This window comes from Cnephaeus nilssonii (genome assembly GCF_951640355.1).
Source record: "Cnephaeus nilssonii genome assembly, chromosome: 16".
In the NCBI taxonomy this organism is placed as follows: domain Eukaryota; kingdom Metazoa; phylum Chordata; class Mammalia; order Chiroptera; family Vespertilionidae; genus Cnephaeus; species Cnephaeus nilssonii.
In genome coordinates, this window is record NC_137087.1 from 53,021,824 (window position 1) to 53,255,533 (window position 233,710).

Here is a 233,710-nt window from a genome sequence, read left to right on the forward strand (position 1 = left end):
ATGTCCAATGATGGATTTTAGTGACAAACTAACGTGGTAGCTTGGCCAAAAAGAGAAGTTTAGTCTTTAAATTGTTCCTACGCTGAAATGGATGTTACATAACAGACATTTTAATGTACCAAAATGATCAACTGAGCAGCTTCAATGTATTTTTATTGTCAGTGGTTCTTCTGGAATAAGACTCTTTTCATTTGAAGAAAACACGTAAGAGAATTTAGGAAGTCAATTTTTAAAAAAAAATATATGTTTATTGATTTGAGAGGAAGGTAGAGGGAGAGATAGAAACATCAATGATGAGAGAGAATCACTGATTGACTGCCTCTGGCATGCTCCACACTGGGGATCAAGCCTGCAACCCGGGCATGTGCCCTGACTGGGAACTGAACTGGTGACCTCTTGGTTCCTGGGTTGACACTCAACCACTGAGCAACACTGGCTGGGCTCAAATAACTTCTTCATTAGAAATTTTCTAAGATCAATTGAATGAACATAAGTCCACCAGAAAAGACACAAAAGTTACACTATCAATACTCTTTTAAGACAAGAGTATTTTGGGGATTAGTACTTGAAGATGATTCTCCTCTTAGTTTCTTAGTCTAGTTATTGATCGTTATTTGGGACCAAATAAGGAAATTCTGCATGTATCTGGTTCACAGGAATATAACTCAATCACTGAATAAAACATTTAAATTAGTTATTCTGAAAACCAGAACATCAATAAATATATTTAAAAGACATTGACATCAAGTGGAAAATATTTTCCTATTACATCAAAGTAATGAGAACTTGAAATCTGCCTGTTGTCCCTGCATCTGGTAATTCAACGTTCAATGTCAGATAAAATAGTAAAAAAGCTTTTTGAGAAGTTCCAAATATATATATGGTAAAACATTTTCCCCTATGTTGGCTTAATTCTCCTTCTCCTTCTCTATACATGTTTAGGATGCTCAGGAGCTATCATCCATTTATTCTGGATTAATTAAAGTAGATTTCTTCTTCTTCCATTTCACTTTAAAATTGAAACTTTTTATCTACCAAAGTGTTAGGTACTGGAACTAAAAATTTCATATACAGCACTCAACAGAGCTTCAAAAAATTTGGTTGTGATTGTGACTTACTTATAAAACTATTTGGGATGGTCCCTTAATGAGGTTTTGTACATTCTTCAGCCAATAGCAGCAAAACAAAATCATTCCAAGCCACCATAAATGGTGCTGTTTGTGTAGAAAGATGTTTTTGTAAAGGCTGTGGCTGCTCTTAAATAACATGCCTGGATTATCAAAGTAAAACATTCAAAATCATTAAAAACCTTTTAACCAAAGAAAAATGATAATTCAAGAAAACAAAAACCCTATTCCTCAAATAATAAATAAAAAGTGACCCCACATGATCTGACCATCTATTTCCTGTTAAAAATGTCAAATTTGTAAAATCTTTAGTTTTTTTCTAATTATGACTCTTAATTACTTATAAAGAGTTTATAGTGCCAAGGCCAAACAAGTTATTTTAAATATTTAATTGAAATAAAATGAGAACATAATTAAACTGGACTGATTACTACTGTGTCCCTAAAAGCTTTTCCTCCCCTAAATGTGATCCCTATAACCCTTGCCTCTATAACAAAGTCCAAGCTTATGAAAATAAAGTTCATGGAGAATACTATCCCTCTGGTAACTGAAATCAATACTGAAAATACTTTTCCATGAAAACATTTAGTAAGAACTCCCAAAACTAATTTCACTGCTAGGGATGATGTAAGAATACACATATGCATATATTCATTATGCTGACCATTTTCATATTTAAACCCCATAAATTCATTTTTCACATGCGTTGGTCTAAAATTTCCATTTTGGATCAGTTATTGAATCTGTGTTGGAGAGATCAAGATTCATAAATAAATGATATAACCTTACTTAAAAATACACTGCAATCTAAACTTTCAATTATCTACTATCTTGAGATAAACATCATTCATGCAAACTTTCCTCCATCCTTTATTGGGTGATTATCTAGGCTCTTTGAAACATCTTCTTCAGAGTAAAATGCTGAATTTTTTAATTGAAATTTTATAAAACTGCATGAAAGGCACAGTTATAAATCCTAAAAACCAAGACACTATATAGAAAATTTAAGATTAATTTTTTATTTAAGTATACATATGATATAAAAGTTTTATCTCATAAAATATGCCCCATATTAAATAAATTTAAAGACAAATAATTACTTATAGATAATGTTTTCAATCTAATTGTTCATTATAATGAATCCTTCTGGTCCCAGACTCTCCTTTTATTTTCTCTGTGAAGGCTGGATGGAGAGCATAATTGCCCCACCAGGAGGGGCAAGGATCCAGGGTTTCAGGGAGACCAGCCTTAGTGATCACTGAGGATGCTGAGGCACTCAGTACCAGGTTATTCCAATGTAAATAAGAAAATAAGCCATATGAGTGACCTTTGCGAGGTTTTTCCACATAAAGTGTATTTCATATCACTAAAGATTTAACTACCCACAAGCTACACCTAAGTTACTTAACTAATTCGGAGTCCTTCGAGGTAACATCAATATCCAGCTTCCAATTTCCATTCTTTAAAATATTCCTCCATTGTGTGCCTAGATTTCCAGGTGCCAACATTCACAGTAGGTATGATTTTCTGGGGCTTGAGCCACTGAACAAAACGTTTCATTTCTAGGTAGCTGCTGTGTTCACTATAAGGAATTCCTAGAACACAAAAGAAAAGATTGCCTACTAAAAATCAAATTAATTAAAAAAAGAAAATCCAAGCCCAAAATAGTAAAAGGAAAGTAATCCAGAGTGTTTTTGTCAAAAACTCCTTGGTGCTTTATTTCTGATAATAAAATGTACCTTTTAGGAAAAATAAAGATGAAAACATTAAAATGATACAAAAACTTTGAACATTAAAAAATTCTATGACTTTCCTTTGTAGGTAATAATATGCATTTTCATAGATTCTTATTTATAATTATGGTTTCTTTTTAAATAATTCTTCTCCTTAAGCACTCTGCTCAGCTATGAATTTCAAGAGAAATCCTAGAAGAATGAGTAAAATTTGAAGAACAAGCAGGAGACATTTGGTTTCCAGAGTAAGAAAGCAGATTCCAGTCCCCAAGCTTTGCACACACAAAAAATAAGCAAAAAGAAAACAAATTAAATTTTAAAAATCCCCTTCATCTCCTTCCCTGAAGATCAAGTCCCATAGAAACAGGGAGGAAGGGTTCTGTTCTGCGTAAAGTAAGGTCGTTAAAGCTGAAAGTCAGTCACTGGATTAGCGACATGTCAATAATGTTTCCATTGGCCATTACTGTAATTAGTCCATTTCTGAGGACAACGGTAAACCTCCTCCAAGAGATGAAAAAATTCAAGTCCACTCTGGGACTCTGGCTGCCACCACATGTACCCACTGTCTTCCCGTTCTCAGCGTCACGGCACCATCTAAACTTGCAGCACACATCCGCGCCCCCTCCCCATTTCAAGTAGTTCCAAACTTTCCCCTACATATCACTGATCTGGCAAACAACATGACCTGTGTCAGACAATGTCTACCTACGATGGTCATACTCCTTTATATCAGCTTATAATGTATTAGAGATACAGGTTAGAGTTCACAGAGCAATTTGAAACTCTTGAATCGTTAAAGATTGTCATGCCTGTTTTTCTTACACCTTTAATTCTAAAACATGTAATTGCAAAATATTAAAAGTGAGAACATTTAATAAGTATACCATATATTGAAATGTTTCCTTTGGTCTGGGGCATGACATCTGTTATACGCGTTAACTTATTAGAATGTGTCCATCCTGTAGGTCGGAAAGCCAAAATCTGTTCATATCTCCCATCATACTTCTTCAAATGACTCTGTAAACCCTGTTAAATAAAAATAGGATATGGATCTAACGGTCCAGGAGTATGAGTTATGTGCACTGAAACCATGATTAAAGGTGTTACGTGGGCACAGTCACGGGAAGTTTTCGCTTGGTAAATTTTAGCTTACAACAACCCATTGCAGCGATTCTCAACTGGTGTGCCACAAGAATGTTTAAAACATGCAATACCTGAACTATTTAGTCAGGGACACTGACCTCTTTCTCCTGAGACTGTCAAATAAAAAATGACAACAGCCAACACCCTAGCCATCCGGTGTGAATGAATCAAAATTATACCTATGTTTTGTCAGATCGGCAAAAAACATTTTTTTTGTATGCTGCAGAACTTTAGTAATTAATGTGTGCCATTAGAAAAGGTTGAAAATCGCTGATCTAGTCCGAAAAAAGTTAAGATGGGACAATTTTAAACGTAAGTAATTATATTTAAACATATAATTACTTATGTTTAAATATTAAACATAATAGTTTTAATATAATTAAACATAAGTAATTATATTAAAAACAACAATTCAGATAGCTACCCCAAAAAATCACCTCTCTAAATCCTACTACAGTTCAGTGGTTTTTAGCATATTCAAAAAGTTGTATGACCATGTCCACTATCTAAATCTAGAACAACTGCATCATCCCAAAAAGAAACATTCATTCCTCATTCCCTCTCCCTCAAGCCCTGACAACTACTAATCTACCTGCTATCTCTACAGATTTACCTATGCTGGACATTTCATATAAATGGAGTCACCACAAAATATAGCCTTTTGGCCCTAGCTGGTTTGGCTCAGTGGATAGATCATCGCCTATGGACCAAAGGGTCCTGGGTTCGATTCTGGTCAAGGGATCATACCTTGGTTGCAGGCTCCTCCTTGACCTGGGGCCCTGGTTGGGGCTTGTGCAGGAGACAACCAATCGATATGTTTCTCTCACATCAATGTTTCTCTCTGTCTTTCCCTCTCTCTTCCACTCTCCCTAAAAATCAATGGAAAAACATCCTCAGGTGAGGATTTAAAAAAAAAGTAGCCTTTTGTGTCTGCTTCTTTCATGTAGCATAATATTCACAAGGCTAAGTCATACTGTAGCATATTTAGTACTTCATTACTTTTTAAAAATATATATTTTTATTGGTATCAGAGAGGAAGGGAGAGGGAGAGAGAGAGAAACATCAATGATGAGAGAGAATAATTGATTGGCTGCCTCCTGCACGCCTCCTACTGGGGATCAAGCTCGAAACCCAGGCATGTGTCGTTGACCGGAATCGAACCTAGGACTCTTAGGTCCGCAGGCTGATGCTCTATCCCCTGAGCCTGTAGCTAGGGCTATAGCCCAATAATAGTCCTATTTTGTGGATATACATTTTGTTTATTCATTCGTCTTTGTTGGACATTTGAGTTGTTTATATTTTTTGGCTATTATGAATAATGCCATTAAGAATACTCATATACTTATAAGTTTTTGTGTGTAGACAAGTTTTCAATTTTCTAAGACTGGAATTGCTTGGTGATATGTTTAACTTTTTAAGAAATTGCATTTCTTACGTTTAACTTTTTAAGAAATTATCAAACTGTTTCCCATAGCAGCTGCACCATTTAAAAATCTCACCAGTAATGAATGCGATTTCTAATTTCTCTAAATCCTCATCAACAATTAGCATTGCCTGTCTTTTTTGTTAGAGCCGTCCTAGTGAATGTGAAGTGGTATCTACTGTGGTTTTGATTTGCAGCTCCCTGATGGCTAACGATGCTGAGTCTCTTTTCATGTGCTTATTGGCCATATGTGTATCTTCTCATTCATTTGGTCATTTGTATACTTTCTCATTCATTCCTTGGCCCTTAGCCATCTGGCTTCCTCCAATATCAATTCACTACAACAGTTCTTATACAGGTCACCAAAAGTGTTCTAATTGCCATTCTTCCTTATAAGACCTCTCTGCAGCATATGGTACTTTTAAACACTCTAGTCCTTTCTTTTTCATAATACTCCAACTCCTCCACCACCACCCCCACCGTCCTCCTAAATGGATAATTTGTTCAAATGGAATAAGGTTAGTAGAAAATAAAGTTGTAAAATTATTTTAAATACTATACCCTCTTCAAGATATCTGTTCATTTTATAATCAATCACCATCTCATTAGCCTCCACACAAATTGGATGCCTCCAAAATTTAAAATGTTTCCAATGGACAAAACTCTGACATCGTTACCCCTAACATTTCTTATTAATTATATACTCATGAAAACAGGCCATAAACATTTTACCTTAATCTTATAAACAGAGTAGTAGTTATACCAGTTAGAATTTTCTTACTCAAGGGATAGACCTAAAGTGTTCATTTTCTTTACAAAATACAAGTGTTACTATTTATAAGACAGATACAGTAATCACAAGTTAGTTCAAAAAGCTCCATAAGAGTTATTTCATGAACATAATAGAGAAAAAGGAAAATACATCTTTTTGTGTATATTATGTTCTGAATCATTTTTAATACATAGCTTTGATGTATTCCATTGCTAGGTGTCAACATGTTACCAAATGGAAAAAAAATCTTAGTATATGAATAAATCTGATAAGCCCCCCAAGTCACAGTGAGGTCATATCTTATGTATCTTAACTTATAGCTCAGACTTCTTCTTATGTTACACTTCCACTATTTTATTTAATCCTTACACGTAAACTTTCAACATATATCAATGTTATAAGGGCCTGGAAAAAAAAGTAAGACCTCCTTAGAATTCTCCATTCATTTCACCACTCACCGAGGAAGAACTGGAAAATGTTCTTATGAACAGAAGGTCTGAATGACCAGATAGCTGTATCCTTTTCTGCATATGTTTCTTCCCTTATGCCAGTTCTCTAGTCCCTAACTCCTGGTGGGTATGCGAATCACAGAATAGAGCTACACACACACAAAATGAAAAACATCTTCTTAAGTTCCCCTTAAAAGATTTTCTGGGCAAATTTACTATAGGTGATGACTTCATTGTAATTGAATCCCACTACATTAAATGCAGGTAAATGGAATTCTAGTTTATAGTTATCAGATTATCTTTTCTAATTCATCCTAAAAAACTTATCTCTTGGATACTTACCTTAAAATTAATTTGCATCATTGGGAGAAGGTGAACTAGTGCATCGCTCATGTCTGTAGTGATGAGGGAATTAATTTCTGGTATATTGAGGCACTGTAGGGTTTTATATTTCTCTCGGGACATGCCCACTTTTGAACCTATAACATCAGCAATGGCTATAGGCAAAGAAAAAGATTAAAGATAGTAAAATTACAGCTTATGAAAAAATATTACAACTTAACCGAATTTTAAAATAAGAATTTACCAAATAAAAAAAAATTCAAAACATTCACGTTTTTGCCATAATAACTCAAAAAGGCTGAATAATTTTGTTGGTTAACTGTGTGGAATAAATTGTGAGAAAAAACAAAGAATTTACTTTTTAAAATCTAGTATTTAAAAACTGCAAAATATGTATAGAAAGGGGGTAGAAGAAGGGAAGAAACCAAGTTTGGAAGAATTAAAACCTTGGCTTCATCACTTCATATCTTAATGCTTGACCTTATGTGATGATTGGTAAGAAGAAATGGAAAGTACTTCAAAAAACAATTCAGTACTATTTAGATGAACTACAATGACATATCCAGAAATCATTTAGGAACAAAAATTACAACTACCGGTATTCCCTAAGGCCGTGGTCGGCAAACTGCGGCTCGCGAGCCACATGCGGTTCTTTGGCCCCTTGAGTGTGGCTCTTCCATAAAATACCACGGCCTGGGCAAGTCTATTTTGAAGAAGTGGCGTTAGAAGAAGTTTAAGTTTAAAAAATTTGGCTCTCAAAAGAAATTTCAATCATTGTACTGTTGATATTTGGCTCTGTTGACTAATGAGTTTGCCTACCACTGCCCTAAGGTAATTAATTGATGGTCAGCATCAAAGGCATGCAGGGACACAACGATATACTAGACATCTTTAAAGTGTATTAAAATACCATTGGAGCATGGGCATTTGCTCTGTAAACACTTTGTAGCTATAAAGGCTACCATAACCACACATCAAATGTTTCCGTTAAGTTAAGCCTTTCAAAGTTTAAATGAACCAGACTCTGTCAAATTTTCCTTCAACTTCAAAGGTAATATTGAACCATTTCAGGAAATAAATTTCAAGCACTAGCAGAGACTGAAAGGGCTTTATGCAAAAAGAAGCTGGTCTTTATAATATATTAATGTAAATTAGATACAGCTAACACCCACCTAGGAAGACTTTCTCTTTTCCAATAGAATAAGTGCCACAGACAACAAGAGTACGTGGGTTTAGAGTTACAGCCTCAAAGGCAGTGTTGATGGCAAACTGGATAACCTCCTGCTGAGACGGAAAGCAGTATTCTGGGCTGCAATATCTGTAATATGGAAATATGGTACTTATTAAAAGAGCAACAAGAAAGCCCATGGCATTAAATTGGATGCTTTTTTTAAAGAAAAGAAGTTGCAGCAAAATTACATACAACAGCAGTATCATATATTAACACCACTGCAGGTTATCTCACTGCCTGTGGGTACAATATTTGTTACCAGCTATTGATAATTTATGATGGGATTATGCATTTTCAGTATACTTTTTTCATTATGTTTCTTTTATCACCTTCAAATAAAAAAAATTGCCTTTTTCCTTCAAGATTATTTCTAGCCAGCCAGCTTTTTTAGCTCTAAAATTAAACCTCAATATCTTTTTTTAACCCCATCACTAGCAAAGAAAATCTACTGATAGGGATTATCTTTGGACTAAAGAATTCTGCTACAGTAAAAAATAATTATTATTAAAATAATGAAATCAAACACAAACTTAATGAAGTAGTTTTAAATCAAACAATTAATATTCACATGGTTGTCTTCTCTTCTTAGGGATACAGAAATATATACAGCATTATAGGAATATAACAAACCTGGTTGGGTCTACCTCAAAATAATAATGTCCAGTGAAAAACTAAACCCTAAGACTACTACCTATATATATTTGAGATGAAAGCTAAGTGCTTTTTCCTTTAAAAAGTCATTAAGTACCAACACCAAAGGAACATACTTTTCCCAATTTTCAAAACTGTTTTTCCTGGTCAGCCATCAGAATAGAGAAAAATCTTAATCCTTTCTCCTATAAAGACCTATAAATAAATTCAGAATTGTATGTAGAACAGTACTAAGTAACAAGAAAAGGTTTTTTTTTTAAATCTTATTATTCTCTTAATTTATCTAGTGTTTAAAGTATGTATAAAGGAATGGAAAAATAGCTAGTGTTCGAAAACAGGATGTAGAAAGACATCTTTTACTAAAATATGCCATCCAAACTCATTTCTCCATGAAACAGTCTGAAATAAATAAATTTCTAACAAATTCATGAGGTATTTTAATATGTAATAAAAAGATAATGGCTTATATATACCATTATGTTTACAGCACCTAGTGATTAAAAGTTGTCACTTATGAATTACCTTTTTGAGGTGAAAAAAACAACAAAAACCCACAAATTCTGAATACTCAGAAACAGAATCATACTTTGGTCTCAATTTTCTCTTCACAATTATACTTTGTAGTTACAGATACTTTGAAAGGATAACCTAAAATGGTGTTTTCCTAACGTTTGCCCCTAATTATTCTTCCTTGTTTCAGTAGTAGGATTCTCACATACACCATGTTTTTAAAAGGAAATGATAAAAAATAATTGAGCTGTAGTCAGTTATGACATGTAATCCCCAATTTGTCCTTAAACAGCATCCCTCTGATAAATAGTCCTAAAAGGATCATTGACAAAAATACCATAGTTTTGATTACCTAAGCAAATGCTCAAATTATTCACAATCTACATGGCAAATGCTGTCTGTGGGAAAAGAAAGCACACAAGCAAAGCTTCGCTTACGTGGTATCTAAGTAGAGCGTGTGGACTTTCAGGCCCACAAGAAGAGAACGTTCCATGGTGGGATCCGCTCGGAAGTCTCCGGTGTGTAACACGACGTTACCATTCGGAAGGTAAAAAAGGATCATGACAGCACCTGGGCAGCTGAACACAAACATTTCAAAGACATCGTCTTAACACAGACAGCAAACACTTAAAATAGATCCGTTTCATTTATGTAAGTTACCCCTCAATAAGTTTGATTAAAAAAAATTAGAACTTGAGTTGTTATAAGTAGTGATTAAAGAATCAGCAGCAGAGTAAGCAGACAAAAACTTAAAGACAACCTGAAGAAAGGGCATTGGCCCTGATTTTAGGAGACCTAGATTTAGTCTTAATTTTAATCCTCTAAGCATCTGTGATCGCTAAGGTACATGAGGCTAACACTCTATGAAAAGTAGAAAGAAGACAAGTCAATAGTTGCATTTTTCCAATGTAAATAGTGATTTTAAAAAGAGAGGGAAACCATTCCCCCCCCTCCCAAATCTTCATTCTTTAGTATCAAAAGCCTGAAAAATTACTTAAAGGGGGGTGGGGGGTGGGAAACCTTCTAGTAGCTGAAGGGAGTACAAGCTGTTAATTTATATGTGGTATTTTTTTTTAAATGGCCAAAGGTTATTTCTTTTTTTTTAATTTAAGTTTTTATTTATTTCAGAGAAAGGAAGGGAGAGGGAAGAGAGAGAGAGAGAGAGAGAGAGAGAAACATCGAAGATGAGAAAAAATCGTCAATCGACTGCCTCCTACATGCACCCTACTGTGGATCGAGCCCAAAACCCGAGTATGTGCCCTGACTGGTTCAAACCCTGACTTCCTGGTTCATGGGTTGATACTCAACCACTGAGGCACACTGGCCAGGCCAAAAGATTCTCTCTTAAAGAACAGCAGCAACATGTTAACATATGTGAAAATAATAATGAGTTTCATATGTCGAGCATGGTAATTTAAACTGGATAAAAAATGGGTTAGATAACATTTAGAGGATCTCTACATTTGCTCTCTGATTCTGTAATTGGGTACATCATTTGTTTCAAAAGGAGAAATATGTTTAACTTAATTTTTAAGAAATATCAAGCCTTTTAGTTCCAATAAAAAAGTTCTTTAGTAACCATGCCAATGCGTCTTCCTTTTGAGTTTTTTTTTTTTAAATAGGCTATTATTAGGGTAACTGTAATACTTACTGATTGGCATCAAGCAAAACAACTTTGATGCCATTCACTATACATTCGGTGTCCATTGGTAATGGATGGATATACTGTTCTTCCACATGAAGTTTGTTCTTCAACAAATTGGCAGTTATCTGCAAAACAGAATGTGCTTACTGTGCTCCAGTAAAACACTAAATAAGTATTTTATTTCATATCTAGTGCAGAACCCAAGCATCTTAATAATCTCCTGTTCTCCCACTTACATCCAATGTAAACCCCCCAGAATGCCAGGAACATGGCTGTGTCACAGCTCTGCTTAAGTACGGTCACCTAAGAACTTCCTAAGATGAATGTGTCACAGTCTGCTGACATAGTGTCACTGGCTCTGTCTCACCTGTGAAAAGCCCATCCCTGGCATGACAGACAAAGCCCTTCATGATCTGGCCCCTGCCCCTTTCTGCGGTTTTATCTCCTATTATTCCCTATCTTGTGTTTAGCCATTCTGAAATACCTGAAGTGCCCGGAATGGGTCTATTTCTCAGGTGTCTCTGCCTTTTTATAACAAACTCCACTCTCTACCTGGAATCCTCTCTTCTGACTGGTTCTGGAATTGAACAGACCTGCCTTCAAATTCTGGCTCTGCTATTACTAGTTCTGTGACGTGGGGCATGTCACTCTACCTCTGCAAGCCTCAGTTATTTCACTGATAAAAAGAGGATAACTCAAGAATGTTGTGAGGATTAAATTAAATTCTAGCCAAAGCCCGTAGTAGTAGGCGATGAAATGTTCACCTTTCAATAATTCATTCAAGCTAGCTCTTTCATCATGGAACATTTCCTAACCGTAGCCTGGGACAGAGTGAATAAAGCACTCCTTTCTCCTTACTTCTGGGCACTCAGTTCACTTTTCTATTACAATACTGATCCCATCCTGGTATTATTTGTGAAAGTGTCCCTTAAGGCTGTGAGTACGTTGAAGTTAGGTCCTTGGCCTTAAATTATCTTTTACTCTCTCAATAAATGTTTACTAAATGAAACCTAGATTTTTTTTTAGTACACTGTGAAGTAGCTTATCTATTGTGTCCAAATAAAAAACATTTATAACTATTGACAGCGCATTGGATTTTAGAATCACAATGTGGAGTCTGCTTTCTCACATGTTGTCTAGTAGAATGATAGCTCTTACAATTTTAATTATTCCCCTTTAACCAAATTGTTTAGAAATTCACTGCATTCTACAAATTCACAATTTAGAACACTAAAACTTACCTCACTACAATAAACTGGGGATGTGAAGTTTTTAGACAATCCAGCATAATGATCAGAATGAAAGTGGGTGAGAAAGTAGGCTGTGCAGCCTTCCACCACTCCGTACTGAAAGGCATCAACTGTAAAGCCAGTTCCTGCAATGAAAATACCAGCACAGCTGCCTGAGCGACGCCAACAGAGGAAAAGATACCTGGTTTGGTTACAAATACCGAACCCTTGAACATCTGCACATCTCACTGCTAACCCAACTTTGGAACTGAATTTAAAACTTATTCCAAATTAATTCAGCAAAAGGTGATACCAGAGATGAAAATGAGTCTTGTAACTTTCCACTAAATATTCCAGTATAGGCTTTTTTTAAAAATGAGTAATTATACCAAAAAATAAAAATAAAAATACTAAACTACAAATCAATTACTTCTTTGTTTTATTTTGAGTATTACTTCTTTGGATATTTTCCCAATTCTTACTGGGACACCTAAATTCCTTTATTTCTGCAAAACAGCCAAAGGAGAATGTTAACTTCCTTCTTAAAAAAAAAGAAAAATGGAAAAAAAAAAAGAATGCTCAATAGGGGCGCTAGTGATATGCTTGTAAGGGGGCAAAAATGACTGAAGGACCAAATAATCCTAGTTATTATAATGGCTTTTGGCCCTCCCAAGGGCTACTACAGTACAGTAACAGATAAACAATATATCAGTAGAATTTGAATTTCATTGTGAGGGGGTGAGAGAGAGAGAGGGAGGGAAACAAGAAAAAAAAAAGTGTCTCCCTAGAGGAGCAATAAAATAAAATAAAAAAGTTGAGCTGTTCTAAAATGTTCATGAAAGAAATACCCAAGTGGGTTCATGAAATACCCAATTATATGCAAATGAACAAGCAAATGATTCTATTGAGACATATTAACACATTGCATAATTGACATTTAAAATACAGAAGATCAATAAAAATAAGCATTAAAAACAATACTAATGCTATTGGTAAAAAAATGCTGTTTTTCACATAAATATTTTGAACAAATTATAGCTCTAAATCATCAATAAAGCACTTCAAAAAATCTTTCTGAAACCAAGTGTATTTTGGCAGGTTTTTTTTGTATTCTTTCCACAATAAGAGTTATTAGTTCCTTCAATAACAAAATTCATTTTAACACACATTTTTCTACTAACTCTTCTATGAAGACATGAGAAATGACAGTTATGAAAAAGCTGAGAAACTAAGTTATGATATGGTTTAAAAATGTTTGGCATTTACAATGACCTATATAACCTGTGACATTTTCCTTCTTTGAAGTTATTTAGTACTTTTCATTTCTCTTAAATGCTTAGAGACAGTGTTTTATTATAGTTATTTTATAAGGAGCTTTTCCTCCTCCTGTATTAAGCTGAGCTTTACTAGTCTTTGTCAAATCTATAATACCTACCTATCTATGTACAGTATCTTGTGTACAGAATATGTTGAATAAAAGTTTACTGAATGGAGCAATAAAGGTTAAATACACACACACACACACACAAATCTATGTTACAAGTCAGTGAAGTGATATAAAAAATAAAAGAAACACATACAAAAAAACTGTTTCATGCAAACAAACACAACTGGAAAATGAACATGAAATTCAAAAAGGTGCCTCTTTGTAGCTACAAGAAGCATTGATATTTCAACTTACCAGGGATTTTCTTATAGAATGGACACGTCCTTTTTCTCAATTCTCCTGCAGGTGAGGAGTGTGGGCTTTTCGCGTTGCCTCTCTGCAGCCTGCCACAAGGTGACGTTATGAAAACTTTGTCCTTACTTAAATTGACTCCAGCTTTGGTCTTATTAATCAGGTAATCTGACCTCGTCTGAGGCGTCCCTTCCTGTAGCGAGTCTGACTTTTTAAGTCTCTTTCTTTGATGCCGTGCCCTCTTACTAGAAGGTTCCACAGATTGCCAATTCTCACTTAAATTCTGTGCATCAAATTCTGGATCACTTAAAGAATTTTCTGCTTTCCTCTTGCACTGCCTGGGCCTCTTTTTATTAGGACTTACCCCTGGATTTGAGTTCATGCCTTCTAATGCACTGTCCCCTGTCGGTTTCTCTTCTTTTCTTTTAGGTGGTAGACCAAAATACACCCCTATATCCATTTGCTTCATTACCTTCGTAGAAGTCTGTGTTGCATTACACTGAGAACCAGATGGCAACATTTTCAAAGACTGAGCCGAAGTAGCTGTCCTCGAAAATGTCTCTGTATTTAGCACTGCAACTTGACTGTCTCGCTTACCACCTAATGCTTTTCTGCAGGAACATGCTGAGTCAGCATTATTCTTAGTACTGAAGTTCTTACTTGGTAATTCTCTAATTTTACTTTGGGTTGGATGGAAAGAAAGACACCCTCCTCGGGCCTGGCTTTCAAAAGCTTTCGGCATTTGACTCTTAAGTAATGGAAGAGAAATGTGATTGTGAACAGCTGATTCTTCAATGATCTGTTTTTGTTTATTTGATGGAGAGGAGAGAACTTTTGGCTCATCAGGCTTTGCTGCAGTGGCTTGACAACTAAAAGAAGCAAGTCCCCCGGCCAATGCAGGTGGAAACAACAAGAAACCATCATCAGTATATGCTGGATCATGACATAAAATAATCCCCTCATTTGGGAAAAGAGGTTGAGATGAGTCATTCAGAGTGCTGTATGTATACAATTCTTCATTGTATCTCTCTTGAGTTAAGAAGCTATTCATTCCGGAGCCACTCTCCTGCTGATTCCTCAGTAAGGGACAGTGGACATTTTTAAACAAAGTACAGCCATTGTCATCTTCTTCTGGGCTGCCACCTTGAGAGCTTTCTGTAAAAAACAGCTCCTGTTGTGAATCATCCAGCTTTTCATCTATATCATAAGTTTCTTCATCACTTTGAAGAGGAGAATAGGAGATTTCACAGTCGCTCAAGTCATTTTCTGGCCATGGCAAATTGGCGTGTTCTGAGTTGTTTTGGCTGTCTAGTCTTCCGGCAAGAAGCAAACCAGCTCCTACCAGTTTGTCATCATTAACACATTGTGCTACTTGTGGAGCTTGTTGGGACGTTGGGATATTTGTTGAAGAGGAAATCTTTTTCTTGGTTTCAGCTGGAGACTGAGATTTTTTTAGACACCGTGTCACAAACAAGGGATCAACTGAAACATTTTTAAAGTTCTCAGTTTGTTTTTGATCCGGAGACCATCTTTCCTCAAGGCTACAAAGAAAGCCTGAGTTAGTCTCACTGAAACTACCCCCTACCCCATGGGATGGACTGCTAAGAGGACTATTACTAGCCCTGCTTTGAGCTAGCAGGAGGTGAGTGTATCTCTTGTAATGAGAAGGAATTGTCGAGGTACACAGAAGACCATCAGGACACTCTGCAAATTGTAATAAAGAAAAAAAGTATTACAGTGTCATAGCACAGACTATATTTTGACAGTATCAACGTATAAATCAACACACAGTGTAGTCATCAGCCCTATATTGAGGCCTTAGGACAATAGCTCTTAACACAAATCGAAAGATCAGCATAAAATAACAGTAATCCAGTATGTTTTGCAAAGTGCTAGTTATTATTTTTTAATCAAACAAATATGAGCTCCTTTAAAATCCATATCATACTTACATTACATATTTCTTAAACAGGTGCTACAAACTGACACCATCACTTTCACTAGTTCACTATTGCTCAGGTAATAAAGAATAAAAAAGACCGATATCTCTCTCAGAACGAGAGTTCTACTCCAATTTTTCTTATGGAACACAGATGTATGGCAATTGTAGTAACGAATTAGCTTCCATTATTTAGTAATAACAATCTTAATTAGTTATAGCTGTTTTTACCCTGGGCAATTTAGATTCTGTTCTACGATTAGAAATTCAATTTGATACACTGGTTAATGAAGATCTGGAAACCGTTCCCCACCATACCATTATGATTGGGCAGTGGTCGGCAAACTCATTAGTCAACAGAGCCAAATATCAACGGTACAACGATTGAAATTTCTTCTGAGAGCCAAATTTTTTAAACTTAAACTTCTTCTAACACCAGTTCTTCAAAATAGACTCACCCAGGCCGTGGTATTTTGTGGAAGAGCCACACTCAAGGAGCCAAAGAGCCACATGTGGCTCGCGAGCCGCAGTTTGCCGACCACGGTCTTAGTTTATTGCTTTTGCAAGTCCATTTAAAGACCACTATCTTTTATTGTAATCTTACCTGTTTCAGAGAGTGGCAGAGAATCCAAACACTCAAAGACATGCCATCGAGGTGTTTGACCTAGTAACGCGGAAAAAGGCATCTGGCAGTTTGGGCAGTATCCATCATACACCGGACGGATCTTTGGAGACACCTGTTTGGTTTTGTGAGTCCTACAGTGCTTTCCTGCTGTGGTCTTGCCTTGGGATTGCTGGGTACCATCTCCACAACTGGAATCCTGACTAGAAACTATAGAAGTCTGGCTACCTGTTACTCCGATGCACACTTCAGGGGACTCTGCCTTCTCTTTAGCTTCCACAGTTCTTCTTTTATTTCTGTTACGCTTTGACTGGCATTTTCCATCTGTTGCTTTTTCTACAGATTTTGGAATATTCTCAGGGCAGTTATTTGCATGTACTGGTTTTGGTTTCCTTCTGGATTTGTATTCCCAGATGTCTTCTTCCGAAAAAGTGTCTTCTAACATGGCAAGATAATTTTTACCATTAAAGAAGCGCTAATCTTAAGTACACGGAGAGTCTATTTCTTGTCACAAAATTTTTCAATGAAATTATTTTGCTGGGGAAAATAAAAACAACCTAAAATACTAACTTGATGGGAATCTAAAGGTCTGGTAATGAATATATTGGCAAACTACAAAACTTATACCTAAGACGACCTACTACAATAAAATTGAGAGAAACTACCTCAGGGGTACCATCTGAGAAGTTTTCTTTTCTTTTCTTTCTTTTTATTTTTTTTTTGTGGCTACTATTTCATTCAGACACTGGGCCTTTTCCAGGGCTTGGTTCATAAAAATAAGAATCAGTAATACTTTGAAAATTCAGCATTAGTGGGAGTCTTCGAACGAGCTTTGTAAACGTGGTATAAAGCTGCTATCAGTTCTCTTTCCACTGGACAACTGTCCAAATAATTCCCAAATCCACCCACAGTCCCTGGGCAATTGGCTCAGCAGGTGTTCCCAACACTCAATTGGCTACCCTGGTTTGCTCATTAAGACGAGTCACCCCATAATCAAAACAGTGTGTGATTCCCAGTAAACGTAACTGCCCTCCTCCATGACTCCTGGATATTCAACAACTCCAGTTTCCTGGGTCAGTCCACCGTCTTCCTCCAGCGGCCATGAACAAACTCTGCACAGTAAACAAACATTCAAACCCGTGAAGTCGTGCCGGCACCCAGGCCACCCTCCTAACTCCAGGCCACAGCGGTGGTCCGCCCTGGGGGCAGCCAGCCCTCTCGGCACCAGCCTCGAAACCAAGGCTCACCTGCCCCTGGCCTGCCACGGGCTCTACCTTCCCTTGGCACGCGGGAGGCTGCAAGGCCAGAGAGTGGGGCCTGACCCACTCCGGGGCCGGGAGCGAATGAGCTGCCAGCACAGCCCACCCCATAAAAGCAATCACAGCCTTCCCCCGCCGAAGACGGAAGTCGGGTCCTCGGGGATCCTCGCCGCAGCCCACCTGCCACCCCTGGGAACAGCTGCGTCCGCTCCCTCCGCGCCCCCCTCCCCCTGCTCTGCTGGCAATCCATTCGCGCCCGCACTTTCAGCACTGCAGGGCGACAAATGACTATATATTTGTGTACAAGCCAAAGCCATGAGCAGTCACCCCCCAACTTTCAAAAGCCTGAGGATATATACCCCTTCTCCTTTACCTTTCCAGTCTTGGCGGGACTGCTTCCCGCGGTCAGGGCCGTGACGAATCGGCTGGTTCCGGTCTAAGAGCCGGACTTCAAAAAGAATGAAAAAAAATGGGAAAAAAAAATATGCCCTTGTGTAGTCCTGCGGATTCACTGAATTTTATTTTCTGTCCTAAAGGCGAAAGGTGGGGGGAATGGTTCTCTTCCAGCTTCTAGAACGCTACCCGAGGTCTTTTCCTGTCGAATCGGGCGTTCCGAACGTCCAGCCTCGGTTGTGTCCGGAGGGCTCGAAGGGGCGGGGCAGCTTAGGGCGGTAGTTTAATTGCGCGCCGGGAATTGGCTGCGTTTTGTAGGGACTTGAGCGTCTGAATGCCTGTTTACAACAGAAAAAAAGTGCCCTGAGTGTGGACTGGGGCTGGGGGAGAGCAAGGTGAATGTGCCGCTTTGAAACCGAAGGACGGGAAACGCTGCCTCGCTGTCCCCAGAGGAACGCGGCCCGCGGCCCGCGGCGCGGCCGCCCCAGGACGGTCCGGAGGGAACATGGCGGCGCCCGGCGTCCGGAGCCGCAGCCTCGCGGGCCTGCTCCCGGCTCAGACCTCGCTGGAGTACGCCCTGCTCGACGCCGTCACCCAGGAGGAGAAGAACAGCCTGGTCTACCAGTACCTGCAGAAGGTGGACGGCTGGGAGCAGGACCTGTCAGTGCCCGAGTTTCCGGAAGGTGAGGGGCTGGCTTCGGGGTGGGGACCCCCTCCGGAACCTCCCCTTTCTCGGGACGCGCCCTCCCCCGAGGCGGGGTGGTGCCCGGCGGGTGGTGCCGGGCGCCTGGCCCGCCGCCGGAGCCGAGGTTCGCGGGCGCTGCCTGGCCCAGGTGCCCCGAAGCGGCGGCGCCCGGTGGGTGTCTGCAGGGCGGGGCCTGCCTGTCGGTCCTGGTTCCTGAGCCCGGTCCGGACCTTCGGTTAACCAACTGGACCTGCCGTGAACGTTTAGTGGCCCCGGTGGGCCGTGATCAACATGCCCGTGCCCCCCTGCCCTATCCGTCTGGGTGCCCAGCATCTTCATCGCCGTTTTCTGCACCAACCCAGCTAGCATTTTAATCAGTCTCTTCTTCTGTGATGCACAGTTCCGAACCCTTCGGGGGGATTATCTCCATTATCTTCTTTATGCCTTCCCTACCACCCGTGGAGGTGCTCTCACGAGTCCTGTTTTACTGTGGAGGAAACTGAGGCAGGGGAAAGCTAAGGTCATTTGCCCAGGGCCTCACAGCTGGTACTATCTGCCGGGGTCGGATGATGAAGACCCCGGATCGGCTGGGTTCTTAGCTCCGCCACACGTCTCCGTGCCAAGTTGTGAAACTTAATCATTGTCAAAATCGGAATCCGTTGTGGCCCACCTCCAAGGTCCGACTCCCCCCCGGCGGGCGCGGTGAGTGTTGGGAGCGCGAGGGGGCTGGACCTCCAGGCAGTGCTGTTTGCGAGGCACCTCTTGCTCGGATAAATGAAACCCCGCTTCCCCTTCTTCGGGCCGCACGGTCATTGTTTTTGCCTGGTGGTGTTGGCACGTCTCCTGGCAGGACACGGAAACCACATGTATAGTTAATGCGGTGGATGGGGCAGGGTTCGGTATCTCCCGGGAGGTGTATCGGAACCTTACCGCCGGCCACAGTCTGGTGTGTCTTCCCAGGCCTTTTGCTCCCACCTTGAAAAGTGCTTTAATTTTCTGTTATTAATCCTATCCTGGACTTGAAATACTGCGGAATTCTTACCAAAAAAGTTGGGAACATGAGTGCTTATCCCATCAGAGAAACTTTGAAAGACGATATATATCTGCATATTTTTTAAAAACTTTGTGAGGCCGAAACCGGTTTGGCTCAGTGGATAGAGCGTTGGCCTGCGGACTGAAGGGTCCCAGGTTCGATTCCGGTCAAGGGCATGTACCTTGGTTGCGGGCACATCCCCAGTAGGGGGTGTGCAAGAGGCAGCTGATCGATGTTTCTCTCTCATCGATGTTTCTAACTCTCTATCCCTCTCTCTTCCTCTCTGTAAAAAATCAATAAAATATATTTTAAAAAAAACACGTTGTGAGAAGTTAGTTATGTAGTGCAGTTATAAGAGCAGGCCATCAGCTAAGATATAGGCTAGTGTTTTTATTTTCTGGACTTTGTATTTATAATGAGTGTATTTTATTGCCATCAGATTTGACCTCTGACTGGTAAATAATGGAACAAAATATTCAAGCTTCGTATTTGACATAGTCAGATTTTCTTCTGGATCTAATTACTGAGGACAGAATGCTAGAGATGACTTTTTCTTGGTTTCTTTATCAGTACACTGGTATCAAGAAGTCATAAACATAACTCTGTCTCAAAAATAGTATGTTTTTGTTCATTTCTTAAAAGAAACACATGTTTATGGGAACTGGTGTGATATAATGGATGGTCAGACAGACCTGTGACTAAATCCCAGTTATTCCATTTGTTAGCTGCAGACGTTGAGCAAGTTACTTGACTTCTCCAAGCCTATGTCGCACTTGCAAAATAGAATGAGTATTTACCTTTCCTGTTTATTATGTAGACTGGAGGTAATATATCTCAAGTTCTTAGTTCACAGGAGAGTTCAGTAAACGTTAGAAGCTCTTAAAATTATATTTATTGTCATTATTGTTTTTATAAAATGTATATTATTAAGCCTGAGAGGCGCTTAGCACAATAACTGACGTGTAATAATACTTTCTCTGCCCTCAATGTAAGTCACTCTTGACTGTTTACAGAAAAAAAATTTAAAAGTCAGGTTCATAAATATTTTGCAACTAGGATATAAAATATACACTAATTAACTTGAAATTGTATATAATAACTTGATCTGGCATATAATTAGCACTTTATTAAAATGGATAATGAAGCATTCACCCTAAACCTTAGTAAGTTGGATTAATTGGCAGAAGTGGTAATTTGATTAGCAGTTTTTTGGTGTGTTTTTTTAAAAATTAAATTTAATTTTTTTAATTTAAATTCTTTATTGTTTAAAGTACATATTACATATGTCTCCTTTTCCCCCATTGACCTCTCCCTGGCTGCTCCCACTTCCCAGCACATGCCCTCACCCCTCTACTGTCTGTTGATTTTTTTGTTGGTTTGTTTTTAGAATTTTGTTATAATTGAGTAACTCCAGTTACTGTTATTAGTCACTAGATCTTATTATGCACTGGCTCCACCCAACTCTAGCTTTCAGTTTCTGTAAAATATTTCCAAATGCCTGTTTTAAGGTATAATTAAGTATTGTATGTCAATTACACTTTAAAAGTATAATTAATAGTTTTAGTAGCTGCATTTATCTATAATAATAAAAGCATAATATGCTAATTAGACCGGATGTCCTTCCAGACATCCTTCCTTCTGGACAAAGCTGCAGCAGGCGGGGGCCACAGCAAAGGTGGCCGCTGTGGCAGGAGGCGGGGGCCAAGGTCCTTGCACGAATTTCGTGCATTGGGCCTCTAGTTTACTTATAAGCAACAAACTCATTATCTTTGTCTTAAGTTGGTTAAATGAAGACGCTTTACTTTTTTTTCATTGTTGATTTTTCAAAAGAAAGGAAGGTAGAGAGAGAAAGATTGATCAGTTGCCTCTTGCATGCAACCAGGGATTGAACCCACAATCTAGGTATGTGCCCTGACCAGGAATCCAACCCACAACTTTCAGTGCACAGGATGATACTCCAAACAACTGAGCCACACTGGCCAGGGCAAAAAGCAGTACTTTTAATGTTAGGTTAACAAAATCTATCTTCATAGTGCATAGTTAAAATTGTAAATGATGGTCAAGTAATTATAAATTCTGAATTGCAAAAGTGCAGATTAATGAGATTTTCTTTTTCTTTGGAGGGGAGGGAACTAACGTTGCTTACATGAAATCTGTAACAGTGTATTTTTCATAACTTTGCATTTAAAATATTTTGCATTTATGGTCTCCTTCAAATCAAGCATTTCTGCTCTTTTATGAAATTGGTTTAGGCATTTTGTATGTTTAACCTTTGGTTTGAACACTTTGCTCCTTTTTGATATTTAGTCATGTCTTGCTATTTTTAAGGTTGACTCATTTTCAGTAGCCCTTTTGTACCTTATTGTGTACTTAGGCCCTCTTAATAATATTTGATATTTCCTCTTGTTTTTTACCTAAATGTGTTGATCTTACTTCCTTTCTTACACAGACTGCTATACTGTTTTTGAAAGAATTTGGTAGCTTTTTCTTGCTATATTTGCAGGGCTGCCCCATTACAGCCTCTTTACCATTTTGTCTCCCCTGTCTTCTCCTCACACCCATCTTCTCCTAAGAAATAAGTGGTTCACATTTTAGTGGAAGTTTTAGATAAATTGTCCTTCTAGTCATGATAATTTATTTCGTGTAAATTTCAGGGTTAGAATGGCTGAACACAGAGGGGCCTATTTCTGTTTACAAGGATCTGGGTGGAAAAGTGGTCATCCTTGATTTCTTCACCTACTGCTGCATAAACTGCATTCACCTGCTGCCTGATCTCCACGCCTTAGAACACACCTACTCGGATAAAGGTAATTGCCCTTTCATTGGTTCCTAGCAGACAGACACTGGAAGAGTAGCTGACTCATTTCCTCATAGGTGAATGAATGTTTGGCAGGACTTCAGTAATTCTAAAAGTAATTTCTAATCTATGAATTAAGGACTCCATGTACCTTTTCAGAAGAGTTAAGTTTAGTGATACTGGAACTAGCATTTAGTAGATTTTTCTCTAAAAATAGAACATAATGTACTTTTCTCAGGATCAAGTATTTTAAAAGTTAATTTTATATATCTAGATTTACCTGAATTTATTCTATAAAAAAATTAAATGTGTGACTCTGATTTTATACTCTTCTCAAGAATTGTGATATAAAGGTTTAAAGTTCTTAATAGGAAATGTGATTATTCTTCCTTTCATTTTGAATGACATGGACATGAACAACAGTGGAATACAGAATACTATAATAGATGCTCTTTCTTTGACCTGCTTTATGAAAAAATATCTTCCAAAACACACTAGGAAATCCTCTTTTATGGTGTTGCAAATTCTGAAGATGTAAGAGATTAATCTTAATATTTACTTTAGAAGTTTAGATTTTTTCAGAAAATTTTTTTCCTGTTTACTTTTCCCTAATAGAGAGCATGGGGGTAAATGAAACTAAAGGTTCCATTTAATTAGGTTGAAATTAACTGAAGCTCTTCTCTTGGATAAAAAGGAGAAAGAGTCAATGATCTTGTGAGTAAAGATGAGAAGAGAGTATACATGTGCAAGGTGAAGGACCTCTTGAAACTTAAAAAACAGGAGTGAAAGATAAAATCTTCAGTGCTAATGAAGCTTCAGTTGCTTTTAAATTGTAATAGGTTATATCTTGAAATTGCCAAACAACGAGATTAAGAACTCAAAAGTCCCAGTAGCTAAATCATGTTTTCAGAGATTCATCTATATTGATTTAAGAACTGTGAGTATCTCATCTCCTAGGTTTTGAATGCTGTGTGTCCTCTTCAAGCCGCTGTAAATAAATACATTTATTGAACATGTGTTATGTGTAAGGTACTCTGCTAACTGCTGGGGAAATATGTATCAATGTATCAGAGTTGAATGAAAAGCATTATGGAACCCAGGAAAGGACTAACTTTGCCTACAAGCATTGGGAAAGATTTCTCAGAGAAGGAGACAATTTAGATGGAACTGGGAAAAAGAGCAGCAATGCAGCTGAAAATGAGAATGGGACAGGTGGAGGAAGCAACAGGTAAACAAGCAGGAAAGCATGGAAGTGTGGGTTTCTTGGGGAGTGGTAAAAGCTTAGTTTGGCAAGATTGTAGGAGCTCCTGGGAAAAGCGAAAGGAGAGGAAAGTAGGTTGGGTTTGGACCATGTACCGAAGGGCTTTGTATAACATTCTTAATAGTTAGGCTTTTCCTTCCATTGAAGATACAGAGACAGTAAAGGTTGTTTGTTTAATAGAATGATCACATCATAACAACATTGAGTTTTAGAAAGGCACTACAGACTGGGTTAAGAATCCCAGAGTTGTTAACCTTTTCCACACTTAAGATTACCCCTAAAAGACTGTATTTGGTTAACTTTCTTGGTTAACCCTATACCTGGAACACATTCTTAGAATGGATCCTTGTAATTTATCATTTTATTGAAAACCTTCTTTTTATAGCACATTGTAATTAACACCTTATTTTTACATATAAATCCACTTCTGAAAAGTAAAATACTTTTTAAATGATCTCAACATTATAATTTCAAAGAAACTTTATTTCAGTAATATGCTACATATGAAAAAATTTTTTTTAATTTTAATTTTTTAATTTTAGAAGATAGTTTTTCAATTCATAGTCACAAAAGCAGGCATACCCAGAAATTACATCAAAGTTCAGTGAACTGTTGCTAACTTAATTGGCTTTCTTGCGGCTGTCTTGTCTCACTACTATCTGATACGTTTCTGAACATACTTGCAGCAATGCTAATAGTTCTTAAAAGTGACATTCAGCCACCTATTTTAAATTCCATGAAATATTTAGTTCATTTTATCAGTAAGCCACAATTGCTTAGCTTTGTGAGGGAGTGCTTATTAATTCAAAACACCGTGAAAGAAGTCCAATTTAATACCCAGTCTCCTTCCTCTGTAAAATAGCTTTTAAAGTCAGGTTCATAATGGTGATCAATGTCATGTTTACAGTAGCACATGAGAAATCATAATGCCAAAGTCTAAAGTAAAAAGATACTGTACTTAATAGTAGTGAGTGGTCTGGTCTTCAAACATTGTTTAAGAATATAGTTATACCCTAAGGTTGTTATTAATTCTTAACAGTTCAGTTCACATTTATATTACTCTAACAGGTGCCTTGGTGGTTTTCTTTCCTTTTCTACTTGAGAGTTTCAAAATTTTTCTTTTTCTTTTCATACTGGATACATTAATGGTATGTTATTATATAATACCTAATTTTAGCAGAATGGCTTTTATCTAAGGAAAAGTATTCTTGTTTTGTAAGAAAACAATTAGGAAAACTTGGCATATTTTAAAATGTGATTACTCGGTATATGTTAATATATCATTAAATTAGATTTCTAAAAACCTAAATGCCACAGTACAACTGAATAAATGCTGGAATTCTCATCATGTAGCATATACTATTTTTTGTTTTATACTTTATTAAAAATTAGAAAATGCATTATTTATTTTATAGTGAAACTAAACTTTTTAATGAGTCTATATAATTTCATTTTGTGTCAGGATTCCTAAAACCACCACCAGGTTTAGGAGGACTCATAGAATTCAGCAAAGGGAAAAGACACTTGGGGCTAAGCTCTTCCTATTTTTGTTCTGTATGATTAACTGCACAGAAAAAGGGAACTGTCAGAAGAGGGCGCTCTCAAACAGAGCCCTGTCCACAACATGAAATGAATATTAAAAACATCATATCCATATAAAACTGTAAAAAGTTGAAAATGTCACTCAGAGTTGAAATGCTGATGAAAATTCTCACTTAAAAAATTCTCACAATATTGGCAAAAACTGTAACAATTTTTCAATTGAATTACATATTTTCAAACAGATTTTAGGAATAATGAAAAAGCAACCTGAATCAAAATTCAAAACCTAAACAGAAATGGACCAAAAAGAAAAAGAAAAAAAAAAAGGAAGAAGAAATGTCCTGATTGAACTCAGAAAAGAAATAGAAGGAAAAGGTCGGAATTATATTAGAAATGAATACCAAATTATGCCAAAGGGACAATAAATTCATGTAAAAATGGAGTAAGGGGCATTGAAGTAAAGCAGGGGGTAAAACTTAGGGAATAAAAATGAGCTAAAGAAAAGAAACAAGAGTTAAAAAATGATTGAATTGGAAGCCAGCAGAAGAGGTCCAACATAAGACTACTTGGAGACTCTGAAGAATAAAATCAAAACAACTGACCGGAGCTAATAATCTAAAGTTAGAATCCAAGAAAATGTTCTAGAAATAAAAGAAACCTTGAATGTTAATTTTTTAGACCTGTGTTTAAATGCAGTCAAATACACACACTAATTTAGTTCTGCCTTTTTTATTGTTTTTTCCCTCTGGACTATTTATATTTACTAATGAGCCAGCACCTAATTTGTGGATGATGCTATTCAGGCTTTAATATTTCATAATATTTAACTTCTTTCATTTAGATGGTCTTCTGATTGTTGGTGTTCACTCGGCTAAGTTTCCAAATGAGAAAGTCCTGGATAACATTAAGAGTGCTGTTCTTCGATATGACATCACCCACCCTGTGGTTAATGATGCAGATGCCAGCCTTTGGCAAGAACTGGAGGTTTCCTGCTGGCCAACTGTGGTCATACTTGGACCCCGTGGAAACATGTTGTTTTCGTTGATTGGAGAGGGACACAAAGAGAAGTTGTTTTTGTATACTTCAATAGCTTTAAAGTATTACAAAGACAGGGGACAGATCAGAGCTAATAAAATTGGAATAAAACTCTATAAAGATTCTTTGCCACCTTCACCATTGCTATTTCCTGGCAAAGTAACAGTAGACCCTCTTTCTAAGAGATTGGTAATAGCAGACACTGGACATCATAGAATTTTGGTCGTCTGGAAGAATGGACAAATTCAGTACAGCATTGGAGGTAAAGTTTATTTCTAATTATGATATGTAATGTATTTTTAGTGAAAAAAAGTTCAAGGAAATATATTGAAATTTATAAATAAGAGCTAATTATAGCACTATACATTAACTTTAACTTTATGAAATTTGTTAATTAATGTATGGTACCTGAAGTAATCTCTTCTCACTCAAAAACAAAAACAAACAAACAAAAAAAATACCCTACAAAACCCCATTCAAATCAAAAGGAGGAAATCTTTAAGCTAGTAATTTTTAAAGTATATTTGTATATGTTGTTTTTTCAAAAAAACTACCACACTCTTATTGTATCTTATGAAAGTATTACAATAAATCCTCACTTAACATCGTCAATAGGTTCTGCACCTTCAAATGAAAAAACATATAACAAAACAAATTTTACCATAGGCTAATTGATATAAAGAAGAGTTCAGTACCTGTGGCATATTATCAACATTATAAGAAAACGATGCTGAATGTATTTGAGGACCTGTATACTCTGTATACATTTTGGATTTGGGGCATTTTAAATGGAAGTATTTCACTTTCCATCAAAATATAGCCTTATCTTTTTTTTTCCCCCCATATCTTTTTTTTTTTTAAGACCAAGACAATTCCCTAGGAACTTGAGACTTAGATTATAAAATCAATAACCTAGGATTTGTATATAATTTTCTTTTCCTTTCCTTCCATAAGAACTTACTCATATGTCTAGATCATTTCCCTTTGGATTTAGCAAAATATAAGTATCGTTCAAGCATGGATCATTTTGTTCCATATCTCTCTGATCTTAAATCTAAAAAGGACTCTTATTTACATCTACATAATTAATAAAGTTGTATTAATTTAAAAATAATTTATTATTATTAACAACATATTAATCAAAGAGAAAAGTAATTCATCTCTGCAGTCCTGCTTGAGTAACACATACTGCATAAAATAGAGATACTTGCACTCCTAGTGCAAATAAACTAATCATGTTCCTAAACCCTGGTGCTAATCTTCATATGCCAAGATATTATTCCTTCAGCTCTTGAATTTGTTTCTTGTTGTTTTTGTTAGAGTATGCGTGTGTTTTATGTTGTTTATTTTGTTTTAGTAACTTAGTATTTTGGTTTATGGCATGCAGTTATGAGAATTGTTACTCAAAATATTGTAGCAGGTTGAATTTAAATGGTTAAAAGAGTTTATAATAGATTCTATAACTTTCAAAATAGTATAGATAAATATTCTTTTTTGGTTAAATAGAGAAAACTAGCAGCAAGCTAGCTTTCCCAAACATGTTTTTAGGAATACTGTTATCTTGTAATAAATACTGTTATCTTGTAATAAATTAATAGTTATTCTGGAATTTTTAAAAAAGAATTGTGTTCTGCTACACCAGGAAAAACTAGTTAGATGTGGTTTAACAGATTTTTTTGTTGGTGATGGTTGTACTGTACTTCTCATATCTTTTACTCTGCTAATGTACCTCATGAATATCCAAGAGACTTTATAGTACACAGTATCTTTTAATTTGAAGTGACCACAATTCTCTTCCTTTTTTCCCTTCAGGGAACTCTCACCACTAATAATAATAGTACTAATAATAGTAATAACAGTAAAACTGTCAATAATAGTAATAATAATAGTATAATAGTAATACATTTACTTCTGGCATTTTTAATTTTTTTAAATATATTTTTATTTCTTTCAGAGAGGAAGGGAGAGGGAGAGAGAGACAGAAACATCAATAAGAGAGAATCATTGATCGGCTGCCTCCTGTACACCCCACACTGGGCATATGCCCTGACCGGAATTGAACCATTACCTCCTGGTTCATAGGTCGACATTCAACCACTGAGCCACGCTGGCCAGGCAACTTCTGGCATTATTCTAAGTACTTTACCTGATTAATTTATTTAGTTCTTACAGTGCTGTGAGTTAGGTATATTATTAGTTCCATTATACAGAAGATAAACTGAGACACAGAGAATAGTCATCAGCTAGAGAGAGAGAGAGCTGGGATTTAAATCAAGTCTGTTGGGCTCTTGAGTTTATGTTTCTATCCACCTGTCTTACTAACTTCTTATGGACAGTGGAGTTTTGCAAAGCATAGTTTGGAAATGCTGCCTTAGAGGCTTTGAATGGCTTGTCCTCTGGTCAAAGAAATAACAATTATATTTTGATTACTCTCCACCTTAAAACACCACATGTATTACAAAAGCTGAGAAGTAGGTCACTAGACCAGAATCACTCTCTTTATTTTTCAATGTCTATAAGGTATAGAACTTTGTGGCAAAGTGAAATAGTAAAAGAAGGATTCTTAACCTAGGGTTCATGGCTTCTTTAAGAAATTCTTGAATGGACTTGAGGATCTAGGAACCTCTTGAAATTATTTGTGACATTTTATGGGTATGTGTATTTTTCCATAAGGAAAGGGTTCATGATTTTCATTGTACAATTGACCAACAATTTGGGGTTTAGGGGTACCATCCCCCTGTGCAGCTGAAAATTCGCGTGCAACTTTTGACTTCCTAAAAACTTAACTAATAGCCTAAACTACTAATAGCCTATTGTTGACCATAATCTTTACTGATAACATAAACAGTCAATTAACACATATTGTATACTAGAGGCCCGGTGCACAAAATTCGTGCACCGGGGGTGTGTGTCCCTCAGCCAGCCTGCACCCTCTCCAATCTGGGACCCCTCGAGGGATGTCCGACCGCCTGTTTAGGCCCGATCCCGGTGGGCCTGATGCCGGTGGGCCCGATCCCGGTGGGATCAGGCCTAAACGGGCAGTCGGACATCCCTCTCACAATCCAGGACTGCTGGCTTCCAACTGCTCGCCTGCCTGAATTGCCGCTAACCGCTTCTGCCTGCCATCCTGGTCACCCCCTAACCACTCCCCTGCCAGCCTGGTTGACTCCTAACTGCTCCCCTGCCGGCCCGATTGCCCCTAACTGCCCTCCTCTGCTGGCCCAGGCACCAACAACTGCCCTCCCTTGCCAGCCTGGTTGCCCCTAACTGCTTTCCCCTGCCAACCTGGGTCCCCCCAACTGTCCTCCCCTGCAGGCCTGGTCGCCTCCAACTGCCCTCCTCTGCTGGCCCGGTCCCTCCCAACTGCCCTCCCCTGCCAGCCATCTTGTGTCCACATGGGGACGGCCATCTTGTGTGTTGGAGTGATGGTCAATTTGCATATTACCTCTTTATCATATAGGATATGTGTTATATACTATATTCTTACAAAAAAGTAAGCTAGAGAAAAGAAATGCTACTAAGAAAATCATAGGGAGAATTCATTTACAGTATTTATTGAAAAAACCCCACATAAGAGAGCTTCTTCCTATTTATTAGCTGAAATGCTGCCTGATTCATGAATCATTCAGTAAAACCAAGTAGATCTTTAAATTTAAAATAAATGAAAAAAATCCTCATAATAAGTGGACCCATGAAATTCAAACCTATGTTGTTCACCAGTCAATAGTATTATCAAATGAACATATCTTCCCAAATTGTTCAATATCACTCATCTAGATGCTTAAAAATTAAAATTATACTTAGTTCTTCCTAACAGGTACTTAAGATGCTTTTAAAAGTATTTTCTTCTGAAATATGTTACTGTAGTTAAGTATACTAGTAGCCATTATCCAATACACCCTGTTATTAGCAACACTTGTTACTCTTGAGAAAAACAGATATATTAGGAAACATTTTAGTGTTCAGATAGAAACATCATGTTATTTATATTAAAATCCAGGCTTTAAGTACAGATTTTCTTTTGGAGGTTTTGCTAAATGGAAAAATTTTGTCTTATGGCTATCTTGTCTTTTAGGACCCAATCCTGGAAGAAAAGATGGAATATTTTCAGAGTCAACTTTTAATTCACCACAGGGTGTAGCCATAATGAACAATATCATATATGTGGCAGATACTGAAAACCACCTTATAAGAAAGGTAATTTTCCATTTTAAATAGTTTTATACTTCCAATCAGAAAAACAGATATTTACTTGCTACATTAAATATTTAGAGTGAGAGGGTGATGCTTAAATACCTCAAATAGTTCATATTCAGCTATTTTAAGAGGTGCTAGCTTTAGTTTTATTCTTAGGTATCTTGTTTTTCTGGGTGTCAGCCTATAGTTGTATCAGAAGATAAACCCTCAGTCAAGTCCCCTTTTTTTGCCCTTTGTTTCAAAGTCTCATGCCTACTCACCCAAAAGCTCCTCATTTTGAGATATTTTCCTAACCACTATATACAAAGTGGTGCTTTGTCCTTTTAAAAGTTAAATTTTCTGAAACCTAAAAAAAAAAAAATCATACCACTTCCTGCCTTCATCTTTTTTACTTTGCCTACAAATACTTATCAGTCAATAAGTCTTAAAAGTTGTTTTATATCTGAATAAAAGTAATGAATCTTGTTTTTAAAAATGAGTTAATCATAAAGATAAAAAATAGTTCTCTGATCTTTTATTCCATCTCCCTAGAGGTAACCAACCATAATTAAAATTTGTGTCTTTTCAGAAATTTTCTCAAATAAATTTATAATAAAAGGACTGACTCTAGACTAGCGGTCGCCAACCTTTCGGACCTCACAAACCACCAGTGGTCTGCAGACCACTGGTTGGTGACTGCTGCTCTAGACAATTTTTTTTTAAACAAATGGTGGTAGAATCCTACCGTACTTACATATCTTCTGCAGTCTTTTTAACTTATTTGTCTATATTAGTCACATGAATGATATGACTGCATCATATCCATTGTAGAAGTCATTTTAAACATTCCTTATTGATGAAGATTTTGGCTATAAATCAGTGGTCTTTAAGTTGCTGTCTTTTTCTAAAATTTAACTAAGTTGATCTAATCCATCATGCCTAAACATACTGTTTCAGATACATTCTTGATTTTCTTGCTGTTTCTTTGTCTATCGATATCTATGCCCATTTGACAATATTATCACCTATTATACATATAATTGAAAAAACATGTGTAGGACATATAATATCCACTGTAATGAAAATCTCCATGAGGTCATGAAATTTGGTTTCCTTATCTCTGAAATCCTAAGCACCTGGAACAGGGCCTGGCCCACAGCAGGTGTTCAATAGATATTTGTTGAATGAATTTCTGAGCAAAGAACATCTGATGCATTTTCTAAAGTGTATATTTCTCTTAATATGAAAAGGTGTTCCATGAAAAAAGAATTTTATAGATTTATAAAATAAAACAGACTTAGTTTTCTTTTCCAAGTCTTGGAGACTGTCTTTTTAGACACTTTAATATGCTAGTGTATTGTGAATACATTGCTGGGGGTATATGTGTGTAGTATTTCCAAACTTACTTGATCAAGGATTACTTTTTAGGCAGAACTTTTCATAGGACTAACTAATGATTTCATGGTATATACTTTGGAAAAAAAGTGCTTTTCTATTGTTACTAAGTCCTTAAAGTCCTTAGCAATATCTTTTGGGGTTGTATGCTTCTTTAATTTATCATATCCTAGATACCTAACAGGGTATTAAAGTAGTAAAATATTTACCTGCAATATTCAGTGAGTACTTGTCCTTTTTTAATTGTCCATTATATCTCTTGCTTTAGAACCCACAGATTTTGAAGTATTGACTATATTTCAAATACTTTTTAAGTAGCATAATCACATATTTAGGTTACCCAAAGTTATTTTTATACTATATGGCTTAGTTTAGTGTCTGCAAATAATAGGACATAAAGTGGAATTATTTCTTCCTCTCTTTTAAAAAATATTTATTGTATTTTACTTTTGTTTAAACCTCATTAACAGAGGATTGGTCATAATCTTACATTTACAGCTCACATTTTTCAATGCAGACCTATCTTTTGTTCAGAATATTATTTATTAATTTATAAATTCCTCTTTATTCCCATTCCCATTTCCTCTGCATAAACACACCTGCAGGCAGTCATTCTATGTTCAACTCATATATTTTTATTTGTATCTGACCTTCCAAAACATGTAGTGTTTTGTGTGCTTGTTTTTTAATAACTTTATTATGATACTAGAGGCCCAGTGCACGAAATTCGTGCATGGCAGGGGGGGGGTCCCCCTCAGCCCAGACTGCACCCTCTCCAATCTGGCACATCCCTCTCACAATCCTGGACCGTTGGCTCCTAATCACTCACCTGCCTGCCTGCCTGGTTGCCCCCAACTGCCCCCTCCCTGCCAGCCTGGTCACTCCTAATTGCCCCCCCTGCCGGCCTAGTCACCCCTTACTGCCCCCCCCCCCCCCCCCGCTGGCCCGGTCGCCCCCAATTGCCCCCCTCTGCTGGCCTGGTCGCCCCCAGCTGCCTCCCCTGCCGGCCTGGTCGTCCAACGCAGCTGTAATGTTCAGTCGTTTGGTTGTCCCTCACTAGCCCCCCTGCTGGCTTGGTTGCCCCACGCAGCCTGCTTGTTCAGTTGTTTGGTCATCCCTCATAACCCCATGCCAGCATGGTTGTAGGGAGCCATCTTGTGATGGTGTGAGGGTCAATTTGCATATCACCTCTTTATTATATAGGACTAGAGGCCTGGTGCTAGCCTACCCCAATTGGGGACGATCGGGCCCAGACCGGCTGGAGGGAGGGATCGCGAGAGGTTGGCCAGCTGGCCCCATCCCCGATCGGGGTAGGGGGGCCGATTGGGGGTGGCGCCGGCCAGGGGGAGGGGCTGTAAAGTTGTGCAGCCATAACCATAAATTAGTTTTAGAATATTTTCATCCTCTCAGTAAGAATGTTCGTGCCTTTTACAATTAATTCCTACTCCCACCACAGCACTAATCTTTATAGATGTAGAAAGTCTCTTGAACATTTCATATAAATAGAGTCATACAATAAATGGTCTTTGTGCCTGGCTTCTTTCATTCCATGTAATGTTTTTGAGGTTCATCTGTAGTTGATTCCTTTGTATTGCTGAATAGCATTCCATTGTATGGATATTCCACATTATGTCTGTCTATTCATCAGTTGGTTGACATTCAGGGTATTTCCAGTTTTTTGCTATTATGGGTAAATAATTCATGTGTAAGTTTTGTGTAGACATACATTTTTATTTTCCTGGGATCAATATTTAAGTACTCAAATTGTTGAGTCATGTAATTATTCATACATGCATAGTTTTATTTCTGGACATCCAGATCTATTCCATTGATCTACACCACACTGTTTTGATTGCTGTAACTTTTAATAAATTTTGAAATCAGTTAAATACAGATCTTCTCACAGTCTTCTTTTTCAACATTGTTTTGGCTGTTCTGGGTACCTTACAATTTCCTATGAATTTTAGAATCAGCATATCCATTTCTGCAAAAACTTTTGTTCTTATATAAATAACTAGATGTCCTGTGCATGAAAGTCACGCACTGTGGGGGAGGATTCCTCAGCCTGGCCTGCACCCTCTCGCAGTCCGGGACCCCTCACTCTTTACCACCCACCTGCTCACTGCTCCTTAGCACTGCCACGGAGGTGGGAGAGGCTCCCGCCACCACTGCTGCGCTCGCCAGCCGTGAGCCCAGCTTCCTGTGGGAGCACACTGACCACCAGGGAGCAGCTCCTGCATTGAGCGTCTGCCCCCTGGTGGTCAGTGTGCATCATAGTGACCGGTCATTCTGGTCGTTCCACCATAAAGGTTGCTTAGGCTTTTATTATATAGACTAGAGGCCCGTTGCAGGAAGATTCCTGCAATAGGGCTTCCTGCTGCGGTCTCCGCCGCCCCGCCTGCTTCCCTCCCTTCTCCGCTATCCCACCTGCTTCCCTCCCTTCTCCGCCGCCCCGCCTGCTTCCCTCCCTTCTCCGCCGCCCCACCTGCTTCCCTCCCTTCCCCACCGCTTGCTTCTCCGCAGCTTCACTCCCTTCTGCAGTGCTTGTCTTCCTTCTACGCTGTCTTCAGGCTTCGCTCTGCGCCTGGATATGCAAATTAACCACCATCTTGGTTGGGTTAATTTGAATACTCATTCCTGATTGGCTTGTGGGCATGGCTTTTGGGCGTAGCAGAGGTATGGTCAATTTGCATGTTTCTCTCTTATATAAATTATGATGTCGGCAAAAAACAAATGGCAGGTTTATAGTTTCCTTTCTTATTTATACACATCTTTTTTTATTATATTGCTGGATAGAACCTCAGTTACTGTTAAGCATTAGCAGTGAGTGTGTATTTTGTCATGCTCATATTCTTAAAGAGAATGCATGTCAATTTTCTCCAAAGTTTAGTGTCTTCTATAGCTTTGGGGAAAAAATATTTATGAAGAAACTTTATTTATATTCTTAGTTACTTAGAATTATTTTATTATATAATTTTATGAAGTGTATGTTCTATATTTATTGAAATAATTAGGTAATATTTTGCCCTCAGTGTGTTGATGTAATGAATTATATTACTATTTTTTTAATGTTAAACCATCTTTGTATTCCTGGGATAAACCTTACTTAATGATAAATTTTTTAAAAGTCTAGTTGGATTTGATTATCCAAAATTATATTTAATATTTAAAAATTTATGTTCATAAATTAAATGATTCTGTTTTCTTGTACTGTTGTAACCTGGTTTTGGAATCAAGGTCACACTAACCTCATTAAATGAGCTAGTTAGTTTTTTTGTGTGTGTTTTTTTTTTTTACTTTTGGAATAATTTGTCTAATGTAAATATTAATGGTTTTGAACATTCATTAAAAAACCTCAGTAACATCACCTGGACCAGGGGCTTTTTGCAAGAGGAATTCTTTGATTGTTATGTCAATTTCTAAGATACATTTTTTTAGATTAAATATTATTTCAAGGACCTATCCCTAGCTGCCTATTGCATTTTTGCAGATTTAGTTAAGTAAAAAATATAGATAGGGTTACATTAATAATATTCTTTACAATTTTGAGAGATTATAAAAATTATGCAAGAGGATATTGCTAAAATAAATCAATGTATTTCATCGTAGTAAAGGAATAAAAGACAATCATTACTATATTTAGAAAAACATTTAAAAATATTTAATACCTATTTTTAAAATATATTTTTTAATTGAATTTTAATTGATTTCAGAGAGAAGGGGGGGGACAGAAACATCAGTGATGAGAGAGAATCATTGATCGGCTGTCTCCTGCATGCCCCCCACTGGGGATCAAGCCCACAACCCGGGCATGTGCCCTGATCAGGAATCAAACAGTGACCTCTTGGTTCACACGGGCTGGGCAGTTTAATACCTATTAATGATAAAATTAGTAAACTTGAAAAGGAAATAACCATTGTGAATATGAGCAAAGGGCATTTACAAAATGGCTATATAGCTACAATTAATGCAAAATATTGAATGCTTTCCTTCCATGATTGGGAACAAGGCAAGGATTCCCACTCTCGCCACACCTATTGTATGTAGTAAGGCAACAAAGAGAAACAAAAAAGGCATATAGGAAGAACTGTCTTTATTTGCCAATGGCATGTCATCCATAATAATAAAAGTGTAGCTGGGGCTGCTAGGGAAGCCTGCGTTCCAAGTGCCTACAGGCCGCCTGAGGGAAGCCCGGATCCTGGGTGCCTGCTGGTGACCGGAGGGAAGCCCCGGTCCGGGTGCCTGAGGGAAGCCGGTGCCGGCAGCCAGGGGAAGAAAGGCCTACTCTTGCATGAATTTTTTTTTCTTTATTGATTTAGGTATTACATATGTGTCCTTATCCCCCATTACCTCCCGCACCCTCGCCATCCCCCTACTCATGCCCTCACCCCCCTGGTATCTGTGTCCATTGGTTAGGCTTATATGCATGCATACAAGTCCTTTGGTTGACCTCTCCCCCTTACCCTCATCCTCCCCTACCTTCCCTTTGAAGTTTGATGGTCTGATCCATGCTTCTCTGTCTCTGGATCTGTTTTTGTTGATCAGTTTATGTTGTTCATTATATTCCACAAATGAGTGAAATCCTCGAGTGAGATCTTACATGAATTTCGTGCATCGGGCCTCTAGTATACATAGAAAATTCAAAGAAATCTATGAAAAAGCTACTTGCACTAATAAGAGAATTTAGGAAGGTTGCAGAATACAAAGTCAATAAAAAAGATCCACTGTGTGTTTATATAGTACTAACAGTTAATTGGAAGTTAAATTTTTTCTAGTAAAATTCTATTTACGGTAGCAATAAAAACATAAAGTACTTAGAATAAATTTAACAAAATACACACAAGACTTGTGTACTTCAAATTATAAAACAGTATTGGATTGGAAGTTTCAATATTAAGATGTCAGTTCTCTCCAAATTGACCTTTAAACTCAGTGCAATCCCATTCAAAACTCTATCAGGCTTTTTTGAAGGTATTAAGTGGATCCCAAAATTTACATGAAAATGCAAAGTAAAGAATTTATTATATCTAAAATCTTGAAAATGAACAAAGTTAAAAGACTTATAGTACCTGATTTCAAGACTTACTTAATGTTACGCTAATCAAGACTGTGATACTTTGTTTAATATATAGATCAATAAAAAGAATAAAGCACCTAGAAGAAACGTCATATCAAATACATTTATGACTTGCCAGAAAGCATCAAAGCAGTCAAGGGAGAAAGGAAAGTCATTTTAGCAAATTGTGCTTAAACAACTAGATACCCATGTGGGGGATAAAAAGAAACACATTACCTCGCATACTGTATACAAATAAACTCGAGATGCATCACAGACCTAAATGTAAATGCTAAAAATTTAAAGCTTTTAGACGAAAACAATATCTTCATGACTTAAAGGTGGGCAAAGGTTTCCAAAGACAGGACACAAACATAATCATAAAAGAAAAAATGATAAATTCAAATTTATCAAAAGTTAAAATTTCTGCTCATTAAAATTTACTATTAAAAGACAAGCTACAGGCTGTCAAAAAAATAACCTTAAAAATTTACAAAACATATTTATGAAGGGATTAGTATCCATGAAATATATAAAGGTTCCTACAACTAAAAAATGAGAAGATAACTCAATAAAAAATGGGTCAAAGATTTGATCAGACATTTTTTCAAAACAAGGTATAAGAATGACCTTGTCCTTTACATTTCCTTTTCAACTCAGGATGTTGATCACTTTTTATCCACTTTATGTCCACTATAATGATTTAAATTTAAAAGACTGACAACATTTTATATTGGCAAGAATGTGGAGCAATTGGAACTCCCATACATTGTTGGTGGGTAGATTGATAGCTGAGTAAAATATGTAATAAAGCAAGTAAGTGAAATGGTGATAAGTGGTGTGTGTATGGATCTTTGCTGCAAGATTCTTTTAACTTTTTTCTAGTTTGAAAATGTTCATGGTAAAGTGTTGGTGGAAGGGTCTCAGGAGATGAAACCATAGCTTTTTTTCCCCAGTAGAATGCATTAGTTTTCCATTTTATACAGTAGAGGCAATATAATGTAGTAGAGCTAGCACTGCCTGTATTCAAATCCCAGATCCTGGACTTACTAGCTATAGGATCCTGAGAAAGTTATATAATGATCTGTGCAATAATGATAATCGAAGTCATTATGAGGATGAATGGATGGATGACACCTGGATCAGCAGCTGGCACATATTAAGCTATATATGTGTCATTTAGTAGCCAAGCACAATTGAAATACATTGAATTTTAAGAAATGTGAATTTTTTAGATTTTGCTTTAAAATTTCACTTTCTTTTAAAATATTTTATAGTTAAGAGAAGATCAACACCATTTCTGGTAGAGGCATGATGAGATGAGGGGAGCAGGAGGGAAGTGGGGGCATGAACAGGTGAGGAAATGAAAAGGACTGAGTTTTGTGCTTTTGAATAACAAGATCACCCTATGCTTGATTGAACCTTTTTTAAGCTTTTAAATTTTTTTAAGATAATAGACTTTATTTTTTAGAGCAGTTTTAGATTCATAGCAAAATTGAACATAAAGCACAGTTTCTTTCCCCCCATCCCTGCAACACTCCCTCATCATCAATCATTCCACACCAGTGTGATACCATTTGTTACACTTATAGAACCTGCACATCATTATCATGCAGAGATCATCGTTTATGTTAGGGTCCACTCTGGTTGGCACATTTTGTAGGTTTGGACAAATGCACCATGACATGTATCCATTGACCATTATAGCATCAGATAGAATAGTTTCACTGCCCTAAAAATCCTGTGTTCCACTTATTCATCCTTCTTTCCCCCTAATTCCCAGGGATTTATACTTCTTTGTTTTTAAAGAAAGGATTTGTATTGCAAATACCTTCTAAATGTTTTTATTGAAAATCTTCATGTACAAAAGAAAATAAAAGGTAACATGCATTGCATAAAACATATTTATTTCTGTAGATTGACCTAGAAGCTGAGATGGTGAGCACCGTAGCTGGCATTGGGATTCAAGGTACAGATAAAGAAGGTGGAGCTAAAGGAGAGCAACAGCCCATTAGTTCCCCGTGGGATGTAATTTTGGGATCATCAGGTATGTAAACTTTTAATACTTAATATAAGTCAACATTGTTTCATAAATCTAAGATTTTAAAAAGATGCTGGGGACATTCATTTGGATTAATTCTATTGCTAGTAATCTTATACTTTTATGCCTGTGGCTTGAGATTTATTGTCTAAAAGCAAAGCCAGCAGTAATGTATATAAGATGGAGTATATTATTATATAAAACATGTAACATTACACATTATGTTTTATACACAAGATAGTGTATATATTATTCTGAATTAATGTTAAAGAATCTCAGTTTAGCTGCAGCTTCCAATTAATGTATCTCTGAATATTCTTAAATTAGGATTATAGTTCAGAACTTCAAAAGATTATTCATGAACTATACCATTTAACAATGTCCTTTTTTTTCTAGTTTGAAAAAGCAATTAAAAAGTGACAGTTGCTTTTTTCAGATTATTAAAATTTGTATTGAACCATGATAGCTTCTTTTGAGCAATTAAAAAAAAACACTCTGCCCTTCTGTATTATATAGGTATTGATAATGAATAAGATTGACATTATCTTTACAATCTTTGTTACCTACATTAATTGACTATAAGATGACCCAGGAGCATAAGTCCTCTTTATTTCTCATTGGCCCTCAGTGATACAGGGATGGTTATCTACATATAAACAACCAGAGTAATGAATAAAGTAAGTTAGTAGAATACACTGAAAATGGAATTTGGGACTAAATGGTTTGGATGGTCTTAATATATTTATAGAGTGAACTAGAGGCCTGGTGCATGAAATTTGAGCACTCGGGGGAGAGGGGGCGGTCCCTCAACCCGGCCTGCGCCCTCTTGCAGTTCAGGAGCCCTTGGGGGATGTCCAACTGGCAGCTTAGGCCCGCTCCTTGCCAGCTGTGAGCCCGGCTCAGAGCTTCTGGCTGAGAGCTCCTGTGTTGAGCCTCTGCCCCCTGGTGGTCAGTGTGCGTCATAGTGATTGGTTATTCCACCATTTGGTATATTTGCATATTAGCCCTTTATTATATAGGATAAACATCAGTTTAGTTGAGTGGCTTTACATCTGAGATAATTTTTTATCATGATGCCAATTTGTTTATAATTCAAAGACCTTGATTTTTTTCATTTGATTAACTTTCTATAGAGTTTTTAATATTCATAAAATAAGTGAATGAATTTTTGGTACTACCTGTACTTAATATGTATAACTTGGGGATTTTGCACAAGTTCTTTTTGAGATTTTCCTTTTTGGAATTCTGTGTCACAATAATCATAGTAGGGAAGAGGATGGGGTGGTAGAGGGAGCAGTACATCCCAGGTACAATCAGTAAGAACATAGATTATCTATATATATAAAGAGCCAGGGTCCGTAATGTCCAAAACGACCTAAGGGACGATCGAACGCCAGGCGCGCGCAGCAGACTTGGGTGGGCGGGGACTGGTGAGCGGGCTGAACTGATGACCTCTCAGAGAGAGAAAGAGAGGCGGGGCTGGTCAGCAGCTGCCCTAGGCTGCTGGCGAGGCTCTCTCTGTCTCCAAGAGGTCAGCAGTTCAGCTCGCTCTCCAGCAGCCTGGGGTGGCTGCTGATCAGCCCTGCCTCTCTGATCAGGCCCAGAGATAGGCCTGGAGACACTGACTGGCATAGAAACCAACCAGTCAGAACCAAATCTGGGTGAACTGTGAGGAGCCAATGGCTGCCTAGGAGGCGGAGCTTTTGATGCTAACTGGCATAGAAACTGACCAGTCAGAACCTAATCTGGGTGAACTGTGAAGGCAGAACCTAAGGTGGGGGCTGAGGAGGGGTTTTAAGGGCAACAGCTGTTTGGTGTAAGGTGTAAGAAAGCGGTTCAATTTTTTAATGACTGGTTTAGCAGTATAGTGCATATGGCTGGCTATCAGTCCAGATATAGGGATTATGTATTTTTGTCTGCCAAGAGCATCTCCTCCTGCTGATGCTGAAAAAGGCTTTTCCCCCCATTTAAGCAATCCTATCCTATATAATCTATCTATACTAATAAAAGGGTAATATGCTAATTAGACAGGGCCAACTGGCCATCTTCCAGACGTCCGACTTCCTTCCGGACAAAGCCATGGTGGTGGGGGCTGAGGCAGAGGTAGTTAGTGGCGATCAGGCCAGCAGGGGAGGGCAGTTGGGAGCGAGATCAGGCTGGCAGGGGGTTAGGGACAATCAGGCCGTCAGGGGAGGGCAGTTTAGGGTGAGATTAGGCCTGCTGGGGAGGACAGTTGGGGGCAAGATCAGGCCGGCAGGGGAGGGCATTTAGGGGCGATCAGGAAGGCAGAGGCAGTTAGGGGTGATCAGGCATGCAGGCAGGTGAGCGGTTAGGAGCCAGTAGTCCCAGATTGCGAGAGGGATGTACCCCAAGGGGTCCCCGATTGGAGAGGGTGCAGGCTGGGCTGAGGGACACCCCCCTTTCCCCGTGCATGAATATTATGCACCTGGCCACTGTCTATATATATAAAAGCCTAAGCAACTGAACAACTGGTCGACTGGTTGCTGTGATGCACACTGACCACCAGGGGGCAAATGCTCAATGTAGGCGCTTCCTCCCAGTGGTCAGTGCACTCCCACAGCCAACCTCCCACAGCCAGCCCATCTCCCACGGCTGGCCAAACTCCCGATGTCCCTCCACCAGCCAACCTTCCGTGGTCCCTCCCCCTGGCCATCTGCTCCCCCCACATCAGCCCCGATCACCGGCCAGGCCGAGGGACCCCACCTGTGCATGAATTCGTGCACTGGGCCTCTAGTATATATAGAATTTGAAAACTGATAAAACTAACTACAACTCAGTCTTTTTATCACCATGCACCAACAATTCTAAATAATTTCAGGATTAAAAATACTCATTTCCACTAGGATTTACCACTCCCGTCTCCCTGCCACTGAGCTATTTCAACATAAGCCTTACAGAAGAAAAATAGTCTGAAACATACCTGTCAGTAAAATAGTCAAAGTGGATGAGAATTGTTACTTTGTGTGCTGTTACTCTCCCCAAGGAAGAAAAGTGTCTGCCCTTAGTGTATGAGCCCCCAGTGATTTATAGCTACTAGTCCATATAGAAATCAGTAATTTTTACATTTTGCAACTTACAGCCTATAGTTACTGTATCTGTCAGTAATTGTCACAATAATGCTTCATAAGAAATCATCCCAAAACTTATACAAATCTAAACCTTATTTCTCACTCACATATGGGATCAAGGCAGAGTCTGGGCTTGGTTCCAAAGTGTTTCTTTGGGTGCACATGTGCTCCATTTGTTTCTCCTCCTCCTTGGACCAGTAGCTTCCTGAGAATATTATTTTGGCAAAAGGCAGGAGCACAAGAGAATTAAGCCCAGTTACACATATTGAGCCTTAGCTATGTCATATCTGCTTACCTACTGTTATTAAAGCAAGTCACATAACTAAGCTCAAAGTTATGGGGCAGGGATAGACAACTTACCTACAATGAGGCCATGTCAAGGGTGTGGGTATATAATATTATTACAGAGGAGTGAAGAATTGAGACCAGTAATTTAATCTGTCACATATATCAGACTTTACAGGGCTTATTAACAGGATGTACTTTACTGGATGCTTTACTAAGTTAGAATTATTTAATGGCCAAGGAGTGCTTAAATATTTTTCTAGGCTAAAAGTTTTTCAGTCATACTTTATAGCATGGAATTTCTGTACCATCCTTGCATCCCCAGGATAAATCCTACATGGTCATGGTGTATGATCTTTCTGATGTAATGCTGAATCTGCTTTGCTAGAATTTTGTTGAGGATTTTGGCATCTATGTTCATGAGGGATATTGGCCTATAATTCTCTTTCATTGTGTTGTCTTTATCTGGTTTTGCTATTAGGGTAATGCTGGCTTCATAGAATGAGCTTGGAAGTGTTCCTTCCACTTGAATTTTTTGGAATAGTCTGAAAAGGATAGGTTTTAGTTCTTCCTTGAATGTTTGGTAAAACTCCTCTGTGAAGCCCTCTGGCCCTGGGCTTTTGTTTGCTGGAAGCTTTTTGATGACTGCTTCAATTTCCTCCATAGTTATCGGCCTATTGAGATTTTTAGATTCTTCCTGATTGAGTTTTGGAAGGTTGTATTTTTCTAGGAATATGTCCATTTACTCCAGGTTGTCTAGTTTGTTGGAATAGAGTTGTTCATAGTATTTTTTAACAAAACTTGTATTTCTGTGGGGTCTGTTATTTCATCTCTTTCATTTCTGATTTTGTTTATTTGGTCTCTCTCTTTGCTTCTTGGTGAGCCTGGCTAGAGGTTCATCAATCTTGTTTATCCTATCAAAGAACCAGCTCTTGGTTTCATTGATCTTTTGTATTTTTTTTGTCTCTATGTCATTTATTTCTGCTCTGATCTTTATCATCTCCTTCCTTCTGCTCATTCTGGGCTTTTCTTGTTGCTCTCTAATTCTTTAAGTTGTAGAATTAGATGATTTACTACCATTTTTTCTTGTTTTTTGAGGTAGGCCTGTAGAGCTATAAACTTCCCTCTCAGGACTGCTTTCATTGTGTCCCATAGATTTTGGGTTGTGTTTTTATTGTCATTTGTTTCCAGGATATTTTTAATTTCTTCTTTGATCTCTTTGGTAACCCAATAATTGTTTAATAGCATGCTATTCAGCTTCCAAGTGTTGGAATTTTTTTGATTGTTTTTATTGTTGTTTATTTCTAATACTAGAGGCCCGGTGCACGAAATTCGTGCACGGAGGGGGGTTGTCCCTCAGCCCAGCCTGTACCCTCTCCAATCTGGGACCCCAATCGTGGATCGGGCCTAAACGGGCAATCGGACATCCCTCTCACAATCCAGGACTGCTGGCTCCCAACTGCTTGCCTGCCTGCCTTCCTGATTGCCCCTAACTGTTTCTACCTGCCAGCCTGATCACCCCCTAACCACTCCGCTGCCATCCTGTTTGCCCCCAACTTCCCTCCTCTGCTGGCCTGGTCACCCCTAACTGCCCTCTCCTGCAGGGTTGATCACCTCCAACTGCCCTCCCTTGCAGGTCTGGTCCCTCTCAACTGCCCTCCCTTGCAGTCCGGGTGCCTCCCAACTGCCCTCCCCTGCTGGCCATCTTGTGGTGGCCATCTTGTGTCCACATGGGGGCAGGATCTTTGACCACATGGGGGCAGCTATATTGTGTGTTGCAGTGATGATCAATCTGCATAGTACTCTTTTATTAGATAGGATAGAGGCCTGGTACAGGGGTGGGGGGCAGCTGGTTTGCCCTGAAGGGTGTCCCTGATCAGGGTGTGGTTCCCTTGGGGCGTGGGATGGCCTGAGCGAGGGGCCTGTGGTTGTTTGCAGGCTGGCCACGCCCCCTGGCAACCCAAGTGGAGGCCCTGGTATCTGGAATTTATTTTCCTTCTACAATTGAAACTTTGTAGCCTGGAGTGGAGCCAAGCCTGGGGCTCCCTCCGGGCCGGCAGCCATTTCTGTTGGGGTTATAATTGAAACTTTGTTGCCTTAACCAGGTGGGCCCGGCCAGGGTGTGCGGAAAGCTTTGCTTCCCCTGTTGCTGGGGGCAACCCTGGCCTGCTCTCTCAAGCTCCATTCTGCAGCCATTTCTGTTTGAATTTCTTTACCTTCTATAATTGAAACTTTGTAGCTTGAGTGGAGGCTTAGGCCTGGCAAGGGCAGGCGGAAAGCTTGGCTTCTTCTGTTACCTAGGAAACCTTGCTCTCTGTGGCTGTAGCCATCTTGGTTGGGTTAATTTGCATACTTGCTCTGATTGGATGGTGGGCGTGGCTTGTGGGTGTGTTGGAGGTATGGTCAATTTGCATATTTGTCTTCTATTAGGTAGGATTATACCATTGTGGTCTGAGAAGATGCTTGATATGATTTCAATCTTCTTGAATTTGAAGAGACTTTGCTTGTGACCCAATATGTGGTCTATTCTTGAAAATGTCCCATGTGCGCTTGAGAAGAACATAACATATATTCCATGGCTTTGGGGTGAAATGTTCTGAAGATGTCAATTAAGTCCATCTGATCTAGTGAGTCATTTAGGATTACGGTTTCTTTGCTGATTTTTTGTCTAGAAGATTTATCCAGTGATGTCACTAGTATATTCAAGTCCCCTACTATGGTTGTATTGTTGTCGATCTCTCCCTTGATATCTTCCAGGAGTTTTTTTATGTATTTGGGTGCTCCTGCATTGGTGCATATATGTTTATCAGGGTTATATCCTCTTGTATCGATCCCTTTAATATTATGAAGTGGCCTTCCTTATCTCTTGTTATGGCCTTCACTTTGAGGTCTATTTTGTCAGATATAAGTAAAATTTACAAAATGATGCAAAGCAAGGGACTGAATCCTTCAGAATTGAAGGGGAAGTAAGGAGCTTCACAGACAAAAAAAAAGGCTAAGGGAGTTTATCACGACCAAGCCAGCAATGCAAGAAATGCTAAAGGGACTGGTATAAAAAGAAGAAATTAAAAAGGGAAGAAGGAACACAGGCACAAAAAATAAAAATGGCCACAAACAAGTACCTATCAATAATAACTTTAAACGTAAACGAACTAAATGCTCCAATCAAAAGACATCGAGTGGCTGAATGGATTAAAAAACATGACCCATATATATGCTGTCTACAAGAGACCCACCTCAAAACAAGGGACTCACACAGACTGAAAGTGAAGGGATGGAAAAATATCTTTCAGGCAAATGGAAATGAAAAAAAAAAAAAAAAAGCTGGGGTAGCAATACTTATATCTGACGGAATTTCTGATTGTTTATCTTATATTGAGAATGCACCCAAAATGCTTTCCAAGGAATATCTTGGCTCTATTGACAAGTACTCTCTCAGCTTCCAGCTGGAGTGACATGCTATCTGAGGCTTGTGTCATTACTAAGCTCAGTTTTCAGTAAAGGAAGTGAGTCCTACCTTACTTAGCTCAACAGGTTATTATAAGCATGTGGTTCTTCGTTTAACTTACAGCTTAAAATAGTTTCACTCAGGTACTTGGCAAGAGGCGTATTCTTGAATACACTTAAGTTTAACACCTTCCAAATTCCTGGCCAAGAGAAAAAGGTTTCCAAGCACTGTCTGAAGGACCTGTAATCACAATGACTACTCTAGCTTGAGAGCTTTTGACCTTGAGTCATATACCCAAGGCATTCATGGTTAGGTTTTGTAAGGTACTTAAACTTCCCAGAAATTCTTTTTAAGATTTGGGGGAATTGGTCGGATTCTCATCAGAGTTTCAAAGTGGTATGTTACCCAAAAACATTTTAAGAGCCACTAATTTAAATTACTTTAAAATCTAATCCTGGATTAATGTATTGTCAGAGTATGGGAAATTAGATCATAGAATATTTGTTCTTACATTTGTTTTTACTAAACTACTTTTGGCAACATGTCATTCATTAAAAAATATATCAACATAAAATCACATTCATTTATATTTATATGTTTGTATATCTGTTTCATATATGTATTTCATCAAAACACAATCCTATAAGATTTGTTCCTGTTTTTACTGTAGGAATTGCTGGTGAATTAAATAAATACAGTAGAATCCCTTATTGAAGTGATTGGCTGTGATAATTAAACTGTTAGAGGAGGCGGAATCTGTTAAACCAGAATCATAAAACTAAAAATGCTTTATTTTAATTTAAGAACTATAAATGTACAATTTTTAGCCCATCTTTGATGTAGGACTACCCCTAATTGAAGAACAATTTGACTTAGCTACATTTCTTTTTTTTTTTTAATTTTTCTTTTTTTATTGATTTTAGAGAGGAAGGGAGAGGGACAGAGAGATAGAAACATCAATGATGAGAGAGAATCATTGATCCGCTACCTCCTGCGTGCCCCCTACTGGGGATCGAACCCACAACCCAGGCATGTGACCTTGGCCAGAATCCAACCTGGGACCCTTTAGTCCGCAGGCTGACGCTCTATCCACTGAGCCAAACCAGATAGGGCTACATTTCTTTATTGAGTCTTTCCAAAATATCCAACTTTATTTTTATAGAAATAACTTGCTTTTAGCATTCAGATTGAATTGGTTCATATAAATTTAAATCACATAATTGTACAGCTAGTTAAACAGATTTTGAATTAAAATTTGAAGGGGATTGTGGCTGACAAAAATTGTTCTTTGTAAATACTTGAGTTTTAAAAATATTTTAATAATTTTATAAAATGTTTCGGAAATGCTACCATAGTTAGGAATTTGAGAGTGGAATTATCAGGAGTCAACATGAAAAATAGGTTAGATATTGTGATAATGAATCATAGATACACCTAGCAGCATGGACAAGTATCAGAAGGAATCTGTTGAGTGAAAAAAGCAAGTTACAAAAGAGACCTACAGTATAGTATTTTTGACAGAAGATTTAGTAGTAAGCAAGACTAATTATCTTGAGGGATAAATCCAGACTTGGTAAACTGAAAAATAAGAAAGTGAAAAAAATTTTTTTACATTGGTGGTTCCTTCCGGAAAGAGGAGGGGTTATAGTCATAAAAGGATGCACGAATGTTCTTTCTTGAGCTAGGTGGTATGCATATGGATGCTTAATTATTTAACTTTATTACACATCCATTCATACACATATTCAATTAAAAGTTAAACCTTACAAAGGAGCAAAATAGATTAGGTAAATAGAGTGAAAAATAACAAGGACCAATACATAGTTAAATATATACCCTATCAAGAGACCCAGTTAATAAATAATGGGACTTGAAATACCCATTGTAATATGTAAATGTGTTTGTGTATGTATTTTAATTCTGAATATTTAACCTAATTATGCCATTACAGTGATAAAAGCATTATCACTCTAAATACAGTCAGAACTACACAATGTAAGAAAAATAATTACTAAGTACAATAAATTCATTTTTCAGCAGAAATTCTGCCATGTTTCTAAAATGCACTCTTGCCAGACAATAATAACCTGAGAGATTTTTCATCCTAAAGTTCAAAACCCCACTAGTCACTAAGTAGACTTTACCTGATTTAGAATCATTTATAGAAAGGATAATGTGCCTGAATCCCATTAACCTTCCTTGGCCTTTTAATCAGTATTTTCCCTAGATAGAAGTTTAGCTGTTCTTATATAACCTTTTATGATCAACATTTAACTATTTAGTATGTTAGTCTTATAATCTACAGTGTTGGTACTTAAGTGCTTAGATAATATGGTTCTTGGAGTTCCATTAATATGTGATAAAATACTATACAATACATATATTCTCTAAAAATAAGCAGATGATACAGAATTTTTGAGGAATAAATTTTATACAATGTAACTGGTGAGTGAAAAAAGCAAGTTACAAAAACTTAAACTAAAAGCAGCTGTATTTATAGGCCTAAAATTTGAGAGATGATTCTTGTACTATCTTATCACATTGAATTGTGTTTGCAAGGTTTTTTAAGTCCAATTAATGAGGTATAATTTACAGAAAGTAATATTCACCCTTGTTAGGTATGAGTTATATGACTTTTGACAAACATATTCAGTCTTATTATTGCAGTCAAGATACAGAATATTTCCATCACCCCAGAAAGTTGTCTCATGACCCTTTGTTCAGTCTTCCCCGTATCACCTCCAACACCCTCTCCAACTATTGGCAACAGTGCATTTCTTAGGCCTGGTTATTTCCTTTTGCATAATGCTTTTGAGATTCATCTCTGTTGTTGCTGGTATCAATAGTTGGTTCTTCTTTATTGTTGAGTAGTATTTCATTGTTTGGCTGTGCCACATGGTTTATTCATCAGTCCATAAACATTTCAGATACCTCTAGTCTATAGCAGTTATTAAAGCCTATATAAACACATGTGTATAGGTTTTTATGTGGACATAAGAATTTCTCTTTGGAAAATGTTTAAGAATGAAATTGCTGGGTCGTATGATAAATGTGTAATTTTATAAGAAACTGCCAAAGTGCTTTCCAAAGTGGCTCTTTTTTTAACAGTCCCAAGTGTCCTGGATTAATATTGCTTCTGCCTAAAGAACTTCCTTTAACATTTCTTGTAGCAGATGGCTGCTGCCAATGATTTCTCTTGGCCTTTTTTGGGGGAGGGGGGTGTCTGGAAAAGTATTCAACCTTCATTTTTGGAAGATATTTTGACTCCATATATGTCTGGGTTGACTTTTTTCCTTTGATACTTTAAAGATGTCATTTGATTGTCTTTTAGCTTACATAGTATTAAATAAGAGATCTGATTTATTTCTTTTCCTAGATCCTTTGTATATAAAGTGTGTGCTTTTGCCCGGCCCACATGGCTCAGTGGTTGAGCATCAACCTATGAACCAGGCGGTCATGGTTGGATTCCCAGTGAGGGCACATGCCCAGGTTGCGGGCTTGACCTCCCAGTGTGTGTGTGTGTGTGTGTGGGGGGGGGGGGGGGGGGGGCGGAGAGTGGGAGGTGCAGGAGGCAGCTGTTCAAAGATTCTCTTTCATCATTAATGTTTCTATTGCCCTCTCCTTCTCTCTCTGAAATCAATAAAAAATATATTAAAAATAAATATAAAAAAATAAAAGTGTGTGCTTTTTTCTGGCCACCTTCAAGATTTTCTTGTTGGTTTTCAGCAGTTTGACTGCTATGTCTAAGAGTTATCCTGTTAGAATTCTTGAGTCTATGGTGTGGTATGATGTCCTTCATTATCTGTGAAAAAATTCTCACCCATTATGTCTTTAAATTTTTTTTCTGCTCCTTTCTCCTCTTTCTGGGATTTCAGTTACTCATATGTTAAACTCTTGATATTATACCCAGCACTTTTTACATACTGTACTCTTTTTTATTTTACCCTTTTTTTTCTCTTTGTGTTTTAGTGTGAATAATTTTTATTGATTTATTGTTAGGGTCATTGTTTCCTCAACTGTGTCTAGTCTGTTGATGAGACTGTTGAAGGAATTTTTCATCTTATATTTTTATAGCATTTCCATATGACTATTTCTTAGATTCCATCTATCTGCTGAAATTCCTTATACATATTTAGGTATGCCACCTTTTTCTCTAGATTCTTTAACATAGTAGCATAGTAATTTCAAAGTCCATGTTATATAGTTCCAGATTTCAGGTAATCTTTGAGTCTGTTTCTGTTGATTGCTTTGTTTCTTGAAAATGTGTGTGGGGTTTTTTGGGTTTTTTTTGGTTTTGATGAGGGGTGGGTATGTGTTTCTTTATTTGGGTGAGGGTTTGTTTTTCTTTGCGGGGGTGGGGAGGCAGGGATAGGGAGGAGGGGTGCTGCTTACTTGTGTTTGTCTTTTCAATTTTAACTAAATTTTAGTCATCTTGTGTGGAATTATAGAGGCTGAGATCAAAGTATTTATCCAACTATTATGGGAGGTTGAGTCAATGTCAGAAGCTGGGATGGGTCTGGGTGTTATTATTGCTGTGAGTTCTGTCAATACCCCATAGCTTTTGAATTCCTTTAGCTGCGGGCTGGTGTTGCCTAAGCATGGGGACCTAGAGGCTGGGAATAGGGGAGTGGGGGGTTCCTCAGTGTTAGAACTCCACCTCGGCTTTAGAACTCATCCTGTACAGCTGAACCACAGTGGTTCTCTTCACTCTTGCAGCTGCATGACAGGTGACCTGTTGCTGTTTGTCATTCTCTAAGGGAGTGTTCTCTGTTCTGATCAGCCTCAGTCTTAGGACCCCTGTGTGCCTGTGGTCCATGAAAGGAAATGAGAGCTTTATTTTCCCCCCCATTGTTTCTGTTCCGTTTCTCTCTGGCAGCCAAACTCTGCCTCCTTTAATCTGTGAGTGGTTTTGAAGAGTTTCCTCCTTTTCCCCTAGCTGTGGGGAACCCCTGCTTGGTGTCAGTATGGAGTCTTTGGCCAAAGACAGTTCCCTGCCCCTCTCCTAGAGGTGAAGAGATGTTTTTCTTCTTCCAGTCCTCAAATTAGTCTTTTCCTGTGCCCTGGGCGTTGTCGCTTTTTCCTAGTGGCTTAAGACTTTGCTTCATAGGAGGTTTAGAGACTATGGAGAAAAACTATTTTCACTAATGGACGATTTCACAGATGCTATTAAGAGGGTTCTAGTCAGTGGACTTTATTTTGATCATAGTTACTTAAAATAACACAGAATATTTAAAAGCTGGATTGAAGGTATTTTTTCATTTCTATATTTCATTTGCTGATTTTATTTCTGCTTTCTGAAACGATTTCAGTAATCCTTATTGATAATTATGAGGGGTTTTGACTTTCCCAAACCTTTTTAGCTTTTGGCATTATCCTTTTTTATTTTTAATTTGTGACTGTTGAAAGTCAGTGGTACTAAGTGTGCTCTTAAATTAAAATGGAAATGTTCGTAATTGTTAGAAGGAACAAAAGTAATACCCTACTCAGTGATACAACTATGTGCTTTAGATTTTAAAAACCAGGATGAACAGTATAATTTTTTTTAAATGTATCTTTATTGTTGAAAGTATTACAGATGTTCCTTTTTTTTCCCTATTGACCTCCTCCACCCCACACCCGCCCCCCACCCCAGGCCTTTGCCACATTATTGTCTGTGTCCATGGGTTATGCATATATGCATATAACTCAGTGATACAGTTATGTGCTTTAGATTTTAAAATTCAGGATAAACAGTATAAATTGTTAATGTGACTCTCGTTAGTTTGATAGACGTTATAAATGCCAGACGACCTTTTTTAAAAAAAAAAAATCTCATTTTATTTGTAAAAACTCTTCAGTCCTCAGAGAAATGATCAGTCAGAGTAAAAACTTATTGAAAGACAGTGTAGCATGCTGGTTATGAGTATGGACCCAGGAGCCAGTTTTACATCTTAGTGTGGTCGTGTGACTTTGACAAGCTACCAGACTCTTTATGCCTCAATTCCCTCATCTAAATTGAAGATGCTAATAGTATCTATCTCAAAGGCTTATTGTGAGAATTATGAGAATATATGGAAAGTACTTAGAACAGTGCTGTATAAAGAAATGATTAATATATCAATGTTATTTTCATTGTTTGCTATAAGAATGGAGTCACTTCATAAAAGTCACAAAGAGATGTTACCAAGCTGAACCAAATCAAAGATGGGAAGTCAAGGGACTGGAAAAATATACTTGTAAAAGATTACTTAGCCAGAGGCCATAGGGAGGGGAGGGCATCAGGAGTGAACCTGAAGTAGAAAGCCATGGTTACGTTTGATCAGATGGCTATTTGTGATCACACATGATCCTGCACTTGGGTACTTAAAGCCAGAGCTAAATCCATGGGGCAGAGGCAAAAGGGAGGGAGAAAGAACGGGCCACACAAGAACTGGCCAGAGAGCAGAGGCTGCCTTCTGTATCCCTTCATTCTGATCAGAACACTGCTGAGGTGTAAGCAACTTCCTAATGGATTATCCCAGGTTTAGCTGTGTAAATTTCCACGAATTATTTAACCCCTGTGAATTTCACTTTCTTTATAGAGATGATACTAGACTTCTTAAGGTTGGAAGGCATTATTAAGTTATTAAAGGGAATAACTCATATAAAATGTTTATCATCTCAGCACCTTAAACATAGGAAGTGTTCTGGATGGTAATCATTTTCATCACCATCCCCACCATCATCATCAAGTGATAGATAGAATCCCAACAACTGAATCATGACCTGACACAGCCTGGTCACTGCTTCTCATTTCTTAGGAGTTTAAAGGAAATAAGTACACAGAAACCAGGACGAAACTAATACTTACTACTATGAAGTGTTTGTCCTCAAATAGTAGACCCTCGTTGGACTAGACTGGCTGTTTGGAGAACCAGATAATGGAGACCTGATGTGGTCTCGCACATGTATACCAACACAGCTCTTCTTTGGCAAGGTCGAGGCTCTGAAAACCTGTTATCTAATAATTACAGTTTTATTTACAATCTTCATACTTTATGCTACTTTTTCTTGTTGTGCTAAATAAGTGTTTATAGCAGATATCCTTGTCTAATTTCTATTCTTAGGGGACTGTCTTTATCAGCTCAGGCTGCCATAACAAAATACCACAGATTGTGGTTGCTTAAACAACAGAAACTTAGTTTCTGACAGTTCTGAAGGCTAGAAGTTCAAGGTCAAGGTGCCAGCATGACTAGGTTCTGGGGAGAGCTCTCTCTTGGCTTATAGTCACCTTCCTGTTTTATCCTCACGTGGAAGGGACAAAATAAAATAATTATGAAAAGCCTTTGATCTAGTTTTAAAACATTAAACAGAGACTGAGACCTCAGAATATATGGAATGCCATTGTCACTTTTAATACAATGTATGTTTATAACAATATTTGACTATGAAAAAATTAAGTTGAAATAAACTGCTTTCCTTTATATTTTATAGGATAGTAATTAAGAATGCAGAGAAAAGGCAACCTGTAAAATAGATTTTTCTGTTGGATTGCCTGTTCCGATTCCTTCCTTCATTTACTAGCTCTGTGATCCTAGCAAGTTACCTACCCTCTTTCATCTTCAGTTTCTTCATCTGTGAAAAGGACTTCACAGCACTACCTGTCTTCCAGGGCTTTGAGAAAAGTTCAGTGATAATTTCTGTAAAATGCTTGGCACATAGCAACCACATTCATTGAGAACCCTCGGCATCATTTTTGTTGTTAAATTGAAAGGCACTTGAAAATAATACAAGTTAAGGAAGAAAAATTTCTTTTAGATACAAACTACTTGAAGTTAAAGAAAATATAAATAGCCTTACTAAGATAATTTCTTAGAGCATGTGTCTGACCAAATGATTTTAGTTAAAATATCTCAATTACATCTAAAAGTAACCTTAGAATACATCTAAAATTAAAATATTTAAGTATTTTAACAAAATAATTTGAGAAATAGAGCCTTGTCACATTGTAATAAGTTGTAAATTAATTTTTACAACTATTTATTCATTTTAATTATTTAATTTTAGTAAACAGCTATATTATACTCGAGCTTTTTTGTATGTCAGCTATATATTTCTGAAAAAGTTTTCTAACCAATTAAACAGTTGATTTTTAAATAGCAGTTGTCATGTGTATCTAAGTCTAAAAGCTGATATTGTGGCAGATATAAACATTTCTTAAACTATTAAAATAGACAGTGTTTTCATGAGAAACTGTTACGAAAGTATATAATTTAGGTGGTTAGTGCTGGTTATTTGACTACCAGTTTCTTGGAAAGTATGTGCCAACCCATTTCTTTTATCAGATAAAATAAAAAATCAGATGTTTGAAAACATTGTGCCCAGGATGCGGGGACATATTACTATTAAGAATACATTGTTTTCTGTGAATTTACCAGTACATTTATAAGTCTAAAGAAGAATGTCTTTTACAAGGAAAATAGAAATTTTTCAATAACAACTTAAAACATTGCAATATTTTTATTTTCTATCAGATGATTTATAAACACATTACTGTCTTCCCTTAAATTTCTCAAAAAATGGTGTTTTTCTATTAACCAAAATATGTACATATTATTTACTATTTACTTTTATAAAGGTTCAGAGGTCCAAAGCGATGACATTCTGTGGATAGCCATGGCAGGGACTCATCAGATATGGGCACTCCTATTGGACTGTGGCCGACTACCAAAGAAAAAGTAAGTGGCAACATCTCTTTTGGGGTAAACTGCACAACTTGGAGTTCACAGAATTCCCTTTCGCAAGTCTCCATCCTCTCGACACTTACTGTACTGTCAGGAGGAACTGGGATATACTACCATAGCAGAGAGCCCAGATTCTCCGTGGCTTAAGACAAGGCTTGGTCCTTTGCTCACTCACTGAGGTGCACCGGGAGCACTGCTCTGCCACACAGGCTGATGTGGCAGCCACCATCTAGAGCTCTGCCAGTCATCCTGGCAAAGGGAGAGGGGCGGTGAGTCGCTTAATGCCTCTTAAAGCTTCTATTCAGAAGTGACACATCACTTCTACTTACATTTCATCAGCCAAAGTAAGTCTCACGACCACACCTCATCTAATCTCAGGGACCCTGGATGAGCAATCCCACTGAGCGTCCAGAAAGAAGACGGGAGGCATTTGGTGAGCACTTTCTCTTGACACGCAGTGCAGGTATCCCCACTCGTTAGTCCAGGTATTTGAGTGCTATAAAGCATTGTGGTTGATAGCTCAGTGTTGTAGTCATGCCTGAGATTGAATCCTGGTGTGCATTTACTATCTATGCGAGCTTAGGGGAGCCATTTTAACTCTGTGTTCTTATTTATACTTCCCTCGAGAATCAATAATGTGTGTTAAGAGCTCAGCCTAATGCCTGGCATATTCTGCAAATGGTTGTAGCTTTGTTGCCACTGGTGGGGATATGAAGGTGAAAAAGTGGTGTCTCTACAAAGTTTCTTAGATCTTTTTCGATAGAGCCTTTTCTCTTCTTCCTAACACCCCAGGTAGAACTGATCATAGTCTTCCCTGTGATTTCCCTGCACTGCTTACGTAGTTATATCACTGCCCTGGTAAGTTCGTCTTCTCTTCCCCTCCCCACCTCTCTCTTTTCCTCTGTCTCTCCTTGTCTGTTTTTGGTTGGACTTACTTGTTAACATAACTATTTTCTCACTAGACTACCTCTGAAAGGAAAGAACCCTTTCTCATTCATTTTTGTGTCCCCCGTAAGGAGCCAGTAAGGGTTTGCAGAATAAATAAATGAATGAAAGTATTAGCCAGAAAGACTGTCAAGTCACCATAGAAAGTGCCTGTCATCTCGATTACCTTTATCAATAGAAAGGAGCAGTTGTATGCATAATCCAAAATATCAGATATATTTCAAATAGTGTGTATGTGTGTGCTGCTTTGTATAATGTTTGCAACAGTTAATTCAACAACTATTTATTAAACATACTGTATGGTAGGCACTATGCTAGGCAATAGGAATGAAATATGTTCACTAATTAAGAATAAAATGAAAAGATGTGGTTGCTGTCCTCAGTGGGCTTCCTGAGTAAGAACCAGATTAGCAAACAAGACAGTTGGGAAGGTGCTGTTTATAAAAAAAAATTACTGCAGCCATCCTTCAATTTGAAATAGTCCCTTGTGTAAATAAGAGGAACACCCGATATCCATCAAAGAAGCCTTCCGGGAAGAAACTACTAGACTAAAACCTGACAGAGGAGTAGGACATAGACCGGGAGAGGGGAGGTTTTTCAGGCAAGAAATTACTCTGGTCATGTCAGTAGAAGCCAGATCACAAAGTGCCTTGTGAGCCCTTTTAAGAGATTTGAACATTATTCTACATGCCTTTCTAGAAAATTTTAAGCTGGGAAGTGACATAATAAGAATTGTTTTTTGAAAAACACTTGGAACATTTGGAGAGGGACAAGACTAGAGACATAGATAGCAGTGAGGAGGCTATTGCTGTTACCCAGGCAGGAGATGATAGTAGCCTAAATAGTGAAGTGACCAAACATTTTACATGAGACATAATTTTAAACAGCAGAAAGAAATAACAGAGATGGCCAGAATGTTCTAAGTGATGGCTGGGTTGGACCTAAATGGTCAAGAGTGGACTAAATACCAAATAAGTAGAGTGTTTACTCTCATTCTTATTAGGCAAGTGTCCACGCAGATCACATTGACCTGTACCATAATTTTAAGGATGTTTTATCTTTGTTACTGATCTTCGAGTGGGAATGACTCCTAACATTTTAGAAGTTACTGTTTCCAACTCTTTCTACCTCTCAAGGGAACTCCTTTTTAGATTAAGACTCCTTGGAGTAATTACCTTTAATTTATTTGTTTGACATGTTAGTTATTACCTGTATTTCTCTGACTAGATTTTTTTTTTCCAGTTCCTTGAGTAAGTGGCCATATTTTATACGTTCTGTATCCCTTTGCCTCCATCCTCTGCTCCCTGCCTAACTGAGCTTTGGGAACATATCAACCAAAGAGTGACTGATGGTCATTTTAGACTTTTGTATATTGTGCCATATTTGATGTGATATGCATGGAATCTCTCATTATTTTGCTTCAAAGTCAGCTTCTTCTCTTTCCTTACAATCCCTCCAGCATAAAATCAGAAACCATGATGTAAAACTTTCTCTGCATTACATAAGGAATTCTGCAGTAATCCTTTAAGTAGAAACTTCCCTAGTGTTTAATAAATCAATAAGAAATTGATTTGTTAGAGCAGCATAATCATCCTGTATTCGTTTCTTAAAGTGAGTAATGCTTGAACTGGTTGTCTGTTGAAGTAATCTTTCAGTCTATATATAAGAAAACAAAACTTTTTAAAATGGAAATTCAAGCTTTAAACTATCAAGAGCTGGATAATCTTTTTAATTCCCTTTCAGGACCTAATGTTGTATGAATCTAAGAAGAAGTTGAAGTGGGATCCAGCTGTACCTATCCCTGACCATTTGGAGGGGAAAAAATCTATCCCATCAATGATACAATCACTATTCTTATAATTCTAACCTTGTTAGGAATTTTCTGTCTGACCACTGAGAATAGTTTCAGTTTTATGTATGTCAAAAATGTACAAAGGTCCCTACAACAGTGGATAAATAAGTTAGTTAACAATTAGTAAAACTACAGTAAAAACTGACTTGCACAATTTAACTGAGCCAAGATCACTAGATTTTTTTTTTTTTTTACAATGCTTACCACCATTGATTTCATCATTAACACTCATTTGTTTAATAACAAAATTGGATACATATAACAATGTTGATTTCACCTATGAACTGTCTTTTCCAGTGACTTAAAAAAAGGAACCTGCCTTCGGTTTGCTGGAAGTGGAAATGAAGAAAATCGAAATAATGCATATCCTCACAAGGCAGGTTTTGCCCAACCTTCAGGTCTCTCTCTGGCCTCAGAAGATCCCTGGAGCTGTCTGTTTGTAGCCGATAGTGAGAGCAGCACTGTGAGAACCGTTTCACTGAAAGACGGAGCAGTGAAGCACCTTGTAGGAGGAGAAAGAGATCCCATGGTAATGAAATCCCTCCTGCACAGTGTGCCCAGACATTTACAAACATGCACTTTTCTGAACTGTGAATAATTCGTAAAATTTGGGAGAGAGAGCGTTCTTGGCCTATCTATAGGTTAAAGTGTAAGTCAAGTCAAAAGAAAGGTGAATATAAAGAAACACAAAACCAAGTAAGAAAAGCAAACTCACTCTAGTTTATTATGTATAAACTAGAGTCCCGGTGCATGAAACTCATGCACAGGTAGGGTCCCTAGGCCTGGCCGGTGATCAGGGCTGATCAGGTTCCCCGCCTCCTTCCCTCGCTGCCCACATGCTGCCAGCGCATTGTCTCCCTCCTCACCCCTCGCCCCCCCGGCTCCTCCTTCCCCCTCGCCACCCGCACCCTGCCACTGGTCACCCACCATGTTCTGCGCCACCCCCTGGTGGTAAGCACATATCATAGCGAGTAGTTGAACTCCCATTCTCCCGGTCGAACTCTCGAGAGGACACTTTGCATATTAACCTTTCATATATATAGATGTCTAGGCTTCAGAGAGAAAGGAAGGATAAAGTATCTATAATAATAAAAGCATAATATGCTAATTAGACTGGACAGCCAAGCAACCTTCTGGACATCCTTCTGGATGAAGCTGGGGCTGCGAGGGCTGAGGCAAGCTGCTGCGGCTGCAAGGACCAAGCCCCTTGCACGAATTTCGTGCATTGGGCCTCTAGTTTATTAATCAGAGAAGAGGAAAGTGTAAATTAGGTATTTGGCAGGATGGTGGAAAGAGTACCAAATTGGTCAGCTTTGCCTGTTCCTGACCAGGTGTGTGATTATTGTCAATAAAACTATAAAGTACCACACATTAATACAAACTCAAAATTCTATAATTTTTATTCTAGTCTGAATCAAATGTCCAGCCCTGTTTATATGAAATCAGATCTTTTCCCCTTTAACTTAAGCAGCATATATAGCCATCTTAATTTTCACTTTATATGCTAACACAACACTGTAGAAATTTTAATATGTGCTGTGTTTTTTTTTTTTTCTTTTTTCTTTTTTAAAAAAGAACTTATTTGCTTTTGGTGATGTTGATGGAGTAGGAATCAGTGCAAAGCTTCAACACCCCCTTGGAGTAACGTGGGACAAGAAAAGAAATTTACTTTATGTGGCAGACTCATATAATCACAAGGTGAGTCTTGACAGAATTATGTAACACCTTGTTTTTCATCTGTGGTATTTAAAATGCTGAAAAACCTGTGAGCCTCCTACAGTTGCCACTCTAAAACATAAAGAGGAGTAATAGTCTTTGACAACTCTATATAAGACCTCTTTTCTTTTCTTGGTCCTTTCTTTGCAAAGAGGGCATGATGGTACTCTGAGCTGGGGAAAGGACTAATTAATAAATAAACACACTTCCAATGGATATAGCCAAAATTGGGAATTGCAGCCCATCAAAGCTGCTTAGTAACAAATTCAGTAAATAAGGAGAAGGTAAGTAGCACAGAAATTCATATGTCATTTAACAAATGAACATTTTTAGTTGCATAGTTGTAGCACCTACTAGCAAATAATTCTGTTAAAACAGAATTAAAAGCACTTTATTTATCCAACTATTTCTATTTTTATTTTTTCTAAAGTTCGTGGAAGATTAATATTGATATTTTGTGATGAAAGACTAAATTTAATACAGTTGAGACAAAGGAAATCATTAAGTTTAACATAAGTAGCTAATCCTCAGCCAATGTTAGATGCTCATGAGAAGAAAGTCAGTCCAACCATATCCCATTGTGAGAAAAAAGAATAACATTTGAAACGTAAAAAAATTTCATCCAAGTTTTCTTCCAGAGGGTAAGATGTAACTAGGGATTTTACATAGTTTTCAGCTCTCCCCTTAGACTATAATTTGAATGTTTGGCTTTTTCAAGAAAATGTGGAAATGCCTATTTTTTCTATGATTTTTTTTTTAACGAATACTAATAAGCAGAAATTCTCTGGCTTGCATATACTATACTTTTCCATACTACAAACATGAGCTTGAGTTTTAGATATATGATTTTTTTCTTTCTAGATTAAAGTTGTGGATCCAAAAACAAAACAGTGTTCAACATTAGCAGGAACTGGAGATGCAAGTAATGTCAGTTCCAGTTTTACTGAGTCAACCTTTAATGAACCAGGAGGCTTGTGTATTGGAGAGAATGGCCAGTTACTATATGTAGCAGACACGAATAATCATCAGATTAAAGTGATGGATTTAGAAACAAAAACGATTTCTGTGGTAAGTAATCTTAAAGTATACCTTAATGGTACCATTTTATGAGTAACTAAGATCTTCAGCACTGACTGCACTTTCGGATAGTCTGCCTGAAGTGGTGAAAGTGAAGCATGTAGGTAGAGGAGTACGTGAATGTCTATCTGAAGGATATCATATTATTTTTTAAGTGAAAATTCCATTGGGTCAGAGTGTTTGAGAAAGATACTGGGAGTTGGAAAGAATTTGAACTTTCAGAAAAGGAGAAAAAAAAATGGCTCCTCTGTTTTTAAATATGTGGACACACTGATACAATTACCCTCACATACTGTGTGGGTTGGGTTGTTTAGTCTTATTTTTAATGATTCTTAAATTAGCATGTAATCTTTGTTTCCTATGGTGAATCCATTACGAAATAGTCTTCCAAAGGAAGCTCTAGAAGCCATGTTTCTCAAGACATTGAAAATAAGATAAAGAAGTTCTCATCAATTTTTAAAGGTATACACATGGTCTCCAATAAAATTTTTAAGTTCCCCCATAAAATTTTTAAGTTCCCCCTGAGTGTATCACATTTGCCTGAAAAAAATGCAAGTTTGTTTTTCCTAAAATTCTAGGAATTTCCAAGGTATGTTATGATGACAATTTGTTTTTATTTTAAAGCATGTAATTTCAAAGCATGTAATTCTTGTGACACAGATCTGATATATGAATGGCATCATACAGTTGGCAATGAAAATTATAAGAGGACTAGGGGCCCAGTGCACGAATTCGTGCACCTTGCAAGGAACTGTGGGCCACGAGGCTACGGTAGGCACAGGGGTGGGTCTTGGACCATTCTCCGCACCCCCACCCAGCCCCTCCTGCCGTGGCCCCCAGTCCGCTGTCTGCAGGCAGCCCCACTCTGCTCCCATTGCCACTGCTCCCACACACTGATAGCACCAGCTCCACTCACACCCACTGATGGCACAGAGCGATTAGGGCCGGTGCCAGCAGCGGGTGTGAGCGGGGCCAGCACTGTCAGTGGGTGTGAGTGGTGGCTGCTGCTCTGATCACCCCTCAGGAGCAGGGGGAGGTGGAGAAGCGCTCAGGGGTGATCAGGGCTGGTAGCCACTGCTAGCTCCTGCTGATGGTGCCCGGCGCCAGGCACTGGCAGCAGGTGCAAGCACTGGGCGGGACCGCAGCTCACGGGAGCAAAGAATTTTTAGTAACCACCAGAGGCTCACCCCGATGACAGCGACCAGCGCCCCACCTTGGTCTGGCACCCCCGCTCACCTGTTCCACCATCCCACTGCAGCCAACACTCACCATGTTCCGCACACACCCCCTGGTGGTCAGCACACGTCATAGCAACCAGTTCCACCGTTCGGTCTATTTGCATATTAGCCTTTTATTGTATAGGATGTATATTATACCCACTACATTTAAATTGATATAATTTTATTTTAAACATATTGAACAATTAGTTTAATTCTGTTTCATTCATAAGTGTTGGTAATTTTTTTGTCAAAACAGAATATATTTCTGAACCTCATTTCAGCCTGAAGTCTAAAAATAAACTCTCCCTCTACAATTATTTTAAACTCTCCCTCTACAATTATTTTAAAGTACCTTTGCTTGAATAAACAGATTTTCTTATTTCCTAGCTCCCGGTCTTCAGCTCTGGAAATGCTGTGGTAGATGGCCCGTTCATGGTAGAAAAAGTAGAAAAACAGACAGTACCCAAACTACCGAAATCAGCTCCAGCCGTTCAACTTTCCCCTGTGGCTGCATCTCCGGGACAGACTCTGCAGTTCCAGCTGAGATTAAACCTCCCGTCAGGAACAAAGCTCACTGAAGGGGCACCCAGTTGCTGGTTTCTAACAGCTGAAGGTATGTGAATAATCTTGCAAGTGCAACTATTCCTTAAATTCTTGATGCTTAATCTTTCTCATTTGTATATGATATTTTTACTCTCTAGTTGGGCAACATTTGAGGGAAGTCTTGTGACAAAATAGATCTAGACCTAACCCCACTTTAGCAGTTGAAATTCTTTTATCTCTTTTATTAAGGAACAGTGTAAATCATCCAAAATTACTCAGTCATAATTGCCTGCATTTGCTAGTAGGCAAGCAAGTCCATCACCTGAGGCTGACCTCTGTGGTCTCAGAACGATAGGTCATCCAATGTTAGAGCTGTGAAAGGCACCTTCTATTATGAAGAGACTGATGGCTCAAAGAGATAAAGTGATTATAATAACTGCTGATGCTAATTATGGTAAATGCTCAAGGACATATATGGAATTAGGTCATAAATGGAATTTGAACCCAGTTCTGCTTATAATTGGTTTTGTCTTTTCCATTGTGCTACTCCCTCTCAAACTAGCTGTTGGGTTATTAGCCCTAAAAATTAATTTCATTTTTTAAAAGGAAAGTTTAAAGCCCCACCGATTACCCATTTGGATGTTATGAAAGTTTCTAAACCTTACTCTCAGTGTCTGTACTTACCTCATGGTCTGTGGATGAGTAACAGATAAGGACTAAGAATTGATCATTGATTTAATGTTAGAGAGTTAGCTGATGTCCTCTGAGAGCCTTTCAGAATGCCGGAGGTGAAAACAGAATAGAAGAACTGGAGAGAGCAAATCCAAATAACTCAGGAGTTTAGCTGCAAAGATAAGAGGAAATAGAGCAGTTGCTAGAAGAGGGAATGGAGTTAGAGAACAGCATATTTATTAGTGACAAAGATCCAATAGAGAAAGAGTTAATGAGATGTGGTGGGTATCCTTTAGGATTTGAGAGGGGATGGGACCAGGTGCACAAGTAGATTGTGGACATTTGCACAGTTAGGAGAGAAGGCCCATGTGTGACCCAGAGCTGTGGAGGGTAGGTGCTTGTGGAGGCTCTTTTCTGATGCTTCTGTTTTCTTGGGAAGTACGGGCCATCAACTGAGAGGGAGCGAGAGGGGAGAAGGTTTGGGCGGTTTGAAGAGAGAAGAGGGTCATCCAGGAGGATGGGAGGGTGAGTACATGAAGGAAATGCAGTGTGATTGCTGAATAGCTGGAGGCTACCCGTCATGGATGGAAAGCCAGACCAGTCCACATGGAGGCTGTTTCTCTCCAGCCAAGTGTAGCCACAGGGTGCAGGCAGTGCAGGTGAGTGTTGAATGCCGTTAAAGCAGGTCTGCTACAGTGGCAGGTCATGTGCCATCCACGTGGGTCTCCGGAGTCCTTACCCAGTATTAATTGTGTTTGCCACTATGCCTTTCAGTAATAGAATCTCACAGATTCTGTTCTAAAGAATTAAGTTGATTTTCCCCTTGAGTATATATTTTTAAAAACATATGCTTACTTTTCACTGAAGTAACATGACATGAGCTCTTTCCAATTCAGTTCTTTGGTTGTTTTATCTTTTGCTTTTCAAGATAGCATCTATCAAATGTTTTAGAGCTTTCAAATTGCTGTTTATTTTATTTCAATATAATAGTATCATTAAGACTTGACTTACCAGTTACTAAGCCTGAAGCCACATTTTCTTTTTTAGAGATGCCAGACAGAATTTATGCTCCATTACTCGCTTCCTACGAGAAAACAGGTTCCAAAGCCATATTTTAAAAGTATGCCATTCAAGTAGAAAAATACAGCATTTTTGGAGGATGTGTAATTGAAAACAAATGAATTACTATGAGCAGGATCCAAGCTAAAATTTGTATCCTTTTAATCTAAGAATACTTCTTGTTTGAGCCTATTTTCAAAGTATTCAGTTACTATAAATTAATTAGGTGAAGATTTTAATATGTATTTCACTCAGTGTGAACTTACCAATTTATAGTAAGGAATCAGTGACCTGCCTGCCTTACAGCCGTGCTCTCTAGCATCTCTAACAGACACTGGGCCCTAATTTTAAAGTAAAATATTAGTTGTCCAGAACTAAATGCTGACTTCTTGTCTCTCATGATCTTCCTCTGTCCTAGTCTCCCACGCTCTTTCACACGTTCTCACTCAATCTTCCATTTCCTCCCTGACTCTCCTCCTTCGTGCCCTCTCACACACTTTTCTTTTGTGCGTTACCCAGATCCAGGCTCTGTGCCTTCTTACCTTGGTACATTCTCAGGCGGCAGCTACTGTCCGGCAACAACCCACTTGGTGTCCACGCCAAGAGAACAGAGAGATCTTGGTAGGCTAGCCAGGAGGAGCTGCTGGGTTTGAGCTTGAGAATCTGGCTCTGGGGTGTCTGAGCCTGTGGGGAAGCCATCTCCCTACTGCCCACACCAGAGAGGGCTGAGTCCTGCAGTACTAGGAGGGTGTTTGGAGCTGGCTTTGCAGACAGAAGAGTACTCAGACTTTACTACTACCCATGCCTCCATAGTTCAGACAAGTTCTCAACGGCCAGTTTAGCTGCTCTGCCTGTGTCCACTGGTTTGAAAGCACTGCATCATTTGGAGATCACTGTTAGTTTAACTTCTCTGTGTGAAATATAGATCAGTGTATTGATTTTTAAAAGAGGATATTGACATGTTTAACTCTACTTTGTCAAACACACAAATTAATGTTGATTCATTGGAATATAGATAGGGATAGTATTAAAGGAAAGTGAAGTAGTTTATAGAGCAAATTCTTAGCTATTTTATCACTTCTCTAAAATATTGGTTCCATTTTTATTGTATAGGAGCAAAGAAGATTTTTGGAAATTATTTTATAGGGTACATTTGTACACCTATGATTAAAGGACATTTTTTCTTCTTGGCCAGTTATTTAGAGACAGTCACTTATTTTTAACTAAATTTTGGTCTGTATAATCTTAGTTTTCAGCATATGTGAAGGTTTTAAGCAAAAAACCCCACATAAAAACAAAGCACCACTAGCATATTATAACTTCACAAATCGCACATGTGAAGTATCTGAGAAATATCTAAAGAAACATTTTGTGTTTTATTTCAAGAATTAGGTATTAAGCCCTCACCAGTTTGGCTCAGTGGATAGAGCGTCGGCCTGCAGACTGAAGGGTCCCAGGTTCGATTCCAGTCAAGGGCATGTACCTTGGTTGCGGGCACATCCCCAGTGGAGAGTGTGCAGGAGGCAGCTGAATCGATGTTTCTAACTCTCTATTCCTCTTTCTCTCCCTTTCTCTCTGTAAAAAATCAATAAAATATATTTTTTAAAAAAAGAATTAGGTATTAAAAAGGCCCAGTTTACTTTGCTGTTTGATTTAAACTATAAGAATTGTCCCACCAGCCTGCTGTTTAGCAAAATCAAACATTCAATAAAATAAAACATACTCTTCAGTTCAGAAATAAAGAAGGCCAAAGAATTTTAAACAGTTATTTAAAAATGATCTTTAAAAGTTCCTGCATAAAAACTCTGGATTTAACTCTTTAGATTCTCACCTTTCCCTTTCTCCTTACTCTGATTTGGCATGTTCCTCTCAAGTTTGATATTTTAGTCAACAGAATAATAGATGCAGTAAACTAAAGAAGAGATGGAGAGGACCAATAAAGACAGGTGCTCTGAGTGTTGGCTCATCCTGAGGTCAAAAGAAAGAGACAGGAAAGCTAAAGAGTAGGCCCAGAACCTCATCACTACTCAATAGGTGGCTGCATTTTTGCAGGAGCCATCGGTCAGTCATTAGATTATGCTCAGTGAATTCTACTTAAGATGTCAGGGAAGCGTGCCCTACACTTCCCAGCTGCTGGCTCTTGATCTCTAACCCCCTCTAAAGCTGGATGTCTATAAGCACGTGCTTCCTCAGGGTGATGCATGTGTTCCTTCTGACAGAAGGCACTAGATGAATAAAGACATTTAAAGCTTTTAAATACTAGAAGATTAAAGTTTTTAGTGGTTTATTAGATTTCTGTTATGTAGATGATCTATGTATTTAAGTCTTGGAAGAGTTTTATGTAATAAGGAGGTAGACATAATCTCTTAGCTTTTACTTTAGAATAATATATGCAGTATTACTTATTTCTAAAAAATCAGTGTTATTTTTTATTATTACCTTTTGATAGTCAATAATGTATCATAATCTTAATTTGCAAGTCACTGCAGAGTTTAACATACATTTGTATTCCCTAGATCAGTGGTCGGCAAACTCATTAGTCAAGAGAGCCAAATATCAACAGTACAACGATTGAAATTTCTTTTGAGAGCCAAATTTTTTAAACTTAAACTTCTTCTAACGTCACTTCTTCAAAATAGACTCGCCCAGGCCATGGTATTTTGTGGAAGAGCCACACTCAAGGGGCCAAAGAGCCGCAGTTTGCCGACCACAGCCCTAGATTTTTTTTGTAGTTTTCATATTTTTATCTTTCTTATAGTCTTAATAATTTACCTTTTTACCTCTTAGGCAATGAATGGCTTCTTCAAGGACAGGTGCCATCTGGCGAAATAGAGAGCATCGCCAATCAACCAACCATCTCACTGCAGATTCCTGGGGATTGCTTGTCACCTGAAGCCGTTATATCTGTCAGCGTGTTTCTTTATTACTGCAGCGCCGACAGCAGTGCCTGTATGATGAAGGGAGTTTTGTTCAGTCAGCCTTTACAGATAACCGATGCCCGGCAAGGCTGCACAGCTCCAGTAGAGCTCAAGTACGCATTTTAGCAAGCTAGCTAGCAACCGGTCTCCACAGCCGTCTGTTCTTCATCCTCACTGTCACTGTAACTTATGACAAGAAACTTCACTCCTGCCTCTGGATACCAAGAAACCCACTGCTCAGTTCTAACCGCTGATAGTAAAGTACAGCTATGCTCCTTATTTAACTATTTATTATAAGCGAATTCCTTCATTCTGGCTGTACCAACTAAGTCACTGACCATCATCTGAACCATGTTGTTATCTATGCTGCTACTTGGCACACGACTTAAGTCCACACTTATAGAATATTATCATGAGATAATTTGCAATGCTTGCTGATAACAATAATGATATTAAATATTTTAACTTTTTCTACCTTTATTAATAGCAAGCAGCACATTTAAATGTGTAATTTCACAATAACTTTAAAGAATACCCGAGATCCAGTCCACATGTTTGTATAAGGACACCTGACATTCAGGGCATAAGGTCTGTTCTAAGCCTCTCCCTCCCCAAAAAATCTTTCCTCAGAGTAGAAGCTTAGAGGACCTGGATGGTAAATGTGTTCTTTGTTCTCTTCTGCGGTTTTCTCATTTGAAATACGTTGAAAAGAGAATTTCTATTTTTATTATGTTACTTGCTCTTCTAACTTGCCATTATTAATGCCTTACAACTCTATACAGAAAAGTCTCTAAGGACATGCAGACTCACTCTCTTAACTGTTTTCTGAATGAACAGCCTTACCAGGCAATGAACGAGTCCTCAGAAATAGGACTTTCAAGGAAAAAGGACTTAGGGTCACATTCCTGTGATATTTTTTAATGATAAAGAATTGTGACAGCTGAATCTGGTGTACATGGTTTGTGTGTTTTAGAAATTCACATAATGTAGGCATTAAACGCGGGTTTGTTGGGTGCCAGTATTTTCAGGTCCCATATTCAGAATTTAAGTTAACGATCATTTATTGTGATGTTTTTAAAAATTACTTCTAAGCCTTCAAAGTGAATTTTCATGTAATGCACTTTCATGCTATTAATATGTATAGTATATCCTAATACGTTACTATTTAAAACAGGCGTCCTCAAACTACGGCCCACGGGCCACATGCGGGTATTTTTGCCATTTTGTTTTTTTTACTTCAAAATAAGATATGTGCAGTGTGCATAGGAATTTGTTCATAGTTTTTTTTAAACTATAGTCCAGCCCTCCAACGGTCTGAGGGACAGTGAACTGGCCCCCTATTTAAAAAGTTTGAGGACCCCTGCTTTAAAATATTAAGGTTGAAACATACAGGGATTTGATAACACTTGGGTTTTTTAACCCCAAAAGATGTTGAAAGTTTTTTTTATCGTAATTTCTCTTTATAACTATTTAAAAGCCTATTCTTATTTTTACTAAAAACTGATTCAACATGTTTGTGGTTTAATCAGCTTACAAGTTTTTTTTAAAAATCAGATGAACCACATTCAATAAATATTTATAAACAGTATGCCTTTCCTCCCTTCAAAAACAGTGCTAAATTTGAAATATAATCTTTTAAGCATCACCATCTACCTATTTTCTTACATTTTTTGAAATATAATTGAACATCCTACCCCTTCTTTATTCAGGTTACCTAAATCTCTGCAGTAAGGAAATGCACAGATCAGGACTTTGTAACCTGCTAATGCTATTTAAAGAGAGGTAGAAGCGTAAAGAATTCTGTTTGTAATTACCTCATAAACCTTTCCTCAAAATAAAAAAACAAAAAAACATTCTATAATAACAGGCAAATAGGCCATGGCCATTTTTTAATATTTGATTATGATACTCATTGCCAGTTGGATAGGATGAGAATATTTTGACTTTATCTTTTCCTATTTAAGGTTATAAACAGTTTCACTCTCTAAAATAAGTTTATACAATTTTAACTTGATAATTCAGAGATGTCTGCTAATAATTTTTTAATATTGTACACACACATATCGTATGCATTTTCATCTACATTAAAAACCCAAAAATATTTTGAGACTATCAAATATTTGTCTAGACAGTGTTTTAGGTTAGTATTTCTTGACTTTCAAAGTACAGTTTTAATGAACATTCTTATTCTTACCCAGCTACCAGCCTGCATTGTTTTTTCACATTCCAATTATTTATATGATTAGTAGGATTTTTTGCAAATCATACTAAAGCAATATAAATAGCTTCCTAGAATTTGTGATTAACATAAACCTCTTACATAAAAGGAAGTATGAGAAGGTTTAATTTTAAAAATTTCTTGATCCTTGTCTGCCTTCTGTTTACTATAGGAATGTGTATATTTTTAACTTTTGCTTTTCTCCTGCATAAACGATATCCAGTGATGGTGGTGTAAGTCACCTTAATCACAGTGCCAGGGGAGTGGCATTACAAACACTTTGACATAATACCTGGAATCTTTGCCCTAAATTATTCTATTGGTTTGCCACTATTTATAGCATTTCACAAATGGTAGCATTTTTTTTTCTGCATTTATACTTTGGATTGATATCCCTGAAAAGAGTTTTGCTAATCTTGAGTATGCTGTCTCAAGCAAATATTTAACAACTATTCACAAGGGAAAAGTTGATAGTTTAATCACCCATTAGTATAACTTTGGCAAAGTTCAGTGGTAAAAAATAAAATTTCTCCTTAACTATTATAATAATATATTTAGTTATAGTATTGCCAGGCTGGAGAAAACTATAAATCTTAAAGCTACAAAAAGGGTTTAATGTGTGTGGATGAGTGTGTGTATACATACACACACAGATATAAAGATCAACTCAGGAATTTCTCACATAAGTTTCTCTTATGGCCAATATAGTTTTGAGCTCTAATACTGAAATAAGATATTTTCTGCTTGTTTCTCCATAGTTAAAAAGTTGGGAAAGATATTGATAATACTATTGCTATAATATAATAATTGTCTGCTTATATAAAAGTTACCCTGCTTATTATAAAAGTTACCCTTAGTTTATATCTGCCAATTAAAAAATGTTCAATCTAACCACTATATTGGCATCATATTTAAGAATCATCATAAAAAAAAATCAACTAAATTCTGCCCTAGCTGGTTTGGTTCAGTGGATAGAGCGTCGGCCTGTGGACTGAAGGTCCCCCAGGTTTGATTCCAGTCAAGGGCACCGTACCTCAATTGCAGACTCCATCCCCAGCCCTGGTTGGGACGAGTGCAGGAGGCAACCAATCGGCGTGCATCTCAAATTGCTGTTTCTCTCTCTCTCTCTCTCTCTCTCTCTCTCTCTCTCTCTCTCTCTCTCTCTTCCTCCACTTCTCTGTCTGTTTCTCCCCTTCCACTCTCTTTAAAAATCAACAAAAAAATATTCTCAGGTGAGGATTAACAACAATAACAAATCACCTAAATTCCATAGTTCACAATTGCATAAAAATATATGCAGAGGGACTATGTCAACTTAGTTTTCCTGAATGGTGGAATTATTGATGGCGTTCTTTTTTTCAGTGAACAATGTGTTATTTAAAAAACAACTGGAAATGTTTTTGAAAGATTTTAAATGAGCTAAATAGTAAGCACTTATTATATAATAACTTTTCTTACCAAAGATCAAAACATAGTTTAGTGCTCTTGGATTTACCAATTCTAAGTATGTGATTCAGTGAAGACAGAAGTGATTGTGGCTTTTTTGCTGGTGTTTTGTTGTGTAGTGGAATGTAGTGGTTAAGAGCAGGGACTTTGCAGTTACTGGATTTAACCCTATAAAATGGGGCTACTACCCCTGCCTCCTGGGGCTGCTCTAAGGATTAAATGAAATAGTGTTTGTAAAGCATTTAGTAATTAATAAAGCTGTTAATTATTTAGCTAGTAATAATAATTTATGGCCATAAACAAATGACTTGACATTGTCTCTGCAACCACAATTTCTAAAGGAAACTATTTCTCTACCAACTATTTGATATGTTAATATTCACCAGAGTTAGGATTCAAGATGAGAAATCCAGTTTTATAATAAAGCATATTACTATTTTATACTCTATATTATAATTATAAAGAAACATATCTGCAGTTTAATTTTTATTTTAAAGACCTTCTAGAACTAAGAGTCATAAACTTTCTTTGAGAGGGTCTAGACATACTCACCCAAAACCACATCCTTGTAACATACTGTGGATGGTGCTTTACAAAATCTTCACAATCTTCATGCATTTCACCTCATGTGAGCTTCCAGGTAGCCTAAGGAATCAGACAAGTAGATGTTTTGTCCATTTTGCAGCATAGGAAACAGCTTTAGAATGTCGGTGACATAGCAAGGTCAGATCCCCCACAACATGCCTGATGCTGCAGCGGTGCCTGGTGCCAATGACTGAACGGGGGTGATTGGTGGGTTTTTTATTTGGATGCAGATCTCCTCATTCCTAGCGCTACTCCTCGATGTAGAGTGAGAACATACTGAGCAATTAGGAGTACTTGTTTCCTTCTGTGAATGCTTTCTTAAGCCTTTGCAGTATTTAAATAAGGATAACAGCTAAATTTCCTGAGTGCTTACTTTGTGCCTGGCACTTTTCTAAGTGCTTTACATGTATTAACTCATTTAATTTTCACAACCACTTATGAGGGAGGTACTATTTTTTCTTATTTCCTTGATGAGGAAACAGACCCAATGAAGTTATAAGTCATTATACAAACATAATAGATCCCCCATTTAGGAAGAGGCTGTATTGCCTCTCAAAGTTGTCTTAAATACAAATCTTTCATAGTTATATCTAGTAACTAATCAATCCAAAGAGCCAAAAAAATCCTAGTGATAATTGGTTTTAAAATTTAAATTCGCCCTAACGGGTTTGGCTCAGTGGATAGAGTGGCGGCCTGCGGACTGAAGGGTCCCAGGTTTGATTCTGGTCAAGTGCACATGCCTGGATTGCAGGCTCGATCCCCACTGGGGGCGTGCAGGAGGCAGCTGATCAATGATTCTCTTTCATCATTGATGTCTCTATCTCCCCCTTTCCCTTCTCTGAAATTAATAAATATATATATTTAAATTAAATTATTTTAGCTTTTTGGATTTTTCATTATCACTCATCCTTCAGAGTTTGGAACAATCTGTGTAATTATTGTTCCCCAAAAGACTTTCTCTTATCATTCTTTCTTAAATCCAGATTTTTCTTGGCAGTTGGGTGTATTAAAGGATTAAATAGCTTTTCAGTATTCCAACAATATCATTCTAATTGGTCTTCAAAAGGTAATTATAAGACCTTATCATAAAGTTTAACAATTTATAGCACAGAACTGCCTTAAGCCCAAAATACTCATTTATATTTAAAGAAATTTTGTTGTAATCAGAGTGAGCTCTAGAAACATAATATTTGGCCAATCTGTTAACACACACAGAGGTCTCTGCTTACTTCATAAATAACACTGGTATGTAGACCCCCTCCTCCAACAGTGACTCAGATAGATGCGATTCCATTGCAGTGAAGTTCTCCCCAGACAGCCAATTATTCCAGCTTAAAGGAATGGAACAAATGATTCATTGTCATGCAGGTACAAAAAACAGAAACGTCTTTTCATAGTTAGTTAATTTAAATTAAGTAATATTAGAATTTGTTAATTTTGCTGAGTCTTATTTCTAAAATCCACAAGGAACTGTACATCAACTTAAAAGGGTAATGTTGTCATCCTTTAGAAGTAGAATTTCCCTTCTCACTGTTAGTCACCAAGATTCCTCCTCCTCTTCCTGCCTGCGGCACATAAATAAGGAATTTAAATAAAGAATTCACACTTACCATAAGTCACTCTTGTCCTAAATAAAAGTTCTTTTCCCCGTTTCTTTGCAATAGGGTACTGTACCCAATGGTGTTAAAAGCTAGGGGCTCAGCTAAACTGCCGCACGTGTGTTACATGCCCAGCCAGCCTTGGCCCTGTCCGTGCTAGACTGGGTGGGCCTGGCTGCTTGGGGCTTTGCGTAGTCTGACCACAGAGCCTCGGAGCCGGGGCAGGAGGCAGCCTCTGCCGGCACCCCTTCCGTTGCTGATTCAGTTTAATTATCTTCAGGGCTGGAGTTGGAAAGCGAAAGCCCTAGACACTTGTTGAGGAATGTTTGCCTAGTTACAGGTATTCACTGTTTGGTGTGTCCCTCCTCTTTGCTGGCATGTCCCTCTCAAGTCTACGTACCAAAGGACATTCCATTCTGTTGAAGGCTCCACAACCCAGAAAAAAGAGGAATCATAAGTTTTTCTAATACCCTCCCAGCCTGTACCCGCACCCACACGGTGGAAAGCACCACGCCAGCAGCTAAACCCGTGCTCGGGGCCCTTCTGTAACTGCCCGGGTGTGGCACGACTTCTTCCCCGAAGCAGCAGCTTTCAGACCAGTTGTACAGTAACACGGAGCTCAGCAAAATTGTCAGATTTTTTTAACGTGCAAAATTTGAAACTGAGTCAGATGGGCAAACGATCAACCACCTTTTGCTTTTAATATACTTTGTCATGTATTTACATTTGAAATAAAGCAAGATGAGACCTTAATACTGACATGGAGAGAAAAACTAGCTCTCAGATTTAAATAGGCTCGATTTAAACGTTGTTTTTATGATTCTTTAGCATGCTCTGCTCATGAAAAATGTTAAGGTATGTAGGAGAAAACATGAGTTGATAAATTGTGGTAATGAAGAATAAAAATAGAATGTTCCTTTCTGAAGATGTAGGGCTCTGTCATGTAACAGTCTTCTATTTTTAGAACCTGTAGTCGCTCTGAGTCCCACCAGAAACCGATTGGTTCTGTAAACCTGTACATGGTGTTCATTACTGTGCTCATTACAGTGTTCAAAACGCTAACAGGTTTTTGTGTGTGTAGAGTTGAAATGTTTTGTTCACGCATGCGTCTGATATTCAGCATCCAGATTTACCTGTAAAGAAATACCCTACCACTTCCTCTCCACACCTAAGGCTTCCTCTCTTTAAAACCAACAGTAGTTTCTATGGAAGTTTCGCTGAGGAACTGTGGTTACAGAAATAACAGATATAGCAAGATTTTGCTGTGGTCAGTTTTTTTCCTAGAATTCCTAATATCTCAGTTTTCAAAGGAAAAATATCCTATGTGACTTTGAGATTAATTTCTCTCTATTTTGAGGTATACCTTCCTAATTATATTTTAGGTAGGTTAATAAAAAAAGGTTAAATTCTTACTGTTAGGGCCCATTAAGAGACAGTTTAGAAATGTTTTAATTGCTGTCATTATTTGACATGTGGATTATGGACAAATCCAAACTTTCTGTGTGACATATAATTACTTTCAAATTGTAACAACTCATAAATTTGTCAAATTTTAAAGACAAATGCTTCTCCTCTTGTGTTGATAACGTTGTGGTTTTATTTCTGAGAATAGAGTTGGTTTGCTGTGCTGACTTCATGCCTGTCATTCCAAAGGTTTGATTGTATTTATTCTTTTTTCCAAAGATGAAAAAATGCAATGAAGATCCAATTTACTAGGACATATATTGATATTTCTAGACATGGTCTAGTTCTAAAAGAATTTACTTGGGTTTGCATTTTTTAAGCGTTTCGTGTAGCCAGATTAATATATTTTTATACAACACTGTATTTCTACATTTATTTCAAGACTATTTTCAGTGACTTTTTCAAGTACCTGTGTTATTAGATTGTTTGGAACGAGTGCGCGGTGGCCTCTGTCACGGAGTCAGAGTGTAAAACGTGACTGTGGAAACGAGAATGTGCTTATGCTGTACACTGAGGCCTAGTAGCTCTTTTCTAAAGCTTTGTACATTTTTTCCATGAAACATTAAATATTTTCTCTCTAAAGCCATGTTTGTTTTTCAGTATGCTTTTTAAGTAAATTATGAGATAATTTTACTGCTTAGAAACCTGGAAGTGGTTATTTCTTGTTTGAACTTTTGTGGAAATGAGCATTAATACTTAGTTTTTTTAAAAAAAGCTCTGCAACTCTGCAAGCAAATAACTCAAAATAAAATCAATCATAGTTACCATAGATTTTTCTGAAAGCGTTTGGAAAAGGTGCTCTTTTCAGAAAATGGTATTGGGAACATTTGAAAAAACACAAAGTAGAGCTCCATTTAACAGGACCCAGAATTTGAAAGGAACTAAAGACAACATAAAAACAATACAGAAATGCCAGAAGAAATAAAGGAGCACAGCGATGGGGATCTGAAACACTCGGAGCTCATAGATTCACGGAATAGACTGGCAGTTGCCAGAGCCGGGAGGCGGGGGGGCCACACAAAATGGGTGAAGGTGAAGAGGGTCAAAAGGTACAACTTCCAGTAAAAAACAACAGCCCTATCCATGTGCATATTTGTTTATACAAATACCTACATAGATGGTCCTTGCTTTGCCCAGAAAAGACCATAGAATGACAGTGCAGCTGAAACTGCAAAGCCATCTTGATCAATGGGGATGACAGGATAATGATTATTCCAGGACCTTTAAAAATGTTTGTGGCCGAAACCGGTTTGGCTCAGTGGATAGAGCGTCGGCCTGCGGACTCAAGGGTCCCAGGTTCGATTCTGGTCAAGGGCATGTACCTTGGTTGCGGGCACATCCCTAGTAGGGGGTGTGCAAGAGGCAGCTGATCGATGTTTCTCTCTCATTGATGTTTCTAACTCTCTATCCCTCTCCCTTCCTCTCTGTAAAAAATCAATAAAATATATTTTTTTAAAAAATGTTTGTGAAAATATTAAAAACTGTCCATTATAAATGTATGGAAAATGAAATCAAAATGAAGCTACTACTTAGTACACTCTAATTTAAAATAGTACAGATATTGAGAACTGAAGTTTTTACTTTGAAAGAAAACTTGCCAAGGGTATTGGAGCAATGCTTGCTTTCCTCATAAAATGTATGAGACAGAGCAAGGGATCTCTCCTCTGCCCTGGCAAATTGTCATACTCCTTTCCAAGTTTGCCGCAGCTAACATTTAACCTTTGTGCTTTCAACGCTGCGCTCTATTTCCAAGAGTCCTTTCATGTTAGATGTTTTGCCAGAGCCACTTCCTCTGACACATCGTCCTTTTCATCGCAGCCATGTCACTGATTTATGTTGATATGTTCGCCCTCACTACGCTTCGGACCTAGAGTCTAACAAGCATCCCCATGGGCCACTGTTGTCTATAAGGCTTTGCATTCAATTCAGATTCCCCTTCCAGTGTTTTCGCTTTTCATTTCTTCGCTCTACTTTTTGCCTTGTGGGCCAGTTTCCTCTTTTGAGTATCTGTTGTAGTAAAATTGCTACGTGGCTCTGTTACTAGGACACAAGAAGGCCACAACTCCACAGTTTGCACCAGCAACATGCCCAGTGACCAGTCACCAACAGACTTGGAAAGAAGTGACTTTACTGGTCACTGATCATGGGACACGCCTGTGATTACATAGCAATTTGTGGACCGAAGAGCTAACAGTGAAGTGTGTAACAGTGGAGGATGATTGCCTCTTAAGTTAATATCCTGTGGCAACTGAACTTGGGATTGGGTTGATCTAAACTGTAGTAAATGAAATTGTGCATGAAACAGAAAAACAAAGACACGACAGACACCTAATGACTACATAGAGTTGAATACAGGGGATAGGGAGGAGCTAATATTTATGTAGCATATATATTTGTATTGTTTGACTTTTTACAAATGCATATTATGATTTTTTTTTTTTAGAGCCAACTACAATGGGAAAAAGATTCCTGTTTCCCACAGTGGCAGTGCTTGCTTTGTGTGCATCCCAAAACAGATAACCAGAGGAGTAACGAGAAGCGGTGAATAAATAAGTGCTCGTTCAGGGAGCCTGTGGTGCTTTCTTAGACCAGTGAAGAGACATCATGTCAGATGGGAGTACCCTTGCCACACAGCATAATATCATACCCAAAGCACCAATTCTGTGCCAGCTGACCTGGCACCCTCACTTACCAACAGAATGGCCTTGAGCAAGTTACTTCACCTCCATCAACATTCGGTTTCCTCGTCTGTAAAACTGGATATAAATACCTCGTGAATTGTTTTATGATAATGTTAGGAAAGTGCTTCGCCCAGTGACTAACAACCAGCAAATGCTCCAGCACTGAGTCATTGGTGCTGTGAAGAGCCCTGAGCCCTCACCCCCATGCAGGTCTTCAAACAGAGGCCGGGAGGTAGTTGATCCAAGTATTTGTCACAGTGGGTGGGAAATGGAACCTGATGACCTGAGTTCTGAGCCATTCTGCGATTCTGAGATTCGGATTATATATGGAAAAGTCAGTTTGTTTAGTTTCACCTCAAAATAATTTGTTTTTTATTCATTTGTTTTTATAAGATATTCTTTAGAATGCAACACACACTACAAACCAACTCAAGTATTGATGCATTCACAGATTTTTAGTAAGGCTCAGAAAATGATCTAACACTTTTAGCTAACCAAATGCAACATTGTTAGTGTAAAGAATTTTGTGTTAACTCCAATCTCTCGTTAATTCAATTGCATTTTTAAACTCCAAACTAGGCAAGAAACTTCTAAGAAAAGGATTTTGAGGGGGTGGGGGGTTGAATATTCATCCTGCTCCCTTCTTTCTTTATGAAAATGCCACAAAAAGGTTTGACATATCCTTTATATATACAAAACTTTACTCAGACTATTTTGAACTCCATTAAAATGAAGGCTTATTAAAAAATCATGGGCTACCCAGCTCGTAGTGATTGTGCTATTTTACAGATTTGTGACCTTGATCTTAAAGCTTTCAAAAAAATACATTATTATGTGATTTTTTTTCCCATTACACATTGATGATATTTTGGGCACAATTCTTATCTTGTCAGCTATTGAGGAACAGATATAATCAAGGAACTTGGATAAATGAAATGACAGGCAAATGAATTTCCAAGCTCCCACAATCTAAAATTTACCTTCCAGTTCGTGAAGCAGCCCAGTGCTGGCTAATCATTTTCCAAGGGGGCATAAATCCTCCAAACAGGACTGCTCCAAATTAGCCATGACTATATATTTATCCATTTCTCTACATAAAATAGATCAACATTTTTAACCCTTTGCACTCGCTTTTTTCTCGATTCCTTTATTCTAATGCTAACCGTGTCGAGTCACACTCGACATCCGAGTGCAAAAGGTTAAACTTGTGGCATACATATATAATTCAGTATGCACAAGTTGTGTGTGTGTGTGTGTGTGCGTGCATGTGTGTGTGTGTGCGTGTATGTGTGTGTGTGTATTTGACCTGTTGCAGTCTCTAATTTCTCCTTTTGGACCCTAAATTCAAATTCTAGTCAATCTTAGATCACAACTTTCATAAGCAGTAACTTAGATCATACTTTGCAAATCACAATTTAAATCTAGATACAGCCTATTTTAATTTTGTGGCTAAGAGAAGCCGACAGATAGTGGCACTGTATCCGTTGCTCCTTCTTACTCTTATTGAGGCAATCACTGAACTACCATGAGAAGAGTGGGAGGATCCCTAAGAAAGGCCAGCTTGGGTAATCCTGCCAACAAGAAGAGCATTCAGGTCCCTTAATGTTGTTAAGATTTTAATGTGAAAGGAGTCAGCTCTCTACATTAATAGCTCTTTCTTTAAATTGAAATTGTTCTGGATTTGGCATTTCACTTGAAATGACACCACCACCTTATTACATAGAGTAAGCAAGATAAGGAGGATAAATATTTGAAGTCTAGTTTATCTCCATATCCTGGAAAGGGAAAAACAATAGCTTGCCCATGTTCCGGAAACTGACATGCCCTAGGAATCCAAGCATTGCAAGGGCTCTGATGAGGCTGTTTACCCTGTGCCCAGTCTTTGGGCAGCAAGGCACCCAGACAGCCTTGCAGAAGGTCAAGTAGAAAAGACAGCTGCTTTTATTTGTTTACCTTTCTAAAGGAAGAGCAAGGCAATCAGCCGAGTGGCCCAGAGTCTTATTTGGTTTACTTGCACCTGCTGTTACAAACTTTAAAATATTCTTGGGTGTTTTGCCATGGTTCAGTGTTGTAGGTGAAAGGTACAAACCTGAAGTTATTGTCATAATTTGTGTTGATAAAGTGCCTCTGCCGAATTCTGGAATGGATTAGGTGATAGAGAAGCTGCCCATGAGAGCAGCCACCTAAGGGATGTAGCCTGTCTTAAAATGCGATTCTGCAACCTTGATGAGCAGTGCATCCTAGTACTTGACAACCTTGCCAAGAGATGACTCCTTGTGTCTGATCTCATACCTTGCGCTGCATGTAAGCTTTTCACTTGTTGGTTGCTCAGTGGACACACTTCTTCCCTAGCTCTTCATAACCTTAACCTTCTCTAATCAAAGTTAATCTCATATTTTAACATTTTCTTCAACATTAATTCCCCACATATTGCCTCCTAAGTCTCTTTTCTGTTTTCTGTCAGCCCGCCCTGAACTGTCTGTCCATGGCCACCTAAATTTATAAAGCCAAGCATTAAGCTATGCATTCCGTGGAAAGACAAATCAATGCCAGGGACGAAGCATACTTCCTGAATGTCACATGAGGCGCTCTGGGGACCCTCTTTCCAGTGAACGACCATAACTGATGGCAGTTATTTATAAACTAGAGGCCTGGCACACAAAATTCATGCGCGGGTACGATCCCTAGGCCTGGCCTGTGATCAGGGCCATCTTCCTCAGCTGCTGGCAGCTGGCCCCGCCCCCTGCCACCACCCACCCTGGTTCCCCGTTTGAGCCTGCCGGGCCGGGGGGGGGGAGGGGGGGAGTGAAGGAGAACCGAGAGGTTGGCCATTCCCGCCTGCTTGCCGGCCCTGCCCCACCATGGGTCACCCTCTGTGTGTGGGGTGACTGACATGGCGGGGGCCTTGGCCTGGTGCAGCCCATGTGCCCCACCACCCACCCCCGGTCCCCATTCACTGTCGGGCAATGGGAGCCTGCAGGCCAGGGGAAGGGACCGAGAGGTGGTCAGTGCGCCTCATAGTGACTGGTCAAGCGGTCATTCTGGTCATTCCACCGTTAGGGTCAATTTGCATATCACCCTTTTACTATATAGGATTGTTCATTGTCCCAAGGGCATATAGCAAATGAAGAAACATTTATTCAGGATAATCTACTAAAATCTTGAAAGTCTGTGGCACTTGAGCCATGACCCAATCCTTTCCCTACACCAGATCAGAATTAACAAGCCTCACTCTAGGTGGGTGTGGCTGAGAACACTAGATTTCCTTTCCCATCCTTCCCAGTAAAGGGTACAGGAGTTCCCCAGGGGAGCAAGCTGCCAGCATTCTCATTCCACACACCCCTGTTGTGTTGAAAAGGCTAAATTTCAGGTGCCCACAGCCAAGAGGTCAGGGGCTCCCTTCCTTCACCCAGCCACACTCAGACAGTGGAGGCTCTACCCCAGGTATAGCAGGCCAAGAATACTGGGGCCACAGACACCATCACCTCACGTCACTCATAGGGCAGAGGTTCCATAACAGAAGACACAAGCAAAAAGACCAGAGGCTATCGTCCCCACCCACTGCCATGCTCACAAGGTATGAGTACCTGTCCAAAGAAAGCAGGGCACTATCCTCACTCCCATCTTCAGAAGAGTAATTCAGAGAAGCAGAAATGAAAGAGGAGACATTACTACTGACCCTACAGAAATAAAAAGGATCGTGAATGAATAATATAACTTCGATGAAATTGAAAAATTCCTACAAAGACAAAAATGATTGAACCTGACTCAGTAAGAAATAGAAAATTTTAAATGATTTATAAAAATAAGTAGACTGTATTAGTAACTTAAAAACGTCCCACAAAAAAATATTCCCAAGAACAGGTGGTTTCACTAGTAAATTCTACCAAATGTTTAAAGAGGAATTAATAGCAATTCTTCACAAAATTCTTCCAAAAAGTGAAACACTGCCCAACTCATCCTATGAGCCTGATACCAAAACAAGACAAAGACATCATAAGAAAACTATAATCCAATGTCTCTTATGCATATAGATGCAAAAATTCTCAATATTAGCAAACTCAATCTAGCAACATAAAAAGAATGACATGCCATGACTCTTATATAATAATACATTTACCCAAAGTTCCTGGCATGGAGCTTCTAAAACCCTTGGTATATACAAATGCATAATGATATGTATCCACCATTATAGTATCATACAGAATAGTGTCACTGCCCTAAAACCCTTTCTAATCTGCCTATTTATTCTTCTCTCCTGCCTAACCCATGACAATGGCTGATGTTTTTACTGTCTCCATGGTTTCCCCTTTTCCAGAATGTCATATGGTTGGAATCACACAGTACATAGCCTCTTCAGATTGGTTTACTTCACTTAGTAGTATGCATTTAAGATTCTTCCATATCTTTTCATGGCTTGATACCCCATTTTTATTAGTGCCAAATAATATTCTACTACCTGGATTATTCACAGTTTATTTATTCATTCACCTACTGAAGGACATCTTGTTTTCTTCCAAGCTTTGGCAATTGTGAATAAACCTGCTCATTGTGAAAAACATCCACATGCAGGTTTTTATGTGGACATAAGTTTTCAACACATTTGGAAATACCAAGGAGTGCAATCGCTGGATCATATGGTAAGAGCACGTTTAGTTTTGTAAGGAACTGCCAGACTGTCTTCCAAAGTGGCTGTACCATTTTGCATTCCCACCAGCAATGAATGAGAGTTCCCGATGCTCCACATCTTCACCAGCATTTGTTGGTGCTGGTGTTCTAGATTTTGGCCATTCTAATAGTTATGTAGTAGCATCTGGTTGTTTTAATTTGCATTTCCCTGGTGACAAATGATAAGCATCTTCTTAGATGCTTATTTACCATCTGTATCTTTCCTTTGGCGAAGTGTCTGTTGATGTCTTCCCTTTTAAAACCAGGGTGCTCATTTTCTTATACTTGAGTTCTTAGATAACAGTCCTTTATCGGAGATGTCTTTTGCAAATATTTGCTCCCAGTCGGTGGTTTGTCTTCTCCTTCTCTTGATCTAGAACATATTTTATTTCAATTACTGTATTCTTAAACTCCAGAACTTCAATTTGCCTTTTTTTTTTTACAGTTTTTATTTCTTCATTGATATGTTCTATTTAATGCAACATTGTCATCATACCCACCTTCCTTTAGTGCTTTAATCACACTTTAGTTTTGTGAACATATTTATAGTGGCTATTTTGAAGTCATTTTTTGTTAAATCTAACATCTGGTTGCTCTCACAGACAGTTTCTGTTGCCTACTTATTCCCTGGTGTATGGGTCATGCTCTCCTTTTTCATTGCATGCCTCATAATCATTATTTTTTTTGAAAATGATCATTTTCGATAACATATTGTAGCAACTCTGGATACAGGCTCACTGCTTATTATTTGCTTAATTTTAGTGACTGGCTGTATTATTTCATTAAAGTCACACACACCTTGTGAAGCCGCTGATGTTGCTCCCCAGGGAGGCACAGCTTTTTCTTGGCCTACAGTCACCCTGGGATGACTCTGGTATTGGTAGGGTTCCTTCCTCTTTCGCTGATGACATCCAGCTGGAAAACTCATACTAACTTCCAGCTAATTGCTCTATTGTTGTCAACAGTACCCTGGGGCATAAATCTGCAGATGAACCCAATCAAATGGAGGCTCCTTTGAAGGACTAGTTTGTTAGGTCAGTATTTGATATTTGCTCTGACCTCAGGAGGGCTTCTTCCAGATGTCTGACTCCTCAGTTCTCTCCTACAGACTAGCCAGCCTATAGTGTAGGCCAGGCGTCCTCAAACTACGGCCCGCGGGCCACATGCGGGTGTTTTGCCGTTTTGTGTTTTTACTTCAAAATAAGATATGTGCAGTGTGCATAGGAATTTGTTCATAGTTTTTTTTTAAACTAGAGTCCGGCCCTCCAACGGTCTGAGGGACAGTGAACTGGCCCCCTGTTTAAAAAGTTTGAGGACCCCTAGCTCTAGGCTGTGAGTCCAGGCTTACCCATTAAACCCATGAATCCCCTCTCAGTGGCCTTTAATCACAACCTCCACTATCATTGGGGGTGTCTTTACATTTGTGCTTTCTCACCCTCTGTTGTAAATGAATTCAGTTCTTCTGGGAAGAGGTTAGGAGCTAGCTGTTTCCACACCCTGCTTCTCCCCCTCTCCTCCAGTCACAGTCTCCAATGGGGCTCTGGAACTGGATGGCACAGGCAAGCTTCTCTCTGAGTGACGCTCCTGCTCTAGGAGCTGAGTGCTCAGGGCCAAGTGCGGAGGCAGCAGCCTGAGGTCCTCTTGGCTTGCCTCTCCTGGCAAGGAACCACCGCCTAATCAGCCAGGGCAGGGGCAGTCGGGGGGGGGGGGGGGGGCGGGAAGGGGGGGGAGGGAGGAGGGGGGCAGTGTTCTCAGTGCACTTTACCCAAGGAGAGCCTTCATCCCAGGAGCTCGAGCGGGGCAGAAGGGAGCCCCCACCTCTCAACCACACTTGCCCAAGACGAAGTCTCAGCAACAGGTCACTGGGGGTCGGAAACACAGGTCCTGCTCCTCCCAGGAAGGAAGCCCCCCATCTGGGAGCTGAGGGGTGAGGGGTCCTTTGTTCTTGACTGTCGGTCCGAGTGGAGTCCTCCCCTTGCTGAGGTGGAGGGACGAGGGAGAGCGCCATCTTGTTCCAAATGCCACAGGCTCTCAACTTTTTAAGCAGATTTTTGTAGACTTTCTTGAATAGTTTCTTCCTTTCCTGCTTGGCCTTAGGACCGTTCCCAGTGACTTTAAATGGTTGCCTTTTAAAATTTTTGCGAGTTTCACTTGGGAGCTGATCAGCAGGGTTCACACAGTCCTCCTGAAAGTCAACCCCCCTCTTCTGATACAGTGATTCCAGTGTCATGGATACTTGTGTTGAACTCTAGGCGAGGACCTCACACTCATGAGCTACTTCTTTCCTTTATGATTGTCCATTTTAGCCATCTCTGGAGTCTTCCTGGGTCTCTTAATGTTGTCAAAGAAAGAAGGTGTTTACCCAATCACTGATGAACAGTCAAGTGGCCCTTGTAGAAATTCCAAAACAGCCCTCCTGAGGCCAAAAACTCATGTGGCTGACCATGGTTCAAACTGTGTGTGTGTGTGTGTGTGTGTGTGTGTGTGTGTGTGTGTGTGTGTCTCACAAAGACTTGACAAGAATTCTACTTATTTTGCTTTAGTCTGTTCAGGCTGCAATAAGAAAATATCGCCGACTGGGTAGCTTGTAGGCTACAGAAGTTTGCTTTTCACAGTTCTGGAGGCTGAAAGTCCAAGCTCAAGGTGCCAGCAGGATCAGGTTCTGGCGAAAACCCTCTCTGCAGGGTTGCAGTCAGCCCGTTTCTCTCTGTACCCTCAATGGTGGGAAGGGGAGAGCTAACTCTCCGGGGTGTCTTTTATAAGAGCATTAATCCCACTCCCAAGGGCACTACCATCATGACCTCAGCACCTCTCCAAGGCCTCACCTCCTAAGACCATCACATTGGGGGGTAGGGTTTCAACAGATGAATTTGCGGGGTGGGCAGGACACAAACATTCAGACCACAGCACTTACATCTCTAGTTGTTAATTCCACTTGACACATAGCCCAAATTATTAAATTGATGTTTCCCAACGTATGTTCCAGGAAATGCTAGTCTAAAGAGATTACATGGAAAAAGAGATTCCTTGCTTAATAATTTTCAGGTTGCATAAAAATAATTACAGAGGAAGCTTAGCTTCCATTCTTACTAGATGTCAGGAGTAAAACTCTAAGAATGAGCCTTCCTGAAGAATGATTAATAACTTATCCATTACACTAAAGCCAAGCATGAGCAAGCCATATGATTCCATCCTTTTTGAGGATGGAGAAGCTGAGCCAGTGAAATGGAAACTGTACCAGGTTGGATAGTGTCCCCTCCTCCCCCGTAATTCATGTCCACCTGGAGCTTCAGATATGACCTTATTTGGAAATAGGGTCTTTGCCTATGAAATTTATTAAGATGAGGTCATAATGTATTAGAGTGGTGTATCCAATGACCAGCGTCCTTACAAAAAGAGGGAAACTTGGACACAGACACACTGGTGAGAAGGCCATGTGAAGACACAGAGACACACAGGGAGAAGGCTGTACAAAGACAGAGGCAAAGATTGAGAGATGCATCAAGAGCTAAAGAATACCAAGAATTTCCAGAAGCCACCAGAAGCTGGGGGGAAAGAAATGGAACAATGCTGGAACCTCAGGCGCAGCCTGGCCCTATCAAAACCTAAGTTCATTCTTACAGCCTCCAGAACAGAGATAAAACACTGCTGTTGTTTTAAGGTTGCTCCAGAAACCTTAGGTAAGAACTACAGTCATTATTTACATTAACTCTTTGCAAATATTTACCGTTGTTTTAAGACAACAACAACAACAACAACAACGCAATATTGTTTTCTAACTGAGTGGCACTTGCCTAAATTTTACCTAAGAAATACAGTTGATTTAGGGATGTCCCAATCCCACAGGCACTGGTTTTATTCTTGCCAATGGATAATTATGTTCTCTGACAAAATGGTGGGTATTCATCTCTCGTGGGTCAGATGCTCATGAATTCAGAGTAAATTCTGTATACTCTTTCCAGCACAGATTAATTTTTAAAAATTTATTTATAAAAAAATTATATAAACATTATTAAGCATTTCTTCAGACTTCTGCAGTTAACAAGTTTGTTTATTTTGTTCTCATTTTCTGGAAGATTGCCAAATGCGAGCCCAGCCTGCTCTGAAAATAAGGCCCTTTAATTAACTAATCCTTTGGAGACAACATATGGTAACCAGATTAAAGATTAAAACAAGGACACAGAATAGCTGTCAAAGGACTGTTAGCTCCCCTCTTCCCGGCCTCAGACCAGCACAGCCGAACATGACCTCACTCACGGCTGGCTGCCGGCCCCCAGGCAAGTGAGAAAGGCCTCCAGGAAGGTTCATGAGTACTTATCCCACCCACCTCCTTCTTTTAGAATATTCCTTTGGAGGTTGTGATTCTGATTGGGGGCGGGGTTGAAAAGGGATCTTTTGAAGATAACTTGAGTTTCCCCAAAAAATATTTCCTTTACATTTAGCCATCGGAATAAGCTAGAACCTCTGTAAATATTTCCTTTACATTTAGCCATCAGAATAAGCTAGAACTCAACGGGCGTGGCTCAGCGGTTGAGTGTCGACTTATGAACTAGGACAATGGTCGGCAAACTCATTAGTCAACAGAGCCAAATATCAACAGTACAACGATTGAAATTTCTTCTGAGAGCCAAAAACTGACTTCTGCGCATGGGCCACGAAGTTTCAATCGCATTGTACGTGAGCGCCCGCACATGGTATTTTGTGGAAGAGCCACACTCAAGGGGCCAAAGAGCCGCATGTGGCTCGCAAGCCATGGTTTGCCGACCACTGAACTAGGAGGTCACGGTTCAGTTCCCGGTCAGGGCACGTGCCTGGGTTGCGGGTTGCTCCCCAGTGGGGGGAAAGAGGAGCGTGCATCTCTCTCATCCTTGATGGTGTCTATCTCTCTCTCCCTCTTCCTTTCTCTCTGAAATCAATAAAAATATATTAAAAATAAATAACAAAATGAAATAAAAATGTAGATGGTCCCAAAGGCATAGAATAGTGTTCTTGTTCTTGGGTTGGGGAGCAGCAGTGGCCCCCTGTCCCATGGAGGGAAGGCCAGCAAGGTCTCTGGTTAAGGAAACATCTAACGTTATTTGCTGTCAGGTAAGGACTAGGTGCAGACGATGCAAACCAGGGCGGGGCCAAGGGAAACGCAGCTGCTTGGAAAGCACGTGGGGCTTGTCCATCTCTCCTCCTAGAGTCTACACACACCCGCTTCCTAAACCCTCCCCTGGAAGGCTCGCCTCGCTGGGAAGGTCAGAGATACATTCGGCAGCAAATCTCTTCCTTTTGTCTCCTGGGTGCCTTCCCATTTGTAAAAGATGCTGGGTAATCTTTTTACACACTGACATACCCTTGCCTCTGTCACGTCCATCGAGTTCATGTTCTGATAGAAATGCACAGTGAGCTGTGTGATTTTTGCAAGAAAGAAGCCAGAGTGATGGGTTTGGTCCGAATCCATTCCAGAGGTTCTAGCTTATTCTGACGGCTAAAGAAGCGTGACATGAATCTCAGTGCCTCATGCAATCACTGTCCTGTCCCCACCCCCTTCTCCCCACTCCACTCCCAGCAGCACTCAGTGGTCCTGACTATGTGGGAGGCAGAATAACGCCCCTCAGAGATGCCCATATCCCAATCCTGGAACCGTGAATGTGGCACCAAGATACTTCCTTGGTGGCTTCGAGGACCCGGAAAAGGCGGAACATTCTTTCCTAGCGGCTCCCCAAGGAAGGCAGCCCACCATGTCACCAGGCTCCCCACTCGGCGGGTGGACTTCTGACCTCCAGGTCTGCGAGACAGTAAATGTGTGTTGTTTGAAGCCACCGAGATGGTGGTAATTTATTACAACAGCATAGAAAACGAATACAGGTAGGAAGTTCTAGTTTAAAAAAAGAGAGAGAGAGAGAGAAAAGAGCGGGGAGGAAGGAAAGAAAAGGAGTCCCTTCTGCGATAGCCCAACCTACTTTTCAGAGCCCTCTCCTGGCAGAGACTGGTCAGTGAGTGAAGGCCGGGCCGTGTGCGCCCTGGACCCCATCAGCCGGGCGGAAGGCACTCGCTGATTCCCGAGGGTTGTCATGGTTTCCAGAGTTCGCGTTTTCTTTCTTACCATCATCCTGCATTCACCCTCGCCCCGTACAGATGCTCCTCGACTTACAATGGGGTTAAGCCCGCATCAACCCAGTTGAAAAGAATACACCTTACCTACCAAACACCACAGCTTAGCCTCGTCTACCTTAAACGCATGCAGGACACTCGCAGGAGCCTTCAGGCAAAGTCATCTAACGCAAGGCATGCACTGGAGAGGGGTGGTTTATCCTTGTGATCACCTGACTGGCAGCCGCAGCGGGCTGACCAGCATCCGGGAGAGTATCGTCCTGCAATTGGCTAGGCCAGGAAAAGGTCAGAATCCAAAGTACAGTTTTTACTGCGTGTTTTTCATGCTCACACCATCGTAAAGTCAAAAACTGTAAGTCAACTCATGGTAAGTTGGAACCCGTCTATATGCAAGTGTGCCACTTATAACCACACATCCAGCATTAGGTCTCAATCTAGCTGTACCCACAGAGCCAGCTCAGAATGGCCCCATCCTGTTAAATGAGATGCTGAATTGCTTTTCAGAGACCACAGACCAGTAGTGCAGCTGAAGCATGCGCAGAAGGGAACTTTGACCTCCGGCTCCACCTGGAACCAAAGTCTCACTCGCACCCCTCCCCCAACAACCCCCTCACCCCTCACACACACACACACAAATGGAACCAAAGGACCAGGACAAAACCAGAATTGAACCCTGAACCCTTTCAGAAGCAAAGGGTCCATTGTCCAGGAAGATCCAGGAAGACACCCTTTTACCATAAATGGCCAAGTTCCTCCAATTAAAACTTGTCCCACCAGCACTTTGCATGCCTGCTCCCTCTAACCCCCTAAAAACCCAAACCTAGTCCACTGAGCAAGACGGATTTGAGGCACCATTAGGTCTTCTGTCTTCTTGATCAATAAACCTTACTCCAAACTCTGATGTTTTGAGTTTCAACCTTTTTTTTTAAAATTGTCACCTGAAGATATGTTTAGGGAGAGGAAGGAGGGGGAGGAGGAGGGGGAGGAGGGGGGAAAGAAGAAAGGAGGGAGGGAGGGAGACAGGGAGAGAAACTATGCACCCCGACCGGGGATCGAACCATCGAACCTGCAGCCTTTTAGTGTACAGGATGATGCTCCAACCAATGAGCCACCCGGCCAGGGCGATTTGGGGCCATTTGAAGCATTAGGCACTCAAACTTGGGTTCAGCAACACAGCCTGGGCTTTAAAAAGTGGTGGATGAAAAAAGGTCTTCTCCTTTAAACTCCATTCTGTTACGTAGAGTAAAAAGGATTACTGAGAGAACACGAGAGAATCACCCATTTTGTGGGAGGCAAGCCCGTCACGGCCATGAAGCCCAAACTTGTCATGGCATCCCGACTACGGAGGTCACGGTGGCTGGCCAGCCAACGGAAGGGCAGCAGCATGCTTGGGGGGCACGTGCAGGGGGGAAGGCATTCTTTGTGTTGATTCTCATAGTGTGTTCCCAAGCTCTTATTCTGCCTCTCGAGCCCTTTGCAGTGACACGCACACCTTCACGAATCAGCAGTGAAACCAGACGCACCACTGCATCGGGGCCCGTCTCCCCGCAAAAGGCGGCGTCCCATCTAAGCGCGGCCCAGACCTGCATGCGATTTGCACGTTCGGGCGAGCGGGGCGTTTTCAAATGCAGCACGCACGACAGTGTCAAGTGAACCCACGTCAGGAAGAAACACACACTCCCACTGGGAGACAGCTGGGCCGCTTGCAAAATGCAACTAAATATGGAAAGTTCTAAATCTCCCTGTAAAGACCACCCGTCTCTGAAGGAGCCCTGGGTACATCCTGCTGGCCATCTGGATAAATCACTTCACATCTTCTTCTCCAAGCAGAGGACCCTCTCCCTCACCTCCATTTGGTTCCCATCACCCTGCTATTGGGTGGTACCCTGCAGGGAACACCCCAGAGGAGCTGGCTGGCCCACCTTATGCCACCTCAGAGCACAGCCAGGTCGGGGGGAGACTCCCCCTCACCCCGGACTTAGGAAAAGCACATGTTGCCTTGGGCCTTTGGAAGGTCGGGTGTATTAGCTGGGCCCCCAAAGTGGGAAAGGACAGCCTGGGGGAGCTGGTCGGAGGACTCAGGAGATCACAGGACTGTGGGGACTTAGTAACTGATCCATCGTGTTCTCAGGGGGATCCGGCCCATGGAGCCTGCGACTGACCCACAGTCCCATGGCTAATGGCAGAACTGGCTTAGAACCCAGGCGATCAGAAAGGCCGTCCAGGGCTCTTCGTCCCAGGGAACCCATCATGGTGGTCTTGATTGTACCACGGGTCCCCTAGCGCTGCCGAGAAACTCACCCTGCCGTGTTCTGGGCCTACGTGTTAGAAAAAATGGGAAAAATGACGTCCTTTCATCTATTGTTTACTTTGCCTCCACACTGATAAAATGTTTGTGTGCCCATAACAAAATGCGCTCGCTTCCCACGAGATTAAATCTGGTATTTACTCAGGGCTTCAACCTGGGCACACAGGAGGCGTCCTTGCCGCCTGGTTTCCTCCTAGGAAGGGTGGTGGAGGGCAGAGAGCTCGCAGATGGAGGCATTTGCGCTGTCACTTTGCTCAGAAATCCCTGGACGCCAGCCGAGGCTTTTCTATTGGTGCCCGGCCCTGGTGTAAGTGGTGATGCTACCTCTGCCCTCTTATCTTCACAACACCACCAGGAAGTGAGCACTGTCGTTATCCCATTGACCGAGGAGGGAACGGAACCAAGGAGCCGTTAAGTGACGCACCCGGAGGTACCCAGACAGAGCTGCGGAGCCAAGACTCAAACCCAGGCCCCTGCGACTCCTGGGCCAGCAACACTGCCTCATCGTGGGCAACAAAACCCATTTCATTAAAAGGTCCATTTAGAATCGGACGCATTTCAGACAGACATAAACCACAGTATAAAAAGGTCTTGGGAGGCAGTGTTAAAATTATAGATGAGAGCCCTAGCCAGTTTGGCTCGGTGGTTAGAGCATCGGCCCACGGAATGAAGGGTCCTGGGTTCGATTCCAATCCGGGGCACGTACCTCAGTTGCAGCTCAACCCCCACCCATGTTGGGGTACATGTGGGAGGCAACCAGTTGATGTGTTTCTCTCACATCGATGTTTCTCTCTCTCTGTCTCTCCCCCTCCCTTCCACTCTGTCTAAAAAAAATCAATGGGAACAATATCCTCAGGTGAGGATTAACAAAAAGAAAAATGATATATAGAGTACAAATACTTATCATTTTTCCATTTGAGCAAACTGCCAAAAGACCTCCTTTGCCCAAGCAAATTTCTATTTCTCTCAATTGAAAGTAAAGGAACTACATTTCCTATATAATACATAGCCTACCCCTGACCTCATGGGCACTCAGTTCGTCCTTGACTTCTTATCTGAAAGATGACCCATCTTCATTAAAATACAAGAAAGAAGTTTTAAAGAGCAACAAATTGGACAATCAATGCATCTTTCCTGCCTGAAAATAAAGTTTCAGTAACAGACTCCCAGTCCAGTTAGAGGGCATCACAAAGCCACACCCAGCACCCATTCAAGTCCCTCACTGTCCTCACCTAAGAAACAAACATCTGGCTGCCGAAAAGCCAGGTGTCGTCAATGTTGGTGCCTGGCATTTATTTCTGTTTGCCATCCAGACGGATTTTCTCTTTGATGTCCCTTTCTTTTGCATGAGCGGGTACATTGTAATTTAATTGGAGGCATCATCGACCTGGCTTTTAAAACCAACTTCAACCAAACAGCTGTAGTCTCCAAGCAGGGCAGGGCTGTGGGAAAAGTAGCTCCTTCTCAGCTGAAAACAGGTCTCTGCAGTGCTTGCTCATCACCCTCTGGACAATCACTGAGTTTTGGAGGGTGGGGTTGCTTTGTCATCGGAGGAAAGGGTAGGCTCCTTTCATGAGCTGTCTTTCCAGGCAGGGCCGGTCAGCTGGGTGTGAATGCAGTGCTCCTGTTTAGCCGGGGCGTGTGCAGAAGAAAGGGGAAGGAGACGCTCCCTGCAGAGCTAGGGGACAGAGATGTGCCACAGGGACCGTTGAGGGCCTGGGACCCTGCCTGCTGATGTACCTCTGATTCGGGGCAAGGCCGGGTGAGAAAGTATAAAGAAAGCATAGTTTAGCCCTAGCCAGCTTGGTTCAGTGGATAGAGCGTTGGCCTGAGGACCAAAAGGTCCCGGGTCCGATTCGTGTCAAGGGCACGCACCTCGATTGCAGACTTCTCCTTGGCCCAGGCCCTGGTCGGGGCTTGTGCAGGAGGCAACCAATCCATTGGTATTTCTCTCTGTTTTTCCCTCTCTCTTCCACTTTCTCTAAAAATCAATGGAAAAATACCCTCAGGTAAGGATTTAAAAAAAAATCTACATATATATAAAAGCCAAGTGACCAGAACGACCGGTCGCTATGAAGCACACTGTGATGACCAACCATCCCGATTGGGCCCCTGATTGGCAGCCCCCAATCTCCCGTGGCCCCACCCCTGATCACATCTCCCCCTGATTGAAGGCAGGGCCAGCCAGCCAACCTCCCCCATCTCCTTCCCCCTGCCGGTCTGGCCCCAATGGGCCCCCAATGGGGCAGGCCTGCTGGACCCCACCCATGCACAAATTCGTGCACCGGGCCTCTAGTAAATAAATAAAAGCACAGTTTACATGGGGAAGAGTTCTGAAGCCTTGTTTATGCCGAGGAATGGCAGAAGGTTCTGAAATCACCGGAGTGCTTGGGAGAGTCAACCGCCCAGGGTGAGGAGGGAGTGATGTGATAAGACCCCTCTGAGAAGTCTGACAGCCACAGCGGAACCACAGCACCAGGTCTAATCTTTGCATGTCCTTCTGAAATTGCTCCCCCAAATGCCACATGACCTGGGGCATGTTGATGCTGACCCCTGAAGCAACCAGAGGCATGGGCCAGGGAGGAACCCGCCCACGATTTGGAGGTCAGGCAGATGTCCACAAGACCTCAAAGAGGCTGCCTGAGAAACGAATAAAATTCACACAGCCTCCATGGTCCCACCTACAGAGCCCAGAGGATCTGAATTCTCCTCCTTCGTGTTGATGTGCAAATCCAAGTGGATTAAGAAAATAATTTTAAAGTCTTTTTAAAGAAATACTTGAGTCCATAAACCCCACTGAGTCACGGTGTGGAATGCATCCTAGTAACTGGAATCATTTGAGCAGGACATGGCTTAAGGCAGTGGTCGGCAAACTCATTAGTCAACAGAGCCAAATATCAACAGTACAACGATTGAAATTTCTTTTGAGAGCCAAATTTTTTAAACTTAAACTTCTTCTAATGCCACTTCTTCAAAATAGACTCGCCCAGGCCGTGGTATTTTGTGGAAGAGCCACACTCAAGGGGCCAAAGAGCCGCATGTGGCTCTCGAGCCGCAGTTTGCCAACCACGGGCTTAAGGAAACCCAGGTGTGTATTAAGGGGCTGCGCTTTGGTCTTCTCCCCATCAGAACCACAGGCTGGAATCTGATTGAAAATGATTGACGGAAACACTTTCACTAGGTTAAGCAACAAGAACTTCTTCTGCTTCCTCACTAGATTAAGAGAATAAACACCCCATAGACGGAAATGTCAAAACCAATTACACAGACCGCTCAGAACTCCTTTTCCCTTTTTCAGGAGCCGTCAGCATTATCATTATCATGAATCAAGGCAAAGCTTGCAACGTTGCAGCTATGCAAAACGTTCATGGAATCGGTTAATCCTGATGTTGTCCTCTTTGTTCCTTTTCAGTTCCCTTTAAAAAATGTTTTTCCCCCCAACATCTCCCACTTCAGGAAAGACTTTGACAACCCCTCATAAGCCTGCAAAATTTGTGACAGATCTATGATTATATTTAAGCAGCCTTGTCAGGGGAAGCACACTCATGCTTTCTCTGTTGCCCTGATTTAAAAGGGTGCAGTGAACTCACTGATGTTCTAATGAGAGCTTTCTGCACCTGGGAAAAAAGGGGGGAGGCCCAGCTGGTTTGGCTCAGTGGATAGAGCATCGGCCTGTGGACTGAAGGGCAGGTAACCTCAGTTACAGGCTTGATCCCCGGTCCTGGTTGGGGCATGTGCCGGAGGCAAGCAATCGACGTGTCTCTCTCACATCGCTGTTTCTCAGACTCCTGGTTACAGGGAAGAGCTGGACAACCATTAGACTTGTCCGTAAATGGAGTGGACAGAAAAAAAATATCATGCACTCCCCATCACCGGAAGTTTTCAAGCACAGGCTCGGTGATCAATTGGCAAAGAGTGTGTGGAAAGTGTCGTTCCTTCGGGTTAGAGATGAAACTAGATAGCTAAAGGCTAAAGGTGCCTTCCCACTTTAAGGATCTAGGATTCCATGGCCCTGGATGATCAATAACCCCCTCCAGGTCTCACCTTTCTTCTCTGAAAATGAGGACCTTGACACAAAGTAGGTATCTAAGGTCTTTTCCAGCCTGAGATGGTATAAACTGGTGCATGTTGAGGGCCATGCTCAGGTTTTGAACTCACTGTCCAACCTGGAGGAAGCCACTGAACTTCTCCGGGCCTTGCTCTGAGGTCTTTCCTAGAATCCACAGATAAGATTGGGCCCTTGGAGAGCATGAGCCCGTCAAGTGCTTAAAGCACCACTGCAGAAGGCAGTAGGTCACACGCCTGAAGTCAAAACATTGATCAAACAGAAGTTTTCTAATCTCATTTCAGACAGTATCAGTCAATGAGAGCATTGGGACAATGCCTTAGCGTTCCTTGTCATAGACTTTAAGGGCACTTGCTGTGAAGCTCATGTTGAACTTGGTTAGAGGGGATGTCTCAGGTCTAAACAGGAAACTCCCTGAGAAGGGAGGAGGCACAGTGCCTGCTTCATGCCTAGAAGGCTGATATGCCCTGCCTCATCTCAGGGACTGGGCTTCCCAGCCCCATTAGTGTTTAGTATACAGTTGGTGCTCAAAAACATTTGGATGAACAAAATTAAGTTTTATTGAGAAAAGATGGCTTTTTTAACAAGTCTGTTCTATATTTATATGGCCACTTCAAATGTGCACATTATATATAACATCTCTTTAAATTACCTTGACAATTGGAGCTGAAACACCAGTAAGGCAAAGTCTTTGGGGGTGGGAGGAGAGGGGGGAGAACAGCTGTGACAGCAGAGGGACATATGTCAGGCTACCAGCTGGAAAAGCCCTGGATGCCTTGAGGCCATTCCCTGACATGCTCTCTAATTTCTGATTAAATCTGTCCCTAACAGAGTGAACATTTGCCTCTTGTCCCCACGCAAGAGAAAAGGTGTTCGCACTAATCTGAAAAGCAATGTTGACCTATTTTCCTCTCTAAGTTTTGGGGAATGAGAGAGCATGGCTCCTTTTACTTATAAAACTAAAATGCAAAGACTTTAAAGGTTTGGGTCTCCGGCCCCCCACTAGCCAGAGCTCCTGCCTAGCAGGGCTGACACTGGGTATAGTGGTGAAATGGCTGAGAGGATCTCTCTGATTCTGTCCCACTCCCCAGGGCCTTCTCCTAGTATCTTCCCACTCATCCCCAATACTTGTTCCAAGTCCCAGTGATATCATCCCCTAAGCATTCTATTGGTGTCCATTTCATGAGATTCAGTCTCCCATTCAGCTCCACAGCCCAGTGCTCCTGGACACGCTTAAACATCTTGGTACACCATCTGAAGTGGGGCTTCAAGTGATTGATGAAGATGTAGCTGATATATGGCCTGTGTTCCCCTTCCAAGGACAGATACTTTGTCATAAGACTCAAGTCCAAAGAATGACCCTGTCTGAGGCAGAGAAGGAAGGAGGCAGAGCAATGGATTGGGTGCAGAAAACCCTGCATGACATTCAGCTTTTCCTGACCAGTAGTCAGGACACATCGACTCAACAGAGAATGGAATATATTAAATCAGAGATACTTTGAAAAACACAGGCTATATGATTGACAAATATATGTTTCACTAACTTTTACTTGTAATACTAATCATGTCCTCTACTAACAATTGTTTCTCCAATTCTTCAAAGGATTTGCTAGATGGGGAGCTGGTCTGTACTCCATTGAAGGAATCTAGTTGGAGCTCTAGTTATTTGCATATAAGGTTTATCTCTGATTAGACTGTACATTCATTGATAGCAAGGATCTTGTTGCCCTAATAATCTCAACATCCATAGTTCATAGTGGCAGACCCATAGCAGTTTGCTTGATAAATATGGGATGGGTGGGTGGGTAGATGGATGGATGGATACAACCTACTGACACCCACAACTTAAACTATAGGTACTGTAGGAACAGAGATTGCACAGGCCAATGTAGACTTAAGAAGAAGACAGTAGAGAGGCAAGTAGGGAGAGAAATGGAGAGCAGAGAGTCCTTGGGCCACCTGGTTTAAAAGGAGAATCAAGAAGGCTCTGGGTAGACAGGAGAGAGTCTCTGTGCGTTTGCTTCTCTGTCTGCCAAAGGAGTGAGTTTAGGTCATCTATAAGGATCTTTCCAGCTTGAAAGCCTATTGAACCACAAATTGTTAGTGTCTGGTTATTAGGCTCTGGTCAACACAAGTGGTAGGCTACCTTCACCAGGAGATCAGCTGGAGTGGCAGGCATTTTTAAGTACTATTTTGAGGATAATCCTTAAATTTTCATCATAATTCACATGAGGAGCTATTTGTCCTCCTCCATGAGGAAATGCTTGTATTTCAAAAACTCTGCAAACACGAGCATGAGCCCCGTGCCATAGCATTGAATCTGAACGGCATTCTTTTAGCCTCCCTCTCCTTTCAAACAATGCTGCTGATTCCTCTGCGTGAACCTGCCAACTTGGGTGCAAAGAACAATGTGTCCCACAGCCGTCCCACCACACCCACCTCCTTTCCATCTGAAACCTGACCTCTGCTCCTTATTATAAGCCATTACAATTACCAGGCAGCAGAGACTACCAAAAAGTCTACACCCACACACAGAGTTGCTGTGAGCAAATTGCTCCGAGTGCGTTCAAGTTCAAGAGCATGAGGAGAAAGGCAGAGGGATTCTAATCTTTGGCCCATCACATGGAAGAAGAAAGAAAATCCTCATGTACCATGCTTGTGTCCTATAACGTTTATCATCTGAGATCACAGCCGATGAGTCTTTTCTCTGTGTCCCTTTTCCTCCCCCAGTCCTGGGTTAGGGCAACTGGCTTGGAATGAGAGCAGAAGCACTGTGCTGACCAGGAGGGGAAACAGCAGACTGAATTCTAGACGGAACCTCGAGGGCTGATAAATGGGGCCTAAGCTGGGGTAGCTGTGCATCTTGACCCACTCTCAGCAGCCCTTCAACACATGGTAGACATTGGGGAAGTTTGTGGCTGGAATCTTCTTCCAGGGAGAGAAAATATGTGTAAGTTTCCTAGGGCTGCCATAACAAATGACCACAAACTGAGTGGCTCCAAACAACAGATTTATTTTCTCACAGTTCTGGCAGCCAGAAATCTGCAGCCAAGGTATGGGCAGGACCTCACTCCCTCTGAAGGCTCTAAGACAGGATTCTTCATTGCCTTTTCCTATCTTCTGTTGGTACGAGCAATTCTTGGCATTCGTTGGTCTGTGGCCGCATCACTCCAATTTCTGCCCCTGTCATCACATGACCATAGTTCCTATGGGTGTCTCTGTGTCTTCACGTGGCCTTCTTACAAAGACCCAAGTCCATGGTTTTAAGGCCCACCCCAATCCAGTGCGACCGCATCTTAATTAAATATACCTGCAAAGACCCTAGCTGCAAATAAGGCCACATTCTGAAGTTCTGAGTTGACATGAATTTTGCGGGGACACCAGTCAACCCAGCACAATAAAGGGCAAAGGCCACAGCCTAGAAGTCAGGAGACCTGGGTTCAAGGTCGGACTCTTTCACTTGTTAGTTATGTGGACTTAGACAAGTCATTAGCCTGTCAATGCCTTTACTATAAAATGGGAATAACAACAACAATAACTACATCTCGAGGTTGCTGTGAGACTAGAGTGACAGTGACTGTGCACATTGTGATGTGGCAGTGACCTCGATGCTATGGCAGCCTCCAAGTTTACTTCCAGGCTGGCTAAACAGGAAGTCACAGAACGCTAGGTGGTAGGCAGCTTCTAAGACAGCCCCCAGTGCTCCCTGCCTCCTGCTACTCACGCCCTTGTATATCCCTCCCTGGAGTATCGAGTGGACCTAGTGACTTACTTCTAGTGAATCTGGCAGAAGCGATGAGCTGTCACTCCTGAGATTAGGGTATAAAATGACTCTGGCTTCCTTCTCGCTCATCTCTCTTTTGCTTTCTCACTCCCTCGCTGGGATGGAAGACAGCTGCCATGTTGTAAGCTGCCTTATGGCGAGGCCCACATGGCCAAGAACTGAGAGGGGAACTCTGGTCAACAGCCCATGAGAAACAGGAGGACCCTGCCAATACCACCCAAGTGAGCAGAGCAGCTGATCCTCCCCCAGCTAGCCCTGATCACAGCCTGGGACAGACCCTGAGCAGAGGACTCTGTCCAGATTCCTGACCCACAGAAATTATAAGATAATAAACGTTTGTTATTTTAAGCCACTGGATTGGGAGTGATTTTTTTATTTTATTTTATTTTTTACACAGCCATAGATAGCTAATTGCTATAGACTCAGTGTTTCTGCCCCTTCTCCCCCAAATTCTTAAGTTGAAACCTAATCCCTAGTGTGATAGTGTTAGGAGGTGGGACTTTTGGGGATGATTCATCTCATGAATGGGATTAATGCCTTTATAAAAGAGACCCCAGAGAGCTCCCTTGCTCCTTCCACCATGTGAAACAGGAAGTGGGACTTCATCTGACATCTGGCAGCACCTTGATATTGGACTAACCAGCCTCCAGAACTGTGAGAAATAAGTTTCTGTTGTTTATAAGCCACCCAGACTAAGGTATTCTGTTATACCAGCCCAAACAGACCAAGACATTAATTTGGTTTTTAAAGTCAATTTAAAAATTGAGAAACAAGAGGAAAGAGATGTGCGGGTGGATGAAGGACCACACTTCCTGAGCCCTGGATTATGTAATATTCACAAGTCCAGTCTCGCTCTCAGCCACACCTGTCTTCACAACTGATGGTTTGATTACAGGACCAGAGTTGAGGTTTGAGCAAAGGGGCTCACGGGCAGAAGGCACACAGCTGTGCCAATAACACACACACTTGCTCCATGAGGGAGATGCAGGGACAAGGGCTCATGGCTACAGCTAAGGCTTGTCAATTAGTTTGTTGAGCAGTATGATTTTTTTTTTTCTAGCAGGGGACACATGGGACCAGAATGGGTAATATCAATGTGTGACCATTTTAAGACCTTAGTGCCTCATTTAACTTATGCATATGTAATATATCATGAATATTTGGTGCCTTGTATACATTATGTGTGTTATAACTATTTAATGCCTACTTGGTCTTTTCATCCTCTTTTATTTTATTTTTTTGTTTTAAAAAAGTAATTGCTTACCCTTACTATTGTTACTCATGCCATCTGCTTTACTGGCCACATCTTCACCACATTTTTACCTTGCTTAGAATGCCTTCTGTCAAGCCTATCAAACTCCTACCCATCCTCCAAAGCCCATCTTTAGTGCCGCCTTCTTCAGAAAGCCTGCCCTGACACTCCAGCCCATGGGGTGCACATACTAGGTCACAAAAGCTAATTGGTAATTTTTCAGGAATTTTGAGAGCTGGTTATTGAACTCGGGCATTATTAAAAATTAAATTATATAAACTTACAATGAAATAAATTATGTTAAAGACAAGGGTAGTAAATGCTCAGAACTCATTCCTTCTCAAGTATTATAATACACTTGACTATACTCTATGCTTGCGTTTATTAATTATCTGTTGCACCATTGCGGTGGAACTACGTTGAGTGCTCTCGTGCACCTCTTCCCAACTCCACTTTTCATGAAGTCAACCTGGTGACTTGAAATTGATCATGGTGGAAATATGGTGTTTACACCATGGAAAGTGGCACATGCTACAAAATAGAGCTTTTATTTTCTTCCCAGGGAGCTAGTTGTTAAACATTTACCAACACCACCACTGACTCCAGCCAAAGTAATCTCCCTGAATTCTAAACTCTCATAGCACTTCCTGTCTTTTCTGCTCAATAAATGGGCATTTTAGCATTTGCTGCCTTAGTTACCAGCTAATTTCCTGAGTGTGTATGTGTGTACACGTGACCGTGCACATTTTCTCCCCCTAACTGGGTTGTTGCCACCTTTAGGGGCAGGGACAGTGTCCCTTTTGGCCTTCCTGAGCCCCCTTTTCCTTAAATAACTGAACAAAGTTCATTCCCCTCCCCAGCGTGAGAGCCAACACCCTCTCCAGGCTTCCTGGCACTCCTGGGGGCTCGTACTTCCACCATCTCCAGCACTGTTGTTCTGGCTCCTTGGCCTCTCCCTGCCTCTGCTCTCCTGTTTGTGCCCCACATTAGCCCCTACTGCTCCCTTTTGTCCCCACAGCACTATGGACACAGCATATACCTTTACCAAGGGCTTGAAGCGCATGGACTGAAGAACAGCACAGAATCGGCAATAATTCAACATGAGGCATCACTTCCTGATACAGCCATTCCCATCACCAAAACTCTCTCCATGTTCTTTTTCCTTGGTCCTCCCCACCAGGACTCTTATCTCTATGTTTGGGGGTTCCCAAAGCTCCAGTTTCCTTATCCACCAAGGGAAAACCACAAGTCATCTAACTTTATGATGTCAACAGATTTTCTCTGAATCCCTCCCCAACTAAGGATCCATCTTTGTATATTAAGAAAAAAAAAAGATTATGAGAAAAACTTTCAACCAATTGAATATAGAATAAATATACCTCAACATAAAGGCTGTATATAACAACCCCATAGCTAACATTATATTCAACAATGAGAAGCTGAAAGTTTTTCTTCTAAGATCAGGAAAAAGACAAGAGTGCCCACTCTTACCACTTTTGTTCAACACTAGAGGCCCGATGCACGAAATTCGTGCAAGAGTAGGCCTTCGCAGTTGCGGCTGTCTGGATCCCTCCCTCACAGCTACAGCAGCTGCAGCCATGGCTTCATCCCAGAAGGACGTCCGGAAATACACCCAGTCTAATTAGCATATTATGCTGTTATTATTATAGATAATATTGGTAGTCCCAGCCAGAGCAATTAGACAAGAAAAGGAAATAAAAGGCATCCAAATAAAAAGGGGATACGTCTTTAAAAGCTGTCTCTATTTGCAGATGACATAATATTATATATAGAAAATACTAAAGACTCCATAAAAAAATTTGTTGTAACTAATAAATTCAGTGAAGTTGCAGGATACAAAATCAATATACAAAAGTCAGTAGTGTTTCTATATACTCATAATGAACTATCAGAAAGAGAAATTAAGAAAGCAATCCCATTTACAATTACCTTAAAAAGAATAAAATGTCTGAGAATCAATTTAACCAAGGAGATAAATTTAACTACCAAAAACTATGACACTGATCAAAGAAAGTGAAGAAGACACAAAGAAATGGAAAGACATTCCACACTCATGGATTGGAACAATGTATATTGTTTAAATGCCCATACTAATCTATAGATTCAATGCAATTCCAATGGCATTTTTCACAGATATAGAACAAAAAAAATCCTATAATTTGTATAAAACTACAAAACCTCTTGAATAGCCAAAGCAATCTTGATGAAGAAAAACAAAGCTGAAGGCATCACACTTCCTGATTTCCCACTATATTATAAAGCTCTAGTAATCCAAACAGTATCGTACTGTCAGAAAAACAGACACATAAATGGTGTTGGAAAACTGGGCAGCCACATGCAAAAGCATATAACCAGACCACTATTTTACACCATACACAAAAATTGACACAAATTAAGACTGGGACATAATACCCAAAGCCATAAAACTCCTAGAAGAAAATGTAGGTAGTAAACTCCTTGGCATGAGTCTTGGTGATGACTTTTGGATTTGATAACAAAAGCAAAGGCAACAAATGCAAAAATAAGTAAGTGGGACTACGTCAAATGAAAAAATTTTTGTACAGCAAAAAAAAAAAGTCAACCAAATTAAAAGGCAACCTACACAATGGGAGAAAATATTTGCAAATCATATCTTTGATAAAATATATAACAAACTCATACAACTCAATAGCAAAGAAACAATCTGATTTTAAAATGGGCAATGGATCTGAATAGACTTTTTTTCCCAAAGATGATATACAAATGGCCAACAGGTACCTGAAAAAGTGTTAAACATCACCAAGCATGAGAAAAATGCAAATCAGGACCACCATGAGACATCACCTCACACCTGCTAGAATCACTATTATCATAAAGACTCGAAATAAGTGTTGGCGAGAATCTAGAGAAAAGGGAACCCTTGTGCACTGTTAGTGGGAATGCAAATTGGTAGGGCCACTATGGAAAACAGTATGGAGGTTCCTCAGAAAATGAAGAATAGAACTACCACATGACCCAGCAATTCTACTCCTGAGCAATTATCCAAAAGAATGGAGAACAGGATCTTGAAGAACTATTTGCACACCCATGTTCACCACAGCATTATTTACAATAGTGAGGAGGTGGAAGCAACCTAAATGTTCATCAACAGGTGAATGGATAAACAAAATGTGGTATGTACACACAATGGAATATTACTTGGCCTTAAAAACTCTTAAGATGGCAAATTTATGTATTTTCATCACAATTTTTTTTTAAAGGGAAGGAAACAGACTAATCTTCCCATTCTAAAACTACGTGATTCTCTAACAGGACTCTAGACACATTACAAGACAATCATGTGTGAGCCTGATATAAATGAAATCCTGGGGTCACCCTTCAGCATCGCTGTGGATAAGAGGTGTGTTTAATGAGGTGTCCAAACATTGCAGGGAGCCCACTTTTAGCTCTGGGACAGTCTGGACACTGTGTAACCTTTTTACAACTGGGATAAAGTCTTCTACCGGGGCACAAGGCACATGCCTGTCACCTCCAACCACCACGCGCCACACCCAGGCAAATGGGCTTCCTTTCTGCCTGCAAGCAGCCTGCTGGGAAACCTCGCCGACTTAAATGAACTTAGAAGCGAGAAAATACCCCTTTTACTCTTTGTTTTGTGAATAGTGTTTGCGTACAGCACCGTTCCCTCTACAGCCACACTAGTCGGCTTATCAAGGGCTCATGCAAAAGGGTGGCCGCTCACTGTCATGGCTGCTTTGACACTCGCCTCCTCAAAAATCATTTTATCACTTTACCCCTTTAAAAAAAGGAGGGGGGGGGAAGCAGCAGATGTTTGAGATGAGGGTCAGATGTTGCTAGAGACCAGGTTTTTTGTTTGTTTGTTTGTTTTTAAACATACTTTATTGATTTTTTACAGAAAGGAAAGGAGAGGAATAGAGAGTTAGAAACATCGATCAGCTGCCTCCTGCACACTCCCTACTGGGGATGTGCCCTCAACCACAGTACATGCCCTTGACCGGGATCGAACCTGGGACCCTTGAGTCCACAGGCCGACGCTCTACCCACTGAGCCAGACCGGTCAGGGCTGGAGACCTGTTTTTCTGCAAGACAGTTCCCACGTGTGCTTTGCTCTGCTTCTCCCCAGTGTTTCCAAGCAGCGTCTCAGGACAGAGTTTGGACTCGGGCCTGTACCAGAGTGGTTTGAGGTCTGGAGCACCCCTTAAAGGAGTTGTAATGTTTTATCTTTAAAAATATATTTTTATTGATTTCAGAGAGGAAGGGAGCGGGAGAGAGAGAGAGATAGAAACATCAATGATGAGAGAAAATCATTGATCGGCTGCCTCCTGCACGCCCCCCACTGGGGATCAAGCCTGCAACCCGGGCATGTGCACCTGACTAGAATCAAACCTGGGGCCCTTCAGTCCACAGGCTGACGCTCTATCCACTGAGCCAAACCTGTTAGGGCGGGAGTTGTAATGTTCTTGACAGACTATCAAAATACTTGTGTCCTCATCTGGAGTTTCCAGTCTGTGTTTGCACTGAGCCCCATCCAGCTCCAAAGGGAAATAAAACACCAGATGTGTTCTTTGCGGCAGGTTATAGCCAGATATGGACCAACCTTTATTGTCAGTGGCACCAAATTCGGCACCATCTGCCCAGCCCGGAGACTCCAAATAGCTCCCCATGGCCGAGAGTCTTATGTGGACAGGGGGGTTGGAAGAGGTCGAGTTGCATCGGGCAAGTGCAACTCTGGCCACCTCCCAAGACTGAAAACATTTATCAGAATGATTTTCAGTCCAAATTAACATCAGATGATTTTATCCACGGTGCCTCCCTTTATGTCACAAAATCAAGCATTTTTAGAGCTAAAAAAACGATCTTGGAGATCTTCTAGGTCAATACCCTCAACCTACCAAGAAGGAAACTGGCGGGGGGGAGGGCAGCGAGTTGAAGAGGGTCGGCAAAGGACGCCTGCTGCTGGTAGCAGAGCCTGGGCCACAACCAGTGGGGCCCCCTGACTCCCTAGGTTGGCGGCTTCCCACTCCTGCCCGTCAGAGTTACCAAAACATTGACAGCCCACCAACATCAGTCAATATTTGCTACGACCAAATGCCAGCAGAACCTGGAGATCCTGAAATTTGCACTCATGTGGTTTGACGTGTTGGGCTGGAAAAAGGTTTTTGACTTCTCCATAAGGGATCTGTTTGTTTAGCTCGCCCTGGTGGAGTGTTTTGTACCCCCTACACCAGATTCACACTCAGTCAAATGCTCCACAAACACCCAGCCCATGTCTCCTGTTCCTGCACCCCCGCAAAGGACCCAAGTGACAAACACCTTCTGGTCCCCAGACAGGCTGACTGGGTAGCAGATTAGAACTAGTGCTCTCTGGTATTTGGTCCCGGGGACCTCACTTGATGGAGCCACTGAACCAAAGTCAGGGGGCCTGGGTTGGGACCACTAACCGTAATAGCTCTCTGGCTTTCCTCCCAGTCTCGGTGAATTCTGCCCTCTGCTCTCCCACCTGTCATCCCCCATTCCTCTTTTAAGCCTTGGGTGAGTCCATTCCAGAGGAAGCCTATCCTACCTTTTGAAAGTCAAGGGGGCCAGGCTGGGCACACGTGGTTTAAAGCAGTGTTCTGCACAACTCTCAAGCACACGCGTTATTTCTCTGCCTGGAGGCATGAGAGGTCTACAGGAGAGGGTGCGAAGGACCTGGACATCAGACAACAAGGCAGCTGGGTCTCAGAAGGTCAGTTTGATTATAAATGCCTTAGAGCCGTGGGCGGCAAACTCATTAGTCAACAGAGCCAAATATCAACAGTACAATGATTGAAATTTCTTTTGGGAGCCAAATTTTTTAAACTTAAACTTCTTCTAACGCCACTTCTTCAAAATAGACTCGCCCAGGCCGTGGTGTTTTGTGGAAGAGTCACACTCAAGGGGCCAAAGAGCCGCATGTGGCTCGCGAGCCGCAGTTTGCCAACCACGGCCTTAGAGGGATCTGGCTTTGAAAGGGAGTTGAAATGTTCCCACTAATTGAGGAAGATGAGAGGATCTTGATGTGGCGACGGGTGCATCCTGTCCCCAGGCCCCCAGGAAGGTCACTGAAACATGGAAACTCATCAGCCGTAGGAGAGATCGCTAAACAAGACTTTGAATTTGAGGGCCTATTTTTAAAGAGTGCGTGTTTCTCATTAAAAGTCCTAAATCCGGCGATAGAATGAATGGCCTTAGTTTCTATTTCAGTTTTGTTGATCAAAAACCTGGGTTCAGGATGTGCCCCTTTGACAATTTCCCAAAGCACGTGCCTTCCTCCTACAGCTCTCAGAACTCGTCTCGCCAGGGCCCACGTCCTGCCCTCGGGGCTTCGGCTTTCTCTTGAAGCCCTGAGAAAGGTCACGCAGGGAGTGTCCCGGGAATAAGCCGAAGACCCCTGCGTGGAAAACAGTGCAGCCTTAGACCACAGAGCAGTTGTGGGGGCCCCCAGAGGCCAGGAAGATGAAGGCTTCCAGATGAGCCGGTGATGGGGAGGCTCACACACAGTCAGGAGTATGCTGGTCATGGAGGCTCATCCTGCTAAGTTAGGGGGCAACTAGCTTCAGCTCTCCTTTGGACCTCTTGCTCTCTCCCGACCCCAGTGATTCAGAGATGGAAGATTTGGCGCTGGCCGGCTTTTCTCAGTAGTTAGAGTGTTGGCCCACAGACCGAAGGGTCTCTGGTTCGATTCTCGGTCAAGGGCGCATACCTCGGTTGCAGGTTCCCCAGCCCTGGCAGGGAGGCAATTAATCCATGTGTCTCTCTCGCGTGGACACCTTTCTCTCTCTCTCTCTCTCTCTCTCTCTCTCTCTCTCTCTCTTTCCTTCCTCCTTCCCTCCCTCCCACTTGTTCTTCAGAAATCAATGGGGAAAATATTCTCAGGTGAGGAGTAAAAGGAAAAAAAAAAAGATTTGTACAGTCAATCCTCCAGTGACTTCAACAGTAATTCCTTACAAGTCTGTTTCACTTGCAAACTTTCCCAGTGCTTTCGTAAACTGTTTCCAGTTGGGTTCCTCAGAGTGGATTCCTGTGCAAGAGATTTACGATGGGGGTGCCTCCCTATGAGAAGAAGTGGGTGGGGGAAGCAGCTCCAGCAGCCCAAACGCCATCCCCAAAGGAGGTCTCGGGTGGGAGTCCCCGGAAGCAAAGCACTCAGACACGGGACAGGCGCACAGAACCAGTAAGGGGGCCCCAGGAGGTCTGGGTGCAGCAGCGACAGCGTCTGCTCCACTCGGGCTAGCTCAGCTGGGCCCTAAACAACTCAAGGAGGCAGGAGGGATTCCGCCCTCCATTCACAGAACAGAGAAGCTAAGATTTTTTTAAAAAGCTGCAGCTAAAGATAGCCACGGGGATGTAAGTTTCGCACAGGGCAGATAGTCATTAGTATCATAGTTAACAAAATTATACAGGTTTCAGATGCACAATTCCACAACACATCACCTGTACACAGTATCATGTGTTCACCATCCCAAGTCAAGTCTCTATCACCACTTACCCGCCCCCCCCCCCCCCCCCGGCCCCGTACCCTCCTCCACCTCCCTCTACCCCTCCTCCTCTCAGGAATCACCATACTGCACTCTACAACTTAACTACCCCTTTGAGAAATCTTACTGAGGCAATTAACAATGAATAAAGATAATCTAATACACTGGTTCTCAAACTTGACTAACCATTGAAATCAGTGTTACAAAATATTAATGACTCGGGGCGGGGGGGGGGGGCAATCTAGGTTCGGTGCCAGGTGGGTACTGGAAACATCGGGGGACACTTTGTAAAAAATGTGGTTGTCTAACCGCCGTACACCTGACACCAAGACAAAATACTGAAAGTAAACGGTAATTGAAAAATAAAACACAACACCCAAGGAAAGCCACAGGCAAGGTCACACATTCGGTGTACATAACAAAGCGTGCCGAGCTCACCTGCTGTGCTCCGACCCCCCGGCTCTTCCCTCTCCCACAGAAAGGATGCTTCTCGCTGCCCACGAAGGAGTCCCACCTGGCCAAGGCGATGCGCGTCCACGCAGGCAACGTAACTGGGAAGTCAAGTCAGCTGCGTCCCACACCAGCTGCAATTACTTTGGGTCTTATTGATGTTATTGATGCTGCAGCTTCTTCGCCCCTAAATCAGAACAGCTAATGAGGATTTGGGAGCAGTTTCGTACTTCCTAACCCCCTCGCCTCTAGGAAACAGACTTCAGAATAGGGTTGTCTGATGAACAAACTCACCTTGCATGGTGCCCCCCCAGTACCTGTGCTGTTCCCATCTGTGTGATACCCTCCCCTCTACGCACATCCCCCTCACCCCACAACCTTAAGCCTCTGAGTAAGCCTTGCCGGATGCCCCCACCGTCCCACGGCATCTGACCTCCTCGGACATGGGCTGTACAGCCTTTCGGTGGTATGTGCTCCTGCCTTACCTTCTTAACGGGCTGGCTTCTTCCTGCCCAACCCGGACCTCATTTTCTTAGGCCTAGCTTGTTAGGAGCGCTGATGCCACATCGGTGTGTCCTCTGCAAAGTCCCGCAGAGCACTTCAGAAGCAGGAGATGTTTGGGCAGCATCCGGTCACTCGATTTTGGAGACAGAAAAATGGAATCACCGAGAGCAATCTGCCCAGGCAAATCCTGAGCCACGGGCAACACTCAGCTTGGAAACGCCTCCTCTCTCTCCGCTTTCCTTGTTGACGCTGGGAAGGGCCTGAGAGGTCCTGGTGGAAGATCACCCCCGTGAGCACTGGCGGAGGAAGGGGCGGGCTCTGGAGGCAACACGCCCACCTGAGCTAATAGCTGTGTGGTCTCAGGCAAACTCGCTTCACTTGTTTCTGCCTCTGGTTTCCACTCTGTAAAATGGGTTTAATAATAGCACCTGTTTCATGGGGTGATGGGGACCGAGTTTCGTGCATCTAAAGAACTTTGAGGGGCTCAGAGCAAGCATTCTGAATAGATGTATCTATTATTATTATTATTATTATTATTATTATTATTACTCTTGTTGTTGTAAGAGTCCAGGAGAGGAAGGAGTTTGCCTAAGCGTTCTGTACCTAGGAAGACTGTGCCCACGTGTCTCGGTGAGGCCTCCCCTGACCACCCTGTTTAAGTGGCAACCTTCCCCTTGCCTGTCCTCCTTATCCCCCACCCCGGCTTGTCACCTCCTAACCTACTGTGTCATTTACTTGTTTGGTTTGTTACTTGTTCACTAGGGCAAAGCGAGGGCGGGGGCCCTGCCCATTTTGTTCACTGCCCTATGCCCAGTGCCCGGAACAGCGCCTGGCCCACCGGGCACTGTGTATTTATTTACTGACGGATGAAGTGGCATGTCTGGGATCCAGTGTTGCCTCGGTGGCTGTGAGCAGCCCCACATGCTGGCCCGGTGATGACGTGGGGTGGGGCTCCCCGTGAACGGCCCTCCCTCTATAAGCCCCTATTCCCACACCTACACAGCCACAGTGACACTTCCGCAGCAAACTGCAGAGAAGGTTCCAACCCCACGTGCGGGCACTGCCTGGATTGGAAGGAAAGACACCTGGGCTGCAGGCAGGGCCACGTCTGGTTCCCAGGGTGGCTGTTACCCAGCTGAGTGGTGGGCAAGGCCTTCTGCCTCTTCGGACCCTTCTCTTGGGCATGGGGGTCTCCAGGCCTCTCCCAGCTTCCTCGGTCCCAGCTGCAAGGCTTCCTTACTTGCAGAACCCAAGAACGTGGAGCCCCCCCTGGCCTTCCTGGTTGCCCCTGATCCAACCCAGCAAGGGCGGCGCTGCTCTCGAGGGAGAGGAAGTGCAGGGAACAGCCACGGCCCGGCCGGCGCCCCTGGGACCGGCCCTTGTGCAGCAGGGCTGGACCCTGGCTGGCCGCTTTGAAGCCGAGCTCCTTGCTTGGGTGGGGCCTGTGTCTGCATGGGCACTTTTTTTCCCTCCTATTGCCAAGCATTTCCGCTGCCAGTGGCATTCATCTTTCCCAGGAACTCCCTTCAGCTAAAAGAGAAAGGAAAAGCAAATAAAAGACACCCTCCCTGAACTGGGAGACTTTCCTTTTCTGCCGGAGTCCTTGATTAGAACAGCATTCTGCCAAGTGTGGCATCCTGTTCTGGCCCTGCCCTGCTACTCCTCTCCCTGGCGGAGCCCGCAGGGCTGCTCGGGAGGGAGTCAAGGCGGCGGGCGCTGGGTGGCCTTGGGTGGTTGCTGCAAGGTCAGCAGTGGATGAACTTTTGGGACTCGGGGACATGAATTCAAGCTGTCAGCCAAGTGTGCGAAGTTGCCCAGCTGAAACTGATTAACTTCTCTCTCCCAAGCGCCTGCGCTCGCGCTCGCTCGCTCTCTCTCTCTCTCTCTCTCTCTCTCTCTCTCTCTCCCCCTTAATAGCAATTTATGCACATTGCCTGCTGGACGATTTAAAAAGATAAAAACGTCCAACCGGCATGGCTCAGTGGTTGAGTGTTGACCTATGAACCAGGAGGTCATGGTTCGATTCCCAGTCAGGGCACATGCCCAGGTTTCCGGCTTGATCCCCAGTGGTGGGCTTGTGCAGCTGATCAGTGATTCTCTCTTATCATTGATGCTTCTATCTCTCTCTCCCTTCCTCTCTGAAATTAATTTAAAAATATTTTTTAAAAGGTAAAAACAACCATATCATCTTTCTGTTCTAATATACCTCTTCCACTTGGGTGACAACACTTACAGGCATGGAACCCCCCCGCCCCCCAGGGACTGAATTCTGTGCAGAAGGCTCTGCCGACAGCATGGAAGCCACTTGCCACATGTGGCTGCTGAGTGTTAGAAATGTGGTGAGTTCAAACTGCGGTGGGTTATACGTGTAAATACACACTGGATTTCAAAGGCTGCATATGACAAAAAATACAAACTGGCTCAATCATAATATTTATATTGTTTACAGACTGAAATGATCATGTTTGGGATATATTGGGTTAAATAAAATATATTACTAAAATATTTTTTTTAATGACAACTAGGAAATTTGAAATTACATGTATGGCTCATATTACATCCCATTGGATTATCTATATAGATTAAAGCCTAAGCAACTGAACAACCGAACGACCAGTCGACTGGTTGCTATGATGTGCACTGACCATCAGGGGGCAGACGCTCAATGCAGGAGCTGCCCCCTGGTGACACAGCCAACCTCCTGCGGCCGCTCCCCTCAATCACTGGCCAGGCCGAGGGACCCCACCCATGCATGAATTCATGCACTGGGCCTCTAGTGCTGATATAAAACTTAGTTTTCTGCCCTGACTGTTGTGGAACAGTTTGTTGAGCATCAACCTATAAACCAGGAGGTCACAGGTTTGATTCTCAGTCAGGGCACATGCCCAGGTTCCAGGCTCAAACCCCAGTGTGTGTGTGTGTGTGGGGGGGGGGGGAATTGCAGGAGGCAACTGATTGATGTTCTGCTCTCACATCCATGTTTCTCTCTCTCCCTTCCTTTCTCTCTCTAAAAATCAATAAAAATATTTTAAAACACACTCACACACAAACCCCCTTAGTTTTCTTAGAATTATTTATCTGAATTCAAACAAGACCAACATTTTGCCCACCTTCCTTGGATAGTCAATCCATTTTCCCAGGTTGCAAGATAAGCAAGAGCAATCATTTACTTCTCAGTAGTTAGTCCTCCCAGAAGCTCTGAGAATGGGGGGGAGCACAGGGCTGCCATCCGTCTGTCAGGAGCTCCGGAAGGAATTACATTTTCATTTTTCTCTGCAGGCAAGCCACGGTAATTTCTGCAATGGATGGTTTTCATTTCCAGCTGTACCTCTAACTCATTATCCCAGAATCCTCTTTGTAAAACCACTGCTCTCCTAATTCACCAATTAACAGAAGGTCCATGGAAAGCAGCTGTTAGGGATAGCTCTGGTAGGAAGTGTTTAGGAATAAGTCATATCCTTATTGCTACTATGTGCTGCCCTAACTTGAATATCCTAAGAGAAATTTCTGTGGTCCTCGGGAAGCACGAATGCCAATACCAGCTCTCTGACTAGTAACTGCAGGACCTGAGAAATCCACTTCCCTGGCCTGCAATTTTGTCATCTACAAAGTTGACAGGGGGGGTTCCAAAATTCCTTTACCCTTTGTCCTAGAGTTAAAATTCCTAACTTAATAAAACACTAGATCTTTCAGTATTGCATCTTAATTATGACAAGCTTAATGATGTGTCATGATTAAGGTGCAATAATTTTAAAAATGGGACTTTTTTGTTAGTCAACTTTCTGATATTCTGTAGGAGTTTTCTGACTACCTTATAAAGATTTTCCCTCTTTTCGGTTTGGGGTTATCAAATCAAAGCAGTGAAGCAGGTACCTGATGGTTTATAATGAAAACCATATCTGGTTGTGCAATCACCCCAGGGTAGCAGTTTGGTCCTGTCTATCGAGAGCTGCAAAGTTCATCTCCCATCGGCCTTCTTGGAATCCATCAGAAGGAAATTAGCAGAAAGTTGAACAAAGATTTACATGCAGAGTTCATAAGCCAAACTACTTAAAATTAATAGTAATAGTAATTAATAATCGTAATTGGAGTCAGATGTCCAGTAATAGCTGACTAGTAAGATTGATAAATAGAGTAAATCCATACAATGGAATATTGTTACGGCATTAAAAATTGCTTTAAAGAACTACTTCACAAAAAAAAAAAAATAAATAAAAAATAAAAAAGAACTACTTCACAATAAGGGAAAATGTTCTCAGTATCTGTTTTCTAAAATGGGAGAAAATTCTTCAAAATCTTAACAGTCATTTTCCCCAAGTAGTGGCATTTATGAGTGATTTTCATTTTCATAGTCCTACTTTTTCTACGTGTCTTCCAAATTCTTTAATAATCCCAATTACTTTAATAATCAGAAAAACGATAACTTCCAAAAAGAAACTCATTGCACTTTTCTCAGCCCTGTGGCTGAGAAATTGAACTTGACCCTGTAGATAATGGAAAATCATTAGACAACATTGGTATAATACTAGTGTGACTTCCTTGTTTCTTATTTGCTTTGTTTTTTATCATTCTGGAGACTAAAAATGACGTTTCTACGTGAGACTACAGAGGTGTTGCTTATTAATACAGAGCATTCAAATAAAGATAACCTTGGCAAACAAGTCTTGAGGTTGAAAAAATAAAAGATAGCCTTTGTTCCATCAAATAAAAATATCACAGAATTGAATAAACACTCCTGGGCTTCCCACACAGCCAGAGCAAAAAGGCAAGTCAATTACCCAGCTAATCCCGCCTTATTCATGGCGCTTCCAGCTCTCCTGGAGGTGGCCCACCTAGTCCTAGTTCCTTTCAGAAAATAATTAAATCCCGAGCCATCCAAATGCTAGAGGTAACATGGATGTTCCTTCCAGAATTCTCTTTTCTGAATTCCTGTATTGTACAGGCCTTCCGATCCTTTCTCAACCTTTGACTTCCTCTGCTACCCTCGAGAGTTGCCAAGTTCCCCACCGAAAGATCCCTAGAGGAAGGCAGTTACAAGAACACTGTCAGCTCCCTGTGACGGAGCCCCGTTTTCTCATTGAAATGGAGATTTAAGGTCAGGGAACCGCACCAAACGAAAACAGAACAAGCTCATCAAAATGCAGGTCCCTAAATTGAGACAAACACTGCTTACTCTTAATTTCTAAGAGAGATGGAACAGAATGCCACTGGGTTCCCAGAACACGTGGCCCTTTTCCCTGCCGAAGCAAAATAGATTTCATTTCCCTTCTATTTTAAGGCTTGGCCCCGTGTTTTTGTGCCTATTCTCGTCGTGCTTTTTACCTCATCTCTCTTACTGACTTCTAACGTTTTTATCTCTGTGAGCCACCTTAAATGCTCTTTGGAACCGGACACACGCATCCCAACAAATAATTTTTGAAGGCCCTCATCGATCATGCCACTGATCATGCCACTTCCCCTCCCCACCCCCACACACACTTTGTTTTCTGAAAGCCTGGTGTGTGCGAAAGGAGACAGCTGTCTTAACCTCTTCACCATCTATATTCTCAGCCGGTGCTGGCAAAAAGGGAGTATGGAGAACATCCGCCAGAAGGTCCGTTATCTGTGCCCCAGGAAAGATACCATGTGCTATGGACTGAATGTTCCCCCCGACTCTACACACACACACACACACACACACACACACACACACACACACAAATTCTTACATTGAAGCCCTGGCACCCGATATGATGGTATTCAGAGGTAGGGCCTTTGGGAGGAAATCAGACTTAGGTGAGGTCATAAGAGTGGGCCCCCATGGTGGGATCAGTGCTCTTACCAGAAGAGGAAAAGACACCAGAGCTTCCTCTCTCCACCATGTGCGGACACAGCGAGAAGCTGGACCCGAATCCGACTTGGTCTTGGACTTCCCAGCCTCCAGAACTGAGAGAAATAAATGCATGTTGCCAAAGCCACCCAGTCTGTGGCATTGCGTTATAGCTGCCTGTGCTAAGAAGCCATAATTGCACTGGCCAGGCTTGAAGGTCTAACCTCTCAGGGGGTCTGGCCTCTAAGCCCCCTGGCAAGTCACGCTCACGGACCCCAGACAGCGCTGATGGGGTTGCATTAGCTCCTTGCTGAGTGCCCGTGACTGGTGTAGCCCTTCTCAGCCCTGTGCACCCCAGAGCCTTCACCGTGTCGTTTCTCTCTCCCTTAGACAAACTAGAACCACCGTCCTTACCCGTCTGAAGCTCACAGCAGCATTTCTCACACTCCCGGGTTCTTGGGGGAGCGTCCCAGGAAGTAAATCCCCTCCCCCCAACCCCGCCTGTGTGTTTCTGGAAGCTAGCCTTTCCTCTGACAGCCAATGGCGCAGTTTCCATCAAGCCTCGCCATGTGCCATCTCTCTAAATGCATGGCTAATTTACTTCTTTTCTATTTGCTTCTATGAAAACCAGTCACCATAAATTACATATTGCGTTTTTCCAGCTTGGGCAGACATTCCGGTTGATGACAATATGTTAATTATAGAAGCTGGCACTGAATGGGGGGGCAATGAGGAGGGTGTGATTCTAAAACCTGTGCCATTGCCAAAATCTCTGCTGCCTACTATGCAAGCTGGTCCTGTTTCCATGAAGGGTACAGTGGGGCGGAGTTAGAATCAGTATCCTGAAATTAATCTATATGAAACCTATGTAAAGTCGTGACCTTGGGCTGTGATCAGAAGGCAACTTACACTTTTCATCTCTGAATTTTAGCTGGTGAAGGTGACCTTCCCCTTGGAATGCCAGGCTCTCGGGGCCGCAGATGTAGAGACCTAGTGCCTAGTTCCAAAGGCAGAGCCTGAGAAGGAGCCTGAGGCATGTGGTTTATGGAAGGAGTGCCTCTCGGGAAAACCCCTGTGGGGGTGAGAGAAGGAAGGCAGAGCCAGGGGGGCTGTCAGGTGAAGGTGAGCTGGGACCTGAAACACCAGGGCCACTGGGCCGTGTCCATAGGGCTGCCAGGCAGGCCCTTGAGGTAAGGAAAGCCTGGGTGAGCCCTGCGGTGGCACAGAGCTTGGAGGTGAAGGCCCTGACCTGGTAAGAGGATGCAGCTGGTTCTTTAGGCGAAACATCTGCGTGACTCATGTATGCAAACCTCCCACATGCTAGCAATCTGAAGTGGTTGCCCCTGGAAACAGAAATAAACTACGGCCTAATTATGAAGACATTTCCCTAGCAAAGAGCCAGCTGCAGCAAACGTTCCAATGTGAGAATGCAGGCTGAGGTTGGAGGTAATAACGATTTACATAAGGGAACGTAGCTATTAACCTGGTCCAATGTAAAATATGGAAATGGCACTTCTTAAGAGAGAGGGGGAAACTAACTCAGGACACAAGTTTACTGCCTGTAAAACCCGATATCAAAAAATTCCCTCTCGCCCTGACCGGTTTGGCTCAGTGGATAGAGCATCAGCCTGCGGACTCAAGGGTCCCAGGTTCGATTCCGGTCAGGGGCATGTACCTTGGTTGTGGGCACATCCCCAGTAGGAGGTGTGCAGGAGGCAGCTGATCGATGTTTCTCTCTCATTGATGTTTCTAACTCTCTATCCCTCTCCCTTCCTCTCTGTAAAAAAATCAATAAAACATATTTTTAAAAAAATTCCCTCTCGTAAGAATCGGCACCAGGCAGGCATTTAAATATTTAGCATCTTCTTCTGAGATGTAATTACCGCTCTGCTTTGGCATCTGTGTCGGCTGTAGCCTCCGCATGGACGGGCTGCCATGTCACTGACTTGGCAGGTTTACCCATCTGGCCTTTGAGCAGTTGGTCATTTTTCAGTCTGGTGGCGAATGCTTCCCTCCCCACCACTCCATCCCGCAAACAGGTAGGTCCCCCCATAGCTCCCAAGTCCAACAAAAATCTCAAAGAGCCCGGCTGGCTGGCGTGGCTCAGTGGTTGAGCGTCGACCTGAAGGTCATGGTTCAATTCCCGATCAGGGCACATGTTCGGGTTGCAGGCTCCATCCCCAGTGAGGGACATGCAGGAGGCAGCTGATCAATGATTCTCTCTCATCATTGATGTTTCTATCTCTCTCTCCCTCTCCTTTCCTCTCTGAAATCAATAAAAAAATATATTAAAAATAAATAAATAGATAGAATAAATAAGTAGAAAAGCTCAAAGAGAACCAACAGGGGAGGGTTGGTTTTCCCATCAGTGGCCTGCCTTCTGATCCTTCCAGAACATGCAGCTGCCAATCCAGTTGTGACATTGGGTGGGCAGCTCAGGAGCCCAGAAATGACATATGCCGAAATGACATACCCTGAGGGCTAACATCTGCTTGTTGACAAAGTGGGTGGGTCACCGTGAGGTGACCGTGGAAGGACAGAGCTGGGCTGGACCAAGCTGGGAGGCCTTGGCACACAAACCAGAGTCAGCTGGCAGGAAGGCATAGCCGCTGCCATCTGATGGAGCGTGAACCTGACCTTCTAACCCGATGAGTCATCTCGTCTGGGTTTCCCCTTGGTTTTCTGCAGGATTTACAGTCATCAAGGTAGCACTGATGTCAAGGAAATCACTTCTCGGTTTCTTTAAGGCCATATACTGTGTCAACTAGTGGTCTGCCCAGCCCAGAAATTCCAAAGTGAGCAGACTGCGCCTTTCAGTGAGGAGCATTGGACCTCCTCCAGCTGTTGTACAGATGTGCCTTCGTCCCAAGGAATCAGTTTCTGTGGGTGAGTTTCCAGCACTGGGGACCAGCCAAGAAGCATCTAGACCCCCTAATCACGCGAATAAATGAGTCTTCTCCCCTGTCAAAGTGCACTGCCAACTCTGTCCCAGGGTCCCCAAAGTGCCACCCACCCCCTGCTCTAGCCCCTGCAGTAGGAAGGTGAGTCATGTGCTGGGACTGGCAGGGATGCTGACCTCATCCAGCTGGGGCTGGGGAGACGGGCCTCACACCTGCTTTTGCTTTGCAGTCTTCAAAGTCAAGTGTAAGCGTGCAGCCCCTTAGGTCAGTGCAGAGGACAGACCTGACACCCTGCTCACTCGCCCACCACCATCCACAGGCCCTGAGGGAGCTCCGTGGAACCCCCTGGGATCCCCAGGGACGTTTGGAAACCACTGATCCAGGGCAACTCCATCTACGCATGAGAAATACCCAGGCCTGATGGGGAAGCCGCATTTCCAACTCTCACATGATCTGTGGGCATGCTGGGCCCGGTCCCGCCTGCGTCCTCAAGCAGATGGCCTGTCCCACAGGCTTGAGAAGGCCACATCCCTTTCCAGGTCAACTCCTCTCCCCACTTCACAGCTCAGCACCAAGTGCCAGACTTGGCTTTTATTGTTCTGGGACCGAGGTCCCTGTTGCATCAGCTGCACCCAAGGCCCCAGCAAACTCCTCTGGCCCCGGCCTCACCTGTGTGTGTCCTGGGAGGAAGGCAGCCAGGCTGGGCAGCCGCTGTTTGCCTGGTTGAGGCAGAGGATAGCGTGACTTCCTTTGTTTGATGTTACTACCTTGTGAGAAAAAATAAAGCCACAGGCTCCACACCGAGGCTGTAGGTGTGACTGGTCAGTACCGTCTGCCTCAGGGGTGGAGCCGGGCTGAGGCTGGGGGATGAGAACCACCAGCTACACTGGACAAGGAGACAGACAAACGGCAGGGAACATCCTCACTCTTCTGAGTGCTGGAGTCTGCCTGCCTCCCCGAAGGGGCATTTCCTAACCCAGGAAATGACGCAGGCCTAGCACCTCTAGTCCCTTCTCTTCTGTCTTGTTCTCTGCCTCTGCCCATCACTTTCCCCCCGTGCTTCTCTCACTCATTCTCTAGACTGTCCCTATAAGTTTCTACTTCTCTGCCTTTTTCTGCTGGCTCTTTCCTTCTGTGTTTCCATCTCTCCTGCTCTCTCTGTTTGCCCTTCGGCTGCATGCATGAACACACACATGCATGCCCACATGCACATGCCATACACACATGCATGCCTACATACACATACCATACACACATGCACAGCCCCACAGCTCTGTGAAGGTTGCATTCACAGAGCCACACACAACCACACACAGAGAAACATGCACACACTAGCATGCACATGCCATACATACATGCACACACATACAAAACCCCACATAGCTTACACTCACACTGAGTAACACATTCACACATACACAGAATCATGCACACACGTTTTCACACACGTACATATGTGTGCACACACATGCACCCCCACACTCACCCTGCCCTCTGCAGGCCAGGCTAAATTAACCTCAGAAGACTAGATTGGTACCCACAGCTTGTTGACACCTCTTTGTATTCAAAGTGATTGGTAACCATAGGGTGTCTCAGTTAATCCAATAGGTCCAAGGCTCAAGGCCAAGAAACTGGGGGCGGGGGGCCCTGAAGCAAAACGGGCTCCAGCCACACCCCCCAGGAGAGGAGCCTCCTGTATCAGCCACTTGAGCAGGTGGTGACTTTAGGAGCCAGAGCGCTAAGAAATGGGACGCCTCATATCTCTGATGCTTGTGTTGGAGTTTGGAGCCTGTGTTGGTTTAGATTTTCTGAGACTGGGTTTAGAAAGGAAGCGTTATTTTGAGGAGGGAGATCCTAAGCACACTGGTTTGGGTGGCGGGTGGTTCTAGTCTCATGTGAAGAACTTTTTAGGAGAGATGCAGGGTTTGCTACTAAAGTCAAAGGCAAGATGGCAGATTCACCAGCTCAAGGAACGGAGAGACCTGAGGGATTCTGAGTGTTCTCCAGGGCCCTGCTACAGATCCACTGCTGACATCACTGCCGTTAGCTTCCCGCGGCCCGGTGACCTCTGCTCGCCATGCCAGCGGCCCCATGTGGAGGACACCACCAACTGAAATATTTGTGCAGAAAATTATTTATCAGGTTGAAAGGTAATAAGCAGGAAATGCAAAATACTTTTTTAAATCTATTTAAGGCAAATGCATGGTTTAGGATTCCCTGTTGGATAGTGGCTGGCGCCCTTTATTGCAAAATCAAGTACCCTTACAGCCATAATGATGGTGGTAACAGCTGAGAACCAGCAAAGGTAATCTGACAAGGAAAAGAAGGGTAAAACAGAATATTTAAAATTAGGGTCATTCCAGAAAATCTGAAGCATATGGAACTTTTCCAATACTTAGTCATCACCAAGGGCAATGCTATAGAACTGGGTAATAATTAAGGCTTAAAATTAATAAATCCCCCTATGCATCATGAAAATGTTAAATGAAGTTTAATGTATTCCATTTAAGTAGAAAGGAATATATGTGTATGTGCACATCTCCATATATATATATGAAGAAATATATATATGGAGATATATATGTATAGGATTAAAAAAAGAGTTAACCTTTCTAAAGGTTAAAATGTTAAACTTGAATGTTTAATTTAAAATGTTAAAATTTAAACACTCTAAAAGTTAAAAATGTTCATCTTACCAAATGTTTAAAATAAAAAATGTGTCACGTCCTAAATGAATAAATCTTCAGCTATTTGCAAGAACTCATTTATCACCAGGGCATATTTTGTAAGAGTCCACGGTGATCGAGATGTCCCCGGGGGTGATTTATAAGCAATTCGCTAATACCTCGCAGTTATGAAGAATTGGTTACTTTCATATATTTTGAGGGCATGCCAATCCGGACTAGGGCAGTGGACTAGCTGTCTAACGCTGCTAAAACAAATTGTGACAAACTAAGTCATTAAATAACACTCACTTATCTTAGAGTTCTGTAGGCCAGAAGTCCCAAACAGGTCCCACTGAATTCAAGGTGTTGGCAAGGCTGTGCTCTTTTCTGCAGACTCTAGGGGAGAAACCATCTCCATTCCTTTTCCAACTTCTAGAAGCCGCCCACATTCCTTGGCACGTGGCCTCCCCCTTCCATCTTGGAAGCCGGCAAAGGCTGGCCGAGTCCTTCACACATTGCATCAATCTGAGCCCTTCCTTCCGAAGTCTCATTCGCTCCCCATTATTAAGGGTTCCTGTGATTAAATTGGACTTACCTAGACAATCCAGAAAAATCTCCCCACGTCAAAGGTTTCGAACGTTAATCGTTTTTGCAGGTCCCTAATGCCTTGTACGCTAACATATTCACAGCTCCGGGGGATTTGAAGGTGGCTATCACTGGGGGGAAGATAGAGGCCAGGACTCTAGACTTGGAATTGACCATGGTCAATGCACCCTTCAGAATGTAGCAAACTCGCATGACTAGAGTAAGGCACGGAATTGCTCCGAACTTTTGCTTTCTCCTTGGGTCAAATAAGAAACATAGGAGGGGTTCTCTATTTCACTCGCCATGTCAGACAGCAGTCTGAGGCCGTCGCATTGCGTGAAGCATTAAAGGCAGTCCAGGGGCGGGGCTGCTTGCAGTGTCCTGGGGGAAGCAGGGCACTGGGAGCCCAGCCATGTCAGGACACATCAGAAACAACCGCCTCTGATCAAATAGCTACTGAGCCCATATGTCGGGTTTGACATCGTCAAGCAAGGGTGTAGAGGGAGCTTGGCTGCATTTCAGGAGACTTGGGCTCTAGCGGTGATAGCAAGACAAGGATGATTGGGAGGGAGAGACAGAGATCATTGAAACCCTTGAATCCCTGGACTCAAGCTGTATATAATGTAGGGACTGCATCAGCACACGTATGACTCGAACTCCTGGCAGGATGAAATAGGGCTGCAGTGTCAGGAGGAACCTGCTACCCGGTTCATGCCTCTAATCCACCCAATTCTGTGTCTCTGATACAGACACACAAAAAGCCAGGTTGGGGGATGGCTCATACAAATTGAGGCCATCCCTCCACTATGCCTAATTCCCCTCCAATAGTCCATCGTGGTTCTACCTTTCTTTCATGTATTTAATCTCCTTTTAAAAACTCGAATGCAGTGACATAGACCTTTCAGAACCCTGAAAGGATGGGGAGTCGATGTTTAAATAGCACAGAAAGGAGTTTGTGAAATGCCATCTGTGTTCCCACTCGAGATCATGATGGACTTGCTATCTGCCTCCCGGGGGTAAGGAGCCCATGGGGAGGCCCCTGTTTTGTAAGCTTAGTGTTGGCAAACATGACAAATACCCAACTGTCCGGGTGTTTATAAAGTACCTACTATATGCTTAGCAATGTGCGTGTTCACCATGTTGGAATGGAATTTTCCACAGGGAGTTGTGGGGGTTTTGTTCTTGTTTTGACACATTCAAACTGATGTCATGCTATAAAAGTACAAGCATGGTGAACAATCTGAGGCGTGGAAGGTGCGTGGGAGGAGAAGGATGGGAGAGAATGGTAATATAAAAATTCCACCTTACAGACACTCAAGAGATGATAGGGATGGTTAATGGCACAAAAAAAACAAAGGCCTAGGTATACATTTGGAGTTGGGGAGCTAACTGGTGGAGAGCCTGAGGGTAGTGTATTTGTTTGTTTGTTTTTAAATATATTTCTTATTGTTGATAGTATTACGATATCTCCCATTCCTCCCCCCTTTACCCCTTTCCTCCCAGCCCCTGCCCCCTACCGCATGTCTTTAGAGGGTAGTGTATTTGGCAGGGAAGGAAGGAGAGGGGGAGGGTAGTGATGCAGGGGGTGGAGTGGATGGGGGGTGGAGTGGGGGGGGATCATATATGAGAGCCAAATTCACATCTCTCAGGGCAGGAAGTCAATAGACAATGTCTAAAGTTGACAAAATAAAAAATAGCGGTATCAGCATTTTAGTTAAAGATAGGGAAACAACCATGAGAAACAACAACAACAACAAAAAAAAAAAACAGAAGTGGGAAAATGCAGTTAGCTCTGGGAGCAGGACTGGGGTTGCAGAGCGGTGGGCAAAAGTCGGTTTATATTCACTCTAGAGGCCTTGTAATTGATTTTCTAAAAACCAATGTGTATGTTATCTGATGAAAAAAAAGTTAAGCAGATGTATGTCATGAAGAGTCCCTCTTTTATGTTTATAATATTCTACTCTTCCAGAGAGGTTTAATTATTTTAAAGAAAAATGTGCCATTGCCCAGCTGGTGTGGCTCAGTGGTTGAGCGTCAACCCAGGAACCAGGAGGTCACAATTCGATTCCCCGTCAGGCACATGCCTGGGTTATGGGCTCAATCCCCCATAGGGGGTATGCAGGAGCCAACAGACAGATGGTGTTTCTCTCTCATAGATGTTTACATCTCTCTACCTCTCTCTCTAAAAATCAATAAAAACATATTTAAAAAAAGAAAAATGTGTCACAATTAAAGATATTAGCTACATATATATAGTGTATGTATCACATGTAGAATGCATGTATATAAATTCTAATTACTACATTGATTTTTTTTCATTGTTTGCCAACATTTCATTATAAAAAATTTCAAACAGACAAAAAGTTGAAGGAGTTTTACAGAAAATACCTATATACCCACCACCTAGATCCTAAAATTAACATCCTATCTAATAAAAGAGTAATATGCAAATTGACCATCACTCCAAGACACAAGATGGCCACCCACAGTGGTCAAAGATGACTGCCCTCATGTGGACACAAGATGGCCACCACAAGATGGCCAGCAGGGGAGAGCAGTTGGGAGGGACAAGGCCTGCAAGGGAGGGCAGTTGTGGGCAGTTAGGGGTGACCAGGCCAGCAGAGGAGGGCAGTTGGAGGTGACCAGCCTGTAGCTGCTGCACCAACTGCCCTTGGGGGAGACCAGGCCAGCAAGGGAGGGCAGTTGGGGGGGGACCCAGACCTGCAGGGGAGGGGATTTTGGGGGGACCAGGCCTGCAGGGGAGGGCAGTTGGGGGGAACCAGGCCTGCAGGGGAGGGCAGTTGGGGGAGACCAGGCCTGCAGTGGGGGAATTAGGGTGGGACCAGGCCTGCAGTGGAGGACAGTTGGGGGGACCCAGGCCTGCAGGGGAAGGCAGTTGGGGGAGATCAGGCCTGCAGGGTAGGGAAATTTGGGGGGAATAAGCCTGCAGGGGAGGGCAGTTGTAAGCGATCAGGCCAGCAGGGAAGGCAGTTGGGGGAGATCAGGCCAGCAGGGAGGGAAGTTAGGGGTGACCAGGCCAGCAGAGGAGGGCATTTAGGGGTGACCAGGCCAGCAGGGGAGGGCAGTTAGGGGCAATCGGGCCGGCCAGGGAGCAGTTAGGCGTCGACCAGGCTGGCAGGGGAGTGGTTAGGGGGTGATCAGGCTGGCAGGCAGAAGCCTCAAGGGGTCCCAGTTTTGAGAGGGTGCACACTGGGCTGAGGGACACCCCCCACCCCTGTGCACGAATTTCGTGCACCGGGCCTCTAGTTTATTATAGTTGCTTTGTCACCTATCTGGCCATTTCTCCATCTGTCCATTTATCTTAGCTTTTGGAGGCATTTATTACATTTTGATATTTCTTGTTGTGTTAAAAAGCACAATAAAAAACCTATTATCTTAACCATTTTTAAGTGGACAGTTGGGTAGTGTTGAGTATAGTCACATGGTTGTGAAATCGATCTCCAGAGCCTTTTCATCTTGCAAAACTGAAGCTCTCTACCCACTGAACAATACCTGTTCTTCTTCCCCTCCCCCTCCCCTGCTCCCAGCCCTGGCAACTACCGCCCTACTTTTTATCTTTTGACTACTCTAGGTACTTCATATCAGTAGAATCATACAGCATTTGTCTTTTTGTGACTGGTTTATCTCACTTAGCATAATGTCCTCAAGGTTCATCCATGTTGTAGCATGTGACAGGAATTATTTTTTCTTTATAAAACTAAATAATATTCTATCGCATGGATATACCATATGTTGTTTATCCATTCAGCCACTGGTGGACATATGGGTTGCTTCTTCATTTAGGCTATTATAAATGGTGCTACTACAAACATGGGCATGTAAATATCTCTTTAAGACCCAGTTTTCAATTTTTTTGAGGACCCTCCATAGCTGCTGCACCATTTTACAGCCTCACCAAAGACTCCAGTATCCCCCAGTCCTCACAGACATTCGCTATTTTCTGTTTTTTATAGTATCCATCCCAATGGATGTGAACTGGTTATTACATCAATTTCTTTTTTTAAGTTAACCTTGTTCCAGGTAACTGAGAAAATGGGACTCCTGGGAGAAATTGCAATGCTAATGACCAGAATAAGCTAAACCATTCTAAGTAAAAACTTCCTAAAAGTGGATGGTAAGTCTGGAAGCTCTCAGGACAAATCCAGGAGTGGAATTTGTCTCCACAGTAAATTTCATTCTTATTTTATTGTTAAATCAGTGTCAATTCATAGGTAGGTTTAAAAGGCCACAGATTGCCCTAGCTGGTTTGGCTCAGTGGGTAGAGCACTGGCCCGCAGACTGAAGGGTCCCAGGTTTGATTCCGGTGGGAGACAACCAATGGATGTGTCTCTCTAACATCAATGTTTCTCTCTGTCTCTACCCACCCCCACCCCCCAAAAAAAATCAATGGGAAAATGTCCTCAGGTGAGGATAAACAAAACAAACAAAAAAACACAAATAAAATAAAAGGCCACAGATTTGTCACCATACAGGTGCTAAGAGAACTATACATGCCTTCTCTGTATTCATAGTGAGTCTATGGACCTAACTAAACTAAAGTTCAATGGTTTCATATTCTGAATTTATAACTGATTGTGAACCAGGGGGTTCCTTGTAGGGTTTACACCAGGTTAAGGCTTTGTTCTCTGGGGAAAACATCTTTTTGTTACAGTCACGCTAGCTTTGGAGTCAGTTCCCTTTTCAGGCTCCTGGAACTCTGGATTCTATATGTTCCTGATGTAGAAATGTGGGTCCCTCGGCTGGACAGACAAGCGTTCTCTTTCTGGTTTCCTCTACAGGTGTCCTGGTGATCGTCTTTTTTAATCAACTCATGAAGAACTCAGGGACAGGAATGCATGCCGGCCTCCTGATGTTACTGCCCCGGAGTTGTATTACAATAGACTGGTCTAGAACTAAATGTGACCTTGGGGTATTTGTGAAGCTGGTAAAGAGATTAGCAAACAGAAGCCTTAAGAACAATTAATCCATTGCTACACAGCTGCATGGCAGTTGCTCCATAGACAACTCTGAACACGGATTTCTTGGCCATTTCCAGCTCTGGGCTTGCATGTGTGGCTGATGGAAAGGCTGACGATGAAAGGTGTACAAAAGCAGGTGATTACTGCCCCCCAAACACCACGTGGCACTCAGTCAACCCTGACAAACAGCGGCCAAGTAATCCCACCAGAATTGGCTGACCCTTGGCTAATCCTGTTTCTAGATTATGTTTACTTGGCCAGTCATTTAATTAGCATTCTTCAAGGTTATTCCACACACACACACACACACACACACACACACACACACACACACACACACACCGGTCCCTTTGGAATACTATATGCCCTGGGACATTTGATCAAGGTATATGCTTATGGTGCCCCTCCCTCTCTTCTTTGATTACTAAATAAATTAAGGAAATGATATTTATTAGCCAAGAGAGCCTTTACCATGTTGTCCAGCTCTACACAAAGCATGTTAGCAGGCAAGGTCTTATTTAGTTTTCACTGTAGTAGGACAGAGGCATTTATACTTTTCATGTAGATAGGCAGAATGAGGCTTAGGAAGGTTAGGTGGCTTGGCTAAAGGGTGCTAGGATTTGAGCCAGGCCTGTCTGAGTCTGGAGTGGACATTTTAACCTCCATTTGAATGACCATTCTTTGTGCTCCTGAGTTCCAGAGCCATTCCACTCCAGTGAGCTAGTTCATTGCTATTTCCCATGGTAGCTATAGCCCCCAATCAGACAATGAGCTCTCCAGGGGAGGGACACTGTCTTTTCTTATTTCTCTGTCCCATACAACATTGTCCTGGATACCTAGTAACTGCTGAACGAATGCCTGGCGATTGATCAATGGACCTCTATACCATCCCTGCACCTGAACTTCCTTATACCAGCTTCCCTAAACAGTCAGCTTAATTCCACATAGAACACTAGATCTGGGGGGAACCTTGGGTTCCCTTTAGGTCTCTGTCCACCAAATAAGAGTGGCCTTGGACAAGTGGCTCAGCCTCTGTGGGCCTCCTTTTCCTCTCCCGCAATTTGAGGATGTTATCCATATGACCTCTCGGGAGGTTTTCTGAAATGAAATGCCGCATTTGTAATATAGCTTGTAGCGATGTGTTGACATGACTTGGAGCCCCAAATGGACAATGAGGGCCGAGGGATGAATACAGAGTTGCCATGGACATCATCCTCTGAAGAGAGCCATCAGATATGGGACTAGGCTCTCCCCTCCAGCATTTACTAAGAAATGGCAAACACTTCCTCTCTTCTACACTCAGCCCACAAAGGGCATGGGAAGTGAAATGCCACTGTGGTCTTTGGCCTTTGGCAAGGCCCAGTGTCTGGGAAAGGTGATTTTCTTTCCTCCCTCTGGGGAAGAAAGACGATTACTTCTCTTGTTCATGGCCGGATCTAAGCCAGCTTGATGGTTCACAACTACTGAGCTGATTTTTCAGGTATTGGTAGTTTTTAAAAGTTTGAGATAGGGGAGGGCTAACAGTCTCTCAACCCCACAATCCAGAAGTCCTAGCCAAATTCTGACACACATACTAATTTTTATAAGCAAGTAGACACAGCAAAACAAACCAAACACAGTCATCCAACTGGCTGGTAAGCTTGATAGCGCCCCTGCACTCTGTCCTTGGGTTCCCTTGAGGCACATGCAGAAGTATTCTCCTGGCAAGTTTTAGCGACCTGTCTAGGCATCTTCAAGATTCCTACGTTAAGAGGCCAAACAGTGAAGTGGACCTTAGGCCCAAAGCAATTCAAAAGGACTAGTTCAATAAGAACTTTCTGGGTTCTTATTTTATTTATGCAAGGACAGAGGTGCCTGTACACCATTTCTAGCCAATTAGTGCACATAGCTTGAACATTGCTCATTTTACTAATATAAGAATTATTTCTAAAAATCCCTATACTAGCCAGGCTGATATGGTTGAGCATCAACCCATGAATCAGGAGGTCATGGTTCGATTCCCAGTTGGGGCACATGCCCAGGTTGTGGGCTTGATCCCCAGTGTGTGGGGCATGCAGGAGGTGACCGATCAATGATTCTCTCTCATCGATGTTTCTATCCATCTCTCCCTCTTCCTTCCTCTCTCTAAAATCAATAAAACATATCAAAAAATAAAAATCCCTATGTTAATTAATAAGCTCTTTGGTATTGATTGGAGATAAAAGAACATCTATCTGTCATAGGCCTGGCAGAAAACAGACAGCCTGCTCAAAGGGGCACTGGAAGAAAGTTGAATGAAGGGTTAAGAGAAACTAATAAAGGATAAAGAAGCACGTCAGGGCTAGCCACTATGAGAGCCTTCTCCTAGGCCTGGAGGGACATAGGAAGGAGAGATACTGGGAACATGGAGAAGCTGGAGCTGAAGCAGAGAGTTCCCCAACAGCAGCTGCAGCCTTAGATAGAAGAGTTCGGCCACTGCCCATCTGTAGCCCAAAAGGGCTTGCTTGGACTGTGCATGGGGAGGAGGGATAAATACCCCAGCTTCTCTCTTTTTCCAGCCTCCAGTCTTGCTATGCCTCCCACTAGCTGAATCCTTCAGGAAGCCAGGAGCAAGGGGACTGTGTTGATGCAGGTCATAAAAGTCAGCTGTTAGGGCCCACATACAGCAATGTGAAGGATGGAAAATAGTTGAAGGCTGTGGTAATCTTTAGAGGTTTCACATGCAAATTAACCATCTCTAGAGAGTGGGCTCCTAATTAGTGTATTCTGAATGTTGACTAGCTTCTCAGAGTTTAACACTAATGCTCTCATATGTAACATACTGTGCAGGATAGAGTAATTTAAGGTAAGTTACAGATCATATAACACCTTCCCTGAAGTCAACCAAATCAATCTTGAAAACTGGGGGTACCTGCATTACAGAGAGACAGGCATGTCATTCTCCAATTGAGTATCTGCTTGGGCAGCTGGCCTGGTGATGTGTCCTGGAATAGGCTGCCTCTCAGAACGCTGGAATGGCCTTCGAAAAGTGTTGCTGAAGCACCAGCTCAGAGGAAATGCTCAGGAAGGATAGGGCACATTTTTCAGAATGCAGTGAGTTTATTAAGTCAGAGACTCCTCTGTGGCACTTTGTCTCTAGTAGGAAGGATGCATGAGTTTGGAAACCAAGGGGTAGAAACCAACAGTGGCCGCACTTACCATCATCACTCCCCTGACCCTCTGGGGATCTTGTGATTCCTGTCCCTGCAACTCTGGATTCTGCCTGGTGGAAGGTCCTGATCTCCCAAAGGGACTCATTGGGCAGGGGACACAGCAAGCGTCCCATTGGCCTATAATTTATGGCTGCCACCAGTGTACTTTGAATTCCTTGTGCCCAAGGGTTAGCAGGCAGGGAGAAGAATCATTAAACTGGCAGGGGCTTTTGAGCTTGGCAATTCAGAGAACAGAAGGCTGTTTTTACATGATAAAGGCATCGAGGAATTATGTATGAATCCAGGTGATCCACTTGGATGCCACCTGGTTTGCCCTTGCCTCCCTGTAACTATGAGCAGCAACCCCAGCCTGAAAAAGGCATGTTATCAAGCATTCAGATCCCCCCTGGGATGAAGGGGTGGGTCATACCAACAAGTAAGCCATCAATACCTGCCAAGGTGAAGCTGAGGGTGAGAGAAATTTAGAATGGATAGTGGAGGAGGAAGAAGATGCCACCAGTTGTGACTCCAAGATCATCTGCATTGAACTGGCTGCGAGAATGTGTCAGTAAATCTCCAACTACAGGGAGAGTAATGAACCAAGGGCCCCTGACATCCATTGCTGGCTTTACATGGAAGCCAAACATCCCATGGATCCCATGGGTTGCTCCTGGCCAGTGAATGGCATGGCAGGGATTCTAAGGTAGTCCCCTTCCTGGGAGACACAAGACCCCGGTCTCAGCTGACTTTGGCTGGAGGACCCTTACTCCCACCCCATGCACTGCCTTGCCAAACTTTCCTTGGAGTGCACTGCCTTGCCAAACTTTTCCATGCTTACCCTTGACCCAATCACCAATCTACTTTCTACTCAGATCAGACTCACATGGTGGCCTTCTCCAGTTCCCTCCTCATCCTCCCACACGCAGGTGTTTTCTCTAATAGAATCCCTACATGTTGAATGCTATCTTGGAGTCTGCTTATTGGAGAACTGGATTAACACAGTGACCACAAAGCCATGGGTAAAACACTTCTCCTGCCCGGCCAGTGTGGCTCAGTGGTTGAGTGTTGACCTTTGAATCAGGAGGTCATGGTTCGATTCCCAGTCAGGGCACATGCCAGGGTTGCGGGCTCAATCCCCAGTGTGGGGCTTGTAGGAGACAGCCGAACAATGATTCTCTCTCATCATTGATGTTTCTCTCTCTCTCCCTCTCCCTCTCCCTCTCCCTCTTTGAAATCAATAAAAATATATATATTTAAAAACCACAACAACACTGCTCCTTCTCAGGTCTCACTGTCTCCTATTGTGAAATAACGATGGTGTCTCAGATGCTCTGTAAAGTTCCATTCAGCTCTAGACTGACTTTCCGGTTGGGGCTGGGGCCTGCCCTCAGGGCTGTCCCACTCTCTCAGGCCTCATTCTGAAGGCTCCAGACCTGATCTGGAGCAGAGTAATCACTGGGATCCCCTTTGTCTTATCAAAGGACCAGTGCAGAGACAGTGGCTGGGCTCGTTGCTATATTGCCTGCTTCATTCTTTTGCCCATTCACAATGCCACGGGACCACAAGTTAACCCACAGCCATCAAGGGCCGTTGTGCATTTCTAGAAAATTCTAGACTAAGTACTTTTAGTACCATCCCTGGAGGCACCTTCACCCTTACAAGTGTGCCTTCCATCTAAAGGTCTAATGTCCTCCATGTCCTCCCTGCCCCAAGATAAAGCACCAAAATAAGCCTTGGGAAAACTATGAATTTTGCTTAATGGGAGCCTTACATTTGTTTTCATTCTGGGAAATGTGGACTATTCCTTTCTGCTTCCAGAACAAAGGGTAACTGGTTCTTTGGAAGAGAAAAGACTTATGTTCAGCTCTATATCAAAATGTCTCCTAATCTTGAGATTCTATCTAGGACAGTGTATATTTTCAAACTTTAGTTCAAGTTCATGTCCTTTGGTTGCCTTAAATTTGGTGTTTGCCTTGGTTGCTGACGCAGGGGAAAACATGTGCTTTGCTCTCAAAAATAAAAAGGGAAAGAAGAAGAAGAAAAAGTTCACATCTCAAGGGTTGGGTTTGTTTTGAGTTGGGTACTGAATTCAGAAATGTTTGACCTCAATTAACAAAGACGATTTGGATTTTTAAATTTTTATTTTTTTTTTTACTTTGCTCTCTCTATCTCTTCCCTAGGAATTTATATAACTTTCCGAGTTTTGCTCATTAAACAAATGTTTATTTAGTTTAAACAACCAAATTTAGCATTTGTTGTAATTCAGAACTAACTACCTTGCTGCAAAAGAGAAAAACTTCACTTAATTAGCTTAAGCAAAGAGAGAAAGGAGGAAGAAGGAGGGGGAGCAGTTATTGGACCTCTAAACTAAACAATGGGAACAACAACAATAAGAACAAGGGTGGGATTCACCTTAAGGCTGTTAGGAGTGAGGGCTTTCAAGACTCTCTCTCTCTCTCTCTCTCTCTCTCTCTCTCTCTCTCTCTTTCTCTCTGCATCTTGTCCTCACTTCTGACTTTTATTTTTCCCTCCACATGATGGAGAACACAGCTACTGTCAGTTCAGCCTCATAACCCAGCAGCTCCATGATCAGAGAGACCAAAAGGAATGTTCTCTTCCAGATTCGTTGTTAAAAATTTTAAGACATAACTCATTGATTTGGTTGTGTCCCATGCTCACCCTTGACCCAATCACTGCAGCTAGGGAGTTGACATTCAGTAACTCGCCTATCTGAAGTTACCTGAACTCTGCTGTGGCCAGAGAAGATGGCTCTTACAGCAAGGGAGAAAGGGTTGCTAGATAAGCAACAAGAACAGATTTTACACTGATTTATATTGATCAGCCTTGAAGTCATCTCTCTATCTAAAATAAGCTCTCTAGAGAGTTTGTTTTATTTTACAAGAGAGGTCAAAAATTGCCTTCCACACGCATACTCCATTCTCTGAGACACTGCCTTGTCCACAGACCCTGCTGACTAAGAACCTATGTTTTGAACTAGTTAACACTGACCTTTGCTCCACCTCAGCTGATGACCAGAGTGAACATCAGACCCAAGGACAGTCAATCTTCTGGTTGACTCATGACTTGGTACAAATAGATGACCTGGATAATTGCTTGTTCTCTCTCTCTTTTTCTCACCCTCCCTCCCTCCCAAGAATTTGAACTAATAAATTAGGATAGAATTGGTCAGTTAGTGGTAGAAGCTAAAACCAAAAGGTCATGATGGAGAAGAGGTTGAAAAGATCATGAATGGGTCAGGTGCAATCGGGAGTTACGGGAAAAGAACTTGGGTCAGCAGAGGAACTGGAGAAATCAACTGAGATCAGACCTGCTAGAAGCAGGCGCAGAGTGAGCTGTCATTTAAATGGTGGAGCATAAGGTGACGATCATGAGCTCACTGAACAAAAACACACAAGGACCACTTCTTTTTGTGGCACACTCTGGGCTGCGTGTTTGGGACACAGCTGTGAAAGAGATAAACACCTTTCTTGTAGCCTCACAGGAGGGTAGAGCTAAATAAACACATGTGTACACACACATACACACACAAACACACACACACACATTTCCAGTGAGTGCTATAAAGAGGAAGAAGCCTACTATTGAGATGCCTATGATACTCAATGCTCATGTAGCCCTATTCTTGGACCTCCATGAACTTGTACCATGGGAATCATGATCTGAGCTCACCTGAGTAGGTTTCTGTTCCATGCAATCAGGAATCAAACAAAAACACTTCGTCTCGTCTTCTATTGCTCACCTCGACCAGCACGGGAAGAAGTCAATAATTATTGGGTGTGGGATGACTGGAAGCTATGCAAACTGACTATAGTCAAAAGCCCACTTCCTGAGAATGGATACAGGCAATTTTACTGAGATCGAGAGGGAAGAACTTTTGGTTGCACTGCTTGCTGCACCACCTTCAGCTCTGATGTAAGATTCTAATACTGCAGCATCCTATCCATTCAGTACTCTTGGATCAATACAAGTCCAGAACTATTTTAAGGGCCTTGGTTTTTCTAGAATATGCATTATAAAGACCAGCTTTTTCACTGGGATGTATGCCAAATGCTCGAAGGAGGAAAAGAGGAGCTGAGATCAAAGAAGAGCTCCTGAGTGGGAAATGGCCCAGTGACAACAGCTAAGCAGTAGCACCTCGGGTTGGGAGAACGGAGGAGGCTGACGCTACTGCCCCCTTTGGTGCTCAGGTTGTGGTGAATGACTGGTATTTCTGCCCACTTTGTTCCTCTTCCCCTTTCTTCTGGAAACAAAAGTTGGGCCTGGGGGAAGGAATTGCATCTTCCCAGCTACATGCCCTACAAGCCCTCCCTCCACCTCTTCCCATCCTTTTCTCATGTATATAAAGTAGATTCAATTTGGTTTCTGTCAATTGCTATCAAAAGAGTTGGGAAGGCTCTCCTAGGTTCTGTCTCTACCTTTCGGAACCACACATTTAACCAAAGGAAGCCCAGGAGCCCTGTAAGGGGAGGGTTCCATGGGATTCAGAGAGATTGATTTCCCTCGTTTGGAGAGATTCCCGCCCGACATCTATGCCCTGGGTGTGAATGTGGGGCCTGGGCAGCCTCTTTGGATTCCATGTTGACAGAAGAGATTAAGTTGCTCTGGGATACCCTAAGAGCTGTTTTGATTGAAAGAACAAACTAAATAATAATAATCTTAGCTCATTTGTTTCCTGAAGGCGACTGGAAAACAAGAACCTCCCCTTTGTGTGCGAGGGGAAAGGAGATAGGAGAGATGAGTGTGCACTACGGGTCACGGCTTCTGGCATTTCCCTGTTCGCTGCCTTTATTGCTCGAAAAAGAACAGGGTGCTTACATTTCTCTTTGTTTATGTCATAATTCCTTTATCAGTGCTCTGCTCTTTTTTTTTTTTAAGTCTTTTAGTTTCCTTTATTGTTCAAGAGACCAGTACATCTTTTAGTTTCCTTTATTGTTCAAGAGAACAGTTACAAAACCAGCTTGCAACTCAGCCTACCACTGAACTCCTGCTCTTGCCAGCCTGGCCCACCCTCACACTGGCTCCCCAGCATCTTTTTCTCTCTTGTTGCACCCAGCACTTTGACACTGACAGAGTGTGAAGGGCCAGGCCTGCAGGAAGCCACACACTGTCTTGCAAAACCCCTCAGTGACCCATATGGAGGGAAAGGTCAACCTTCCTTCCAGCCCACGGTAAGGAACAGTGACCTGCCATGCCCTGGACAGCCGATCCTGTGACCAATAAAGGTCCCCTTCTGTAAGAACAGCAGGAGCGACTGGGGGAAATGCTCGTCTGGCCGCCTGGGTAACTCACAGCCTGTGGCCCCTGCCTGCTGCTGGACTGGGCCGGAAGTCCAGCTCCCGAGCTAGGTCACATGGGGCCTGAGTGATTAGAATGCTCCATGAAAGAGCATAGAGCAGCCATTGTCATGTAAAATTAGCCTGGGCAGAGCCCCAGAGAACATACTGTTGGAATCCATCCTGCTCCCCCTGCGCAAGGGCGTGTGAGAGATAAAAATGGCTCCAACTCCTGCTTTTGCTCATCAGCATTCTCCCAGTTCCACACTATCCCTCTCCTACTTCTAATCCCCCTCTTGCCCTGGATTCACTGACAATCACATTTCCTCCCAGTGGCTGCCCGGAGAGGGAAGGTTCTCGTGGCCATGGAGGGCTGGGAGAATCCAAGGAATGAATTGAGTGACCTCATATTTGCCAAGCTCCACCGAAACCACATGTATGTTCCAGGTCAGCAAAAGGATTTGGCTCCCCTTCCAAGCTCGCCTCTCTCCACTGAATGTCTCCTCTGCCCAAGTTCACCCTTCAGCCTGATAACACAGAATAAGGCCACTGTCTGGTTGTCCCCCGAGGCCTTTCATTCAAAGCCAAGACTGCTAACAGTCTGCACAATACCGTTCCCAAAGAAGGCTGCGGCTTTCTCCCCAGGCCTATGCAGAACCCAGAGCTTGCCAATAGCCAATTTTTCTGCCCCACGAGAGCCAGCTAGAGCCAGGACAACTTTTTTGGAGACTTCCCATCAATTACTTTTTCTTTTCCAAGCTGGACACTCCCCATGGAGCAAGGCTGGGAGCTGAACTGTGCTCTGAGAGTATCCTGGCAGGAAGAACACGAGAGGGCTACATAGAAACCTTATGCTCTACCAACCGACTTCTCCAACAAGTGGCCCTCACAAGCCACAGCAAGGATGAACGTGAACACTGTCATTTCTTGGCATCTCTGGCTGAATTTTTCAGGAAACAAAGGCATGAGCTATTTCACCATCTTGCCATCTTGACAGTTGGTGAAAAGGTAAAAGGGAATAAGTAATGGGATGCACCAAGCGATGGAACAAACAAAACCGTAAAACGCTCATGACTACATCCTCGATTACAGTGACGGCTCTTAGATAGGCAAGAGATTTGGCCCGCCTCAAAATAAGAAATGTGGATGGAGCCTCCAGCAAGAGGTCTCAGAGTGAGTTTTCCATGGGCTTGAAGAAGCACACGGTGTTTCCTATTAACCATCCCACACTCAAGAAAAAGGATTATTTATCTGAAACTAATAGAATGTTGCATGTCAACAATCATTTTTAAGTAAATAAAATATTCACATCAAGTAAAAGAAAAATTGTCACCGAAGAAATTGACTTTGGGTTATAAACTGAGGGAAATATTGGAAAGGAAATAAATAAAATATGCGTACGGATTGTGCTATGATAATAAGATTGATTATTATCTTTTTCTCTATTTTTCTAACATCCTATATTCCATCCTATCTAATAAAAGAGTAATATGCAAATTGACCAACCTACGCTACATCCACAAGCCACACCCACCAGCCAAATCAGGAGCAAGTATGCAAATTAACCCAACCAAGATGGCTGTGGCCACGGAGTGAGCAGGAGGCTTGGGTTTCCCCGGCAATGGAGGAAGCCAAGCTACCTGTACACCCTGGCCTGCCTAGCCTCCGCTCAAGGCTACGAAGTTTCAATTATAAAAGATAAATAAATCCCAGATACCAGGGCCTCTGCTTGGGTCGCCGGGGGGTGTGGCTGGCCTGCAAACCACCATAGGCCCCTCGTCCAGGCCATCCCACACCCCAAGGGAACCCCCACCCTGATCCAGGACACCCTTCAGGGCAAACCAGCCGGCCCCCACCCGTGTATGCGGCCTCTATCCTCCTATCTAATAAAAGAGTAATATGCAAATTGACCATCACTCCATCACAAAAGATGGCTGCCCCTATGTGGTCAAAGATCCTGCCCCTATGTGGACACAAGATGGCCACCACAAGATGGCCAGCAGGGGAGGGACCAGGCCTGCAAGGGAGGACAGTTGGGGGCAATCAGGCTGGCAGGGGAGCAGTTAGGCATCAATCAGGCTGGCAGGGGAGTGGTTAGGGGGTGATCAGGCTGGCAGGCAGAAGCAGTTAGGGGCAATCAGGAAGGCAGGCAGGCAAGCAGTTGGGAGCCAGCAGTCCTGGATTGTGAGAGGGATGTCCAATTGCCCATTTATTAGGCCTAAATGGGCAGTCGGACATCCCTCGAGGGGTCCCAGATTGGAGAGCTTGCAGGCTGGGCTGAGGGACACACACCCAGTTGAAAATTTTAGTACTCATTCTTGATTCCTTTATTTCTTCTGCTTAAATATCTCAATGCATGCATCCTCTCATCTCTATCTCCACCGGGGCCTTCTGTAGACACTTGGTGCTGTTTTGACCCTCTTTTGATCATTGACACCCTCCCCTAAATGACTCTGGTGGCTGGCCTCACTAATCATCCCACCCATCCTCCAACAGTGGCCAGAGTGACTTTCTAAAATAGAAACCCTGGCATGTCACATTCCAGCTTAACCTCTTCAATAGCTTTTCCTTGCCTCCAGGAGACAATTTAAATTCCTTTCCATAATACACAGGGCTCTTCAAAACCAAACCTGCCCTCCCAACACACACTACCCTCCCCCCTCACACATACAAACACCCGCCACCACTTGCAGTCCCCAGGTCACTTATTCCAGCAATAGCCTTATTCAGGCCATTACCTTTGCCCCCGCCTGTGCAGCCTTCCAGGCCTCCATCAAACTCAAGCATCTCACATGTCCCCACCCAAGGAAACACTGACGGCCACCCACTTTGTCCTGACACTGACCCTGTCCACGTGGCTGTACTGTATATGCACTTCTGGCCTGCGCACCCCGGATTTGTTTTTCTATAGACTGTGAACTCTGGGAGGGCAGGGACCCAGTTTCATTCATTTCTGGATCCTCAGCGCCCAGCACAGAGGAGTTTGGTTGCCAGTTCAGTCCCTAATAGGGGACATACAGGAGGCAGCTGATTATTTTATTCTCATGTCAATGTTCCTCTCTCTCTCTCTCCCCTCCCTCTTCTTCTTCTCCCTCTCCCTTCCTCTCTCTATAAAAATCAATTTTAAAATATTTTACAGAACACATAATAAACTCACAACTGGAAACCTACTTTTGCCCACCCCTGTATTTGTTGCTTTCAGAAAAAAAGAGGAGTGAATCAAGGAATTAAAATGTGGCTTCCTGCCATACTTGTCACATTATTTTGAACTGTACCATCTACTTCACCACAGTTAAAAATAAAATTCAGGGGAAAGAAGCTCATCACCTAAAATACTCCCCCCCCCAAATTACCAAGTCACATCAAATACCTGTCTGTTTCCACATTCTAGACTTTTCCTCTCGCCTACTGCTTACTCTCCTGGTTCCCCTCCCACCTTCCAACACGTGCTTATAAGGAAACTACAAAGAGGTGTCGCTACACTCGGGGCCTCAGAGGCAAAAGATCACGGCTGCCCACCCTGTGTGACAGGCAAGCGCAGTGGCCGTGACAGTAGCCCCGACCCAGTCTCCTCTCTGTGCAGCCGCAGACCAGCCCCTGGACAGAGGCCACGGCGAGCCGGGAGAGAAACCGGGAGTCACTGCGGGGGGAGCCGCTGCCCCGTGACGATGAGCTAGAAATAGAGATGAAATATTCCTCAAATGATCATGTGAGTCAGAAAACAAGAATTTGCTTACACACAGCCGGAGAGCTCAGCATCTGGGTTCTAGCCCATCCAGCCCTTAGCTGTGTGACCTTGGGTGAGTCACCCACCCCTTTAGAACCTCGCTTTCCTCGGCACAACGTGAAGAGGGGAAGCAGGGGTCCTACGAAAGCTTGTGAGATTGTCGTAGAGAACTACATACAAGTCTGCGTGTGGTCTAAAGCGAAGACCCCGGCCCCGGGAAGGAAGCTGGGTTCCGTCCTACACCGCTAAGCATGACTGTGGTGCCCTTGGGCAGATTTCTTCAGCTCTTGGAACTTCAGTTTCCCCATCTGAAAAAAATGGGGCTCATTAAATGGAACTTCCAGAGCTGTAGGAAGGAATAGAGAGGAGCACTGACTATTGTTGGATTTTAAAAATCCTCATCTGTGGATCTAACCGGAAACCTAGGTATGTGCCCTGACTGGGAATCAAACCCACAGGCTTCTGGGGTGATGCTCCAATCAGCTGAGCCACAGACAGGAGATTATTGCTGGATTTTTTTTTTTTTTAATCCTCACCTGAGGATATGTTTTTATTGATTTTTTAGAGAGAAAGGAAGGAAGAGAGAAAGAGAGAGAGAAGAAATGATGTGAGAGAGAAACATTGACTGCTTCCCTCCCTCAAGCCTCCCAACTAGGGATCAAACCTGTAACCTTTTGTTGTACTGGACGACACTCCAACCAATGAGCCCCCCAGCCCAGCCCAGCCCACCCCCCACCCTGGCCAGGGGACTATCCTTGGATTTTGAGGCCACAGCAAAGCCATCAGGAATGCAGACCCACCCGATTTCAAATCCCCATTCTGCTGTGTCACCTTGGGTCCTCGGACAAGCTGCTCACTTCCTCTGAGCCTCTGCCTCCTCCTGTGACAAACAGAGATAACAGCTACTACTTCTGAGGGCTGGGGGCCGGCTAAGTAATGTCAGTGTAAATACACACACGTAAGGGGAAGCACTCAGGCTCTGGCAGACAGCATGTTGCCCATCTCACTCGTCACACTGAGCTGCCTGGACCAAGTGCCCCCACCGCCGCCCCCACTCCTGCTCCTTCTCCACTCACTTCCCCTGAAGTCCCATCCTTCCAGGGAGAGGAGGGAAGAGGGAAGCAAGGTCACAGGTGACAGGGGACGGGCCCAAGGTGACCTTGGAGGCACAGAGAAAGCTGGCCTGGAACTCATCTGCCCTCAGAGCCCTCAGGTTCACCCCGCCTTCCCTCCCTTGGTTTCCGAAGCTTAAAATAGCCTGAACCGGTGTGGCCACATTTCAGTGTGCCACTCGGAGAGAACCCCTGGGGTGCTTTCAAAGCCGGCTCTGAGCTCCTCACTAGGCAGGCTCCGGTTATGAGTTATTCATACACACCCAGGCTCCACCGCGTCTGCCGGAAAATGTGTTCTGAGTGCTTTTCTGCTAAGGCCCCTCTGCAGGCAGCTCGGCTGGCTTGCTCGGAGGGGTCAGACCACTCTGTTCCTTTAATGAACAGTGGTTGGGAACCCCTGCTAGTGCTGGTAGGAGTGCTGCTGCGGGGAGGGAGGGATACAGGTTCCAAGGGGAGGCCAAGGCCAAGGACCACATGATGGGAAAAGCCTGCACTGGGTGTCAGGAGGCTGGTATTCGAGATCCAACTGTACCCTTCACTGTTATGTAACCTTGAATAGGTCACCTTCCCTCGCCGGGTCTTCAAATAGCATCATCCAGACCAAGCTTTTGCGGGAGGTAGGAGAGGGGAAATGGGGGGAAATGATGATGGAAAGAGACTCGACTTGGGGTGGTGAATACACAATACAACATACAGGTGATGTATTATAGAATTGTACCCCTGACACCTATATAATTTTATTAACCAATGTCACCCCAATAAATTAAAAAAAAAAAAAAAGACCAGGTCTTTTTAGACCTCTCAACTTGGCTGTGTTCTGCACTATGAACTGGCTTCATTCTCAGACCTCATATGATGTCAAGATGGCCTCCAACAGCTGCACACCTACCTCTCTTCTCCTGCTCCCATCCAGCAGGAAACAGCTTCTCTCCCCCTCATGGCTGAGCTGGGTTCTGTGTCCTCAGAGCCCATTCTGAGCCTTCTCGGCTTCCTCCCTGTGCTGCAATGGCTGCAACATGAACATCTGCATCTGCAGCCTCCCATGCAGCCAGGGTTCTGGATGCGAGGTAGGTGCCACCATCAGATGCTGTGGTGAGAGGTGCCATGTTCTTGCCTCACCTGCTGTGGCTCCAGGCCAATGTACATTCTGTAGATTCAGAGGTGGTAGGAAGCCTCTGAGGCCTTGGTGCAGTGACTGGGTACATTCCTCAATGCAATGGTTTGGGGGGCGGGAGTGGGGAGCTACCCCTCCAGCTTCTTGCTTGATCCGTGGTGAGCAAAAGACACCTTTCCCGGAGACCCAGCCGGAGCCTTGGGCACATGCCCAGTGCAGGGGCTGGGTTAGTCATCTCTGCCCAAAGATATGGACTAAGAAGAATGATTTCCTGAAATTACTATTACTTTAGTAAGGCCAAGTTACTTTACCAATAATTCAATTGCAATTATCAAAGGAAAGGGGAAATGGGGATTGGGCCACCAACAAAACAACCCATGTCCACTATACATCCCAATGCAGACGTCAGGGTAAGGCACCCCGAGGATGTGAATGGATAGCAAAAGATGTCAAGATTCTGTCCAGGCAACATTGTGGGGGAGCAGACTCAGAGATCCCCTCCGTCCCCCTTCCCGTCTTGTGTGTCCATCCCCTGGCCCTACGTGCTCCTTCTGGCCTGTGAGTCACTCAGAAAGACAGCGCTGGGTGAGTGTACTCCCAGAGTTCACCTGGGTCGGTTGGCCCTTGACCAGACTGACTGGGGCAGGGGGATGGAAGGCCAACTCTTGACCTCAGGGCCCGGCTCACTCTGAGCTTCACTGACAGTGGAGGGCTCTCCTGTGGGATCAGGCTGAAGCTGGGACTTGACCAGAGAGCACACCTATACTTGACTTCTCCCCCTCCTTGTCCTTCTCCCCCAGGCCCTGGGAAACTTCTTTAATGAGTCATTTGCACGTGACTCCCCATCTTGGGGTCTGCTTCCCAGGAACCCGGACACACTGAAATGGCCAGAGGTGTTCACAGCCAGTGACAACCTCGTCTCCATTTCGGCTCACTTGGAACATGGCATTGTCAATAGAGAGGTGAGTCCCACTTCAGGGCTAGGATTCTGGATGTCAAATGGTTTCCTCCTTTTTGGAATAGAGATCGTTTCATGGGGACCTTCTATAATTTCTCCTTTGCCCTTTAAGCAAGATTAAAGCCTTGCAAAGCGCAGACAGCTTCAATTAGTCGTGGTTTTATTTTCCTTGCTCCTTGATTAGAAAATACTAATGGTTACCAGAGGTGTCCCCTTAAACCCCCAAAAAATCACTGTGGTGGAGATAGTTGCCCTGAGTCATAGGATCACATCTTGGCTTCTTCTTCTTTCTTCTTTCTTCTTTCTTCTTTCTTCTTCTTTCTTCTTCTTCTTCTTCTTCTTCTTCTTCTTCTTCTTCTTCTTCTTCTTCTTCTTCTTCTTCTTCTTCCTTCTTCTTCCTTCTTCTTCTTCTTCTTCTTCTTCTTCTTCTTCTTCTTCTTCTTCTTCTTCTTCTTCATATATCTTTATTGATTTCAGAGAGGAAGGGAGAGGGAAAGAGAGATAGAATCATCAATGATGAGAATCATTGATCCGCTGCCTCCTGCACGCCTCCTACTGGGGATGGAGCCTACAACCCATGCATGTGTCCTTGATTGGAATCAAACCTGGGACCCTTCAGTCCGCAGGACGGTGCTCTATCCACTGAGCCAAACCAGCTAGGGCACATCTTGGCTTCTTGGCAGCTCTGGTGTCAACAAAGCTTCCTGGGGAAGGAGAGGTAGAGGACACAGAACGAAGGGGCAAGCCCTGGGGGGGTCGGCGGCAGGATGCTTAGGAGAGCTCCTTTGGGCTCTGCTGCTGACGGGCAAGGTGAGCCGTCCTGGGACCACGGGACACTTCTTCACATATTGGAATGATTGCCTCGTGGGTCCTTTCCAACTCCACAGTTCTCTACTCCTGCAGGAAGGCTGTCCACACGGCCACAGAGAACGGAATTTTAATACTGAATTTTATTTTTTCATAGACACCAGAGGGAATAGAAGCCACTCATTTTATTGTCTTTCTATTTTTCTAAGAAGTAAGCAAATTCATTGCACTACAAGCAAATATATGAAGACGGAAGGCTGACCTTACAGCATCCAAGAACAATTCCAGACCCCAGCCAAGATGAACATTGGGAATTTCCTCCTTAAGCAGTGGGTCAAATGTCCAAATCAGTAACGTCTTTGTCTTGGACCCACAATCCCACTACCTCCTACTGAGAGGGACAATTTTGGGGAGATGGTTATATTGTAAGAAAACTTCTGTTTGCCAACTTGGAGGGCTGGGTAATTACAATTCCAGGCCTTCACATAGGTGGTTTCTTCAAATGCCTTCATTTATTTGCTGCTTAGGGTAGAAGAAACCCCATTTATATGCCATTTCTTTTTCTCCCAGGGAGGCTAAGAGCTTAGTACAGCTAATGGACTCTGTATCACTGACCTTAATGTAGGTCTAGGAACCTGAAGGCTATAGCAATGTGGTGGTTTGATATTATAAAAAGCATCTATTTTTATTGAGAATGGAAGATCAACTACTAAGATGTCCATTCAGAAAACAATGTAGCTGCTAAAAGGCGACATTATTTTGGTAGTTTCTATATACGGTAGTTGAGGGGGGAGGGAGGGAGGGAGGGAGGGAGGGAGGGAGGGAGGGAGGGAGGGAGAGGGAGAGAGAGAGAAGAAGAAGAAAAAGAAGAAGGAGGAGGAGGAGGAAGAGGAGGAGAAAGAAGAAGGAGGAGGAGGTGGTGGAGGAGAAGAAGGAAAAGGAGGAGGAAGGGGAGAGGGAGGAGGAGGAGAAGGAGAAAGAAAGAAAGAAAGAAAGAAAGAAAGAAAGAAAGAAAGAAAGAAAGAAAGAAAGAAAGAAAGAAAAGAAGGAAGGAAGGAAGAAAAGAAGGAAGGAAGGAAGGAAGGAAGGAAGGAAGGAAGGAAGGAAGGAAGGAAGGAAGGAAGGGAAGAAAGAACGGAAGGGAAGGAAGGAAGGAAGGAAGGAAGGAAGGAAGGAAGGAAGGAAGGAAGGAAGGAAGGAAGGAAGAGGAAGGAAGGAAGGAAGGAAGGAAGGAAGGAAGGAAGGAAGGAAGGAAGGAAGGAAGCTTTAGACATGATGCTGAATTTTAACCCCAGCAGATTGGCCCAGCTGTGTCCAATAGAAATATGGTGTGAGCCACATGTGTAACTTGAAAATATCTAGTAATCATCTTAAAAAAGTAAAAAGAAGGCAAAAAAACAAAATATAGTTGAAACCACTTTTTTCAGACAGGGCATGTAGATACAACTATTATCAGAAAGTGGTCTAGAATACCTGATAATTTTTTGTGTGAACATTAACTTGGCTCAATGTAGAATTATTGGTTAATAAAAATTTCTTCTAAAAATGATGTTGATGTTGTCCAATTACTTCTTTTGTTTCATGTAACAGAGGAGAAATCTAAAGGCACATTGAGATGTATTTATTTGTAGTAATTCCCCTGGATGCTTATATGTTTGGTTTGTTTTTTTCTTTACCCTTACAATTTTTAAAAATTTTCTCATTATTGGTCTATGTAATAAATTGTGCCTGGTACTTCATGACTCTTCCCCATCTCTTGTCTATATACATTTAAGGTCCCCCTGTTAGATAACAAGGTCAGAAATAATAAAATTTGGATCTGAAAGCCCTGAGCCTTTTGAGTAACTACATGATTGAAAGACAGTGAGACGTGGTAGAAGGAACTCAGCCTATGGTGTCAGCTCTGCAAAGGATGCCACATGACCTTGGGCGCATTGCCTGACTTCTCCTCAAACCTTGGTTTCCTCATCTGTAAATGGGGATAGGAACAACGCCTTGCAGACTTGTGAGGAATAAACAAGGCACTAAGCAGGCCCTCCATAAATCCTACCTACTTTCTGCAATATGTGAAGAGTAATCCTTCCCCAAGGCCAAGACCGTAAAACTTTGGTTCAAGAAAAAGTCAGATTCTATCTCGGGACTCAGAGTTGCTTTTATTGCTAAGTGGAAAGATTCTTGGAGAGGTGGCTCCTTCTTTGAATGATGAAAATATTCTAGAGGAGCAGGGCATGCATTCATATCAGCAGCTCAAATCCAGTGACAGGAGCATGAGCTCTAGGCTTGGGAAGAGGAGAGGAAAGAGAAAGGCTGTTTTTCCCTGAGTCTCTGACACAGGCCACTTGGCCTTGTCTCGGGTGGTCCTGTTGTCTCTGTCCCTTTCATTGTGACTTAGAACTGTGACTTAGGACATGGTGTTCGTGGGGCCCATTAGTTCATTCATCGAGCCTCTCACATAAAGAGTGGTCCACAGGCCAGCAGCTTCAGCATCACCCAGGAGCTTGTCAAAAATGCAGAATCAGCCCGGCCAGCATGGCTCAGTGGTTGAGCATTAACCTATGAACCAGGAGGTCAGGGATGCGGGCTGGATCCCCAGTGTGGGGCATGCAGGAGGCAGCTGATCAATGTTTCTCTCTTATCATTGATGTTTCTATCTCTCACTCCCTCTCCCTTCTTCACTGGACCCAATAAAAATATTTTTTTAAGTGCAGAATCTCAGGTCCCATTAAGGAGGCACTGAATCAGAATTTGCATTGTAACCAGATTCCCAAGGAAAACATGCGCATGTCCAAGTTTGAGAAGTTCTAGTATGGACCACATATGGGTCAGAAGTGAAGTTGTAGGTGGCTTCTTTGACACCAACCAATGATTTCATTTTCATGCTGTTTAAAAACAGAAATGAAAAGCACAGCAGAGGATTATAAGAGAAAGTAAAGCAGAGAGAATTTTTAAATGTAGATTGAAGTCCAGTGGTTTCCCACGCAGTCAATTCTACGGGAGCCGGGAGGGGCTGGCTTTCCTCCCTGCTTCTCTGCCCTTGGCACTTAGCTGGCAAGGACCATTTTTTCAGAACGTGTTCTCAGCCTCTCTGCCGGACCACAGACATGAGAACACAACTGCTGGGAGCCACGATCATGCCATCCATGGCTTTATGGCTGCCCCCCGCCCAACTAATCCTGGGGAATTACACTGGCACCTGCCACTTCTATAGGTGTTCTGTGGCTGCAGCCTTGACCTCCATCTGGGCCCCAGGTCCTCCTTCACCTCTTCGCCAGACATACTCTCTGAATGTACATTCCCAGCTCTGGTCACCAGCCCCTAGCCTGAGCCAGAGACAGAGCTGACATAGATGCCAAAACTTCACCTTGGCTTCTAGCACTCGAATCTTCAAGGACGTCTGAACTCTGTGGCCTCCAAACTTGTGAGGTGCAAGCTCTTCCCTAGGCCTAACCTGTCTGTCCAACTTGAGTTCCCAGAGGTCAAATAGAATGTGGCCTGAGGGAGGGGCCTACGCCCATCCTGGGTTTTGCTCAGTCCTCACATGGCTTCCTTCATCCGCTGCATGCACTCAGGGAACCTGAGTGTCTCGCCCACTCTTGTATCTGGAGTGCCCACTAGAATGTCTGGCACATAACGGGCACTTGATATGTATTTGAACTTAAATCACAGTGCAACAAGAGCCTGCATGATTTTAGACTGGAATAGCGAGGAATAAATCGAATATCCAAATCATTGGTTGTGGCCTTACAGGAGCGGAGCATAATTCCTCTCTGCTGTGGACTATTGCTTCCTTCTTTCAACCATAAGGATGAACACATCCCCATGGGTTTAATGGGCCATTTGGTGGGGGGAGGCAAGGCCCCCTGGGGACAGTCTGCCTGGGCAGGGTGAGCTTAGAAAGCACTGGAGAATCAAATGAAGTGGGTGGGATGTGAAGTGGGTGGGATGGGTAGTCTAGGGAGAGGGGTAGGATGGTCTGGAGACTGGAGACATGGGAGAGAAGCTGGGAGAGACCAGACCACCTCTGGGGAACAAAGGAGGGTCCAGGAGACGCAGGTGAAAGTGGTATTTTATTGGAGCTCCACCTATCACTTCCCAGCCACAACCTTGTGATGGGGGGTCTTACGAAAAGGGAGCCGCGTCCCACATTTAAGTGGATGAGAGAGGGGGGCAAAGAGAAGAGAAGGGTCCAAGCTGCTGAGCAAGGAACGTCTGAATAAGACCCAGAGGCATGGCCTGGTGAGCAGAAGGCAAGGCTGTGCCAGGAACCCACCAGGAACCTTGGCGTGGATGTGAGGTGGTTCCTGCGTGTGGGAGGGGCCACGGGCCAGTGAGCATTGTACTGAAAGGAAGGAGGGATCCCAAAAGCCAGAGGGTTTAGAGACACTGGGCTGCTGTCACATGCCTTATATAAGATTTTGCTCCGTTGATGGAGCCACTCCGGCTTTTGGGAGAGTAAATCTTTAGTCCGTGGAAGCTGTGAGCACATGACTGAGTTTTAGTCCCAATGTTGTAAAAGCCTCCCTGGAGATTCCTGGACGAAAGTGAAAACTGTCACCACAAAATGACAAATGAACCGGAATAACCAGGGTTGGATGACCTCCACGAATCGCCTGGGCTGCTTCCCATGATAACAAAGCCCTCCCCTCCCCATAAGAGACAGATGTTCCGATTACCCCACAGGCCTGTGGTCCTGAAGCCCACCTACCCTAGGGCTGAGAGGCGTTTTCAGAGAAACCCACCTGAGTTAGGCTCTGTGGCTCTATGAAAAAATAGGAGTATTCAACATGGTGCAGTGAGGAAAAAAATAAATGGTTTTAGCACTGGGAGAGGACAATTTCTGAGAAAAATTATACATAAAAAACCAGATGGTTCTTTTGTTTCCAATAGCTGCCTATAAATTCTCTATTTTTCTGTTCTGTTCTGTGGAATTGAAACTGACATTTTTTATTGTGAGTCAGTTAACAAGAAAATTGTGAAAACAAAACAATGGATGCCAGTTTTTCCCTCTTTATTTCTTTCCAAACAAATAAGTCTAGAGGTTCAGATAAACTTTAGAAAAAAAATAAAGAGAGAGAGAATAAAATCAAAGGTCTGTTTTTAGAATGGAGATGGTAGGAGACTTGACTTGGGTGGTGAACATACAATACAATATACAGATGAGATATAAAATACTATAAAATCAAATGAAGTGGGCAGGATGTGAAGATTTCTGAAACATATATAATTTTATTAACCAATGTCACCCCAATAAAGTCAGTTTAAAAAAGGAAACTGGATGATGCAACTAAAAATAAAATGCCAATATAAAAAATAATAATATACTTCAAAAAGAAGAAGAAGAAGAAGAAGAAGAAGAAGAAGAAGAAGAAGAAGAAGAAGAAGAAGAAGAAGAAGAAGAAGAAGAAGAAGGCTTCAGCAGTTGCCTTTCTTAAGCTGCAGTGCAGATTTGTGGACACCCTTTATCCAGCTGCTGCACATCTGGAATGTTGGAGTTGTCCTCGAAGTGCTCCTCGCAAAATAGCAAAAAACACCTTTGGCTTTTCTGACCCGTGTGGTTGCCTCGTCTTTTCCAGACTTGGGCTGTGGAAAAACGCTGCTCTTGGCTGGACAGTCGCAGTTTAGCAAGTTCCAGGGGAACTGGTGGGCCTGAAGAGCCATTTGTATTTGTTGCCTCCTGGGGCTCCCAATCAGCCACTTGGCTCCCAGACCCACCGGGCTGAGTGTTGCAATGCACACCAGGAGGGGAGAAGAATGCAGCACAAATGTCGCCAGTGAGAAGGGACTCTGTCTGCCTGTCATCTGGTTTTTGCACTCATCCTCACCCCCACCCAAATCACCATCACATACACAGGAAGGATGATGGGGGACATTCCTGTCTTCCACTGACCACAAAATGCCTCCTGTCCTGGAGACCTGGGCGGGGGGGTGGGGGGGTGGTGGTGGTGGTGGTGGCCCTTTGGTGTGGCTGTGTCTTGCTACTTCTCCCAGCCGCATGACCCATCTGAGATGCTTCATGCCAGGTCCTCTGGTGAGCATTGAAAGAGAGGTTGCACTGACCAGTAGGGAACCCGCTGAGCGACTAATTGAGCTTGACGCCTGTCTCCAAACACAATAAACATCTGAGAGAAAGGTCACTGGGCTCTAAGTGTAGTAAATCAGCTTAGCAAAGAGTCTCTTTCCTACCCCTAAGTACTAGTTACAATGAGTCCCATAGGATGCATGACTTTTAGAAATGGGGTGGAATTTGGGGTAGGGGTGGGGAGAGTAATGCATAGATTTAAATAAGTAAATATATACTGTCTTTGTCCCAAGGTAAATACAGCATTTTGCTGATCATTAAAGTACTTCAGGGAATGGTGTATTCTTTGATGAAGGTGGTAAATGAAAATGAGAAAAGCCAATGGAATCCCAGGCCCCAGCTTTGCACGTGCTCAGTTTCTGCATTGGTACAGATTCCTGTCCCACATCCCCAGTGAAAGCTTGCCTGCGTCTCCCTTCTGTGAACTCCATCTGTGTCTCTCATTTTGCATGGAATGTTTGCAGATTCAAAAAGTAACAACAACAACAACAACAACAACAGCCACTACCTTCCTGGGTATTCTTTCAATTTTTCTCAATTCTCCTATAAGGCCTTAAGGGTAGAACTGTGCCTTTTGGATCGCCATCGTCAAGTTCAGGGCCCTCCTCATAGAAGGTCTTAAAATAATTAAATAATGTGGAAACAGTATTACCTGAGATATATGGCAGACCCCAAGCAAGGACAAGTCTCCTGCAGTAGGAAAAGACAAGAAGAGCAGCTCAATTCAGAAAACACATACTGATGTCTACCAGTGACTGTAACAGAGAAAGAATTCCTTCCAGAGGTAAATGGAATTGTGCTGGGCACCCAGCCACCTTCAATTGAACTGTAGGCATGGATACAGGAAGTGGAGAAAATTCTGAGAAGCCACAGGAATTGGGACTTTAAAAGTATAACCTAGTTATAGGTTAGGAAGGGGGAAGGGTTCGTATGCTGTTACATATTCAGGAAAATTGCAGGAATTTTGTGAACCAGTTAAATCATTGGTAACGTGAAATTGGCTTGTTGAGAGTGTTTATACCATAGAAATTGGCACACATTACAAATCAACCTCGTCCCACCCCATTCCATCCTGGAGAGCTGGTTTACCAGAATACTACTGCTAGCATCTGACCATCTGTGGACAGGCAAGAATAATTGTTGACCAAAAGCTTCAAGCCCACTGTGACCTTAACTGGCCTTATTGCACAAAGCACCAGCCTCTGCCACAGCAGCCTAGGTGTGGTCCCAGGAACAAAGGTTGGACATTACCTATAGCTGAGAACATTTGGTCACTCAGGTCCTGTCATCGACATCGTCTCACCTGATACCACTTATAGTCACAGCTTTTCTTACAAAGAACTACAATATGCACACATATCTAAGACACATTTTGAATTTGTAAATGGCTTTTATTATGGGCTCTCAGAGAACTGCATATGAATTAGATCAACCATTGCTCCCAATAGTGGCCCCCAGTGTGAACGAAGCAGAACAAGGAATTCCTGCAGAGGGCTCGTGTCTCTGAGCAGGACACTTGCGTCTTGGATCTCTGCTGCCTCTTATGGCTCTTCTCTATCTATAACGTGTCCCCGGTTGACCTTATCTAGCCCCATGACATTAACTACTGTTGTACCCCGAAAGCACCCAAACGCAGCTATGATTTTTCTCCTGAGCTCCAGACTCATGCCCAGCTTCCTCCTCGACACCTCCACTAGGATGTCCAATGGGTGTCTCAAACCTCTCACAGGTGACATTGGCTCATGTCCCTCCTTGGCTTCCAATGGCTTCTCATCTCATGCCAAACACAAATCTGTAAAACGGTCTGATTTACATCCCCAACTCATCACTTCCCTGTCCTCCTCCCTCACGGCTCTCCCTCCTGCCGTGCTGAGCTCTTTGCTGTTTTTCAAAGGCAGACAGGCTCCACTCTGAGAGAACGTGCCAGTCTATCATGCCAGTCCAACTGTCCTCATGGCTTCCTCCCTCACCTCCTCCAGGTCTTTATCAAAGGCCCCTTTTACAGAGGCCTTCCTTGGCCATTTATTTTCCATGACGACCCCCTTTCACACCCCATACTCCCTTCCTTATCCCCTATCTCCTATCACCTCTGAATATTCATACCTTACTGACTTTCCTGTTTATCGTTTTTTCCTCCCACTGGAATGTAAGCTCCCTGAGAGCAAGGGTTTTAGCCCAGTTTGCTCACTGTTGTATCCCTAAGACTTGACATAGTAAGCAGCACATAGTCAGGACTCAGTAAATACCTGTTGAATAAATAAATGAAAATCTTGGTTTCTGTCCTCAAACCTGTTCCTCTCCTAGTCTGCATCTCTGCTAATGGGCCCTCCTCCCCCACCCCACCCCTTGTCACTCAGCAGCTCAGGATGAATCCCTGAGCTACCCTCACCTTCTACATCCAACCCATTGGCAAGTGCTGACAGCTCCGCCATCAAAATATATCTCGAATCTGACCCCTTGCCTCCACTTCTCTGCAGCCACCATATTCCAAGCCATTCTCACCCCAACTGGACAACTACAATCTCTTCCTGCCTGGACTTCCTGCTGCCAGGCTCACCCTCCTGCCACAGCCCTCATGCCCACCCCGGCTCACACACATTGCCAAAGTGATCTCTTAAAAATACCAGAAGAAATGCATGACTCCTCTGATGAACACCGCCAAGGCATCTCACCACACATAAGATACAATCCACGCTACCTGACCTGGCCACTGCTGACTTTCCAGACTCTCTCTGACCCCCAGTTCTCTTTCCTTCAACAGCATGTGCCAGGTGCCCTCGCTGTGACTGGGCCGTTCAAGGTGCTTGGGACACAGGAGGGAACAACATGGAAAAATATTTATGTTCTTGTGGATCTTCAGTTCTACTGATAGGAAACAAACAGCAAGCAATAAACATAATCATTAATAATATACCGGGTAAGAAGGTGATGAGGGCTATGGGAAATAAAGAGAAATTAGAGAGGAACTGGAAATGTTGCGTTTGGGCCAGTGAGAGTAGGCTACAGTATTAAATAAGTCTGCAGGTGGCAAGGCATGAGCCAAGATGAGGGAGGTGAGCCACCCCGGTCATCTCGCTGTTCCTGGAACCAGCTGGGGGTGGGCTTGTATTGTGTCAACCCAGCTAAGCCGGAACTCTATTTCTCAGAATTTCCCTCCATGCGCAGTTCCAGGTTAGCATGACCCATCATTGTACACAAGATCTGGAAGCAGAAATGAAGCTGCAGCATTATTCTTTCCCACCCCACCCCCCCTTTTTATTTTTGTAGGAAGGTCGATGCAGGGCACCAGGTGCTACTGCAGCTCGCTCGCATTGACGCTTATCTGCTGGCTCATTTTGTTGACCAGCAGAGCAGCTGAGCCATAGCAACTTCAGTTCCCCTGGGATGTCTCCCTTCAGCAACTCCAGCTCCCGACCAGGTGCACACTTAGCCCCGTGACAGAAGGCACCAAGGCCGGAGGCCTGAAGAAGTCAGAGGTCCATCAGGTGCCAGCTCCTCCTTGCAGCTCCCAACGTGTCCTCCCTCCCTCACTTCACGTTCATCTCGACTTCTAAAGTGCCTGCCTGCTGACTTCAGGATGGAGATGAGATGCAGAAACAACATCCTTACGCCACCAGTTAACTAATTTTTATGGAACCTATTACTCTCTGAAGTTACTTTTTAAACCTTGTCTATTATTTGCTTACCAGGGCTTATCCTATTCATTGCTCTATCTCCATTACTCAGAAAAGGAACTGTGCATGGTAGGAATTCAGAAAGCGATGATTGAACAAATGTATTTGAGCATTTTTTTTTTTTTAGTCTATCAACAGATTTCTGAATACCAAATTAAGCAAAAATGGTTTCAACTCCAGGTGCGTTAAATGCAAATCTCACAAGCGCTTAATGGAAAATGCCAGCATTTATTTATAATAAATAAATAAAATAAGTAAATAAAACAAAGCATTTTATTGATTACCTTAGTCAAAATCACTTTCAGCAACAACTTGTAAAAGTACAACCAGACCAAAAACAAACCTTTTATTGTATTCACTTCACCAGGAACTACTCCCCTGTTTTTCTTAGACTTGAAATTGAAACGGTTATAAAGACAATGTCCTTTGTTAGTAACTACACTCAAAGCTAAAGGATCTGAGTAAAAATTAACATTTGGTACTACCTCTCTAGCAAGAAATTGAGGTAATGGGGTTTGTTTTCCTAGCAAGAAAACATAGAATTAGATTTTTTAAATTATACTAAAACAAGACGACCCTTTACAACAAATGCCTTTGTTTTACATTTTAACCACTTCAAACCCAAATACTTCTGAATCACAACTTCTTTTGCCAATTATGTAATGTATAGTAATCCTAATTTTTGCCAAATAACCCATTTTAATTATCACGAATTATTCCTTCTAGACATTATACTGATGTATGCTCAGTATATATGCCCCCCTTTCCCCTTTATAGTCTCTGCTCTTAGCATCCTACCTGGCTGTAGATCTTCTGCACCAGTAGTGCTTTTTTTACCGTGGCCAATCGGGCGTAACTTCATTTCCCTCCTAAACATATTTGCTTGTTCCGTCATACACTAAGCCAATATGTATTGACCATCTCCTGTGTTCCAGAAGCTGCTTTCGTTTCAAGGTCATTGTCTTGGAAGAGTGTCTTCCTTTTTCTGATCCATAAATGCACCATTGACCTGAAGCAGCAGGTATAGCCCTTCCTTGTTTCCAGAACATTCTCCCAGAGACCAGTTAGGGTGTAACGCTTCCTGCTGCTATTCCTACAATTCTCTGCCACCCATTTCCATTTGTCCTTGGTTAAGTGCTCTTCCTTCCCATTTTTGTTCCTGCCCTTTTAAAGTCTGAGAACACCAGAGGATTTCCTGCACGGCCTCTGGTTTTACTGGCTCCCTTTCCTTTTCTTCTGCGGAGGATCACTTGCGATTGCAGATTTACAGAGACATTTCTGAGCATCCCCACTCTCTTGAGACAACATTCATTTGAAAGTCTCTGACTATGACATCTGGCCTATCTCTCCTCTGATCTTCAGGAAATCTGCTTTCCTAAAGTGGACATTGTATTGCTTTTATTTAAAAAAATGTATTGTTGAAAGTATTACAGATGCCCTCCCCCCCTTTTTCCCCTTGCCCTCCCCACCTGGTTCCCACCCCACCCCAAGCTTTCACCATCCTACTGTCTGTGTCCTTTGGTTAATCTCTTTCTATACCCTTTCCCCCTGGTATTGTATATCTTAACTGCAAAACTTTCCCCAACCTTGGCTATCATGAACTCAAAAATGGATTTTGGATTCAGACAGCCATGGGTTTGAATCCTGGCTCTCTCATTTATTGGCAGTATCACCTCACCAAGTCATTGAATGTGCTTGTATCTAAGTTTCCTAATCTGTACAAAAGAGAGCTACTCTAAATAGATTTTCCTTCCCAAAGATGTCCACACCAGAACTATTTACGTGTGCTCCATCCCATGTGTTTTCTTACAATGTCATGTTGACAGCCCCTATCTGGGCACACAGAAGAATGCTATGCAACTTCTGAGACTAAGCCATTCACGGCAAAATCCTAACTGCCTGGCGCTCTCTCAGGACATGCACTTTTGAAATAGGGTTGCCAGATTTAGCAAGTAAAACACAGGAAGTCCAGTTAAATTTGAATTTCAGAAAAATACATAATTTGGTGCATCCCAAATATTGCATGGGATATACCAATACTAAAAAGCTATTGGTTGCTTCTCTGAAATTTAAATTTTAACCAAGTGTCCTATATTTTATATGGGAACTCCACTTTGGAGCCCAGAGCCACCATGTAAGAAGTTTGGCTTTCGGGAGTTACTATCTTTTTCAGTTTCTTGATGTTTGAGTCTTCCCAAGTATCAGACATGTGTGTGAAGAAGCCTTCAGGATAATTTCTGCCCCAGCAAGTCTTCTAACCCCTACATAAACCCAGTCAACCCTCAGAACCACAATGATCATTATTGTTTTAAGCCATTAACTAACTTTGGGGGTAATTTGTTACACAGCAATAGGTAACTAATACATTTACTGACTTCATAGAAGTTTTGCATTGTTTAAAGGTAATAGCGTTGTAAGGCACCTAGCATAACACCTGGAACAAGTGTAATTGTTCCCTCTCTCTCTGGCCCCCATGCAAAATCATCTGGATACATGCATGACACCCTCCATGGTCTCTTTCCCCCAAGATTACTTTCATTTCCACAGAACGAATTTCTCTCTATTGGCCAGAACTGGATTCTGATGGTGTCCTAAAATGCTTTATGGAACCTCTGGGAGATTAAACTGGGAGCAAAGTAAGAATTGCTCTGTTTCAGCCCCAAGATGCCCTTGCATCATGTGAAGAGTTGAAGACCCTCCCTGTTCATTCTCATGGCCCTGTGATCAGCTTTGAGAATCTTTTTAAATCTATCACTAATACAGTTCCACAAAAACAACTTCTGTTTTTCTCTCCTTTTATCTTTACACAAAGACTCTCTGATGTGCTTCCTCCCACATAGTCATGAATTTCCATGAAGATAGTCGTGGAGTATTATTTGTGTGTTTTGTTTTCATGTTTCCTCTCCCATTGTGTGTTGATGCCATTATTTAATGGTTGTTATAATTCCTGATAATTTGGTTCCTCCAGTGCCTCACAGATTGCTCCCTACCCCATCCCACTTCAGTCAGGTCCGTGATAAAATCATACTTCTTCCTCCTCTTCATGTATGTTGAGACTTGCTGATTATCACTCAAAGTAGAGACATAGGATCTTATGGTAGGCTGAAGCTTAGCTCCCCACTACATCCTCACCCTTGCAACCTTTGAATGTATTACCTTACAGGTTACCTTACATAGGGACTTCACTGGTAGAACTAAGTTAAGGAACTTGAGATGGAGAGATTATACAAAATTATCCAAGGGAGCCCAAAGTAATTACAAGGGTCCTTATCATAGGGAGACAGGAGAGTCAGAGAGAGATGGAGATGTGTTGATGGAAGCAGAGGTAGTAGGGTGTGAGGCCACAAGCCAAGGAATGCTGGCAGCCTCAAGACACTGGGGAAGTCAGGGAAATGGATTCTTTGCTAGAGCTTCCTTGAGGAACACAGCTCTACTGACACCTTGAGACTGATTTTGGACTTCTGACCTCCAGAACCCTATGATAATAAATGTGTGTTGTTTTAAGCCACTAAATTTGTGGTAATATATTGCAGTAATAAGACACTAATGCAGACCTCCACAAGTCTTATGAAGTTAGCCTTAGGAGTAGGGGAACTTTCCAGCCCTATTCAAGCCAAGAGATCATTCACATGTGATAAGTGTATTTGTTTACAATTATGACCTCACCTCCTTTCCTAAAGAGTTTGAGGTGGCACATTAAGAAACCAACTCTATTTTTATTTGACCCAAATGAACTACAGCTGTAAAGAAGAAAAAAAAAATGTGTGACAACTCAAGTGTGAAGATGGAGTATGTTTAGAGAGAGGAAGAGAAACAGAATTCAACCTCACTGTGTCTGCCCTCCCAGGTTTCTTGCATTTAAGATTAAATCTGTCCCTGGTTTATGGTGAGAAAGACACAAGACACTGGTCTGTGACAGAGGCTGCTAGCTTTCACCAAACCCATTCCCTCTTCTTCCTGGTCACTAGCTAGACAGCATTTCCCAGACTATCTTGCAGTTGGGTGTGGCCTGTGACTGAGGTCTAGTCAATGGAATGTAAATAGATAATATAGGTCACATCCAAGCTCGCCATCCCCCAAATATCCCATGTTCTATGTTATTCTATGTTCTTTATCCTTCCATTGGCTTGATACAAATAATCATGACAACCTTAGAAGCCATATGCTGGATAAACCACAAAATGGATAAACCACTGCTTGGATAATTAACAACCAATCGGGAACATCTGTTTTTGGACTTTATGTTAGTGAGGAATTAACTTCTATTGTGTTGAGCAATTCATTTTGGAGTTGTTTATCAAAGCAGCTAGCATTACTTTAAGGTAACACACAATGCAAATCCCAAATATTTTGGGTAAACACAGTCTGTTGTGCAGACAGGTGCACCATGGAATCAATGCCACCTGTATGAAGCCGATTGGGGTTTATGCTTCACTATGAGCATAGCAGGTTTTATAAACACGCCTTGAAGAATGGTTCTTTGCAGGTCTTCCTAGCTCAGCCCAATGAAAGCAACTGCTGATGCAACAAACCCTTCTTTTAATGCATTACATAACTTGTATTAACAAAAACAGCAGGGTTTTAATATTTTCACTGTGGTCTAAATGGGAATGAGGAAATCATTTAATTCCCTTTGACTTTGTCAAAACACAGGTCTCTGGACACAACCATTCAAACATTATTTAGTGTCCAAGAGAAACACCACCGCCGAGTGTGTGCTTTGTCTCTGGACCTAAGATCAGGGTGACCAACCGTCCTGTTTTGCCTGCGACTGAGGGAATTCCTAGGATTTCCCCGGAACTTTCCATTTGAAAACCAGAACAGTCCCAGGCAAATCGGAAGAGTTGGTCACCCTACAGGAAACTATTCTGCTAGAAGCAAGTCTATATATATATGGCTGGAAAGCCAGAAGAGAACAAGGAAAAGAGACTTTTTCCTCCTCCTACCAGGAAAGGCATACTTTCAATGTAAGAAATGACATGTTGCCCGGCCGGTGTGGCTCAGTGGTTGAGCATCAACCATGAACCAGAAAATCACCAGTTCCATTCCCGGTTAGGGCACATGTCCAGGTTGCAGGCTCAATCCCCAATAGGAGGTGTGCAGGCGGGCAGCCAATCAGTGATTCTCATCATGATGTTCCTATCCCTATCCCTCCCCCTTCCTCTCCCAGAAATCAATAAAAACATTTTTTTTTTTTTAATTACAGACAAGGGTAGCAAAGCAGTGCTATGCAGCTCCCGCCTGCTGAGGTTGCAGATGGAGCGCTCCAGGTCTGAGGCCTGCTCCATGATGGGGCCCGGACGGCAGGTGCGGACCTGCAGCAGATGTGTTCGCAGCACAGGGAGGCTTTCTCCTCAGTGAACCGAAGGAGAATTGGAAAAGATTCACTGTTACCTAAATCCTGTGTTTTGCTTCCCCGAAAATTACCTCACAGTCATTGGATAATTTGATTTCACTTAAAATGAATTATTTCACTGGTCCTTAACACAGCCTGACAGTCCAGTTCCTTCTCTCCCTAGTACGTAAGCATATTTTCCCACTGAACAGGATACTAGTCCCAAACATTTTCTTCTCTACTCTCTCCACACCCCAGCTCTCAACTGTTAATCTTGCCTCATATGTATTTTAAAGTATAAAGTGATTCGCCAGAACTCTCCCTCTCGTCCTCGCCCTTCTCTCTCCCCCTCGTCTCATTCATCCTCATTAGTGAACACGTATGCTTGTATCTCTAACCTTAAAAGAAACCTCCCTTTTCATCCATCTCCCCACTTCTCTGCTCTTTCTTATCCAAACTTCTCAAAGGAATTGTCTACACACACCCCTGGATCCACCTCCTTTTCACTCCTTAACCCACCACAATCCAACTTTTAACCTTATCTCCCTGTCATTCCATTTAAGTTGCCCTGGTCAAGACCTCCAGGTTCTTATTGCCTCCCTCTCAAAGCATTCCTCTCTCTTGGCTTCTGTGGCAGCTGCATTCGTGGCTTCCCTTCCACTCTATGTCTGTCTCTTCTGGGTCTCCTTTGCAAGCGCTTCTTCATTTGTCCAACCTGTCAATGCCCGCTAGGGCTTTTGGTCGGGAGCCCGCTCCTCTCCACCCCCCAGCCTCTCTCCCAAGGGGACCTTAGTAATCCCACAGCTGTATCACCCATTGCCTATAGATGCCTGAACTTACCTCTCCAGTCTGAGTCCCACCTTTGAGCTCTCCTCAGCATTCATGGATGCTCATTTACCCCTTCCATTCAGATGTCTTACAAGCATCCTAGACTTCATGACACCACCACCCACCCAGTAGAACCTAAAACCTGGTAATAATGCTTGAATTTTTCATTCTCATTCTCTTTTCCCCCCATTATCCCCCCGCTCATTTCTCTCCTATGGCTACCTCCAAAATATATCCCCAATTCATCCCCTTCTTCCCATCTGCACTGTCACCTCTCTAATCCAACCCACCATTATCTCTTTCCTGGACTGGCCCTATACATATTTCCAAAACTCCAGAGGTACCTTCTTTAGACATATCACATCACTTCCTTCCCGAAACTCATCTGTGCCTTCCCACTGATCATAGAATGTAACCCAAAACCCTTACTCTCAAGCCTACAGAGCCCTATGAGAGCGACCTCTGCCCACCTCTCCAATCCCATCTCCATCTCTCTCCTACCCCCTTAAAATCCCCATTGACTTTCAATAAATGAATGGCTTTGAACAAATGAATGAAATCAATAAATGAGTGAATAAAATGCCAAGACTTACAGGAAAGTAAACCTAGACACAAGGTTTTCAAATAAAAATGTTAAAGAATTAAAGGCTTGCACAGGGAAAATACACCCTATCTAATAAAGAGGGAATATGCTAATTGACCCTCACACTGTCACAAATATGGTGGCTCCACAGCCAATAAGGAGGAAATAAGCTAATTGACTGTCACACCCTAAAAGATGGCTGCGCCCACAGCCAATAGGAGGGAATATGCTAATTAACTGTCACGCCCTCAAAGATGGTGGTGCCCACAGCCAATAAGGAGGGAATATGCTAATTGACTATCACACCCTCAAAGATGGCGGCAACCACAGCCACAAGATGGCGGCGCCCAGTCTCCTCAGCCCCGCTGGGGCGGCAGGCGTGCAGCAAGGCTGGGCCTGCCCCCAGGCAGGCCCGGCCACTCCACGCGCCTGCCTCCAGAGTCCCCCAGTCCCCTCAGCCCCACAGCTGCCCAGGGCCGGCCCAAGGAGCAGGCAAGACTCGGATGGTGGCTGCCCAGATGCCCAGGGCCACCCGAGGCTCAGGTAACCAGGGCTGGCCAAGGCTTGTGCTGCCGGCAGTGGCAGCAGCAGAGGTGTAATGAGGACATTACCTTCCCCTGATCGCTGGGTTGCCTCCCACTCCTGAGGGCTCCCAGACTGTGAGAGGGGGCAGACCAGGCTGAGGGACACCCCCTCCAGTGCATGAATTTTCATGCACTGGGCCTCTAGTATAAAAATAATAATGTAATTCTAGAACTAATGATAAGTATTTGCTTAAAATTTCCCCAGAAGTACTGGAGTAACTCACACACCCATTTCTGAAAACTGAAGAACTCCTTGTTTGAAAAAGTGTGCATGTTGACTTACCTAAGGAGAGAATTCACACCTATTTTCAAGTTAATTAGTTTACACACACACATACAACTGAAAACACTGTCAATATTGCTAGGAAGGAAAAATGAGAGGAACCTATGCCCATAAAGAGAAAGTTCTGCCCTGGCCAGATGGTTCAGATGGTTGGAGCATCGTCCCGTGCACCAAAATGTTGTGGGTTCAATACCTGGTTGGGGTGAGAACAGGAGGCAACTGATCAATGCTTCTCTCTCTCTCAAATCAATAAACATATCCTCAGTGAGGATATACAGTATGTCATTATAATGGGATATTATTTTGCATAAAAAGAAATGAAGTACTGATACATGCTACAACATGAATAAACCTTGAAAACATGCCAACTGCAAAGAAGCCAGACACAAAGGACCACATATTGTATTATTTCCATATATATGAAATGCCCAGAATAGGCAAATCTATAGAAAAGCAGATTTGTGGTTGCTTAGGGCTGGAGGTGATGGGAGACAGGAGGTAGGGAGTGACAACTAAGAGATATAGGATTTCTTTTTGGGATAATGAAAATGTTCTAATTGATCAGCTTTGATGTGGTGATGGTTGCACAATTCTGTGAATATACTAAAAGCCACTGAATTGTACATTTTAAGTGGGTGAATTGTATGATATGTGAATTATCTCTCACTACAGTAAAAGCAATAATCATGTGCTACTTTCCCTACATGCTTTCTTCTTCCCATGTTTAGAGGGGGGATTCAGCATGTTAAAATCAATAAATCAATACTGTCTTGTTAAAAGCCAACATAAGTATTAACATTTTTAACAACATCAAAATCAATGAACAAAAGTTGATGATATAATTGGTGTTTATAACATAGTAGATGACATTCCTAAGACTTTTAAGCATGTGTTCCCTTGGTTCCTAGGGCAGCCTTTAGGATGGACTTTTAACATTAGTCAAGGAGTTTGACTATTTTTTTTAACAAGAGAAAATGACCAAATTTAATATGAACATATGTCTGGGAACCCCACATACATGAGAGAGTCAGAGACCACACATGTGGGAGAGGTTCAGAGATAGAAAAGGAACTTGGGTATGTAAGACATTTCTGAGCTATGAGTGAGATAAGGTGTCTTGGGGGCCTCAAAGTGTCATTGAAGAGTGATAAGAGGATTTGTTTAGTGAATGGAAGTTTGTCCTGCCCTATAAATAGGTCAAAAGCAGTCATCTCTGATAATTGCTGATTATGGGCAAGGCCCCTAATTCAAGTTCTTCTAGGTAGTTAGGGAGGAGCAAGAAGAGTTCTCTGTGCCTTTGGGGGTTCCCCTGGCTCTTCCCTCCAGAAGATGGGCACCACTTATTAGAGGAATTTCACAGCCTCTCCCTATTAAGTATCCTTTTCTTTTAAGTTTTTAAATATTTGAATTTATTCCCCACTTATGGATAAAGTGTCACCGTGATTAAAAATTGTGTTCTTACAATGGAGGTGTTCCATCACCATAGCAAATGGATATGATCTTGTACTTGCTTCCGGTCACCCACTCAGCTAAGCTCTCTGGTATGGTCTGAGCTTGACCTTGAGACAGCGACAGCCGAGCATGTTGTTAGTTTAACGTCATGCCAGAGCTGTGACCAACAATAGCCATAATTGTGTCCAAACAGCCTTAATATTCACCAGTGTCAAGCCAGACTCTCAAGGGTGCATTGTGCTGGTGAAGCTGAATTTGATGACATTGGCCACTCTTCCTAGCAAGCGTTCTAGGTTCGTTTTCATTTTGAGATTTTGCTCTTCCAAGCGGCTCTGTAGGCACATTCTCCATTTCAACCTCATAGAGTTTTCATTTCAAAGTACATAATTATTTTAATGGCCTGGTTGTTTCCATTTTGGCTAAAGAAAGTGGTTTGTTTCCAAAGTCTTCAAAGAATTTGCTGCTTTTGCCTAGACCTGGTGGCTTTTTGAAAGAGTGCAAAGAAAAAATCAAAAGAAAAACAAAAAAACAAAACAAACAAAAAACTGCCATTATTATTTTTAAAATAAGATTAAAAAAAACACACACACACAATATTCCCCAGGGTCATTTTAAGCATGTCTTCCTCTTCGTGGTTATAGATTTTGACAATTTTGAGTTAAAATATTGTTGCGTAATCCCACATTGCTCCATGTAGTGCAGAAGACACACAAATCATACTAGATATTTTAAATATTCCAAAAGAGAAGCTGCCGAGGCCAATAACATGGCTCATGTTTATGAAATGCACATGTAACAATCCCCACAGCATCTGAAGTACTGTGCTCATCAAGAAAATGGCAAATGACAATAATAAGTGGTACGAAATACCACTTGTAGTGAACTTCTGACTTAATTTTCCTTTTGTAATAATGCCCGTGATGCTAACACCAGGAAGTATGTCACTGGCTTCTATTTTGTTTGCTGTTTAACTATTCCATACAATAGCAAGCTGGCCACGTATTTTATTGGGGAAGAAGGGTAATTTGTTCCTTTCCGCAAAACTCAAACCAAGATAGAGTCGAAGTTCCCCCAAGTAACTGTCATACAGATGATAAACAAGCCCTGGAATGCCAGGCATGAATCACTCTTCTTTTTGAGTAAACAATCAGGAATCCTGAAGCATTGGGGAGCGGGGGCTGCTGGGGTGTAGACGGTGGGTCTGTGCCCCTTGGGAGGTGGTGCAGGGGACAGGCAGTGAGGCCTTCAGAAGGACAAGGAAGTGTAAATACGACAGCGACCCGACTAAACCCAGACACAAACTCCAGCAAAAGGATCAGGCGGCTGTGATTCCACCTCCAATCTGCGGCAAACAAAACAAACGAAGCACCAAGCTGAGGTGTCCAAGAGGAATAGTGGGCTGGATACTGCCGCTCGGAGATGCTCTTAACACATGTGACAGGTGCAGATCCAGGCCAAGGTCAAGGGCCAAGGTCAAGGGCCTCTCAGCTTTTAAAACATTGACCCAGGAGTGCTGTGCTAGACGTCTTCTTTACACCAAAACTACCTCACTTCACCTTCTTTAACAAAAAATGAATACCATTTGCCCTAACTGGTTTGGCTCAGGGGATAGAGCGTTGGCCTGCGGACTGAAAGGTCCCAGGTTCGATTCCGGTCAAGGGCATGTACCTTGGTTGTGGGTACATCCCCAGTAGGAGGTGTGCAGGAGGCAGCTGATCGATGTTTCTCTCTCATCGATGTTTCTAACTCTCTATCCCTCTCCCTTCCTCTCTGTTAAAAAAAAAAAAAAAAAAAAAAATCAATAAAATATATATTTTTAAAAATGAATAACATTTTATTTTCCTGAATATAAAAATAACATATTACACCTTATAGGTAAAAAATGAAAAGTATAAAGAAACAAATAAAATGACCTATCACTTTTCTGCTCTGGAATAATCGCTGTAACATTTCAGTGTTTTTCCTTACAGAAGTTTTCTATGCAGATATGGCCGTAACAATACTGGAACCATGGTGGCTATCCAGCTCTTTGCCCTGCTTTTTCACATGAATTATATTATGAGCACTTCTCCACATCATTACATATCCTTAGAAATGGGACTTTTAATGGCTGCATAATATTCTATCATATGGATATACCATAATTAATTTAACTATATCTCTACCTTAGACATTTACCTGGTTTTCAACTTTTCATTACTAGAAATCTGTAATGAAGATTCTTCCTAGCTTATCTTTAATAATCTGGGGGAGATCTCAGGGTTCAGTGTGGGTAGAATGACTATTATGGTAAGAACAAATACAGCAGCACATACTTAGGAAGACATTTCAAAAGAGTGAGATCCAGGCCCCTGCGCTCCGGGAGGGCAGTTCCACTGAATAAGCACAAAATCAGCCTTCATGTGCTAAGCATCTTAGGACTGGACTCCCAATTGGTCTTGAAAAACACTTTGGTTGCAACACGGGCCAGTCAGCAATTAGCTCCCTCTTATCAGGTTGCCAAGTCTCAGCTTCGAGCAGTAACACTGACCCTCCTCGCGAGAAAGCATCAGGTGGCCTTGGCCAGATGCTCAAAGACCACGGCAAAATGGAGGAAGGAAAGCAATCTGTTCTCCACTGCCACTTTGTTTTTATTGTGGTAAAACGTAAGTAACATAAAATGCAGCATTTTAGTCAGATTTAAGTGTAGAGTTCAGTGACATTAAGTACATTCACAATGTTGAACAACCATTGCCACTATTCCTTTCCAGAATGTTCTTTTCACCCCCAAAAGAAACTCTGTCTCTGTGCCCATTAAACAGTAACTCCCATTTTTCCCCCGCCCCCCCACCCCTACCCCAGTTCCTGGGAACCACCATTCTACTTTCTTTCTCTGTGAACTTGCCTTATTCTAGGTGCCTCATAAGAGTGGAATCAGACCCTATCTGTCCTTTGGTGTTTACCTTCTCTACCTAGGCACAGTGCCTTCAAGGTTCACCCATGTTGTAGCATGTATCAGAATTGTTTTTCTTTTTTAAGGCTGCAAAATATTCCATTGTCAGGGAGACCTTAGTTTGTTCAACCGTTCATGTGTTGACGGACATGTGAGTTGTTTCCACCTTTTGGCTATTGCGAATAATGCTTCTATGAACATTCATGGGCAAGTATCTGCTTGAGACCCTGCCTTCAATTCTTTCAGGTACTCCCAGGAGTAAAATTGCTGGGTCATATGGAAATTCTATGTTTAGTTACTTAGGAACTGCCAAACTATTTCCATAGCACTGAATCCTTTTACATTCCCACCAGCAACACATGAGGGTCCCCATTTCTCTGCTTCATCAGCACTTTTTATTTTCCTTTTTAAAAAAGAATAGCCATCCTCCCTTTGAGATAGCATGGAGGGGCCTGGAGAGTATTATGCTAAGCGAAATAAGCCAGTCAGAGAAAGATAAGTATCACATGATCTCACTCATATGTGGAATCTAATGAACAAAATATACTGATGAACAAAATAGATACAGAGACATGGAAGCATGGAACAGACTGTCAAATCTCAGAGGGAAGAGGTGGAAAAGAGATCAACCAAAGAACTTGTATGCATATATGCATAACCCATGGACACAGACAATAGGGTGGTGAAGGGCTGGGTGTGGGGGCCGGACATGGGTTAGAAGGGGTCAACTGGGGGGGAAAGGGACATATGTAATACTTTCAAGATAAATATTTTTAAATGTATTTAAACTAATAATACTAGCCATCCTAGTGGGTGTGAAGTGGTATCTCATTGTGGTTTCCATTTGCATTTCCCTAATGACTATTGACCTTGAGCATCTTTTCATGTGCTCATGAATATCTTCTTTGAAGACATGTCTATGAAAATCCTTTGCCCGTTTTTCAGTTGGGTGATTGGAGGAGTTTGCTTTTGATGGGACAGACAGACAGACACCCAGCCTCGGAGTGCTTTCCACACAGAGCATTTGGTGGTAAGGAACTGAAAGTGATTCCCAAAAAAGCACAACTCAGAAGGGAATTATGATGAAGCAAAGAGGGACTCTCCCGGGATCCTGGGACAGGAAGTTCAAGAGGCCTCCAGGGACCCGGAAAGGCATCAGGACGCTGCCCTGTCCCTGTCCCTCTCTCTAGGGCAGTGTGGTCCTGTCTCTGCCTCTCTGTGCACGTATGCTCCTGCTCCCCACCCCCGACCTAAGCGCCTGGCTTCCCATGATACATGCCCAAGCCTCATCTTCACATGACCTTTGGGCTCCAGGGGCCCTCAGTGGACTCCAGCCTCTCTGTCCCCTCATTCAGCATTTGTTCTCTGAGGTCAGGAGCCCCTGTGGCCCAATCAGCTGTGGCCAGAGGGCTGGTCACATAAGGCTAACGCTGTCAAATCAACCCCCGCCTTCAGCAAGGGCTGTGGATGGCGAGCAATTCTAAAGAAGGGTACATGATGCCCTAGTCTGTTTTGCTCAGTGGTTAGAGCATTGGCCTGCGAACTGGAGGGTCGAGGGTTTGATTCCAATCAAGGGCAAGTACCTCGGTTGCAGGCTCAGTCGGGGTGTGTACGGGAAGCAACCAATCGATGTGTCTCTCTCACATCAATGTTTTTCTCTCTGTCTCTTCCACTCTCTCTAAAAAATCAATGGAAAAAATATCCCCGGGTGAGGATTAACCAAAAAGAAGGCCACATGGGGGTGAACAGTGATGGCTATGCTGAGCACCCAGAGGAGAATTGCCAAGCTTTCCAGCCATCTAACGTCACATTATTTATCACACCCAACTCTCAAACCCCCAGATGTATTCTACATTTGATGTTATTTGCCTTCAACTTGATGTCATTTGGGTGGCGCGGCTATAAGATACAAAGGCCCCATTCAGTGTTGATGTGACAGTGGCCTGTTCAATGCTGAGAGCAATGGATATGCCTGTGACTGCCCTTCAGTCCCAAAGGCTGAAGATCGATCTAAGCGAGGCACACTCGCTTCATCCAAATAGTTTTATAGGAATGTGCTGTCAGCTGGTTTCCCTGGGGTTACATCCTATATAATAAAACCCTAATATGCAAATCGACCAAAGGGCGGAACGACCAGCTGCTATGACACACACTGACCACCAGGAGGCAGAGGCTCAACATAGGGGCTGCCCCCTGGTGGTCAGTGTGCTCCCACAGGGGGATCGCTGCTCAGCCAGAAGCCTGGCTCACAGCTAGAGAGTGCAGCAGCGGTGGCAGGAGCCTCTCCCACCTCCGTTGCAGGTGGGTGGTAAGGAGTGACGGGTCCTGGACTGTGAGAGCCCCGGCCTGCAAGAGGGATGTCTGACTGCCGGCACAGACTGAGACGCCCCCCGCACCCCCCTCCCCAGTGCATGAATTTCGTGCACCGGGCCTCTAGTATAACTATATTCTCCCCCCATCTTTTCATGCAGTTCAAAAGGAAAAATGGCAATCATATTACTGTGAGAATAGTCAGAATGTGAAGTTGACAGCACAGGGTGTAAGAACAATCTCAAGAGTCAGCCTGGGTGGGGCCCAAATACCTTTGTGAAACATGGGCTTTGAACAGTTATTTATATGTTACTGCTGACCGTTAATGCGACTATTAAGAGATGATGTCACGTAACTAGGGGAGGAACTTGTTACAGATGAATCTGTGTGACTGAAATGTAAACCAAGGGTAAGTCATGAATGTCCATCTCAGCACCTTTATCTTCGGATGGAGTATCTGGTTAAAGGCTGTTCACATTAGTCCCTATGAGAGGAGAGGTGGGAAAGTGCCCGGGTATCGGCGTCCACTCCCAAAGGAGAGGGAGACGGGAACAGAGAGTCGTTTAATGGGTACAGAGTTTTCGTTTTGCAGGATGAACAAGTTCTGGAGATGGTGGTGGTGATGGTTGCACAACAATGTGAATGTACTTAATGCCATTAAAATGTACTCTTAAACATGCCTAAAATGGCACATTTGATGTCACATATATTTTACCAGAATTTTTTAGAAAAAGAAAAGAAAGCTACCTAACTTTTTCCTCTAAGGGAGCTAGCCTGCTCAGAAAGCTTAATGCCCTAGGGAACATGTCCAGGAGAAGAGTAGCTGAAGCTGGAGATGACTGCCCTTTGGGATCCTCAGAAGCCACGCAGAACCTAAGGCTGACCTCAAATTCCAAGCTGTGTTGGCTCTTTTAACAGAGAGAAGGAGGACAGAAGGTGAGCAAAGACCTGCTTCCTAGACCAACAGGTGGCTCCTAAGATGCTTGAGATTCAAGGAGTTCTAAAGATCAGCTAGCTCACTTAATGCTCACAACAGCCCCATTTTATCTATGGGTAGACTGAGGCAAAAGCATTTTGAAGTCAACTTGTCCCATATCACACATACCTAGTAAGCAGGCCCAGGTTCCAAATCTTTTTTGGTTGTTTGTTTTTGTTTTTGTTAATCCTCACCCGAGGGTATTTTTCCATTGACTTTTAGAGATAGTGGAAGGGAAGGGGAGAGACAGAGAGAGAAAAAAACATCGATGTGAGAGAGACATATCAATTGGTTGCCTCCCTCATGCACCGCAACCAGGGCCAGCGATGGAGCTTGCAACTGAGGTATGTGCCCTTGACCAGAATCGAATCTGGGACCTTCAGTCTGCAGGCCGATGCTCTATCCACTGAGCCAAACCAGCTAGGGCCTAGAGGCCACATTCTTAACCACTGTGCTATTCTGCCTGAGCAGAAGTAAGGGACCAACATGCCAAAACCATGAGTGCAAAAAGGAACAAGATGGTAAGGATATGGCCAGCCCACATCAGCTGCAAAAGTCAGCTATGGCACCCACTCTAAGAGGCAGCTGCGTTTCTGAACCCATTTTACAGATGAGGAACCTGAGGTCCAGAGATCATAAATTCAGCTTCCCCAGGTGCAATAGGCGGTGAACTCCATTTCAACTCGCCAATCTTGGCTTTTCCCAGTCTTTTGTCTTAGTTTGAAAATGATTGGAAAATAAAGGATTCTCTGCTTTATGCCATTTCTCAAAGGAAGAACTGGCCTGGATTACTCGAGCTGTTTTTTACATTTTTAATGTTAAAATCCCAACGCTTCCTCATCATGGGTTGCTATGACTATTTCACCTCATTCAAGAGGCCAGAGGCCAGTCAGTAACCCTGTTTGGAAGGGCTGAGCAGCCAAACACAGAGAGGGACGGAAAGGACCAAGGTCAAAGTGATGGGTAGTCCCAGTCTGAGCCCTTGTGTTTTTGAAACACAAAATTCCGTCTTGGGTGGAAGAAATTATGAAGATAGAAGAAAGTGTTGCAAATGGGGAGCCACAGCATGGAAGGCTTTACTCGTGATTTTTTTTTTTTTAAGTTAGCCACTGTGGGAAACAGGGCAGGTGGGGGAACGCATTGCAGGAATGGGACCACCCAACTGCTCACACCATGGAACAAGGTGTGAGCAGTTGTGTGGTCCCATTGACCAAGCAAGGACAATCACAGGCTCCCAACTCTCTTGAATGCAACTGGGGAATATCCTATCTAATAAAGAGGGAATATGCTAATTGACCCACACGCCATCACAAGGATGGTGGCGCCCACAGCCAATAAGGAGGGAATATACTAATTGACTGCCCTGCCCTCAAAGATGGCAGCGCCCACAGCCAATAAGGAGGGAATATGCTAATTGAATGCCCCGCCCTCAAAGATGGTGGCGCCCACAGCCACAAGATGGTGGCGCCCAGTCCCCTCAGCCCTGCTGGGGCGGCAGACACACTGCAAGGCCGGGTCTGCCCCCAGGCAGGCCTGGCCGCTCCATGTGCCTGCCTCCAGAGTCCCCCAGTTCCCTCAGCCCCCCAGCTGCCCAGGGCCAGCCCAAGGCACAGGCAAGCCTCGGATGGTGGCTGCCCAGCCGCTCAGGGCCACCCAAGGCTCAGGTAACCAGGGTCGGCCGAGGCTTGCGCTGCCGGCAGTGGCAGCAGCAGAGGTGTGATGGGGGTGTCGCCTTCCCCTGATCGCCGGGTCACCTCCCACCCCTGAGGGCTCCTGGACTGTGAGAGGGGGCAGGCTGGGCTGAGGGACTCCCCCTCCAGCGCATGAATTTTCATGCACCGGGCCTCTAGTGTGGAATAATTTGTTGTGGTAGAGAGAGCGGTGGAACTTGTCACACACACTCATGCGTTCAGGGTAGCCAAGGAAATAGACCTCTGGCTGCAGCCAGAGACAAAAAACAACAGGGCTTCTCCCACGAGCAGAATTCAGGAGCACCAAGTAGCTTGGGACCTTTCCCAAAAAGGATTATCTTGAGTGGACTGGGGAAGGGGTCACTCTGGTCAACCATGATGGCTGGGAAAAAGGTGATGCCGTGATGCCTGCACAGAATCAGCCGTCAAGTCTGGCCATGCCGCCTTCCACGTTCACCACGTTCACATTGTTCCCTGCCTTCCCGCCACCGCCTTCCTGCGTCAGCCGCCCGTCACCTCTCCAGATGGAGTCTGCAGCTGCCAAGTGACTCTCCTGCTCAGCAGCCTCCAGGGCTCCCCACTTCCTACAGCTTATCTCCTGCCGATCGGCCAAACCACTGTCTGCAGCCGCCAGGTCACCCTGCGTCCAGGTCACACTGTGCAGTGTCCCGTGAGCACTCGGGACAGCGACCGTGTCTGTATGTCATAGGTCCTCGATGACTGTTGGCTGAAGCAGTACCGCCAACTTCCCACGCCTCCAAGGCGTCAGAAGACCCGAGTTGGCATTTCAGCTCCACCACCTAATAGCTCTGTGATCTTGGGTGAGTTAATGAACCTCTCTGAGCCCCATTTTCTACATTGGAAAATGAGGATATGGTGTCTACCCCATTGGCTCAACTTGAGAATGAAATGGGACAAAGTACGTAAAATGCTTTGTCAATAATAAACTCTCAATACATGCTTTGAAAAAAAATCCTTCCCCTGCCTATTCAAAGCCACCTCTGCCACATGCTTGACACCCTCAAGCTTTAGAGGAGGAGAGAGGTACCACCAGAAAAAGGATTTCAGTGGCATTTTTTGAGAGACACATATTGTTACAGGGCCCGGTTTTAGTTATTGCATTTAAAAAAAAATAGCTCAGAGAAAACAGGCTAGGGAAGAAATTTTGTCTGTCTCTCTCCTCCAGAGAGAACATAAAATCTGTTCAGTTCTTGTGAGTTTCAGCTACTTCTAAGAGAAACATTATCAAATCCAAGGGCAATAAATTTAGAATAAGCAAGGCCCATTTGCTGTATGAAGTTGGGCTGGTCCTATTCGCTGGGAAGGAAGGAACATTCCTCTCGCTGTCCCCTCTCCAGCCACCACCTCTGCTGAGCCTCGGAGGCCTGGCTTCTTCACCACACGGGATTTGCAGCAAGTTGACTGTGGCCCAACCCCTGGTGGAAACTACCCTGACAAGTGCCCAGAATGGCTTCCGTGTCGCTAAGAAGGGCCTCACGCCCACTCTCTAACATTCTGCCCACCCCAGGTCAGCTCCCACACACGTCTCCCTTTCCCTGTTCCTCCTTTATCCTGAAGTCTTAATATCTGAGTGACATTTTTTTAAATTGCAAGATGCAAACCATTCGTGTCAGTAAAATTTGTTGAGTGGGTTGCAATCAACCATTTCTTTAAAATGAAATAGAAAATAACAGTGCACCACATGTGGTAATATTAAAATATTGTGTTCATGAAACTTTTGTCTCATTTATGTATATGTAGGTAAAATGTACTTTTTACCTACTATGGAGCTATTAAAAATATTCCAAAAATTGAGTTGGTCATGTGTGCAGACTGATTATGGTCTTCATATGTATTTTTTAAAATATATTTTTAATTTATTTCAGAGAGGAAGGGAGAGGGACAGGGAGAGGGAGAGAGAGAGAGAGAGAGAGAGAGAGAGAGAGAGAGAAACATCAATGATGACAGAGAATCATTGATTGGCTGCCTCCTGTATGCCCCACTCTGGGGACTGAGCCTACAAGCCGGGCATGTGCCCTGACTGGGAATCAAACCCTGACCTCCTGGTTCATAGGTCAATGCTTAGCCACTGAGCAACACTGGCTGGGCTATAGTCTTCATGTTTTACTTTCACTACAGAACCTAGTTCTGTGCCTTAACACAGAGGACATGTCTAATAAATATTTGTAGAAGGCACCGGGATGAATGAAGCAATGCACGCATGAACGAATGAAGTGCGGGGCAGCTAGCAGAAGGAAGTACTTGAAGAGTGTGAAACAGACATGGTAAGGAAACGGGGAGTCAGAATGTCTTTGGGCAAATTTCTCTTACTTTTGGAAAGAGTTGGCTCATGTCAAGCCTATAAGATCTGGTCCGTGTGGCCTAAGTGAAGTCTTAATGGGATAAAATATCCACTTGATAACGTCCTACTTTCCAATGTACTTTATACTGAAGGAGATTTCAGAATCGGTGCGGTGACCACGAATAACTCAAACTCAGAAGCGGATTAAATTGCCATTTCAACATCAATGGCATGTCTGACTTAAAATTATCAGTGGCCGAGTGGGTATTACAGCAAAAAAAAAGAAAAAAGAGCTTACTTTCCATCGACTGATGAAGGGATTAACAAAATGGCCTGTCCATACGATGGAACCCCACTTAGAAATAAAAAGGGACAAGTTACTGACCCATGGAAGAACATGAATAAACCTCAGAAAACATTATAAGTGAAAGAAGCCAGACCCAAAATACAACATACTGTATGATTCCATTTATATGAAATTTCTAGACAAAAAGCAGACCAGTGGTTGTCTGAGCCCGAGCAGGGATTGCCTGCAAACTGGCCGGAGGGAACTTTCTGGGGTGTGGGAGGTGTGTAAATTTACCTCCACGACTGTATAAATTTACGAAAACTCATTGAACTGTGCACTTACAGTAGGTGAGTTTTATGCTATGTAAATTACATGTCCATGAAGCCGTTAGAAAAATCATAGGTGCTTTGAAATGCCTTCCTCGTTGGCGTATAGGGGGGAAAAAATCCCTTACGCTTCTCAGTGGCGGCTTTACTTATTAGAAAAGGGTCTGGACTTCTCTTAAAAGTATCAGATCATTATATAACCTGGCCTCTTCCCCCTTTTCCAGGAATATGCACAGAACATCAGTGTCTATCTATCTGCCTGCTGGTCACGGCACGCTACCAGCTGGCAAGCAGGGGCCTGCTGGTCGCTTGCCCACTCCCTTGGCAGAGGGGATGCCAGGGAGGAAATCAGTCCTTTGAAGCTCTCTCTACACTGTTGTGCTCTTCAGCCGACAGGATGCAGGGTCCTCTCTCTGCTGCCAAAATCAGCAGCAATTGTGAAGAGCAAACACCAGGCCAACGTAATAAATTTGTGGGCTTTTTCTCCCCCAAATAACTCATCGCCTGTGGAAAGCACAAAGCAGTTAGAACATTTTCAACCTGTAACCTCAAATCAGGCAGCTATTCACAGCTAACGACCACGGCAGACAGGGAGCATCCGGAGGACACAATGGCCATTTTCCCCCTCACTCGTTCACACAATGAAGGAATGTGTCTGCACATCTCCCACCGCCCCCTGCTCCGCATCCACAGCGAACCCTGGAACCGCGCTGAGTGCGTCAAGTCCTGGATAAGTACTTGTTGATTTGATTGATTCTCTGTCTACCCCGGTGACAATGGCCAGATGAGAGCTGATGGGACGGTTTCCGTACGCCTGGAATGGAACACCACGTACACTGTGGTCCCAGGAATTTGATGGACGGTCATGTGTTTTCTGACGATGACTTTCAAATCTCAGAACTTCTCAAATCTACACCAGACCAAAAATTTTTTTAAAAATGTGATTTTTTAGCTCTCACCAGTTCATGCCAAAACTGCAAACGAAATCCAAGTAGGAGAAAGTGATTCTAACTCACGATGATATGAAGATCAATTTCAGTGTTACTAGCAGTTAAAACAGATGAGCGTGGCACTCTATTTTTTGTTTTTGTTTGTTTTTAAATGGCACCAGAGTTTCCATGTGGTTTGAAATTCTCATTCAAAAAAAAAAAAAAAAAAGCCAGAGTAGACATGGCTAAGTCCTTGGCAAACGCACCAAATACAAACTAAAATGAACAATGAATCACAGCTTGATAGTGAACTGGGGATGACATGCACACCATTCTTCTTAACTTTTCTTAGTATTTCTTTTTAAAACACACTCCTGGCTGCCCCGTATACACATATTGGATAAAGGGAAAGGATCAGGGATGGCTCCAATCAGCGGGCTCAGTGGCTGAACGTGGATGTGATTGCTGGGATCTCTCCACTGGGATGGGCAGAGAGGAAGCGGCAGTAACTAGCTCTCCCTCGCTCCAAGTGAAGACGGCCCGGGGAAGCTGGCTCCAGCAGAGCCTCAAGCCACAGAAGTCATCATCGCTGGAGATGAGGCGTGGGCTCCACAGAGAGGCAAGAGCCTCCTACTTGGTATAGTTATTCTGCCCGAATTGCCAAAAGTCAGGCTCCCAGTCCCTGCCTCTCAAATTAAATAATGCAGAGAGAGCTGGGAACGGCATCTCTTGCCACATACCTGTGGTTCTGTTTTTTTCCCTACGGTTCTTCATTCCGTATTTGCTAAAAGTCTGCTACATGCCCAACCCATGTGTGACTCACTAACGTTTTAACATACCTCCTTTCTGACTGTACCTGACTCTCAGTACGTTCAGACATCCGTGTTGATGATAAGCCTGGTGGGGATAGACAGATAAAGGGTCCCAGGCTTCGCTGATGCCACATGTGAAAAGCTCTTTGCCAAATGCACCGTTTACCACCTGAAAACTCCTCCTCCTGATACCTTATTCCATTTATAGATTCCAGCTCTCGAGTGTAAGATTTTATTTGTTTGTTAAAATGCGATAAGAGACCTTCCAGTTCCCAGAGTCTCTCCTCTGCCTGTAGGTCAGAAGTTATTGGCTGGAGTCCCAGCATCTCCCAGGAGCGACGGCTTGCTTCTGCTGACCAAGCCTCCTTAGCCTTCAGACAATGATGTCATTTCTTTAAGGCACATTTTTCTACCATTTGACTTACATCTACCTTAAGCACACACATCTTTGATTTCCCGCTGCTTACAGAAGCTGCAAGCAGGTGAGCAAGTTTTTTTGTTTGTTTGTTTTGTTTTTGTTAATCCTCACCCAAGGATATTTTTCCATTGATTTTTTTTTTTTTTTTTTGAGAGAAAGTAGAAGGGAGGGGGACCGACAGAGAAAAAGAAACATCTGTGTGAGAGAGAAACATTGATTGGTTGCCTACCTCACGCGCCCCAACCAAGCCGGCAACTGAAGTACATGCTCTTGATGGGAATCAAACCCGGGACTCTTGTCTGTGGGCTGACACTCTATCCACTGAGCCAAACCAGCTAGGGCAGTGGTCAGCAAACTCATTAGTCAACAGAGCCAAATATCAACAGGACAACGATTGAAATTTCTTTTGAGAGCCACATTTTTTAAACTTAAACTTCTTCTAACGCCACTTCTTCAAAATAGACTCGCTCAGGCCGTGGTATTTTGTGGAAGAGCCACACTCAAGGGGCCAAAGAGCTGCATGTGGCCCGAGAGCTGCGGTTTGCCGACCACTGAGCTAGGGCAAAGGTAAGCAAGTTTTGATAGTGAGTCTTCACAGAGGGCTTTGCTGATAATGCTAACAATAAGTGTGCTGGCATTTGCTAAACTCACTACTGGTGATGGTGTGGTTTTGTGGCATGTTATATAATGTGACATATAACCACCGAGGGAAAGACATCTCTTAGAGATATGTATTTCTAACACAAAAAGCATGATGATAAATAATAAATACTGTTTATGAAGCACCCAACAAATGCCGGCCACTCAGCAGGACTCCTACACGCGTGAGCTTACCCATATCACCCAGAGGCCTGGGAAGTGAGGAATGTCATTTCCGTTAGTAGTTGAACCTTGGGGAAATGGGGTGTGCTGCTCCAGGACGTGTAACCGGTCAGTGGTGAGGTGGGACTGAACCCAGGTCCAGCCTGTGTTCGTCCTATCCACCTCCTTCGTTAGAGAGTTCTGAGAAAAACACTTCTCTCTTGCTTAGTACACAGGACCTTGTGGTATTTCTCATGTACTACAAACCGGCTCAGAGTTACTATGGTTTTGAGTTAAGAAAAAAAAAAAAAAAGATTTGCTTTACTTCAGGATGGTGTGACCTCACACACACAAAAAATCCTTCATCTTTCCATACCTATTGCCACAATATATGCACGCTCTGAAATGGTTGGGTGGAATGCGTCTATTGATTTCCTCTGGATCAATAATAATTGGTCCCAAATTACAAGGCTGGAAGGACCGTGAGATAGAACACCCTTACCCTTGGACGTTTGCCTGTTTTTGAGTCCCTATAGTATACTAAGAATTCAGGGCATAGGACCCTCATTTGGTTTTGCTTCATGGACTTTTTAATGCCATGACAAACAGGAAGTGACCGGCAGCCGACTGCAACCTACAGTTCATCCGAAAGGTCAAAAAGCCTCCTTTGTGTGACATGGGCCGTCCCTCCCTGCCCCCTTACAGCCTGGGCAGTGGTCACCCGATGAAGAGCATGTCTGTTCTTGCCCCCGGTGTGGGTTGTGGTGATGCTGAGGTGACGATGGCTTTGGGGCTCAGTCCAAGGTCAGTCTTTCCCATGTTTCATTTCATGGCCCAATAGGCACAGAGCTTGTGGTTTACCCTCTATCTCTGTGAGCACTCAAGGCTGAGACACTCTGTCCTAGACTGAGAACAAAAGAACACGTGGCTGGCCCGGCTGGTGTGGCTCAGTGGTTGAGCATCTACCTATGAACCAGGAGGTCACACTTCGATTCTGGTCAGGGCACATGCCCGGGTTGCAGGCATGATCCCCAGTGTGGGGTGTGGAGGAGGCAGCCAATCAATGATTCTCTCTCATCACTGATGTTTCTCTCTCTCTCTCCCTCTCCCTTCCTCTCTGAAATCAAAAACATATTAAAAAATAAATAAAAAGAACACCCTAGCAGGCCACCTCTACTGCAGGTAGGAATCACGTGCCTCCTGACCCCCGCACTCACACAAACATAGAAATACTTCCCCGGGCACCTGCCTCCTCCTCCACCTCCCTTCACAGCCCAGATCCCCTTAGCCTCACATTTTCTCTAGTCACTTCGATATTTTAATCTTAAAATGCAGCAAGCAATTTCTTCCTTGATGAATTGCTCTCTCTGCCCCGCCCTCTAACCTCACTCTGAGGTAACTTCCTAATTCTCTTTGACAAGACAGTTTACTCTTGATGAGGATTAAAGGTTATTTTTAGCCAGAACAGAGCAGAAGGAAATGATGCAATAACTTCTTTGAACTGGCGGGATGGTTCCTCTTTTTTTTTCTCTCTCTCTCTTTGATTTCATATGATTGTGAACTTGAAGTAGTTTCTGGCCTTGCTGAGTAATTTTGTAATCACAGGGTCAAGTCCCCGTCTTCCAATGTATAGGGCTCGTTAGTAGGGATCGGTTCCTAAACGCCTGCATTTTTATCAGAGGTAGACCACAGTGATGGAAATCAGTGTGATCATAATTCATCACGCACCGGCCTGAGGAGCTCCTGGCTCCCTACTGCACCACCCCCAACTCCCGCACCCTGTTCATCCCTTTCACGAAGCTGCTCCAATAGTGGCAGAAAGGCATTTAAATCATCCATTGGGGCATTTCTATAGGTATCAAGTTGTCCCCTGTCCCTCCACATCTCTTGTCTAAATAGCACATAGGTATTTCTTAATCATCACTATTTTTCAACTATTTGTCCTTTTTCAAAAAATATATTTTTGTTGATTTCAGACAGAAAGGGAGAGGGAGAGAGAGAAACATCAATGATGAGAAAGCATCACTGATCAGCTGCCTCCTGCATACCCCCTACTGGGGATGGAGCCCACAACCCAGGCATGTGCCCCGACTGGGAATTGAACCATAACCTCTTGGTCCATAGGTCGATGCTCAACCCCTGAGTCATACTGGTCGGCCACTATTTGTCATTTAAGTCCATATGTCTTCATCAGGGTTTTTCAACCTCAGCACTACTGAAATTTGGGGCCAGATAATTCTGTGTTGTGGGGCTGGGTATGCATCCTAGCATGGTTAGCAGCATCCCTAGCCTCTACCCACGAGATGCCAGGAATACCCCTCCCCACTAATGACAACCAACACTGTCTTCAGACAGCACCCCATGTCCTGCAGGAGGAAAGCGCCCCTGGTTGAGAACCATTGGCCTGTGCGCTGCTTTAAATGACAAGTTCCTTTTGGATCAGAACTCCCCTAAGGCGTACAGATGTCCCAACAGGAAGGTGCTTAGAGGAGGCTGTGCAACGATGATCACAATCACTAAAAATGTAACCGGCATTGTGGGCTCACAGCGAAAGAAAAGGAATAATTTAAACAGAAGATCGTGTCAACAGTGGATAACGTGTCTCGTTCAGCCTTCCGGTCTAATCAATAAGATTGAAACATAACCACACAGAGGAATTGAGACTTGGTAAGAATGAGTTCAGCGCCTCATCATTAAACTGCTCCCACAAAACAAGGTGAAAGGCAGGTCACCTGACACACATACACCCCCCACACACACACAGCCGGGTGAATGGGTGCCACCTCAGAGGGAAGCCTCTGCCCAGGGCGTGTTTCTTCACGGTTACTCTTCTGTGAGGCAGGGAGGCAGGGAGGCAGGGAGACAGGGTAGCACCTCATCCGTTCTCGGGATCTGACCCTTGTCCAGTATTTCAAGTATATTTCACGGGTGAAAAAGCGAGCGATAGATACGATCTGATCTATCGTTATTACTGCTGCTGTTACTCATCCACTCAAGTGGCATTAAACTGCTGCAAAAGAATGATCTCTTTATAGCCCTCCCTCTAGGCGAAAGAACAAAACCTTTTATCCGTTAATCTGATGAATTACATGGGTTATTTTTATTCTATTCATAAGAGGCCAGGCATGTGGGTCCTGCTTGTTCTTACATGCATTGGTTCACAATTCAGCTAAACAAATATTTATTGAAACCCTGGGCAAGGAGCCTCCGATAGTCACCAGCCACCGCGGTGGAAATACCCAGATGAGCGAAAGACGGGGGTCTGCCCTCAGGGGGTTTACATTTTTTACTTCGGTAACAACTGGTTGTGTATTTGTATTATGTCCCCATTCATCCTTGGCTTGGTGAAGGCCCCAAACTGCACACTCTACGAGAGGTTTCAGAAATCTGATTGTGATTTTAAGGCCTGAGCACCCACAGATGACAAGAGATCGAGAAAAATTGTTTTGAGGAACGTGGCTTTTAAAACATTAATGGTGAGCATTTTCCCTGTGTATCAAATGAATGCATGTTTCTAGTTTTTAGAAAATACAAAGAAGCAAAGCCCCAGGGGAAATGGCCTCCCATAAGCAGTGGGAGGTTTGTGCAAAGGTGCAGGGCCTGGCGTGCTGGGGAGCCGGTGGGGGTCCTGAGGAACACGAGGCGGGGGTGTGTGTGTGGGGAGGGCCTGCATGTCAGCCCGAATCAGGAGGGCAATGGGGAGCCATTGATGGTTCAGTGTCCTGGGCATGGCCTCCTTTCATCCTCACAACCACCCTGTGTGGTCGCCATGGTCCTGCTCACATTTTGGGTGTGGAGCTGAAGGATTTAAGGTGTGCAATAGCCTGCCCAAGGTCATGCAGCCAGTCGATGGGAGAGGTGGGCACTCCACAATCCCAAGCTCCTCATTCAGAGTGGGAACTGAGTGGGGCAAGAAGAGGGCTGCCATTTAGACCATCAGGAACCTCGCGATGGCAGGTGTGCCTTTGACGCAATGGCATGGGTCCAAAGATTGCGCAGGCACAAGCAAAGGATCCCACCTCCTCTGTAGAGAGAAGACCAACTTACAGCCCAGAGGCAGCTACACAGAGCAGGCGGCTCAGCAGTGCCCTTTGGTGGTGGCTCCTTCCCTGACCTTCAGGCACCGGCGGGGCACGCCACTGCCAAGGTACCACCTACCTAAGGTCAAGGTCCCTTCCGGAGCTTTGAGCAGCATCCTTGGCACTTTTCATGGGGACTTTGTGCCACTGACCCATTCTAACTGTCCTGGGTCATCTGGCTGAGAGCAGACTGCTCACCAGGTGTGAGTGAATGGAGCCCTCAGAACACCCCTGAGAGGTTCCAGGATGGGCCCCCAGGCTACCACGCCCCTGGGAGACCCAGGCTAAGAAAGGGCAGTGTTTCAGAGTAGCATTCATGGACGTGAACAGGACTGATCGTGTCCGATGCTACAGAAAGGGGACTGGGCACAGGGCAACTGGCTGGGACGTGTGCGGAGTTACTGTGAACCCGAGGAAGCACTCAGAAAGGTCGTGGTGGCAAAAGCTGGGTGGCTGAGGGTTACAGCGGGAAGGACCCAGGACTGCATAAAGGCGGGCCACTCCTAGCTGGTTGTTGATGAGAAGGAGGGGAGAGGGGAGAGGTGGTAGTGGGGGTGGGAGGGTTTGCTCAGGGCCAGGTAAGATGTAAACTTTTCTCCTTCAATGGCATCCGGCAAACACGTTTCCTGTGCCTTGTAGATGCCAGGCACTGTCCTTGTGCCAGAGATACAGCTATGAAAAGGACCAGTAAAACTCCTGTCCTCATGCAGCTTATGTTTGGGGCAAGGGTTCGAAAGGGGTGATGGGAAACAAACATGAAAACAAATGCACAGCCCTAGCCGGTTTGGCTCTATGGATAGAGCATCAGACTGAAGACTGAAGGGTCCTGGGTTTGATTCCGGTCAAGGGCACATGCCCGGGTTGTGGACTCAATTCCCAGGATGGGGCGTGCAGGAGGCAGCCAATCAATGGTTCTCTCTCATCACTGGTGTTTCTATCTCTCTCTCCCTCTCCCTTCCTCTGTGAAATCAATCTACACTAATAAAAGAGAAATATGCAAACTGACCATACCTCCGCAATGCCCATCAGCCAATCAGGAGTATGCAAATTAACCCAACAAAGATGGTGGGTTTATTTGCATCCAAAGGCACAGAGTGGCCGGGCAGGGCGGGATGCCTGATATGAGGGGGAGGGTGGGGGGCGGAAGGAGCTACAGGAGCGGCGCTCCAGCCGGGAGCGAGGACTTGCAGGCTCCTGGGCGGCCAGGAGCAAAGCCAGGGGAAGTAAGGCCTATTCTTGCACGAACCTGCGTGTCACGGGCCTCTAGTAAAAAATATTTCTGAAAAAGAAAAGAAACACATAAATGCAAATAAGATCATTTCAGATAACGATGCGAACATGTCAATGACATATCAGTGAAAAAGCAGATTGATGCAGTCAGATAGAGGTTGGCTGAGTTTGGGGGGAGGGGTGGTCAGGCAAGGCCTCCCGAAGAGGTGGCATCTGAGAGGAAGCCTCCGTAGCGAGAAGGAAGCAGCCGTGCAGTTTGTGACAGAGGGGACAGCGAGTTCAGAGGCCCTGTGGCAGGTACCAGCACCAGGAACAAAAGGGCCAGTGTGTGAAGCACAGGAAGCAAGGGGGAGGAGGGAGGAGATGGAGCCAGCACCAGATTCCCATGGGCCTCAGGCCACGGAGCCACTTGGGTTTAAATTCTGATGGCAGTGTCCAGCCAATGGGAGGTCTGAGGCTAAGGGGTCAGGGATGTGTTTTTAAAAGAGGACCTTGGCTACTGAGTGGCAAAAGGACTCCAGGGGCAAGAGTGAAAGTGAAAGTCGCTGGGGACCTTCCAGAGGTCCGGATGAGAGACGATGGACCCAGGTGGCCGCTGGGGAGGAGAATATTGTGGATGCTGAGGCTACAGCCCTTGTGGATGAACTGGATGCGGGCAGCGTGGGGGAGGGGAGGGAATTGAGTCCTCGGGCCCTTGGCTGAGCACCCAGTGAATGGTGGTACAATTTCCTGAGGTGAGAAGACTGGAGGAGGAGTTTGGGCGAGTGGAGAGAAACAGCTTCAGGTTCGAACAAGAGAACCTTGAGATACCAGTATGTCGGAGGAGATTTGAAGTAGACAACCAGGAGAAGTCAGGCCAGGAATACAGATTTGGGGGTCATTAGTTAAACATAGAATTACCATGCTTGCTTCGGCAGCACATGTACTAAAATTGGAACGATTCATGAGGCGTCCCGTATTTTTTAGGGTGAAGTGGGCCAAATATAGGATGGAAGATGACTTTGAGTGGGGGGCACACAATGCAATATACAGATCGCGTGTCATAGAAATGTGCACCTGAAACCTATATAACCTTGTTAACCAATGTCACCCCCATAAATTTATGAAAAATTCAATTAAATCAACTTTTAAAGATAAACATAGAATTTTCATGTGACCCAGAGAATTACCATCACTCCCAGGTATAGACCCCCCAAAATTGCAAACAGACATTCAAACAAAAATGTGTACACAAATACACATAGCAGCACTATTTAAAGTAGCAAATGGTGGAAACAATGAATCTTTACCGATGGATAAGTGGATAAACACAATGTGGATTAACCACGCTGTGGAATGTTATTCAGCCATGAAAAGGGATGAAGCACCGGTACATGCGGCAGCATGGATGAACTTTGGGATCGTTACGCTAAGTGAATGATCCCATTTACCTGGAACATTTAGAATAAGCAAATCCACAGAGACAGAAAGCAGACTAGTGGTTGCCAGGGGCTAGGAAAAAAGGGGAGTGGGAAGAGACCACTGTGAATAGGTATGGTTTTCTTCAGGGTGATGAGAATGTACTAGGATGGAGATAGAAGTGGTGGTTGCACAACAATGTGAATGTACTAACTAAATCATATATGTTAAAACAGTGAAATTTATATTAATAGATATTTTATCACACACACACAAAATAAGCATTGGGATCGGATGGTATATGATCTAAGAAGGGGGGTTGATGGAAAGAGTCCCGAATGAGCCCGGAGCACCCCGGGTAGGTATACGAGGGTGAGGCAGCAAAGGAGGCTCAAAGGGCGGGAACTACGATGTAGGAGGAAATACAGGGATGTTGCTGTCCTAGAACCCACATGAGAAATATGCTCCAGGGAGAGGAGAGTGACCATCTTGTCAAAGAGCAACGACGTGCGTATTGTGGGTGGATGTTGCCGGGTTTGTCCACAGCGGAGTGGAACCATTTTGCACTCTGATCAGCCTGCATGAAGGTGCTCATTTGACCCAGAGAATTACCATCACTCCCAGGTATAGACCATAGTCTTGCCAGCAGATCATGTGGTCAAAACGTTTGCCCATCGCAGAGGTGAGAAATGGGTCTCAGGGTGGCTTTCACCTGCAATCCCCTTATTGAGAGTGAGGCCCAGCATCTTTCCAGGCGTTCAAGGCCCACGTGTCTCTCTTGCCTCTTTCTTTCATCCAGGCTTGCTATTCCAGATCCCATGGCAAGCGGATTTTTAATACTCTGACAATAATGATGCTTCAACTGGCAACAAGTTAAAGGTTCTTGGTCAGTCAGAAGTGTTGCCAGAGGTTTTCCATGGCCACAGACAAGGTTTTCAATAAAAATACAAAGAAACAAGAAAAAGAACTAAACAGAATGGGACGGCGACCCGTGTTTCTATTGCACCGTGTTGGAAAGAACGCATGCGTCCTCTGATTCTATTTCAAGTCTTTCATTTTGGTCGTTTGATTTGGTGCTTTCTGATGGATGCTGCCTACTTGCATGGAATCATTATGAAGTTTCCAAAGAAAGTTCTTTGTAATGCGTTCAGAAGGAAATTGAGAGGAAAATAAACTGAACGGAGGTATGGAAACAGAGCTTGGGAGTTAAAAAAATAAATTTTAAAAAACACACAAGAAAACTATTTGCTCATTATAAATTAAGTTAAAAATATAGCTGCACAAACGGATGACTAAATAATACTCTGGCTTCTCTTTAAGTACCATGTTACATAAGATTTTTCTACCAAACTAATATCACCCTTAGAAACATTCAGATGTGACATTTAAAAATATATATATAGTTTCATATACATCTAGCACATGCCCTGCAGATATATCTGCAAGGGGCTGGCATCGCTGCATGTAGAGCGAACATAGTAAGAGAGGATCTCGGATTTTTCCTACTTGGGCTTCTGGTTCACATTCAGTTCCTGTTTACTTTCAATATTACTTGCACAGCATAGTGGTTAGACAATCATATGCTTTACAAAGTGTTCCCCCGATTATTTCCAGTACCCACCTGGCACCATACAGAGTTACTACAATATTATTGACTATATTCCCCATGCTGTACTCTACGTCCCTATTCTGTAACTACCAACTTGTACTTCTTAATCCCTTTACCTCCGTCACCCAGTCTCCCAAGGCCCCGCCCCTCTGGCAACCACAAGTCTACTCTCTGTGTCTAGGCATCTGTAAGCCATTGCTAATATCAAATGGCAAGATGAGTCATCAGACTGAGTTCTTGGATTTTAATCGAGTGAGGTTTGGGGTTTTTTGGTGGGGTTTTGTTTTGTGTGTGTGTTTTGTTTTGGTTTTGGTTTTTTTGCATAAATGTCAGGCTCACTTGGTCTGTTATCAGCTCTGTCCTTTATGGATACTGTCAACAATTAGATAAACAACTTAAGGATGTACAGCATCAGGCTGTTCATGAGCTTCAGACTCGATAGTCAATCTAAATCTATATACTGAAGGGAGTGATTTCTTAGTCAAACCTCGGCTAGCCACTACTGTAGGCTCTCAATCACCCTCCCAATCAAAATCATTACTTTAAGGTCACAAAAATCCTGTTTTTCAATGGACTCTAGATGACTAAGTGCCCGGTTTTACCTTACCTCAAAGGCCAGCTTTGTTCTTAAGCGATAAAGGTTTTTTGTACCTCCCCTACCCAGTTCGTTGCTGTCTGTCACACTAATTCTGGCTCAGGGAACAGCGGCGGACAGCAACGCTGAGATGTCTACACAATTGCTGAAAAGAGGTCTCTACAGCTAAGTGATTGGCAGGTTTTTCTCCTCCTGGCATTTGAATTATTAAAGTGAACCTGGGTTTTTCTATTCCATTTGCAAGAAAACACTTGAGTTCTTGGTTTCTAATGAAAGCTATAAAAGAGCAGTCTAAGTATCCCTACCTCAAGCCCATACCTAACAGAGATATGCCTCGCACAACCCCTTCGTTCTCCCCCGCCCCTCCCCCAGTTCCGCACCCCTCCTCCCTCCCCCCCCCCCCCCCCCCCCCGCTGTGCTAAGACCCAGGCTACTTCCTCAGCACACGTGGAAACCTGACCTGACCACAGCCAGCCTGTGGCATTCACGGCTTTGTGACACCTGACTGTTCTCACCAGGGTCTGGATGCCATTTGGGGTGGGAGTGGGGCGGGCAGGGCATCTTCAGTGTGAGATAAGCAAAGTCATGATGATGCCCTCTGTCCCAGAAGACTTACAACAAACACAGCATGTGTGAGCTACAGGCGACTGAAGGACGTGCCTACGGTGGCCAGCTTTCTCACACAGAGTAACACGTTGCTATGAGCCGAGGGGTGTCCCTCTCAAAAACATGTGCTGGAGTCCTAACCTTCAGCACCTCAGAAGGTGACCTTATTTGGAGAGAGGGTCTTCTTTTAAATTTGTCTTTATTGCTGAAAGTGTTAGAGACGTCCCCTCTTCCCCATTGACCCCTTCTAGCCCACCCCCCTCCCCACCCCAGGCCTTCACCACACTATTGTCTGTGTCCATGGGTTATGCATATATGCACATAAGTTCTTTAGTTCATCTCTTCCCACCCAGTCTTTATAGAAGCTATGAGGACATTAGGGCAGGTCCTGTTTCCGATATGACCAGTGTCTTTATAAAAAGAAAAAATTTGGACACCCAGATGGACATGCAGAGAGGGAAAGATGGCCTGGAATAAATCCTTCCCTCTCAGTCTCAGAAGAAACCAACTCATTCACACCTCACTGACCCAGCACTAAACCCCTCACACTTTGCTTATCTCCCATGAAAGATGCCCCTAGCCCCAAAATGGCATCCAGAATGAAACAGTCCATATAAATTCCCTTTCTACATAATATCAGTGTCCTAGAAAATAACAAGTTCCCAAATTTTCATACTACTTTTTAAAATATGTTTTTTTCATTGATTTCAGACAGGAAGGAAGAGGGTGAGAGAGAGACACACATCAATGATGAGACAAAAATCATTGATCGGCTGCCTCCGGCAGGCCCCCCACTGGGGATGGAGCCGGCAACCCCAGCATGTGCCCGCACTGAGAATCGAATCATGACCTCCTGTTTCATAGGTCTATGCTCAGCCACTGAGCCATGCCAGCAGGGCTCATACTACTATCGTATCTAACAGAAGAGTAATATGCAAATTAACCATCACTCTGCTACACCCATAAGCCACACCCACCAGCCAATCAGGATCAAGTATGCAAATTAACTCACCCAAGATGGCTGTGGCCACGGAGCGAGCAGGAGGTTTGGCTCTGCTCAAGGCTACAAAGTTTCAATTATAGAAGATAAATAAATCCCAGATGCCAGGGCCTCTGCTTGGGTTGCCAGGGGCGTGGCCGGCCTGCAAACCACCACAGGCCCCTCACCCAGGCCGCCCCACGCCCCAAGGGAACCCCCACCCTGATTCGGGACACCCTTCAGAGCAAACCAGCCGGCCCCCACCCATGCACCAGGCCTCTATCCTATCTAATAAAAGAGTAATATGCAAATTGACCATCACTCCAACACACAAGATGGCTGCCCCCATGTGGACACAAGATGACTGCCACAAGATGGCCAGCAGGGGAGGGCAGTTGGGAGGGACCAGGCCTGCAAGGGAGGGCAGTTAGGGGTGACCAGGCTGGCAGAGGATGGAAGTTGGGGGCGACTGGGCCTGCAGGGAAGGGCAGTTGGAGGGACCAGGCCTGCAGGGGAGGGAAGTTAGGGGCAAACAGGCTGTCAGGGGAACAGTTAGGCATTAATCAGGCTGGCAGGGGAGTGGTTAGGGGGTGATCAGGCTGGCAGGCAGAAGCGGTTAGGGGCAATCAGGAAGGCAGGCAGGCGAGCAGTTGGGAGCCAGCAATCCTGGATTGTGAGAGGGATGTCCGGTAGGATCAGGCCTAAACAGGCAGTTGGACATCCCTCGAGGGGTCCCAGATTGGAGAGGGTGCAAGCTGGGCTGAGGGTCACCCCCTCCCCCCATGCACGAATTTTGTGCACCGGGCCTCTAGTTTTTTAATAAAATGTTTCTAAATGCACACTCCATATTCTTAAGCTGAGGACAGTGAACATCCTCGAAACCTTTCCTGGTGACACAGGAACCATGAGTGACGGCGAGGCACAGCACACTTTGCCTCTGAAGGAAATGGCCTGACTGCCTTCCCTGTTTTCTCCTCTAATAGGAAGTTCCCAGACGACCCCTGGGCCCCTGCCTCACCCTTATTCCTTCCCTCCAATATGCATCTCCTAATTTGTTGTGAAAAACCAGAAACCGACAAACAAGACATTGCAACTGTTTCTGAAATAAAATTAATAGTTCTAAGTTAGGGTCTGAAAGACTCTCCTAGGGATTAAACCACATGGACTTGGAAAAAGCTCTTTTGTTGTCTTCTTTCCTCTCCCTTTGCGGGGGTGGGGAGGGGTGGTCAGACCCTTGTACTCAGGGTAATTTAACTGTTTTTGCTACATTGACACAAAGCAGGTCACATGAGACTCTTCTGGCCTCCTTGACGTGTTGTGAATTTATACCATAAGAAGCAACAGCTTGAATCAATTATAGCTCAGAAAAAGAAAAAAAAAAGCTTCTCTATTAAGAGCCCAATGGGGCTTTGTTTTGCCATTGTTGCTCAGTTATTTGGAATATGGTTATACCATAGGGTAGAACTCTCTAGAACAGGCATCCTCAAACTACAGCCCGCGGGCCACATGCGGGTGTTTTTGCTGTTTTGTTTTTTTATTTCAAAATAAGATATGTGCAGTATGCATAGGAATTTGTTCATAGTTTTTTTTTTAAACTATAGTCCGGCCCTCCAACGGTCTGAGGGACAGTGAACTGGCCCCCTGTTTAAAAAGTTTGAGGACCCCTGCTCTAGAATGACCTTTCCATGATGTAAAATTCGTTTTGGAAACTGTAACTTCCCAAACAGACCGATAATCAGATTAAATAGCCACAAAAAGAAGAAACTTCCCTTTAAAATAAAAAAAAGTACTTATCAAATTAGATTCTTTACTATATCCTCTCACTTCTAAGAAGAACATTCATTCAATTGGTCAACTTCCACTGAGTGGAAGCCGGCTCCTTTGCCACCCTTGATTTCATTTAGCATGAAGGTATTGTCTGCTTTATGCCCCCATTGTGGTGGGGAAAAAAAATTTTTTTTTAATAAAATAAAGACTAATGTTTATTGAGTACTTATGATGAGCCAGGCACTATGCCAAGTGCTTTATATGCCTTATCTTATCACATCTTCCCCAACATCTCTGAGGGAGCTGTGATGATTATTGTCATGCACCGGATAACATCTCCGTCAGTGATGGACCATGTATTTGACAGTGGTCCTATAAAATTACAGTAAGCCGTCTCTTAACGTTGTTGATAGGTTCTTGGAAACTGAGCTTAAAGCATAACTGATGTGTAACACAAACAATTTTGCCAGGGGCTAATGGATGCAGACAAGAGTTAAGTTCCAAGATATTTTTCTGGTCACAAAAACATCACCCAAATTCAAAATAAAGAGCCAAAACATTTCAACTATTCAACACTGAAATAAATGTGAGCTATGCATACATTTAAGAAAAATGAATACAGCCCTAACTGTTTTTGGCTCAGTGGATAGAGTATCGGCCTGCGGCCTGAAGGGTCCCAGGTTCAATTCCGGTCAAGGGCATGTACCTTGGTGGCGGGCACATCCTCCGTGGGAGGTGTGCAGGAAGCAGCTGATCGATGCTTCTCTCTCATCAATGTTTCTAACTCTCTATCCCTCTCCCTTCCTCTCTGTAAAAAATCAATGAAATACTTTGAAAGAAAGAAAGAAAGAAAGAAAGAAAGAAAGAAAGAAAGAAAGAAAGAAAGAAAGAAAGAAAGAAAGAAAGAAAGAGGTAACGATTCTCTGGGTCCTGGGTGGCCAGAGCTCAGGGTGCAAGACAGGATGGCCTTCCATCTCAGGGCCTCTCAGACTGGGACGATTCAGACACCCGATTCACCTCGCCTGCACATCTCTGGGACATGTGAGGAGGAAAAGGGCCACATGCTCACCTGGCGAACTCAGGGAAGGCCTGCACGGCGGCCTTGCAAACTCAAGAGACCTAAAGTAACCACAAAGGATGGTCTGAAATTAAAGCCTTTAATTGAAAGACAAAGATCAACTACGATCTTTACTGAGCCTACTGAATTTTTGCATCTAAGATAACATACTTGTGTAAGGCCAGGGTAATTTGTAACTTCCCTTTTTCCAGACGCCTCAGGGCACAGCCAATGCATCACAGCAGAAACCACAAATTCCCTCACTGTTATCGTTGTTGTGTTCATTGTTGACTGTTAACTATCCTGGACTGACCTATGTAAAAGCAGCATGTGTCTGTCATTTCACGTTTTACCCAATCCCAGAGGTTTCCCGCCTCCCTAATCTATCACCAATGGATTTCCTGTAACCCACGTACGTCTCCTCCTTTGATGGAAATGTATAAAACTAAGTGGAAAGCTGCCATTTTTCGGAGCACTATCTCAATACGTTGAGATTCTGCTTCCTGGTAGTTGTCAACAGTTTGGCTCAAATAACTCACAAAAAATTCTTTACAGGTTTGAAGGATTTTACTTAACACATGGGAGGAAACCAGGGCCCAAGAGAAAACCCACGCAGACATGGGAAAACAGGCAAACGCCACACAGACAGTGGCCTGGCCAGGGATCATTTTTTTATTTTCTCACCAACTTGGTAACGGAAACATTGAAGGAAACACCGTGATTCAATGACCTGCTGCATAACGGGGCTGGAAAACTCTTATCTAGTGACATCACAGTCCATACAACATCCTGGCGCAACACGTTCCCCGTGTGTACGCAGCGGTTCTGATGTAAACAAACCTGCGCCTGCCCGTCATAGAAACCTGCAGCACAGGCCGTCACTGCAGGAGACTGTACCGTCCAGGATGGTTTCAGGGCACTCTATGATGTCGGCACAATGAGGACATCACCTAAGGACCCATTTCTCAGAACACATCTCCCTCCTTAAGCCCCAGTGACTGGATTCCCTTTAATGGATGAGGAAATTCAAATACCATTTTTTAAAAATATTTTTTTATTGATTTCAGAGAGGAAGGAAGAGGGAGAGAGAGATAGAAACATCAATGATGAGAGAGAATCATTGATTGACTGCCTCCTGCACGCACCCCACTGAGGATCAAGCCCGCAACCAGGCCTGTGCCCTTGACCAGAATCGAACCTGGGACCCTTCAGTCCACAGGCCGGCGCTCCATCCACCGAGCCAAACCGGCTAGGGCTCAACTACCATTTTGAGTGAGTCGTCCAGGTACTAACGGGCAGAACCTGGACTTTAATCCAGGCAGCCTGACTCCAGAGTCTGCCTTCTTTTAAAAACAAAAACCAAAACATTGGCCTGGGAATCAGAAGACTTTGGTTCTAGTGCTTTTATTTATTTTTATTTTTTGTTCATCCTCACCGGAGGATATCTTTCCATTGATTTTTAGAGAGAGTGGAGGGGGAGCAAAACCTCAATGTGAGAGAGACACATTGACTGGTTGCCTCCTGCACAGGGATGGAGCCTGCAGCCGAGGTACCTGCCCTTGACCAGAATCAAACCCAAGACCCTTCAGTCTGCAGGCCAATGCTCTATCCACAGAGCCAAACCAGCTAGGGCTAGGGCCTGCCTTCCTGATCATTATGGCATAGAGAGAGAAGCAAATGTCAAATTTAATTACTAAAATTAGTGTAATCTGCTAACGTGCCATAATCGAAATCATGTAATAGAAAGCACATAAAACAAAACTGCATAGACCAAGGATATTTTCAAAATCTCCCAACAATACTGGTTATGCTATCAAATACTGATGATTATTTTTTTTGCAAGGTTAATTATGGGTTTGTAAGTTGCTTAATAAATGACTTTCATTTAAATCACCTCCCAGAAGAGTTCTTATGAAAACAATACGTGTGCGGAAATTTTTTAAACCAAGATCATTATCCTTATGACAGAGCAATGAAAAGGCATATAATCTCTATTAATTAGTAATGGGGGAAATGTCAAAAATGTCTGCTTGCAGATCAGCTGGCAGCAGGGGAGAGGGAAAGGAGAGTGGGGTGGAAATGGTGACAAGTCACAGTAATCATCACTGTAGACATTTCCAGAATAAGAAAATAAAATATTTTCAGGACTGTGACAATAAGGTCATTTCCCAGGCTTTCCAGAGAGCCTCAAAGCTTACTGTACTAGTATACCTGACTTAATTACCTCATCTGGAACAGCATGTGTCAGCATGCGGAAATGACAAAGCAAGTAGAGCTTGCTTTTTAATTTTCTGTCTCAAACTCCCAAACAGCTTTATTTTGCCTCTTAAATAAAATTCCCAAGGTTGTCACAACTTTTGGGTCTTGGATTCTCAGTAAGAGTGAAATGGTTTTTTCCAGTTACAGATTTAAAAACAACAACAACGAAACAAAACAAAAGTACTTAATTGCTTGGCTTTTCTTTGGTGTTCTTTTGTTTTCAGAGTTAGATGTATGTGGCACTTTTGGAAATGCACACAGAAATATACCAACAATGGAAATTTCATTTGTGTAGATAAATATGACTATTCTCCTAGCTCTATTATATTTTGATAAATTTAAAAATACAAATAAACATGCATGATATAATCTCTTCACTTTTTTAGAGCTATTGACTTAAAAAAAATTACTCCAGAGGAGAAGACAAAAATCACAGAGTCAAGCATGAGAAGGACTCAATGTGCCCTTACTGGTCTGACGATGGAGAAGGCCATGCGAGAAAGAATGCAGGAGGCGTTTGCAGAGAGTGGCCTCTGGTGACAGGCAGCACCAGAAGCAGGGCGGGACCGCAGTCCTACAACCAGAGCAAACACATTCTGCCAAGAACTATGGTGAGCTTGGAAGAAGAACCTGAGCATGAGATTAAAATGCAACCTGGATTTCACCCTCACCAGAGAACCCAACCTTTCCAGACTTCTCATCTACAGAACTGTGAAATAGCACACAAATTTTGCCCCAGGTCAGGAAAAGCCACGGATCCAGGCAGGCGATTGGTGTGGAAGGTGGGGTGGTGAAGGCCTAAAAGCCCTTCCCTCTCACTGATCCCCAAATGGATTTGGTCTCTTCCCGACAGACCAGCCAGGAGAACATTTTATTTAGAACTAGAGGCCCGGTGCACAAGATTCATGCACTTGGAGGGGGGGGGGTCCCTCAAGAGGGGGCCTGCACCCTCTCACAGTCCGGGAGCCCTTGGGGGATGTCCAACTGAGGGCTTAGGCCCGCTCCCTCTGGGAAGCAGGTCTAAGCCCTCTGGGGAGCAGGTCTAAGCCCTCAGTCAGACATCCTTAGCGCTGCCACAGAGGCGGGTTCACTCGCCAGCTGTGAACCCGGCTCAGGGCTTCTGGCTGAGCAGCGCTCCCCTGTGGGAGCACACTGACCACCAGGGGGCAGCTCCTACATTGAGCGTCTGCCTGCTGGTGGTCAGTGTGCGTCATAGCGACTGGTTGTTCTGCGGTTTGGTCAATTTGCATACTAGCCTTTTATTATATAGGATTGCTAGTCCTTAGTCTTCATTGGACACTAAAGCCACTACCCCAACTACACCTGATAACTTGACTGCAGGAAATCTCCTTCGGTGCTCCCAAGCTCAGCCCCAAAAAGGGATCCTGGTGGGATTCCAGCGTTTGTGGAGACCAGATGGCCTCTGGCTCCTCTCAGGGAAAAGGTGAGACCTGGAGTACCCCCCCTCGTCCCCTCCCTCACCCCCCCCCCCCCCCCCCGTTCTGCCAGAGGCCACCTGAGGACGGTCTTGGTGGAGGCAGGCTCCTTGTCTTCTGCTCCATGGAGAAATTTGGCCACAAGTTCTGGAGGACCGCACATCCCGTGGAAATGTTCACGCACGCGTGCTGAGGAGCATCTCTTTGATGTTTTTGTTTTGTTTTATTTCTGTTTTTAAATATATTTTATTGATTTTTTTACAGAGAGGAAGGGAGAGGGATAGAGAGCTAGAAACATCAACGAGAGAGAAACATCGATCAGCTGCCTCCTGCACGCCTCCCACTGGGGATGTGCCCGCAACCAAGGTCCATGCCCCTGACCGGAATCGAACCTGGGACCCCTCAGTCCGCAGGCCGATGCTCTATCCACTGAGCCAAACCAGTTAGGGCTGATGTTGATCGTTTGGGGCTTTCAGGGGTTACAAAGGACTGAAAGCCACAGCTGTCTTTGGGCGGAAGAGGTGAAAACAAAGAGCTGTGAGGTCAGCTGGAGAAGACAGCCCAGAAGAGAGAGAGAGACGGGAAAGAGCAGAGAATGTCAAAGGAGAAGGGAGAAGGCAGGGAACGGAAGGGAGGGGAGCAGGGTGGCCAGCTCGGTGGTTTCAGTGGGTGGGTCCGGGGACCACAGCTCCTCACCCTGAGCGCTCCTACCCTTCACGGATCTGCCCCAAAACACGTTGCTATGGAAATTGCAAAGCGTAGGCAGGCATTTGTTCCTCTGGTTTCCTCCCCCAGGAAGGGATGAGGTGGGTGATGTTGGTCTCCAAGTGAGCGGAAGCCACGTCTGCAGCCTCCTCTGCCCCCCGGAGATCACGGGGCCTGAGAAGCGCACGGAAGCGTTGGGCATATGTAACTTTACACTAAATTTATTCTAAGTGGGAAATCATTCTTTTCGACCTGTGACCTTTTCCAAGTTCATCATTTGTATTTTGAACTTTAGTATGTCATCCCATGTATCAACTAAACATTCTGGGTTTTGTGTGATGTGGCAACATGCCTTCCACCGTACACCTCTACATTTTTTCTCGAGGCGGTTTTGGAGCAAGAAATTGGATCTTTATTCCCTTTTTAATGAGCCGAACAGATGAGCTGATAAACTCGCAGATCCTCTCCGCCTCAGAGATTAGTGCCAGTTAGAGAGGGTGACTTTACTTTCCCCAGGAGGGTCCTCAGTCATTGGAAAACATCACGGGTGTAACTTAGATAAAATCAGTTTTCATCACACAAACATAAATAAATTACTCCATGACCTGTCTGAGCCCCCAAATATATCATGCAATTAAGTGATGCCGACGAGTGGTGGTAGGTGGGCGGAAACCTGGGAAGGATGCAGGCCTGTAGTAATTAGAGATTAGCTCGGGAGGCAGGGGAGGCAAGAACTCCCTCTCCTTGAAAACTTAAGCACGCCTCTCCCCTTCTGCTTTGGTTTCTCCATATTAAGATGAGAAGTAAAAATCAAAACAAAACAAAAAACCCCAACCATTTCTCCAGCAGTGTGAACAGTGACTTATGCTTAGAAAAGTCTGCAGAGAAGGTTGCTGCCCCCTGCGCATTTAATAAGAGACAATGCTCCGAAAACAGGAAGCTGTCATAGGGTTAAGGTCTCCGGCAGGTTTTATTCACGGAGCAGCAACACGGAGACATGATGGAAAATAAATGTCGTGTCAAAGGCATGATATTCACTTTCAAAGCGAGAAGGCTGACCACAGTGGCGATCAAAACCAAGGCGGCAGCGGCCTCTCTCCATGGTGTCTTCAGACCCTGCCCCCCCAAGGCCTGTGTTCACCGGGTGGGTCTGGATGAGCGTTTCCACAGTCGGTAAATGAGAAGTTAACAACAGTGACATCTACACAATACAAAGAAGCGGGAAGACATGGGAGGAGATACCTGTGTGGTCTGCTCACAGTAATGAGCGCAAAGAAAGAACTGCACATGGTTTGTTCTCTCCCAGAGGCGGAGCAGACAGCCAGCTTTCCCCACTGGTTCCCTCTGGCCGTTCCACCCAGCGGGACGGCCCAGATGCCATCTTCCGTGGAGCAATGGAACACACAACATCTGCCTTTATTGTAGAGGATCTACGGAGCACAGGCTTTTACATGGTGCGTCTGTTGCACAGGAATGTATGAAGCACCAAGTGCATGGCCAGAATAAATGGGAGCTAAACATGCTTAAAGCGTATCCTTCCTACCCTTCAGAAACTCAAAACAAGGGCTGGAGGGATTCTTGCAGCTACACACTCCTTAGCTTGTTACAACATAATTGTTTTATCTGGAACACAGTAACATTGTTCAAATAAAACCTAGGGTTTTCAATAATTGGCACAGCTTGTTGTCATTACTAGCTCTGGACTAGAGCAAACTGAAGGCCGACTCTTAGCCGAATGCTTTTCATGGGTAGTGATAATACTCCTTTTAAAAATGTATATATTTTATTGAATTCAGAAGGAAGGGAGAGGGAGATAGAAACATCAGTGAGGAGAGAGAAACATCAATAAGCTGCCTCCTGCATGCCCCCTGCTGGGGATGAAGCCCGAAACCCAGGCATGTGCCCTGACGGGGAATCGAACCGTGACCTCCTGGTTCATAGGTCGATGCTCAACCAGTGAGACACACTGGCCGGGCGTGATAATACTTCTATTGCCTCTAGCTCTTTAGGGTAAGATTCAGCTGATGATCAATCGATTTGTATTCATTATACAACTGAATAAGAACAGACTTTTTAAAAATTGGCTTCACTTCTATATTGCAGTGCCTTCCTTTTTTTTTTTTTTAAGTTACTAGTCATGGCACGAAACAGTTTGACTTGAGGAAAACAATTCTTTATCTGCTGCTACTGTTTCACTACTGAAATACTTTAAAGAAATTTATTTCAAAGAATCACGTAAACAAATACATTTTATTTTTTAAAGAACAGGGTACATAGTTAGGAAGGAAGCCATAAAGGAGAGGGAGGACTTTCTTAAAAAGAAGATTTGCCGAAAGTCAAAGCTTTTAAAAGCAGTTCACTGTTACCCAGCCTCTGAGTCATATTAGTATCTTGCGTGAGAAAGGAAGGAGTCAGACTGATTAAAGAGAAGCTTATTAACGTGAATGGACTCTTCACGCAGGCCAATCCTGACACCTTGCCTGGTGTGAAATGTCATGGTGATTAAAGACAGCAGTCGATGCATTACACGTATATGGTGCTCTAGGAGGATTCAAGAAGCTTTCACACACACTGTCGCATTTAATTCCGGCACAACCCTGTGAAGGAACAAATGTCCGTTCTCAAGGTGAAGCCACCGCTGAAGGTCAAATGGAAAGTGACAAAGCCGGGACACAAACCTTGACCTTCTGCCTCTCAGGTCTGAACACTTTCCAATATATCCCGATTGTGGAAAATATTATTATTGGCTCTAGCATTGTTCAGTGTACTCGTTGGACATACCAGGAAGAGGAGGAGGAGGCGGCAAAGAGGGAGGAAGTGAATGGGAGAGAGGAGAGCTTTTGAATTTTCCAAAGAGTCCACACTTTGCTGTGACCACACCACTGTCCTCTGTGCTCGTTCTTATCGGAGCGGAGGGAGTTGACTGTCCCTGTGTAAGCTGTGGCTGCAAAACCCGTCTATGACCTTAAGGGCCAGCCACAGGAGCAGGCTGTTCTGTGGTTACTTAGCTCTGAGTGGCTGTTTCCGCAGTAAGTTTTGCTTTATATGAAACGTTGTACATTTTTGCTCAGAAACAGCCTCCTGAGCTCTCACAAATCCCACCACCTATCGTCAGCCTCGAGGCAAACTGCTGACTTACTGATTTGGTACATTGCCTGGGGCTGTCCTTGGAACAACCCCCTCCCCCCAGATTTCCTTTGGCCTACTTTCCCCGCTGTTGTCCAGGTAGGCTAACCCTTATTTTTATCTCATTTTCTAGCCAAGCCAACTCAAGAATGGAAATGTCTTCACCAAGTTCCTGGCCTACAACCACAGGTGGGTTGGATGTCTATAACCCACTGCTGTGCAGACCTTTAATTTAATCTAGAAACTGAACCAGATTCAAGTCATCAGCCATTCTCCCAGGGCAGAAATGCCTCGGTATAGAGTGTCATAAAGGAAGGCTTGCAAACGTATACCATTGGTGGAGGGGTGAGTGGGGACTAAAAGGGAACATCTGTAATACTGTCAATAATACAGAAAAATATTTCTTAAAAAGAACCAATTTTACCATCTGCTAACTGATATAAACAGCAGTTAAGTTCCTACGGCATATTTCTGGTCACAAACATATCACCAAACTTTTCAATAAAGACACAAAATACTTTTAATCGTAAACATTGAAACAAATGTGAGCTATACATATATTTAATTGATTAATGGGGAAAAGAGGCCATTCGCCTTGAATATTTGTGGAGATCAGGTGTGGTTTTTACAGATGGGGGTGTGCCTGGCCCCTCTGGAACACCTGTTACCTATGCCCTACTTTGTTCATTGCTAAGTAGGTATGATATACATTTGTTGACCTCATGAGCCTACCTTGCATTTGTAAGTTATTTTGAAATGCTTATATAAAAACTAGAGGCCTGGTGGACGGAAATTTGTGCACTGCGGGGCGGGGGGGGGGGGGGGGGGGTGTTCCTCAGCCTGGCCTGCCCCCTCTCACAGTCTGGGAGTCCTCTGCTGGAGGTGACCGGACCTATCAGGGGAAGGCGCCACCCCATCACCCCGCTGCTGCTGCCACTGCCGGCCGCCGGCCCTCCTCAGCCCTTGCAGTAGCTGCAGCTTTGTCCGGAAGGATGTCCAGAAGAGGTCCTGTCTATCTGGTCTAATTAGCATATTACCCTTTTATTAGTATAGATACTGACTAGGCTATAGGAATATGAGTTAGTACTGTAAATTCTAAGCATGAGGGAAGATTATAACTCCAAAACCACTCCATCACTACTCATACTGGTAAATATGAGATTATAATGTTGAACAATCGACATATATGGATCAAAGCGTAATTTTCATTAATACTAAGTAACTACTAGTAAACAGGAGAGGTATAAAAATGTACAGGCCAATCCTGGCTCTCCCTGAGCTTACAATTCACATGAGAAGGAAAGGGAAAAAACATATAAAAATTAAATAGCAATATGAGAGATGTCAAAAGGCAAAATACTGTTCATTGACACATGAAATATGATGAGCAGGTAGGGAAAGAGAAATCATTTCCAGAAGCGGTGGACAGAGATGACTGTGAGATGAAAAAAGATGTCAGCCAGATATTGAAGGCTGAATCCACTGCGACAGAGATGAAGGAGGGGATTCTTGGTGGAAGGAACTCAAAGAAAGTACAGATGCAAAAAAAAAAAAAAAAGTTTACATCCTGAAAAGGAAAGAGACCTGTTAGAGTGGCTGGAGTTCCAGTACAAGATAGTTCGGGGAAGGCTACTTGGAAATGAGCTATGGAGGGCTTTGGATGCCCAACTGAGGAGTTTCGGTTTCCGAGCAGAAAAGCATCCTGGTCACAGCAGCATTTTAGAAATATTAATTTGGCTAGGGTATGCCAAAGCACATGGAGCAGAGAGGACTAGAGGCCGGGAGATCACAGAAAACCCATGCCAAGTTCAGGTGTGAAATGATGGTAGTGGGATGGGAAAGGTAGAGGGGGGTGGGGGGGCAGGAAATACTGAGGGAGAAGCCCACTTAGCGCCCAAAGGTGCTGATTAGCATTTATTGTTGGAGCTTGCAGTTACTTTCTCAAACACTGTCAAATCTGTGGGTTCCGAAGGTGCTGGCATCCAGGCTTCTGCGCTGAAGTGATTCATTTTAACAGCTGTAAGTGGGAATGGGGAAATGGAGGAATTGTTCATTTTGAACCTGCCATGTATAATGCCTGTACAAGTGGGTATATTGAACCTTTTCTTCTTGATCTTGTATCCTTATCTGAAGATAAAAAGTGTTAGCTGAAAAGTGCTTCCTCTCCCGCCTCCCCCCCCCAAAAAAAAATGCCATAAAATGTAGGAATTTTAAAGGAGATCTGAGAACATGTTCTTTGAAGAGAAATCTAACGTTAGTCACTGAAGGAAAGCCCCAAGAATCCTGAGCGCCCTTTACGCCTGCAGCCCTCTGGTGGAACTCCTATTAAAATACCCTTCTGGTTTTGATTTCCATTAAATGAATTTATTCTCCAGAAATTCAGAGAAGCTTGGTCTCTCTCGCCCTCTCTCTCTAAGTGAGCAGTGGACATTTTTCTGGAGAGTTTTTCCACAGTTCAAATCTCATGCCCCCATACGTGTACACAAATAAATGCCCCCATGATGTATACAGATACATACGTATTGACACATACGCTACAGTTACTGGCACCCAGGCTTCTGCACTGAATGCCCACAAGCCAGTTCTGGCCTTATCTCGGACAGAAAACTGCAGTCCCTTCGCCTTCCTGGGGCACTTAAACCTGGCACAGGCTCTCCCGGAAACACTACTTGTCGGAAAGATGGCGCTGGATAGAATGCCTCCTCCCCACATTCCCTACACCTCACCCCACAGTCCGGGCAACATCAAATTCAACTCTTTCCCTTGGCTATTTTGAGACTGCCCCTTCTAGAAGGGGGGGGGGGGGCGGGGGGGGGAGGCAGAAAGAAGCCGGAAGGGAAGACAGGTTTGCAGTGACGTGAGTAACTAAGATTCTCCAAGGCTTACACTGAAGGCAGGGGGCAGGCCCTGGCCCTGGCCCTCCCCTCTTTCTAGCCCTTCTCCTTTCCTTGTTCATTCTTAGCCTCCCCAAGTTGTCACAGTAAGCTGACAGGAGTGAATAAACAAATAAACTACCCACCAGCCCCCCCTTGTTAACCGCCAATGATCAAGTTTGGCCCTAAGGCAAATTTACATGCTTGGATTTAAGTAAGAGGAGGGGGTTAAAACTGCTTGTCTTTATGACTGAATAAGCATTGCTTTTAGCCCTGGACTTGGGTGTCTGCGGAAGTTAGTCTCTCTCCACCAGGGAGAATGACTTTGGTCCAGCTGCTAGAAAGATGTGTGAGTGATACATACTATTCCCACGAACCCTTCCTTACGTGGGTGACTTCTTAGAAGCTGTTTCCTTCTCAAGGATTCAATTATAGGCGTTTTCTTTCCAAAGCTGACCTGGGGAGCTTACCATGGCTTCATCTGAGAGCGGGCTGTGTGATCCTGGCAACTTGTTCTGTCCTTTCGTCCCCACATATAACCCACGGGCAGCTGGGCAGGAGGCTCACGGATTTCAAACCGATTCATGTGCCAACTCAAAAACCATGGCTCTAACCCCAACTGCTATCTGATTTTAATCCTCCTGGGTATTTACATATTTTCTTCTCTCATCCCTCCCAAAACTAATCCTAGAGTTTTGAGAATCTGGGAACTTGGGCAAAGGAGAAAACAACCAAGACGTGTGAAATCTCCGTTCATTACCTCAACCAAAACCAACAAGTGCCTTTTTGTTTGTATTGGCCCAGCTCAAAGGATCAGATCATGTGAATCATAAAGCACAAAATACAGGTGTCCTCACTGACTGTGGAAAGTCCAAGGTGTACTTAAATGTGCTCCTTCTTGGTGGCGGTGTCATTGACTGTACTAAAGCCTCTCTCTTTGTCGTCCAGGCACACACGGTTGCATCATGCTCAGATCCGCCAGCTGGGACTGGGGAGTGTGTGTTTTTCCTACCGGCCCTCAGCGCTAGCTGTCAGAGGCACTAACCTTGCTTCCTTGCTGCATCTACCGCACTGGCACGCAAGCTCCCAAGCTCCCGGCGGCGAGAACAGCGCCCAGAGAGCATTCCGGACAGATGCGCGCTTTGCTTCGGCCAGGCGCTCGGCTGGAAAGTTTCCTCTAACCCGGACACCCGCTTCCAGTCCCCGGAGCTGGCAGGGCGCAGGCTGACTGGGTCCCCGCTACAAGGGGAAAGGGCTTTCCACTCACTCTGCTAGGCTGCCCGGCCTGAGGAACAATCTCTCAGCCAAACTCCTCCAACCCCCCTGGACAGGCTGTTCAAAGCTCTCTGGTGCTTAGAGAACCCCGAGGCCCCCTCTCCGCGAAAGGGAGCGCGGGCTCCCCGGCTGGGAATCTGGGCCCAGGAGGTAGACCGGGAGCCAGCGGAGCGGGGGCGCAGGAGGGAGCTAAGCGCAGGAGGCGAAAGAAGCGCAGAAGGGAACGGAGCGCAGGAGAGAGTGGGGGCCTCGGGAGCCGGCGGGGACGCGGGTGAGAGCCAGACGCCGCGGGGAGCTTGGGGAAACGGGAGGCCGGAACCGGCGGGTGCAGAAAGGGGTGCGCTTACAGGCACCGGCGGGCGCCCGGGAGGCGCTGGCTGGGAGATCTGCCGCGGACTCCCCAGAGCCTCTGAACTGTGGGTGCGAGGAGAATGCGGGGAGTTGGGGCGGGGGGTACGGGGGAGACGGCTCGGGGCGTGCCTTTGCCCGGATTGGCTGCAGGAGTCTGACGTGAGGCTCCGGAGGCTGGCTTGGGGGAGTGGGAGCGGGGTGGGGTGGGTGTTGGGTGCCCGGGCTGCGGGCTCAGCGCGCTCAGAAACATGCTGAGGTCCCGGCGGCTGTTCCAGCAGCGGCAGCGGCTCCAGCAGCGGAGGCGGCGGCGGCGGCGGCGGAGACAGCGCGCAGCTCCGGCGGGGAAGGCGCCTGGCGCCCATGCCTCCGGCTCCGCGCCGCAGCTGCCCTGACCTGGCCGCGACCTCCCTCCGCGGGCCCAGCCGCCCCGATCTCTGGGGTGTTCCCCAAACACGGCCCAGCCCCGCCACACCCCCCGCCCCCGGCCTCCGCAGCTCGGCATGGGCGCGGGGGCGCTCGCCCTGGGCGCCTCCGAGCCCTGCAACCTGTCATCGGCCGCGCCTCTCCCCGACGGCGCGGCCACCGCGGCGAGACTGCTGGTGCCCGCGTCGCCGCCCGCGTCGCTGCTGCCCCCGGCCAGCGAGGGCCCCGCGCCGCTGTCGCAGCAGTGGACGGCCGGCATGGGCCTGCTGATGGCGCTCATCGTGCTGCTCATCGTGGCGGGCAACGTGCTGGTGATCGTGGCCATCGCCAAGACGCCGCGGCTGCAGACGCTCACCAACCTCTTCATCATCTCCCTGGCCAGCGCCGACCTGGTCATGGGGCTGCTGGTGGTGCCCTTCGGGGCCACCCTCGTGGTGTGGGGCCGGTGGGAGTACGGCTCCTTCTTCTGCGAGCTCTGGACCTCGGTGGACGTGCTGTGCGTGACGGCCAGCATCGAGACCCTGTGCGTCATCGCCCTGGACCGCTACCTCGCCATCACCTCGCCCTTCCGCTACCAGAGCCTGCTGACCCGCGCGCGGGCGCGGGCCCTCGTGTGCACCGTGTGGGCCATCTCGGCCCTGGTGTCCTTCCTGCCCATCCTCATGCACTGGTGGCGGGCCGAGGGCGACGAGGCGCGCCGCTGCTACAACGACCCCAAGTGCTGCGACTTCGTCACCAACCGGGCCTACGCCATCGCCTCGTCCGTGGTCTCCTTCTACGTGCCCCTGTGCATCATGGCTTTCGTGTACCTGCGGGTGTTCCGCGAGGCCCAGAAGCAGGTGAAGAAGATCGACAGCTGCGAGCGCCGCTTCCTCGGCGGCCCCGCGCGGCCGGCCTCGCCCGCACCCTCCCCGGGAGCCCCGCGCCCCGCCGCCGCCGCCGCCCCGCCGGACCCCGGGCGCACCAGCAAGCGGCGGCCCTCGCGCCTCGTGGCCCTGCGCGAGCAGAAGGCGCTCAAGACGCTGGGCATCATCATGGGCGTGTTCACGCTCTGCTGGCTGCCCTTCTTCCTGGCCAACGTGGTGAAGGCCTTCCACGCCGACCTGGTGCCCGACAGCCTGTTCGTCTTCTTCAACTGGCTGGGCTACGCCAACTCGGCCTTCAACCCCATCATCTACTGCCGCAGCCCCGACTTCCGCAAGGCCTTCCAGCACCTGCTGTGCTGCGGGCGCCGGGCCGCCCGCGGGAGCCACGCGGCCCCCCGCGACCGGGCGCGCGCCTCGGGCTGCCTGGCGGTGGCCGGGCCCACGCCGTCCCCCGGGGCCGCCTCCGACGACGAGGACGACGACGTCGGGGCCGGGCCGCCCGGGCGGCTGCTGGAGCCCTGGGCCGGCTGCAACGGCGGGGCGGCGGCGGACAGCGACTCGAGCCTGGACGAGCCGAGCCCCGGCTGCACCTCGGAGTCCAAGGTGTAGGGCCCGGCGCCGCCTCCCCGCCTCCCTCCCCGCCGGGACGCGCGGGCTCTGCGCGCCGGGATGGAGACAGCCCGGGCGCCTCGGAATGGCTTCCCAGGGGAAAGAGATGTGTGTTTACTCAAGACCTGCGGCAGGTGAACTCGGAAGCCCGCAGACCTCGTCCGAATCATCCAAAACACACGGAAACGTCACGGGCCGTTGCACAGAAAGGGAAGTTTGGGGAGAGGTGGGAGAGCCCCTTTCTCTCGGCTTCTTTTCCCTGTCTGTGTGCGCGCGTGCGATGCCTCCTGAGATAGTTTTTCTCCAGGTGACACCGCCTGCAGGGGCCGGGCCAGGAAGGAGAAGCAGGAGGGTATGCAATGTTTATCAGCGTGGCTTCCATCCCCTTTCCTGGAACGGGAGCAGTCCACCGGGGGAGAGAGGGGAGGGAATGGCAGTTTGTCAAGCCGTCTTTCCCTTTGCTTTCCAGAGAAATTGCAGTTTCATTCCCGAGGAGTGATTTCTCCTGTTTGGAAAGCAGAGGGAAAGGGTGGATGCCAAAAGTGCGTTTCAAAAAGAAAAAAAAGAAAAAGTGTAAGCTATTCTTGGAACACGCCTCACCTTGCTTTCCTTGTGTAGGGCGAGCCCGCTGTCCCCACGCCCCGGGTGGCCAGGCTGAGGGGTTTCTACCTCACACTGTGCACATTGCACAGCAAGCTAGAAAGACTTGTTTATATTAAACAGCTTATTTATGTATCAATATTAGTTGGGAGGACCAGGCCCTGAGCCTCTGTGACATGGTGACTCTGTCCATTGAAGACAGGACGGAAAAAGAAAAGACAAAAAAAAAGAGGAAATAATTCAGATTACTGCACATGTGGGTAAACACAAACAAACAAACAAACAAAAAACAACAAAAAAAGGAGTGGTTCAAAATGCCATTTTTGCACAGTGTTAGAAATTGTAAAGTCCACAGAGGTGTTACTTGCACAAAAAGGAATTAAATATTTTTTAACGGGGAGGGAGGGCAAGTCTTAAAAACTAAACTAAAATTCAAACCCTACTTCTGTTGGCTATGATTTCATTGAGCTAATGATATATTGGAAAATACCTTTTTATACTTCTATCATGGTACTGTAACTGTATCCATAGTATAAATATAAATATCTTGAGGATTTTTTTTATTATTTTTTTATGTCCAAGCGCCCACGTGAATCCGCTGGTAAAATTGAGCACTTTCTGTATAAACTCTATTTCCTCTGTGTGTTTTACCAAGTATTTATACTCTGGTGCAACTAACTACTGTGTGAGGAATTGGTCCATGTGCAATAAATACCGATGAAGCACAAGGATGGCTCTGTGCCGTGTGTCTGTGAGGGGTCCGTGACCATGGAAAAGACAGTTTGTTTTGTGCAAAATAGAGGTTTTTCCCAGGGAGCTCTTTTAATAGCTTTTCATGACTCAATAACCTAGCAAAATGCCTCTACACCAAAGAAGGCACGCACCTACTACCGAGAGCTGCAGTCTCGCCCTCAATTTTCACAGCCGGATTGAAGGTCTGCTAGACTACGTGTCAGTGTTTGCAAGAGTCCATGGCTGCACCTGACTTAAGAAGTAACATTTGGGATTGTGTGTCTTCTAAAGAAAAGCGATCGAGCCAAGTAACTCAGCTGCAACTTGGCACAGAGCAGCAGGAAAGAAGACTAACTCATTGAACTAACAGCCTGCTTGGAATCCGGTAAGTGGCTTCCATGACTTTGTTTTCCATGAGAAAAGTCACAGCCCGCAGATGACCGGTGCGCGCATGTTTCTCCAGTGGCCGCTTAGAATGAAGCATGTTCTGGTGGCCAAGCAAAAACGTATGCGAGAGCTTTGAAGTAAATATTGTTTTCTCCTGGGGGGTTAAAGAGACCACGAGTTCTGGGTGGGCCGGTCCCAGGTCAAAGCAAATGGGAAGTTTTAAAACTTCCTAACAGAGTGATGACAGCCAATGGACAGGATAGTTTTCATGAAATTAGTTCCTAAGGAAAGGAGAGTGAAAGTTGTATCCTGGGATGAATTCGACATTCTCCAGAATCAGGTGGTTTGGGGGGGATGTGTTCTTTGTATTTTTAAACCAGCGCTTCATTTCAGGATCGTGCAGTAAAGAAAGCAAAGTGAAGGGGAGAAAGTTTGGGCTCGTCCCAAGCTTTAACACGAACAAACTGTTCTCCGCTAAGTAAAGCGGATTCTGAGTGTCCCTCTCTGCAGTGGGGTGGTGTAAAGACCAGGAGACAGCCTTCTGAGAAAGGTCCATGATGTGGATGATTAGAGACCAGCAGAAGGCTGCATGGACAGTAGCCATTTCAATACAAGCTGCTATATGTTTAACTCCTTCCTCCAGCAAAAAAATAAATAAATAAGGGTGGGGGAGGGTGGAGAAGGGCAAAACTTCTTTAAAAAGACAAAGATAAATTGTTAAAGAAAGTTATTTTGGAGGATGCAGAATCAGTTTCAGAATGAGATCTCACTCCTTCCCCCAGGTACTAAATGCGGTCATATTTACCCTCCCTTCCCCCATCATGAGTATGTAAGATGCTTTTTGTTAGGGGTTTTGTTCCTCTTTATTTTAAATTATACCGCACAATTAATAGATTAAACGTCTAGAGTTTCATCTAAAGAATACTGAAGTACCAGGTTAATGCTTCACTTTCTCCATTTCCTTATTATCTACTTACTTTGCATAGATTGTCCTTACATTTAAATAAAAAGACATTTTCCCAGCCCAAAACATACATCAGACCTCAGGTCTTAAAATGATGAAAAGCCCCTTAAACTTTAACAACAAGATATGTATCTTTATCTAGTAGACACCTCTGAGCTATTTTGTAAATGACAAGAAACCACTATAATCAGTTTACGTTTATTTGTAGAAAATAGAAAAAGATTTTTCTGTGATTCCTGAGTTCTCTAACTAAGGAATTAAGAGGATTCAAAAACATACTGTGCCAGTGATTTCCAGCCACCCATGAAAACTACTTTTTTGTGTGTTTTTTTAAGGAGACAGACATCAGTTTATAGTAGGAACGTGGGCAGCTCAGCTCAGCTCAGCTCAGCTCGTCCCAATAGCTAACGCCATGGGAGGAAGAAATTGCCAATCCTATTTAATCTGGTGAAAAAAAATGCACAGCAGAAGTGACAGGTGGAGGGCAATGAACATGCAGAAAAATCCACCTTAGCCCATAGGTTTGTGTGTAACAAAGAGCTGAAGGTATTAACACCAAAAACAGTGAACTTCATTGTGATCAAGGTTCATTGAATGGCTACCTTGGGAATGATGTTTCGTTTGCACACTATAAAGTTCTCTAATGTGTAACAAGGTTATTCCAGCATCTATAAATTCTCCCTCCAGCGTAGAAATGTATAATTGGTATCACAGACAGCTTCATCCCTTGGTGAGCTTGCCTACATAGAACTTTGCGAAGAGAGTTTATTTTTTTTTCAGTCCAAGCTTTCCTTGGAACTGGAATTATTAATAACTTCTAAGTGGCTATTGTGAAACCTTTCCCTGTCAAGCACATTTTCCTAGCTTATTTTAATTTTGTTGAATGTGCCGACTTCCTCTGGCAAAACATGTAATATTGCCAGGCGGAAATTCTGCACCCAGAGTATCAGGATGATATTAACATTTAAGGTTTTTTTAGCAAGAGCTTCTAACCAAGGGTCTAAAGGGAAAGTATTCTATTCACTTGTGCTGCCATTTGAGAAAGGCTTAAAAAAATACATTTTTTTTTAACAAAGCTGAACCCATTCATTTTTTGGAAGGGAAAAATAAATAAAAACCTTAGCAGAAATTCAAATTAAACACATTGGCACAGATCATTTAGTTTTATTTGTACGTCTCTGGCATAATGTGCTGAGAAATACTAATTCTTTTGACTCCCTGCCAATTTGCTACTAATCAAAATGGAGAAGATATGCACTGTTTGGATTATACCTAAAAATAGTTGTGCTCCAGTCACATCAGCAAATGGAATTAAATTAATCTCTCTCTCTTCCCCTTCACACACACCCTCCACATTAAACTTCCATCCAGAATATTGCTCGAGCATCCCCTAATTTGTGATTCAGTATGTCCCCATTTGCATTGCTACATGGGGATGATTTTTAAGCATACTCCATGGAACCACTTTCTGAGAAATATACCTCTCCTGAAATCCCCTCTTTTACCCTGCTCTCATTTAAAAAGTCTCTACTAACTAGCCCTTATCATGTCATCAAAGAGGTAGTAATACCATAAATAAATACTCTTTGGGTTAGTTTTCCTCATCAATAGTCTTTTTTACCCTTTTGGGGGGGAAGGGAGGAGGGAGTTTCTGAATCAACAAGGTTTGGTCACTTGATGGAGAGTGACTAGATTCCCAAGTCCAGTTGCTTTAATAACAGACTGGAAAACCAGCAGCCCCCAAAGAGAAGCTTACAAGATCTTGGCAGTCATGTTAGCATAACCCAGGAAAGCATTGGAGGTAACTGTCGACATCCATTAAGCCTTGGCCTTCACTTGAATGTTGGGCAAAGATCTCTCTGAACATATTTGTACCTTCTGTATCTGAAACCAGTTCTTTTGTGTGTGTTTTATTGTACTTTTTTTAACTGATTTCGGAGAGGAAGGGAGAAGGAGAAAGAGATAGAAACATCAATGATGAGAGAGAATCATTGACTGGCTGCCTCCTGCATTCCCCACACTGGGGATGGAGCCTGTAACCCTGGCATGTGCCCTGACCAGGAATGAACCGTGGCCTCCTGGTTCAGAGGTCGATGCTCAACCACAGAGCCACACCGTCGGGCCTGAAACCAGTTCTTGACTTGGACCCACCACGCTCACTAGCTCTTCCCTTGGGCACTTCTTCAGTTCTTGAGTGAACTAGAAAATACCCAGAAAAGCGTCTGTCTTCATGGCAGCATTAATTTCTCATGAGCGGTTTCCTAAAGCTCTGATTTTCAGCGACTCCCAGAGCTTACAATTCCTTTTCTCCTCTCTCCACAGTCCCTAGCTCAGAGCTGTTAATTAGCAAGATCTCGCTGCTTCCTTCCTATTTATCACACGAAATTTACCTAGGATGCATTTTAAATGTCTTACATTTGGATTTCTTCCTGAAAATTTCAATATTGCTCATAATTACAAGTAGAAAAAACATTTTTAAAGTAGAAACACAATTTTTAACTATTGTTTGTACTTTTCCTAGAAAAGGTTTTTCACCTTGAATTTAATACTTGGGGTGTGGGGCTATCTTAACAGGCTTTATTTTTGTTTCTCTTCATTTTTCAGTTCTTAACCGCATGACCTTGTCAGTCTTTCAGTATCCTGGTTGCAAAGATAACATTCGCAGTTCCACCTTTAATTACATGTAAATTCATTTTCCTAGTCATTAGTAGGCTAGCTGATTTGTGGGAATTATGGGTAAAACTCTAGGAGAGCAGAAAACTTGGGCAAGCAGATGGCCCAACGACGGACAGCTCAGCTCTAAATGTGTCCAATGACCTTGGGGAAATCAGTTGGTTTCCCTGCTATTCAGATCCACTTCCCACAAAGCTGGATCAGGAGCCTTTGTGAATCCCTTTGAGATGCTCTGATCCAAGGAGTTCATTGCTTTGCAACGTCTACCCGTTGGAGTACTTTTTCCTTACCTTTCTGCCCCTTTCCTAGCAACTCCACCCACCAAAGTCCCTGTTGTTGTTGTTTTAAGTAAAAAGAACAACCCAGAATCGCTAAATATATATAATACTCCATGCATCCAAACAAAAAGTCCTCTTTTATTCCATTTACAATTCCACAGAAACCACAGCTGAATAAATAAAATAACCTTCTTCCCCAACGTCGGATTAAAAGACCTGTTGGCTATGTGCTAAGCAAAAGTGCTTGTTTAATGATTCTTAACCCACAGCCACTTTGAAGCAAGTCAATTTAGAAAGTTACACAACTCTACAGTTTTGCATTGATTGTGAATGCTAAAAGCAACTATCTAGCGTGTTCTCTTTTTCTTGGAATAGCATTTCAGAGATGAAAAGTGCTGAGGGCGGTCGGTGGGAGCTGGTATTTTTTTGCTTACCTCTCTCTTGGAGCTTGCAGGGTATTGAGTTTCTCTGTTCCCAACTTAATAAACAGTGACAAATCTGCGGGAACTTTCCTGACGTAAAGTATCTGTTATGTTAACTACTGGAACTCACCTGCAATGATGAGGTCCTTATTTTAAAAATGCTTTTAAACAGCAAACATTAATAGATGTTCCAATGACATTTTCTACACTCCAGGGATTTTTATAAAGCCATTAAAGTTTATATTTTAGTGTTCCTTGTGCTTAAATGATTCTGTGATCAATTCTGAAATAATGTGGGGTGTTTTTTTTTCCTTGCTTGCTTAAAATAGGCATTCCTGAGTACGACTGAGTCGCTCAGAAAAACTCCAGAATCTTTAACCTGGCAAGGATCTTGATATGTCTAATGAACAATACCCCTATCCTCAAGCAAGGCTCTATACCTAGATCAGCTATTTTCAACCTTTATCATCTCATGGCACACATAAGCTAATTACTAAAATTCTGCAGCACACCAAAAAATATGTTTTTTTTGCCGATTTGGCATAAAAAAAAAAACAAGTATTATTTTGATTCATTCACACCAAACAGCTATTGTTGTGTTGGTGTGAATGAATTTTTTTATTTGACAATTTAGGGCAAAGGAGTCAGTGCCCCTGACTAAATAGTCAGGAATTGCATGTTTAAAAATTCTTGTGGCACACCGGTTGAAAATTGCTGACCTGGATCAATGCAGACCACGGAGACAGACGAGATTCAATAGGAGATTTAAAGACCTTGTCTGCCATTGACTAGCCCAGTGGTCGGCAAACTCATTAGTCAACAGAGAGGCAAACCGCAGCTCGCGAGCTGCAATTTGCCGACCACTGGACTAGCCCATCCTATCGGCAAACATTTCCTTTACCGCTAACCCAAGTTCCTCTTGTTTTGATTTGTTGAGGTTCAACAAATGGCCAGATATTTCTCCAGCAAAATGGGTTTATTGGGGAACAACACAGTGTTGCAATTGGGGACATGGGGTCTAAACCATACTGAAGTCCAAAGAAACAAAGGAGAGGATTGCTCTTTTATGGACTTGGGAAGAGATGTTGCAAACGTAGAGTCCATCAGAGGAAACTGAAAGTTGGAAGCATAGTGACTTTTCCTTGGCTGAGTTAGGCAGTCTCCCATTGGCTGAACTATTCCTGGGCAAGGTAAGCAGTGTCACTCCCTATGAGAGGTGCAAGGCGCATCTCTTCCTGTTGGGGTCAGTGGTATGTGCTGAGTAACGTGTGCCTGACAGTTCTCTTCTCGCCTCCTGACTCCATTTTAAATGAGGTTTCTGTTTATTAATTTTCACAGACTCACGATTGATCTCAGTGGGATTTGAAAACTGCTTATTGACAGGTTGCTCTGCATAAAAACCCGTCTCATGATGCATATGAAAAACAGTGACCCCTCCCCTCCTCAGCTTTGTACGCACTGATCGCATTTACTCCTATAAACAACTTCAAATCCTTTCATTCTTTCTCTTGTTCAAATGAGAATCATCCCAGTTACAGGAATTCCTCCTCCGTGGAGACTAGGACAAAACACAGCACAGTCCAGGGGTAAGTGTGGCTCCTGGCCTGGTGGCATCAGCATGTCATCCTTCCTGGAACTGTGCTGCTAATTTTTTTTCAATATCTCCGGAGCCACAAAACTCTGAAGATCTCAGAAAAACAATGTACAGAGTGACCAAGTCTGACACGAAGATGAGTAAGTCCTGAAAGTACTGCAGAAAGCACCCTGGCAAGTACAGGGCAACACAAGCGCTATACATTCTTTTTCAAACCAGGCAACCAATAGAACTCCCTCCCCGAAGGACAAATGTTTGCAACTCTCCTCAAGTCTTTTGAGTATTCGTATTGCCTATATGGCAAAAAATAAAAATTTTCACATTAGATGTGCTCAGAAGACACTGGAGAGCTTAACTCTTTTGGAGGATGCCTGTGGTTAGTCTTCAAGTTGTGATTCATGGCTCAACTGTTCTGCAAAGATGGACAGTACTCTGTACTGAGTGGGTGTCGCATGGGAGACAGCCAGCCCATGACTCTGAGCCTGTCCCCAGGGCACTCACACTCTGGCTGGGAGATCACACATCCACACGTGGAAAGTGACAAGGAACGAGGCAGGTGTGGTTGAGTGCCAGCCACGTGGGCCAAAAGCAAGAGCTTTCGGCCAGTGCTATCCGATAGAAGGACAATGCAACGCTATATATTTAATCTGACATTTCCTAGTTGTCGCATCTTTTTTAAAGTTAAAATAGAAACAGGTGAAATCAGTGTTATCCTTTCACCGTGTAATTGATATAAAACATTACTTGAGATTCTTCACTTTTTTTTTTCATATACTACATCTTTGAAATCAGATCTAGATCTTACACAGAGAGCCCATCTCAATTGGGACTGGCCAGTGGGGATGGGCTCTATGTGTAAGATCTAGACCAGATTCAAGTGACCAGCAGCCACTAGCCATATGGGTACCGTGTGGACCTCTCAGCTCTAGAGTTCAGAGAATGGAGTGGATGGTGGAGTGGCAGAATCTGAAGCTTGATGACATTGTGGATTTCAGATAAAATGGCGTGAAAGGCCGTGTCATGAGAAGCGTTAAGAGGGAGAAAACTGCACGAACAAAAGCGTAGAGGGACAGGCAGTCAAGATGAATTTTTAGACAATGAAGAGCCCATTACAGACAGTTCATGTGGATAGAGTAATTAGACGACGAAATCGGAAAAGTAGTTTGGGGACAGATCAGAAGGTTCATGCAAAAGTGTTGAACTCTGACCTTCCTAAAAGCATGGAGATTTATGAGCAGGGGTTTTAGAAAGGTCAACCTGGCATCTGAAAGCACGGTGGGTGGATGTAACATCTTAATCTTCAAAATAATCCTGAGTTAAGTAAATTCAGTAATCGCATTTTACAAATCAAAAAACTAAGATTTACGTAATCTCCTATAATAGATAGGAGCTCCTTATTAAATGGGCTTCCTGGTTTGTGTAGCTCCACCTCAGGAGCTGACCCAGAGAAATGCATCCTCACCAAGCAGGTTTCTGAGCTCACAAGGCTGAGGGCCTGGTAAAAGCCCGAAGGTCGTGCCCCCTACGGAGGGAAGGCAGAGGAGCTCAGGTAATTGGTTCAAGGCAACAGGTGAGCTGTCTTGATCAAGGCTGCCTGACTCCTAACTCCGTGTCTAATTCATGCTACTTGTCCGTTCCCCACCAGACCAGAAGTTCCTTTAGGATAAAGGCTTTATCTTCTTTTACCGTTGACTCTCCAATGCCCAACACATTGCCTGGCACAAGGTATGCCCTCTGAATATTCATTGACTGCATTCTAGAGTCAGAGAACCAAGTCCTGTGGCTTCTGCAACACTCCGAGCACAGAGCGATAACAGGCCTAACGAGAGCAGATCACTGCAAGAAGAGGTGATGTGATCCTGCATTTTCTTTGAAATCCAGAGTTTTACTACCAGACATAAAGAATAGTTTCTTGCCCTGGCCGGCTTGCTCAGTGGTTGGAGCATCACCTCGCACACTGAAGGGCCATAGGCTTGATTCCCGGTGAAGGGCTTGTACCCGGGTTGCAGGTTCCATTCGCGGCCCAGTCCGGGCGCGTGCAGGAAGCAACCAGTTGATGTGTCTCTCTCACGTCGATGTTTCTCTCTATCTCTCTCTCCTCCCCACTTCCCTTCCACTCTTTCGAAAAATCAATAGAAAAAATATCCTCGGGTGAGGATTAAGGAAAAAAAAGTTGTTTCTTTAAGAAAGGTGCCTAAGTCTCAAATTGCAGTGTATATGGGGCAACCTCTGCTAATATAAAAGGAACAAAAGGATTGTTCCCCAAATATTCCTAATGAGTTAATATCTAGAAATGGCACATAGATTGCTGGAATAATGTGTGTGCAATATAAATTAAATGAGCATGAAGGTGATATATCCTGTATGAAAATGTACGTCATTATTCTTTTAAAATAGGCATTTCACTAAAGTCTTTAAATAACAACCATATACCTTAGCTCTGGGTTCAGTTGCCAACATGTAAAATACCTGATTTATTTATCATTTATTGCATTCTGTCCCAAATGAAATTCTCTCTTTTCTAACTCTGAGATCTTTAGCCGTTTTTCTTAAGGGACCCTTCCCGGTCCCAAGTTTTCTCCCTGGACCCCAACAGTTCACAAAGCTAGGGGAATCGATTCCATTTTGTGAACAGGCAGACTTCCATTTTAAATTTTATTCCGCGCTTCTATACTGTAAGAAATGACATGATCTCCATAAAAAGTCTTTTGGGAGCAAACAGACACCACCACAGCCCTTTCGAAGTCTGCATTTCTCACCCAGGTCTCCTGCACCTGAAACAGATTCATAGTCACTCTCTTCCTGCCTTAACATAAGAAGCAGAGTTCGTGGTGGCTCAGCTGTTTCAAGGGCAGTTATATGGACGCTCACCTTTTGACAAAGTGTTAGGCCTTGAGCTGGTATTCTCTTTTCATGTAGGTATGTACCCGATATTGCAGAGTTCACTTTAAACAACATTACATTTTGCTTAACTCGTCGGAATTATTGTTTGCAAGAAACTCAGTGTTGAGGCTTCAGACTGGGAAAGTGGGGAGCAAGGCAGAGGCTGACAAGAGGGAACCTCCATGCGGGGCAGACAGGCCTAAGGCCCGAAACACCCAGAAACCTATTCGATAAGAATGCATCCTCCTGGGTCAGCTCCTGAGACTGATACATAACATCAGAAAGCTAATTTAGTAATTTATAACAGAGCTGTCACAGATCAGATATTCTCTCGCTATGGCCAGTGACGATAATTATAATCAGAAGGTTGTTTAGTGAGCGTGGGGTCAGAACAAAGGAAACTGGTTGCAAAATTTTACATTAAGGGCATCAGGCCGAGATTTACCAATGCACCCATTTCTACCATGAGCTTGAATTCTGCTGTTCTCAGACCTATCCTTCTCTCTTCCCTAGGGAGGGCTTGGGTAGGCACTGCCAACACTTGTCTCCCTGTCTCTCCTTTTTCTTTCTTTTTTTTAAAAAAAATATATTTTTATTGATTTCAGAGAGGAAAAGAGAGATAGAAACATCAATGATGAGAGAGAATCATTGATTGGCTGACTCCGGCACCCCCCTCCCCCCACTGGGGATCAAGCCTGTGACCTGGGCGCGTGCCCTTGACCCTAATCGAACCTGGGATCCTTCCATCCGCAGGCCACAGGCCGAGGCTCTATCAACTGAGCTGAACCGGCCAGGGCAGTCTCTCCTTTTTCTATCACCAAGAGCCACTGCCCCCTCCCCCAACAGGTGCATTCTTTCTTGACAGAATTCAAGACACTTAAGCAGGTCACAGTGAAATCTTGCTGATCTGGCTACCTCTTTAGGAGGACAGCACATCTCTGTGCTCATCCATTATTTCTGAGTTAATGGAGAGTGCAAGTGGGGAGAAAATTGTGGTGCCTTCCCAACAACACTGAAATGGAAGCATGTTCCCCTTGGAAAAGCTCCTGGTTCTGTTTCTACATTATGGGAACCCAGATATTTGGTTCTGTGAATCTTGCTAACAGAAATAACATCATTTCTATTTCACTTAATGTAGAGAGTCCTTTTCCTTAAACACATGACATATATGACCAGCCAGCCATCCCAACTTTCTTTCTCTGATTCGTATATCAGATGAACTTGAACTCGAAGTGCATGTTCCCGATCCATATCGTAGAAACCTCTGAGCTAAGTATGCCTCTGAAAATGCCGTGTTCTTAGGTCACCCTAGGCTGAAACTCTGGATGGGCGTCTAGGAGTTGAATCGTGTTAGTCTAGGGGAGAAAAATGATGATGTTGTGATGGTACTGGGGGCGAGTTCACAACATACATTATAATTGTAAAGCGAAGTTTGAAGCTTGTGGCAAAAAGCAAAGATTAGGCTCTTAGACCTTTTGTTTTCAAATGTTGTAATGAGACATTGTCATTTTACTGTATAGCAAAGCAATGTCTGACTTTATTCATTTATTTTACATACAGTGCACGGGGCCTTATAGAATATAGAACAAGACAGGCACAGTCCTCAACATCAGGCAGCTACTCTTGCTTATGTTTCCTCCACCTGCACTCTGAAAGCACGGGTAGAGACAGAGTGAACAAGTACTTATTTATTTATTTATTTTTATAATTTTTAATTGATTTCAGAGAGGAAGGGAGAGAAAGACAGAAACATCAGTGATGAGAATCACCGATTGGCTGCCTCCTGCACCCCCCCCCACTGGGGATTGAGCCTGCACCTCAGGCATGTGCCCTTGACCAGAATCAAACCCTGGACCCTCAGTCCGCAGGCCAATGCTCTATCCACTGAGCCAAACCAGCTATGGCTGAACAAGTACTTTTTACAAAAATATTTTTTTTATTGATTTTTTTTTTTTTTTTTTTTTTTTACAGAGAGAAAGGGAGAGGGATAGAGAGTTAGAAACATCGATGAGAGAGAAACATCGATCAGATGCCTCCTGCACACCCCCTACTGGGGATGTGCCCGCAACCAAGGTACATGCCCTTGACCGGAATCGAACCTGGGACCCTTCAGTCCGCAGGCCGATGTTCTATCCACTGAGCCAAACCGGTTAGGGTGAACAAGTACTTTTTAAAGTACATTTATCACAGCCCTAACGGGTTTGGCTCAGTGGATAGAGCATTGGACTGTGGACCAAAGGGTCCCCAGTTGCAGGCTCCTCCCTGGCCCAGGCCCTGGTCAGGGCACATGCAGGAGGCAACCAATCGATATGTCTCTCACATCGATATTTCTCTCTGTCTTTCCTCTCTCTTCCACGCTCTTAAAAAAAAAAAAAGAAAAAGAAAAAATATTCTTGGATGAGGATTAAATAATAATAATAATAAACAATAAAGTAAATTTATCAGAGATCAGAAATAACTTACTGTATCTCAGTCTAGTTTGGAGACAAGAGATAAGTATTTTAAGAGTGACCACACAGACACATACACACAAACATACAAATCCACATAATGAAACTATCAAAGTAAATATTATATATTATGCATATATATCATAGGCCCTGGGGGCCAGCTGTATTTTGGAATTCAAAGTTTTGGGGGTGGTAGGAAGGCAATAGGGTGCACATACTCTATATTAGTAATACCCTCAGCAGGGTTCAGGTCAGCATTCCATAAGCAGACATTAATGCCTCTGCAGGGAAATATATGATTATTCATACTAAGTAGATAAAGAAAAAGACTATAAATAGCCTCGCACCAGTTCAGGTCAGGTTTTGCTGCCAAATGAGTTCATGTCAGGTCACATTTACTCTCAAAGGAGTTATGGAAAAACTCTATCTTCAGAGCTCTCTGGATTTGGGCATCGAGAATGAGAACTGTGGACCTGTGTGATGGAATGTTCCTTTGCAGACTGTCATCGGCTGTTTCCACGAAACACACTTAAACCTACCAAATCTGGTAACTCAATTAATTGACAAGTACTATTATACAATAAATGCTTGTAAAGTAGGAAATAAACACTGTTTAAATCAGTGGCAATTACAGGGAGATTTTGAAATAGCTACGCCACATGCTGTGAGCTGACATTAAGAATGGGCCAAAGACATGAAAGTAATTGGTGGGCAATTTTTTGGGAAACAATCAACAAGAGCCAGTAACTATCCAATCTTCTGCTTGTCAGAGGCAATATATCAGCTAAGAAAATATCCTTGCTAATAATACACTAGAGGCCCGATGTACGAAATTTGTGCAAGAGTAGGCCTTCCTTCCCCCGGCTGCCGGCACCGGCTTCCCTCTGGCACCCAGGACCCGGGCTTCCCTCACAGCCCCGGCTTCGTCCCGAAGGTTATCTGGAAGGACGTCCGGTCTAATTAGCATATTACGGTTTTATTATTATAGATGGTTGATTTCAGAGACTCTCAGGATTGGAATAGACCCTTAAAGTCACTACTGGCCAGCCACCTCTTAGAGCAAAGAATCTGCTTGTCCTTCAGTCGCCAGCCCCTTAAGACAGCGATTTTCAACTCGTGTGCCACAAGAATTTTTAAAACACCTATTTGGTCAGGGGCACTGACCTCTTTCCCCTTAGATTGTCAAATAAAAAAAATGACAACAGCCAATACAACAATAGCCACTCAGTGTAAATGAATCAAAATTAGACCCCCCTTTTTTTTTGTCAGATCATCAAAAAATATATTTTTTGGTATGCCACAGAATTTTAGTAATTAGTTTATGTGTGCCATGAGATGAAAAAAGGTTGAAAATCTCTGCCTTAACGCCTGGCCTGTGGTTGAGTGTCGACCTATGAACCAGGAGGTCAGGGTTTGATTCCTAGTCAGGGCACATGCCCGGATTGATCCCCAGTAGAAAGCAAGCAGGAGACAGCCAATCAATGATTCTCTCTCATCATTGATGTTTCTAGCTCTCTCTCTCCCTCTCCCTTCCTCTCTGAAATCAATATAAAAATTTTTTTTAATAATAAAAGCTCTCCCTTAAGATTACAAAAGAAAATAAGAAAAAGAAAGAAAAGAAACATATTCTTCTCTCCAGAAAGATGCACAGCTGAGAAGTGTCACAGTCATCTTTAAGGGGATAGTGACTCCTGGTTCAGCCTGCCTGCCTTAGAAGCTTGCCATGTTAAAACAAACAAAAAAAAGCTAACGTTTTATCATTTCACAGCAATCTTAGTGCCCTGAGAGCTTCTGTATTCAAGTGGCCACATGAATAGACTGCGGGCATCCGTTTCAGAGGCTTCTGTGACATTTATCTCAACCTGGAATTTTCTGTGCAATATTTATATGATAAACATCTCTGAACTCGGTGTGACCCTTTGTCTTGATCTTAAAGGTTGGGAAGAGGAAACATAATGACATTTTTAAAATGTTTACATCCCCTATCATACATAACGGGGTGGCGGGGGGAGGGAGAGAAAAAGAAATCCTCTGAGGAGAAGACATAAAATGTCCTACTAGTCAATGTATCAAGCATCCATTTTCCATTTGACATAAACTGGGAAAGGAAACGATGGAGTCAATTTTCTAAGTGTGGCGCTGTCACCAGAGAAAAGATTGATGCCCGTCTCTGACATCAAAACAGTGAGTGAGATTGGCCAGTAGCAGGAACTCTGTCTTCTCTTTGACACTTTCAGGGGTCTGATGGGAGAGGATTCTAGGTGTGTTGCAGTAGATACTTCCTTCTGTGCACTTATCGGAACGGTTCATGAAGAGCGTCCTTTTCGATCTAAGTAGCTCAGAGACTCACACCCCCGTCCCCCAGCCTGGCCCCACGGCCTGGACACGCCTGCCGAAGGAGTGCCTGCACCCCATGATCACCTTGAAAAGTCTGCTTTCTGTTTGCGTGAGGAATTAAGAGAGTGGTGGTTCTCCGTAGGCACAGACAGAACAACTGCCCCGCGGCCTCTCTCCAGTTAGTCGGGTGAAATTGAACGTGAACTGTCCCAAGGGCAAGCTGGATCCCAGCTGATATCTCACCATGTTACTAAGATCTGACAGCGGCCACATTGTCCCCACATACATAGGAGTGTGTGTGTGCGTGTGCGCGCGCGTGTGCTGTGCAAGGACAGGACCAGGCAGGCCAACTAAGGCACCACAAAGCCGGGTGACTGGCGCCTCGCCCTTCCTGCCCACACTCGCTGTCAGGCTCGGCCCCGGGCCAGGGGAAAGTGATGGAGAGGTCTCCTTAGGTCAAGTGGCCAGGGGATATGGAAGGTTTCCCTTCCCATTGTCACCCTTGAGGACCACTTCTCCTCTCCCGGGAGGAGGAAAACTCTCCTCATCATAATTCATGTGTTCGGCTTGTTCATTGTCAAAGAGAGAACATGAACATCACAAAACACGAAATCTGAAGGGACCTTGAAACCATTATGCTAAGGTGCGGGGGGGGGGGGGGGCGGACAGACATAATGCTACATATAACATGATTTAATTTATATGAAATACCTAGAATAGATAAACCCACAGAGATGGAATATAGACTATTGGTTGCCAAGGGATGGGAGGAGGGGGTCATGAGGAATGCTTAATGGATATGGGGTTTCCTTTTAGGGTGATGACATTGCTCTGGAACTGGAGAGTGGTGATGAGCTCACTACCTAAATGCCAGTGAATTGTGCACTTTAAAATGGTTAATTTTATGACTTTTACCACAATAAAAATATGTGATAGGGTGTTTCTTTTCCTACTAGGCTTGCAATTTATTTAGAGAGATAAAAACATATAAAACAAAAATCAGGGAAATATTTCAGCAAGAGGAAGAAAAGGGAAGAAAATTTATTCTGGCTTCAAAAATAGTTAAGTTTATTTTTATCGAAGCTATAAGCAAGCAAGAAAGAATCTTAGTCTTCATGAGCCAATGTGATTCCCTCATTTTACAGCGAAGGAAGCTAAGGCTGCCATGGTAACCTGCTTTTTGGAGAGCAAACATCCAGATCTGAACGTGGTTCTGCCAGATTTACGGTCTGTGTTACTGAAGGGCAGTTGCTTGGCTTCTCAACCTCAGTTTCCACATCAATAAAATGGGACTGAAAGTACCTAGTACTGTACTCCCCGAAAGGTCACCAGAACACTTGACACAGCAAAGCCATATTTAGTAGAACTTGCTTAGCAGTGTCTTAGAAAGGGAAGTCAACATGGATATTTATAGGGTTTTAAGATCTGGTCCCAAGAGATTTATGGCAGATCTCTCAAGGTGGAGCTCACTGAGATGGGGCAGAGTTTGTAGCCTAACAGTGTCGGATCGGTGGGCCCAGTAGGGCAAGGGTCTTGAAGCAAATGTTGACAAGTAAGCTGCTGTTTAGCCAGCAAGCTGTTTGCCTGTCGCCTCAGGTAAATTGATCTGCAGGAATTTTCTGAAGCAAACTGTGCAGTTATGTATTGGTTTGCAGTCTCATCCTTCCCAAGGGAAGGGTTCCTGGAACAAACAACTAAGTCATGTTGACACGGGTTGTCTCAGTTCCAGGTCCAAAGAGTTCTGTCATGTTTGATGTACGGGTCATTGTTCTCAGAGGTGCTATGGCTGTATGTCAAGCGCTCAGCCCAGTGCCTGCACCCAGTAAATCCTGTCTTTTCTCCCAAAGTCTCACCACAATGCCCACTAAACACTTGCCCTTGGAGCTCAGCCAGAGTTGGAACCCGCTCTTCGGCCTTGCCTTCCAGAAAACCCTGCCCACCACCCACAATTAGCCCGGGTTCCTCTCCTTCTGGCGCAGGCTCATTAATTCAGCCACACTAAAAGGTCCCACGGGTTTGGTTTTGTTTTTACCACTGTGAATGAAGCAGCAGAGTAGAGTGGTTACGATGCCTTCAGGCCTGGGTGCTAGGTTTCCTGTCACTTGATCTGTGACTCTAGGCCAATATGGACCTCTTTAAGCCTCACTGCCTCATCTGTAAAATGGGAATGACAGGCTTAGCACTCAATACATATTCAGCTACCTTTAAAAAATGTTTTTATTGATTTCAGAGCAGAAGGGGGAGGGAGAGAGAGAGAGAGAGAGAGAGAGAGAGAGAGAGAGAGAGAGAGAGAGAGAGAAATTAGCAATGAGAGAGAATCATTGATCAGCTGCCTCCTGCATGCCCCCCACTGGGGATTGAGCCCACAACCCGGGCATGTGCCCTGACTGGGAATCAAACCATAACCTCCTGGTTCATTGGTCAATGCTCAACCACTGAGCCACACCAGCTGGGCTCAGCTATTTTTTTTTTTAATGAATACATTCATACTCTCAGATTCTAATTCAATTTCTTTCTCAAGGTTGGACAAAGATGGCATTGTTTTGTTTTGTCTTCACTTATCCCTTGTCTTCTGGGAGGACCTGGGTGTGGCTCTCAGGATGCTATGGGATCCGGACCCTGACCTGCTCAGAGGAAGAACATGGAATCCCAGGGTTCAGACTGGTGTGGAGTTTAAAAGGTAGCCCAACGTTTAGCTTGATGCTCTAAACCTGATCGAGCGTAAAATCTCCTTCTTACTACTTGCCTCTCCTTTCCTATGACTCCACCACCATGGGCAGAGCCGTTGACATTTTTAGCTGCTCCCTTTCAACCTGATTTACTGCCTGTGGGTCAAGTACAACAGTTTTTGTTTCAGTATTTATTTATATAAACTAGCAGTTTGACCTGTACAGCCACCACATCCATATGTCAGGTTAAATCCGTGACAGGAGAGTATTGAGAATAAATCCTGTCCTGGTTGCTTCCAAAGGAGGCATCAGGGAAAAAAGGCCCCTGAACTAGGGGTTGGGACCAGCGTGGGTTCTAATGCCCCCTGCCCCAAGTAAATGTGGGGGGAATAATTTTTTATCTCTTAACCACCAATGTTAAATTTATAAAGGCTGCTGGTTGAATGGGGTATAATAGCTAAGATTGTTTTTCTAGCTGTGATTAACTAATTACCCTACTTTTAACTATGGATGAGCTTCTGAAAGTGTAGGCACTCCTCGAAGGCAAACCCAGCAACTTGCTAAGGAGTCTTTAAAGAGATCAAAGTTAATTGATTAATTTATATTTTTCTATCCAGAAAACATTTTACTCCAATGAGAAGCCAGGCACGACCTTAAGTAATGGAAACACACAGCTGCCAATCCTGGCCCCCAGGGAGCTCACAGTCTGGTGGAGGAGGCAGCCAATGAAAGTCTCTAATTGAATTATGCAGGGTTTACCATGAGATCCCCAAAGAGGGAAGAGATTCTAAAACAGGCTGGGACAGTGAGGGGAAGCATCACCCGCAAGGTACCGAGTGAGCTGGAGCTTGGTCAACGAGTAGCTTTTGCCAACACGAAAAGGGCATTCCAAGCAGAGGAGAAGACTTTCCAAAGGCAAGAACAGGCTGGACTGCAAAGATGGCAAGAACATTTGCATGGCTGGAGCAGAAGGCTGCCAAGGCGAGCCCAGTGGGACAGGATTCCCGATAAACAGCAAAAGCTAGATCGGGAAGGAGTTCATACATCCTACCGAGAATTCTGGAGTTCATTCTGAAGGGCAGAGAGAGTCCTTGAAGGTTGTAAGTAAAAGAGCAAACGAGTCAGAGTTGAGTTCCAGCACCCGCACTCCCCCAAAACAGGGAGGATGGGCTGATGGAAGAATGGAAGAAGACTTGGAGAAGCAGGGACCAGTTGAGTGGATCAAGACGATGAGAGAAGCCCATAAGTTGAAGAAAGGAAGACAAGGCTAGGAGTAGGTTTTGTTGGGGGGGAAGTTCAAGGACACAGTTAGATCTGAGGTTTGAGGCTCCTGCGTTTGATGGGGACACCCAGGCACAGATGTCTACCAAGCAGCTAAGAAAATAGATTTGTGGCTCAGGGAAGGACTAGACACAGAGATGTGGGAATTGTTGGCCCACCTCTCAGGAGAAGTTAAAAGTGAAAATTTTCTAACACCGCTAACAAAAATACAACAAAACAAGTAAGAAAATAACAGTAGGGAGGGGACAAATAATTTCCTCAGGCTTCTTTCAAATGACAGTATTTTCTATATCTTCAGGGATAAACATTTCTTCCTTTTAGCCAATTCCTACATTATATCATAACAGGTAAGTAGAGTATAGGGTCCAGTATTATTAAATATATACATGCATATGGCCTTGGCCAGTGTGGCTCAGTTAGTTGGAGTGTTGTCCTGTACACCAATAGGTTGTGGGTTTAATCCCCTGTCTAGGCTCATGTGGGAGGCAACCGATCCATGGTTCTCTCTCATATCAATGTTTCTCTCTCAAGAAAAAAATCAATGTATATATACATTCATACACATGCATATGTGTGATGTGTGTGTATTATGTATAGTGTGTGTGTGTGTGTGTGTGTGTGTGTGTGCGCGCGCGCGTGTGCGCGCGTGTATCCTTCCTTATTCTAAGAATAGATGGTACATCAGCACAAGCCAGGTGAGTTGCCCAAGAACAGCTAGGCAAAGATGAAGTTCTCTTCATATAGTTTTAGTTTGTGGTCCAATTTACGCAGGAATTTCCCCTATGCCATTGAAAGAATGTGCTTGGTGCTGAGGACTGGTATCAGCAGACAACATATTTCTTACTTTAGAAGTGCCACTGTGAGGATAAAGAGCCTGAGAACCAGAACCGCTGCCAGAAATAGCAGGGTGAATTCACCCACTTCCAAGAAGGTCGCTCAGTCTCAGGACAGGGGGCAGGAGATTGAAGCAGATTCTTGGCGCTGCCACTGCCCTGTCGGTTGCGTAACTTACGGCTCTTGGTTCCCGTGATTGAGAACACTGGGGTGTTGACCGGGCATTTTCTGTTCCTCTCTCTTAGGCCACTTTCCAGCTATGTCAAAATCATCACTCTTATCAGGTGACCTTCCCTAACAAGTCAGTCTTCCTTCTGTTTTTCACAGCTACCTGTTGAGAATCTGATTTTTGTTAGTAATGAATGATTATAACCCAAAGAGCTGTCGTCATCTGTCAGGTCTTAAATGTTTGTTAAGAATAGGAGTCCCAGCCCGGCCGGTGTGGCTCAGTAGTTGAGCGTCAACCTATGAACCAGGAGGTCAGGGTTCAATTCTCAGTCAGGGCACATGCCCGGGTTTCAGGCTCGATCCACAGTGTGGGGCCTACAGGAGGCAGCCGATCAATAATTCTCTCTCATCATTGATGTTTCTCTTTCTCCCTCTCCCTTCCTCTCTGAAATCAGTAAAAATATTTTTTTAATTAAGAAAACAAAGAATAGGAACCCAGACATTTAGTCATTATACAAGAGAAAACCATGGGAAAAGCAAGAGACAGCAGGAGATGTTCATTGCTTCAACTCATTACCACACCTTCAGCTGAGGAAGACAGGGGCGGAGTCTGTGGCGAATCACAGGGAAGTGGAGGGTGGTGGCCTTAACAGAAGCAGTGCTGACCCACAGGGAACGGCACCCTTATGGACAACCTGTTCATGGTAATAACTATAGCTATGCTCTTTTCTTTTTCTTTTCTATTTATTGATTGATTGATTGATTGATTGATTGATTTGACCTGTCCTAGAGCAGGAATTGGAAAAATAGGATAGTATCTCAGGAATGCCACATCGCCCAGGAGGATGCTTTGAAAAGAGAGCTAGTTTTTCCTTGTGTTTCTTATTTTACTTAGCACTATCCTAAATGCTCTTATGGATTAGGTCACTTGGTCAAGAGAACCCTGAGACCAACACTGTATTATCACCTTTTAGTGATAATCCCCTCACGCACAAGGGATTTACTGATGAGGAAACTGAGGCGTGGCGAGGTCAAATAACCTGCCCCTGAATACCGAGCTGGAAAATGGCTTTAGGAACCCTAACACTCTCCTTCGGAGCCCCCCTCTTATCCACTCACATGTAATAGTCCAGACTGTCCCCTTCCTAGGGCACAGATGCCCTTTTATGGTCACTGAAGTGGGAGCACCCCCCCACCCCCACCCCTGCTGGGCTCTCTGATTCTCACCACCCTTTGTCAGGTGGGTGGTGGCAGCTTGGTTTTGGTCAAGAGGATAACTTTCCACATCCTCCTGGGGGTGGGGAGTAAAGGTTTCCGTTTAACCAAGGGCCCTATTCTCCCTGGTCAACACGTGCCATGATGTCCGGGGCAACTTTGGACACTCAAGATGTCCAAATGTGCAAGATCCAAGGGTCCGTCTGCATATGGTGACTGATGATCACATTTTGAACCTTAGTAGCTTTTTCTGTTTTCACTCAGTTTTCTTTTCAGGCCATGACTTGTTTTTCCCCTCACGCACGATGGATTTGTGCTTTTCTTTCTGAGCTGTACCCTCTGTAACTCCTGTCACTCATTTCCATAGTCTTAGCTCCCACAGTAATTTCCCATGACTTCCCTCGATTCAGGGAAATTCAAACCTCTATGTCCACAGAACCCTAGGGCAGAGTGGGCTATTGAATTCAGTTGAGCCGAAGACCTTTAAATAGTGCACCTGGCACACTGGATTCCCTGCCATCAACAAACCCCCCAGGGGGACTAAGTGACAGTCACCCAGAAATGAATATAAAGCATTTCTGAAAAGCTCATTGTTAAGTGTCTATTAAAGCCTACCTATATGCCTGGGCTGAATACGAAAGCACACAAACATTTCCCAAAAAGCTACAGTCTGACTGCACTCAAAAGAATAATTGAAGGGAAATATATTATATGCAATCACGTGTTCAAATGTGCAGAATGTGATTCAAGTGCTCAAACTCTGTGGTATAATCATGTTTCAAACACACACCTACAATATCAAGCGAGCTCCTATCTCGTTGGTGAAAAATCAATGAAAAGTTCACTATTGTCTATGACGTCACTCTAAAATCAGTCAGGATTTTCTCTCTGGCATTTAATTGTTCCTCTTTTTTTTTTTTAACCTCATTTGAACATCTTGGAACTATCTAATAAGAAATGCAGTCATTGTGGCCACAAACAGTTCTTGTTGCCAATAACAACTGTTGCCTCATTACCTACTTGCTCCTTAGATGTCATTTCAATAGTAATGCCTTCTCTAGGATGATGCAGTTCTCAGGACCTTCCGTTAGGAATCCAACTAATGACAGCTACCTCCCCCTGAAATGCATCTGCAGGCAGCCCTGATGCCGCAGAAAGGATCCCCGAGATCTCCTCGGAGGAAGACCTTGGTGAACTTTGCAGCCAACATCAGACTTTGAAGAAGAGAAGACAAAGGCCGCCGGGAGAGGCCCGGACGCAGAGGCCGCCTGCATGCCTTTTTCTGCGTGTCGGGCGCAAGATAAGTTTTTCCATGAAGCAGTCCAACCCCCGTTGCTGCAAGACCTGGTTTTTTTTGTGTTGTTTTTTTTTTCCTTAAACAAGTCAGTAAACTCACTGGAACTTCTGCCGAGTCTGGTGACTCTGTATACATGGGTGCAAATTTAACTTGACACGTTACTTTCTTTCTAGAAAACAATTTATATTCAGACAACCATGGAATCCCAGCATCGAAAGGACCTTAGCAGCCATCCAGCCCAAACACCAAGTTTCCCAGAGCAGCTGAGCTGAGGCCCCAGAGTCAGATATTTCTTGTGTCCCTCTGAACATCATCAGATCGCTGATTATTCTTGCTGGGGAGGTGGATGGATTCTGGGGTGTTGGTTTGGTAGTTTGTGAGGAGCAGAAACTTTTTTAAAAAAATTATATTTAAAGAAAAATGTCAGTGTTATTCTTTTCATCTTCCCTAAGAGGGGCCTGAGACCCAGAGTCTCAGCGAGGAGAGTTTGAATCAGGCCAGTTGGGTTCCATTGCCTACAAGCCTCTACACTCTGTCAATCATCCCACACGACTAGAATATTTGGACAAACCCAAGAAAAAAGCAGGGGAAAAATAACTTTTAAAAAGAGATTAAAACTGATTTTTTTAAAATTTTATTTTTAGCCACCCAATAGCCTCAGGTATCGATTCCTCTGTTTTTCTATTTTTCTTTTTCACTCTAGAAAAGTCTGCACTTTTGAAAATTCCAGCATGTTTGTTGTTTTATTATAAACTAGAAGCCCAGTGCATGAAATTCATGCACTGGGGGGAAGGGTCCCTCAGCCTGGCCTACGCCCTCTCATAGTCCGGGAGCCCTCGGGGGATGTCAAACTGCCGGCCTTCGGACATCTTTAGCGCTGCTGTGGAGGCAGGAAAGGCTCCTGCCACTGCAACTGCACTCGCCAGCCATGAGCCCAGCTTCTGGCTGAGCGGCGCTCCCCCTGTGGGAGCGCACTGACCACCAGGGGGCAGCTACTGCATTGAGCGTCTGCCCCCTAGTGGTCAGTGCGCACCATAGCGATCAGTCGTTCCATCATTCAGTCAATTTGCATATTAGCCTTTTATTATATAGGATCTCCCCTGAAATAAATGAAGATTTGAAAAATCCCTCTGCCAGTTACCCACGAAATAGAACGAGTAGTTTCAAATCGCAGGGCTGGAAAACCGACCAAAACAGAAGAAATACATGAACAAGGTGAGGCACAAGATCAGGAGCAGTCGCTGACACTGCTCAGAACTGGGGGAGCTAAATCCAGGAGATTGCTCTGAGCGGGAGACCAGCGTGTGCGGTAACTGCCTGGGCTAAGATCTCACCAGAAGGAAGCGTTCGCCTGCGCAGTGACCAGGAGACCTGAGAGAGTCCTGGCTTAGACTGCACACAGGATCAGGAGAGAGAAATCTGATGTCAGAAAAAAGGCCTGATTAGCAAGTTCAACTGAATCAAGGTGAATTGGCCCAATAGGGTAGAACCTTAACTTGTCAGACCTCCCTGGATTGAGTCTGTATTCCCCGATCTGAGGTGGTAGTGCCGGAAAATAGTTTTGACTATGATTATGCAGGAAACACGGGGAGGAGGTATTCCAGAGAGGAGAGCGTACAGCCGCAAGGAAAGGGGACATCTGGTCCACGGGGTGATACCCAGAAGGTCCCGACAGCAGGACCAGCAGGTTGCTGCTGACTCATTCTCGCCCAAGAATTCAACAGAAGGACTTTAACAAAGGTCCTGTTTGTTTCCCTCCAAAATAACAGCTGCCTCACTCCTGGTTGGCACATCCATTGAGCTCAACGGGATTTTCCTTTTTCTTCAAATTTTACACTTTATCAAATAGAAATTTAAAAGAATAGGAAAGTTAAAAAGAAAAAGAAACAGATATCTATACACCACCCCCTACAAGAATTGGTTCATGTCAACCTTTGGCCATAGTTCAAGATCTTTTAAAGGTAAAGTTGAAGCTCCTTGGTTTCCTGTCCAAGACCATTGTCCCCTCTCCCTCTCCAGAGGCAACCTCTATCATGAGTTTAGCAAGCATCCTTCCCAAGGTTTTATACCTGCACCCTATATTAGCACAGAGATTCATCAGAGGACAGCCGTCTGCCACTTCCAAAATGCTACAGGCATCAGATTGTAGGTATTAATCAACAATTTGCTATTTTCCAGCCAATATATGTTTTTTTTAATATTTTTTTTATTGATTTTTTACAGAGAGGAAGGGAGAGAGAGTTAGAAACATCGATGAGAGAGAAACATCGATCAGCTGCCTCCTGCACACACACACCCCCCCCCCCCCCCCCCCCCACTGGGGATGTGCCTGCAACCTAGGTACATGCCCTTGACCGGAATAAAACTTGGGACTTTTCAGTCCACAGGCCGACGCTCTATCCACTGAGCCAAACCAGTTTCGGCAGCCAATATGTTTTGAGGTCTGGTATTCTACCTCTCACAGAGTCTCTGTGACCACTAGTTTAGAGAACTATTTTTTTTTTTTAAAAAAAAAGGATGATTTCCATAGGAGAAAATGTTTCTATTAGATAATGAAAGATGAAAGTGATGATGGTTATGGTCCAAAGAAAGACATTAAAAGCACTCAGCTGCACCTTCAAGGATATCATGAATACTGTGACCTATCACATTAAAAAACACATCATTTTTTAAAAATCGCAATGAGTCCTAATCAGCCTAGCTACTTTTGTTTTTTACTTCATGGAGCTGTTTTATTCAAATGAAAGAGCTCTAAAAATGAAGGCACATTCTCCCCCAACAATTAAATTATTCTGGCTCTTGCCCCACAAAGTTCATTGAAGTTGAAAAAAGTAAATACTTATGTTCTATTTTTATAGTTTCAGCTTATTTAGGTTAGAGCTGGCTTCAATTTTTTAAAATTTTAAATTGATTTTTAGATAAAGAGGAAGGGAGAGGGAGAGATAGAAACATCGATTGGGGATTGAGGCCACAACCTAGGTATGTGCCCTGACTGGGAATCAAACTGGCGACCTCTTGGTGCAGGGGTCGATGCTCAACCATTGAGCCATACCGGCCCGGCAGGGCTTGATTCCATTTTTTTGTCCTTATTTCTTCATAGTTTGTAATTCCCCTACGCTGAGAGATATTCTTTTTCCATTTCTTAAATTATGCAGAGTAAGTAGTCTGTAGGAAGGGCTCATTTTTAGTGTGTGTGTGTGTGTGTGTGTGTGTGTGTGTGTGTGTGTGTGTGGTTTTCTCTCATTATTTCATTGCAAGGCAATATTTTTTTAAAGGCCTCATGCTGGTGAGTGGAAGTTGACATAATAATAGAGCATAACAACTTTTTTGGAGTCTGAAGGTCTGTGATGTAAACCCCCAAGTTTGTTTTTAAAAGGTTTTCATAATCCATGGTATAAATATTCTTATTTACATAATTTCCAAAACATGTACTTTGAAGCCACAGTCCTTCCAGCGTTATCTGTTAGTAACTACTACATGTGGGATCTGTGAGCTTGAATTCCAACACACCATTTTGTCGTTTTTAAATTTTGTAAGAGTTGGATTTCAGACAGACTTACCCCATCTTGCTTCAAGAACACATCTTCAGCACGCCATCCACTTTGGCGGAAAGAAGGTTCCCATGTTTTCATACACATGACCTCTGTGGAATCATATCAGAAGGAACAGAAGTAAAATAAATGTTTATAGGTGTTGAACTTTAAACTGGCCTCCTCGGTAACATTCTGCAATCCCTCCTATCATCTCCTTTTTGTTTTGCCCTGTACCTTCTGACCAAGGCCCTGGGGGATTAGGGGAAGTCAGAAAAGACAACACACACTCCCCATTGGACACATGGAGGGTCTACCTGTGTTTGAGTGGTTTCATGTGGACTTGATCTACCCTGGCTCAGAGCAGAGGGGAGAGAGGGAGGACTTTGCTTATCTGTTTGGCTTGCAGGGAAAGCACCTGAATGCAACCTCTCTGGGTGTTTCCAGACTCAGATGAAACCAAAGGGCAGGGAGAGCCAGAGACCCTTGGGACCAAGCCCTCTGCTAGGCCTGGACTGGACCTTCACCTGGCCCTGTGTAAGTTTCTCCAAAAAAGAATCCCTCTTTATTTGTTTTGCTTTTATTTTATTTATTTATTTTTTTTGCTTTTAGGTCACTTGTCGGTACCTTTCTAGGCTTTTCAGTTTGACAGAGGGTCTTCTCTTGACCCTTAGAGGACTTCCATTTTTTACTACCTTGAAAAAAATTTTGTAGGTTATCTTTTATTATAACGTCCCATTACAATTTGTGTTACTAATGTTTTCTCTGCATTTCATCTTTTAATAATACAATGGAGATGTCCAGCTGGCGTGGCTCAGTGGTTGAGTGTCAACCTACGAATCAGGAGGTCAGGGTTTGATACCTGGTTGGGGCACATGCGCGGGTTGCAGGCTTGATCCCCAGGAGGGGGCGCGCAGGAGGCAGCTGATCAATGATTCTCTCTCATCATTGCTGTTTCTATCTCTTTCTCCCTCTCCCTTCCTCTCTGAAATCAATAAAAATGTATTAAGTAAAATAAAGTTAACATTAAATAAATACGATACAATACAATGGAGAACAGTAAAGATAAGGGGAAGAGATTCAAAGATGGAGACCAGATGTCAGCAGTCCCCCAGTGAGCTCCGCCTCACTGGGCCCTTTCCACCTGTCAGTGGATCCCTCACTTCAGTCCCAGATGGTCCCCTTGACCTTGAAGACAGCATTCTGGGAGAAGTTCGTAGTGTCACACCTAAAATCATTAATTCTTGGCTGCTCAGTAGGGGATAGAGGCTAAAATATTCCCTCTAGGGAGCTGTAATCCCAGCCCTAAGGAAGACTTAGTGGGGGCTGAAACACACTCTCTTATCTCAAGATAAGTAAGCTTACCAATTAAAATTCTTGATTTGTTATCTGCATAACTGTCTCACACTGAGGTGATTGAGAGGAATGATGTATAATCTCCTTCCGTCCCTCTAGATCCACTCTCCACTCTTCTTCCACCCAATTATGGTCTTTTTAAACACTCAATGCAGGCAACAGTATAGTCTTAAACCATAAAAAGACCAGACTGGCCAGTGCCTTGATATCATCATCATCATCATCATCATCATCATCATCATCATCATCATGAAACGCCTACTAAGCACCTGCTCTTTGCAGGACCCATACAAAGAAATGTAAGATGCAATTCCTGCCTCAGAGGTATCTCTGATAGTGTGTGCCTACCAGACATGCATATATTTGCATGAAATTAAAAGATAAATAGGCTTAAGGGGAAGGCTATGGAAAATGCTCAACCACACATGCAATAAATTCTGCATGAATTCAGGAAAGGGAGAGAAGAGGGTAGCCTCGGGTATTTTAAAAATTACCTTAGTAAAGAGGTGGGAAATGACAGGATTGAGATTGCGAGAGAGGAGGGCCTTGGATATTTCAAAGTGACGTGTGTGTGTGTGTGTGTGTGTGTGTGTGTGTGTGTGTGTGTACAAAGACTTAAACAGGAAGGAGCCCAACCTGACCTGTCAGAGGCAGAGCTTCAAGCTGAAGGTTTGCTTTAGCTGCAGGGCAAGGACTGCCTCCTTTTATATGTATATAAAGTCCAGGCTATTGGGTGTACCGGGAAGTATTAAATCACAACGTGGGCCTTTGCTATGGAAACAAAATTTAATGTTTGTCTTCTAGCCAGTTTACTAAGAACAGTGTGAGGTTTGTAGCTTGGAAAAGATTGAGAACTGTGGGTTTTTGTTTTTGTTTTGTTTTTAACTTACCTAATACTGATAACATTGGCTTGTATTTTTTTTTCTTGTTTTAAAATTAATACACACAGTAATATGTATGTACTACAAACATGAAAACGCACCCTCTGTAGCAGACAGTCCTGTGAGTTTTGACAAACATACAGCTGTGTAACCACAACCACAATCAAGAGATCAAAGACTCTCATCGCCCCAAAAAAATTCCCCTGCACCCTTGCGAGGCAACCCTTCTCCCTCGCCTCCAGCTTCAGGTAACCACGGGTCTATTTTCTGTCCCTACAATTTTACCTTCCCTGGGATGTCATGTCAATGGCATGTAATTCAAAAACAATTTTTTAAAATTATTTTCATAAATGAAAAAAGAGTTATCCATCCCAAAATGTCAGTAGTGCCATGGCTGAGAAACTCTGCATGGGGGGTTGTCAGAGAGAGTCACACAAGTCCACCCTGAAGACTATGGGGGCTCTTCCTGGTATATTACATTCCCACTAAATAAAACTGGACTTAAAAAACCATTTCCGGTTGACCTTGAACCTTTTTATTTATTTTTTTTTTACTGCCAGGATGCCCTGCGGGTCATAGATTCCTGCCCTCCGCTTACTTCCCATGCTAAGCTCTCCCTCAGGTTAAGACGCACACCCTGACGAACACAGGTACTTGACCTTCCTCTGACTTGAATAAATGTCAAGTCATTGAGGTTTCCTTTTGCGACCGAGTTCCTTTTAGCGGTGAGAGTTTGTATTATCAAATGGTGGCCCAAAGTAAGTTGTGCTTGCATCGTAAATCCTTGAAAATGCTTACAATTTATGACCAGAAAGGCAAGTCGCTTACTCTCGCTGCCTCTCCGTTCCTCGGCCGTGAAATACAGCATCGGGGCAGCTCATGGCTGAGGCCCCCCTGAGCTCTCCTGGGCCTTGATTCCCACGGAGACTGCTGGGTGCCACTGCTCTGCGGCAGCACAAGGAAATCGGCCATGCGCCATTTGTTGGCACCACGGGTATACATTTATTTGAGTACACCTGCCTCCAATCACCCAACAAGAAACATCTTAAGGATAAGTCACAGATAAACAGGACCCCATGATTTGCCTACAAGAATTCAGCTTCCTTGAGAAAAAAAAGAAAAAAAGAATTTGGCTTCCTTTAAATACTCCTTATTTAAGGTTTATAAAATAAAATGAAATGAAATAAATACTCCTTATAGATTCAGGTCATTTTGAGAGTTGTGTTTTTATGTAAGTTCAGAAGTTGAGCCATTTTCCAGTCCATGTTTATCTTCAGATGGACACAGAAAGTCAAGAGACCACCGCCTCGCAGCAGCCGAACCCTGCAGTGAAAACTGTATCTCACTTTTCTTACCGCTAATACCAAGTAGTAACCTAATGCAACATTCACTTATGCTCTGTCTTTCTGCCTCAGCACTGCCAGAGACTTAGGTAGACACCAAAGAGGACTGAGATAGGGCAGCTTTCTTTCTGGAATCTGCCTTGGTTCCGGGAAAGACCAGAACATCACCCTCAAATCATGAGCTGGCCATACAAAGGCCCGACTGTCAGCTGGTTGGGGAGGTGTTTCCCCGGAGCTGACACCTGCACCTAACAGGTCCTGGTGGGCGGCAGGGGGAGGAGAAACGGGGACATTTCACTGATGAAGTGACGGAGGGGAGCGCCACGCAGTGCTTCTCAACCTGTCTGTGGTGAAGGACCATTTCTAAGTTTCCAGCACACTGAAGGCCAATGCGTCAGCGAAACACAATAAAAACGTGCTTTGTGTCATAACAATACCCAGTTATTATGTAAGTTTTTTAATTGATTTATTTTAGAGAGAGAGGATGGGAGAGAGGAAAACCTCAGCTCTGGTGAGTATCCAACCCACAACCTTCACGTATCAGGACGATGCTCTAACCAGCTGAGCTACTTGGCCAGGGCCAATGTTGTGTGAGCGTTTAAAGGCTTTATCCTAACCTCTATGGTTATCTCATGGTAGAGAATTAGAATAGCAAACACAAAACAGAAACACCCCACTGACCAGCACTGGTTCACACAGACCACACGTTGGCAACAAGAAGAAAAGAGAAAAGAGGGCACTTGGAGCTGGAGTGATCAAGGGTGTATGGACCCACAATTCACATTGATGTCACCCACCAAGTCTGGGCTTAATGCAAGTAAGAAACAGACACGATCAGAATGGCCCCTCATCCTCAAACCCACTTAATATTTTCCTTCCCCCAAGTCTGTGTCCTGCTCAGGCAATGGGTGAGGGAAGAAACAAAGGCAGAAAAGAAAGGCAGGCAGAGGTGGGGCTCCGGAGGGATGAATGAACTGGCAAAGAGATGTATGTCCCCAGGGCTCACCCAGCCCCTCCCTCCCCTGTCCATTCAGGCCACCTGGCATTCACTGGGTCTGTGGACTCAGTGTGGTCACACCTCTGCGAGCCGAGATCTATGGATTTCAGCTTCTCACGCCTCCCCGATGAGTCACTGGGCAGTACCCACCATGTAAGTTCATGGGTCAGGCCCCTCTCTGAAGACATTCCAGCCACTGACCTACTACCGAATGGTTCTCTAATTCGTGTTTGGAGCTCATTGAAGCATCCAGTTACTGCGATCAAAGAGTCCTCGCTCCCTTCCATCTCACCCACGGCCCCCACCAGCTGTGGTGACTAAGGTGGCCGTGACTTTCCCTCCCTCTCAGTCTGGCCGACCGCAAACCAGTCACCGAGGGAGGCGTCGCCTCCTCTCACCAGCAGCCCCGGGCTCTCAGCTCTCCTTGGAAAGCATTTGATTTGAAGAGCCAGCGTGAACTGTCTTTGTAATAAGTCTTCCAGAACTCAGGGTGAGACTCGATCACAAAATGAAATGCCTGCTGCCAAAGGACAGGGGTAAGAGGTCACGCTTCTTAACTTCAGGGCCAGCAACGTTTGGATCCCAACAGCCGAGAAAAAAATGACACGCGAGAAAATTCCCCGGTCTCGGAGCTCGCGTGGATGGTGCTGAGTCTTAGTAACAGAGAGACACTCTGCGGAGCCAGCCATCCCTCCAACTGCTCGCACGAAAGGCTACGAAAAGGCAATCTCCATCAGACTTAAGTCACTGGGTGCAGCGATGTTTAGAGTGGTCGTGGCAGCATTGCATCTTTTTTTCCTCTTAATTACTCAAGGAGATGGGAAATCCATTTGACCCAGAAACAAAGTTGTCCGGCAGGGAGACCAAACTTGGTGCTTTCTGACACTTGTGCATAAAACTCGGAGTAAACAGTATTAAAGTTGAATGACATTATTTTGAGATACAGTTCCTGGAACTGCCTCTCCGCCATTCTTCCCACCTTGACTCTCTTCCGACTTCCATCCACCCTGCCTCTTAAATCAATCTCCCTAAAATACTCCTCTCGCATCCTTTGTTGCTCATGAATCTGCAGTGGCGGCCAACACTGTGTCTCCAGAGCCAGCGCCTTGCAGAGGCAAGGAGTCTCAGCCATCCCATCCAGCCTCCTTATTTGCGAAGTGGTGAAGTGCAGGGCCAGCAAAGGTGACTTACTCATGGCTCCTCAGCGAGTGATGGACAGAAATAAGAACTAGCGCTTCAGATCCAGGGCAGGGCTGTATTTTTTTTGCCTCAATTCCTCTGATAAGCTTTCAAAGCACAATTTGACCCCACATTTCTGCAAGGCATCGCTTCTCAGCCTGAGTTCCCAGCTCTGCCTCACTGCTGGGCACAGACCTTCCCCTTTGCTTAGGCTGGACCTTCAGCCCAAAGGTCCTCCCCTCCCTCCCTCCTACCAAGGGAAAGGAGCGGGAGAGTCCTTGGGCCATCCTACCAAGCTTCTCCAGGAAGCCCAGCCCAAGGACTCTCTCGCTCCTTTCCGGCTCCTCTCCTACTCATTGGCTATGCCTCGTGGTTGAGCATTCAATCACGTACTGCTTTGTTCAGGAGGTGGTTTTTGGGTCTCCTTAATAAGCATCTTACAGTCAGAGGAAATGAGAGTGGAAGGCATCTAGAAGTCATCCAGTTGGACCCCAGAAAATTGCCCAAGAGGAGGCAATGAAGACCTGTCTCTAAATCACCTCTTCCAAGTTCGACAATTCTATTTGTCAGGAATCCCTTCCTTAAGCCGAGACGAAAGTCTCCCTCCCACTAATCTCCATCGCGTTTGGTACTATATCCGTTCTCCAGGATGACGTAAAATAAACCGAGTCCCTCTTCCGTGCGGCATCCTTTCAGCTACTTAAAGACAATCGTTGTGCTGTCTCCCCTCCTCGCTGGGCTCCCTCCCTTCCCCGCGAGTCTCAATTCCAGTCCAAATAATCCCCTTCATTCCCTTCTGCTCACGATGCACAGCCAAAAATCTCTGAACATGACACCAAAAAAAAATTAAACATCAGAATTTAGTCTGCTGAAGGCCAAATAGAGTGGCCCAGTCACCTCCTTTGTTCTAAGTACCACACCTCTACCAATATGTCCTCCAACCTCACTAGCTTTCTGAAGGCCGTATCACACTGTTGATCCACAGTGAGCTTGTCAAAATCGAGCTTTATCATCAGGGCACAGCTTCCCTTTTTCCTATAAATGCAGTTCGATTTTCAGATTTTTTTGCAGAATGTTGCATTTATTCTTGTTAAAACAATCCCTCCCTTCTTTCATTAAACAAGTCGTGTGGAATTCCTTGGCATCCTGTGAGAAACAAGGAAGAATCAGACACTGGTCCTTCATCAAAAAGTGCTAAAGTAGGTAAGGCAAGACCCCCATAAATAACTTTATTCTAAGATAAACATTCATGTGCTTTCAATGAATTTTAGTTAGGGAACCACGGAAGATGAGAGGAGAAATTTCTACAGAGATCCTCATTCCCCCCAAACTTCAG

The 233,710-nt window shown here is 43.5% G+C and overlaps 3 protein-coding genes and 1 long non-coding RNA gene across 12 annotated transcripts; 2 read left to right on the forward strand and 2 right to left on the reverse strand.

Annotated features, from left to right (window-relative positions):
• Positions 1 to 250: 250 nt before the first annotated feature.
• On the reverse strand, positions 251 to 18,261 carry DCLRE1A (DNA cross-link repair 1A). 2 transcript variants are annotated; one of them, XM_079793082.1, is made up of 10 exons: positions 18,127 to 18,261; positions 16,477 to 17,606; positions 13,937 to 15,637; positions 12,268 to 12,401; positions 11,033 to 11,151; positions 9,819 to 9,959; positions 8,162 to 8,307; positions 6,990 to 7,144; positions 3,745 to 3,886; positions 251 to 2,722 (listed from the first exon to the last, which is right to left on the reverse strand). In XM_079793082.1, exons 2-10 carry the CDS (start codon positions 16,937 to 16,939, stop codon positions 2,562 to 2,564), a joined length of 3,162 nt encoding a protein of 1,053 aa, XP_079649208.1. In that variant the 5' UTR covers positions 16,940 to 17,606; positions 18,127 to 18,261; the 3' UTR covers positions 251 to 2,561. The 2 variants fall into 2 exon arrangements, with proteins under 2 accessions (XP_079649208.1, XP_079649209.1); XM_079793083.1 differs by lacking the exon at positions 18,127 to 18,261 and adding an exon at positions 17,742 to 18,047.
• A 390-nt stretch (positions 18,262 to 18,651) lies between these two features.
• Positions 18,652 to 74,590, forward strand: NHLRC2 (NHL repeat containing 2; the record flags this gene model as incomplete). The annotated part of the gene is made up of 11 exons (XM_079793084.1): positions 18,652 to 18,829; positions 22,519 to 22,671; positions 26,306 to 26,761; positions 30,575 to 30,696; positions 39,044 to 39,173; positions 54,586 to 54,685; positions 57,786 to 58,017; positions 59,064 to 59,186; positions 60,066 to 60,272; positions 61,889 to 62,114; positions 66,563 to 74,590. 11 exons carry the CDS (start codon positions 18,652 to 18,654, stop codon positions 66,817 to 66,819), a joined length of 2,184 nt encoding a protein of 727 aa, XP_079649210.1. The 3' UTR covers positions 66,820 to 74,590.
• LOC307112416 lies at positions 49,516 to 151,206 on the reverse strand. Of its 8 annotated transcripts, none has more exons than XR_013814701.1 (8): positions 151,009 to 151,206; positions 107,318 to 110,632; positions 106,897 to 107,019; positions 76,697 to 76,760; positions 70,910 to 72,273; positions 66,548 to 66,722; positions 63,728 to 63,800; positions 49,516 to 55,187 (listed from the first exon to the last, which is right to left on the reverse strand). It is a non-coding gene; the product is annotated as an uncharacterized lncRNA (long non-coding RNA). The 8 variants fall into 8 exon arrangements; XR_013814702.1 differs by lacking the exon at positions 151,009 to 151,206 and adding an exon at positions 137,267 to 137,776 and having other exon boundaries at positions 49,561 to 55,187; positions 107,318 to 108,866; XR_013814703.1 differs by lacking the exon at positions 151,009 to 151,206 and adding an exon at positions 137,298 to 137,363 and having other exon boundaries at positions 49,561 to 55,187; positions 107,318 to 108,866.
• Positions 151,207 to 198,628: 47,422 nt separating this feature from the next.
• Positions 198,629 to 200,442, forward strand: ADRB1 (adrenoceptor beta 1). The gene has a single exon (XM_079793683.1). It carries the CDS (start codon positions 198,907 to 198,909, stop codon positions 200,302 to 200,304), a length of 1,398 nt encoding a protein of 465 aa, XP_079649809.1. The 5' UTR covers positions 198,629 to 198,906; the 3' UTR covers positions 200,305 to 200,442.
• Positions 200,443 to 233,710: the final 33,268 nt, after the last annotated feature.

Bases quoted from the DNA above. Each gene is read 5' to 3' on its own strand.
- ADRB1 (XM_079793683.1), top strand. From the start codon at position 198,907: ATGGGCGCGGGGGCGCTCGCCCTGGGCGCCTCCGAGCCCTGCAACCTG.
- DCLRE1A (XM_079793082.1), bottom strand. From the start codon at position 16,939: ATGTTAGAAGACACTTTTTCGGAAGAAGACATCTGGGAATACAAATCC. The intron at 11,152-12,267 runs GTAAGTTTTAGT...TCTGTTTTGCAG, and splicing joins CCCCAGTTTATTGTAGTGAG to ATAACTGCCAATTTGTTGAA. The intron at 7,145-8,161 runs GTGGGTGTTAGC...CTTTGCCTATAG, and splicing joins AAAAGAGAAAGTCTTCCTAG to CCATTGCTGATGTTATAGGT.